General features: G+C 46.3%; 3 protein-coding genes across 6 annotated transcripts; 2 read left to right on the plus strand and 1 right to left on the minus strand.

Moving 5' to 3' along the window:
- The first annotated feature begins 488 nt into the window (after window positions 1-488).
- Window positions 489-52,021, plus strand: LOC140424986 (shugoshin 1-like). 3 transcript variants are annotated; one of them, XM_072508730.1, is made up of 9 exons: window positions 489-586; window positions 17,715-17,879; window positions 17,964-18,151; window positions 29,918-30,030; window positions 39,043-39,182; window positions 44,027-44,995; window positions 47,526-47,777; window positions 49,978-50,164; window positions 51,706-52,021. In XM_072508730.1, exons 2-9 carry the CDS (start codon window positions 17,738-17,740, stop codon window positions 51,854-51,856), a joined length of 2,142 nt encoding a protein of 713 aa, XP_072364831.1. In that variant the 5' UTR covers window positions 489-586; window positions 17,715-17,737; the 3' UTR covers window positions 51,857-52,021. The 3 variants fall into 3 exon arrangements, with proteins under 3 accessions (XP_072364831.1, XP_072364832.1, XP_072364833.1); XM_072508731.1 differs by lacking the exon at window positions 489-586 and adding an exon at window positions 7,181-7,258; XM_072508732.1 differs by lacking the exon at window positions 489-586 and adding an exon at window positions 14,521-14,636.
- A 15,382-nt stretch (window positions 52,022-67,403) lies between these two features.
- Window positions 67,404-220,575, minus strand: kat2b (K(lysine) acetyltransferase 2B). 2 transcript variants are annotated; one of them, XM_072508733.1, is made up of 19 exons: window positions 220,115-220,575; window positions 190,441-190,567; window positions 177,630-177,775; window positions 144,111-144,200; window positions 132,460-132,641; window positions 117,605-117,796; window positions 116,739-116,842; window positions 116,059-116,214; window positions 109,821-109,957; window positions 108,825-109,033; window positions 107,057-107,183; window positions 106,041-106,151; window positions 92,215-92,358; window positions 88,243-88,375; window positions 88,085-88,121; window positions 82,069-82,132; window positions 81,884-81,968; window positions 75,072-75,261; window positions 67,404-73,270 (listed from the first exon to the last, which is right to left on the minus strand). In XM_072508733.1, exons 1-19 carry the CDS (start codon window positions 220,418-220,420, stop codon window positions 73,264-73,266), a joined length of 2,547 nt encoding a protein of 848 aa, XP_072364834.1. In that variant the 5' UTR covers window positions 220,421-220,575; the 3' UTR covers window positions 67,404-73,263. The 2 variants fall into 2 exon arrangements, with proteins under 2 accessions (XP_072364834.1, XP_072364835.1); XM_072508734.1 differs by having other exon boundaries at window positions 67,404-75,261; window positions 88,261-88,375.
- A 26,434-nt stretch (window positions 220,576-247,009) lies between these two features.
- LOC140424988 (protein phosphatase 2C-like domain-containing protein 1) lies at window positions 247,010-264,789 on the plus strand. Its single transcript, XM_072508736.1, has 2 exons — window positions 247,010-248,032; window positions 263,108-264,789. The coding sequence occupies exons 1-2, from the start codon at window positions 247,051-247,053 to the stop codon at window positions 264,343-264,345; spliced, it is 2,220 nt and encodes a 739-aa protein (XP_072364837.1). The 5' UTR covers window positions 247,010-247,050; the 3' UTR covers window positions 264,346-264,789.
- The last annotated feature ends 23,569 nt before the right edge of the window (window positions 264,790-288,358 follow it).

The following is a 288,358-nucleotide window of genomic DNA, read 5'->3' on the forward strand; positions in this document are numbered from 1 at the left end:
GGCAGGCACAATAGCATCATTTAAGATGCATCTAGACAGATATATGAATGGGCGGGGAACAGAGGGAAGTCAATCCTTGGAAAATAGGTGACAGGTTTAGATAAAGGATCTGGATCGGTGCAGGCTGGGAGGGCCGAAGGGCCTGTTCCTGTGCTGTAATTTTCTTTGTTCTTTGGCTTTATAGTGGTCCTGTCCTGTCTGATGATTGGCTGTGCTGTATGTTTACTGGGCATCCTATGTGTCAATCACTGCCTACCTGCCGCTCATTATATACGAGTGGATATTATGACACTTCCTGGTTAACTTGTAACTCTCAAGCGCCCCAACTTAACCTTCACGTCTCATCTTTACATAATTACAATGAAAGACTGTAAAATCCACCTGGATGGACCGAATAGTGTGCTTCTGCTCCCCATTTAACAGCGTTGGAAAAACCTCCTCACACCAGCTCCCTCCTCCTAACGTCATGAGCACCGGCCGTTGGTGGTCACGTGCTCAACTCACCAACAGCCAATCAGCTTCGGCGGTGGCCAAGTTTGAATCGGTTGTTTAGAATCTGCAATCGGACAGCGCGAGTCTGCAGCAGGTAGGCCCGGGACACCGAGACGGGACCCGGGTGGGGGGTTGGACACCGAGACGGGACCCGGGTGGGGGGTTGGACACTGAGCGGGAGACGGGACCCGGGTGGAGGTGGGGAGCTGAGCGGGAGACGGGACCCGGGTGGGGGTTGGACATTGAGCGGGAGACGGGACCCGGGTGGAGGTGGGGAGCTGAGCGGGAGACGGGACCCGGGTGGAGGTGGGGAGCTGAGCGGGAGACGGGACCCGGGTGGAGGTGGGGAGCTGAGCGGGAGACGGGACCCGGGTGGAGGTGGGGAGCTGAGCGGGAGACGGGACCCGGGTGGAGGTGGGACACTGAGCGGGAGACGGGACCCGGGTGGAGGTGGGGAGCTGAGCGGGAGACGGGACCCGGGTGGAGGTGGGGAGCTGAGCGGGAGACGGGACCCGGGTGGAGGTGGGGAGCTGAGCGGGAGACGGGACCCGGGTGGAGGTGGGGAGCTGAGCGGGAGACGGGACCCGGGTGGAGGTGGGGAGCTGAGCGGGAGACGGGACCCGGGTGGAGGTGGGGAGCTGAGCGGGAGACGGGACCCGGGTGGAGGTGGGGAGCTGAGCGGGAGACGGGACCCGGGTGGAGGTGGGGAGCTGAGCGGGAGACGGGACCCGGGTGGAGGTGGGGAGCTGAGCGGGAGACGGGACCCGGGTGGAGGTGGGGAGCTGAGCGGGAGACGGGACCCGGGTGGAGGTGGGGAGCTGAGCGGGAGACGGGACCCGGGTGGAGGTGGGGAGCTGAGTGAAACGGCGAGAATCGTAGTCCGGGATGTGCTGCAGTTTTCTGGTCTTCCAACGTAGAACTGGAGCAGCGTCCTTCAGGCCTGCTCGCTTCACAAACAGCAGCAGCAACACGATTGACGGCGACCGACCTCTCTAGTAAAGGGAGGGGATTGTGTGTCCACTTATGCCCACATAGGATTCTTTTTGTTTTTGCCTTTGGCCAAGTCCTTGTGTCACTTGGGACACAGGTGAGAACAGACGCGTCATTCCGGTGCCCTTCCGCGTTACTGAAACTAAACGACTGAGGATGGGAAACATTAGTCAGCTAAAACTAAGGAGGAATTTGCATATATATCCAAAGGCGCAACAGCCAGTCTGAAAACTGAATACAGTACGAAGTCTTACAACACCAGGTTAAAGTCCAACAGGTTTGTTTCGATGTCACTAGCTTTCGGAGCGCTGCTCCTTCCTCAGGTGAATGAAGAGGTCTGTTCCAGAAACACATATATAGACAAATTCAAAGATGCCAAACAATGCTAGGAATGCGAGCATTAGCAGGTGATTAAATCTTTACAGATCCAGAGATGGGGTAACCCCAGGTTAAAGAGGTGTGAATTGTCTCAAGCCAGGAATTCACACCTCTTTAACCTGGGGTTACCCCATCTCTGGATCTGTAAAGATTTAATCACCTGCTAATGCTCGCATTCCTAGCATTGTTTGGCATCTTTGAATTTGTCTATATGTGTTTCTGGAACAGACCTCTTCATTCACCTGAGGAAGGAGCAGCGCTCCGAAAGCTAGTGACATCGAAACAAACCTGTTGGACTTTAACCTGGTGTTGTAAGACTTCGTACTGTGCTCACCCCAGTCCAACGCCGGCATCTCCACATCATGAAAACTGAATAGGTAGAGAACTGTTTCAGCTGCAGCAGACAAAATTACTCATTTATTTGGAGTGAATAGGGGGGGGGGTGTTTCCACCAATTCGGGAGTAATAAGATAATTAGCTGATAATTAAAACTGAGTGAAACATTTGGTATTTATTTAGTTGAGTACTGATTGCTTTGCAATAGCCAATAAGATGCGCCAATGACTACTCAAAGCAGAAGTACACTATTTAATCTCGCAAGTGTTTTCTACCATACAATAAGATCGTGGGTCTGTACACGAACTTACATATCCCACTATATGTTTGGTTAACAATCTGTCAAATCTAATTTAAAATTAACAACCACCTCAGTATCTGCTGATTGTAGAAATAACTTCTATCTTTGTACAGTAAGAAGTCTTACAACACCAGTGCTCTGAAAGCTAGTGCTTGAAACAAACCGGCTGGACTTTAACCTGGTGTTGTAAGACTTCTTACTGTGCTCACCCCAGTCCAACGTCGGCATCTCCACATCATGGCTTCTATCTTTGTATGCAGAGGGTTTCCGACCCATTCTGAAAGGCCAGGCTCTAATTTTTATGCATTGCTCCTTAGTCTTGGATTTCCCAACCAGCAGAATGAGTTTCACTATCAGTTTATTTAAAACCTTGAAAACTTAGAAGATTAGGGAGTGATTTGATAAACATTTCAGATAAGTACAACTCTGAAGTCTTGTACTTGGTTTTTGTAAATTAAATTGGAATTTGTCTCCTGCTGATATATCCATGGTGTACTATCTTCAAGGCCATCATTATATCATTCCTCTCGGAGCAGTCATGCATAGCAGCACAATGGCTTATAAAATACTCTGTATTCTTGTCCTTTAGATAACATGGCCAGTAAGCATCTCCATTGGCCTTTTTTGATTATTTCCTGTATCTGTACATGAACCCTCAATCCACTTTCAACTTTTCATCATTTAAAAGTACTGATTTATTCTTTTTAGCCATAATGTGGAGATGCTGTCGTTGGACTGGGGTGAGCACAGTAGAAGTCTTACACCAGGTTAAAGTCCAACAGGTTTGTTTCGAATCACTAGCTTTCGGAACATAGCTCCTTCCTTCACCCGAGGAAGGAGCTGTGCTCCGAAAGCTAGTGATTCGAAATATGCCTGTTGGACTTTAACCTGGTGTTGTAAGATTCTTACTGTATTATTTTTAGGCCTGATGACCTCATGTTTACAAGAAAAGAAACATTTGCATCCCTCTCTCCATCATATTCTAACTCTCACTTGATTCAAAATTTCCCATTCTGTACACATTACATGAGTTTAGAGATGGAGGTCTAGATATAACTGGGCAAGTAAATCAGAGATTCAGCCAATTTCCTGGGGACGTGGATTCAAATCTCACCACAGCAGCTGGGAGAATTTTGGGCGACATGATAGCACAGTGATTAACACTTGCTTCACGGCACTAGGGTCCCAGGTTCCATTCACGGCTTGGGTCACTGTCTGTGTGGAGTCTGCACGTTCTCCGCATGTCTGCGTGGGTTTCCTCCGGGTGCTCCGGTTTCCTCCCACAAGTCACGAAAGATGTGCTGTTAGGTGAACTGGACATTCTGAATTCTCCCTCCGTGCACCTGAACAGGTGAACTGGACATTCTGAATTCTCCCTCCGTGCACCTGAACAGGTGAACTGGACATTCTGAATTCTCCCTCCATGCACCTGAACAGGCGACTAGGGGATTTTCACAGCAACCTCATTGCGGTGTTAATGTAAGCCGACTTGTGACAATAAAGATTATTAATAGATTTGGAATATAAAACCACAATGTAAAAATTGTAAAATATCACACTAATATGTGTATAGCATCACTGAGACTGGTATAGTTGTGCCAGTCTCAGCAATGGTGACCATGAAGCTATCAATTGTTGTTTAAAAAAACCTATCTGATTCACATATGTACTTTGGGGAAGAAAATCTGGCAACCTAGCCTGTTCTAGCCAACTTGTGACTCTAGACACAGCGATATGGCTGCATTCGTAACTGCCCTCGGAAATGACCTAACAACCTACTCAGTTCATTGGAAATTAGGGGTGGGCAGCAAATGCTGGCCCTGCTAGCAACAGCTACATCCCATTAAAGAATAAAGAACAGTAAATATTCAAATTTGTAATTACGATTTGTGCCCTTTGAGAAGCGAATGAGCATTTGAAGCAGAGGATGGTTCAGTGCTGAGGAGAATTACATTATGGTGTGACCTTCAATGCGCACACTTTCCCAAGTTGCTTCATGGGATGCAAGAAAATACTGAATTGGAAAGGGAGAGATTGTGAAGCAATTCTGAGTTAAAATGATGAGATTAGTCAGAGATTTTAAAGAGGAAGGGAGGCTAATGGTTGAAGGAATTCAGGACGACAGGACCCAGGCGTTGTTGGGTGTATGCACTATTGTGTGTTATCACAGTCTGGAGGAAGTTAGAGATCATAGAATTACATGATGCAGGACGGGGGGCCATTTGATACAGCAGGTAATAAAGAAAGCAAATGGAATGTTGCCATTTTTAGCTAAAGGAATAGAGTATAAAGGTAAGAAGTGTTGCAACTGTACAAGGCATTGGTGAGACTACACCTGGAGTATTGTGCACAGTTTTAGTCCCCTTATTTGAGGAAAGATGGCATTTGGAGGCGGTTCAGAGGAGGTTCACTAGATTGATTCCAGAGATACAGGGTTTGTCTTACGAAGAGAGAGTTAAGGCCAATACTTTCTAGAAGAATTGGAGATCAAATTGAGGTATATAAGATGATAAACGGTATAGATAAAGTAGACGTGGAGAAGATGCTTCCTGTTGTGGGGTATTCTAGAACGAGAGGTCATTGTCTCAGGATAAGGGGTAACAAATTTAAAACAGATGAGAAAGTACTTCTCCCAAACGGCTGTAAATCTGTGGAATTTGCTACCCCAGAGTGGTGGTTGCTGGAACAATAAGTAAATTTAAGGATGAGTTTGACAGATTTTTAATTGGTAATAGGTTGAAGGGTTACGGAGAATGGGCAGGATGGTGGAGTTGAGCCCATGATGAGATCAGCCATGCTTGTATGAATGGTGGAGCATGCTTGAGAGGCTGAATTGCCTCGTGCAGCCCCTAGTTCTTATGTTCTAAGAAATAATTATTCTGTCTAATTCCGCCTTCCAGATCGTGTTGAATAATAAGGGGTTTATTGATTAATAAGGGGAGCGGGGTTATGTGGAGAAAACAGAAGAATGGGGATGAGGAACATATCAGCCATGATCGAATGGCGGAGCAGATTCAATGGGCTGAATGGCCGAATTCTGCTCCTCATCTTATGGTCCATCATGTCTGTGTTGGCTCTTTGGAAGTGCTATCCAATTTGCCCTACTCCCTGTTTTTCTTTCCTACAGCCCAGCACATGTTTACATTTCAAGTAAATATCCAATGTATTGAATCTGCTTCCACTACCTAGGTTAGGTGGATTGGCCATGATAAATTGCCCTTAATGACCAAAAAGGTTAGGAGGGGTTATTGGGTTACGGGGATAGGGTGGAAGTGAGGACTTAAGTGGGTCGGTGCAGACTCGATGGGCCGAATGGCCTCCCTCTGCATTCCATGGCCTCCATCTGCATTCCATGTTCTCCTTCTGCGTTCCATGTTCTATGTGCCCTTTCCAGTAGTGCGCTCCAGATCATCGTACTTTGCTGTGTAATTTATTTTTATTGCGTTGCCTCTGGTTCTTTTACCTTTGCATCTGAGTCCTCTGATATCTGACCCTTCTGCCACTGAAAGAGTAAATACAGGAAAGAGAAATTTAAGATTTTTCACACATTTATCAAATCTTGCCTACCGTGAGGAGAACAATCACTGTTTCTCTAGTCTCTTCACTTAACTAAAGTATTTAAACTTTGATACTATTCCATACTCTTGCAAAGGCCATGTCGTCACTGTCCCTTGATTTGAGGATGATGTCTACTCGGGGCCATGGATTTCTCCCACCATTCTTCATGTCACTGAACAGGCTAATTTTTGACCTCCATATCTGAAGGGCAGGTTGTCCCATGGAATCTGGATTGTAGGATTTGATCCATGTGCGTTCTTGCATTCCAACTTGAAAAGTTTAGTGTTTTCTTTCTTTGGCTATAAACATGGTGATCTCATTGTGTGTGGTTCCTGAGCCAGGAGAGGGTAGTCAGCCTTTTTTAATGGCACCTTTCTAGTCCCCTCACCTTTTGGGATGAGTAAAGGAAAAGGTATGCTGAAGTGGACTGCTCAGTACAGATGCTGCTGCTCAAAGACAATTCTGTCCCAACACAGGCATCCAACGGCCTTCATGCAGCTTGTGCTTGTGTGCAGAATTCTTGACAGGGGTTTCCCATGGAGGCAGTGACAGAGTGATATTGTCGCTGAACTAGGAATCCAGAAACTCAAGATTATGTTCTGGGGATGCAGGTTCAAATCCCACCACCGGTGAAATTTGAATTAAATAAAAAATAATTTGAAATTATAAGTCAATTGTCTTAAAACCCCACCTGGGTCACTAATGTTCTTTAGGATAAGAAACCTGCTGTCCTTACCTGATCCACATGGTTGACCCTTAATGCCCTCTGGGATGGGCCCAGCCAGTTACGCCATATCCCATGGGCAAATTTAAAAATGCCTTGGCCTTGTTGCCAATCTGCCTTCTCCATCGGACCTGGCTAGTGGACATTGGCCGAAACCTTTGTGTGACTTTGTTTAACATGGCGGCTGGGCACCGCCATTGTACATATAAGCTTGACAGGTTGGTAGTCAGATTTTGGTGACTGTCAAACCACAGTGACGGGACCACCTTGCTACTGTAGCCATTGTCTTGTCTTGTCTTTGCAGACTTTGAGATTCACAGTCGTCCTTCCTCTGTTCTGCCATTAAGGACTTTTGGACTGTGCTTTGTCTGACAGCTCCTGCCAACCTTACTGCCATTGATGACCCTACCAGGAGCAAGATGCTTGCAACGTCATCGCCCAGGATCATTGGAACTCTAAAGCTTCACCACCACATTATGGTGGTGACACATTGTTTAAGGCTGTGACATCCTTCCTAAAATGTGGTGCCCAGAATTGGATATACTGCTCCATCTGGGAATTAGTGTTTACCACTAGAGTCCATCTGGTGTAGGTGCCGTTAGGAAGGAAGTTCCAGGCTTTTGACCCAGTGACATTGAAAGAATGGCGATTATAAATCCAAGAGGGTGGAGTGTTGATTGGAAGGGAACTATCAAGTTTTCCCATGCACTTACTTTTCTTAGCCTTCAGTGGTAGAGGTCATAGGTTTGGAAGGTGCCATCAAAGAAGACTTGACAAATTGTTGCAGTGCAGCTTGTTGATGCTAAACACTTACATTTGGTTCTGTATTCGGAAATGAGGGTGTGAATAAGATACCAGAAATGTTGGGAAAAGCAGGGTTTAGTGAGAGGGAGGAACTGAAGAAGATCAGTGTTAGTAGAGAAATGGTGTTGGGGAAATTGGGATTGAAGGCTGTTAATCTAGATCCCAGAGTATTTAAGGAAGTGGCTCTAGAAATCGTGGATGCATTGGTGGTCATCTTCCAGGATTCCATATACTCTGGAACAATTCCTGCAGATTGAAGGGGAGCTCGTGTAACTCCACTATTTTAAAAAAAGAAGGTAGAGAGAAAACAGGGAATTATAGACCAGTAAGCCTGGCATCAGTAGTGGGGAAATTTATAGAATTCATTATCAAAGATTTTATAGCAGAGCATGTGAAAACAGTGGTAGGATCAGACAGAGTCAGCATGGATGTATGAAGGGAAAATCATGTTTGACAAATCTACTGAAATTCTTCAAGTATAAATAGAGTTGACGAGGGGGAGCTAGTTGATGTGGTATATTTGGACTTGCAGAAGATATTGTGTAAAATTAAATATGATTGGGGGTAGTGTATTGAGATGAATAGAAAACTGGTTGACAAACAGGAAACAAAGAATAGGAATAAAAAGGTCTTTTTCAAATTGGCAAGCAGTGACGTGTGGGGTAAGGAGGGATTGGTGCTAGGACCCTAGCTATTCACAATATATAATGTCTTGGATGAGGGAACAAAGTGAAATATCTCCTAATTTGCAGATGACACAAAGCTGGGTGGGAAGGTGAGCTGTGAGGAGAATGCAGAGATCCTTCAGTGTGATTTGGACAAGTTGAGTGAGTGGGATAATGAATGAACATAGAACATAGAAAATACAGCACAGAACAGGCCCTTCGGCCCACGATGTTGTGCCGAACCTTTGTCCTAGATTAATCATAGATTATCATTGAATTTACAGTGCAGAAGGAGGCCATTCGGCCCTTTGAGTCTGCACCGGCTCTTGGAAAGAGCACCATACCCAAACTCAACACCTCCACCCAACACCAAGGGCAATTTGGACATTAAGGGCAATTTATCATTGGCCAATTCACCTAACCCGCACATCTTTGGACTGTGGGAGGAAACCGGAGCACCCGGAGGAAACCCACGCAGACACGGGGAGGACGTGCAGACTCCGCACAGACAATGACCCAAGCCGGAATCGAACCTGGGACCATGGAGCTGTGAAGCAATTGTGCTATCCACAATGCTACCGTGCTGCCCTTAAGAACAAATAAATCTACATTATATCATTTTACCGTCATCCATGTACCTATCCAATAGCTGCTTGAAGGTCCCTAATGTTTCCGACTCAACTACTTCCACAGGCAGTGCATTCCATGCCCCCACTACTCTCTGGGTAAAGAACCTACCTCTGATATCCCTCCTATATCTTCCACCTTTCACCTTAAATTTATGTCCCCTTGTAATGGTGTGTTCCACCCAGGGAAAAAGTCTCTGACTGTCTACTCTATCTATTCCCCTGATCATCTTATAAACCTCTATCAAGTCGCCCCTCATCCTTCTCCGCTCTAATGAGAAAAGGCCTAGCACCCTCAACCTTTCCTCGTAAGACCTACTCTCCATTCCAGGCAACATCCTGGTAAATCTTCTTTGCACCTTTTCCAGAGCTTCCACATCCTTCCGAAAATGAGGCGACCAGAACTGTACACAGTACTCCAAATGTGGCCTTACCAAAGTTTTGTACAGCTGCATCATCACCTCACGGCTCTTAAATTCAATCCCTCTGTTAATGAACGCGAGTACACCATAGGCCTTCTTCACAGCTCTATCCACTTGAGTGGCAACTTTCAAAGATGTATGAACATAGACCCCAAGATCTCTCTGCTCCTCCACATTGCCAAGAACTCTACCGTTAACCCTATATTCCGCATTCATATTTGTCCTTCCAAAATGGACAACCTCACACTTTTCAGGGTTAAACTCCATCTGCCACTTCTCAGCCCAGCTCTGCATCCTATCTATGTCTCTTTGCAGCCGACAACAGCCCTCCTTACTATCCACAACTCCACCAATCTTTGTAGGGCAGTATAATTTAGATAAATGCAGGTTATCCACATCGGTAGCAAAAATGAGAAGGCAGATTATTATCTGAATGGCATAAATAAGGAGAGTAGAATGTGCTACGAGACCTGGATGTCCTCATACACCAGCCACTGAATGTAAGCATGCAGGAGGTAAAGAAGGCAAATGTTATGCTGACCTTCATTGAGAGAGGTTTCGAGTACCGGAGCAGGGATGTCTTGCTACAATTATACAGGGCTTTTGTGAGACCACACCTGGAATATTGTGTGCAGTTTTGGTCTCCTTATCTGAGGAAGGATGATCTTGCTATAGAGAGAGTAGCAAAGGTTTACCAGACTGATTTCTGGGATGGCGGGACTGCTGTATGAGGACAGATTGAGTCGGTTAGGATTGTATTCGCTGGAGGCTCTCATAGAAACCTATAAAATTCTAACGGGACTAGACAGGGCAAGGAGGATGTTCCTATTGGTGGGAGTGTCCAGAACTAGGGGTCATTATCTTAGGATACGGGGTAGACCATTTAGGACGGATATGAGGAGAATTTATTGTACCCAGAAAGCGGTGAGCCTGTGAATTCGTTACCACAGGAAGTAGTTGAGGGTGCAAAATATTATATGTTTTCAAGAAGCAGTAGGAGAGAGGATCTGGGGCGAAGAGGATCAAAGGAAATGGGGGGGGGGGATTTGACTATTGAGTTGGATTATCAGCCATGATCATAATGAATGGTTGAGCAGGCTCAAATGGCCAAATGGCCTGCTCCTATTTCCTATGTAAGTTAAAAAGAAAGATTCATGCTGAATTAAATGACAATCCACTGTTACCGTTACAACTTTTGTGCACAGCACTTCCACAAACCTACTAACTTTCTTATTCTAATTAAAGTGAAGTGGATATGATTTAATTGCAAATTTGTTGTTGCATCTGAATTTTCCAACCATATAGTTGAGCAATCCAGGATTAAAAGTAAAGTTGGTCATAAAAATCATTTAAAAAAAAAAAAAAAAAATTACAGTACCCAATTCATTTTTCCCAATTGAGGTGCAATTTAACATGGGCAATCCACCTACCCTGCACATCTTTTGGGTTGTGGGGGCGAAACACACGCAAACACGGGAGAATGTGCAAACTCCACACGGACAGTGACCCAGAGCCGGGGTTGAATCTGGGAACTCGGCGCCATGAGGCAGCAATACTAACCACTGAGCCACCATGCTGCCTATAATAATCATAATGTACCAAACAATCAGTATATATTTTCAAGTGTATAAAAACAATTTTTGTTTTGATGGAATAAAGTGACATTCAAAGATTACAATTATTACAATTGCAACAGCTCAGTAGGCATTGAATAGAGTAAACATTTGTGTGCTCAAAATAGGGCCTGTTTTCTGGTTTGCATGTGTGGCACATAGTGTATGTCCTGATCTCACATGGTGCACATCCCTAATTTAGGTGGGAAGATCATAGATTTTTAATGACAGATTTAATGGCAAAATTAATCCCACCATTTTAAATCCCTCAGATTTTTACTGGATATCAGTAAAGAAATATTTCAATTATCCTTAATTATAATCTTGATATGGTGTGGATTTGGCACCATGACATAATAAAATCTATTATTTCACTTTAAAAGAAAAATATGGCAGATGGCATTAAATGTAGATAAATATAATATGCAAATGTGTAGGTCTAATGGCAAGCATGTGTATACCATGTTGAGTTCGAAATTTAAAATCTGTTGATTAGGGAAGTGACATAGCTGTTATTGTACATGAATTGCTGAAGGCTCACAGCCAGTGTCAATATAGTAGTGAATGTAAAGGTAACAAGGATGCATAACTAGCATAATTTGATATAAAACAAATAGCACCTTGATGTCCTTGCTGTGATGAATGTAGGAATTCCAGATTATATGTATTTAATGCAGTAAGGGCTAAAAGCTGGGCTAGTACATGACTGCTGCAGTCATGTTTTTAAAAATCCTGGTTTGAAAGACAGCCAGACTTTGTGGCTACAAAAGGGATAATTAAAGCATCATAAAAGTTGGGCTAATGGAATTTTGTTTATATGGAGATTGTTCCCTGGGGACTAGAGACATTGTGTTTTGCTTTAGTATGATGATGTAGTTATTGGTAGGATCCAGGAGCTGAAGCAGTCAGGTGTTGAGTTTCAGTTCAGTTTTGAAAGGGGATGTGAACAGGCAGGTAGCTTTTTGCCAAATGCTGGGAAGTTAAACAATAGTTTGACACGGGCAAGAATCTGCAAGCTGGTTCCTGAAGGATCTCTCTCAAAGCAATTTATCCAAGATATCTTGTGATGAATGTAGGAATTTCAGACATTGTATTACAGGTTGAGCATCCCTTTTCCAAAAATCCGAAATCTGCACTTTTTTTGAGCACATCGCCCATGTGCAGTTCCCAATGTGCACCATACCTGCTCAATATATACCAAAATCCGAAAAATTCTTGAAATTCGATAAACACTTTGCTGCAAGCATTTTGGATGAGGGATTTTCAACCTGTATATGTATTTGGTGCAGCAAGGGTTAAAAGCCTGGGTTAATGTGTGTATGACTGCTGCAGTAGTGTTTTTAAAAATCCTGGTTTATAGGGCAACTATTTTTGAGAGCCAGAGGTGCAATTAAAGCATTGAAAAAGCTTGGGCTAATGGATATTTGTTGTGATTAAAACGGTTCCCTGTGGAGTAGTTAATTAGATGTATTGTGTTTCAGCTTAGTAAGATGTAATTAATGGGAGGAGCTAGAGTACCAGGCATTTTGTAAAAAAGCAGTTTAGTTTTGATTAAAGATTTGACTGAGGGCAGAGCAGAAGCATATTTGCCTGTGAACGTGTTTCAAAAGTGAATTGGTTCTGGAAGTCAAACTATGAATACCATTTCTGAAGACTTCAGCTAGAGATTCTGCATTGTTCTGACAGGATTCAGGTACTTAAGTCTCAAAGAACATTTCTTCACGTATGCCTGGGTCTACTAACTGTATTTAAAAGTGGATTGAGATCTGAGATGGTTCTGTTTGGAGTAGAAGTAAAGATAAGTTATTGTGTCACTATATTGATTAGCATTGTTTAACAGGTAACTGTATGCTAATTTCTTGTCTGATGTTAAAGATATTTTAGTACAGTGAAAAGACTGGACCCCAACAGTTGCTAGGATACTGAACCAAACCCCCAATATTTATTTTAATTTTGTAAGATTGTGAGGAAAGGATATTTCGCTCCATGAGTGATTTCACAAAGAAATAGGCATGTGGTACATTAAAACAAACTTTTCACTAACACAGTATTAAAATCCTAACATCACCTGAAAATAGCTTACAATTACCCCTTAAGCAATGCTACTCAATACAGTGAATATACAGATTTGAGCCTGGCCCCGCCTCACTCTGTGTGGAGTTTGCACATTCCCCCCGTGTCTGAGTGGGCCTCACCCCACAACCTGTGCAGAGTAGGTGGATTGGCCATGCTAAATTGCCCCTTAATTAGAAAAAGAAATAATGAATACAATAGCCTTGCTATCTTTATTCCCACTTCAACAACAAGAAAATAAACCATCTTGGCTCTCAATCCACCTTAAATGTCAATGGCATGAAAAATATTTGCTTTACAGAGTTATTCTTTGAGAAAGAGAACAGATCTGACTCTGGTTGAACCCCTGCAGAAACTCTGGCAGAATGTCTTCAAAAGCTGTTTTCAACTGGCTCATTTCAGCTTCCCCTTGTCCTCTGACAAGTCTACACTGCTTGAAATACAGTTAATATCTTTCAACTAACTTGCAGTAAGAGCAGAACTATTTCAATGTGCACTCCTTCAGCCAGATCAGAACTCTACTGAAAATGCTAAAATGCCTGATGCCAGAGCTCAACCTAGCAATGACATCATCTCACCAAGTTGAAATCTATTTAACTCCTTGGGGAGTCCCCTTAATAAAAATAAAATTGCATTAGCCCAAGTTTTTACAATGGTTAATTGCATCCCAGGCTCCTAAAACCTTTGTTGCCTTTCAAACCAAAATTATTTTTAAAAACGTGACTTCAGCAGTCAACCTCACTCGAATCCACGCTATTAACCCTAACTTAACCAAATACTTGTAATACATTACATCTGAAATTTCTACATTCATCACAAAGTTTGTTTTAATATACCATATCCCTATTTTGCGTGAAATCACTCCTGGAGTGAAGTATCTTTCCTCAGTCTTACAAAATTACAATAAAATATTGAGGTTTCTGTCCACTATCCTAGCCATTGTTGGGGTCTGGTCCGGGATCATAATCTCTTTACAGTAAGTATTCTTGGGTTGGCTAACTGTGTGTGTATAAGTGGACTTTGACCTAAGATGGGTTTTGCTTGAATGGAGTTAGTGTATCATTTGTCATTGTTAGACATTGTTTAACGGGTAATTGTAAGCTATTTTCTTATGATAAAATTATTTTAATCCTGTGTTAGTAATAAAGTTTGTTTTAGTATACCATATCCCTATTTGTGTGTGGAGTCATTCCTGGAGAGAAGTATCTTTTCCTCACAGTCTTACAAATTATATAAAATATTGGAGTTTCTGTCCAGTATCCTTGAAATTGTTGGGGCCTGGTCGGGGATCATAATATTGCACAAGATTTCTGTTAGGCTTTATCTAGAATATTGTGTTCGCTCCTGGTTCCCTTGTGTGGTGAGAACACTGAAAAAAAGTTCACAGGAGGGCCACTAAATTAAAACATAGTTTAATAACCCATACCCTTTTTAAAAAAAAAACTGTAGGTGATTCCATTTGTTTTTAAAATAATGAAGATGCTAGATTGTGTTCATGGGGATGGATTATTTGAATTACATTGAAGAAAGTAAAAGTTATGCAAGGATAAGTAAGATTATTGTAAACCTTTGGACTAAGTGTAGACTTGTTGTAGAATTTTAAAAGGGAGCTGAATGTGTTCCTGAAAAATACTGATAACGCTGAATACAAAAGGTAGGTGGGACTGACCTTCTCTCCTGGGACTTGCTTATGATCATTCTTAGGATGGCACAGTAGCACACAGCACCAGGGTCGTGTGTTTAATTCCGGACTTGGTGACTGTGTGGAGTTTGTACTTTCTCCCTGTATCTGCGTGGGTTTCCTCCGGGTGTTCCGGTTTCCTCCCACATGTCCAAAGATGTGCAGGTTAGGTGGGGTTATGGACATGGGTAGGGTGCCCTTTCAGAGGGTAGATGCAGACTTGAGCCAAATGGCCTCCTTCTGCACTGTAGCATTTCTATGGTTCTAAGATGGCAAGTAATTTTTGGCAGTCCTATTTTCTCTGAATTAACCTAGGATTTTCTCAGGAAATTAAATGGCAGCTGTTGATACGCAGTGTTGAGGGACATCATTGATTGGGTCAGGTTTGATTGATTAGCTGGTCTTTCATGTCTGTATTTTTCATGTTAAGGCTGCTGCAAAGGCAGAAAACAATGTAATAGAAATATCAAATGATGTATTGGGAATGTCAGAAATGTGGTTACATGCAGAAGATGGAAGTAAATTTTGAAAGTAGACAGAGCAATTGTACCTCTATATGCCATGGACAAAGGTTGTTCTTGGGAGGTAGAAAACTACAGTTTGAACTGTTCTGGTTAGCTCTCCAGAGTGAAAGAAATCAAGCAAATATATTGCAATAGCTATTGTTCTCTTAATCATACAATCAGAAGGTTGTGAGAACATTGCTGAAAAAAGAGATGTGTTGTCGATTTGCACTCATCAGGACTGACGCAGAAAGACTAAATTTCAACGGAAGCAATTTATATTGCATGAGGAAGGGTTGCTAATTGGTTGACGAGTACTCTGGTCTAGGTGTTGCCATAGGAAATGCACCAGGCAACCGCCCCCCCATACTTTTGTTGAATTGGAAAAAGTTCAATGCTTGTACATATTCCTTGATATTCCTGTGTATAATTATATGTAGCTTCTAGTGTAAGTAAACCACATTGGGAGCCCAAGTTTCTGAGCACACTCTGGATTGGACAGCACTTGCTGAAAAATCGCAGAGCCACATCTAATGTTAGACACTCTTCTCAGTTTTGCAAACAGGATCTGGTTATGGTCAGTACTCTGCTGTTCGGAGCAGCTGAAGGGACCTGTACATACGAATAGGTCAGTTAACGTGCTTGATCTATCAGTCAGTGGGACAAACGACTTGCATACCTGGAAATGGTGAGGGACATAGAGTAGACAGGAAGAAGACTTTCCCCTTGGTGGAGGGATTACTGATCAGGGGGCATAGAAAGGGCAGGACCAGAGGGTGGTGAGCATCTGGCACTTGTGCCTGAAAGGGTGGTGGAGGAAGAGACCCACATAACATTTGAGAAGTTTTTATGCTGGGCCAGGTGCTGGAAATCAGGGCTAGAATAGTTAGGTTGTTTTTAACTGGTGCAGATGTGATCGGCCGAAAAGCCATTTTTATGTGCTGTAGACCTCCTATGACTCTATCACGCTTGCACTGCAATTCATATACCACGTTACTCATTTGTGTTAGGCAGAGTGCCTTTTTGGCTTGCAGTGCCTTGTTAGTGGAGATCATCACTTGTGTTGCTACTGCATAGTAGCAGTTTGAAATGGCTAGCTTCACCTGTTGCTCAAATGTTAACCATCCATAGTAATCTGAGCTAAATGATGCACTTTCCATCATCTGAAGTGGCAGCCTTAGGCCCGTTCATAAAATTTGCACAACATGTGGCAAGCAATAATCTGATCGGGATAGCCCTTATTCCACAGGGTAGCTTTTATGTCTCCTACTTTGTCGTTACCATGCTCACCCCGCAAACTTGATCCTCAAACAGGGTGCATCAAAGCTATCTTGCGAGGTAATGGCTACCCCAGATCCGATCATTGCTGAATATCGTGCAACTCATGAATGGGCCTAAGACTGTTGCTTTTGGTCCTGAAAAATGTCTGTCTTGGGTTACCCAGGAAGGGTAAGGGTTGTCAAAAATTTGAGCAACAAGTGGACTAGCCATTTCATGCTGTTACTAGGCAGTCGACACATGAGTGATATTCTCCATTTGCAGAATGTTACCTTCGAGCCAGAAAGACAACACACAATGAATAATTTATTATAATGAATTGTTCTGTAAGATGCACAGTATAGGTTATATGTACCAAGAGTGTATCAAACAGTGTCCCTTTGATTATTTGCAACAGGCAGAATTGACTGTACTCAACAACCTGTGCCTACAAAATTCAAAAACGAATGTCTTGTGTTAGATGGGATTCCACAATCGGACAGCACTTACTGAATGATCCTGCGTGTGCAAAGAGTTACACTAAACAATTTAAGGTCATCATGTTGAGCTCCAAATGTAGCTCACTGGTGCTAGACTAGAAGCTGAATACATCCCTGAATACCTTCATACACAGGGCTATAGCCTCTGCAAACAGAAAATGTCCACATTGTGCCTTTTTCAATTAAACAAAAGCAAAATGCATTCCCCATTGCAAAGCGCAGATCAGAGCTCACTTGCCAGCCAATCGTTTTAATGGCAAAATCTGATTCACTTAAGCATCACTTAAAATTGCACTTTTCAGGAGTGCGACCACAACTCCAAATGAGGACGTACTATATCCAGAAACTGTGTGCAAAATGGTCAAATTTGTTTTTGCTACCTTATGAGAGAGAATGCAATTGGAATAGACTCTTAATTACAGAATGAGTTTCACAGCTTATGTAAGTGGGAGGAGCAATGTTGTATGAAATTTTAATGCAAACAGGTATAAAGCGCTAAACCAGGGAAGGCAAAATAGAGAAGAGGCAGCTCAGCTAATGATATTAAAGTAGTTAAAGATGAAGCAGAAATCTCAGTTCCTCTGTCTCTTGAATACTTTTGCACTTACCATACCTCTGACCACTACCTAAAATTAGATTCCGGTAAAAGTAATTAATGGGAAAGATGATGAAAGGGTTTCTGTGCTTTTAGTGCAACAAAGAATATGGATCTAGTCTAATTTGGTGCTCTCATTTCATATTTTCACATATCCCCATGATGCTTTAATATTTCTTCACAATTTTGCTAACAGCTTCTGAAGGATGAAGAAAGAAAATGGCTTTTGAACGATGTCAAAGGATTTCGTTCCAGGAAAGTCTGGAAGCTATCAAGGAACGAATGAAAGAGAAACGCAATCAGAATCAAACTAAAATTAACAGGACTAAGCAAACCTTGACTGCAAAAACAAAAGCATTAAGTGAGCATGCAGTTTCATTTCTACTGAACTTTAATTTTCAACTTTTAACAGCCCTTTTTCAATTTTTACTTCTTTATTTAACAGATAAGAGCTCCTTTATAAAAAGTATCCAAGCGAACAATCAAAACCTAGCTCTCTCCCTGGAAATAGAAAAGAAGAAACTGAGATTAGCATATGATGTCATACTGTCCATGAAAAGAGAACGGCAAGCTATGATGTTCTACATTCTTATGCTTAAAAGAAAACTTGAATGTTTCCCAGAGCAATTTGAGGTATATGAGCAAATCCAACCGACTGAATTTAATTTTGACTTTTTGTAGTCAAAAAACAAATGGCTTAAATTGCTACCATTTCATGTGTAAAATATTTTTCGAACTCTTCCATATGTGTATTTCTCAGCATTTACAGATGTTTGTAAACAGAAAGGATGTCCATGAGGGAAAAAAAAATTAAGGTATATCATGAAATTACTGCCTTTTGTTTTTAGACAAGGTTATGATTTTGCTACAAAGAGAAATTGAGCTATGACTGTCCCAGAATAACTTCTAAAAGCATAGTCACAGTCTTGCTTCTTCGATCATCACTTCCTGTGCAACAAGTAAATGGTCTGAAGACATGATCGTTGAGATTGCATTTGTTTTTTGTGGGGTTTTCTTCTCCATTGTTTGAAGATAAGAAATAGGAGCAGGAGAAGGCTCTTTGGCCGCTTGGACCAGCTTTGTCATTCGGTAAGATCATGGCTAATTTGATTATGGTCACTGTCCTTCCTACAACCTGTACACGACTATTGACTCCCTTGTCAATCAAACATCTCTCTAACTCCACCCTGAATGTATTCAATGACCAAATCTTTGCTTCTCTCTGTGGAAGAGAATTCCAAAAACTAACAACCCTCTTGAGAAGAAATTCCTTCTCATCTCCATCTTAAATGGGAGACTGCTTATTTTGAAACTGTGTCCCCTAGTTCTAGATTCCCCCATGAGAGAAACATTCTCTCAGTACCTACCCTGTCGAGTCAACTTAGAATCTGATATGTTTCAATAAGATTAGCTCTCATTCTTCTGAACTTCAATGAGTATAGGCCCAACCTGCTCAACCTTGACTATTAAAACAAAACCCCTCATTCTGGAATCAGCTGAGTGAACCTTCTCTCAGCTGCTTCTAATACAAATACATCCCTCCTTCGCTATGGTGACAACAACTGATCACACAACTCTAGATGTAGTCTCACCAATGCCCTGTACAATTGTATGAAGATGCCAGCATTGGACTGGGGTGAGCACAGTAAGAAGTCTTACAAGACTAGGTTTAAGTCCAACAGGTTTGTTTCAAATCACTAGCTTTCGGAGCACTGCTCCTTCCTCCGGTGAATGTGAGGAAGGAGCAGTGCTCCGAAAGCTAGTGATTTGAAACAAACCTGTTGGACTTTAACCTGGTGTTGTAAGACTTCTTACTGTACAATTGTAACAAGACATCCCTATTTTTATACTCCAATTCCCTTTCAATAAAACTAACATTCCATTTGCCTTCCTAATTATTTACTGTACCTGCATGCTGACCGTTTGTGGTTCATATACAAGGCAACCCAGATTCCTCTGCAGTATTCTTTCTATTGAAATAATATTCTACTTTTCTATTCTTCCTGCCCAAGTGGATCTCGCATGTACCCACATTATGCTCCACCTGCCAAATCTTTGCTCACTCACTTAACTCTATCTTGTTGCAGACTTTGTATATCCACCATACAATATGTTTTCCTACCTATCTTTGTATCAGCTGCAAATTAGGCTACAATACAATCAGTCCCTGCATCCAAGTCATTAATATAGATTATAAATGGTTGATGTCTCAGAATTGATACCTGTGGCACTCCAATACTTGCAGATTGCCATTTTGAAACTGACCCATTTATCCTGACATTTTTCTGTTAGCCTGTCCTGAATTCATGCTACTGCATTGCTTCCAACACCATGGGCGTCATTCTCCGACCCCCCAGAGGGTCGGAGAATGGCCGTTGGCCGCCGTGAATCCCGCCCCGCCGGTTGCCGAAGTCTCCGAAGGGAGAAAAGTCGGCGGGGCGTTAATGGCGCCGCTGCCGCGGAGAATGTCACGGGTCTGCGCAAGGCAGCCAATTTTCGGCCTGCTGATATTCTCCCTTCCGGATGGGCCGAAGTCCCGTCGACGTGATGACCGTTCACGTCGACGTGAATCAAACCTCCTTTTCATCGGCGTGACCCGGTGCTCCAGGGTCACGCCGACCAGCGTGGAGGTGAGTGACGGCCTGGGGGTTGGCTCTGGGCAGGCAATGGCGTGGCCGCAGTCTGATTGCGTGAGGAGAGGTGTGTCTCGGGTTGTGTGTGTGTGTGTGTGTGCGGCGGGGGGGGGGGGGGGGTTAGAGTAGGCTGGGCTCCGGGGGAGTGCCGGGAGGGGGTCCGTGCCGGGGTGGAGGTTGGGGGGGGGGGGGGTTCCGTGCCGGGGTGGAGGTTGGGGGTTGGGGGGGGGGTCCGTGCTGGGGTGGAGGTTGGGGGGGGGGGTCCGTGCTGGGGTGGAGGTTGGGGGGGGGGGGGGGTCCGTGCCGGGGTGAAGGTTGGGGGGGTTCCGTGCTGGGGTGGAGGTTGGGGGGGGGGGGGTCCGTGCCGTGCCGGGGTGGAGGTTGGGGGTTGGGGGGGGGGTCCGTGCCGGGGTGGAGGTTGGGGGGGGGTCCGTGCTGGGGTGGAGGTTGTGGGGGGGGTCCGTGCCGGGGTGGAGGTTGGGGGTTGGGGGGGGGGTCCGTGCTGGGGTGGAGGTTGGGGGGAGGGGTCCGTGCTGGGGTGGAGGTTGTGGGGGGGGGGGTCCGTGCTGGGGTGGAGGTTGGGGGGGGGGGGTCCGTGCCGGGGTGGAGGTTGGGGGGGGGGGTCCGTGCTGGGGTGGAGGTTGGGGGGGTCCGTGCCGGGTTGGGGGGGGTCCGTGCTGGGGTGGAGGTTGTGGGGGGGGGTCCGTGCTGGGTTGGGGGGGGGGGTCCGTGCCGGGGTGGAGGTTGGGGGGGGAGGTCCGTGCCGGGGTGGAGGTTGGGGGTTGGGGGGGGGGGGTCCGTGCTGGGGTGGAGGTTGGGGGGGGTCCGTGCCGGGTTGGGGGAGGTCCGTGCTGGGGTGGAGGTTGGGGGGGGTCCGTGCCGGGTTGGGGGGGGTCCGTGCTGGGGTGGAGGTTGGGGGGGGGGTGTCCGTGCCGGGGTGGAGGTTGGGGGGGGGGGGGGGTCCGTGCCGGGGTGGAGGTTGGGGGCTGGGGGGGGGGACCGTGCTGGGGTGGAGGTTGGAGGGGGGTCCATGCCTAGGAGGGGGATGGGAGGGCAAGTGAGTTGGTCCACCTGGCCAGGTGCCAGCCTCCAACAGTTGGACCTATGCGGTCCATGCCACCTGGCTGGGGGGAGGAGGGGATATGGGCAATGATGACATGTCGTCGTTTCCCCCCCTCCCCCACCCCCCCCCCCCCTCCCCCCAGGCCGTCATGTTTTCAGATCATCCAGCGATGTTGGCCGCCGTGGTGGCAGCCGCTCATGTCTATGTTGCCTTGGATGAGGAGGAGGAGGAGCGTGCCAGAGAGGCAGCGCAGGCTGCCGCAGAGGGGCAGACGGCAGCCGCCCAGGCTGGAGGGACACCTGACCGACAGGACGAGGAGGGGGAGGAGGACGTCGCGGCCCCACGGCAACGGAGGCACCCGAGGGCGCCCCGTGTGTACCGGCCCCGGCAGTCATACCAGGACCTCACGGACCGGGAATGCAGGAGGAGACTCCGGATGAGCCGGGAAACCGTGGCACACATCTGCCACCTGCTGGCACACCTGTCACCGCGTGGCACTGGCGGGGGACACCCTCTCCCCGTGTCCGTCAAGGTTACGGTGGCCCTGAACTTTTATGCAACGGGGTCATTCCAGGCACCGAGTGGGGACCTGTCCGGCATATCGCAGACATCGGTGCACCGGTGCATCCGGGCAGTGACAGATGCCCTATATGCCATGGCGCACCGCTACATCCGCTTCCCCGTGGACTGGGCCAGCCAAGATGCCCGGGCCGTGGGCTTCTCTGCCGTTGCCGGGTTCCCCATGGTCCAGGGCGCGATCGATGGGATGCACGTCGCCGTGCGGCCACCTGCAGATAACAGGGCCGTGTTCACTAATAGGAAGGGGATCTATTCGATGAACGTACAGGTGGTCTGCGACCACCGCATGATGATCCTGCACGTCTGCGCCCGTCACCCAGGCAGTGTACACGACTCATTCGTGTTGTCGCGGTCATCCATCCCCGGCATGTACGAGGGACGCCATCCCCGGCTGAGGGGCTGGTTGCTGGGCGACAGGGGCTACCCATTGCGATCGTGGCTGATGACGCCTATACGGAGGCCACGCAATGAGGCGGAGAATCGCTACAATGATGCCCATGTAGCGACAAGGGGAGTGATTGAGAGGTGCTTTGGTGTGCTGAAGATGCGTTTCAGGTGCCTGGACCTCTCTGGGGGCGCCCTCCAGTATCGGTCAGATAGGGTCGGCCGCATCATTGTGGTGTGCTGCGTCCTGCACACCCCCCCCCCCCATTGCCGATCCACCTGCGGCACAACGGGCCGGGCTCACACAGTCGCGGGTGGACGCCTGTCTATCGCAGGCCATGGAGGATGATGACAACCCGCCCTGCGATGAGCTCCTGGCTCTACATCGTTGGACTATGTCTGACCCATGGTCACAGTACCACCATCCACCCGGATCATCCCTGCATGCGGCTGTGACACTGCAGCGCACGGTCCCGTCCTCTGCCCGGGGGATGTTGATGGCGGCCCAGGGGGAAGGGGGCAGACTCACCTGGGGCTGAGGTAAGACCACCCCTCACACACACACTTGCGCTCAACGTACATGACACCCCCGCACACTTTGGACAGAGCACAAAGGCAGCTTCGGTAGGTGTAACATTGACTTTAATAACCAAAGGAGTTCATGCACGTGCCCTAGCCCCTAAAACTCATCTGTACCCTGCACCCGTGCCAACTTACTCAGTGTCTAATTGTTTGGCCTTACGGGCCCTTTGACTACGTCTACGTGGTTCCCCAGACGGTACAGCAGAACTGGAGGTGGACTCCTGTGATTCCTGCCCTCTGACACTGGATCCCTTTGGCGGCCGTTTCCTGGGGCGTCCTGGCCTAGGTGGGCCAGGCTGCGGCCTGGGCGACTGGGATGGCGAGCTGCCAGCCTGTCCTGCCCGTTGCCCACCCGATGCACCTGGGACGGAAGGGGGGGGGAGTCCGAGGTGTCGCGGTGTACCGGGACCTCCCCTACAGAGGGAGCAGGGACGGACCACACCACCTCCTCCTCCCTCGTGGTGCCCGATGGCCCCCAGGCCTCTACATGGGTGGGGGATGCGAATGGACTGGCCATCCGACGCCCCCCCGACATCTGGCGCTGCCAGTCCTGGAGGCCCGTGCTGGTATCGACAGGGGTCTGCAGGTTTGCAGCCATGGAGCCCAGGGGGTTGGCAAACCCTGTCTGTGACAGTGCAACGCCGGCTCGCACATGGCCACTGGCGCCGATGCCCTCAGCGATGGCCTGCAGAGACTGGCCATGGCCTGCTGAGACTGGGCCATGGCCTGCAGAGACTGGGCTATGGCGTTGAGCGCCTCTGCCATCTGGCACTGGCTCATGGCCTCCTGTGAGAGGGCAGCCATTTCCTGGGCCACAGACGCCGCCTGCATGGAAAGCCCCAGGCCTCGCAAACCGTTCCCCATGCCTGACACCGTCGCACCCATTGCCTCCACCGCGGACGCCACCCGTGCGGTGTCAGCCTGGGTGGCACGCATGACCGGCACCACTCCCAGCTCCTGGACGCGGGTGGACTCCTTCACCTGCGACCGCCGCAAGCCGCCCGTCACCCTCTTCGCTCGTCTCCGGGTCGGTGGTTGCATCGGATCTATGTGTGGGTGTGGTAACTGCAGGAACCCGGGATCCATCTGGGCGGCAGATGTTCGCTTGGGCTGGGCTGCCCTCCGACCGCCCGGTCCCTCTGCTGCTCCTACCTCCACCTGCTGTACCGGGACGGCTGTGTTGTGCGCACCAGTGAATGTACCAGACGCCTCATCACTAAAGTGCCCAACCGTGGTGAGTGTTTCTGCGATGGTGGAGGGTGTTGGTGGCAGCAGTGGCGTTGTGTCGTGCTCTTCGTCCCACTCTGAGTCCATGGCACTTTGGGGTGGGGGTTCGTCTCCACCCATCCACTCTGAGTCACTGTCCGGTATTTCGTCTTCCCGGGTAGGGCTGTCCCGGGTAGGGCTGTCCCGGGTAGGGCTGTCCCGGGTAGTGGTGTCCTGGCTCGGATGTGACGGGGGGCCTGTGGCTGCCCCCCTCGTCGCGGGTGGTCGCTCCCGCACGTGACGGGGGTGTCGTCTCCCTGTTGCTCCAGGTCTCTCCGTCTCCCGTGGTGTGCGAGGGTCATCCTGCGGGCGTCGCATGCTGGAGGGTCCGGGTCTCTCCGTCTCCCGTGGTCTCCGAGGGGCATCCTGCGGGCGTCGCATGCTGGAGGGTGCGGGTCTCTCCGTCTCCTGTGGTCTCCGAGGGGCATCCTGCGGGCGTCGCATGCTGGAGGGTGCAGGTCTCTCCGTCTCCTGTGGTCTCCGAGGGGCATCCTGCGGGCGGTCTGCATCTGCGGGGATGGGTGCCTGGACGTTTGGTCCTGCGATACACAATGAAGCATGCATGGTTAGACATCAGGCAGTGATCAGGTGATACGGGGGAGGGGGATATAGGGGAGGGGGGATATGGGGACGGGCTGTCGGTGGCTCACTCGCTAGTACGCCCCCGACCTCTGCATCAGCAACCTCCCGGTCCTCAGGTCCGCCAGCCAGTTCCAGGTCCCTTTCCTCGTGTACGGTCAGTGGCCTCTCATCAGCGGGCCCTCCTCCAGTCCTCACATGCTCCCTATTGTTGTGTGCGCGCTTCTCCTGTGGGGGGGGGGGGTAAAAGGCAACAGTGTTAGGCAGGTATATGAATGCACGCCATCGGTTGCGCGTGCATTGCAGAGGTTAAGGTTAGGGCTGGATTCACTTGGGGATATGGGGGAGGGGGGGGGATATGGGGGAAGGCTCACCCTGCTTGCTCTGACGAGGTCGTTCACCTTCTTGTGGCACTGGGTGCCTGTCCGTGGTGTCAGGGCTACAGCGGTGATGGCCTCTGCCACTTCCCTCCACAGGCGCCGGCTGTGGCGTGGGGCAACTCTGCGGCCGTGCCCGGGATACAGGGCGTCCCTCCTCTGCTCCACCGCGTCCAGGAGCGCCTCCACATCGCGTGACTCGAACCTCGGGGCTGAGCGACGGCCAGCCATCCAGTCGGATGTTCCGGTCGGGTGTTCTGGTCGGGTGGGAGGGGAGCAGCGCGGCCTTATGAGCCTTCACGCCGTGCAGCGCGTATGACGCTGCACGGCGTGAACCACTACGCAAGCGCGGATCCCGTTACGTCGCTGCTAGCCCATTTCGGGCTGGAGACTATCGACCCATTTTTCCGACGTGACGCAAGTCGGATTTGCGCCGTTTTTTGCGCCGATCGGCGGACTTTCCGCCGTTAACGGAGAATTTTGCCCCATAAGTGTGCTCTTGTGTGATCTTCTTTTATGTGTGGCACCATATCAATGCTTTTTGGAAATTGAAATACACTTCATCTACCGATTTCTCCTTTATCCACCCTGCTTGTTACTTCATCAAAGAACTCTAATAAATTTGTCCAAAATGATTTCACTTTCACAAAACAGTTAACTCTGCCTGATAGTATTATGATTTTCTCAATGTACTGCTATTACCTCTTTAATAATGGATTCTAGCATTTTCCCAATGACAGATTTCCCACATGTGCTTTTAAAAAATATATGCAATGTTTTAGTGTGTGTGACAGATCCCTTGAGCGGAAGGAATATTGACTGCAGCTCTGATTTGAAGGGGAGTTCTTTATAAAGTAATAGATCAGACTGCTGCCTTCTCTATTTCCTTGTAATACTTTGTGTTTTTTTTTTTAATATTTAAAATTAATCTCATAATTGACTTAAATAGGCAAGATTTACATTCATTGATGGTATGAGGGGGACATGAAAGTTTTTCAATGTACCTGATTACTATACAGCTGAGGATCTTTGGAAAACTTGACACTTAGTAATTAAAACATTTAAATTAGTTATAAGGTATTGCATTTCTTTTCCCCCTCCCCTCCCGTGCTTTTCAAACAAGACGAGGGGTCATTCATCTTTTCCTGGTTGTCTGCCACTTTTGAGCTGCTTACCAGGAAATGCACAAAATAATTGCAGTTTTTTTTCTCTACTTTCTGGAGTTGGTTTTCTGCAAGTGGATTGTTGAGGTTGCCATCTCATTGAGAAATGTTTGATCTCATTTTATCACTTAACCATATAAGAAACAGAATACTGAAATACACGGCATTATTCTGGTTAATCTTTCACTTTTGGGCCCAAGTGCCCTCTGCCAAAGTAGCTTTGCCTATGATCAAATTCAACTGCATGTTGCTGTGTATGTAATTGTGAACGTACGTAAAAAGCACTTGTTTAATAAAGTGCAACAAACCTTTGATTTTTGAAATTGAAGTTACATGACACTAATATTAATAAAACATTATCCTGATTGGACTAGAATCGCATATTGACACTGGCACTGGGAAGTTCCGAGGAACAAAGGGACCTTATCCATAGATCTCTGAATGCAGAAGGGCAGGTTAATAGGGTGGTGAAAAAGGCATATGCGACACTTGCCGTTATCAATTGAGGGATCGATTACAAAAGCCGGGAGGTCATGTTGGAATTATATAGAACTTTGGTGAGGCCACAGCTGGAGTACTGTGTGCAGTTCTGGTTGCCACATTATAGGAAGGATCTAATTGCACTGGAGTGGGTGCAGAGGCGATTCACCAGGATATTGCCTGGGATGGAACATTCAAGTTACAAAGAACAATTGGATAGGCTTGGGTTGTTTTAGCTGGAATAGAGAAGACTGAGGGACGACCTGATTGAGGTGTACTAGAGTGAGGGGCATGGACTGGGTGGCTAGGGAGCAGCTGTTCTCTTGGTTGAAGGGTCAATTACGAGGGAACACTAGTTCAAGGTGATGGGCAGGTGGTTTGGGGGGGATTTGAAGAAAAACCTTTTTACCCAGAGGGTAGTAACAGTCTGGAATGCACTGTCTGGGCGGGTGGTGGAGGCAGGTTACCTCCATCCTTTAAAAAGTACCTGGATGAGCACTTGACACGTTATTACATTCAAAACTATTGGCCAAGTGCTGGCAAATGGGGTTAGGTAGGCAGGTCAGGTGTCATTCATGTGTTGGTGCAGACTCAATGGGCCGAAGGACCTCTTCTGCACTGTATTATTCTGTGATATGAGCACACAAGTGTTTGGCATGCAGCAAAGCTTGAAATTGCCAGCCAAAGAAAAATGTTTGATTTGTCTGAATAATATTTCCGCAGTTATTCCCTTAATCTGTTCTTGGGAAATGATGCGAATAGCTGGTTGCTTACTAGTAATTTACAGAGGGATTTGAATATAAATATATTAGCTTGTTGAAGTATCCTTCTTGTGGTCAGGGAAGGAAGATCACGTGAACATATCTGGCTCTTAATGATGTCAAAGATTTGAAATGACTGTGCAATGATGTCAACCTGAGCTTGATTCTAGAGAATATGAAGAAGTGTGCTTTCAGATTATGAAAGCAACCATAAATTAGATGATCTGAGATGTTGACTCTTCAGGTGCCCATTTTAAAAGATGTAGGCTAGAGTCTAAATTGATTCGATTTTCTGGAGACCGCTGACCTTATTGAACACTATGCAAGATCTGTAAGAAAATTGCAGTATTTTTTAAAAGTGCAGTGATTGGGATTTTTTTTCAGTAAATTGTGCAGAATGTTATTTTTCTTTTTTGCACCTGAATGGAAATCTACATCCGTTGCAATGTTGTCAGAATTGCTTGTTCATGTATTTGTAATTCTATGGGTTTGAGTAAAATTTGAACATTTTGAATTTATAACAAGTAGCAAACGTCCCATTCTTTCATCACAAATATATTCTGACAGTAGTATTTGACACATTTGGTCATGACAGTTTTGATTTTATTTGCATACCAAAAATTGAAAATCCTGAAAATATTCTGCCCTGCTCAGGCAACATCTCTAGCGATCAGGCAAGTTAACCATTTGGGTGCAGGCCCTTCGTAAAAGCTGGTCCGCATCCAAATATTCATTTTCTGATAATGCCTAATGTGCTGAGTGCTTCCTGTGTTTTTGAGTTTTGTTTAATTTTCAACATCTACAGCTTTTCTCATTTTGTTAAAGATTTTTTTTTGTGTTGGAATCTTGAAGTGTTTTCTTTTAAACTTGAAAAACAATTCATTAAAGTTTTGGGATCATTGACATAAAGCTGTTGTTATCATAAATTTACTGCTGAGCAGACTGAATTTGTCATTTTCATCTGATAGTTTGGTGACTCAAAATTCACAATCCATTCTGGTACCTACATAATATTTGGGATTTTCTTATGAATGTAACTTAAGTTTAATTTCACTTGTTCTTTGTCAACTGATAGGATGAATAGTCAATCAAGATTGCTTGTTAAATTTATATTTTGACTATGCTCGGAAGCTCGTTAGGAGATGGGTACTTTCAAAGTTATTGGCCAACAGGTTTGTTTCAAGTCACTAGCTTTCAGACCGTAGCTCCTTGCTCCTTGGGCAGCACGGTAGCACAAGTGGATAGCACTGTGGCTTCACAGCACCAAGGTCCCAGGTTCAGTTCCCGGCTGGGTCACTGTCTGTGCGGAGTCTGCACATTCTCCCTGTGTCTACTTGGGTTTCCTCCGGTTTCCTCCCACAGTCCAAAGACGTGCAGGTTAGGTGGATTGGCCATGATAAATTGCCCTTAGTGACCAAAAAGGTTAGATGGGGTTATTGGGTTGCAGGGATAAGGTGGAAGTGAGGGCTTAAGTGGGTCGGTGCAGTCTCGATGGGCCGAATGGCCTCCTTCTGCACTGTATGTTCTATGTTCCTTCATCACCTGATGAAGGAGCTACGCTCTGAAAGCTAGTGGCTCAAAACAAACCTGTTGGACTTTAACCTGGTGTTGTAAGACTTGTGCCCATCCCAGTCCAACGCCGGCATCTCCACATCAAAGTTATTGGCAATCACAGAAAACCTATGTGGATGCAGGTTGATTAGTATTTACAGCTTGGATGTTTTAATATTAGTTTAATTCTGCTTCATTCATTTGACTTTTTCAATGATAATTGCATGCATAGATGCATGCATGATTGTAATGCGTATCTAGCTCGAACCTGCAATGTGACGAGTGATCTATTAAGAATCATTCTGAGAAATCTTGGTTTTCAGGAATTTGGTTTTTAATAATAATATAATCTTTTATTGTCACAAGCATGAAGTTACTGTGAAAAGGCCCAAGTCGCCACATTCCGGCCTGTTCGGGTAAGCTGGTACGGGTTTCCTGATAAAGGTGAAAGCTGTAATGTTTTTAAGATTTTTCATAATTTGGTTCAGGAAATAGTGTGCCATTAGAATAAACACCTGTTGTAAAAAATATGTTGCATTATCAGATTCCAACATCACGATGCTGCACGGTTTGACTTTCTCAGATGTGTTTTTTAAGCTGTCTTTGCAACTGATTAATAAACATTTTGCATTGCATTTCAGTTGTATGAACAGAAATTTTGTAGGCAGATGTATGAAATTGCTTTTTTCTAGTTTTATATACGAGAGACAGGGTCTCAGAAACTGAGAATGAAAAACTAATTCTTCGGACTTAAATAATAGAATCTGATCTTTTTATGGGTCATGAACATAGTTCAAACTTATTGGCATTTCTCAGATGGCCTTATTTCACTCTTTTGAAAACTAAAATTTTGTGTTGACTCCATTATACTAAAATTATGAATGATAATGTTCATCAGTGACAGTCAATAGGAAGTTGATGTACAATGTGAGGAATACACAATATGTAGTACTACTTTGTCGCCATGTTCTTTTTTTGCAGAATTTGAGATTCATTTCTGATTCCATAGAAGAGGATCTAGGCAACTTTGGGGATGATTTGCCACAATGTATACTGGAATCAGAATGTTCCTCACCTGTTGAGCCCTTTATTCAGTGAGTAATGTTTTCAAATTCTAGTCTTTAAAGAATTGGTATATTTCGCAGTGAGGGTTTTAATGACCATAATAGTTTTGTGTATTACAGAAAAATATGTAAATTCAGTGTTAATGTATAGGCTGCAGGAAGTGACCTTTCCGTTAGAACAATTTGTTAGATTCTAGATTGAATGAATCTTTCTTCCCCAGATCTGGAATAAAATATTTTGACTTCATAATCACTGTAAGGACTGATATTTTTATACACAGCTGCAGGGGTTTTGGGCACCTCTCAATTGCTCTTTCTGCAATGTAGTTCAGATTTCATGCTTTTGTTGGTAGAAGTCCTTCTGTAATTTATTTAGGGATATGAACCTTGCTGGTGAGGCCAGCATGTGTTGCCTATCCCTAATTGTTCACAAGAAGCTGATGGTGAACCACCTTCTTAAACTGTTGCAGCCCATCCAGTGTCAGTACTAAACAGTGCTGTTAGAAAGGGAGGTCCAGGATTTTGACCTACCGACATTGCAATCTAGTTCTGAGTCAGGATGGTGTGTGGCCTGGAGGGTAACCTGCAGGCGATGATTATCCAATGTATCTGCTGTCCTTGTTCTTGCCAATAGAAGTCGTGTGTTTATAAGGTGCTCTCAAGGGAGACTTAGCGAGTTGCAGTCTCTTGCATATGCGGTTTTTCACTATTGGAGAAATTTTAATGGTTATGATTAAAATTGACCTACTATGAATGTCAAGAGTAACAGACTTTATTATTGTATAATCATTTGATAGTTATGTCTAATATACATATTCTGAGAAAGCACTGTGCACATTGAAGCAAAATTCCATTTGAGATTATTCAATTACGCTCTAGTTTTAATCAACAATGGACACCAATATCTGACATTTACAAATGCAAATCAATGCAATTAAGATAATTCTTAAGAAGGCAGTTGAAATAAACAGGTTGCTTGACTACAATATGATCAGAATTTTCCTATGATCCTGGTAAATTATATGGATGTGTGAAGGGCTGGCAAGATAAAAGCCGAGCAAAACCATGATAATAGTTGTTGCGGCTAGTGGCATGGCACATAATGACTATTGCAAGGATCATAGAAGTGAAAGTGAATTCCCAACATGAGCCTTTTATCTCCCTTTTTGAAGACTGTCTGCTTGTCCTTTTGATGGCTTTTCCATTCAGCTTAATGGGATATGACTAAAGTTTAATAAAAGTTAAATGCCACAGGTGCTGGAGATCTGAAATAAAAGCCGTGCTGCAAATACTCTGATCTGACAGCATCTGTGGAGAGAGAAATGGGAGTTAAATGTGTCAAGTTGAATAAGACTCAGATGAGAATTCAGATTATTTCATATTTTTTTTGCACGTGTCCTGAACATTAATGTGATGAATGTTACATGTACATGTATAGATAGCCTGGGTCACATTGAGATCCAAAAAGATGAGGTGTTGGGCATCTTGAAAAATATTAAGGTAGATAAGTCCCCAGGGCCTGATGGGATCTACCCCAGAATACTGAAGGAGGCTAGAGAGGAAATTGCTGAGGCCTTGACAGAAATCTTTGGATCCTCACTGTCTTCAGGTGATGTCTCAGAGGACTGGAGAATAGCCAATGTTGTTCCTCTGTTTAAGAAGGGTAGCAAGGATAATCCAGGGAACTACAGGCCGGTGAGCCTTACGGTGGTAGGGAAATTACTGGAGAGAATTCTTCGAGACGGGATCTACTCCCATTTGGAAGCAAATGGATGTATTGGTGAGAGGCAGCATGGTTTTGTGAAGGGGAGGTCGTGTCTCACTAACTTGATAGAGTTTTTCGAGGAGGTCACAAAGATGATTGATGCAGGTAGGGCAGTGGATGTTGTCTATATGGACTTCAGTAAGACCTTTGACAAGGTCCCTCATGGTAGACTAGTACAAAAGGTGAAGTCACACGGAATCAGTGGGTGAGCTGGCAAGGTGGATACAGAACTGGCTAGGTCATAGAAGGCAGAGAGTAGCAATGGAAGGATGCTTTTCTAATTGGAGGGCTGTGACTAGTGGTGTTTCGCAGGGATCAGTGCTGGGACCTTTGCTGTTTGTAGTATATATATATAAATATAAATATATATATATAATATATATATATATATATATATATATATATATATATATATATATATATATATATATATATATATATATATATATATATATATATATATATATATATATATATATATATATATATATATATATATATATATTTTATATATATATATATATATATATTTATATATATTTATATATATATATATATATATATATATATATATATATAATTAGTAAGTTTACAGACGACACAAAGGTTGGTGGAATTGCGGATAGCGGTGAGGACTGTCAGAGGATACAGCAGGATTTAGATTGTTTGGAGACTTGGGCGGAGAGATGGTAGATGGAGTTTAATCCGGACAAATGTGAGGTAATGCATTTTGGAAGGTCTAATGCAGGTAGGGAATATACAGTGAATGGTAGAACCCTCAGTATTGAAAGTCAGAGAGATCTAGGTGTACAGGTCCACAGGTCACTGAAAGGGGCAACACAGGTGGAGAAGGTAGTCAAGAAGGCATACGGCATGCTTGCCTTCATTGGCCGGGGCATTGAGTATAAGAATTGGCAAGTCATGTTGCAGCTGTATAGAACCTTATTGGGCCACACTTGGAGTATAGTGTTCAATTCTGGTCGCCACACTACCAGAAGGATGTGGAGGCTTTAGAGAGGGTGCAGAAGAGATTTACCAGAATGTTGCCTGGTATGAAGGGCATTAGTTATGAGGAGCGGTTGAATAAACTTGGTTTGTTCCCACTGGAACGACGGAGGTTGAGGGGCGACCTGATAGAGGTCTACAAAATTATGAGGGGCATAGACAGAGTGGATAGTCAGAGGCTTTTCCCCAGGGTAGAGGGGTCAATTACTAGGGGGCATAGGTTTAAGGTGCGAGGGGCAAGGTTTAGAGGAGATGTACGAGGCAAGTGTTTTACACAGCGGGTAGTGGGTGCCTGGAACTCGCTACCGGAGGAGGTGGTGGAAGCAGGGACGATAGTGAAATTTAAAGGGCATCTTGACAAATACATGAATAGGATGGGAATAGAGGAATACGGACCCAGGGAGTTTTGAAGATTGTATTTTAGTCGTGCAGCATGGTCGGCACGGGCTTGGAGGGCCGAAGGGCCTGCTCCTGTGCTGTACTTTTCTTTGTTCTTTGTACTTATCTTCAACTGTAATTCAAAATTACTGAACTAAAACTTAAAAACTTCTACCTTACAAGGACCCAGTTGCTAAGGAACCACTGCTGGTTTATATAGTCTTCACACTGTATTCCCCTCTCAGCACAATAGAAACACTGTTGGAACTTAACCCCCACACACGAACACCCTTGTCCAGCATGAATCTAACTATAAGTTTTACCCTTTCAGGTACTGGAACATTAAATTAAACCCACTATACCTTATTTCTACTGTTTAGCAATACAAATGTAAATCCCTTAAAACCACCTTAGTTTTCCTAACAATAGCAATGATATAATGAGGGATATGCTGGATCAAGAGGTTACAGATTATGGCTGAACACCATGCTGCTGCTACTGATGTCCCACAGCATCTCATGGATAGGGTGCCCAGTTTTGAGATTCTAGATATTTTCTATCGCATTTAGTATGGTGGATGAGGCCGCAGTGTGAAGGTTGGACTTAACTGCCCAATCTGCGTGAAAACGTTCACTTTTATCAGTACTGTCATGGACAGATACTTTTGTGACAGACCGATTGATGAGGGAAATTAAGCAGTTTATCCGTTTACCACCTGCCACAGGCCCAATCATGCAAGTATGCCCTTCAGTAGTGGTGCTACTGAGTCACTCTTATGGGCATTGACAGCTCCTAATCTAGATTACATTCTTTACCCTTGCTACCTTCAGTGCTTTTTCCGAGTTGTTCTCAACATGAAGAAGCACTGATTCGTCAGCCAAGGGAGAGCCGTGAGAGGTACAATCAGAGACCTCGAGGGATCCGTAATCCATGCTGAGGCCTCGCAGGGCAGCTGCCTCATTTCCTGCAGTAGTCAGAGTGGAGTACAGAGATCCATGAGGGTTGTAGGGCTGATAGAGGTAGTGAAGCAGTTTGAAACCAGAATGAGAATTTAAAAATTGAGTATTGCTTCATAATGAACTGTGAAATGAATACCCGTTACAATCCCAAATATTTTAGATCAGGATCCGATCTCAAAACTTGTGGGCCTGCAATGTAATGTGATCTTTTTAATGCATATAAATCCCACTGCTCTTATGCCATAAAGAACTCCTGCTACAGATCTGACTTGCACATAAATGAACTCCAAAGGTGTAAGAGTAGAATTCAATCCAGATAAGTATGAAGTGATGGACAAACTAGGCAAGTGAATACATGATGAAGGGCAGGACCCTGGGAAGTATCAAGGATTGGAAGGACCTGGGTATGCATGTATACCGGTTCCTTAAGGTAGCAAGGCAGGTGGATAAAGTGGTTGAGAAAGCATTTGGACTAATTGCCTTTATTAGCCAAGGCATAGAGTTTAAGAGCAGAGATATTATGCTGGAACTGTATAAAGCATTGGTTAGGCCACAGTTAAGAGTTTTATGCTGTTCTGGAATCGACATCGAGGGATGTGATAATTCTTGGAAGGATGTAGAAGGGATTTACCAGGATGTTGCCTGGACTGGAGAGTTTTAGCTATGAAGAGAGATTGGATTGACTGGAATTTGTTTTCCTTGGAGCAGCAGGGGGGACACATGATTGAGATGTAGAAAATTATGGGGGCATAGATAGACAGGAAGAAACCTTTCCCCTTGAAGGGATCAAAAATAATCTTTATTGTCACAAGTAGGTTTACATTAACACTGCAATGAAGTTACTGTGAAACTACCTTGTCGCCACACTCCACATCTGTTCAGGTACACTAAAGGAGAATTCAGCATGTCCAATTCACCTAACAAGCATATCTTTCGGACTCGTGGGAAGAAACCCACGCAGACACGAGAAGAACATGCAGATTCCGCACAGACAGTGACCCAAGCCGGGATTTGAACCTGGGCCCCTGGTGCTGTGAAGCAACAGTGCTAACCACTGTGGTACCGTGCCACCCCACAATGACCTGGGGGTATAGATTTAAGGTAAGGGGTGGGAGGTTCAGAGGGGATGTGAGGAAAAACTTTTCACCCAGAGGGTGGTTGGCATCTGGAACTCACTGCATGAAAGGGTGGCGGAGGGAAGGAACCTTCAAACCATTTAAGAAAGTATTTATATGTACATTTGTGATGCCAAGGCATATTAAGAGCTAGTCCATGGCTTACAAAGGAAATTAGAATAGTATCCGATCCAAGGAAGAAGCATACGGATTTGGTCAAGAAACATAATAGGTCTGAGGATTGGGAGCAGTTGAGAATTCAACAAAGAAGGACGAAGGGATTGATTAAGAAGGGGAAAATACAGTACGAAAGTAAGCTTGCAGGGAACATAAAGGCTGACACTAAGAGTTTCTGTAAATATGTGAAGAGAAAGAGATTGGTAAAGACAAATGTAGGCCTCCTATAGACAGAAACAGGTGACTGTATAATAAGGGACAAAGAAATGGCTGAGCAATTGAATACATACTGTTCTGTTTTCACAAAAGAGGACACAAATCAGGGGCGAAATTCTCCGACCCGGATGGGCCGAAGTCCCGCCGCTAAAATGCCTGTCCCACCGGCGTAAATTAAATCACCTACCTTACCGGCGGGACAAGGCGGCGCGGGCGGGCTCCGGGATCCTGGGGGGGGTCGCGGGGCGATCTGGCCCCGGGGGGTGCCCCCACGGTGGCCTGGCCTGTGATCGGGGCCCACCGAACCACGGGCGGGCCTGTGCCGTGGGGGCACTCTTTCCCTTCCGCCTTCGCCACGGTCTCCACCATGGCGGAGGCGGAAGAGACTCCCTCCACTGCGCATGCGCGGGAATGCTGTCAGCTGACGCTACCGCGCATGCGCCGCCCGGAGATGTCATTTCCGCGCCAGCTGGCGGGGCACCCAAGGCCTTTTCCGCCAGCAGGCGGGCGGATATTCGTCCGGCGCCGGCCTAGCCCCTCAATGTTGGGACTCGGCCCCCAAAGATGCAGAGCATTTGGGGTGGCGTGATGCCCGTCTGATTTGCGCCGTTTTGGGCGCCAGTCGGCGGACATCGCGCCGTTTCCGGAGAATTTCGCCCCTGATACCAGAAATATTGGAGAATGAAAGGTTTAGTGAGAGGGAAGAACTGAGGGAGATCAATATTAGTAGAGAAATGGTGCTGGGAGAATTGATGGGATTGAAGGTGGATAAATCCCCAGGGCCAGATAATCTGCATCCCAGAGTGCTTAAGGAGGTGGCTCTGGAAATAGTAGATGCATTGGTGGTCATCTTCCGGGATTCTACATACCCTGGAACAGTCCCTGCAGATTAGAGGTTAGCTAATGTCACTCCAGTATTCAAAAACGGAGGTAGATAGAATGCAGGGAATTATAGACCAGTAAGCCTAACATCGGTAGTGGGGAAAATTCTTGAATTTGTTTATCAAGGACTTTATAGCGGAACATTTAGAAAGCAGTGGCAAGATCAGTCCGAGTCAACACGGATTTATGAAGGGGAAATCATGCTTGACAAATCTGTTGGAATCTTGAAGATGTAACTAGTACATTTGACAAAGGGGAGCTAGTCGATGTGGTATATTTGGACTTTCAGAAGGCATTTGACCAGGTCCCGCATAAGAGATTATTGTGCAAAATTAAAACTCATGGGATTGGGGGAAGTGTATTGAGGTGGATAGAAAACTTGTTGGCAGAGAGGAAACAAAGAGTAGGAATTAATGGGTCCTTTTCAAATTGGCAGGCAGTAACTATATATTAATGATTTGGATGAGGGAACAAAATGTAACATCTCAAAGTTTGCAGATGATACCAAGTTGGGTGAACTGTGATGATGACGCACAGATCGTATAGCATGATCTGGACAGATTGGGTGAATGGGCAAATCAATGGCAGATGCAGTATAATTTAGATAAGTGTGAGGTTATTCACTTTGGAAGCAAAGACAGGAAGGCAGATTAATGGTTGTAAATTGGGAGAGGAGTGTGCAACGGGACATGGGTGTCCTTGTGCAGCAGTCGCTGAAGGTAAGCATGCAGGTGCAGCAGGCAGTAAAGGCTAATGAAATGAAAATTGCTTATTGTCACAAGTAGGCTTCAAATGAAATTACTGTGAAAAGCCCCTAGTCGCCACATTCCGGCGCCTGTTCGGGGAGGCTGGTACGGGAATTGAACCGTGCTGCTGGCCTGCCTTGGTCTGCTTTAAAAGCCAGCTCTTTAGCCCTGTGTTAAACCAGCCCCTTATGTTGGCCTTCATTGAGAAGCAGGGATGTGTTGCTGCAATTATACAGTGCCTTGGTGAGGCCACACCTAGAATATTGTGTGCAGTTTTGGTCTCCTTTTCTGTGGAAGGATGTTCTTGCTCTCAAGGGAGTGCGGCAAAGGTTTACCAGACTTGATTCCAGGGATTGCGGGACTGTCATATGAGGAGAGATTGCCTAGGTTAGGATTGTTCTCGCCAGAGATCAGGAGAATGAGGGGGGATCTCATAGAGACGTATAACATTCTAACAGGACGAGACAGGGTAGATGGAAAATGGGGCTTGACTAATTAGGTGGTTGTTTTGATCCAAGGTGGGCTGAAGGGCCTTTTCTGTGCTCCAGACCACTAAGACTCTGTGCTTACAGCATATTTGGCTACAATTCATTCTCATCTGATTCATTCCTGTTGGAAAAAGGCTTCTAATATGCCCAGGCACAAGGCTTCAGCACATTTTTATGGCCTCTGATGAGTGGCTGGGATCATTCTGCAACCATCTCTTCTTTTCTTTCCAAGTGATGTTGGGTGCGTGTCAGCACTGGCACCAATCTTGGTGGGTAGAAATAGTGTCTTGCATCTGTGGTTGTGATGTGATTGAACAAATATCTAGAATGTGGATGAGACCCATCTGCTTTTCTGGGCCTTTCTCAATAAGACCATCAGCCCAGGTAAGCATTGTAAAGGCAGCAAAACATTCAAAGACAGGATCACGCTATCCATGCTGCAATGTTATAGAAAATATGGACACCTGTTTTTAGAACAAGACAACTGATTCAATCTGTCAAAAATTAACAACTTCCACTGTGTCACAATATACACCAGTATATCATGGTGCAGATACACACACACTGATGGATACACAGCGGGACCAATCAACACACACAACACCGCAGTCAATCACCAGTTAGAGCACAAGCACTATAAAGACGGGGGGCATCAGAGTTCCCGCTCATTCTAACTGCAGCCTCCTTGTAGGACAGAGCTCACAGCCTGCAGCACAGATCTTCACCATGTGCTGAGTGCATAGACTGGTTAGGACAAGGCATAGATCTTTAGTTCAATCTAATATCGTGTTAACCCATAGTGTAAGTATGTTCAACAGTTTCTGACTTAATAAAATAGTGTTGCACTATTTTAAGTGTTGGTGACCTGTATGTGTTCCACGGATCCAGAGTACCCAACACATCACACTGTATTTGAAGTTTGCTTCATGATGTATTAAATTAGATTGTTTGAACTAGGTTAGTGAAAGCTTGAGTTTGAGGAGCACTTTGTGATCTCTATTATTAGATTATAGAATTTGATAAAAAGAGCCGAAGCAAGAAATAAAGCGAAGATACAAGATTCAACATTTTTTTTTTAAACTATGAGGAGCAAACTAATGAAGATAAATGAGAAATCCTACTTATGATCGCAACCAATGAGCAAAAATAAAGCATCAGAAGATCTGTTGAACCTAACAATTTGTGTGTAATATAGAATTTGAAACTTGTACATGATGAGGAATTAGAGTGATTAAGGAAAAAAGTACATAGGTTGCTGTGCAAAGCACAATTTCTTTGTAATATCTTGATTTTAAAAATTGACGTCCTCAGGGATGTTGCGAAGCATGTTTCCTTGGAGATCTCCAGAATGAATTCACCTAAAAATGCTAAGTGCACCACAGCTGAAGAGAGCAGAGCACTGCGATCCAATATGGTGGGAACACAGCCTACATTAAAAAAGATGTCCAGAGGTAAGACCATTCGCATTAATTCTTGTGGTAAAAGAAAAAGTATTTTCTAACAACCTTTTACCCACCTCAACCCATAGAAAGGCAGACATTTTTAAAATGTTGTATTGCCAAGAATAATTGTTTTGTCTTGATGAAAAATGTCATCCTATTTTGGCGGGGAGGGAGGGGGTTGACGGGGGAGTCCGTGAAAAAAGGCAGTACAAGATTATAGTAATCGCCTGCCTAAATTCCTGTATTTATAAATAAATTAAATCCATGTAAATTAAAAAATATAAAGAAATATGCCAACTGTCTACTTCCTGCTCGAGCTTCCCTCCTGCTCATCGCTTCCCTTGGAAGCAGTGGGCAGGAGAGTCGGAGAGGGAAGGAGCAAATGGGAGAGGCTGCTCCAAATGGCGCTGATTGGATCATGTGCTAGGTTTACCTGGGAAATTCCACTAAAATGGCAATCTCCCGTCAAATGTGCATTCTGGCCATTATCCACGAGTTTAAAGGAGAGCGACTTAAAGGACAACTTGAAATGGGTGCTTTCTGTACTTTAACCCCCTAACCTGCTTGATGATGACTGTTTTTGTAAGTAGCGAACCAGTTTACTTCCTACGGCATGACCATGCATGGAAATTATTACTGGATCAAGGTTTTTTGATCTAATCGAGTAATGATGGGATAAATCAGGAAATCTTTTCGTGCCATATTGGTTTGGCTGTCCAGTTCACCAACCTCTTTTGGCAGCATGCATGGCATCATGATTGTTGACTATGGCATATCTGATTGTTTCTCCAGCAGTGATTATCTTGGTACCCAGCTTTTTGAATCATTCACTCTCTGTTAAAGGATGCAATGAAGGTCTGCATCCATTTGCAGGCCACTGTTCAATTTCAGTGGATTACATTTGCACACCAAAGCTGAAAATATGGGGAGGGATTCTCCACTCCCGCGTCGAAGTGCCCACGCCGTCGTGAACGGCGTCGAGGTTCACGACTGCGCGAAACGGCCCTTATCCCGACCTATTCAGGACCCGATAATAGGCTAGGATCGGGGCCGCGTCATCTACACGCGCCAGGCCTTGTCGCCGCGTAAAGGCGGCGCCGCATAACTGGCGTCACCCGCGCATGCGTGGTTGCCGTCCTCTCCAAGTCCGCCCCGCAAGAAGATGGCGGACGGATCTTGCGGGGCCGCGGAAGGAAGGAGGTCCTCCTTCAGAGAGGACGGTGGGCACCGATCGCGGGCCACCCCACATTTCAGGTAAAGCCACCAGTGCAGGATCCCCCCCCCCCCACAGGCCGCCCCCGCCCCCCCCCCCCCCCCAGCGTTCACGCACTGCTCACGACTGCAACGACCAGGTGTGGTCGGCGCCGGGGGGAACCCACCGTTTTGGCCTGGCCGCTCGGCCCATCCGGGCCTCAGAATAGCGGGGGTGCCGGAGAATCGCCATTTTCGGTGTCTCCGGCAATTCTCCGGCCTGCGGCCCGCGAAACTCGACCGGGCCGTTCCTGCCGCTTGGGAGAATCGCGGGAGGGTGTCGGACCGGCGTCCCGGCAAATTTTGGCGGCCCAGGCGATTCTCCCAACCGGCGCGGGAGTGGAGAATCTCGCCCATGACCAATTATATTCTTCTCCCATTTGCTATTGTTGCTTTTAACCATTAGGTCTGTGTTATGTTAACTTAATTTTACAGATACTAAAGATATGGCTTCCAGTTAGTTTACTGTCTCCGGTTCAATGTGATCTCTATCCTAAGACATGGCCATTAATTTTTGAAAATAATTTAATAATGTTTATTGTCACAAGTAGGCTTACATTAACACTGCAATGACATTGTGTGAAGCCCCTAGTCGACAGATTCCGGCGCCTGTACGGGTAAACGGAGGCAGAATTCAGAATGTCCAAATTACCTAACAGCGCGTCTTTTGGGACTTGTGGGAGGAACCCGGAGCACCTGGAGGAAATCCACGCAGACACTGGGAGAATGTGCAGACTCCGCACAGACAGTAACCCAAGCCGGGAATCGAACCTGGGACCCTGGCGCTGTGAAGCAACAATGCTAACCACTGTGCTACCTTTAACCAGAATTCAGTAACTACCGGCTGAGGTTATTCATGAAGGCCCTGCCTTCTCGACCCTGTCCCTCATCTGAGGTGCGGTGACCCTCGGGTTAAATCACCACCAGTCAGCTCTCTCTCTCAAAAGGGGAAAGCAGCCTATAGTCCTCTGTGACTGTGGCGGCATTTACATTTACTGTGAGAGGGCAGCACGGTGGCGCAGTTATTAGCACTGCTGCTTCACGGCGCCGAGGGCCCGGGTTCGATAATGGCCCCGGGTCACTGTCTGCGTGGAGTTTGCACATTCTTCCCCATGTCTGTATGGATCTCACCCACAATGCAAATAAGTGTACAGTAAGTGGATTGGCCATGCTAAATTGCCCCTTATTTGGGGAGAAAAAAAAATTGGGTACTTTAAATTTATATTAAAAAAATATATATATTACTGTGAAGCCAATTTCTGCAGCAAACCAAAGCAAATTCTGTGAGAGAACCTTTGGCGCAATTCTCCCATTGGGAGACTAAGTGCCGACGCCGGAGTCCGTTCCCAGCCCCCTATTCTCCCGCCCCCGGGGGGCTAGCAGCGGCGCCGCGTCATTTACGCGCGCCGGGCCATGGCACTGCGTAAAAGCGACGACGCGTAAATGACACGGCCGGCACCGTGTAAATGACATCATCCGCGTATGCGCAGGTTGACCGGCGCCAACCCGCGCATGCGCGGTTGCTGTCCTCCCCGCGGCCGCCCCGCAAGAAGATGTCGGATGGATCTTGTAGGGCAGCGGAGGAATGGAGGTCCTCCTTCAGAGAGGCCGGCCCGCCGATCGGTGGGCACCGATCGCGAGCCAAACCCCTTTTGATTCCCACCCGACAGGCCTCCCCCCCCCCCCCCCCCCCCCGTCCGTCCGTGTGGACGGCGCCGGTGGGAACCTGTCGTCTTGGGCAGGCCGCTCGGCCCATCCGGGCCGCTCGGCCCATCCGGGCCGGAGAATCGCCGCCCGTTACAAACAGCGAGCGGCGATTCTCCGAGCGGCCAGCCGTGATTCTCGCCGCGCCGGTTTGGGGAGGGTGGGCGAATCGCATGCCGAGGCGGCATGGCGGGACTCGCGCAGCACCCCAGCGCTTCTCCCACCCGGCGCGGGGGGGGGGGGGGGGGGGGAATTCCGCCCCTTGATTTTGGGTTACTCCACTTCCTCCAGCGCACGGCTAGATCTTCTATGATTATGTAGTAATTGTAGTAAAACTGTTTTTTTTGTGACAGGCGGCACACGTTTTTAAAAAGAGACACTAAATCTATAAATTTACAATAACTAATGAGAGGAAATATGGAGACCAAATCAGCAGAGCATAAGTTGGAGCAAAAAGTATGGAACAGAAGCATAGAACATGCAACCTTAACTGAGTAGGCAAAAAAAGCAACCCTGGAAGTTGTGGGTATCCATCCTAGGTTGTACAAACATTACAGTTTCATTGAAGTAAAATGGGAAGATAGAACCAATCAGAACAATCTTGCGTCCTGACAGGTCGATCTTGCTGCCACAAAAAAGATGATGGGCGCGATTCTCCACTCCCACGCCGAAGTGGCCGCGCCGTTGTGAACGCCGTCAATGTTCAAGACGGCGCGGAACGGCCCCGGTCCCGACCGATTCAGGCCCTGACAATGGGCCAGGATCGGGGCCGCGTCATCTACACGCGCTAGGCCTGTCACCTGCGTAAAAGCGGCGCCGCATAGATGACGCGGCCAGCACCGCATAACGGGCGTCATCCGCGCATGCGCGGGTTGGCCGGCGCCAACCGCGCATGCGTGGTTGCCGTCCTCTCGAAGTCCGCCCCGCAAGAAGATGGGGGACGGATCTTGCGGGGCCGCGGAAGGAAGGAGGTCCTCCTTCAGAGAGGACGGCCCGACGATCGGTGGGCACCGATCGCGGGCCACCCCACATTTCAGGTATAGCCAGGTGCAGGATCCCCCCTCGACCCCCCTCCCCCACAGGCCACCCCCCCACCCCCCCAGCGTTGACGCACCGCTCACGACTGCAACGACCAGGTGTGGACGGCGCCGGGGGGAACCCACCGTTTTGGCCTGGCCGCTCAGCCCATCCGGGCCTCAGAATAGCGGGGGTGCCGGAGAATCGCCATTTTCGATGTCTCCGGTGATTCTCCGGCCTGCGGCCCGCGAAACTCGACCGGGCCATTCCTGCCGCTTGGGAGAAACGCGGGAGGGCGCCAGACCGGCGTCCCCGGAAATTCTGGGGGCCCAGGCGATTCTCCCAACCGGCGTGGGAGTGGAGAATCGCGCCCAATATGTCTGGAAACTTTGTCCCCGGAAATTCTGGGGGCCCAGGCGATTCTCCCAACCGGCGTGGGAGTGGAGAATCGCGCCCGATATGTCTGGAAACTTAACTTTCAATTTTGCTTATTTTATTACTGTTAACATTTATTTGAATGTTCTTTTTCCCAACAGGTTTGCTTTTACATTTGTAACTTGCCTTTCTGGTGAGCAGACGTTACATCAGAGCCAGTTGCATATGCGCACTTCACCTGCACTGTGGGTGAAAGTGCATGCACAGCTGTCCCTGACGCCTTTCCTGTCGGTGGGTAGCAGGAGCATCAATGAAGTTTTAAAATGATGCAACACTCTTAACTCCTATCACTGCATCTGTGCATGTGCAGGAAGTGCTCCCCTAGTGTTGTGGCTCCATTGAAGTCAACCAACTGGCTATTCATCTGTCGTTATTCATCTGACGGGCCTTTTGATGCAGAAAACTGGTAGCCATTGATTTTTTAAAATTTGCTTATTTTCAAAAAGGGCGAAGATCTACATTTATTCAAAGTCAAGACTCTGATGCCAATCCTGTAGCTCCATTGGATGATGCATCTTTTGAGGGAATGAATGAGATGCCAAAAGGGGTTTCTGTTAGGCGACGAAGTGGGAGGAAAAGCCCCTCTTTCTGTGGTCAAATTGGTGTTTTTGATTTATTCAACGCTTATGAAAATTCATCAGAGGTGTCTTGGGAAAGTGAAAAACAAATGTTTGACATAAATATCAAAGCTCTTGAAAATGAGCCTACTTCTCCACATTCTAATCAAGGAACTGATACGGGAAGCTCCGAGCTAGAACAGGTGCAAATGACTGACAATTTGAATCCTGAGAAAGTTGAAATGAAGTTGAGGAACAATATGAGCAACATTGAAATTGCAAATTCAGAAAATACAGAGAGAATTTCAGAAAAAGAACAGGATATTCAATTGGAAGTAGAGCAGAGGGGAAGAGGGAAGGCAATGGAAATAAATAAAAGCATGCCATTAAAGAAACATTTAGAACCTGCAAGACCTAAAGCCAGATCAAAAAGTCGAGATCGATGTCAAAGCAATAGCACTGTCAAAGAAAGAAAAAAGTATCTTGACAGTAGTGATACTTACAATTTTGATTGTGGGGAAAGTACTCACCTCACACCTTTCCGGAGGAAAGATGAACCAAGTGTATGTGAGAATATAAATAATACTGAAAGCAGTATTGATTCAGAGATTACTTCAGAAGATGATTTGGAAGATAGTCTTTATGTACCACCTGTTGATAAAAGACGTAGGACATCATTGAGCTACAGTAGAGTTAAAAGTGAAGGGCCTACAGTTTTAACAACTAGACAAAGATTAAGCAGAAGAACAGTAATTATCCAAAAAGACGTGCATCACAAGAAAGGACCTGAAAGTGGTGAAGATGAGGAAATCACTCAAAATGAAACCGCATCTTTCTTGTTGAAAACATCGGAGGATGGCAAGTATATATAAATTTCTTGTTGTATCATCTGGTCACTCATTCAGTTTAGTGATTTGAAAGATGAGGTTCAATTCTCTTCTTCATTTCTCAGAAATGCTAGCTCCCTGGCGCAAAGTATATGAAAAAGGGATGGAGATTCACGAGCTATCTCCCTCCTTTTGCATTATATAACAACTTCCAGAACTTCCACGGGTTGGGAGTGCTGAGTAGCTGCATCTACAACAGGTGCAGGTGTTCAAATTAATAAAGAAATTAGATGATGTCATAACTGAAAAAAACATGCAACAAGATTTCACAATAAAAGGGGAAAACTTTTACTGACAAATGGGGGGGCCAGGAGGAGTGGGGAATGGATAAGTACTATTGAGTTGCACTAATCTTGTTGGCAATTCATTTTTAAACTAACATTTTGAACTGAGCTGTTCATGTTATACTTTTGATTTCAACCAAGGATTTTTTTTTTTACACTGGTTTGGTTCCAGAATTGATAGAAACTAATGTGTGTAACAACTTCAATTTCCTTAGTTTCCCAGTCTGGTACTTAGAATTCCAGGATCCCTGTTGCTGATATCTTAAATCAGATGATCTTTAATTTTTTGTAAATTTGGACTTTTCATTCGAGCATGGGCTCTAGTGGCATACTGCACGGTATTCCATGGAAATACTCCTGATCTTTGCCGTTTTTGGCAGATGCACACTTCCAGTTTCAAGCTGCTGCAGCCACAGACTGCCTGCTCAGACTGCTCCCAGGCTGACTACCTACACACAATTAAAACACCAGATATATCAAAGCAAAGGATCCTCCCATCTCAATCACACAAGATTTGCTTCCTCCTTGGTATGTGGTCTGGGGAAATTACAGGAACAATTCAACCACCCTCCCTCCGCAACCCAAGTTTGAACCTCAACTTCAAACCCTGTCTTGAGATGTCCCATAGACGACCACCCTGCTTGAAATATTCAGGGGGACCATTATAACTAGGTGTGAATATCCTTGCCAGTTTGACCCCATTGTGATTCCAGATCCACAGCAATTTGACTTAGCTACTTTCTGAAAAGGCATAGAAAGCCACTGGTTTGTAATGCAAGATAGTAGCTCAAGGGCAATTGGAAATGGGTACTAAATGCTAGCCCTGCCAGCGATGTCCACATCCCCTGAATTGAAAAAGTGACTTCTAGCACAGTTGGTGCTCTCTACAGTGGCAAGGAAAATAGGCTTTGCCAGGTGTACTTTGGGTCACTTGGGTACAGGTCCCCACACGTTGTTACAAAGGTATGTCATGATGTGGAGATTACAACAAACCTGGTGTTGTAAGACTTCTTACAAAGGTATGTGACATGGGAGGAAACAAAAAATGTGGAAAATGATAAGTTCCTGAATGGTGAAAATATTTAGCTTGAATAATAATGACCAACAATTCTTGCTAATGCACTTTTCAGTCAATGTCACTTTCATAACCAATAAACTAAAGATCAAAAATAAAATGCTCATTATAGGTTTATTCTCGGGAACTGGGCATCTCTGGCAAGGTATTTATTCTGATCCCTAGTTTCCCTCAGGAGTTGAAAGTGAAATACATTTGAGGAATTTAATAGGCCACTTCAGAGTAGAGTGGAAAAATGGAGTGGGAGGTCACAGGTGAACACAGGACCCAGAATTCCAACTACCAAAAGGCCCAGGCTGGGAGTAATAAACACTGAATATTTTAAAGAAAAACATTCCTTTCCCAGAAATGTTCTTGGGCGTGTTGAGGCTTTAATTTTTAAATTGAAATCCTACCTATTTGCTCACTTTTCTTCCATTGTCATCCATCTTGTCTTGTCTGTCTCCCTCTCTCCTACTTTGCAATTGGTTACAGCTCCACAAGTGGCGCGTCTGAGAGTTGCAGGGCCTACTCCAAATTCAGGGGAACTGGGGCTGGAATCTCAGATCCTCCAGCCGCATGTTTCTCAGCAACTCTCCGTTCGCTGGCAGCAGCATTCTCTACTCCCGCTGCTTGTCAATTGAAGCCACCCCACACCATCCCGAAACCCGCAGGCAGGGGTGCGCTGCCAATGGGAACAGAGAATTCCAACAGCCGGAGAATTCCGGCCCTGGCCTTTCAAGATTTCCAGACTGAGGAGATTAAAGTATATTGAGTTTTATTTCCAAAGCCGTTTTAAATTACAATCCTTAAATTACCAAGGGGGATTTGAATTTGCATTCTCTGGATTATTTGTTAAGGCCTCCTCATTACTAGTCCAGTAGCACAACCACTGTTGCTGTACTCTGTTGGTTTTTGACAACACAAGATCATGAACAATGGACTTTTTTGGGTGGCAAGTTAGTATGTAATTCACGTTAGCTGATTTGTCATTGCTTCTATATGTAATTTTTAAGTTTAGTTTTCAATTAAGAAAGAAAACTAGTTTTATTGGCATGCTTGGTGTCAAGGTATTAGACCCAATTTTTTTAAACCCAACAAAATATTTATAGAACTCTACTTTCTGGTGCGTAATATTTGAATGGATCTTATTTGCCCATTAGATAAAATCAATGTATGTGAACATTTGAAAACAATTGCAAAGGACAACCAGTTCCATATTGAGTCAGTAATTGAACCAGAAAACATTTCTGCCGTCAAACATAAAAACATGAAGAATTTTAACAATTCTGAAGAAAGCAGCTTTGGTAAATATATCAAAACATCTCTCAAGAAATGCAAGCTACTGCAGCAAGATCAAAGAGAAGAAAATGCAGGAAGCAATGCAACAATAAAGAATAATTTTAAAGCAACAGGTATGGATATTACCCTATGATACATCCTGCTGGCTCAAATAAAAATGCTGGTCTAAACATTGATGTCCACATCCCTGTGAAAGAATTTAAAAAGTGTCACGTTAGATTTGTTTTGGGGATAGTTACTTTGGTTTCAGTTTATTATTGGGGTCACTTGTTACATCACTTATGAACATCAAAATGTTTAAAATTTGAACATAACAATTGGAAATTGCCAACATGTCCATCAATATCTGACCGTGATTATGTTTCAGATATGGGCCCTTTCGTTAGTAGAGTTTTGACCTTTTGCGAGAATGGATATTATTTTTAAAATATTTTTGGGCAATATTGTGTTCTGTAAAGAAGGCTGTGTGTATGTAAATGATTTAATTAAGCTGGGGAAAGGCTAATGGAAACCATTTTTCTGCAAGAGTTGAGGGATGAAACCAGTGAAGGCGCTAAATGCATGCACTTGTAATGAAGTTCTGGCCAAGTGGTTTTATAAGTAAATAAGTAAAATTTAGAAATTTGCATTAGGAGATAGAGGGACTTGGAATATTTTCAGCTATTTAATGTCACCGGTGAGTAAATAGCTTTTCAGTTTGCAACAGTGTCATAAGTAAGCAAGGGAAGTTTATAAAATTTCCGAATGCGGGGCAGTGAGAAAGACATGAAATATTTTGGGAAAATTCAAATGAGTGCAGAGAATCGAAGATGAACGGGAAAACGATATGTAAGTTGGGATTTTGGGCTAATTGGTGTTAGCCGTGTGAGGAAGACCTTGAACAGCTCTGGGCTGGAAGAAGGTGACGTTTGAATCAGCCATCCAGTCAAGCTAGAAATGTCTTGGGCTGCAAGAAGTAGTCTTGTTCTGAAAGGCCTTCGATTTCCACAGAATGGAAGAGTGTTTCAGAGGTTGTGTGGTATACCTTCATTACCACAGCAGCAATTCTGACTTGGATAATATTGCTGTATTGTTGTAGTTTTGTTTTTTAATTTTAAAGTTACCAATTATTTGTTTTCCAATTAAGGGGCAATTTAGTGTGACCAATTCACCTATCTCTTTTGGGTTGTGGGGGTGAGACCCATGCAGACACTGGGAGAGTGTGCAAACTCCACACGACAGTGACCCGGGACCGGGATCGAAACCGGGTCCTCGGCGCCATGAGGCAGCAGTGCTAACCACTGAGCCACCGTGTTGCCCTGGATAAACAGTTAAAGTTAAACATCTGTGAGGGAGTGTTGCCTGGAAAATGTTTACTTGTGGGTCTGACCAAATGTGGAGTCTTTTGGAGAGAAATGTTTTGTAGGACTATGTTTAGTTGTGTAACTATAACCTTGTGTGCTCAAGTTTTCTTGTTGAATCTTTTACTTTTTCAAATTCCCAAAGTGTTACTGGACTTCTTGCTGCTGAGATCAGTACATTTTATTCCCGTTTTCAGTATACAAAGATAAAGGTATGGCCTGTAAGCCACGTTTCTCTCAGGATTTGTTCAGCAATTAACATTTGCAGTGGTTGTAATGTCTTTCAAGTGCTAACATTTCTGGAATTCCGTCACTTCCAATTTCCAGTATTTACAGTTTTCTTCCAATCTTGAACCTTTTAAAGTTTATTTTGTGTACGTTGTTTTATGTAGAAGTGTAAACAGTTCAGTCTTTAATGTGAATGTGTTGTACATAAATGAGGTTATCCAAAGAAAAGTAAGTGTTATTTTAAAATTTGGAGCAAATCATGTTGGCGGATCAAATTATTTTAACATCATGTAGTTCTCATTGGTATATATGATTCACAAATATTGAATTATATATTAATGAAATGGAGTATAGTGTTAATAAAAATATTGTAATGTAGATTATTTAATTCGTCGATTATGATTTAAAAAAAAAAAAAATTAGTACCCAATTATTTTTTTCCAATTAAGGGGCAATTTAGCGTGGCCAATTCCCTTAACCTGCACATCTTTGGGTTGTGGGAGTGAAACCCACGCAGACATGGCGAGAATGTGCAAACTCCACATGGGCCGGGATTCGAACCTGGGTCCTCAGCGCCGTAGGCAGCAGTGCTAACTACTGTGCATCGTGCCACCCCAATTATGATTTTTATAAATGTCCATTCGGAAGGTGTGCGGAGTCAGCAGGCATAGCAACCAATTGACTTAAGGTTCTGTAACTTGTATTTCACACTTGCATCACCTAATTTTTCCTATTATTGAAACAGGGAAGAAGTTTGGACCTCGCCACAGCCTGAGTGATGTGACCAATTATTCAAAATTACCCACTAAAAACAAGGAAAAGAAGATGTCCTGTCCTGCTTTGTCAGAAAGAATGAACAAGATTTCTCCAATAGCTGTTAGTAAACGCAGATGCACCATGGCTATAAATTACAAGGAACCCAGTCTCAGCATGTAAGTTGGATTTGTTCATAGAGAGGTTAGGAGATCATTATGCCTGTGTCAGTCCAAAGTCTTCATTAGGAATTTTCTCCTTAATTTCCCATTTTGCTGTCCTTTCCCCATATACTTCTATCTACTTCCTTTTCAGAAACTTAACCCATTCCATTATACTAATACTGTAACAATGACATGTGATAAAGTAGATGAACTTCTAATAATTCTGTTTTACCCCTTTATTCCTCCAGTGATAATTTAATGCCTTTTTAAACTGATTCAGCAACTTATGGAATCATGTTTTCACACTCTATCCTCTTTAACTTCTCCAAGAAAAAGCCTCTATTTTTAAGCTTTCGTCATAATTATAAATTCCTTTCTATCAACCCTTCCTTGTATGGTCGGCTCCATTTATTTTTATAGACTGGGGTATTCAGAAGATATGGCGTGAGGACACAAGTGCTGTCCAAGATAAATCTGATCTCTAATTTCCTAATTTTCAGCACTAGTTGGTAAATTGGAATACCTCAAGGAAGACCCAAGATATGGCACAAGGGTTCTTTCACTTAATTATTATCCATGCGTCTCTTCTGAATACCCCAGTATCCATGCCTCTCATTAGCTTCACTGTTGTTGACTTGACGATTCCAGCTCCTGGTTGACATCCCATCTTTCTCACTACTTAATCTTAAACTCATCCCAAACCTTACTGCCTGTATCCAAACTTGCACCTTGGTCTCATTCTGTCATCGTCGCTGTGCTTGCTGACTTACATTGGCTTCAGTTGAGCAGTGTCTTGATTTTCAAATTCTCATGCTTGTTTTCCAACCCCACCTTGGTCTTTCCATTTCCTACCTATCTCTGTAATCTCCTCAGCCCTACAACCCTCCAATAATCTGCATTCCTCCAATTCTGGCCTCGTATGTAGGCGTGTTTATCCTTGCACCACCATTGGCAGCCATACCTTCAGTTACTGAGGCACTGAACACTGGAATTCACTCAAAAATCATTGAATGGTGGAGTGGGCTTGAAAGGCTGAATGGTCTACTCCTATTTCTTACTCACTCCTTTTTAAGATGGCCCTTAAAACCTACCTCTTCGCCAAGTTTGTAAAGGTTTTTTAATGTTACCTAATGTCAAATGCTATTTGATAAAACCCCTATGAATTGCCTTGGAGCATTGCAGTAGTGATAAATATTGTTAAGCATAGCTGATAGGTTGAATAAATTCACTTCTCTTGTTTGTGCTGGGAAATTGTACACTTGTCCATCCATTTTTTGCCTCAATATATTCTTTTAATCCCAACTTTAAAAGACCCCTGCTTTCTAAATCGGATATTACAAGATTGCTATATTGATCCATATTTGTGATGGTGTAATGGTTTGTGTGTTACATCACTGCATCTCTATAATCTGGTGTTATTCAAAACTAGTTAATAGAAAATAATACTTCAAGCAGCAGCTAGCAATAAGAAACCAGGTAAAGAAATTCACTTTTCAAAAAAGGAAGGCTATTTATCTGATTTAAATGTTAATTAAACATTTTAATCTACTTGACAGGAAATTGCGGAGAGGAGACAAATACACCGACACACAATTTTTGCGTTCACCGATATTCAAACCGACAAAGAACAATGCCTCTCTGTGTAAGCCTGGGAAAAAGACATCTCCACTTAGTAGATATAATGAGGCATTTGTTGGCTGCCGATGATCTTTTACGAAATATGAACTGTATTGAGACTGTGATAATTTAAGATTGATCACTTGCTGTATGGTTAATTTTAGTTTGTAATTTCAAACCTGTTTCATGGGTGTTGTTTTCAGCTATGTATTTTAGATGCCGAAGAAAATCTAATAAATACCACCTTAGAATTTTTTCCACAAGTCGTAGATCCTTCGATCCTCTGATTGAGAATTTAATTTTCTCTAGTTTCAGGAATTCAGCCAGGTCAGAGCTGCTCTGGGTGGTGCTGCTAGGTGATCAGAGAGGTGGAGGCCAGGGTGTCCGCTCCTTTCTCTGAAGAGCTCTGGGTACTCTTAACACTCCGAAGACCGGCACAAATGGGCAGGCCTCCTCTCCCCACACCCCAGGACCCTTGACAAAGCCTCAAAAATGCTGTCCAGAACTCATTGAATCTGGGGCAGGGCCAGAACATGTGGGTGGAGTTGGCTGGGCCCCCCTGACACCGCTCGCACTTGTCCTCCACCTCTGGGAAGAATCTGCTCATCTATATCTTGGTTAGGTGTGCTCTGCATCACCTTGAGTTGTATTAGGCCCTGACCTTTTTTACAAGGAGTGAGGTGGTGGCCAGGGCCCAGAGAGAGGTCCCGTACAGTAGGTCTCTATTTGGACCCAGTCTGCCTTCGGCCCTCTCAATCAGCCCCCCTTTCTCTCTGCATTTGCTCCCCAGTGATAGACTAAAAGGTTGGCGTGCCAGTGCCACCCCCCACTGCCCAAGACAATGGCCATGATTAGACATTCAACCAGGTGATTCAGGGATGAAGATTGGGAGCGATCTAAATATGAAGAGGAACCTGGGCAGTACATTCATTTTTATCATCTGCACCTTTCCCGCTAGCAAGAGCTGGAGTGAGTCTCCTCTTTCTAGGTCCCTCTTCACCTCCTCCACCATGCTGGACAGGTTCCACTTGTGGAGCCTCGTCCAGTTGTGAGCTATCTGTATCCCCAGGTACCTGACCTTGGGTTTGGCTCCTTTTAAACGGCAGTTCCTTCAGCTCTGCTCCTCCCCTTTGAGGATTACTGGGGAAATTTCGCTCCTCCCCAGGTTGAGTTTGTAACCTAAGAAGTCACCGAACTCTCTAAGGAGTCGCTATCTTTCCCATCTGCCAAGGGGTGCGACACGTAGAGGAGCAGGTCATCCACATAGAGTGAAACTCTATGCTTCCTGCCCCCTCTCCGAATGCCAATCCACCACTCCGCCAATCTAAGAACGATGACCAGTGGCTCAATTGTCAGTGCAAAACAGGAGCAGGGTGCTCATTCCCCTAAGGAGCCAAACTTGCTCGGAGCTGGTGGTGTTCTGCACGGTCGCCATGGGAGTGCTCTACAGGAGTTTCGCCCAAGTGGTGAACCCTGATCTAAACCCAAACAGTTCTAGCACCTCCATGAGGTATCTCCATTCTGCTCAATCAAAGGCTTCTCCATGTCCAGGGAGACGACCGCTTCTGGTAGGCACTTCGTCAGGACTTTAGAGGCAGTATTTAAAAGAGAGATGGGTCTGTACGATCCACACTCTGGTTCTTTTGTCTTTTTTGGGGAATAGTGAGATCGAGGCCTGTGCCTGTGTGGGCAGCACGACTTCCTTCGACAGTGAATCATTGAACATCTCCCGCAAGTGTGGGGCCAGTGCTGTTATGAATTTTTTGTAAAAGTCCACCGGGAACCCAGCTGGTCTCCCCCCTGACTGCATGGAATTAATGCATTTCATGATTTCATCGAGCCCTCACGGTGCTTTCAGTCCCTGTTTCTTGTCTTCCTCCACACTGGTAGATCCAGTCCATCGAGGAACTGTTTCATCCCCGAGTACCCCTCTGGGGACTCGGGAGGTGTACAGGCCTCAGTAAAAGTTTGCAACGGCCTTGTTAACCTCATTCAGGGCCGCAACCATCCTACTGTTTCTGTCCCTGATTTGCATTATTACTTCTGTGGCAGCCTGCTTCCTTAGTTGGTGCGGCAGCATGCGGCTGGCCTTGTCCATATGTTCGTAAAAGGCCTCCCGGTGACTGGCAGAGTTACTGAACTGCTCTTCCCGTGGAAAGCAGATCAAATTCCAACTGCAGCCTTTCCTCTCTGCCAGCATTTCCAGTTGGGGTCGTGTAGTACCCCGATCCACCTTTGGTATGGAGTAGATCAACCGCCCTTTCCTCCTTGTCCCTAAGGGCCCTATAAGCTATGATAAAGAACAAAGAAATGTACAGCACAGGAACAGGCCCTTCGGCCCTCCAAGCCTGTGCCGACCATGCTGCCCGACTAAACTACAATCTTCTGCACTTCCTGGGTCCGTATCCCTCTATTCCCATCCTATTCATGTATTTGTCAAGATGCCCCTTAAATGTCACTATCGTCCCTGCTTCCACCACCTCCTCCGGTAGCGAGTTCCAGGCACCCACTACCCTCTGCGTAAAAAAACTTGCCTCGTACATCTACTCTAAACCTTGCCCCTCTCACCTTAAACCTATGCCCCCTAGTAATTGACCCCTCTACCCCGGGGGAAAACCTCTGACTATCCACTCTGTCTATGCCCCTCATAATTTTGTAGACCTCTATCAGGTCGCCCCTCAACCTCCTTCGTTCCAGTGAGAACAAACCGAGTTTATTCAACCGCTCCTCATAGCTAATGCCCTTCATACCAGGCAACATTCTGGTAAATCTCTTCTGCACCCTCTCTAAAGCCTCCACATCCTTGTGGTAGTGTGGCAACCAGAATTGAACACTATACTCCAAGTGTGGCCGAACTAAGCTTCTATACAGCTGCAACATGACTTGCCAATTCTTATACTCAATGCCCCGGCCAATGAAGGCAAGCATGCCGTATGCCTTCTTGACTACCTTCTCCACCTGTGTTGCCCCTTTCAATGACCTGTGGACCTGTACTCCTAGATCTCTTTGACTTTCAATACTCTTGAGGGTTCTACCATTCACTGTATATTCCCTACCTGCATTAGACCTTCCAAAATGCATTACCTCACATTTGTCCGGATTAAACTCCATCTGCCATCTCTCCGCCCAAGTCTCCAAACAATCTAAATCCTGCTGTATCCTCTGACAATCCTCATCGTTATCCGCAATTCCACCAACCTTTGTGTCGTCTGCAAACTTACTAATCAGACCAGTTACATTTTCCTCCAAATCATTTATATATACTACAAACAGCAAAGGTCCCAGCACTGATCCCTGTGGAACACCACTGGTCACAGCCCTCCAATTAGAAAAGCATCCTTCCATTGCTACTCTCTGCCTTCTATGACCTAGCCAGTTCTGTATCCACCTTGCCAGCTCACCCCTGATCACGTGTGACTTCACCTTTTGTAGTAGTCTACCATGAGGGACCTTGTCAAAGGCCTTACTGAAGTCCATATAGACAACATCCACTGCCCTACCTGCATCAGTCATCTTTGTGACCTCCTCGAAAAACTCTATCAAGTTAGTGAGACACGACCTCCCCGTCACAAAACCATGCTGCCTCTCACTAATACGTCCATTTGCTTCCAAATGGGAGTAGATCCTGTCTCGAAGAATTCTCTCCAGTAATTTCCCTACCACTGACGTAAGGCTCACCGGCCTGTAGTTCCCTGGATTATCCTTGCTACCCTTCTTAAACAGAGGAACAACATTGGCTATTCTCCAGTCCTCCGGGACATCAGCTGAAGATAGCGAGGATCCAAAGATTTCTGTCAAGGCCTCAGCAATTTCCTCTCTAGCCTCCTTCAGTATTCTGGGGTAGATCCCATCAGGCCCTGGGGACTTAACTACCTTAATATTTTTGAAGCCGCCCAAAACCTCGTCTTTTTGGATCTCAATGTGACCCAGGATATCTACACACCCTTCTCCATACTCAACCTCTACCAATTCCTTCTCTTTGGTGAATACTGATGCAAAGTATTCATTTAGTACCTCGCCCATTTCCTCTGGCTCCACACATAGATTCCCTTGCCTATCCTTCAGTGGGCCAACCCTTTCCCTGGCTACCCTCTTGCTTTTTATGTACGTGTAAAAAGCCTTGGGATTTTCCTTAACCCTATTTGCCAATGACTTTTCGTGACCCCTTCTAGCCCTCCTGACTCCTTGCTTAAGTTCCTTCCTACTTTCCTTTTCTTCCACACAGGCTTCGTCTGTTCCCAGCCTTTTAGCCCTGACAAATGCCTCCTTTTTCTTTTTGACGAGGCCTACAATATCTCTTGTTATCCAAGGTTCCCTAAAATTGCCTTATTTATCCTTCTTCCTCACAGGAACATGCCGGTCCTGAATTCCTTTCAACTGACACTTGAAAGCCTCCCACATGTCAGATGTTGATTTGCCCTCAAACATCCACCCCCAATCTATGTTCTTCAGTTCCCGCCTAATATTGTTATAATTAGCCTTCCCCCAATTTAGCACATTCATCCTAGGACCACTCTTATCCTTGTCCACCAGCACTTTAAAACTTACTGAATTGTGGTCACTGTTCCCGAAATGCTCCCCTACTGAAACATCTACCACCTGGCCGGGCTCATTCCCCAATACCAGGTCCAGTACCGCCCCTTCCCTAGTTGGACTGTCTACATATTGTTTTAAGAAGCCCTCCTGGATGCTCCTTACAAACTCCGCCCTGTCTAAGCCCCTGGCACTAAGTGAGTCCCAGTCAATATTGGGGAAGTTGAAGTCTCCCATCACCACAACCCTGTTGTTTTTACTCTTTTCCAAAATCTGTCTACCTATCTGCTCCTCTATCTCCCGCTGGCTGTTGGGAGGCCTGTAGTAAACCCCCAACATTGTGACTGCACCCTTCTTATTCTGATCTCTACCCATATAGCCTCACTGCCCTCTGAGGTGTCCTCCTGCAGTACAGCTGTGATATTCTCCCTAACCAGTAGCGCAACACCGCCACCCCTTTTACATCCCCCTCTATCCCGCCTGAAACATCTAAATCCTGGAACGTTTAGCTGCCAATCCTGCCCTTCCCTCAACCAGGTCTCTGTAATGGCAACAACATCATAGTTCCAAGTACTAATCCAAGCTCTAAGTTCATCTGCCTTACCCGTAATACTTCTTGCATTAAAACATATGCACTTCAGGCCACCAGACCTGCTGTGTTCAGCAACTTCTCCCTGTCTGCTCTGCCTCAGAGCCCCACTGTCCCAATTCCCTAGTTCTCCCTCAATGCTCTCACCTTCTGACCTATTGCTCCCGTGCCCAACCCCCTGCCATACTGCTCCCTGATCACTGCCTTCAGTGCCTCCCAGAACATGGAGGGTGAGACCTCCCCTTTCTGGTTACACGTTACATAACCGTCGATAGCTTGGGATTTTTTTTTTGTACAGGATTCCTTATCGGCGAGGAGGGCTGTGTGCAGCCTCCATGGGAAGCGTTGGGCCCGGCCCTTCTCCAACCTCACATCCATGTAATGCAGTGTGTGGTCAGAGATCAGTATTATGCAGTATTCTGCACTCACTACCCCTAAAAGCACCATTTTACCTACAATGAGGTTTATGCGAGAGTAGGCCTTGTGCATGTGGAAAATTATTATTTTTCCTCGGGTGATTGAACCTCCATGGGTCCACCCTCCCATCTGCCCCTTAAAGACGTTTAGCTATCATGTCATACCTGATATGGTTCCTGTCCTAGTGTGGATGTCTATTTTCGGGTCTTGTATACAATTAAGGTCCTCTCACCGCCATGATGAATCGGTGGGTGTTGGGTTAGGGATTTTGGACACTGGCTTCTTGACGAAACCTGCGTCGTCCCAGTTTGGGGTGTATATATTTACTGGGGCCCCTTACAGTGTCCTATTGCCCATAATGAGTTGCACACCCCCACCCCGGGTCTGTCACTGTATTCGTCGCTGTGAAAGTACTGCTCTTACTTCCGGGTGCGGCGATGACCAGCTGAGTCGCACGTTTCGGCAGCTCCCGGTGAAACGGACTTTTGGGCTCTTGATAGGAACCCCAACGGCAATTTTGACGGCTAAAAACACTGTGCGGTAAACCAGAAGGGAATCCCCCCTGGATACGGATGAAAAAAGGAGGAGAAAGTGGCCGGATTGCAGTGGATCCTTTAGAACAGCGGCAAGGAAGGCAAGCAAAAACCAAGATGGCGTCGGAAGGTGGCAGTTTAACATGGGGCCCTGAACAACAAGAGTTCTTGAAATGCTGTGTGGAAGAGCTCAAAAAGGAAATGAAGAAAGAGCTGTTGGCCCCGATACTACAGGCGATCGAAGGGCTAAAGGAGGAACAAAAGACCCAGGAGCGGGAGCTTCGGGTCGTGAAGGCAAAGGCAGCCGAGAATGAGGACGACATACAGGGCCTGGTGGTGAAGACGGAGATGCATGAGGCACATCAGAAACGATGTGTGGAAAGGTTGGAGGCGCTGGAGAACAACGCAAGGAGGAACAACCTGAGGATTCTTGGTCTTCCTGAAGGTGTGGAGGGAGCGGACGTCGGGGCATATCTGAGCACGATGCTGCACTCGTTAATGGGAGCGTAGGCCCCGGCGGGTCCGTTGGAGGTGGAGGGAGCATACCGAGTGATGGCGCGAGGGCCGAGAGCAGGAGAAATTCCCAGAGCCATAGTGGTGAGATTCCTCCGTTTTAAGGATCGAGAAATGGTCCTTAGATGGGCAAAGAAAACTCGGAGCAGTAAATGGGAGAACGCGGTGATCCGCGTTTATCAAGACTGGAGTGCGGAGGTGGCGAGAAGGAGGGCGAGCTTTAATCGGGCCAAGGCGGTGCTTCATAAAAAGATAAAATTTGGAATGCTGCAACCGGCAAGACTGTGGGTCACATATCGAGGGAGGCACCACTACTTTGAGACGGCGGATGAAGCGTGGACTTTTATTGTGGAAGAAAAACTGGAATGAGCGGGTTATTAAAAAGAACGTTTGAACAAAGTGGTGGGGCGAATGTGGGGGGCAAAGAGGGGGGATAAAAAGGGGGGAAAGAGGAGTTTTATGTACTAATCCTGCGATGTGGTAACTTTTCTCTCTTCCACAGGTGGTGATGGGGGGAGGAGGGGAGGTGGAGGAGATGGGGCGTTGGCCATTGGGGGCGGGGCCAAGGGAGAAGCGCGGGCTTGGTTCCCGCGCTATGATAACCATGGGGGGAATAGAGAAGCAGGAAGGAGGGGGCGTCGCACGGTGCGAGCCGAGGTCACGGGGGGAAGCCGAGGTCGGCCAGAGTTTGCTGACTTCTGGGAGCAACATGGGGGGAGTAATTACGCTAGCGGGGGATCTAGCGGGGGGGGTGGGAGGGGGGAATTACTGGGTTGCTGCTGCTGGGGAGAGGAGAGGAGCTGGTATGGGAGGGGATGGGCGGGGGGGGCACCGCCTGGGGGAGATACAGCTGCGGGGGAACCGGGTGAGGAGCTGGAAAAAGGTGATGGCTAATCGACAAGGGGGGGGGTAGGAAGCCCCCCAACCCGGCTGATCACGTGGAACGTGAGAGGGCTGAACGGGCCGATAAAGAGGGCACGGGTACTCGCACACCTTAAGAAACTTAAGGCAGATGTGGTTATGTTACAGGAAACGCACCTGAAACTGATAGACCAGGTTAGGCTACGCAAAGGATGGGTGGGGCAGGTGTTCCATTCGGGGCTAGATGCGAAAAACAGGGGGGTGGCTATATTAGTGGGGAAGCGGGTAATGTTCGAGGCAAAGACTATAGTGGCGGATAACGGGGGCAGATACGTGATGGTGAGTGGCAAACTACAGGGGGAGACAGTGGTTTTGGTAAACGTATATGCCCCGAACTGGGATGATGCCAATTTTATGAGGCGGATGCTAGGACGCATTCCGGACCTAGAGATGGGAAAGCTGATAATGGGGGGAGATTTTAATACGGTGTTGGAACCAGGGCTGGATAGGTCGAAGTCCAGGACTGGAAGGAGGCCGGCAGCAGCCAAGGTACTTAAAGATTTTATGGAGCAGATGGGAGGTGTAGACCCGTGGAGATTTAGCAGACCTAGGAGTAAGGAGTTCTCGTTTTTCTCCTATGTCCATAAAGTCTACTTGCGAATAGACTTTTTTGTGCTGGGAAGGGCGTTGATCCCGAAGGTGAGGGGAACGGAGTATACGGCTATAGCCATTTCGGATCACGCTCCACACTGGGTAGACTTGGAGATAGGGGAGGAAACAGGAGGGCGCCCACCCTGGAGAATGGACATGGGACTAATGGCAGATGAGGGGGTGTGTCTAAGGGTGAGGGGGTGCATTGAAAAGTACTTGGAACTCCATGATAATGGGGAGGTCCAGGTGGGAGTGGTCTGGGAGGCGTTGAAGGCGGTGGTTAGAGGGGAGCTGATATCAATAAGGGCACATAAAGGGAAGCAGGAGAGTAAGGAACGGGAGCGGTTGCTGCAAGAACTTTTGAGGGTGGACAGACAATATGCGGAAGCACAGGAGGAGGGACTGTACAGGGAAAGGCAAAGGCTACATGTAGAATTTGACTTGCTGACTACGGGCACTGCAGAGGCACAATGGAGGAAGGCACAGGGTGTACAGTACGAATATGGGGAGAAGGCGAGCAGGTTGCTGGCACACCAATTGAGGAAAAGGGGAGCAGCGAGGGAAATAGGGGGAGTGAGGGATGAGGAAGGAGAGATGGAGCGGGGAGCGGAGAGAGTGAATGGAGTGTTCAAGACATTTTATAAAAAATTATATGAAGCTCAACCCCCGGATGGGAGGGAGAGAATGATGGGCTTCTTCGATCGGCTGGAATTTCCCAAGGTGGAAGTGCAGGAAAGGGTGGGACTGGGAGCACAGATCGAGGTAGAAGAAGTGGTGAAAGGAATTAGGAGCATGCAGGCGGGAAAGGCCCCGGGACCGGATGGATTCCCAGTCGAATTCTATAGAAAATATGTGGACTTGCTCGCCCCGGTATTGACGAGGACCTTTAATGAGGCAAAGGAAAGGGGACAACTGCCCCCGACTATGTCTGAAGCAACGATATCGCTTCTCTTAAAGAAGGAAAAGGACCTGCTACAATGCGGGTCCTATAGACCTATTTCCCTCCTAAATGTAGATGCCAAGATCCTGGCCAAGGTAATGGCAATGAGAATAGAGGAATGTGTCCCGGGGGTGGTCCACGAGGACCAAACTGGGTTTGTGAAGGGGAGACAGCTGAACACGAATATACGGAGGCTGTTAGGGGTAATGATGATGGCCCCACCAGAGGGGGAAACGGAGATAGTAGTGGCGATGGATGCCGAGAAAGCATTTGATAGAGTGGAGTGGGATTATTTGTGGGAGGTGTTGAGGAGATTTGGTTTTGGAGAGGGGTATGTTAGATGGGTGCAGCTGTTGTATAGGGCCCCGATGACGAGCGTGGTAACGAATGGACGGGGATCTGCATATTTTCGGCTCCATAGAGGGACAAGGCAGGGATGCCCTCTGTCCCCATTATTGTTTGCACTGGCGATTGAACCCCTGGCGATAGCGTTGAGGGGTTCCAAGAAGTGGAGGGGAGTACTTAGAGGAGGAGAAGAACACCGGGTATCTTTGTATGCGGACGATTTGCTACTATACGTGGCAGACCCGGCGGAGGGGATGCCAGAAATAATGCGGATACTTGGGGAATTTGGGGATTTTTCAGGGTATAAATTGAACATGGGGAAAAGTGAGTTGTTTGTGGTGCATCCAGGGGAACAGAGTAGAGAAATAGAGGACCTACCGTTGAGGAAGGTAACAGGGGAGTTTCGTTACCTGGGGATCCAGATAGCCAAGAATTGGGGCACATTGCATAGGTTAAATTTAACGCGGTTGGTGGAACAAATGGAGGAGGATTTTAAGAGATGGGATATGGTATCCCTGTCACTGGCAGGGAGGGTGCAGGCGGTTAAGATGGTGGTCCTCCCGAGATTCCTCTTTGTGTTTCAGTGCCTCCCGGTGGTGATCACGAAGGCTTTTTTTAAAAGGATTGAAAAGAGCATCATGGGTTTTGTGTGGGCCGGGAAGACCCCGAGAGTGAGGAAGGGATTCTTACAGCGTAGCAGGGATAGGGGGGTGCTGGCACTACCGAGCCTAAGTGAGTATTATTGGGCCGCTAATATTTCAATGGTGAGTAAGTGGATGGGAGAGGAGGAGGGAGCGGCGTGGAAGAGATTAGAGAGGGCGTCCTGTAGGGGGACTAGCCTACAGGCTATGTTGACAGCCCCATTGCCGTTCTCACCGAGGAACTACACCACAAGCCCGGTGGTGGTGGCTACACTGAAGATTTGGGGACAGTGGAGACGGCATAGGGGAAAGACTGGAGCCTTGGGGGGGGTCCCCGATAAGAAACAACCATAGGTTTGCCCCGGGGGGAATGGATGGGGGATATGGAATGTGGCAAAGAGCAGGAATAACGCAACTGAAAGATCTGTTTGTGGATGGGAAGTTCGCGAGTCTGGGAGCGCTGACCGAGAAATATGGGTTGCCCCAAGGGAATGCATTCAGGTATATGCAACTGAGGGCTTTTGCGAGGCAACAGGTGAGGGAATTCCCGCAGCTCCCGACACAAGAGGTGCAGGACAGAGTGCTCTCAAAGACATGGGTGGGGGATGGTAAGGTGTCAGATATATATAGGGAAATGAGGGACGAAGGGGAGACTATGGTAGATGAACTAAAAGGGAAATGGGAAGAAGAGCTGAGGGAGGAGATCGAGGAGGGGCTGTGGGCAGATGCCCTAAGCAGGGTGAACTCGTCGTCCTCGTGTGCCAGGCTAAGCCTGATTCAGTTTAAGGTATTACACAGGGCGCATATGACTGGAGCACGGCTCAGTAAATTTTTTGGGGTGGAGGATAGGTGTGCGAGGTGCTCGAGAAGCCCAGCGAATCATACCCATATGTTTTGGTCATGCCCGGCACTACAGGGGTTTTGGATGGGGGTGACAAAGGTGCTTTCAAAAGTAGTGGGGGTCCGTGTCGAACCAAGCTGGGGGTTGGCTATATTTGGGGTTGCGCAAGAGCCGGGAGTGCAGGAGGCGAGAGAGGCCGATGTTTTGGCCTTTGCGTCCCTAGTAGCCCGGCGCAGGATATTGTTAATGTGGAAAGAAGCCAAGCCCCCGGGGGTGGAGACCTGGATAAATGACATGGCAGGGTTTATAAAGCTAGAGCGGATTAAGTTCGTTCCAAGGGGGTCGGCTCAAGGGTTCACCAGGCGGTGGCAACCGTTCGTCGAATACCTCGCAGAAAGATAGATGGAATGGAAAAAAGAAGGCAGCAGCAGCAGCCCAGGATCGGGGGGGGGGGGGGGAGGAGGAGGAACCAGAAGGACTCTCAGGGTTGTTAATATATACTGTATAATCTGTATAGGTCGTTGCGACAGATAATTATATATTGGACTGTTAAATTATATTTTTGGAGAGTGCTACTTGTGATAAGGCAGTTGCCAATTAGGGTTAGTTTTCATTTTTGTTATTTATTCATTTTTTGTTTATAAAATAGGTCGTTGTTATTTGTGTTGTTATAATATTGTGTAAAGGATGCACAATGTACTGTGTTGGTTGACCAAAAATTTTCAATAAAATATTTATTAAAAAAAAAAAAGAAAGTACTGCTCTGTTATCCAGTATGGTCAACCCCTTGCCCTCGTATCCTAGCACGCCTGAAACGTTTGTCCACTCAGTTCTTCCTTACCTGCAGTCGGTCCCTCTCTCTTAGGTGCATCTCTTGTAGAAAGGCTACGTCCATCTTCAGGCTTTTGATATGGGCGAGGACTCTGGATCTTTTCACCAGCCCAAAGAGGCCTCTCGCGTTTCATGTGGTGATTCTAATGGGGAGGTTCTGCCCTCCTGAGGGGTCAGCCATACTCACCATGTGGACCTGGCCCTGCTCGCCCGGTCCTGCCCATTTTAGATTGCCGCTATCTACCTCCTCTTTTTCATTATCTCCACATGCAACCTGTTGCAACCAGCTTTCTACCCTTCTTTCCCCCCCCCCCCGCCTTTCTCCCCACACTCTGCCCTCCCTTTACGAGTGCACCCCCCTTGTTCTCCCCTCCTCCTTTGACTTTACACCCCTCTCTACCCTCCCTGTTTCCTCCCCTGATACTCTTTGTTTCCCCTGAACTTCTGTTTCTCTCCCCGCCCCCCCCCCCCCCCCCCCCCTCTTCAAGTGTTCCCTCCCTCGGCCGCGGCCTTCCTGCTCTGTACCTCCGTACACCAGCCTATTCTCTAGCATAGCTCTCCCCGACGATTGGGTTTCCCATTCCCAACCCCGTCTAATCCTCTTTTCCCACACAGCCCCTTATGTGATTGCCTCTGCCCCTTCCATTTAAGCCATTGCCTTTTACTGCAGTTTCCCCAGTTCAGTTTTCTGAACAAACTTGCTGGCCTCCTCCGGGAAATTCCCCACCCTGGTAGGTGACCATAGTATGGTGGGGTAGAGGATACAAAACCACACCTTGCTCTTGAATAGTGTGGATTTAGCACCATTAAATTCTGCCCAGCATCTAGCCAGGTCTGCTCCAATATCCTGATACAAGTAGATGGAATGTCCTTCCCACTTGCATGCCTTTGTGTTTTTCACCTATCTCAGGATTTGCTCGTCTTGGTACCTGCGGAGCCTTATCATGTCCCCCGGTGGGTCTCCCTACCTTGGGCCGCTGCCGGAGCGACCTGTATGCGTGGTTTACCTACGGGGCCTGGCGAAGCTTTCTTCGCCGACCAGCTTCCTGAGCAGCGCTGCTATGTACTCCATGGGGCTCCTTCCCACCGTGCCCTCCAACAACCCCACGATCTGCAGGTTTTGCCGGAGTGATCTTTTCTCTCAGCCGTTTCGGAGTCCTGAACAGCCTTGTCACCTTAGCTTTGAGTGCTGCGATCCAGTATCCCTAGTCTGACCTGTTTTTTTTCGATCTCTCTCGCTGTAACCACTTGGGCCTGCTCAAGTCTCCTCTCCATTTTGTCCATAGCCTCCTTATGGGGGCTGTCGTGGCCTCGACTGTTGCCACCATGAGGTCCTCCTTCATTTTCTCCCTGTATTTATGTAGTCCAGAAGTGATGAAACCCATCATTTTATACATCAGCGCCTGGGTCTGCGTTGGAAGTTATATAAGATCGGCCGTTACCGGTTCCGTGCCGCCATGCAGGCTTCCTTGCTTCGAGGCCGAGATTGGTCTTTCCTCACTTTTGCTGCTTTTACGGGTGGATGGTTGGTTTCTCTGCATTTTGGCTGGCACTGTGGTTGATGGGGGTTGGTTTGGGGGATTTTCTGTCCAGTAGGCCCATTTGTTGGGGTTAAAGGGCCTTAACCAAAGTGCTTGGACGAGAGTCACCTTTTGTGCGACCTCTCAGCTCATGACTGCCACTGGAAGTCAAAATTTGCAATTACGTCTGCTGGTACCACTTCTGTATCTAAGGATTGGAAGAGTATGGCTAGTGCATCTACAATTTCCACCCTAATCGCTTTCAATATCCTTGCATGTGTCTCATTTGGTCCAGGTGACTTATCAACTTTTCAGATTGGCCAGCATATCCAATAGCTCCTCTTCATCAATTTTTGAGCCCGTCTAGTGTTTAACTACTTCCTTGTTAGATGGTGTATGTCTTGGAGGCTTTGGTGCTCCCATGATGTAGCTATTTAATGTTGGCGGTTGCAGGGGAGGGAGGTGTGCAATGCATGCTATGAATTGTACATTTGAAGCCACTATGTGCAAGGAGTAGATGAGGTGGATATGGAACCTATTGGCATAGGGTACCAATCAGGAAATTCTGCCTTGGTATTGAGTGGCTTGGGTTTTGTAATAATCTTTATTAGTGCCACAAGTAGGCTTACATTAACACTGCAATGAAGTTACTGTGAAAAGCCCCTAGTCGTCACACTCCGGTACCTGTTCGGGTACACGGAGGGAGAATTCAGAATATCCAATTCGCCTAACAGCACGTCGTTCGGGACTTGTGGGAGGAAACCGGAGCACCCGGAGGAAACCCACGCAGATACAGGGAGAACGAGCAGACTCCACAGACAATGACCCAAGCGAGAATCGAACCTGGGAATATGAAGCAACAGTGCCAACCACTGTGCTGCCACCCAAGGTGGTTGCACCCATTCAGCTGAGTGGTAAGTGTTGTAACACATTGCTGATTCCATGTAAAGACTTTGAGGGGGTCAGATGAACTGCTTTTCAATATTGATTGTGGGGGAGCTTTGCAATGATAGTACTAGTAAAAGTCAAAGTGCTGGCTGAGCCTCTTGTTAGAAATGGTTGTTACCTGGCACTTGTCAGGCATGTCATGCAGATACTCAAATAGGCTGCAGAATATAGAACAAAACTGATTCCTCTTGAATCATTGGTGAGAGGTTTTGCCCTGACCTTAAGGCAAGTGGAAACATTTAAAGCAGCTGAAAACCAGTTTAACATCTCATAACAAATACTTTGCTTCCTCTCATTGGTTGCAGATCTGAAAGTAGCCCAGTTATCGGGCTGTGGAAGTTCCTTTAAATCTCATTCTGTACAAATGAATGTTTGATTAGCCTTGTGCAATCTCTCAGATCAGGTAGCTACAGTTTACCACATGCAAACAGCATGGCATCCAATCCTGAGTTCTCTGTTATCCACATTCAGATATACATTTCTGTGAATGGAAATATTAAATGACAGGAGTCTGATGCAAATGAAACAGCCACATAAAATTATTCTTTCATGGGGTGTTGGTGTTGCTGGTCAAGTCAGGATTTGTTATCCCTAATTGCCCTTGAACTGTGTGGCTTGCTGTGTGATTTCAACCACATTGCTGTGGTGTGGAGCCACATGTAGGCTAGATCTGCTAAAGGTGGCAGTTTTCCTTCCTGAAAGGGCATTGGATAGGTTTTAATGACTATCAATGATGGTTTCATAGTCACCATTGCCGAATCGAGTTTTCAATTTCAGAATTATTAATTAATTGAATTTAAATTGTGAACCCGTGTCCCAGAACATTGATCTTGGTCTCTGGATTACTAGTTCAGAGACAATACCTTGGGGAGATGTTACATACTGTTCCATAGTGACGAGTGCCAGCTTGAGGACCTGGGAATAATGGCAGACAACAGTTTCTGACCACCTGGCCTCTTTAAAAAGCTTAAGACTTAGTTCAACATTCCAATTAAAGCTACATTTATTTTGCCCCTTGGGTTCTCTGCTAAGATGAACTGTAAATTTTGCATTAACACAGCTTTGGATATTTGCAAGGGAGGGTGAAAATCTGTGTTTAACTTTTGTGAAGCTCCCCTATTTCCATCTCCACTCATTAACTGGTTTATTTATTTTATTTTCCGTACCAATTAAATCTTGGTGCCTACAGTACAGTTTAGCAGCTGCCATCAGTGCCACCTACAGTATCTGCCAGGCTGGTGCCCTGCCCTGGGACAGCTGACCTAATATGTTGTCAATTTTCTAAAATCTTTTGAGTTGAAGGGTTTATGATTATTGTGGAAAATAAATCTATTGAGGTAATATTCTATAATGGCAATGTAAACATTTAAACTAGAAAAATAACACTGTTGTCAAATCATCTAGTTTTGGGATTTTGTGTTAAGATAACCAACAATGGAAATTAAATATAGTAAATATGCTGTACTGAAGTACATAATTTGAAAATTACACCATTTATTTTTAACTTGGTACAATATATTAATTTTACAAAGAACATTTGTGTAGGTAGCAAATACAAAAGTTTACAAAAATCACAAAAGTGAAGTTTACAGTATTGCACAAAATCTACTATTTTCCCCCTAAAAACGAATGAAGGAAAGATTTGTAAAAACCTCGAAGTTAGTCTTTCAATTTTTACATTCTAATTTTGCAGCACTGGATGTGTGATTTTTGGAAAGGAAAACCTTAAACATTTTAAATTACTTTGTCTCAGCTACTGAGTTAAAGCTTTGATGTTCAACCTAAATTATGTTCCAACAATTAAGGTTGGCATTCAGATTATTGGTAGAAAGCACAAGGCATACAGGCTTGGATCTAGCATTTTAAGTCTTAGTTTGCTTTGGAATCTTACTTTGACTGTATTACATTCAAATTGTGAGCATGAGCTCTCAAACAAAAATGAAAATGTTTGGAGCCACTGACCCAATAATGCATCCAACATATAATGCTGGAACATTCATTCTCACTTTAACAACAGGATGCAACATCCATTTTAATATCAAAGTGCTTTTAGAAATTCAGAAAATGAATTATTTTTACCAAGCATGTGGGTGTTCCACAAATATAATCACCAGTTGAGACTTGCATTTTTAAAGATTTGCATGGTGATTAATTCCATGTTCATTGGAAATCTTTGTGTAAAGGGAAAAATGGTTTCAGGGTTTTAACCACAAATCACATCTGCACTATTTCTCCAGAGTAGCACTTCTACTTTTACGAACAAATTTAAATGGTTTTGGAGTTACAAGTGGAAAACACATAGCACAGAATGATGAAACAGGACATAACATTTGCTACATCTTACAATGAGGATCTCTGTTTCTCAAAACAAAAGCCCTTCAAGTTAGAGTTTTACATTTCTAAATTGAATTTTGCAAACTAAACTTGGAAAGGAATAAAGAGATTTATAGAAATGATACAAAATTGAACAGGTTTCTTTAACAAATAGGATTTCATGTAGATAAAGTTAGATTTCAGCATTTAAATTATAGTACATCAGTAGTTACTACTATAGTGCAATATTGAAGTTTAAGAAAATAAGACCCAATGAAACTTGAGGGTTTTTTTCCGTAGGCATTGCATTTAGGATGAACTATCTAAATGAAGTTCAGGAAATAATTTCATCGCTAACAAAGCTAATTATTCAAATACACATTAAAGGTTTTGCTATCTTCTGGCTATATTAAATATGTAGACAGCATACCCTATCTCATCAAATAAATTGCTGTAAACATCTAAACATTTGTCTACATGTGTTCTCGTAACTTAAATACTCTTCCAAAACATTTGTGAAGGCTGGTGCTAATGACCATTTATATTTATCTATTTCACGCCACATTAGTTATTTACAATATTTGCTACTTGAACTATGAGGGGAGAGCATTATTACATTTATTTATTTCCAAAGGAAAATGGGTTTTGGTATTGCCTAGCATTATATTAGCATTTTGCCTGCTTCCTGTCATGCATAACCATGCAATATACCTATGTTCTGAACTCATTGTGTACCTTTCCCTGTCAGTGTTGGTAAACCATCCCTTGATGCTTAGGAAAGTCAATCTGACAAGACTTGCATGTATAAATACCAGAATCATACATACGAATGGAAATATTTTTTTAAAATAAATTTAAAAAAACATTTTTTTTTTTTTTAAAGAGTACCCAATTTCCCCCAGCCCCAATTAATGGCAATTTAGCATGGCCAATCACTTGAAATGAAATGAAAATCGCTTACTGTCACAAGGAGGCTTCAAATGAAGTTACTGTGAAGCCTACTTGTGACAATAAGCGACTTAGCCTCCACATCTTTAGGTTGTGGGGGTTAGACCCACGCAAACATGGAGAGAATGTGCAAACTCCACACAGACGGTCATCTGGGGCTAGGATCGAACCCAGGGCCTTGGTGCCGTGAGGCAGCAGTGCTGACCACTGTGCAACCATGCTGCCCCTATGAATGGGAATATAGGAATAATCTTTACGTATGATCTCCAAGGCTCTCAATTATATAGCCCAAAATATAAATATTTAGGCAACCGAGTTCTTTTGAATAGTAACGTACAGCTCTGTGATTTCTGTTTCCTTTTCAACCATGATTACAACAGGCATCAATATAAATGAGAATTAACTGACAAAAGTCTGATGTAAAGCTAGCTGCATAATGAGGAATGCAGTAGGAATTTAAGTCACTTATGTCAAGAGATGAGTTCGATTTAAAGCCACAAATTAGTTATTTGCCAATATAAAAGTAACGCAAATTATTTTTGTTGAAAATGTCACAGGCATTGTATGTGTTTCCTCCTCTTCATGTAGCTCATGGAACTGCTATGGTTCTATAGTGTAGGTTAGATGGCTTTTGTTTCGGTGCAACATCGTGGGCCGAAGGGCCTGTACTGCGCTGTATCGTTCTATGTTTGGGACGATTCAGTATCTAGAAAATGTATTATTGAAGTGAAAATGAATTGGATGACTTTGTTACTGGAACTCAGTGTTTGATTAAATAGTACTCCAGCTTTGATGAAAATTTTAAAAATGTAATAGAACTATCTTAAAAGGAATTCAATCCTGACTAAACTTCTGGCTCATCTTTCTGACTGCCAGCTTACTCTTAACATAGAACGTGCAATGCAAACCTTTCCCATTACTGCCCTAAAATGACAAAAGGGCTTCTAAATGTTGTTTAAAGGGTCCCGATTTCATCTTAAATAAACTACTGTTCGTATCACTTATTGATACACGCAGTGGGAAAATCTCAGTGACCACAGTGATAGTGGGAACAGGGTGATAAGTCATTCGCAAACATGTTTGGGATGTCACCAGCAAAATTCCAGAGTGAAGAGCCTCAAAATCCACCTCCCCTCCCAGCCATTGCATTTCTCTAATTATGGAAGTAGCTTAGGTTTTTTCAGTATGTCAAGATTCCCCTTCAATTGTTGAAAAATTTCTCCCATTTATACAGTAACACAAGATTTTACATTTGCTTATGTTCACATGAAAAACTAATAGCAGGATGGAAATTCCTTTTAGAGGTATAACTGATCTTCAATCTAAGATTTTAGAAGACCCCATTGCTGTAAGTTACATATTCAAAGTAAGTGAAGGTGAGCTAGGGATCTCAAACTGTCAATGTGTCGTGAGAGAGTATAAGCTGTTAATTCTGCAGTCAACTATCTGTTTTAAATACAGATGCACTGTAAGGTTAAAATATCACCATCAGGAGTATGCAGTCTGGTGGCAAACATTGATAATATATGCAATTTTCGGCATGCACCTCAAAACACTGCTGATCATATACTAATTAGAAGAGAAAGACCATTCTTAAACATTCTAGACAGTTTCATGCTTCTCCTTTAGTGCACAGATGAATCTAGGGTGCAAAATTCACCAGCAGGATTCAACAGACCCTATCTTAACCTCAGAAAATTCCTGAAATCAATTAATCTCATTCCTGAAAAGAAGGCTGAATAATTTGACTATTAGAAATACAAAATGATCAGCTGCTGCCCCCCCCCCCAACAATGTAATTGGACATTAAATAACTACTTATTTTCTAATGTTTTTGTAAAACATTCTTTCAAATGCAAAACTGGCAATTACATTGCACAGATAATTTAGAAACCCTTCACATTTAAGTTTTCAAACCAAATTATTCAGAATTTCACAGTTTTTGTTAATGGATGTGGAGTAGATACATGGACTAATTTTAGTGTGTCATTCACATTCTTTGTGCTATGGGTGCTGTTTTGGGTTCAAAATAGCATTCGCATTGTATACACTTAAGAGGGCATTTAAGAGCCAACCACATTGGTGTGTTGGCTAGAGTAGGTAAGAATGGCAGGTTTATTCTTTAAAGGTCTGGAACTCGTTGCCTGAAAGAGTGATGGAGGCAAAGGCCCTCATAACGTTCAAGAAGTATTTAGATGTGCCCTTGCAATGCCAAGGCATACATGGCTATGGGCCAGTGCTGGAAAATGGGATTACAATACTTGGGTGGCAAAGACATAACAGGCCGAAGAGCCTTTTCTGTGCTGTAGACCTCTATGGCTCCTTTCCGAGTCGGTCTTCACTGGACACCATTTGGTGAAGTTGTTAGCGTACGAGTTGGAGTGTGTGCCAGAAGTATGCAGTGTGTAGCTCTTGATCTCAGTTAGCAGGTAACTCTGATTTGATTCTAGTGATGCCATTTTCCACCTAAATGCTCCAGTTAATACCCCCTCTTAGTCCTGCACAGCTGAAGATGTGTTCATCAGGAGCATGGACGCTACTTAAAGGAATCCACTTTGAAGTTAGGTTACGGGGATAGGGCAGGGAGTGGGCCATGGTAAGATGCCTTTTCAGAGAGTAGGTACAGATTCAATGGGCTGAATGGCCACCTTCTGCACTGTAGGAAATCTATGAATTCTAATTCAATGTTCAGCTGGTGTGCAACCACATTCAGTTGATTACGCATGTCAATTCCTGGCATGTGACATAATGCCCTTATTCTATACCATTCTGTACCATTAGCATTTGAGCCACGATGAGTGACCAGAGGATGGTTACTGGGTGATAAGGGCTACCCATTAACTATGTGGCTGAAGAATGATGCGTGCATTCCACACACATCAGCAGCGTGCAAGAGCCATGCTACCACACAAAATGTAATCAAGCAAATCTTAGGGATGGTCCAGCAACACCTCTGCTGCCTGGATCACTGCAGAGGAGCCCTACTTTATTGAGCAGTGTGTGTGTGTCACAACCTGTTGTGGTCTGCTGCCTCCTTCAAAACCTCGTCAACACAAGAGCATGTTTCTTGCCACAGGTATACGGCTGACAGCTGAGAAAGAGTAGAATGAAGGGAGGAAGCAACGAACATAGTCCCTTTCTCCAAGCTGTGTTTGACAGCTCATCTGACTGCAGTATCATTGAACACAACCAAAATTCACCGTTTGACAACAATCTCATTTCTCTTTTATGGACTATCTCTTGGCCCTAATGCTGAAATAAAAACTAACACAAAAACATTCCAAACCATCTTTATCAAACAAACCATTCAATATTCCATATAATAATCAACCTTGTGCATTGCTTAGTGCCTGTTGTCCTTGTGCTATTAAGAGGACAGCAGGTTTGTACTCCACAAATGCACTGCATTTCCCCTAGGACAGTATCAGCAATATTATTAATGTGCTGTAACAGATTGGAAGCTGCTGAGCAATGTTATCCACAGCCAAGATGGCAGCAGTCTGCGCATGCATGACAGTAAACTGAGCTTTTGTGAGTTAGTTTGAACCTCCACTGCAACACTCGGATGTTGTGCGACTTCAATGTCTGCTGCAATGGAAGCTGAGACATTGGACATGGCTGGCTCTTCATGTGGTTCACATGTACTTGACCATCCACTTCAATGCTGGAAAGGATGGGCTCTGCAAAGTATTGTGAAAGGTTTTTGGGCCAAACTCCTCCATGCTCCCTGAAAATGACATCAGGCTTTCTGGCAGGCCTGCCAATACACAGCATTTCTGTACCCGTAAGCCTTTGTCTGTGTGCCACCCCGTCAAACTCCTCATTTGAATCCTCTGCAGCAGGCCTTGCCCTCAGGTGTGCTGATGCCGAAGCTACTCTTCTCCAGCTTGGCTTTGGGTCACTCATGTCCATTTCTCACCATGTGCAGATTCCATTTAGAAGACAGCCTTTAAAATGGGCACGGTGTCAAAATCTGAGCTAGTGTTAGAGCAGGTGACTGTTTATTCATCATCAATCACCTTTCCTCAATAACTTCATGCTCCTGAACAACTGCTTGGCTAGGCTGCTGTCCTTTAGTATCTGTTAACAGAAAGGCACAAGGGTAGGATTGCATGGGAGGAAAGTAAGAGACCATCCTTAAACTATCTGAAGCTTGTAAATCCGAAGATTGTGAGGTGTTAAAAGGAGGAGGATTCGGTATGAGCATATCTACTTCAATGGTTTAGGCTCCACCACTGGCCACAGACTTGGTCATGACTGCTTTGATGATGGCTTGCATCTTCAAATCCAATGGGGTGAGACCATGTAGATTTGCCAGTCTCCCTCCGGTTAGTCCTTGCTATCTGTGTTTGCTGTGCAAGGGAGGGCAGTGAATCAGTGAGTGCAGTGAAACATGTTTGGGTGATGTAGCTGGCATAATGTATGCAAACTGAGAATGAAAGGCTTGCTGCAGTTTTGATAGTGAGGAAGCTATGACTGAGATTTGTTGGTAGCTGAGGAAAAATTCACTAACCTTGATCACTCATGTGAGGTCATTAGAAGTCCTAAATGTCATTCAGGTTTTCAGGCTGCATTGCTTGTATTGGAAGCGTTGACCATCTACTCCCACTGACTTTGCAAAACTTGTCTAGAGGGCCTCCTGGTTGCATCAGTTTACCTCGTGCACCAAGGCCTCCAGTGCGGTGTCGGTGAATGCTGCAGCACATTCGTTTTTCCAGATTAATTCTTCTTGAAGGTCAGATGATCTTCTCCAGCCATCTGCAGCACCAACTGCAGCCAGAAGGTGCTTTTAAGAGGTGTAGGCAGGCTTGGTGGTGCTGACCTCCGAGATTTTGGCCCCCCATTTAGGCAGGCAGTCACTCAACACTGTGTTTAGCACTGTGCTGGAAGTAAGTTATCATTTGCATGACTAGGCAGCATGCAGTTTGATATCTGCCTCAATTAGAAGGTTGCAAAATAATCTCCATGCCCATTTTGGTGGGGGCTAACGGGTATTGTCTCATTTCACTTCAGGGCCACGCTTAAGATGCAAGGTTTAGGGTCCCCCAAATACGTGTGGAATTTGACAAGATAAAACCTTATGGCTTTTCAGCATAGCACACTAGGAACTAGGAAGCTCCAGCAGTTTATCCAGCCAATGCAACCCTAACTTTGAGAGTCTGGCTTGTAGTGATACAGAGCTCATTGGGAAGAATTCCCAACCCCAAATAAAAGATCTACCTGCATCAGTTCCTTTCATTGACAGCATGCAAGAACTACAGACCTGTCTGGCTCGGTATTGCTTACTGAATCTGCCATAGAGACAGATTCGCTTCTCATCTCTCATCACTGTAGTTGGTTATAACACCCCCCCCCCCCCCACCACACACACACACACAAAGCAGGATAGTCAGTTGATTATTAAATAACTGAAAAGTGTTGGTTTGAGCTCACAAGCAATGTGGTGAGTAGCACTGCTTATTCAAATATTTGTGAGCACATTGCCAATAGCCTCCTGATCCAGTATAGAAACACACCATATCCTACACCACTGGTTGGACATGGGACATGTGGAATTTCTGCAATTAAATCAAAGTATTCACTGAACTATGGATACATGAACATTTGCTCACATGCCAATGCTCACAAGTACTGCCTATTTACTGTTGGTAGTGTCCCAGATCTCAACGCTTTCTCATTATGTGGAAGAGCTCTTAATGTGCAAAACCGATCCAACCTGTCTCAAATTGCAACTGGCTGTGTGTAGAATTTCCCACAATCTGTAGCAGCCATTTTCTAAAGCTACTGGTAAGCATTGTAATAGACCTTCTATACACTCTACAGTACATTAAACTAGCATCGACTAGTCAGAGCACCACAAAGAATTAAATGTTGAATTTACTTGTCTATCAGTCCAGCTTCTTTAATTTTACTGTAGAAGTTTTTTTCTAAGATGTTGGCACACTTGAAGTATTCACTTTCTGGAGGATTATATTCTCGACAATTGGTGAAGATACGCTGCATGTCTGCCATGAACAACTTCTTGGTCACATAATAACGGTTTTTGACACGTTCACTCATTGTTTTCAGATCTGTGAAGCAATTGTACCAAAGTAATTAAGAAAAGTCATTCTCCTTGCTTAAGAGATATATGAAATGTACAAATTTGATATGATTATTGCCTATGTTAAGAACATAAGAAATTGGAGCAGGATTCACGAAGCACAGGGTTCCTTGGTTTGCTATTGTCCTTTAGGGACAGAAATCTGCTGCCTTTATGGGGTTTGACCTACATTTGATTCCAGACCCACCTTTAAATGTTAAATACCCTCTGAAATGACCAATCAAGCCATTCAGTTGTAACAAACTGCTACAAAGTCAAAAGGGAATTGACCACCTGGCATCGACCTTGGCACTGAAAATGACAACTGCAAACTCATCCCAGGTTGACTCTGCAAAGTCCTCCTTACTAATATCTGAGGGTTTGTGCCAAAATGGGGGGAGCTGTTCCACAGACTAGTCAAGCAACATAGTCATACTCACAGAATGATACCTTACACATAATGTCCCAGACATCACCATCCCTGGATATGTCCGATCCCACTGGTAGGACAGACCCACCAAAGATGGCGGCACAGTAGCATACAGTCAGGATGGAATTGCCGAAGGAGTCCTGAACATCGACTCTGGACCCGGCATCAGGTCAAACCTGGGTAAGGATGCGACGATTTTTGGATCAACTGAGGTTCCCGAGGGTGGAGGAGCAGGAGGTGGCTGGTTTAGCAGCGCCAATTGGGTTGGAGGAGTTGGTTAAAGGATTGGGGAGCATGCAGGCGGGGAAGGCCCCGGGGCCAGATGGGTTCCCGGTCGAGTTTTACAGGAAGTATGTGGACCTGCTAGGCCCGTTGTTAGTAAGGACTTTCAATGAGGCAAGGGAGGGGGGGGGCCCTGCCCCTGCCCCCGACAATGTCCGGGGCGCTGATCTCGCTGATTCTGAAGCGGGAGAAGGACCCACTGCAATGTGGGTCGTATAGACCGATCTCGTTCCTCAATGTGGATGCTAAGTTGCTGGCAAAAGTGCTAGCCACGAGAATTGAGGACTGTGTCCCTGGGGTGATTCATGAGAACCAGACGGGATTTGTAAAGGGCAGGCAGCTAAACACCAATGTGCGGAGGCTCCTCAACGTGATTATGATGCCATCGGTGGAGGGAGAGGCGGAGGTAGTGGCAGCTATGGACGCGGAGAAGGCCTTCGACCGGGTGGAGTGGGAGTATCTTTGGGAAGTGATGCGGAGGTTTGGGTTCGGGGAGGGGTTTATCAGGTGAGTCAGGCTCCTATATAGAGCCCCGGTGGCGAGTGTGGCTACGAATCGGCGGAGGTCGGAGTACTTTCGGCTGTACCGAGGGACGAGGCAGGGGTGCCCCCTGTCCCCCTTGTTTGCGTTGGCAATCGAGCCTTTGGCCATGGCACTAAGGGAGTCCAGGAAATGGAGGGGGTTGGTCCGAGAGGGAGAGGAACATCTGGTGTCGCTGTATGCGGACGACCTGTTGCTGTACGTGGCAGATCCAGTGGAGGGGATGGTGGAGGTCATGCGGATCCTAAGGGAGTTTGGGGACTTCTCGGGCTATAAACTTAACGTAGGGAAAAGTGAGCTCTTTGTGGTGCATCCAGGGGACCAGGGAAGGGGGATAGACGACCTACCATTGAAGAGGGCGGAAAGGAACATTCGGTACTTGGGGATCCAGGTGGCTGGGAGCTGGGGGGCCCTGCATAAGCTCAACTTGACGCGGTTGGTGGAGCAGATGGAGGAGGATTTCAAAAGATGGGATGTGCTGCCACTCTCGCTAGCGGGCAGGGTACAGTCGGTTAAAATGATGGTCCTCCCGAGGTTTCTTTTTGTGTTCCAGTGCCTTCCCATTATGATTACCAAGGCCTTTTTTAAACAGGTAGGTAGGAGCATCATGGGCTTTGTGTGGGAAAATAAGACCCCGAGGGTAAAGAGGGTGTTTTTGGTGCGTAGCAGGGACAGGGGAAGGCTGGCGCTGCCGGATCTGTGCGGCTACTATTGGGCAGCCAATGTGGCGATGATCCGTAAGTGGGTAATAGAGGGAGAGGGGGTGACGTGGAAGAGGTTGGAGATGGCGTCCTGTAGGGGCACGAGCCTGAGGGCGCTGGTGACGCGCTCTCGCCGACAAGGTACACCACGAGTCCGGTGGTGGCAGCAACGTTGAAGATCTGGGGGCAGTGGAGACGGCATAGCGGCGAGATGGGAGCCTCGGTTTGGTCCCCGATTCGGGAGAACCATTGGTTCGTCCCGGGAAGGATAGATGGGAGGTTTCGGAGCTGGCATCGGGCAGGGATCAGAAGAATGGGGGACCTGTTTATAGACGGGACGTTTGCGAGCCTGGGGCGCTGGAGGAGAAGTTTGGGTTACCCCCGGGAAATGTATTCAGGTATATGCAAGTGAAGGCGTTTGTGAGGCGGCAGGTGAGGGAATTCCCGTTGCTCCCGGCACAGAGGATTCAGGACAGGGTGATTTCGGGTGTGTGGGTTGGAGAGCGCAGGGTCTCGGCGATCTACGAGGAGCTGAAAGAAGATGAGGAGGCTGCGGTAGAGGAGCTAAAGGGCAAGTGGGAGGAGGAGCTTGGGGAGGAGATAGAGGAGGGTCTGTGGGCTGATGCCCTGAGTAGGGTTAATTCTTCCTCCTCTTGCGCCAGGCTCAGCCTAATACAATTCAAGGTCGTTCACAGAGCGCATACGACAAGGGCGAGGATGAGTAGGTTCTTTGGGGTGGAGGACAGGTGTGGGAGGTGCTCGGGGAGTCCGGCAAATCACATCCACATGTTCTGGTCGTGCCCGGCACTGGAGGGGTTTTGGAGGGGTCTTGCGAGGACTACGTCCAAGGTGGTGAAAGTCCAGGTCAAGCCGAGTTGGGGGTTGGCATTATTTGGGGTAACGGACGAGCCGGGAGTGGAGGAGGCGAAAGAGGCCGGTATTCTGGCCTTTGCGTCCCTGGTAGCCCGGCGGAGGATCTTGTTATTATGGAAGGACACGAAGCCCCCCAGTGTGGAAGCCTGGATAAATGAAATGGCAGAGTTCATTAAACTGGAGAGGATAAAGTTTGCCTTACGAGGGTCTGTGCAGGGGTTCTTCAGAATCAGTACTCCTCCATATTGAACTGATGAAAAAGAAACGTTATCACTCGATTTCATACTCACCGACACCAGCTCAGTTACTGAACCTTACATAATTTAGACGGTAGCATAGAGGAAGGATCTGTATATAACACTCTGGGCATGAGCAGCCTCAGCCATGGCAAGGGAAAAGTATACCGCCGGACAGTGAGGCTGCACACGAATTCTACTCCTTTGGACTCAGATCAGAACTTCAGTGAGGTGGTTTACGGAAAAAGGATGGTCGAAATGTACACTAGAATCCTTGCTGCATCTGCAGGCCTATCAGAAAACCATGTCAGCAGCGTGGAGGAGTCTGGTTGCAACTTGGCACAGGGCTTTGCAATACTGCTCCTGGTTTGAGTTGAATATTTCCAGAGAAACACTTCTCGCTGACACCCCTTCTCCCCGGCTTCGTATTTTCGGGGAGAGCAGCTTATCCTCCTCTTTGCCTCCACTCCATCTATATCTCATATTGCTGACCAAGGGCAACCATACACGGGAACAAGTGCTCTGAACAGAGCTCTTGAAATCAACTGAGGCTTTTTCCACATGCAGCACCTCCCCTCGTCAACTTCATTAACTTTACCCAACTCGACAAACCACCAAACACCTGTACAAACTCAAACAGAAAATATAAATCAATCGGCAACTAAACTGAGAGCAGTGCTGCCGTCAAATCAGGGTAACGCATTGACTGACCTCTCAACCTGAATACTCTGCATACTTCCACAACATGTTCCAACATCAAGATAATATTTGGCATAGGTCATCAGCGAACAATCCCATTTTTTACCTTGGACCATAAGACATAGGAGCGGAAGTAAGGCCATTCGGCCCATCGAGTCCACTCCACCATTCAATCATGGCTGATTTCAACTCCATTTACCCGCTCTCTCTCCGTAGCCCTTAATTCCTTGAGAAATCAAGAATTTAATCAACTTCGGTCTTAAAGACACTCAACGTCCCGGCCTCCACCGCCCTCTGTGGCAATGAATTCCACAGACCCACCACTCTCTGGCTGAAGAAATTTCTCCTCATCTCTGTTCTAAAGTGACTCCCTTTTATTCTAAGGCTGTGCCCCCGGGTCCTAGTCTCCCCAGCTAATGGAAATAACTTCCCTACGTCCACCCTATCTAAGCCATTCATTATCTTGTAAGTTTCTATTAGATCTCCCCTCAACCTCCTAAACTCCAATGAATATAATCCCAGAATCCTCAGACGTTCATCGTATGTTTTTTTTTTTAGGCCTACCATTCCTGGGATCATCCGTGTGAATCTCCGCTGGACCCGCTCCAGTTCCAGTATGTCCTTCCTGAGGTGTGGGGCCCAAAATTGCTCACAGTATTCTAAATGGGGCCTAACTAATGCTTATAAAGCTTCAGAAGTACATCCCTGCTTTTATATTCCAAGCCTCTTGAGATAAATGACAACATTGCATTTGCTTTCTTAATTACGGACTCAACCTGCAAGTTTACCTTTAGAGAATCCTGGACTAGGACTCCCAAGTCCCTTTGCACTTCAGCATTATGAATTTTGTCACCGTTTAGAAAATAGTCCATGCCTCTATTCTTTTTTCCAAAGTGCAAGACCTCGCACTTGCCCACGTTGAATTTCATCAGCCATTTCTTGGACCACTCTCCTAAACTGTCTAAATCTTTCTGCAGCCTCCCCACCTCCTCAATACTACCTGCCCCTCCACCTATCTTTGTATCATCGGCAAACTTAGCCAGAATGCCCCCAGTCCCGTCATCTAGATCGTTAATATATAAAGAGAACAGCTGTGGCCCCAACACTGAACCCTGCGGGACACCACTTGTCACCGGTTGCCATTCCGAAAAAGAACCTTTTATCCCAACTCTCTGCCTGACAGCCAATCGTCAATCCATGTTAGTACCTTGCCTCGAATACCATGGGCCCTTATTTTACTCAGCAGTCTCCCGTGAGGCACCTTATCAAAGGCCTTTTGGAAGTCAAAATAGATAACATCCATTGGCTCTCCTTGGTCTAACCTATTTGTTATCTCTTCAAAGAACTCTAACAGGTTTGTCAGGCACGACCTCCCCTTACTAAATCCATGCTGACTTGACCTAATCCAACCCTGCACTTCCAAGAATTTAGAAATCTCATCCTTAACGATGGATTCTAGAATCTTGCCAACAATTGGCCTATAATTTTCCATCTTTTTACTTGTTCCCTTCTTGAACAGGGGGGTTACAACAGCGATTTTCCAATCCTCTGGGACTTTCCCTGACACCAGTGACTTTTGAAAGATCATAACTAACGCCTCCACTATTTCTTCAGCTATCTCCTTTAGAACTCTAGGATGTAGCCCATCTGGGCCCGGAGATTTATCAATTTTTAGACCTCTTAGTTTCTCTAGCACTTTCTCCTTTGTGATGGCTACCATATTCAACTCTGCCCCCTGACTCTCCTCAATTGTTGGGATATTACTCATGTCTTCTACTGTGAAGACTGACGCAAAGTACTTATTTAGTTCCTCAGCTATTTCCTTGTCTCCCATCACTAGATTACCAGCGTCATTTTGGAGCGGCCCAATGTCAACCTTTGCCTCCCGTTTGTTTTTAATGTATTTAAAGAAACTTTTACTATCATTCCTAATGTTACTGGCTAGCCTACCTTCATATTTGATCCTCTCTTTACTTATTTTTGTCTTTGTTATCCTCTGTTTGTTTTTGTAGACTTCCCAATCTTCTGACTTCCCACTACTCTTTGCCACATTATAGGCTTTCTCCTTTGCTTTGATGCATTCCCTAACTTCCTTTGTCAGCCATGGCTGCCTAATCCCCTCTGATAACCTTTCTTTTCTTTGGGATGAACCTCTGTACTGTGTCCTCAATTACTCCCAGAAACTCCTGCCATTGCTGTTCTACTGTCTTTCCCACTAGGTTCTGCTCCCAGTCGATCTTTGTTAGTTCTTCCCTCATGCCCCTGTTGTTACCTTTATTTAACTGTAACACCTTTACATCCTATTCTACCTTCTTTCTTTCAAATTGCAAATTATGATGGAGGAAAGTTGAATCAGCTAAAGATAGTTAGGCCTAGGACACTACCCCAATGCCATCATTGCTATAGTGATGACAATATTTTCTAGGCTTACCAATGGGCAGACATTTTTGACAAAACTGTCCAGAGTATGCACCATGCACTCACCATTGCTCAATATGAGCTGGTGGCTAAAATGAAGAGGATTGCAAAGGTAAATTCCTCCTTTTGTGGAGCTCGGAGATCCTAATGCATAAGCTGGTCTATGTGTTATTGCTACCATGTCAGAAGACCGGGTGAGTGGAGGATCATGATGGCATAGAGCGCACTGTGTCTGGATGGATAAGCTCTGTCCTTTTTTGTACCTTCATAAAAAATTTCCTTTCTTCAATGGTTTTCACGGCAAATTGGTAAATTTTCAACAAATAGCATGAAGATCAATTTTAGGTCAGGTTCCAAAGTGGAATTCTAAAACGGATAAATTAGGACCCCATGAGCTAGTCATTGAAGCTTTATACTATAATTCTTACATACCCATTGGAAAGCGAATGACTTCATAATAACCAGGGGCCTCGGTTTTCTTAACTGGTTCCATAAATGGCCAAGCACTTTGGTGACTCTGTTAATTCAGAACAATTCAGATTTTTAATTTCAAGTGACAATATTAGATGTAAAATAAGTAAACAGCTGTAAATACCAAGATCAGATTTGGTCTCTACCTTTACTTGTTGTAGGATGTTCTTTAAGATATTGTAAAGTTGGTCAGGGTCTCTGGAGTCTTTTCTGAAACAAAGCAGTCAAATTGTTTTTTAAAGCTGCAATGGAATCTCCTAATTCAAATGTTCATATTTTCTGAAGCAAATATAAAAAAGAAACGATTATAGCAAGTTCAAAACAACACAACTTATGCTTTATAAATGTATTTATTTTTTACTGAACTACTAACTCCTCCTAAGAAAAGTCATCACCATCCCTGAAATGCACACTGGTTTTGCTGAAAATGTTTATTTCATAGTAATAACCCCATGTGCAAGGTTTAGCCTATTGGCAATGAAAACTTAAACCTTTTAAAGTATCCAGTCTAATATTTTGAACATATAACTGAAACTCTAAAATTCCTGCACTAAATGCACATACAAATGCGATGATAGTGCAGTTCTGCAGAAGAGTCATCTAGACTCCAAATGTTAACTGTTTCTCAATCCACCGATGCTGCCAGGCCTAACTAACTGGCCTGTAATTCCTGGGCTTAATAATAATCTTTATCAGTCTCACAAGTAGGCTTACATTGACACTGCAATGAAGTTGCTGTGAAAATTCCCTAGTCGCCACACTCCGGCACCTGTTCGGGTACACTGAATGTCCAATGTTCAGAATGTCCAATTCACCTAACAAGCACGTCTTTTCGGGAATTGTGGGAGGAAACCGGAGCACCCGGAGGAAACATGGGGAGACATAGTGAGAATGTGCAGACTCCGCACAGACAGTGACTCAAGTCGGGAATTGAACCTGGGTTCCTGGCGCTGTGAAGCAACAGTGCTATCGACTGTGCTAACATGTGGCATATCTTTAATCCTGATGCATTGGGATCTATCCCCTTCGCCTCGGAGGCCTCGGGCAAGTGCTGTTCAGTACCACAAACGGGGACCAGACGGAACAGCACTCGTGGAGATCTCAAAGGGGATTAGTGGCTGGGCACTGTCAGCTGGCAGGGGTACTTCCAAAGTGCCAGGTTGGCCCTGTCAAGGTGACATTCTTTGCGCAGGTGCGATCGGGATAGGAATGCCCTGTGCAGGACGGGGGGCAGAGCCCCTTCCATTGTGCCTTGGGGAGGGGGTGGTGGCGGCATCCCGATCTCTCGCTATACTGAGGACTTCCAGCGAATTAAGATCCTTGTTGTAGAAAACAGGGCTATGTCTAGCCTCAGCCGTGTGTTCCCCGCTGAGGTCTCTTATTTCATGCGAGTGGCATTATTTAGACATGTGTTTCTCAGTGCTGCAAGTGCCTGGAAACACCTGGCTAAACACGCTCCCTTTGGGACTTTGTTCCCATTGAGTTGAATCACACCCTCTCACTCTGTCACCATCCAGTGAGCTTTGGATTTGATTGCCCTAAATTTCTCTTTCGTGAGAACATTTCAGCACTGTCATCAAATTATCTCTTCCTTCAAGGCAGCCAGTTGTTCAGTTATAGTTTTGCCTGCCAACATTTGATTCCAATTTATCCGGGCCACATCCATCCGTACCACATTAAAGCTGGCTTTGCCCCAGTTAATTATTCTTACTATGGATTGTTCTTTGTTCTTTTCCATTGCCAACCTATACCTTAATATATGATGATCACTGTCCGTTAAATGTTCCGCTATTGATATTTGATCCACTTAGTCTACCTCATTAGGGTGAACCAGGTCTAGCAGTACTTCTTTTCTTGTTGGACTACAAATATATTAATTTTGAAAATTGTCACGATTGCACTCGAGTAGCTTTTGCTCCTCTCTGCTTTTTACATTATCCCAGTCTATATTTGGATAATTATATTTATTTATTTTACCTCTCTGTAATTTCCTTGCAAATTTAATAAATTTAGCAATATAATTGAAACTTTTTAATTCCTTGGCTTTATCCAATTGATTTTTTTCCCTGATCCATCTGGGACATTCTCTCTGTCCAACATTGCAAAGTTCTCCTTGATCAATGCTGCCACCCCTCTTCCATTTCTGAACACCTTGTACCCAAATATATTTAATAGGTAGTTCTGCTCTTCTTTGAACAAGGTCAATGTTATCATATTTCCACATGGTTATCCTGCACTCTTACCTCATCAATCATATTTATCACACTCTACACATTCACATACATGGGGCGTGATATCCCCCCACTTTGCGCCCAGAACCGATCCGAGCAAGCCGGAAGTATCGTGGGAGTGGCACAAATTGGATTTTGCGCCCAGGGCAAAACCTCACGCGAGTCACCCAACTTGCGGTGCCCGGCACGATCTGGATCACACCCTCACTGGGCATGATCCCAGATAATCACGCTCATTTAAATATGCATAGCCTACTTGAGGCCGCATTCTCCCAGCATCGTGGAGTCACCAGCCACACTCGGGTGCTGATTAGTCCCGGTCGCCACAAGTGGAGGCCAGGCATAATGGCCACTCTGGGGATCTTGCAGGCCATTAGAGTGCCCGCAAGTGGTCGGGGATAGGACAGGGTAGTACCCTGGCACCTGGGAAGTGCCAACCTGGCACCTGGGAAGTGCCAACCTGGCACCTGGGAAGTGCCAACCTGGCACTGCAAACCAGCAACTGCCGGGGTGCCATACCAGGGTACCTGGGTGTTAGGCTGGCATTGCCACGAGTCAGGGCCTGAGGGGGGCCATGCCCATGAAGGGGGTGGTGAAGAGGGGTAGGGGATTGAAGCGGCTTCATAATGGTTGGGGGAGTGAGCAGGAGGAGCCTGAAAGTGAGGGTGGGCCCTCAAGTGACCCCATAGCGGGGTGAACTCATTTGGAGGGAGTAATGCCCATGTATCCTGGGGGTGGCATTTGTCTGTGAGTGGAGGGTGCAGGGGGATGTTCAAGCTCATTTAGAGATCAGGGCACCGTTCTCGCCGGCGAGTTCGGCTTCCTGCTGCTGAAAAGATTTCTAACTCTAGTGCTCTCTGTCTCTCTTAATATTACAGTATTTGCTCCTTGGTATCCATCTCTTGTACACTTCCTGGCTTCCACACCACTGCCAAGTTAGTTTGAATCCTCTCCAACTGCACTAGGCCATTGTCCTGCAATGAAACTGGCCCCGGTTCTGTTTTGGAGCAACCCATGGACCTGTAGAGGTCCCATCTTCCCTAGAACTGGTTCCAATGTGGCAAGAATCTAAAGCCCTCCCTCCTGAACCATCATCCCAGCTATGCATTTATCTACTCTACCTTCCTCTTTTTATATTTGCATGCATGTTGTACCAGGCGTAATTGGATACTACCACTTTTGAGGTCCTGTTTGCTTGTTTCTAGCTCCTTAAATTCTGACTGCAGGACCACAATCCTCTTTCTACCTATGTTGTTGATACACAAAGTAAAGTCGTCATGGCCCCATGACTATAGGCTGCTTTCCCTTTAAGGGGGAGAGCTGACGGTTGGTGATTTAACCTGAGGGTCACCACACCTCAGGCGAGGGACGAGGTTGAGAAGCCGGAGCCTTCATGAATAACCTATGTGGACCATGAGTGCTGGCTGTTCACCATGTCTCTTGGGATGCTCTGTAGCCACCTAGTGACGTGCTTGACCATGGCATCAGTGAAGTAACATACCATCCTGGATTGACATCTTCACAACTTTGCTGGGGAGAGAGGTCAGAGCACGGTACTGTGCGGGGAAGTGGTCAGAAGTTAGGAATTTGAGTTTTGAACAAGTGCACTTTAAGAATGAAGACACGCTTGGAGGTCTGTAAAGAAATTGAGTCTGAACATGGCAAAAACATGTACAAAGGTTTCAGCAACAGTGGGACATATAGTGGGTGTGTGAGGTTAAGAGAAGATGGGTGATCTTCTGAATGTGAGTATTTTCCAAATTAATTCTTGGGATATAGAATTTGTTGACAAGGAAAGCATGTATTGCCCGTTAATACTTTGAACTGCTGTAGTCCATGTGGTGAAGCTGTTGTTTGGTATAGAGGCCCAGAATGTGGATCCAGAGATGATGAAGCAATGGCAATACATGTCCAAGTTAAGATGATATGTTAGTTGGAGGGGAACATGGAAGTGATTATGCTTTCAAGCATGTGCTATTCATCTTCTTTTAGATGGTGAAGTTTAGGAGGTATTGCCGAAGACATAGCCTTGGTGACTCACTGTAATGCACTTTGTAGAAGGTACATACACCAGCCATGGTACAATGGAGGAGTGCTGATCAAATGGAACTGCTTATTCTGAATGGAGTTGACCTTCTAGACTAGTGTAGCAGCTCCACTCCTCCAGGCAAGTGGAGAGTATTCATTCATACTCCTGATTGTGCCATTGTTGGAAAGTTCTTTGGAGTCAGGAGGTGAGCCACTCATTACAGAATACCCAGCCTCTTCACCTGCACTAAATAAATTGCATTTATGTGGCTGGTCCAGCAGTTATGGATAATATATGGGGATTTGATACATTTGGTGTAGATTGGGTGAGGACTTTAGCCTTTGTGATGTTCAGGGGAGATCCCATGCTCATGGCGCATGACCCAGATCAGCATATTTAAATGAACCGTATGACTCATTTAAATGTACAATCGCCGGCTTCTCCCGGCGCTCGGGATTCAATGGCCATGCCCGACCTCGCCAGGGCGTCTTTTGGCACTGGTCCACACAAATGTGGACCAGGCGTCAAAACACCAGGTGGGGGTTTCTCCCAGGCCATTAGAGACCCCCCCGGTGGTCGGGGACAGGGCAGGGTAGTAGCCTAGCATTCCCCCGGCACCTGGCTACTGCCAGACTGGCACCCCGGCAATGCCACATCTTCATGGCAGGAAATCACTCTTAAGTGTGCTGTCAGTGGAGAGAATCTCCCCGAGGCCAAGAAAAATGGCAAAGTGCCATTAAAAAGCGCTGTGTTTCTCACAAATACCCCGGCAAACGTACCTGTAACCGGACATAGATATTTATCAGGTGAATCACGCCCGTGGTGTGCCACAGAGATCAGTGCTGCAGCGTCAACTCTTCACAATTTATATAAATGACTTGAATGAATAGATTTACGGTTTGGGGTGTGTGTGTGTGTGGCGACTGAGGCGGCCCGCCATTAGCCAGCGGCAGGATCTTCCTGTCCCGCTCCTATCAAGTGGGTTTTCCGTTGTTTGCACCCTGCGCCGTCAGGGAACCCTGCAATGGTGGGTGGGGGGGGGGGGAGGGAAGACAACGACATTGGCAGGACCGGAAGATCCTGCTAGGAGCGCCTGCCACAAAACCCAGTTGCTAAATTTGCTGATGACAAAAAGATAATAATAATCACTTACTGTCACAAGTAGACTTCAGTTAAGTTACTGCGGAAAGCCCCTAGTCAGTAGGGAAAGGGGCATAGATAAGTTAAGTGAGTGAGCAAAGACTTGCAAATGACGTATAATGTGGGAAAATGTGAAATTGTCCAATGGTGAGAGATTGTAGAGCTTTGAGATGCAGAGGAATCTGGATGCCTTTGTGCATGATTCTAAACGTTTTTTATGCAGGTACAGCAAGTAATTAATAATAATCTTTATTGTCACAAGTAGACTTGCATTAACACTACAATGAAGTTACTGTGAAAAGCTCCTAGTCGCCACATTCCAGCGCCTATTCGGATACACAGGGAGAAAAGCGAATAGAATGCTATTGTTTATTGTAAGGGGAATTGATTTCAAAATTAGCGCATTAATGCTTCAATTGTACAGGGCATTGGTGGGACCATAACTGTGAATATTTTTAAGGCATGGCTAGATAGGTTCTTGATGAGCAAGAGGGAGAAAGGTTATTGATGGTTGGTGGGAATGTGGAACTAAGGTTAAACTCAGATCAGCCATGATCCTATTGAATGGAGGACAGCTTCAAGACTCCTAATTTGTATGTAACAATGAGAATACAGCTGAACCATGTTTTAGGTTCTTCCAAAAATAATCTACTATTAATTCCATTTGGCATATGCAATGTCATCTCAATACTATTCTGCTTTTGTACAATCTACTTAAAAGATATCTTGTGCGGCTATACCTATTTTTCAAAACAGACTTACCCTCTTTCTTTTCCACTAGATTTCCAACCAGATTCCCCTGTAGATAAGTGAAATCAGTCATTCAGCTCAAGTCCATTAAGATTGCATTTAATTTTAAAGATTGGCATTTGGTAAGATAAGGAGGCGCTGTTATAAAGAGTAGTGGAAATACATCAAACCTGTGCACGGTTGCTTACTTATTCCAGGTATACTTTCAATAGGAATCTGTCGCACTCCTTCTTTAAAGCAGGAGAGACCTGGGTACACCTTTCGAATTTGTGCTTGTTTTCTTTCGATGAGCTTTTTTATGATCTTAAAAAAGGAGAGAAGCAGCACTATAATTAATGAGGGATAAGAAATAGCTTGAACAGTTTCTTGAACTACTGCACTCCGCAGACCACACACAGGCCGCAAAGAAAAGATTTAGTGGGGCGGCACGGTGGCAGGCACTGCTGCCTCACAGCGCCAGGGGCCTGGGTTCAATTCCAACCTTTGATGACTGTCTGCGTGGAGTTTGCACTTTCTCCCCATGTCTGCGTGGGTTTCCTCCGGGTGCTCAGGTTTCCTCCCACAATCCAAAGATGTGCGGGTTAGTGGATTGGCCATGATAAATTGCCCCTCAGTGCCCAAAGTTTGGGTGGGGTTGCAAGGGTCGAGGTGGGGTGGGCTTTCGAACGGTCTGTGCAGACTTGATGGGCCGAATGGCCTTCTTCTGTACTGTAGGGATTCTATTCTTCTACGAACAATGACATAATAAAGAGAAAATATTGGACATACACAGCAGGATCATCAACAACTGTACAGAGAAAAGACAAGTTAATATTATGGTGTTGACCTTCTTCAGATTTGAGATTGAAAGATAAACGAGCCCCTTTATGGGTGACATTAAAAAAACAAATGTAGTAGCCAGGAAAAGTGACAACAGAAATCCAGCAGCAAAATGGAGATGAGAGCAGCTGCTTGCAGAAGTGCTTTTTACAGCACTCCTGCCAGGAGTAGGAGTGCTCTGCAAACCATTGGAACTCCCTTCTTCTACTCGCGGTCTCTCTGTAACACTGGTCACGATCTCACCACCTCCGACCTCAATTTGAAGTCTGATACCAAACCTGCACCCAGCCACAGCTGATGCCTGTCCTGTGACTTCCTGAATACCCCAAACTGGCGCCAGAGCCGTGATCCCAATTGCTTGGGATCATCCCCATGCATCCCCGGTTGCAATCTCCTCTGCTGATTTTCCCAAGTGTTAGCCAGACTGCCCAAAAGTAAATTATACTGTAACCTCTCCAGTCCGGAAATCTATTGTGCAGAAACACCAGTTGTCTGGAAATGTTTTCAGCAGACACAGCATCATTTTAGTACGGTACTTTAGAAGCAGAACATGGGACGCAATTTTCTGATTTTTCTGCAGTGTCACAGTAAGCCCCAAGGACAGCTTCCGCCGGTGTATTTTTAGGATCTTTTAGGTCCCACAATGTCACACTGGTGGGAGCCAACTTTTGTGTGCAAAAGATCTTTTTAAAGGCGGCCTGAGTTTAAAAAAAAAAAAAGAAATAGAACCCCCTCTCATCGTGCAACACCCACTCCCAGCACTGCCGCCGGCACTTCTTATGGAGTGGTAGGGAGCAATGCTGGGGGCAGTGCCAGAGTACTGCCCAGGCATGACATTCTTGCCCTGGGGATACACTCTCTGCAGGGTTCTGCTCACCAGGTGCACCCTGTAGGTCACCCGGCATGATTATGCCACCGTGATATGAACAATCGAATGGAGTGGGGTGGGGGAGAAACGTTCGGAGGTAAAAGCCTGATAATCATATTTAAATTCATTCAAATTGGCATCTTAACGTTCAAAGCCAGGATTCCCATTAAGTCATCGGCAGAAGGTGGGAACAATTGCAACTGGGAATCCCATAGAATCCCTACAGTTCAGAAGGAAGCCATTTGGCCCATCAAGTCTGTACCAACCCCCCAAAGAGCACTCTACTTAGACCCACTCCTCCGCCCTATCCCCATAACTGCACGCAGCGATCATGGCCAATCCACCTAACCTGCACATCTTTGGCAAATCCCGCTGGCGTACAATACGTTTTGGGACCCCCATGGGGTTTACTGCTCCCACCGCTGATCCCACCCCCGAAAATGGTAGCAAAAAATTCTCACTCTCCCCCCCGCCCCCCCCCCCCAACAGTTTTTGGATAAGTGAAACTATTTTATTACTGGTTATTATGTTTTATCACCTTTTTACATCTCTAGTTCACTCACTTGTGGTCAGAAATTCTAATTTTTATTCTAGAATATTGTCAAATCTAATAATAATAATCTTTATTGTCACAAGTAGGCTTACATTAACACAGCAATGAAGTTACTGTGAAAATCCCCTAGTCGCCTGTTCGGGTGCACAGAGGGAGAATTCAGAGCTTCCAATTCACCGAACTGCATGTCTTTCGGGACTTGTGGTCAGAAACCGGAGGAAACCCACGCAGACACTGGAGGAACGTGCAGACTCCACACAGACAGTGACCCAGGCTGAAATCGAACCTGGGACCCTGGTGCTGTGAAGCAACAGTGCTAACCACTGAGCTACCATGTCGCCTGGAAATCCAGAAATGATTTGCTTCCAAGCATCTCAGACAGGAGAGGTTACAGCGTATAATGAGATCCTGCCATTACATTCAGCAAAATCTCTCTATCCCTGGTCTTGCCAGGTTTCTCGACAATCCTCTCTACTTCCTTGTCTGCGTAAATATCGGGGACAATGTTTGGCAAAGGGGTTGCCTTTGGTTTCCCAAATGTAGAGATCGATTAGAGGAAGGAGTGCTTGAGACCCTGCACAAAGCCAAGTGATTGGAAAGCTTGTATATCTGCCACAGTTTCAGGGCAGGGTGCCAGAAAGAGGGTGGTGAAAAAATGAAGAAATTCTAGATAGGAGAGGGGGAAGGTAAGGGACTTATGTTTTAAGAGGTGGAATGTAATCTTGTCAATGGAGGGGCTGGTGGAATGGAAAGGGAGGACAAGGTTGGGGGTGATGGCACTGGTGTAAAATAGACAAGCATTGAGGGAAAATGCACAGGAAATAAAGAGACTTAAGTATTGCTGAGGAAAAAAACTTGGTTATGAATTAAGAAGGACAATTTTCATAGTTCATAGTATTTACAGTGCAGAAGGAGGCCATTCGGCCCATCGAGTCTGCACCGGCTCTTGGAAAGAGCACCCTACCCAAGGTCCACACCTCCACCCTATCCCCGTAACCCAGTAACCCCACCCAACACTAAGGGCAATTTTAGACACTAAGGGCAATTTAGTATGGCCAATCCACCTAACCTGCACATCTTTGGACTGTGGGAGGAAACCGGAGCACCCGGAGGAAACCCACGCGCACACGGGGAGAATGTGCAGACTCCACACAGACAGTGACCCTGGAGCTGTGAAGCAATTGTGCTATCCACAATGCTACCGTGCTGCCCGGTAGCAATTTCAGAAGCTTTGCTGCAGAAGGTGGAGTCACAAGGCAGATGCGACAGAAAAACATAAAGGGGTGGCTGCCTTAATAGGAAGAGCATGGCATAATCATTGACAGTGCATTGAGTAATGAGTAGCAGTAAATTACTGGGAAATAAAATCTGTATTACCAGTTGTCAGCTTTTTAAACATTTTAGGAAGGAGAAGTTAAGTTCTGCAAAGGTTTCCTGCATTTCCAAAATACATCATAGGCAGTAAAGCACTTTGTGATGTTCGGTGATTGTGAAAGGTGCTATAAAAATACTAGTTTTTCTTTGTTTAAAATTGGTAAAATTTAATAAAGAGAAATTGCTCATCTGATGAATAATATATTTGTATATTATTAATACTTTATGTACTTAATCTTAAGGCAGCAGTACAAACAACATTATTACACACTTTTGTCCTTGAAAATTGATCATTTGCCTGCCCACCTTATAGGGAGATGGGGAAATACACTTTAAAAAAAAATTAACTAATCAAAAGTAAAGGGCAGGATTCTCCGTTGAGTCCGCCTCGTTATCGTTGCCGGCGAGGACTGAGAATTCGGCGCTGAGCCAAATCGCCATTCACTGCAGGGGGAACGGAGAATCTCACTGACGTGAGGGAACGGAGAATCAAAGGCAAAGTGTCAGCAAAAACAGGCAAGCAGTCACCTCTTTCTGTTTCTTTATAATCACAGAGAATTCAGTGTATGGAATCCGTGGATTCAGTTCACAGCCCATCAGAGTGGCACCTTCGTAATCTTTAATGTAACCAACATACTTGACTTTCGGAACTTTTATATCCTTGGAGAATCCCTGAAACAACGGACAATGTCACATATTTTTCTTTTTACCATTCAATGTACAGAAGAACTAAATAAATATTAATTTGCTCAAAAGCAATTATGTTGAGAATTACTTTGTCATAGTTTTTTGAAGCTTGTTGATAAAAATGATTCGTTCTGGCCGGGATTCTCTGTTGTGAGTCCACCCCACTACCACTGCTCACGTGGACAGAGAATTTGGCGCTCAGCCAAATCTCCCATTCACTGCAATGGGACCAGAGAATCCCGCTGCCTTGAACGGATGGAGAATTCCCCCCTCTACAGCAATTCAACAGGAGATGATTAATGTACAAAATCAATATATTTCTGCCGGGATGCAAAGAGAGGACATCAAAGTTTCATGCAACAGAACCAAAACTGAAATTAATAGTGTGGAATGTGATAAAGCTCGGGCTAACAATATTAAAGTCCATCAGGTTGGCATGATGGCACAGTGGTTAGCACTGCTGCCTCACAGTGCCAGGGACGCAGGTTCCATTCTGACCTGGGTTACTGGCTGCGTGGAGTTTCCACGCTTTCCCTGTGTCTGTGTAAGAACGGTAGCACAAGTGGACAGCACTGTGGCTTCACAGCGCCAGGGTCCCAGGTTCAATTCCCTGCTGGTTCAGTCTGTGCGGAGTCTGCACGTTCTCCTCGTGCCTGCATGGGTTTCCTCCGGGTGCTCCGGTTTCCTCCCACAGTCCAAAGACGTGCAGGTTAGATGGATTGGCCATGATAAATTGCCCGTAGTGACCAAAAAGGTTATGAGGGGTTCTTAGGTTACGGGGATAAGGTGGAAGTGAGGGCTTAAGTGGGTCGGTGCAGACTCTATGGGCCGAATGGCCTCCTTCTGCACTGTATGTTCTATGGACTATGTGGGTTTCCTCTGTGTGTTCCAGTTTCCTCCCACAGTCCAAAGATGTCGGGCTAGGTGGATTGGCCATGATAAATTGCCCTAAGTGTCCAAAGGTTATGTGGGGATACAAGGATAGGGTGGAGGATTGGGCCTAGGTCGGGTGGTCTTTCGAAAGGTCGGTGCAGACTCGATGGGCTGAATGGCCTCCTTCTGCACTGTAGGGATTCTGTGTTCATTGATCTTCTGAGTGTGTAAACTAATTAAATTGATTGGATTTTAGGTCTGGCTATTTTATTGAATAGTTTCAGATTTACAATTTGTATCAGACGGCAATATTTACATACTCTGAGAGATTGCAGGACACATTGTTGACTGCAACTGCTAGGTTTAGATGAATGCAAATTTGGTACAATCCTACTTGGTTTAGTGTGCACTATACTGCTATTAATCACTCAGCCCATTTAGAAAAAATACTCTGAAATTGGAATGAAAATTTCTCTTCATTGCAATAATAAATTTACAATATTTAGATGTGTAAAATATTCTAAAATCGAAAACATACAATCAACAACAAAACTATTATCCTTGATTAGGTTATGCTTGACGTTTATGCTTGAACTTTCTTTTTGCATTAAAGATGCCAATACATCAATACCCATGAATAACTCATTCTACCTGGATACACAATGTTTTCCTGCTCTACTAGACTCCGAGGCATGAATTTCCGTAGGTCCCCTCCCGCTTAATTGCCTTAACCTTAGCGTAAGAGTCAGGACAAACATGGAAAAATGCCATGAATTTCTAAATGCCACTCTTTTTTAAACTTTCTCCCCACTGTTAATAGAAATACCAGTGTCTATTATATTTTATATTCTTGTGAAGTGCAAGATATGTAACATCAGACCATGGGGTAAATCAGGCTTGTCTAACCTTTTCATGCAAGGGTCCATATTTCAATTTTTTTTCTCATTTCAGGTACTGATGAGCAAATCTCAAAAATATAAAGATCAGCACAACATTGATTTCAGTAAAATGTTGAAATATAAAGAAAAGAAACAACTTGCTGAGCAAAAATAAAACATTGTCAAAGCAATAAATTGATCACTTAAAATAATGAGCAATTAAGATGACCATCGGAGTGTGTTATTCCGGTTCACTCTCAGGCTACTTACTCACTTACCACATACACTCACAACACACACACTCTCACTCACAACACACCGACTCACTCACAACACACACACTCACTCACAACATACACACTCTCACTCACAACACATTCACTCACAACACACAAACTCCCACTCACAACATATTCACTCACAACACACACTCTCACTCACAAAACATTCACTCACAACACACTCTCACTCACAACACACACGCTCACTCGCAACAGTCTCACTCACAACACACATTCTCTCACACAACATACTCACTCACAACCTCTCACTCACAACACACATTCTCACACAACACACACACTCACAACACACTCACTACACACATTCTCTCACACAACACACATGCACTCACTCACACCACACATGCTCTCACTCAACACTCTCACTCACAACACGCTCTCACTCACAACACTCTCACAACACACTCACTCACAACAGTCTCACTCAACACAAACTCTCGCTCACAACACACTCATTCACAACACGCACACTCTCACTCACAACACACTGTCACTCACAACACACATTCTCACACACAACACTCCCACTCACACCACACATGCTCTCACTCACAACACTCATTCACAAGACACACAGCACTCACTCATAACACACATACTCATTCACAACACACCCACTCAAAACACACTTTCTCACAACACGTCACCTGCAACACACACTCTCACTTAAAACACTCACTCACAACATACACTCACACCCACAACACACAATCTCACACTCACAACACACTCTCACTCAACACTCACTCACAACACTCACACCATACTCACAACACACTCTCACACCACACACTCTCACTCACAACATAGACTCACAACACACTCTCACTCACTACGCACTCTCTCACTCAACACACTCTCTCACAACACACTCAACACTCACTCATAACACACACTCATTCACAACAAACCCACTCAAAACACACTTTCTCGCAACACATCACCTGCAACACACACTCTCACTTGAAACACTCACTCACAACACACAATCTCTCACTCACAACTCACTCTCTCACTCACAACACAAACTCACAACACACTCACTCACAGCACACTAACTCACAACACACTCTCACTTGAAACACTCTCACTCACAACACATACACTCACATTCACAATACACAATCTCTCACTCACAACAAGCACTCTCAGACAACACACACTCACAACTCACTCTCTCACTCACAACACACTCTCTCACAACACACACAACACTCACTCATAACACATACTCATTCACAACACACCCACTTACAACATACTTTCTCGCAACACATCACCTGCAACACACACTCTCACTTGAAACACTCACTCACAACACACAATCTCTCACTCACAACACACTCGCTCACTCACAACACACTCACTCACAACACACTCTCACTCACAACACACTCTCACTCACAACACACACTCTCACAACACTCTCACAACACACTCTCACTTACACTCACTCTCACGTAACACATTCTCCCACAACACTCGCACCACACATGTTCTCTCTCACTCAACACACACCGTCTCACTCACGACACACTCTCACACAACAGACTCACTCACAAGACATTCACGCTCACAACATACTCTCACACAACACACACTCTCACTCACAACATACATTCACAACACACAATCTCACTCACAACACTCTCACTCAACACTCACTCATAACACACACTCACTCACAACACACACTCACAACACTCGTAGCACATCACTCGCAGCACACTCACTTGCAACACACTTTCACTTGCAACACACTCACCACTCACGCTCTCACTCACAACACTCTCTCACAACACACATTCTCAGTCACAACTCACACAACACACTCACTCACAACACATACTCTCCAACTCACAACACACACTCTCACTCACAACACATTCTCTCACACAACACTCTCACAACACACACGCTCACTCACAACACATACTATCACTCACAACACACTCATTCACAACACAATTTCACTCACTCAAAACAAACTCTCACACAATACACGCTCTCTCAAACACTCTCACTCACCGCACTCTCTCTCACAACACACTCTCTCTCACAACACACTCTCAATCGCAACACACTCTCACTCACAACACTCTCACAACACACATTCTCACTCACAACACATTCACTCACAACACACACTCACTCACAACAGACTCCCACTCAACACACACACTCACAACACATTCACTCACAACACACTCTCATTCACAACATACTCGCTCACTAACAACATTCACTCACAACACACACACTCACTCACAACACACTCACAACACATTCTCTCACAACACACATTCTCACACATAACACACATGCACTCACTCACACCACACATGCTCTCACTCACAACACTCTCACAACACACTCTGACTCACAACACATACTCTGACTCACAACACATAGTCTCACTCAACACAAACTCTCGCTCACAACACACACTCTCACTCACAACACGCACACTGTCACTCACAACACACTCTCACTCACAACACACACTCTGACTCACAACACATACAGTCTCACTCAACACAAACTCTCGCACACAACACACACTCTCACTCACAACACACACACTGTCACTCACAACACACACTGTCACTCACAACACACATTCTCACACACAACACTCTCACTCACACCACACATGCTCTCACTCACAACACACTCATTCACAACACACTCTCACTCACCACACTCTCTCACTCACAACACACTCACTCAACACACACTCACAACACTCTCTCACTCACAACACACTCTCTCACTCACAACACACTCACTCAACACACACTCACAACACACTCTCTCACTCACAACACTCTCACTCAACACACACTCACAACACTCTCACTCTCTCTCAAACACAAACTCTCTCACCACACTCAATCGCAACACACTCACCCACAACACACAATATCTCACTCACAACACTCACTCTCTCACTCAGAACACAAACTCACTCACAACACACACTCTCACTTGAAACACTCTCACTCATAGAATTTACAGAATCATAGAATTTACAGTGCAGAAGGAGGCCATTTGGCCCATCGAGTCTGCACCGGCTCTTGGAAAGAGCACCCTACCCAAGGTCAACACCTCCACCCTATCCCCATAACCCAATAACTCCACCCAACACTAAGGGCAATTTTGGACACTAAGGGCAATTTATCATGGCCAATCCACCTAACCTGCACATCTTTGGACTGTGGGAGGAAACCGGAGCACCCGGAGGAAACCCACGCACACACGGGGAGGATATGCAGACTCCGCACAGACAGTGACTCAAGCCGGAATCGAACCTGGGACCCTGGAGCTGTGAAGCAATTGTGCTATCCACAATGCTACCGTGCTGCCCCTACACTCACAACACATACACTCACATTCACAATACACAATCTCTCACTCACAACACCCACTCTCACACAACACACTCACAACACACACTCTCACTCAACACACTCTCTCACAACACACACAACACTCACTCATAACATACTCATTCACAACACACCCACTCACAACACACTTTCTCGCAACACATCACCTGCAACACACACTCACTTGAAACACTCACTCACAACACATATACTCTCACACTCACAACACAATCTCTCACTCACAACACACACTCACTCACAACACACACACTCTCACAACACTCTCACTCACTCTCACGTAACACATTCTCCCACACAACACTCTCGCACCACACATGCTCTCTCTCACTCAACACACACCGTCTCACTCACGACACACTCTCACACAACAGACTCACTCACAAGACATTCACGCTCACAACATACTCTCACACAACACATACTCTCACTCACAACATACATTCACAACACACAATCTCACTCACAACACTCTCACTCAACACTCACTCATAACACACTCACTCACAACACTCGCAGCACATCACTCGCAGCACATCACTCGCAGCACACTCACTTGCAACACACTTTCACTTGCAACAAACTCACCACTCACGCTCTCACTCACAACACTCTCTCACAACACATTCTCACTCACAACTCACACAACACACTCACTCACAACACATACTCTCTCACTCACAACACACACTCTCACTCACAACACACACTCACTCACAACACATTCTCTCACAACACACGTTCTCTCACACAACACACTCGCTCACTCACAACACATACTATCACTCACAACACACTCATTCACAACACAATCTCACTCACTCAAAACACACTCTCACTCACTCAAAACACACTCTCACACAATACACACTCTCTCACTCACAACGCATTCTCTCACTCAACACTCTCTCAAACACACACTCTCTCTCACTCACCGCACTCTCTCACAACACACTCTCTCTCACAACACACACTCTCAATCGTAACACACTCTCACTCACAACACTCTCACTCACAACACACTCACTCACAACACATTCACTCACAACACAGACTCCCACTCACAACACAGACACACACTCACTCACAACACATTCACTCACAACACACACTCTCATTCACAACACACCCGCTCACTAACAACACATTCACTCACAACACACACTCTCAACACACATTCTCTCACAACACACACTCACTCACAACACACACTCTCACTCACAACACTCTCTCACTCACAACACACTCTCACTCACAACACACTCACTCAACACACACTCACAACACACTCTCTCACTCACAACACTCTCACTCAACACACACTCACAACACTCTCACTCTCTCTCAAACACAAACTCTCTCACCACACTCAATCGCAACACACTCACCCACAACACACAATATCTCACTCACAACACTCACTCTCTCACTCAGAACACAAACTCACTCACAACACACACTCTCACTTGAAACACTCTCACTCATAGAATTTACAGAATCATAGAATTTACAGTGCAGAAGGAGGCCATTTGGCCCATCGAGTCTGCACCGGCTCTTGGAAAGAGCACCCTACCCAAGGTCAACACCTCCACCCTATCCCCATAACCCAATAACTCCACCCAACACTAAGGGCAATTTTGGACACTAAGGGCAATTTATCATGGCCAATCCACCTAACCTGCACATCTTTGGACTGTGGGAGGAAACCGGAGCACCCGGAGGAAACCCACGCACACACGGGGAGGATATGCAGACTCCGCACAGACAGTGACTCAAGCCGGAATCGAACCTGGGACCCTGGAGCTGTGAAGCAATTGTGCTATCCACAATGCTACCGTGCTGCCCCTACACTCACAACACATACACTCACATTCACAATACACAATCTCTCACTCACAACACCCACTCTCACACAACACACTCACAACACACTCTCTCACTCAACACACTCTCTCACAACACACACAACACTCACTCATAACATACTCATTCACAACACACCCACTCACAACACACTTTCTCGCAACACATCACCTGCAACACACACTCACTTGAAACACTCACTCACAACACATATACTCTCACACTCACAACACAATCTCTCACTCACAACACACACTCACTCACAACACACACACTCTCACAACACTCTCACTCACTCTCACGTAACACATTCTCCCACACAACACTCTCGCACCACACATGCTCTCTCTCACTCAACACACACCGTCTCACTCACGACACACTCTCACACAACAGACTCACTCACAAGACATTCACGCTCACAACATACTCTCACACAACACATACTCTCACTCACAACATACATTCACAACACACAATCTCACTCACAACACTCTCACTCAACACTCACTCATAACACACTCACTCACAACACTCGCAGCACATCACTCGCAGCACACTCACTTGCAACACACTTTCACTTGCAACACACTCACCACTCACGCTCTCACTCACAACACTCTCTCACAACACATTCTCACTCACAACTCACACAACACACTCACTCACAACACATACTCTCTCTCACAACACACACTCTCACTCACAACACACACTCTCACTCACAACACATTCTCTCACAACACACGTTCTCTCACACAACACACTCGCTCACTCACAACACATACTATCACTCACAACACACTCATTCACAACACAATCTCACTCACTCAAAACACACTCTCACTCACTCAAAACACACTCTCACACAATACACACTCTCTCACTCACAACGCATTCTCTCACTCAACACTCTCTCAAACACACACTCTCTCTCACTCACCGCACTCTCTCACAACACACACTCTCTCTCACAACACACTCTCAATCGTAACACACTCTCACTCACAACACTCTCACTCACAACACACTCACTCACAACACATTCACTCACAACACAGACTCCCACTCACAACAGACACACACTCACTCACAACACATTCACTCACAACACACACTCTCATTCACAACACACCCGCTCACTAACAACACATTCACTCACAACACACACTCTCAACACACATTCTCTCACAACACACACTCACTCACAACACACACTCTCACTCACAACACACACTCACTCACAACACATTCTCACACATAACACACATGCACTCACACCACACATGCTCTCACTCACAACACTCACAACACACTCTCACTCACAACACTCTCACAACACACACTCTGACTCACAACACATAGTCTCACTCAACACAAACTCTCGCTCACAACACACACTCACTCACAACACGCACACTGTCACTCACAACACACTGTCACTCATAACACACATTCTCACACACAACTCTCACAACACACACTCTGACTCACAACACATACAGTCTCACTCAACACAAACTCTCGCTCACAACACACTCTCGCTCACAACGCACTGTCACTCACACCACACACTGTCACTCACAACACATTCTCACACACAACACTCTCACTCACACCACATGCTCTCACTCACAACACACTCATTCACAACACACTCTCTCACTCACAACACACTCTCTCACTCACAACACACTCAATCAACACACACTCACAACACACTCTCTCACTCACAACACACTCTCTCACTCACAACACACTCTCTCACTCACAACACTCTCTCACTCACAACACACTCACTCAACACACACTCACAACTCACTCTCACTCACTCTCAAACACAAACTCTCTCACCACACTCAATCACAACACTCACTCAATCACAACACACTCTCTCAATCGCAATATACTCACTCACAACACACACTCACAGCACACTCACTCACAACACTCTCACTCACACACTCATTCACAACACACTCTCATGCACAACACACTCTCACTCACAACACACCCACTCTCAACGTACTCACTCACTCACAACACACACTCACACAACACACATTCTCACAACACACTCTCACAACACACTCTCACTCACAATACACTCACTCACAACACTCTCTCACTCAACACACACTCACAACACTCTCACTCACACTCTCTCTCAAACACAAACTCTCTCACCACACTCACTCAATCACAACACACTCACTCACAGCACACACTCACTCACAGCACTCACACTCACAACACATTCTCACTCACACACTCACTCATAACACTCTCATGCACAACACACTCTCACTCACAACACACACTCACTCTCAACGTACTCACTCACTCACAACACACACTCACACAACACACATTCTCACAACACACACTCTCACTCACAACACACTCTCACTCACAATACACACTCACTCACAACACACACTCTCACTCGCAACATACCCTCACTCACAACAAACATTCTCTCACTCACAACACACTCTCACTCACAACACTCTCACTCACAACACACACTCTCACTCACAACACACATTCTCTCACAACACACTCACTCACAACACATTCTCTCACAACACACACACACTCACTCACAACACACACTCTCACTCACAACACACGCTCACTCACAACACACATAACACACATGCACTCACACCACACATGCTCTCACTCACAACACACTCTCTCACAACACTCTCTCTCTCACAACACACTCTCACTCAACACACTCTCACTCACACTCTCTCAAACAACACACTCTCTCACGACACACTCACTCAATCACAACACACTCTCTCAAATGCAACACTCTCACTCACAACACTCACTCACAACAGTCTCTCACTCACAACACGCTCTCACTCACACCACACTCACTCACAACACACACAACACTCACTCATAACACACAAAGTCATTCACAACACACCCACTCACAACACACTTTCTCGCAACACATCACCTGCAACACACACTCTCACTTGAAACACTCACTCACAACACACAATCTCTCACTCACAACACTCACTGTCACTCACAACACATTCTCACACACAACTCTCACTCACACCACACATGCTCTCACTCACAACACTCATTCACAACACACACTCTCACTCACAACACTCTCTCACTCACAACACTCTCTCACTCACAACACTCTCACTCAACACACACTCACAACACTCTCACTCACAACACTCTCACTCACAACACTCTCACTCACAAGACTCTCACTCACAACACTCTCACTCAACACACACTCACAACACACTCTCACTCACACTCTCAAACAACACAAACTCTCTCACCACACTCACTCAATCACAACACACTCTCTCAATCGCAACACACTCACTCACAACACTCTCACTCACAACACACTCACTCACAACACACACTCACTCACAACACACACTCACTCACAACACACACTCACTCACACACAACACACTCTCACTCACAACACACTCACTCACAACACACTCTCACTCACAACACACTCTCACTCACAACACACTCACAACACACTCTCATGCACAACACACTCTCATGCACAACACACCCTACAGTCACTCGCAACATACTCTCACTCACAACACATGCTCTCTCACAACACACTCTCTCACTCAACACACACTCACAACACTCTCACTCACACTCTCTCTCAAACAACACAAACGCTCTCACCACTCACTCAATCACAACACACTCTCTCAATCGCAACACACTCACAACACACTCACTCACAGCACTCTCACTCACAACACATTCTCACTCACACTCACTCACAACACACTCTCATGCTCAACACACTCTCACTCACACCACACACTCACTCTCAACGTACTCACTCACAACACACACTCACACAACACTCACTCACATCACACATTCTCACAACACACACTCTCACTCACAATACACACTCACTCACCACACACTCTCTCACAACACACCCTCACTCACAACAAACATTCTCTCACTCACACCACACATGCTCTCACTCACAACACACTCTCACTCACAATACACACTCACAACACACATTCTCTCACACAACACACTCACTCACAACACACACACACACTCACTCACAACACACACACACTCACTCACAACACACACTCACTCACAACACACATTCTCTCACACAGCAGTGCTGGGCTCACTCACTCACAACACACATGCACTCACTCACACCACACATGCTCTCACTCACAACACACTCACCCACAACACACTGTCACTCACAACACACACTGTCACTCACAACACACATTTTCACACACAACACTCTCACTCACACCACACATGCTCTCACTCACAACACACTCTCATTCACAGCACACACTCTCACTCACAACACACTCTCTCACTCCCAACACACTCTCTCCCAACTCTCTCTCACAACACTCTCACTCACACTCTCTCAAACACACTCTCTCACCACACTCACTCAATCACAACACACTCTCAATCGCAACACTCTCACTCACAACACTCTCACTCACAACAGTCTCACTCACAACACACTCAGTCACTCACAACACACTCTCACACAACACACACACTCTCACTCACAACATAGACTCACAACACGCTCTCACTCGCACCACACTCTCTCTCAACACACTCACTCACAACACACACAACACTCACTCATAACACACATACTCATTCACAACACACCCACTCACAACACATCACCTGCAACACACTCTCACTTGAAACACTCACTCACAACACACAATCACTCACTCACAACACACAATCACTCACTCACAACACTCACTCTCTCACTCACAACACACACTCACTCACTCACAACACACTCTCTCACAACACACTCACTCACAACACACACTCTCACTTGAAACACTCTCACTCACAACACATACACTCTCACACTCACAACACACAATCTCTCACTCACGACACACTCTCACACAACGCACTCACTCACAACACATTCACACTCACGACACACACTCTCACACAACACACTCACTCACAACACACACACACTCTCACTCACAACACACACACAGACACTCTCTCACACCAGCTTGGTAGTCGCTCCCTTCTTCCCGTTCTGCAGCTAATTGTCTCCTGCTCGGCAGCCTTTTCCCTCCCATTCGGCAGTGACTACCCCCGCTCAGCAGCCACCATGCTGGAGATAACGGCCTGTGATTGATAGGGCAGTTCTTCGAAAAATCATCTACATATGTTGGTGGTACACCCATAGTGCTTAGTGAGGGAGTTCCTGGATATTGACCCAGTGACAATGAAGGAAAGGCGATATATTTCCAAGTTATGGTGGTGAGTGGCTTAGAGGGAAGCTGGAGTTTCTGGTGTTCCCATGCATCTGGTGCTCTTGTCCTTCTACGCTGTAGAGGTCATGGGCTTGTAAGATACTGTTGAAGGATCCATGGTGGGTTGCTGTGGTTCATCTTGTAGATGGTACACACAGCTGCCACTGTGCGTCCGTGGCGGAGTTGGTGGAATGTTGAAGATGGTGGAAGTGATGCCGATCAAGCAGGTTGTTTTGCCCTGGATGTTGTTAAGCTTCTTGAGTGTTATTGGAGCTACACTCATCCAGCCAAGTGAAGAATATCCCATCACACTCCTGACTTGCGCCTATTTGGTGGTGGACAGACTTTGGGGAGTCAGGAAGTGAGTCACGTGCCACAGATTTCCCAGCCTCTGATCTGCTCTTGTAGCCACAGGATGTATATAGCTTGTCCAGTTCAGTTTCTGAACAATAGTAACCCCCAGGATGTTGATAGTGGGGGATTCAGCAATGGTAATGCCATTGAATGTCATGGGGAGATGGTTAGATTCTCTATTGTTGAAATGGTCATTGCCTAGCATTTGTGTGGCATAAATGTTACTTGCCACTTTTCAGTCCAAACCTGAATGTTGTCCAAGTCTAGTTTTGTATGGACATGGACTGCTTCAGTATCTGTGGAGTCACATATGGTGCTGACATTCTGCAATCAACAGAAAACACCCCACTTTGACCTTATGATGGAGGGAAAGTCATTGAAGCAATTAAAGATGACTGGGCCAAAGACACCAAGGAACTCCTGCAGTGACATTATGGGATTTAGATGATTGACAATGAACAACCACAACTTTAGGTACTACTTTAATTGATACTGCAATATATACATGAAAAGGTCTAGGAGTAGATGGTTCCACTGTATGAAAATCATAACGTCTTGCCAAGAGATTATTTAGATTTCTGATAGGTAATTGTATACAAACCTATCCATTGTGGTACACTCTTTGAGGAGTATAGAAAGCAAGACCACAAAATGACATACCTGCTTTTTAAAGTAGCCAATTGCATATTCATCTGCATATGTGAGGAAGTTTAGAATGTTATGTTTGATGTGATATTCCTTCAGATGATTCATTAGGTGAGTTCCATAGCCCTAAAGAATAAGCATTTGAGCAATTGGTAAAGAACATAACTCAACTTGGTTTGTCATTAATATTTCTAATTAACATAAGTTTTATTTAAACAAAATTTCACTATAGCACATGTATTGAAGCAGGTCTCAAAAATCTTTACATAAGTATTCATGAGCAACCTTCTGCACTGTTGAACCTTGATATTATGCTAACACCTTTAAAAATAAATATGGAAGTATTCAAATACTTCTATAAAGAGATTTTACCTATTGGGAAGCTGCAAATAAATGTACTAGCATAATATCAAGGTTCAACAGTGCAGAAGGTGGCTCATGAATTCAACACCACTGGTTGTCAATGGTTTACACATTTATTTGCAGCTTCCCAATTGGTAAAGCTGGCTCTTAAATCAGTCATGCAAACCAAGATTCAATTCCTAGTCCATGTTTAGTTATTTGATCTCTGACAATAAGCTAACCTCATCATTATTTGTTTTGGCAGATGAGGCTGCCTTCTCCCAATTTCTAACCAATGACTCCTGGAAAGCTCACCTATGTGACCGTAGGTTGAAGGCAGATTATTGATTTATTGATTTGGTTAGGAAATTTGCAGAGCTGCAGAAGTTGGGATTTTTCCGTCCCCCACACCAGATTTTGTGTGCACAGAGTGCCAGAGAATCTGGAGAGAAAACCCGGCTCTGCAGCTGGAGAGCCGCACATCGGTTTTCTCACCTCAGCCAGCACACTGCACAACTCTGCCCAGCAAGTTTATTTATAAAGACTTATTAATTATTTGGGCCTACCTCTGTTACCACCATAAACGATAATTATATTGGATTTTGAAACACATTAGAGAATATTTATGGTTTAATTCCTTGCTTGTTGATGAATACAAGTTACTAATTATTTTTGAAACTCATACTTACCTTCACTTGTTCATTTGAGGTAACAGCACAAAACACAATCTCTGTAAAGCCTTGTGTTGGAAACATCCGGAAACAGATACCGCCAATCACACGGCCATCTTTGATCAAGGCAAGGGTCTTGTGTTTACTAAGATTTAACCAAACAAAATAACTTCAAAATTGAAAAATAGTCAACTTAAATTATTATATGTTTTGCAAATGCCTCTCCGACGTGCTAAATTATTGAGTTATAAAAGTTTGGTCTTGTGCACTGATATTTATTTTGGAAGATCTAAATGCTGATCAAAGGAATTTAACCATGATAATCATGGTCTTAAAAAATGCTGACCCAAAATTATTTTATTTAATCTAAAACTTAATGGCACTTACCATATTAAATAGTTCCTAAAATATTTAGAATATTTGCTTTAGTTGGGAATTTAATTAACATTCAGTTGCCTTGTGATTGATTAAAACAATTACATAGAACATTACAGCGCAGTACAGGCCCTTCGGCCCTCGATGAATTGTACACTTTCATCTAAAGCAAGTAAATTAGTAATTTTTTTAATGTCCTGTCTATGATATTCATTCATTTTTTTTAAAATGAAGCACGCATTGTACAACCACTCAGTCTGTTGACCTTAACGATTCATCATTTACCATGTCCATCAAGATAAAATCTTCAATTATTTATTTTAAGATATATTCCTTCTATTGCCATACACCTCCAAAGATGGACAGGTTATCACCAAGTATCATTGAAAAGAGGTGCCTATGATCTTTTGAGTTTTATAGAACAGAATCCCACAAGCTAATCTCTGCTGAATTGTGCTGTGCACAGACTGCTCGTGTTCTACTGTATTGAGTCTATTTCAACAGAACACACCCAAGAATACTCTAACCAAACTTACCCATGGACTGACCTCATTAACACTATACCCTGTATGCTTCATCCGATGCCAGTGCTTCTGTAGTTACATTGTATATGTTGTGTTGCCCTATTATGTATTTTCTTTTATTTCCTTTTCATGTATTTAATGATCTGTTGAGCTGCTCGTAGAAAAATACTTTTCACTGTACCTCGGTACACGTGACAATAAACAAATCCAAATCCAAATTAGTGTCTCCTCAGCCTTAAAAGCAGACGAAACAGAACAGATTTCATGGTACTGACTTTGTTACTATTGTCATTTGTTGAAAATTAGTACTGCTTAAGACTTCTATGAAGTAAATATAATCGGGTGAAACGGTGGCACAGTGGTTAGCACTGCTGCTTCACAGTGCCAGGGACCCAGGTTCAATTCCTGCCTTGAATGACTGTGTGGAGTTGCACTTTCTCCATGTGTCTGCGTAGGTTTCTTCTGGGTACTGCAGTTTCCTCCCAGTTTAAAGATTTGCAGGTTAGGTTGATTGGTCATGCTAAATTGCCCCATAGTATCCAAAGATGTATAGGTTAGGTTAAGGGGTTATTGAGATAGGGTAGGGAAGTGGGATTGTGTGGAGAGCTCATTCAGAGGGGTGGTTCGATGGGCCGAATGGCCACCTTCTGTCGAGATTCTATGAAACTGATCTTTAGCATCAGTGGAAAAGAAAATTAGGTGTAAAAAAGATTGGCAATTAATTTTCATCAATGTGTGCCACCACCCAAGACCAATTGATCCTTCAGTATGGTTAAAGGTATGAGCCTCACCACATGACAAACAAAGTTTTTCAATTCAACTAGCAAAGAAATATGGGAGACTGACTGAATGTTCATATTAATACCAGTTGTAAGCTATGCACTCACGGATCAAAGACTAGCCGAGTGATGTATTCCTTTGGCATTCTGGGTAATTGATGGGAGAAAACATTTTGTAATCCGACCAGCCACATCATCATTTTTTTGTTTGGTTTTTGGCTCAGTGAGTTTCCCACAACATGGAACTCAATTACACCCCTTCTTTCTTCAAGCCTTGCTGCCTCATCTCTGGCTGCATGTGCAGATAGTAAGCTGGTCTTGTAAAGGACAGGAAAAATAAAATTTTCCCATTACAATTTGTAAACTTTAAACAGATTACAATCAATATCATGAATATTTCAGTCACATAATCAATTTAACAAGGTGACAATGGCTCAATTTTCTCTGCATGCACAAACTGCAATAAAGCACAGCATCATTGCAAAATACCATATATGGAACACACAAAGAGGAAGTTATAACTAAATTAGGAACTTGATATAATAGACAATGTATTCATAATATCTGAAACCGAAGACTTGATTATTAATTAACTTCCATATTTTCAATGAAATGCAAAGTAAAAGTTGCAATTCCAAAAGATTGATGTTAATATTTGCATATTACAATAACTAACCCATTTTGAAACAAATGGCATAAATGCTTCACATTTTGTAGCTATTAGGTTAGTATCTAATACCAAATTATTTACCACAGTGAATATATTAAAATAAAAATGGGGAATCTAGGTCCAATATCATCTCAAGGGTATTGTAATATAACTACAAAGAGGATGACAAGCCTTTAATTTATGTGTTGAAATCTCAAATATTAATCAAATCCTTGACATCAAAAAACTTTGGAGGGGAGTTGAAGGAACAAGAGGACAGAGCAGTCTTAGAGCAGCCGAGGGAGAAACTTGAAAAGGGATAATGGGCTTAATTATTTTCTTTGATTAAAAGCTGGCTTTACAAAAAAAAATCTCTGTAACAAAAGTGATCTTCACTCTATGTAGTTCCTAGAAAGAAGAGTTCAATACAAAATAGGCGTCGTGTACTTACTTACCTCTGGACCCAACATTGCAGCTGGATCTGTGATAGTTGACATTACTTCATTCACTAGTTCCATAGGGATATCCCCCAAAACTCTCTGTCTCTTGGCATCTTCTGTATTAAAAGATTCTGTAGGTTTCCTTTTCTCCCCTTTACAAATAAACAATCTGTCAGAAATTCTATCTGGTCCAACGATAAGACTTCTAGGGTTTTTTGCAACAAAAATGTTTAAAAAAAATAAATTTAGAGTACCCAATTCTTTTTTTTTCCAATTAAGGGGCAATTTAGCGTGACCAATTCACCTATCAGACACATCTTTGGGTTGTGGGGGTGAGACCCACGCAGATACAGGAAGAATGTGCAAACTCCACATGGACAGTGACCCAGGGCTGGGATCGAACCCGGGTCCTCAATGCCGTAAGGCAGCAGTGCTAACCACTGCACCACCCCTTTTTCAACAGAAATTGATAAAATAAATATAATTCAGGTGACAAATGATCACATTGCTAACAGAGACTAAAATGCTGAATCATGTTTTGTGGTAATATGAATATAGCATCACAATATATGAAAATATATTCAAGAGTGAATTTTTCCTAATAACTCCTCCTTACAGAAGAACAGCTGAGACTGACAACTATATGCCATGGATAAATCAAATCTATACTTTGCTCAATTTTGAGCAGCCACCTTTACAAAAATACCCAGAAATTAATTTGCCGTCCATGAACGTAAAGCACTGGAAAATATAGGGGGAGATTTTCCGCCCTTGATCGCTGCCAGAGACTGGCGACATGGGCAGAAAATCCGGAGAGAATCGGGAAATGCCATTCTCGCCAGAGAGACGGTGTTTTCCAATTTTCCTTGCCCCTTGGCGGCAACGTCATGAGGTTCATGCCCACAAATGTATTTGAATAAATTGTAATCTTATTAACGGACCTCCCCGCCACATGATTCCACCCTCACTAAATATTCATACCCATTGGCGAGGTTTACAACAGGTTTGGCAAAATGAGGGGATCCTATCGTGGGTGCAACGATAAGTATAACCCGGGGGGGCATGTCCAATGACATACCTTTGCACCCCCGGCGGGATCTCCTCGACTGTTTCTCAATTTTGCCCGGGGGAGGGAAGGGGGGGGGGAAATGCCGGAGATTATTCCACAGTGGTAGGGGGGGACGGGATTCATAGAGTTCTTACAGTGCTGAAGGAGGCCATTCGGCCTATCAATTCTGCTCCGACCCTCTGAAAGAGCACCCTAACCTAGCACCCAATCCCACCATATCCCCGTAAGCCCACCTAACCTCTCGAGACTAAGGGGCAATTTAGAATGGACAATGCACCTTCCTGCACATCTTTGGAGTGTGGGAGGAAACCGGAGCACCCGGAGGAAATCCGCAGACACAGTGAGAACCTGCAAACTCCACACATTGACCTGATGTTGGAATCAAACCCGAGTCCCTGGCACTGTGAGGGAGCAGGGGTAACCACTGTGCCACAGTGCTGCCCTAGAGGCTGAAGATCTGGGAAGAAAACTGGTCTGTGCAACTGGAGAGTTACACGCCAATTTTCAGTCTGAGCCTGACTCTTGGCCAAATTCTGGCAAGATTCCGCCCATCGAATAAACATTGTATCAAATTAAAAATACTCTTTTATGACAACATTTATTTGCTCCCTTCTTGTTTTCCTCTTGAAATCAGGTATCGCCTACGGCTCGATGTACAGACAAAATAGATAGCCCATTCCCAGACTTACACCTGGCACCAGGAAAAATGTTGACAAGGATCAGAGATAACTTGCCTGGTATATTTGTTCTCCCTCTACTTAACTTCTCTCCATTGTAGTGCAGCTAATATTAGGTACACAGTGGCATTGGAAGCAAACCTGTGTAAACGACTTCATGTCATTGTGAGGAGATGAACTGGTTGTGAGATGATCTGGCTATGACTATTTGTGCAATAATAGTGACAGAAGCTAACATAAAGTATATTTGATCTCCTTTCGACGTAGAAGGTACAAAATAGACCATGAAGTCATGATGCAGCTGGCATGAAGAATTTCATCTACATCCAGTGGAAGAAAATAACATCAAGATTGAATGACCTAGCGGCAACAGACCTGTGGCCACTATTCAGAAAGCGCGCTGAGTTTGAAAAATCCTAGAGTAACCGCATAGAAGAGCGGTAAGCAGATTGGTTGGTTCGGGTAGGCCAGTTCGGGAATTGAACACGCGCTGCTGACCTTGTTCTGCATTACAAGCCAGCTGTTTAGCCCACTGTGCTGCTTGAAAAATCTACTGGAATTCTTTGAAGATATAACTAATAGAATTGACCTGGGAGAGTTGGTGGATGTGAGTTATTTACACTTTCAGAAGGCTTTCAACAAGGTATTACATAACTGATTACTATGTAAAGTAAAAGCGCATGCGATTGTGGGTAGTGTCTTGAGATGGATAGAAAGCTGGTTAGCAAACAGGAAGCAAATCGTTGGAATAAATGGGTCTTTTTCCGATTGGCAGGCAGTGACAAATGGGGAATGCAGGGATCTGTGCTAGGACCCCAATTGTTCACATTGTATATTAATGATTTGGACGAGGGGACTAAATGTATTATCCCCAAATTTGCAGATGACAAAAAGTTGGGTGGGAGGGTGAGCGGTGAGGGGGATGCAGAGGTGCTTCAGCCTGATTTGGGCAGGCTATGTGGATAAGTGTGAGGTTATCCACTTTGGTAGCTAAAATAGGAAGGCAAATTTTTTTTTGCATGGGTGTAAATTGAGAGAACATAACATAAGAACTGGGAGCAGGAGTAGGCCATCTGGCCCCTCGAGCCTGCTCCACCATTCAATGAGATCATGGCTGATCTTTTGTGGACTCAGCTCCACTTTCCGGCCCGAACACCATAACCCTTAATCCCTTTATTCTTCAAAAAACGATCTATCTTTATCTTAAAAACATTTAATGAAGGAGCCTCAACTGCTTTACTGGGCAAGGAATTCCATAGATTCACAACCCTTTGGGTGAAGAAGTTCCTCCTAAACTCAGTCCTAAATCTACATACCCTTATTTTGAGGCTATGCCCCCTAGTTCTGCTTTTACCCGCCAGTGGAAACAACCTGCCCGCATCTATCCTATCTATTCCCTTCATAATCTTATATGTTTCTATAAGATCCCCCCTCATCCTTCTAAATTCCAACGAGTACAGTCCCAGTCTACTCAACCTCTCCTCGTAATCCAACCCCTTCAGCTCTGGGATTAACCTAGTGAATCTCCTCTGCACACCCTCCAGTGCCAGTACGTCCTTTCTCAAGTAAGGAGACCAAAACGGAACACAGTACTCCAGGTGTGGCCTCACTAACACCTTATACAATTGCAGCATAACCTCCCTAGTCTTAAACTCCATCCCTCTAGCAATGAAGGACAAAATTCCATTTGCCTTCTTAATCACCTGTTGCACCTGAAAACCAACTTTCTGCGACTCATGCACTAGCACACCCAGGTCTCTCTGCACAGCAGCATGTTTTAATATTTTATCATTTAAATAATAATCCCTTTTGCTGTTATTCCTACCAAAATGGATAACCTCACATTTGTCAACATTGTATTCCATCTGCCAGACCCTAGCCCATTCACTTAGCCTATCCAAATCCCTCTGCAGACTTCCAGTATCCTCTGCACTTTTTGCTTTACCACTTATCTCAGTGTTGTCTGCAAACTTGGACACATTGCCCTTGGTCCCCAACTCCAAATCATCTATGTAAATTGTGAACAGTTGTGGGCCCAACACTGATCCCTGAGGGACACCACTAGCTACTGATTGCCAACCAGAGAAACACCCATTAATCCCCACTCTTTGCTTTCTATTAATTAACCAATCCTCGATCCATGCTACTACTTTCCCCTTAATGCCATGCATCTTTATCTTATGCAACAACCTTTTGTGTGGCACCTTGTCAAAGGCTTTCTGGAAATCCAGATATACCACATCCATTGGCTCCCCGTTATCTACCGCACTGTTAATGTCCTCAAAAAATTCCACTAAATTAGTTAGGCACGACCTGCCCTTTATGAACCCATGCTGCGTCTGTCCAATGGGACAATTTCCATCCAGATGCCTCGCTATTTCATCCTTGATGACAGATTCCAGCATCTTCCCTACTACCGAAGTTAAGCTCACTGGCCTATAATTACCCACTTTCTGCCTACCTCCTTTTTTAAACAGTGGTGTCACGTTTGCTAATTTCCAATCCGCTGGGACCACCCCAGAGTCTAGTGAATTTTGGTAAATTATCACTAGTGCATTTGCAATTTCCCTAGCCATCTCTTTTAGCACTCTGGGATGCATTCCATCAGGGCCAGGAGACTTGTCTACCTTTAGCCCCATTAGCTTGCCCATCACTACCTCCTTGGTGATATCAATCCTCTCAAGGTCCTCACCTGTCATAGCCTCATTTCCATCAGTCACTGGCATTTTATTTGTGTCTTCCACTGTGAAGACCGACCCAAAAAACCTGTTCAGTTCCTCAGCCATTTCCTCATCTCCCATTATTAAATCTCCCTTCTCATCCTCTAAAGGAGAAAGATGGATACTCAGCGAGACCTTGGTGTCCTCGTGCATCAGTCACTGAAAGTAAGCGTGCAGGTACAGCAGGGAATAAAGAAGGCAAATGGTATGTTGGCCTACGTAGCGAGAGAATTGAAGTATAGGAATAGGGATGTTTTACTGCAATTGTATAGGCCGTTGGTGAGGCCACACTTGGAGTATTGTGCGCAGTTTTTGTGTCCTTATGTGAGGAACATTGTGCTTTCTATGGAGGGAGTGCAGCAAAGGTTTATCAGGTTGATTCCTGGGATGGAGTTTGAGGAGAGACTTCAGTAAACTAGGATTACATTCATTGGATCACACAGAAACGTATAAAATTCTAACAGGATTAGACAGGGTAGATTCAGAAAGAATCTCCCGGTGGGGGAGTCCAGAACTAGGGGTCCTTGTTTGAGGATAAGGGGTAAATCTTTTAGGACTGAGGTGAGGAGAAATATCCTCACCCAGAGAGTTGTGAATCTGTGGAATTCACAACCACAAAAAGCAGCCAAGGCCATAATGTTGTATGATTTCAAGAAGGAATTAGGTATATCTCTTAGGACTAAAGGGATATGGGGGGAAGGTGGGATCAGGGTATTGAATTTGATGATCAGCCATGATCATAATGAATGGTGGAGCAGGTTCAAATGACCAGATGGCCTACTCCTGCTTCTATTTTTTATGCATGTTTCTCTGAATCACGCCAAGGGGAAGATCAGGTCATGATCTCTCCCTCTTTGCAGAAAACAAGATATATTTCTTGGATTATATTTAAAATGCAACAAACTATTGGCCAAATAATGTTATTGGCAAATTCTCTACGAATATTGCCCAGAAGTGCTCAGCCCCCACCATCCGAATAGTTGGCGACAAATACATCCCTGCTGACTCCAGCAGCCCTGATGCCATATTATGCACTAATGAGTGTTATTTGGCATAAGTCGAGACTCCCTCACTCAAGAGGAAGTCCCGCCTTGGAGGACAGCCACCCAGTCAGATTGGCCATTAGCTCTCCAGTCCCTCCAGGCACAATGCTGCAGTGGTCAGAGGAGGCACCTCAGGGAGCTGCCTGGCACTAACTCCTGGGAACCGGAGGACAAGGTAAGTGGCAGGGATCACAAGGGGAGGCGGTTGGTGTCTCTTGGTGGTAAGACCAGGGGGGAGGAGGATCAAGAGGTCACTGGGCCTTAAAGGGTGAGTGTCCCAGTCAGAAGGGGCCTGATGATGGAGGCACCTCCCCCATCGCCCCACCCCGCCCCACCACCCCTCAGCCCGAAATCCAAGTATCTTTATTTACGTGCTTTACGCCCCTGAGCTTTCAGCCCCCAACCAGTGTAAAAAGTTGAGACTGGGCGGGAAACAGCTCTTAAGTTCCTTAATTGGGGATCGGCCTTCCCATTTAAGTCCCTGCTAGTCCCAGCATAAACTTGCTACCAGGTCAGGGCAGGCGGGGTCCTGGCGGGAATCCTCTCCGTGCAATTTCACCCCCTCAACCTAATTCCACTGGGAGTGAGGGGGTTCTTGCTAAGGTATACGACAGTGACTTGAGCAACATTTTTCTCTGCTTTCAGCGTGGATATGAACCAATAGGTTTTATATCATCAAGAGCTTTTGCCAGGCAGTAACAATAACCCCCCCCCCCATTTTTACAATTTATTAGTCCATCATACCCAATATTTGCTCGGAGCCAGAAGCCACTTTGTTTCTCCAGACAGGACTCAAACTTCCAGTGTTGGTTTGATCAATGCTGCCAGAAGCTGGGCTCAATGCATACCCAAATGGCTTCATGTTTGGCAGGATCCCAGGAACCGCAGGAGTGTTGACAACTAACATTCCAAAGACATAAAAAACCCAAAATAATGAAACAATGATCTGAAAGAATTAGGTTTGGCTGAGGTGTCATAATAATATGCTCAGCACTTAAGTTACATTTGCTATAGAAAGGACTAGGAAAACAAACATGAAATAAATCCGAACTAAAGAAATGGAAGTCACCATTGTCCCAGATAACCATAGGCAGCTTTCCCCTTTGAGGGAGAGAGCTGACTGGTGGTGATTTAACCTGAGGATCACCACACCTCAGGCAGGAGACAAGGTTGAGAAGGTGGAGCCTTCATGGTAACCTCAGCCAGTACGGAAATTGAACCCACATTGTTGGCATTGCTCTGCATCACAAACCAATCATCCAGCCAACTGAGGAACCAACCTCCCTAGGAAAACAAACAATTAATAGACCTGAGCTACAGAGAAGCTTTTCAAAACATGTTTTTAATTTTAATATTCCCTTTTTGTAACATTTTTGAGGTCCCCAATCCTGTTGAAAAATTCAAAAATGTTGACCATTAGTTACCTGCGTGTATCCCTAGTTGGATGTTACCAGAAGACACCAAGAAATCTAGATCCCATATAGGAGAGCTGTGGCTGTACACTTCTTCCTCTAACATAGAAAGGAATCTATAATGTAAAAGAAATGCAGTAGTTGTCTGTGCACACTGTAGTAACTTTATATCTGGGATATGATTATAACATTAAGTTTTCAATATCCAAAACTTTGAAATATTTAAAAAACGCTCTGTTCCTGCATTCTATTTAAATGGTATAATTTAGTTTACATTAGCTATTGTAATTTCTCCTACCAAAATGTATCACATCACACTACTCTACACTAAATGTCATCTGTCATATGTCTTGGTCTGAGTAAAGGTGGAAATTGAAGATATCTGGTCGGAAGTTATCATCCTGCTAATCCTATCTCTTTCGAAATGGACAAATCCAGCCCACTGGTTGAAATGCTTTCAGTAGCAAATCCTACCTCTCTGCCAAATTAAGTTTGATTTAAATCCTCCCAGGTCCAGAAATATTGGGGCCCATGTCAGTTCATTTTCTCTCCTCCCATCCACCCACCCTGCACTTTACCACAATAACTACATTTCACTAAGCACCTCATTGTCTATGAAGGGCTTTGGGGCATCCTAAGATCAAGAACAATGCTTTACAAATGCTAGTTCTTTCTTTCCTTTTTATGTTTATAAAATTACAAACTATCTAAATCCAATTGACATAAAGTTAATATGATAAATTTTCTTAATGCAATCATTTAAATGGAACACTTTGTTTAACAAGAGATTATAATTCAAATGCACAGACTATATAAAACAATATGATAGAAGAACATTCAAGAGTTGAGACTGTACAAGCTTTAAAATAAATACTTACTTTGGAAAATGGGTAAGGATCAAGGTTTGTTTTTCTAAAGGTAGCTTATCTTTCTCCTGCCTGGACTTCTCCAGTAACTGGCGCCTCATGACAGTAAAAACAGAGCGAAGCAGCATCCTGCCAAAAACCTGGGTGGTTTCATGTCGCGGGAGACTGTCACAGAACTGAGGGACATTACAGTAACAAAGCCATCTGAAAAGCATGAACAGACTTATAGTTGCGTTCACGTACGTGTATAATGGAAATACAATTCTCATCTTCCAATGTACAAATAGTTAAAGCACGATTTCTTCCGAACAGAGCCATTTGTGGTGGCTTTATATCTGAACCAGAGGTAGAATTCAATATGGTTGATGTACAAATTGTTAACGACTCTGGATCTCAGCCTATTTTGTGCATTTCTGGAGCTTAAATGGCTCGAGGAAAGCATAAGTACAGGCATGGAATGGTTGGGTTGAAGGATGTTTCCCTGTCATATATTCTATATAATTTATTGAGGACTGGACTCTTCCTCCAGGAAGCAACGTAAGGCCCATATAAAATGAGGTTCCCTGTTTATTGGGGACTGTGCTGCATCCCAAGTTAATTTCCGAACAATTCCATCATTTCTTTCTATCGTCATTGAAGTTCTTACGGGGCAGAATTTTAACAGCCCCTCCCATTAGCAGGATTTTCTGGGGCTGCCGAAGTCAATGGACTTTTGAATGGATCGCGGCATTTTCCACCCCCGCATCGCCCAAAAAGGGCCGTAAATGTCCACCCAAGAGTTTTTGTAATAATTTACAAGTTGTGGATGAGGAAGTCCATTGTAATTTATCCATCTAGAATGTCACCTTTTCAGTATCTAATTGTTTTTCAGAAGATTTTAGGGTTTTTGTCTTGGCAATGTTATTCTTCGGATTTATCATTCTTTATCTGAAGAATGAATTTCTGATATCAGTTCTGAATTTACCTTTTATTAGTTTAGATCTGTGTCCTTTATCCCAAGCTTGCAATTTAATTTCAATCTTTTGGATTTTCCTTTTCCAATCCTTTAACTATCTGATGTACCCTCATAAGACTGTCTCTCAGACATCTCCTTTAGAGCCTGAAAATTCCAAATTGCTGTGTGGTCTGCCATTCTTCTTCAATTGTTGCAACCATCCCATGTCTCCCACAAGGAAATTCCCCTTTATCTATATTTTTTGGGAGGCATAGAAGGGGAGCCAATAAAGGGGTGGCATTCAACCACTGTTTGCCATGTAGCAGAATCTATGGGCAGATGCTTCCATTTTTTCAAGATGGGCAGAAGCTGCAAAAACACCAGGGCAGACTTATATTGAATTCTCTAATCATACCTGCAGCAAAGTTCCTCCACAGCTCTTAGCCTTTATTGTTAGGGAACATTTCAGACTTACAATGCGGACTCTGGTAACAGGGCAGTTAGCTGTCCAAAATATGTAAGTGCGTAATGCAAGTGACCAGTGTTTTGTTTGCCTGAGTGAGCGAGGTCACCTCCTTCACCAAAGCTAATAACAGTATGATAGGGCCAAGACATTGTATAGATTGGCAAGATTCCTAAAGGTTCATGGGTTACAGATTACACCTATGTGGCCCTCCCAATCCCTAACAGCATACAATTACCTGAATGAGTAGAAAGGATTCCACTCTTGTGTTCTGCTCATTTGCAACATAACACTAGATTATGCAAATTAATGCTCACTTTCCAGTCAGCTGTCAAGAGTTTTAAGGGAATCTGTCTCCTCATCAATATTTGATATACAAAAACAAATTTAAGGGTGGATCCTCGATGATGGAAATTTTGCAGTATCTCAGGCACCAGTTGTGCACAGGATGAAATAAAGAGCTGGCATGGACCAGAGTAATTATCAAGCACACAATTTGCCTGTTGAAGCACCACTTCAAATACCTGGATCGATCTGGACAAATACAGCTGATCATATTGAGCGAGTGTTCAATGTTCACTTCCTCTTTGTAATAGTACATGATATATGTACTGTTGAACCTCGGTGGCAGTGCATTTGACTATGTTGGCTGTTACGTGTATGGGAGACACTTGAGGTTGTGGTAACCCTCACATCCCATTAGCTAATTCCTGAGATGAACAAGCTGCATGTTGCAACACTTCAACTACCAAATTTATTTAAATTCGCTGGCTTGAGGTTGTTGCCAGCATTTATTGACCAGCCCCAGTTGCTTGAAGGTGGCCTTTTAGTGGTTTTGATATAACAGAGTAGCTTCCCAGATGGCAGTTAAGTATATCCCATGTTGGTGTGCTACAGGAGTCACACACAGGCTAGACCGGATAAGAGGCAAAGGCTTTATTCCCTAAAAGACATTAATGAGCAGTTACATTTTTACAACAATGGAGCAGCTTCACGGTCAAGCATTTCATTTCCAGATTTTAAAAATTTTATTCAATTGCTCATACTGTCGTAGGAGGAACTGAAGCCAAAGTTCTCTGTAAGGTTTTAGGCCACTGCATTATTAGTCAAGCAACATAACCATATTATTGCACCATTTGAGCAGCCAGTGTCTAAGTGTTTTCTGGCACCTGTTCAAGTATCAGAGCGGACTGTAAGGGTGGTTCAGATAAGGTATCCTGAGGAACAGGATCATAATTTGTGCCAGCCATGCTCTTATTACTAAATATCGTATCCCCATGGCTACTGTTGGCCATGATAGCAGACCTAATGGCACAAATGAGATCAGGAAGCCCTGCCTCATGTTTTTTTAGACAATTTGCAAGCCTCTGAAAAAGTGGAAGAGATTGCCCAATCTATTTTCTCAGAAATCATTCTTCTTCTAAAACTGGCTGCTTGAAGTCTGGCACAGCAGCTAAGACAGGCACTAATTGGTTCTCTGGGCAGCAGGTTCCTCTGTCTTTGCTACCAACATCACTGGCTCTTGTTCCTGTTCATTTGTGCTGTCTCGTGCAGTGCATTGCCTCGAACTCATTCTCTAAATTCCCTGGATCTGAGCTGGTCATTTAGAGGGATAGAGGGAGCAATAGTATGTCCTGTGAAGTACTGGTGTGCCTGCATGTAGTGAGTTCTGGCTCACCTTTCTGTGGCACCGAGAGAAAGAGAGGGTAGAAGACAGATTCCAATGTATTCTGATGAGTTGCCTTCACATTTAGCTTTTAATAAGAATGACATGAATAATGGCAGATGTAAGTGAATTAAAGAATAGGATAAGATGGAAGAAGTTTAGAACAAACTCAAAGATGCAGCAAACCTCCTACTTTCTATCCCTTCACCTTCTATGGCCTCCCTTCACAGGATTTCAAGAGTTTCTTCCTCATATAGGATTTGAGGTTTAAAGTTAGGGGGTCCTCCCCCTGTAACTGTTTTCACTCAACTGTTATGGACTCTCTTCTCCTGCAAGCAGAGTAAAAGAAGTGAGACATTCCAATTGTTAAGATGGCATGAAATAATATCAGTGTCAGGAAGCAGTCCATATTAGGTGTGATGCAACAGCTCTAGTAAATGGAAATGCTCATTAGGGCTAAATGCATGTACAGTGTGAGGAAAGAAACACTTCCAGGTAAAGACTGGGATGTAATAAGCATCCTGTGGATATTCTTTGTATGATTTGAAATTGCTTGATGGCAGTATGAGGGCTCGGTAGTTTTAATTGTCATATACAAGCTTTTCATATTGCTTAAATAGAAGATTGTTGTGGATTTTTAAACTGGTTCGTCCACTGCTTCATATGCTGGTGTTATGAGGTTGCATTCATGCTGGTAACCTTGTCTTCCCATTCCCACGTGCTGATCTTTAAGATGATCTGTGGCTTTGTCTGCCAAACAAGGACCCCCTCCTTTGCCGGAAAGGTGAAGGCCCTATTGAAAAACAGGCCGCTCACCTTTTAGATATTGTTCACACCAGCTTACTTACTGCCTTCCAAATTTCCGAGAGCAAATGGGTTTCCCAGGCTAGCTGTTTACAGGACCTTTGGCATCATAACATTTCCCATCTCTAATATTACAGTTAGGCTGATTGTGTGAAAACATAGAAATATCAGCATACTGTGTCAGCAGTGTTACACTGCTTCACGATTGGTGTTATCCGACTATTCTATGCCAATGCATGCTACAGGTCAAAATTCAGAACTTTATTTCCCATGTGTAATTATCTTTGAAAATAAAAGTCAGGGTGAGGAAAACCTTTCATCTTATTAAAGACTTTCTACTTGGTACCCTATTTCTCTTAACACAGCACCCAAACATATTTTCAACCTCCCCAAGGTTCTTGACACTCCTGACTCAGATTATGTTAGGTATTTAGCAGATTGTGGAAAGGTGTCCATTCTGATACCCAACTTAAATTTATCAATGTCTGATGTTGTTCTGATCCCACCTAATTAGTTGATTCTAAAGTAGTAACCTGTACCCACTTTTTCTATACTTTTTAAATATACTTGGAGAAGGTCACTCCCTTAACTATCTTTCCTTATACAGACCAAAGAAGAAACTTTTCTAATCCTTTTCTTAGTTCAGCCCCAGCACAATTTGGATAAAGTTAATTATCTTGGTACACTTCTCAATGTAAGTACAGTTTTCTTTGAGATTATAGCAAAAATTGAATACAACAGTATAAGAGGCTGAAATTGTGCTTAACGACCAGTAAAAATATTGGACATTTTTTAGGTCAGCAGTTTGTGTAATGGATTCTGAGTAATAGAAATAATTTCAGTCGATAAATTATACCCTCTGTATTCTTCTAGGGATCATAATAAAAAAGCAACAGAATGCTTTGCACAGTGGCTGTGGAGAAAGCAAGCATTGTATCATATGTGTTAAACACAGCACCTGCATTTAAAGAGATGTGTAAAAGATGCACGACTTAAAAGAGAAATGCAAAGTAGACAGCCTGAGGGAAGATCATCCTTATACTTACATAGACAGAATAAGATGTTATGGGATGGAAAAGTGAGCATGAATACCTGAATTATGAGGAAGAACCCTATACAGAAACACCACAAATTCCTCTATCTGAAGTGCAATAGTTCATTCAAATAATAGTACAGCTGCAGTCATAATGGCATTAATCATCCCTTCCACAACTATAATGTTACTGCATAATGAACTTGCTACTCTAATGTTTCCTTTACAGGGCAAGATGGTATTTAATAAAATAACGTCATGGGCAACTAGAAGTGATGCAATTATATCCATATAACTTTAAGCAGGCAAAAATAAACATAATAGCTCATAAAATCTCAGAGGGTATAGGTGGTGCCAAGCCAGATGTGCGGCCCCCATCGATTGGTTCGGGCCATAGGCACAATAATATCTTCATAATAACTGACCGTCTCTCCATGCATTGTAAAGTAAGGGTGACACAACAGATTTTTCACAGCGCAAAGGAGCACCTTTGTGCAGGTGTAGCAAAAGGCAAATAGCATATTAGACTTTGCTGAAAGCAGGCTGAAGTATAAGAGAAAGGAAGTGTTGATTATACAGCTTTGGTGAGAACACATCAGGAGTACATTGTATAGTTTTGGGTCTCCGTATCTAAAAGTTATTCTTTCTTTAGTGAAGATGCAACAAATGTTCATTCCTGACATGAGAGGGCAGTCCTTTGAGGAGAGATTGAATAAGCTGGGCTTATTGAAGAGACTAGAACTAGGTGACATTGTGTCAGAATAAGAGGTTGACCATTCAGGTCTGCCATAATCTTACTGAATGGTGGAGGACGCTCGTATGACCTACTCTTGCTCCTTTTTCTTGTTTAGCCCATTGTATATAGACTGTTTCTTTACCACAGCAATCCAGAATTAACACCCTTCCCCAAATTCTCCCTAAAGCCTTCAAACGCTCTATTTTAATTACTTAAAATATCACTCTAAAAAGAAATAAACTCTGTCTCAACCATTCCCAGTGGAAAAGCAATCCATGCAACACCCATCTGTATGAAAACATTTCCTCATCTCTCTTGTGTCTTTAACTTTTTTTTACTTTTTCAAATTTAGAGTACCCAATTATTTATTTTCCAATTAAAGGGCAATTTAGCGTGGCCAATCCACCTGACCAGCACTCCTTTGGGTTGTGGGGGTGAAACCCACGCAAACACGGGGAGAATGTGCAAATTCCACACGACAGTGACCCAGGGGCGGGATTCGAACCCGGGTCCTCAGCGCTGTAGGCAGCAGTGCTGACAACTGCGTCATATGCCGCCCCTCTCTTGTGCCTTTAACAAAAAAGTAATGACCGAATCATACTCCTCTACAGTAGATAAAGAGTGCGTTTTAATGGCCGTCTGTGCCCGCCGAGGATCCGTGCGGGATGGTTAGATTGTGGGAGAGGCTTAAATCGGGGACCGCGCTGGGCGCTGAGCGGTTTGCAATATAACTAGCCCACTAACGTTCTGGTGTGAAGCTAATTGAGACCAATTAAGGGCAATCTCCGTCTCATTAGCGATATGGAAGTCCAATCCAACGGCCTTCCATGATCTAACCGGCTCCCCAGTGAGAGGCCACATGGGTGCTGATTAGCACTGGTCACACAAACGTGGACTAGGCGTCACAGCACCTGGATCAGGTCTCCCATAAGAATATAAGAAGGAGTAGGCCATCTGGCCCTTCGAGCCTGCTCTGCCATTCAATGAGATCATGGCTGATCTTTTGTGGGCCCAGCTCCCAGGCCATTTGAGACCCCTGGGTGGTCAGCGAGAGGGCAGGATGGCACCGTGGCTCTCCCTCTGGCACCCAGGTACCTTGGCACTGTCACCATGGTGCCTGAGTGTCAGGGTGACATTGCCGAGGGCTGAGGCGTGAGGGCGGCCATGCCCATGAAAGGAGGGGTGAGGGGGGGTATGGCGAGTGGGGGGGGAGTTAAAGGCGGGTATGAAGGAGCCTCCGTAAAGTTGGGGGGTGAAGGGTTGGGTCCCAAATGGGGGAGGGGCTGAAAATGGGCGTGGAAAGGCTTGAAAAGGGGGGGGCTCAGCGACCCCATAGTGGGGTGTCTACACCTGGGGGGGGGGGGCAAAGCCCATGTATGTTATGGGTGACATTGCCCGTGGGTGGGTGGTGTGGGGAGCCCTCAATCTCACTTGGAGACCCTTTCAAAATGGTAGTCAGCTCTCTGAGGAGCCGGCCTGCCCAGTGTTGAAATTAATTCTAAGTGTGGGCTAGTCCAGAGAGAAACTCCCCAGGGACCACAAAAATATGGTGAGATAGCAGTGGGGAACTCACAATCAGAGCCGGGAGAAACATCCAGCCAAATCCGCCTGAAATTACACTTTCCATTCAATCACACCCATGTTTTCTGCATTGATTCTATCAAAATCACTTAGCATTCTGAAAATCTCTATTCAATGTCTCTGAAATTTCTCTGATCCAGTATCACAACTCTCTTCATCCTCAGTTAATCTATTGTGGTAGTCACCGCTAGTAGTATATTACATGTATTACGGCACTGTCGTATATTAGAGGTACAAGGGTAAATCCCTGTCTGCTGGCCCAGTAGGCGGCGTATAAATGTGTGTGCTTTACTGTGCTGCAGCCATTCTGGTTCCAGCTACAGGAGACCCGGCGTTCCTACACCCACCACGTGCGACCCAGGGGCGCTGCCATTTACCCCCCCCGCAAGCCACATGCGGCACGTGGGAGCCGCCATCTTTGATGCCGCCTGCCATGTGCACCCCATGCGCGCCGCCATCTTTGGCGCCATTTTGGACGCGTCTCAGGACCCCTGCTTGTCTGGCCGTTCATCACCTGCCACGACCTCCGCCACCGTTGACCAGCCCGGGACCTCCCAGCATCTGCCGCAGCTCGCCTCTATCACCCTGGATCAGTCCCGGCCCCGCAACCTCACGACCGCGATGACGACGGTGAAGATCGATGGGCACGAGACGACCTGCCTCCTTGACTCCGGGAGCGCTGAGAGCTTCATCCACCCCACTACGGTAAGACGCTGCTCCCTCCCGGTACACCCCGTCACTCAGAAAATCTCCCTGGCCTCCGGATCCCATTCCGTGGAAATCTGGGGGTACTGCATCGCGACCCTCACCGTCCAAGGGGTAGAGTTCAGCAACTTCCAGCTCTACGACCTCGCCCACCTCTGCGCTGCCCTGTTACTCGGCCTGGATTTTCAGTGCCATCTCCAAAGCCTAACTTTAAAATTCGGCGGACCCCTACTCCCCCTCACCGTCTGCGGCCTCACGACCCTTAAGGTCGACCCATCTTCCCTGTTTGCAAACCTCACCCCGAATTGCAAACCCGTCGCCACTAGGAGCAGACGGTACAGTGTCCAGGACAGGACCTTCATCAGGTCGGAAGTCCAACGGCTTCTGCGGGAGGGGGTAAATGGCATTGAGGCCAGCAACAGCCCCTGGAGAGCTCAAGTGGTGGTAGTGAAGACTGGGGAGAAGCACAGGATGGTCATTGACTACAGTCAGACCATCAATCAGTATACGCAGCTCGACGCGTACCCCCTCCCACGCATATCTGACATGGTCAATCAGATTGCGCAGTATCGAGTCTTCTCCACAGTGGACTTGAAGTCTGCCTACCACCAGTTCCCCATCCGCCCAGGGGACCGCCAATACACTGCGTTCGAAGCAGATGGCCGCCTCTATCACTTCCTTAGGGTTCCTTTCGGCGTCACTAATGGGGTCTCGGTCTTCCAACGAGAGATGGACCGAATGGTTGACCGGTACGGACTGCGGGCCACCTTCCCGTACCTAGATAACGTCACCATCTGTGGCCACGATCAGCAGGACCGCGACGCAAACCTCTAAAAATTCCTCCAGACTGCCAAACTCCTTAATCTCACATACAATAAGGAGAAATGCGTGTTCCGCACCAACCGCTTAGCCATCTTTGGCTATGTCGTGGAAAATGGAGTCCTAGGGCCCGACCCTGACCGCATGCGCCCCCTCCTGGAACTCCCTCTCCCCCACTGCCCCAAGGCCCTGAAACGATGCCTGGGATTTTTCTCCTATTACGCCCAGTGGGTCCCTAATTATGTGGACAAGGCCCCCCACTCATTCAGTCCACAGTATTCCCCCTGGCGGCTGAGGCCCGCCAGGCCTTCAACCGCATCAAGGCAGACATCGCCAAGGCAACGATGCACCCGGTCGACGAGTCCCTCCCCTTTCAGGTGGAGAGCGATGCATCGGACATAGCTCTGGCCGCCACCCTCAAACAGGCGGGCAGGCCCGTGGCCTTCTTTTCCCGCACCCTCCATGCCTCCGAAATTCGCACTCCTCTGTCGAAAAGGAGGCCCAAGCCACTGTGGAAGCTGTGCGACATTGGAGGCATTACCTGGCTGGCAGGAGATTCACTCTCCTCACTGACCAACGGCGAGGCAAGATCAAAAATGACAAGATCTTGTGGTGGAGGATCGAGCTCTCCACCTATAATTACGAGATCTTGTATCGCCCGGGGAAGCTCAACGAGCCCCCTGATGCCCTATCCCGCGGTACATGTGCCAGCGCGCAAGTGGACTGACTGTGGGCTCTCCACTATGACCTCTGCCACCTGGGGGTCACCCGGTTCTTCCATTTCATTAAGGCCCGCAACCTGCCCTACTCCATTGAGGTCAGGACCGTCACCAGAGAATGCCAAGTCTGCGCAGAGTGCAAGCCGCACTTCAACCGACCAGATAGAGCGCACCTGGTGAAGGCCTCCCGCCCCTTTGAACGCCTCAGCGGGGACTTCAAAGGGCCCCTCCCCTCCACCGACTGCAACACATATTTCCTGAACGTGATTGATGAGTACTCCCGGTTCCCTTTCGCCATCCCGTGCCCCGATATGACTTCTGCCACAGTAATCAAAGCCCTGCACAGCATCTTCACTCTGTTCGGTTTCCCCACCTATATTGACAGTGATCGGGGATCCTCTTTCATGAGCGATGAGCTGCGTCAGTTTCTGCTCAGCAAGGGCATCGCCTCGAGCAGGACGACCAGCCACAACCCCTGGGGAAACGGGCAGGTGGAGAGGGAGAACGGGGCGGTCTGGAAGGCCGTCCTACTAGCCTTGCGATGTAAAATTTTCCCGGTCTCCCGCTGGCAGGAGGTCCTCCCCGACGCGCTCCACTCCATCCGTTCACTCCTCTGCACCGCGACCAATGAGACCCCTCACTAACGTGTGTTTGCCTTCCCCAGGAAGTCAACCTCCGGGGTCTCGCTCCCAACATTGCTGACAGTTCCTGGACCCGTCCTCCTCCGGAAGCATGTGTGGACCCATAAGTCGGACCCCTTGGTCGAAAACGTCCACCTCTTATATGCAAACCCGCAGTACGCCTACGTGACACACCCTGATGGGCACCAAGACACAGTCTCCCTCCGGGACCTGGCACCCGCGGGAACCCCACCCACGACCTGACCCCCCCCCCCCCCCTCCGGTTGCCTCATTCACCCCTGCGCCACTCACCCTCCCTCCAGCAAACCTCACCGCAGCCCCCACCCCAGCAGGATCCGTCCTCCCACTGGTTCCACTCAGGGGTGACAAAGACGAGGACAACACGCTCCCAGAGTCGCAAGTGACCAAGTCGGCGCCCACATCACCACCGAGGCGATCGCAGAGGAGGGTCAAGGCCGCCGACAGACTTAACTTGTAATGCTTTCCACCACCCCCGCCGGACTCTTTTTTTTAACAGGGGATGAATGTGGTAGTCACCACTAGTAGTACATTACATGTATTACGGCACTACCCGTATATTAGAGGTACAAGGGTAAATCCCTGCCTGCTGGCTCCGCCCAGTAGGCGGCGTATAAATGTGTGTGCTCTTCTGTGCTGCAGCCATTCTGGTTCCAGCTTCAGGAGGCACAACATCTTGCTCAATAAAGCCTCGATTGTTCCACTATTCTCATCTTTGCGGTAATTGATAGTGCAGCATCTATGCTGTACACTCTCTATCACTTTAATGGGCTTACTATAGTGGGTCACCCCAAACCAATCACAATATCCCATTTGACCCAACAAATGGTTTGTATACATTTAATCTTATCTGCTTTGCTACTCAATGTCTTTCTTTTATAAAAAGTTATCACAGCTTTATCTACCTGCACTCAACACTTCCATGTAACACTTGGCTCTCGCTGTTCATCCGTACCTTTAGCATCTTTCTATTATGTATAGTTTTAGTTTTTTTCCAAAAATGTATTATATTACACATTAAATTGCAGCTGTCACACATTTGCCCATCTTGCTACTGTATGCCTCCTCGCTCTGCTCCTGACTTTGGAAGGTAATGACAAACCACCATTGACAAATAGCCTAGGAAGTGGCTCAAGATGAGCATCATCTGATGATGAGTCCTCAGGCAGAGCATACCTGAATCAATGATCATAATATAGGCCCTTCGCTACATTAAAAGTCTCTCTATCAAATTTTTCCCAAGCCTAACCTTTTCTAAAGTACAAAGACCCATATATATATATATACTTAGTGCAGAAAAATGGGAAATGATTTGTTTTGGTGGGAAGAACGCAACGAGATAAGAGAAAGTAAAGGGTACAATGCTAAAGAGGGTACAGGAGCAAAGGAACCTGGGTATATATGTGCATAAGTCATTGAAGGTGCTAAGACAAGTTGAGAGAGTGGCTAATAAAGCATACAGAATTCTCGGCTTTATTGATAGAGACACCGAGCACAAAAGCAAGGAGGTTATGTTAAATTTGTATACAACACTAGTTTGACCACAACTGGAGTATTCTGGGCACCATGCTTTCGGTAAGATCTAAAGGCCTTGGGGAGAGTGCAGAAAAGATTCACAAAAATCTAGGGATGAGGAACTTTAGTTATGCAGATAAATTTGGAGAGGATGGAACACTTTCCCTTTGAGATGAGAAGGTTGACAGGAGATTAGATAAAGGCATACAAAATCATGAGAGGTATGGACAGGGAAAAACTGTTCCCATTGATGAAAGGATCGAGTCCATGAGGGCACAGATTTAAGGTAATTGTCAAAAGAAGCATTGGAGACATAAGGAAAACTTCTTTCATGCAACGTGTGGCTAGGATTTGGAATACACTGCCTGAGAGTATAGTGAAGGCAGGTTCAATTAAAGCATTGAAGAGGAAATTGGATTATTATCTGAAAAGGAAGAATGTTCTTGGCTACAGGGAGAAGGTTAGGCAGTGGCACTGGGTAAACTGCTCCTTCATAAGACCAGTGCACACACGATGGACTAAGTGACCTCCTTTTCTGGTGCAACCATTCTGTGACCCAGCTCTTTAAGCCCCTGGTTAGCTAAGGAGCTTTAAACTAGGAATTAATCTGTCGTTTTCCCCTTTCAATTGCCTCAATATCCGTATAATGCAAAGACTCCATTTTGCTGATACCTAAAACAGGGCTTTATACAAGGACAAAATGGTATGCTTAGCTTTTTAGTGAATTGTGCTGTGAATACATCCTAAAACCCTGTTCATCTGGTTTCAATTTTGTTCCCTTCAGGGCCTATATAGATTTAGCATAAACCTAGCACTAGAATACCCTTTACTAAGTTAAATATCATTTATAAAACACAGGCTCATTCCTCCAAAATATTGAGATCATTTTAGGGTAGTCAAGAATTCTTAACAATCCTAACATGAGCATATATACTGATGTCACACGTAAATTTCCCCTCCAATACCTACATTCCCCCCGATATCGTTCCCCCCAATATCTACGTCTAGGTAATCAACAAAAAAATAAGTAGCAATAATCCTACCAACTATTCCTGCAGGGTTTCTTGGCGAATGGTCTCTAAGCAGATACATTGACAATAACTTTCTGCGTACAGTTATTCATCCAATTCGAAATCCACTGCAAAAAATTATTACTAATCCCACTAAATTCTAACTTCTATTGTAGCCTCTCTAGAGGCACCTTATGAAAAGTTTTCTGAAAGTCCTAGTAGATAATCTCCCAAGTTACCCACATCGATGTTGACTTCTTCAAAAAATACATTCAAATTTATCAGACGCAACCTTTTTTTCTGAAAGCTGCGTTTGGTGTCCCAAGTATGGCTTTTTCTATTTAAGTGGTCATATAGGACATCTCTAGTTATAGCTTTGAGCAACTCACCTATTACTAAAATGACTTCAATGAGCTATTAAAGATGTGAGCAGGGTGCTCACATTACACCATATTTTAAAGGACCCTCAGATGAATATCAGCTTGCCCAAAAGTCCAAATTATATTAAGGCTCTTTATTCTAAGACAGTATCTTCATTTTTTCTGATTTCAGAAAATGGAACAAGAGGACATAAATGTGAGATCAGTGAGAAGTAAATCTAGAAAAGTCATACTGAATAACTGGGAGGCAAAGTTGTAACGGCAAAACATTAATCTTACCATGATGCTGTATAGAGTATTGAGTTTTGATGAGCAAATTCTGTTTATCATCCTATGATTTGCTTATTTTCTTGCTATGGACGGGTTTTCCATTTTACATGCACCCTCGGTGGGAACAATGATTGTGGGTAATCCACCAACGCCACTGAATTTCCAGCTCTAGATTAATCATTTATCCTATGTAAATTTAGCTCTTGCATTGGGCTGGGAGAATGCACAATGAGAATGAGATTCATTGTTCTGGCGGGCTATTAAAGGGCTGCAGCAACTAAAGTGGAGGTGTGGTTATGTAAGGTAACTACAAGAAGGCTTGGATCTTAAAGATGCTCCAAACTTCCCTCCCCCGAAAAATAAAGCAATGAAGCACAGAAGGGCCTTGTGGACCTGCATTCTGCTTTTGTCCATTGCACATGTTAAAATATCGTTAGTCAGGCTAAATACATTGGTGGTCTCTGAGTTGCCATCATTGCTATCTGCTTTCACCTTGAAATAAGATGAACAAAGATGTTAAAAAGAAAGCATTATGACTGCCACCTCTGATATGACTGATGTTCCTGCTAAAGAGTAGTTTTGTAATGGGGGAGTGCTAACGGGCAGCACGGTAGCATAATGGTTAGCACTATGGCTTCACAGCGCCAGGATCCCAGGTTCGATTCCCGGCTTGGGTCACTGTCTGTGTGGAGTCTGCACGTTCTCCCCGTTTCTGCGTGGGTTTCCTCCGGTGCTCCGGTTTCCTCCCACAAGTCCCGAAAGACGTGCTGTTAGGCAAAATGGACATTCTGAATTCTCACTCATGGTACCTGAACAGGTGCCGTAATGTGGCGACTAGGGGCTTTTCATAGTAACTTCATCGCAGTGTTAATGTAAGCCTACTTGTGACAATAAAGATTATTATTATAACACTTTGTGGCCATTTAGTCTGTCATTCTGTAATCCAGTCCATACATGTTTATACGCTATAAATAATCCAACAAGGAATTTAACCCATGGAAAATTTTCATTTCATTCCCTTCCGTTTTCAAAGAGCAGATGAACTAAAGTTTGGTATCTCTGTTCCTCAACCTGATAGTTATCTGTTCATATATAATTGAACTTGGTGCAGGCCATGCCCCCAGCCTTGTCATATTGAAAAGTTGCCTTATCACCAAGCAGCCGCAACAATACATTTTAACACCACTGCACTCCTAATTTGTTCAGTCCAAGCAGTTTCACTACCTACACACTATTAAAATTATGGAAATCCCAGCCTTCGTTAACTGAGTGAAAGTGAAATTTGTAAGAAGATATATTCATCCCTTCATATCCTTTCATAATCTTTGACTTTAGCTAGTCTTTAGGATCATCACCAACATATCTCACTCAGTAAATCTTACTCAGATATTCCATGTCAATGATATAATGTACACCACACTACAAATGTATGTCACTGTGTTGTAACCAAAGAACAGTTGCACCAAACAAAAAAGCCATGAGAGCTTTTAAAGAATTAAAAGTTGAAGCATGGTCTACATAAAGTCTCACACCATTTAGGGGCTTCACACTTCGTGCATGGTCTATCTAATACCTTGTATAATTAACTTTGTATCCAGCACCATCATCATTTGGTGACCGAAGCCTCCGTTGTGAGGGAGTTTCCAGCTGCCAGTAGTTGATTCGATTCAAAAACATTTTGGACAGTTCACAAATAGTTTGCCTTTCCTTTGATGGAAGGTGACTAAACTTGTACTGTACAAAGTTAGTAACTCCCTAAACAAAAAAGGAGCAAATGTAAATAGCATGTTAAAAAAAACTCATAGCATGCAACAACATGTCAGTTAAAGGCACAACATTTGCTTCTATTTGTCAATTCGCATTAAAGAGCAGCATAAATTTTGTATGCTGGAACTGATGTCAAAGAAAGGACAATAAAAGAAAGCTATACTATACATTCAGAAAGAAGAATGCAAGCAATGTGGAAAGTCCAGTCTTTTCCCAACCACGTCAAAACTAACAATCTATTTGATCTTGTGGAATATGAGCATTCAAATGTTAACTTATTCATCTGAAAATCATCTCTCCATTGCTTTAGCCAAGGTATTACTCAGCTTAAAATAAATGGGTTAATGCCTCTGCTAAAATAGCAGAGGAAATGTTTCAGACCAATACTCTAATGCTTATGCTAATATCCCGCAGAATTACAAGCCTCGAGGGAAGGTTCTGTAATAAATAATCCTTGATCACCAACATCAGCCAAAAGAAACTCTGGAATCTTCATCTGTCACTATGACCACTATTATAAAATGTATTTCTCATGTGAATTTTTTAATTCAAATCTCCACCTCGTGTCATTCACTAATAAAAGGAACAAGGAGGTGAGAGAAAATGCAGAATAATTTAATTTAAAAATAAACTTATCATTCAGGCAATTGTTTCATCCGAGATAAATACCATGGCCCCACATTTCTGCAACGAGTATAATATTGTGTACATTTTAGGGCCACTTATGTTTTATACCCTACTCTATTATGAATTCTTCACCACCTATTTAATCTCCTGAGGAATGGCTCTACAAAAGTAATCCCTCATTCCCAAACGCAATCACAGTGACTAAGCACCTCAAACAAATATGAGCTGATCAAAGAGTGTCAGCATGATCTGGCGAACAGTGTGTCAAGTCTCATTACTTTAATTTTTTTGATATGGTCACTAGCATGGTGGATAAGGGAGACCTGTGCATCAGGGCTTAAAATGTTGAATTATAAGAACATGTTGAATAAACCAAGCAAAATGGAGCAAAGGGATGAATATAGAAGTGGGGTTTGAATAATCCCTTATCAAAGTAAATGCTGTAACATATTCAAGAAGATGAATAGCCGACTGTCGCAGTCCATTCAAAATATTCAACTCCAATTTGCTGCCTGTCAAACATCATTCCCTTCCCCATATGTCCTGCTGCCCAAAGATACATGAATCATTGGCCTGGATCTTCGAAAAGACGAAAGCCTCTCCATCATTGATAAAATGGTGAAAGAGGCCCAAATCTGCAAGACTCGCCCCCAAACACGGCATTTACCATTTTTGTGGGAGCAGGAATGGGCCCAGGTTGGGATTCACGCATGCACATTTTGCAGAGGGAAGTGCCCGTAGAAATCAGCTTCTGCCTTCACTCATATGTGATTTTGGTGTGAGAAGTGTCTGAAACCCAATCTGCGCAGATTCGATCTGGTAGGAGCAGGTCTGACCTTTATGGGCATGTTTGAATAGCCAAGGGAGGTCAGGATGCTCTGTGGTATTTCTCAGATGAATGTATGTAAAAAGTTCATATACTCTACAGAACTGCAGCTCACTGTCAAAACAACTGTCAAAAGTGCCAAGATAAACTGTCAAAGGGACCTGTCAAGTCAATTAAAACTCTTGCCCATTAACTCTGAAAAAACTGTCTGAAGTGTTAAAGAAAAATGGTTGCTTGCTTTTGTTACGGGCCAGGGTTTAGAGAACCCCAAAGTGTATCATGGAGTTCACCTGACCCACAACTTTTAATAGATTGTGGTCTGGTGAGCACACGGCCCACTCTACAGGTGTGGTACAGCAGAAATGGAAAAGTATTTTTTTAAGTAAAACAATGTTTATTCTATGAACTCAAATTAACCTTTTCAAAACATACAGTGACCATCTTAGCAACCATTAATTCAAACACAACCCCCAAAGAATACAACACTAAGTAATGCTTAATAACTTCCCAAACAACATCCAGAAGACAGAAGAAACACCTTTGAACAGAAGCACATTAGGTTTACATTCACTACTGAGAACATTAATAATTCTGAATTCACCAAATGATCAAGAGATAGTATTTTGATGGCAGAGAGAACAGCAGTACACCTGCTTGGTCTGGCTTCAGCTCCAACACTGAAAACGAAACTAAAACACACCCTGCAGCCTGCTCCAAAACAAAAGTATAAAGCTGACAGACAGCCCAGCTCCACCCACTCTGACATCACTGCAGTAATAAACACCCATTTCTTAAAGGTACTCTCACTACAGATATTTATATACACACCTATTTGTAAACACCCATTTATTAAAGGTACTCTCACAAGACACCTCCCCCACCCCCGCAAAAAAAAAAAAAAAACACCCCCATCAATTTCAAGATGGTTTCATTTTTCACCTTTTCACCATTCTTTAAGAAATGCACACAGTAAATATACTTTTTTGTTTAAAAAAAACCAACACAAGCAAACAGGTACAATAATATAGTCCATTTTTGTTCTTCTTCCTCCAACCGAAACTGCTTCCGTTCATCACATTCATGACAAAGCATCGGCTATCACGTTTTTAAATGAAATGGCTGCAACAATAAACTCCAGCGAAACAGCTTTGCATTGATATTCCGGAATCGCTCCAAAAATGTCAACGGATTATGATCAGTATATATAACGGTGTCAGACGGATTGCTGGTCACATGAATGTGAAAATGTTGCAAAGCCAGCACCAAACTCAAAGTCTCCTTCTCAATCGTGGAATACTTTTTCTGGTGAGAATCCAATTTCTTTGAAAAATAACCAATAGGCCGCCCTCGCCCTTCGTCGTCGTCCTGTAGAAGCACTGCACCTACACCCACATCAACAGCCACTTTGAATGGTTTTGTATAATTTTGGATGGCTAACACAAGAGCAGTGGTTAACACAGCCTTCAGGCCGTCAAATGCTTATTGGCACTCCGCTGTCCACTGGAATTTGTTATGCTGCTTGAGCATGTCTGTCAGTGGAGCGACCACACTGCTAAAATTGGGTACAAATTTCCGGTAAAATCCACTCATACCAAGAAATCGCATTATTTCCCATCGTGTAGAGGGTATCGGAAACTCTCCAATAACTTTTGTTTTCACATCCTGTGGGGCAGTTCGACCCTGTCCAATTGTATGGTTTGGGCTTTTCCAAATTCACCTTTGGCTAGGTTTATCACCAAACCTGCCTCCTGAAGTTGATCGAATAACTCCATCAGATGTTTTAAATGTTCTGTCCATGTCTGGCTGAAAATTACCAGACCGTCGATGTATACTGCACAATTGGGTAATCCTGAAACAACTTTGTTAGTTAACCGTTGAAATGTGGCTGGTGCTTTTTTCATGCCAAATGGCATAACTTTGAATTGGTATATACCATCTGGAGTCACAAAAGCTGAAATCTCCTTCGCCCTTTCGGATAAAGGTACCTGCCAGTAACCTTTAAGTAAATCCGGTTTGGAAATAAAAGCTGATTGTCCCACTTTCTCAATGCAATCCTCCAAACGTGGGATAGGATAAGAGTCTGTTCTTGCAACTGCATTATCCTTTCTATAGTCCACACACAACCGTTGGGTACCGTCTGGTTTAAGTAGCATCACCATGGGTGAGCTCCATTGGCTGCAACCCACTTCAATTATGCCATTTTTAAGCATACTCTCAATCTCTTTGTTAACCAGTGCCAATTTTAAAGGGTTAAGTCTGTATGGATGTTGTTTGATTGGAAAAGCATTTCCCACATCTACATCATGTATAGCCATTTTAGTACTTCCCAATTTATCTCCACAAACTTGCCCGCGTGATATCAATAACTCTTTCAGGTCAGTCCGTTTTTCCTCTGGAAGGTAACTCAACAATTTATCCCAATTTTTAAGAACATCCTCATTTTCCAATTTAATTTGAGGTATGTCAAATTCACAGTCATCTGGATTTGGTTCGTCACTTTGAGTTAGAATCATTAAAACCTCATCCTTTTTCTCTCCTTCCCTTTCAAAGTACCGTTTTAGCATATTCACATGATACACTCGGTGAGTCTTCCTTCGATCTGGTGTTTTTACCACATAATTCACCTCACTTAATTTCCTTTCAATCTGTTACGGTCCACAAAATCTTACTTTTAAAGGTTCACCTACCACTGGTAACAACACCAAAACTTTATCTCCACTTGCAAAACTACGAACTTTGGATTTCTTGTCCGCTACCCGTTTCATCACATTTTGTGCAACTTTTAAATGTTGTCTAGCCAATTCACCTGCTCTATTTAATCGTTCCCTAAAATTTGACACGTAATCCAATAATGTAATTTCCGATTTCTCACTCACCAATTTTTCCTAAATCAATTTAAGTGGTCCTCTTACCTCATGACCAGAAATTAGTTCAAAAGGACTAAATTTGGTTGACTCATTAGGTGCATCCCTAATTGCAAACAGTACGAATGGAATACCTTTATCCCAATCCTCTGGATAATCGTGACAATAAGCCCTCACCATTGTCTTTAATGTCTGATGCCACCTTTCTAACGCTCCCTGCGATTCTGGATGGTACGCAGTTGATTTAAATTGTTTTATTCCTAAGCTATCCATAACTTCTTTGAATAACCTTGAGGTAAAATTCAATCCTTGATCCGATTGTATTTCTGTGGATAGTCCACATCTAGTAAAGAATTTAAATAACTCTTCCACAATCTTTTTAGCTGTAATATTACGTACTGGAATGGCCTCTGGAAACCTAGTAGACACATCCATTATAGTGAAAAGATATTGATTCCCACTTTTCGTTTTAGGAAGCGGTCCTACACAATCAATTATGACCCTAGTAAAAGGTTCCTCAAATGCTGGAATGGGTATTAAGGGCGCTGGTTTTATCACTGCTTGAGGTTTCCCTATCACTTGACATATGTGACATGATTGACAAAATTTAACTACATCTTTATGTAGTCCAGGCCAATAAAACTGTTTCTGGATTTTAGCTTGAGTTTTCCTTATTCCCAAATGACCTCCCACTGGTACCTCATGTGCAACTCACAACACCTCCTTTCTATACCCTACCGGCAATACTACTTGATGAGCTTCTGCCCACTTTTCATCCTCATGCATATGTAAAGGTCTCCATTTTCTCATCAAGACACTACTTTTATGGTAATAACACTCTGGTATACACTCAGATTCCTCTTTCGTGTATGCTTTCTGATACATCCGTTTTATTTCTATATATTTCTGTTGTAACTCCGCCAATTTTCCTGAGCTAAAAATATCCGCCTCATGCTCCACCTATTCTTCTTTTTCAATCATCTGATCAAAAAGCGTTTCTGATAAGTGTACTTCAACTTCATCTTCACTCTTTGATTTCTCCTCTTGTCTTAACCTGTGACTTTGCGACCTTGTTACTACACAATCTGGAAAAATCCCAGGATATTCATCCTTCAACACTTCAGTTGTCTGATTTTCCACTGGCTTATCAACCACAGTAGGCATCACTCCCACCTGCGATCCAGCTATATCATTACCCAAGATAAACTGTATTCCTGGACAAGATAGTTTCTGCATTACTCCTACTACCACTTCACCACTCTTCACTGGACTTTCCAACCTTACCTTATATAATTGAACACTACTCCTCTCACCCTGACAACATTCTTCCCAAACTACATAACTCCTCATCACTTACCATTAATGATTGACAAGCTCCCGTATCTCTTAAAATTGTGACTTCTTTACCTGCTCCTCCTGATACACATGAGTAAACTTTACCCACACAAGTAAATTCTTTAAAGAGATCTGGCACCTTCTTATCAATCACCTCTTGGTCAGGCTGTACAATCTTTTGCACCTCCTTCGCTTCACTTGGGCTTTCCTTTACCACTTTAACAAACCCCACTGTCTTCTCCTGTTTTACCACATCAGCCTTCCCAGTGCTTTTCTTCAACCACCAACACTGTGACTTTACAAGGCCTAGTTTATTACAGTGAAAACATTTGAAATTTTTCATTTCTTTTCCACTCTCCTGGATTTCTTTTTCAATCTGAGGTACGCTCTCCTTATTATCTCCCATCAGATCACTTTTACCTTTACCACTTGAGTTTTCTCATGTCCCCAGTTTCTATCCCTCACAGGCTGAAACTGATGTCGGAAACCAAGCTTTGATTTCTGAACTAATTCAGAATCATCTGCCATTTCTGCTGCTAACCTCGCAGTTTTAACCCTCTGCTCTTCCACGTGAGTTCTCACTACATCAGGAATTAATTTTTAAACTCCTCCAAAAGTATAATTTCTCTGAGAGCTTCATACGTTTGGTTTATTTTCAAAGCCCTTATCCACCTATCAAAATTACTCTGTTTGAGCCTTTCAAACTCCATGTATGTTTGTCCAAATTCTTTCCTTAAATTTCTAAACCTTTGTCTGTAGGCTTCAGGCACTGGTTCATATGCACCTAAGATGGATTTTTTCACCTCCTCATACGTCCCAGCTACTTCCTCCGGTAGTGATGCAAACACTTCACTAGCCCTACCTACCAGCTTTGTTTGAATCAGTGATACCCACATGTCCTGTGGCCATTTCATTTGTTTAGCTACCTTCTCAAATGAAATGAAAAAGTCTTCTACCTCCTTCTCATCAAACCTTGGCAATTCTTGGACATATTTAAATAGATTCCCACCAAGCCTTCGACTTTGACGCTCTTTCTTACTATCCTCATCACTATCATCCAACTGTACGTCTGCCAATTTTAACTGACTGTCATGTTTCATGGCCATTTTCTGAAGTTCAAACTCTCTCTCTTTATCTTTTTCCCTGATCTGTATCTCCCTTTCTCTTTATTTTTGTTCTGCTAGGGCTATTCTTTCTTTTCTCTTTTCTTCTCTCTCGTTTTCTTTTTCCTCTCTATCTCTTTCTCTCTCTCTTTTTCCTATCTCTTTCATATTCAAGCTGCTTTAATTCTTTCTCAAATTCAATTTGTTTAATTTGCAACTGAATTTTTGCCATTTCCAATGAGTCAAACTGTATCTCAGGCAACTTTAAATGCTTAGCCACCACAATAATTACCTAATCTTTTCACATTTTGTCAGGTAATGTTAACTGCAATGTTTTTGCCAAATCTAACAGTCTGCTTTTAGTCTCTGTCCATAAGGTACTGCGTGTGACCGTCCCCACCCCCAAACACTTCAGAGCCTCTGAAAGAGCCATTGTCCACAACACACTCCCTACTTAAACTAAAATACCACACCTGAAAAGCAACCACAATATGCTCACCCCCTCACTGTCTTTAAGTTCACTAAGCCAATCCAATAGATAGACTTTTATCCCCCTCGAGCCCCCAATTTGTTATGAGCCAGGGTTTAGAGAACCCCAAAGTGTCGCATGGTGTTCACCCTGCCCCACAACTTTTAATAGTTTGTGGTATGGGGAGCACATGGCCCACACTACAGGTGTAGTACAGCAGAAATGGAAAAGTATTTTTTTAAGCAAAACAATGTTTATTCTATGAACTCAAGTTAACCTTTTTAAAACATACAGTGAACATCTTAGCAACCATTAATTCAAATACAACTCCCAAAGAATACAACACTAAGTAATGCTGAGTAACTTCCCAAACAACATCCAGAAGACAGAAGAAACACCTTTGAACAGAAGCACATTAGGTTTACATTCACTATTGAGAACATTTATAATTCTGAATTCACCAAATGATCAAGAGATAGTCTTTTGATGGCAGAGAGAACAGCAGTACACCTGCTCGGTCTGGCTTCAGCTCCAACACTGAAAACGAAACTAAAACACACCCTGCAGCCTGCTCAAAAACAAAAGTAAAAAGCTGACAGACAGCCCAGCTCCACCCATTCTCTGACATTACTGCAGTAATAAACACCCATTTCTTAAAGGTACTCTCGCTACAGATATTTATATACACACCCATTTATAAACACCCATTTCTTAAAGGTACTCTCACATGACACTAATTCACTCTGTCTGTGGACATGGGCCTGAAGGTTACCTTCTCTGGATTAGTTGCAGGACTGATCCCACAACCGATTGCTATCATAGAATGTCTGACAAGGGACGGCGCAGTCTGGATCTAATTCTGGGGAACAAGGCCGGACAGGTATTCGAGATGGCAGTGGGGAGAGCGCTTTCGTGATAGTGACCACAACACAGTACAATTTAAGTTTGTTATGGAAAAGGGAAAAAATGGTCTGCAAAAAACTGTTTGGGAATGGGGGAAGTCAAATTTCATTAAAATAAGACGGGATCTGGCCAAAGTAAACTGGGAACAGTTTCTTATTGGAAAATCTACAGGAGAGCAGTGGGGGTGGGGTGGAGTTCAAATAGAAGATGGGGACAGTACAGACCCAACATGTTCCCTTTAAGGTGAAATGTAGGAGCAACAAGTCCAGAGAACCCTGGATGTCTCGGAATATTCAGGACTGGATAAGAAAGAGAGGCCTTTAGCGGTACAAAGGGAATAAATCAGAGGAGGCCTTAATGCAGTACAGAATGTGCAGGGGGAAACTTACAAAAGCAATTAGGAGAGCAAAGAGGGGGTGGGTAGGATTCGGGAGAATCCCAAGATATTCTTTAAACTATATGAAGGGGAAAAGGATAACCAGGGAAAGAGTAGGGCCCATTATGGACCAAAGGGGCAATCTATGCATGGAGCCGGAGGACACTGCTAAACGTGTTAAATGAGTACTTCACATCTGTCATCGCTCAGGAGAGGGTGGATGTAGGTACAGAATTCGGGGAGAGGGACTGGGAGGTTCTTGAAAAATTTAACATAGGGGGTAAGGAGGTTTTGGCAGGCTTAAAAGTGGACAAATCCCCAGTGCTAGATGAGTTGGGTCCCAGATTGCTGAGGGGAGACAACAGAGGAAATTACAGGAGCTCTGACCCAAATTTTAAATTCCTCTCTGGCCACAAGGGAGGTGCCAGAGGGTTGGAGGACAGCTAATGTGCTTCCACTTTTCAAGAAGGGTGGTAGAGTTAAACCAGGGAATTACAAACCAGTGAGTCTCACATCGGTGGTAGGGAAACTATTGGAGAAAATTTTGAAGGAGGGAATCACCACTTGGAGAGGCAAGGTTTGATCAAGGATAGTCAGCATGGCTTTGTCAGAGGAAGGTCAAGCCTAACACATTTGATTGAATTTTTTGAGGTGATCGGGTCGTCAAGGATAGAGCAGTTGATGTAATTTATATGGATTTCAGAAAAGCCTCTGACAAGGGTGTTGATAAAGAAGGTAAAAGCATATGGCATCCAAGATAATTTGGCAAGTTTGAGTCAAAGGGCTAGTGGTAGGAGATAGAGGGTGGCGGTAGAAGGCTGGTTGTGTGACTGGAGGCCAGTGGTATATAAAATGATATAGATGAGAATGTTCGGTTGGGGGGGGGGGGGCGGGTGATAAGTAAGTTTGCAGTGATACGAAGATTTCATGGTGATTAATTTTTTTTTCTCTTCATTCGTTCATGGGATGTGGGCGTCGCTGGCTGGGTCAGCATTTATTGCCCATCCCTGAGGGCATTTAAGAGTCAATCACATTGCTGTGGATCTGGAGTCACATGTAGGCCAAACCAGGTAAGGATGAGAGATTTCCTTCCCTAAAGGACATCAGTGAACCAGATGGGTTTTTACGACAATCAACAATGGTTTCATGGTCACCATTAGACTTTTGATTACAGATTTTTATTGCATTAGAATTTCACCGCCTGTCCTGGTGGGATTCGAACCCAGGTCTGCGGAGCATTTCCCTGGGTCTCTGGATTATTAGTCCAATGACAATACCACTACGCCACTGCCAACCTAATAGTGAGGAAAAAGGTCTTAGCTTGCAGGAAGATATAGACGGGTTGGTCAGAAGGGCAGATCAGTGACATGTGGAATTTAACCCTGAAAAGTGCAAGATGACGAACTTTGGAAGGAATAACAAAGCAAGGGAGTACTCAATGAATGTGAGGACACTAGGAATCTCAGAGAAACAGAGAGATCTCGGGGTACTTGTCTACAGATCCCTGAAGGCAGCAGGACAGGGTAATAGGGTAGTTGGGAAAGCGTATGGGACACTGGCCGTCATCAGTCGTGGCAAAGATTATAAGAGCAGGGAGGTTATGTTAGAGCTGTACAAAACTTATGGTTAGGCCACAGCTGGAGTACTGTGTGCAGTTCTGGTCGCCTCACTATAGGAAGGATGTGATTGCAGTGGAGAGGGTGTAGAGCAGGTTCACCAGGATGTTGACTGGGATGGAGCATTTGAGCTTTGAAGAGGGGCTGGACAGGCTCGGGTTGTTTTCTTCAGAGCAGAGAAGGCTGAAGAGGCCTGATTGAGGTGTATCAGATTATGAGGGGTATGGGCAGGGTGGATAGGAAGCAGCTGTTCCTCAGAGTTGTAGGGTCAATAACGAGGGGGCATAATTTTAAGGTCAGGGGAAGGGGTTTACAGGGGATTTGAGGAAAAAGTATTTCACCTAGAGGGTGATGGGAGTCTGGAATGCACTGCTTGGGAGGGTAGTAGAGGTCACAACCTTTAAAAAGTACATGGATTAGCACTTGAAATGTCATAACATTCAAATGTATGGGCTAAGTTCTAGAAAGTGGGATTAGTGTAGATTTAGTGTAGTTTTGTCAGTGCAAACTCGATGGCCCGAAGGGCTTCTTCTTTATTGTAAGACGATATAACAAGATATCTGCCATTTCACAATTTGATTGACAACTCCAAGTGGTTATGGACTCTTGAAAACTTTTCATGAATGGGAGTGATTTAAATAAAAAATAAAGTCTGCAACAGACACTTGGAAGATTATTTTATTTATTCTCAGCATGCGACCTGAGGCTTGTCTAGATGGGTTCTGGGTGAGCTGGCATGGTAAGGGAAAAAAGTGGTGGGTGGGGTGCATGTATTGGCATGGAGGGGATGAGAAACCATGGGGGATGAGCAGAGGGTCATAGATTGGGAAGGAGGGTATGAGAGGCCAAGGAGATGGAAAAAGGGGCATAGAGAGTGTGAGGGGCCATGGAATTGGTGGGTGTCATAGGTTGACATGGAGGATAAGAGGGCCATGGGGGTGAGTGGGGGCATTGGTTGTTATGGAGGGTATGAGGGGCCATTGGGTATGGGTGGGAGCATGAATTGGTTTTCCACCCTGATTGCCTCCATAACCAGCATCCTTTATACTTGTTCGAGAGCTGCCTGGCCTGATTCCCAGGGAACCCGCCACCATGGAACAAAAATCTGACCTTCCAGGCCACTTTCTCCCATGTCGGATTTGGAGAGCTGGGAAATGGCCCAACTCCGCACTCCCGACCTGGTTACATTTTCACGTACTGAATCTCAGCAGGATAATTCTCTCCCACCCCCAATTTTTGTTTTGGGCGTACTGTTGTTTTAGGACCAAATTATTTTCACAATCCCCACGTCTAAAGCTTAATCTGCAGATTGCAGTTTGCAAACTTCTCTCACTTTACCTGTTCAATGCTGGGTTTCTCAAAAGGAGGACTTCCTAATGGTCCTTCCACCACAGGGTTACCCATTTGTAAAATACATTTTCTCAAAAGCTGTGAATGGAATTGAAAACACATCATGAGTCCAGGGAGGGAAAACAAAACATAAAATGGAATGAAGATAGCTTTCAAACTTAGAGGGTGCATTTAGTGTCAGAGAGAATGACAAATGTCCTGGAGAAATATGATAAAAAGGCCAGGCTACAGCAAGAATGGGAATCAAATGAATAAGGAACCACTGCAGATTTTAACAGGATGCAAAAAATATTGAACAACAGAACCTTCTACAATAGTAAATTCCACTGGAAAAAATAATTAAAACTAGACAGTTCTGGGCATATCTAATTATTCGGTTGATAGTAGTGGTACTGAACCATATAGACTAGAAAGAGCTCTGGTTTTATCTCAGGCTATGCAGAGCAAGCATGTCTGTCTTGAAACTGACAACATATTTTAATAAAAAGGGTTGTAATAGTAAAACCGTTTGCAGGAACTGACGTAGAATTTATATATACTTTTTATAAACTGTTGGTCTTCTGTAATCCTGCTCACAGTATGCCAGGGGAATAAGCAGTCCTGTAAGAACTGGACTCTTACTTCATATCACACTTCATTTAAATATGAAAGAGTAGTGCTCAACCTCATTTTTGGTCCTTTGAATCATAGAATTTACAGAATTTACAGTGCAGAAGGAGGCCATTCGGCCCATTGAGTCTGCACCGGCACTTGGAAAGAGCACCCTACCCAAGGTCAACACCGCCACCCTATCCCCATAACCCAGTAACCCCACCCAACACTAAGGGCAATTTTGGACACTAAGGCCAATTTAGCATGGCCAATCCACCTAACCTGCACATCTTTGGACTGTGGGAGGAAACCGGAGCACCCGGAGGAAACCCACGCAGACACGGGGCGAACGTGCAGACTCCGCACAGATAGTGACCGAAGCCGGGAATCGAACACAGGACCCTGGTGCTGTGAAGCAATTGTGCTAACCACTGTGCTACCGTGCTGCCCTTTATACGACTTACAATACATTATTGAGTCGATTCAAACTTAATTATTTTTAGTCAGATTTTGAAAAAAAAATTAAATTATTCAATATATTCAATTTAATTATATAAATATATTTATAATGCAAACTAGTTGAAAAAATATATAAACTTTATCTGTTCCACCCTTTAACCCACCCATTTTCCACCAATCTCTGCTCTTTTTTTCCTCCTGATCATGCTTCTCTGTGCCCACTTCTTCAAGGTATGGGCCCACAGTCCAAAGACATGCAGGTTTGGTGGATTGACCATGATAAATTGCCCTTAGTGACCAAAAAGGTTAGGAGGGGTTATTGGGTTACGGGGATAGGGTGGAAGTGGGGGCTTAAGTAGGTCGGTGCAGACTCGATGGGCCGAATGGCCTCCTTCTGCACTGTATGTTCTAATTTCGACATTCTCATCCCCAATTACTTCAACACCAATCTTCTCTCCTTTTTGCAACCTTCACTATCTCACAACCGACGTAGAGAGACATTTTAATTTCGGTACGGTTCAACTCATCAAGTGGGAAAGTAAAAACTGTCCCCAGATTGTGTGTTCAAAATGTATGGCAACAGTCACGAGTACACGGCCCACCTCAGCAGGAAAAAAGATCAAGAGTAAATAAGGATGCCAGCAGAGATAAAACATTTTGAAAATTAATAAAAATTTTGAAGTAAGTATTTTAAAGGAGGTCATCTACAAAATTTTAAAGGTGGGCGCCAAATGTTGCCACACAGGAGCTTCAGAACTACATCCAGAATAACTACAGGGAAATCAAAATCATTTAAATAATTAAACTGAAAGACGCTGATTAAAAAGGATCCAAAACAAAAGACAGTACAGAGAATATGGTTACCTGCCATACATACCTATGGACCACAGCTGAAAGCAAAAGTTGGCCAAGAAGCTTAGGAAAAGCAATTATTTTTTAAAATTTAGAGTACCCAATTAATTTTTTCCAATTAAGGGGGCAATTTAGCATGGTCAATCCACCTACCCTGCAAATCTTTGGGTTGTGGGGGTGAAACCCACGCAAGCACGGGGAGAATGTGTAAACTCCACACGGACAGTGACCCAGAGTTGGGATCAAACCTTGGACCTCGGCGCCGTGAGGCAGCAGTGCTATCCACTGTGCCACCGTGCTGCCCTAGGAAAAGCAATTACAAGACATCTCAGACTCTTAAAATTAGGTACAAGCTGCTCAGATGCAAAAAAGTCTCTAATGAAGATTGTCAATTGTGATAGTGTGGACCATTTAAAGGGCTGGCTCCACGGACCACGTGATTGGCCGACGCCAATAACACGGGAGTGTGTGAAACCTGGCCAATAGGGAGTTTGTGCGGGGATCCTGGGAGCAGGACCTCGGGCAGTGTGGACCAGGGAGCCAAAGTGTTAAGACCTGTTGTACAGTGTATTACTTCACTGCCTTTGCCTTTCATCAATAAACCCTTTAACTACTGGAAGTCTCCAGTGTATGTCTCGAGTCATCATATTGGCGACGAGGTAAAAGTTTTCGATCACAGCCAACAGTCGTCGTGAATTGAGGGGGGGAAGGAAGGAACAGTTGAGCAAGTAGAGAAGCTCCAGCAAGAGTTGGAATTATTTAAATCGTGAGTGGAAAAGCCTATCATTAGGAAACAAGACCCATTTGATCAAGGCGTTGAGGATTGGAGTCAGTACATTGAACAGCTCCTTTTGTTTTACCGTGAATGAGATCACACGTGAGGACAAGCAGATGGTGACACTTCTGAGTTTGTGGGCCCCAAACATATATTTTCTTAGGAACTTCACCTCCCAGGAGGCACTCAATTTGAAGACCTTTGATCAGATAGTGAAATTGGTTAAAGAACATTTCAAGACTAAGGCCCTCAATTATCCTCAAACGTTATAAGTTTAACGCTGCAGTGAGGAACCTTAAAGAATCTGTCGCAACCTTCGTAGCCAAGTTTTTCCAGCTTGCTGAACACTGAGTTCAGGACTGCACTTAGTGACATGTTGTGCAATCGGTTGGTTTGTGGCATCCATAGCCTTAATATCCAGAAGAATCTTCTGGTGGAGACCACAATTGCATTGGAAAAACGTTCCGAGATAACTCAGACAACGGAGTGCGTCTAAAAAGGCGCCACTGAGCTTCAAAGGCTGCCTGAAGCGGCAATATGGCCGGGAGGTCTGTGGCAGGATCAACGGACACAGCGCAGAACCTCAGGATAGGACCGGAACACATGGAGCAAGTGGGAAGGAGTCACAGCGTCAACCCAAATTCAAGGTGGACTTATTTTGTTAGGGGGGGGCAATCCCCAGGACATCTGCCATGTTCTGGAATTTGTGTGCTTCCATTGCAACCAAAGGGGCCACATTCAAACATATTGCCGCGCAAGGTAAGGCACGCAAATGCAATAAAAATGCACAATCGTCAGCAGCAATCCAAAGTGCCACTGAACACAGTAGACAAGAGCTCTGAGGAAGAGCATGCAATATATCAGTTGAATTCAGTCCAATTAGAATCATAGAATCCATGTGCAGGAGGCCATTCAGCCCTTCGAGTGCACTAACCCTCTGACAGAGCATCTACCTCGGCCCAATCCCCTACCCTATCCCTGTAATCCCACCTAGGGGCAATTTAGAATAGCCAATCATCTAACCACTCTGCCACCCGAATAATATGACTCCGATTGACATTGTCTGAAGTGCAAATGATATACCCCTTAAAATGGAAGTCAACACCAGGGCTTCAGTGACCATTGTGGGTGGGCAGACTTTCCACTATCTTCGTGCAGGAATGTTGTCTTTAAGATTGAAGAGGACTATAGCCAAGCTTTCGACATACACCGGGGAAATTTTAAAGATCCTTGGAACAGCCAATACCCCAATGGCCTACAGAGGGTTGGTGGCCAATCTGCCTTTGGTTGTCATGGAAGGACATAAACCAGTCTGTTGGGAAGAGTCTGGTTGCAGAAGAATAGGCTCAACTGGCTGGAGATCTTCAAAATATCTAATGACATCCTCAAAGATGACTTAAGGAGGTATGAAGGTGTCTCCCACAAGGAATTGGGCCAGATTAAGGGCATAAAAGCCAAGATAAATGTCAATCCAGACTCGACACCCAAATTTTTCAGAGCCAGACAAGGGCGATACACATTGCATCGGAAGGTTGAAGCAAAGCTAAAGAGATTGAAAGAACTGGATATAATCAAGCAGTTCAGTTTTCAGAGTGTCGATAGTCCGTCTTTAAACCTTATAGTTCGATAAGGATTTGTGGGGACTATAAACTGACCTTAAATCAGGCTGCTCTGGTCGATCGGTATCAGATTTCCCGAATTGAGGACCTCTACACTAAACTAGTGTGCGTGTGTGTGTGTGGGGTGGGGGGTGACTTCCAGTGGTGGCATGTGAAGTTGGTCGCGCACTAGGTAGCTCCGACCAGGATCCCCACTTTTAAGGCCTTTCTGCCCGTATTTCCGAGACTTTTGCAGGAAAGCATTCTAGATCAGTAATACAGTGTTCCTGCACCTGACATATGCCAAAATGAAAAACAAAAGAAAAGGAAATAGAAAATCCACAGAAGGTAATTCTTCAGCGGGCTAAGATTCTTTGTGCAGTTCGTCAGCAGAGGAAATGGCGGCGGCAGCGTTGTTAACGACGGCCACTCCGATAACAGCAGACATGTGTGCTCGCAAAGGAACTTGAAAAACACTTCGACCAGCAATGGAAGTTGGTGCTGGAGTGTCTAAAATAATTGACTGAGGCGGCGTTGGGCCCCGTCCGAGTGAAACTTGATCGACTGCCGAGGCAATAAAGAAACATGCGAGGTGCTAGAGGGTGTGGAAAAGACGTTGACGAGGCATGGTGAGCAGCTTGCGTCGTTGGAAGCCGAGATGGCAGTGGTGGCTGATGGGAATATGAGATTAACGGTGAAGGTCAAATATCTCAAAAATTGGTCAAAGAGACAAAACCTGTCATGAGATTGCGCGGAAGGGGTGGAGGGCCCGAATCCCATGGAATACCTATCCAAGATGTTTGGGCACTATAGATGTGCAGGTTAGTGGGTTGGCCATGCTAAATTGCACTTAGTGTCCAAAGGGGTTGCAGGAATAGGATGGAGGTGTGGGCTTAAGTAGGATGCTCTTTCCAAGGGCCGGTGCAGACGCGATGGATTGACAGGCCTCCTTCTGCACTTAGATTCTATGATTCCATGGTAGAGGATAGTTTTGCGTCCCCTCTGGACCTGGACAGAACTCACTGGATACCTCGGCCGGCCGATCCAACCTCGAGCTATCATTATTCGCTTCCACAGCTTTAGGGAGAAGGAGAGGGCCCTAAAGTGGGGCAAAGAGCACCGGGACTCAAAGTGGGAAGGAAATCTCCTGAGGATTTACCAGGACATGAGGGCTGAGCTGGCGAGGAAGAGGGCGGCCTTCAAAAGGTTATGGCTGTGCTCTAAGATAGGAGTTTGGTTCGAGGTGGTGTACCCAGCAAGGTTACATGACTTGAAGGTAACTCACCTCCACCTTCTGAAGGGCAACTAGGAAAGGGCAATAAATGCTGGCCTAACCAGCGATGCCCACGTCCCGTAAATGAATTTTTTAAAACTTTGAGGAACCGGAAGAAGCGGACACTTTCATTAAAAAGCATGGACTTGGGTTTAGTTGAATTTATGTACAGGATCTTTGATGTATGTGGTTTGGGAAAAGTGTTGGAGTATCCTGTATCTGGTTGTTGGTATTTGTTGCTAAATGTTGTTTTCAGTTTACGGGTTGATTGGAAATTTTTATGATGGGGACTGTACTATGGGGGTTGTTTTAATCACTAAGGTGGACGATGTCATTTTCTGTTTCTTTGTCCTAGAACATAGAACAAAGAACATACAGTGCAGGAGGCCATTCGGCCCATCGAGTCTGCACTGACCCATTCAAGCCCTCACTTCCCCCCCCATCCCTGTAACTCAATAACCCCTCCTAACCTTTTTGGTCACTGAGGACAATTTACGGCCAATCCACCTAACCTGCACGTCTTTGGACTGTGGAAGGAAACCGGAGCACCCGGAGGAAACCCACGCAGACACGGGAGAACGTCCAGACTCCGCAATGACCCAGCGGGGAATTGAACCTGGGACCCTGGCGCTGTGAAGCCACAGTGCTATCCACTTGTGCTACCGCGCTGTCCTGGGGGGGTTCTGCCCAGATAGCAATAAACAAGGCTAGTGAAGGGAGTGAGATGGGGGTGGGTGAGATGCAGGCCTTGAACTGGTTTGGTCAGATTTCGCAGGCTTAGTGTCTGGGTTGGGGGAAGGGGGTTTGGATCTTGAGTTTGGTTTCAGTTTGTGTATTTGGATGGGATGTTAGGTGGGAGCGGGGGATGGGATAGTTTGCTGATGGTGTTGGTAGGACTTTGTTTTACTCGTGGTGGGGTGGTTGAGTTTGGTGGCCATCTTGGAAGGACCTCTGACGTGTACTTTGTGAATATTTGCCTCGAAGCTCCTGACGGTGGGAATGGCTGATTCCGGGATGAGAGAATCCCAATTTGGTTGGTCACCTGGAACGTAGGGGGACTGGAGGGCCCAGTGAAGAGGTTGAGAGTTTTTTTATCACCTAAGGAATCTAAATGCTGATGTGAGGCTTTTGTAGGATGCTCACTTGTGGATAAGAGATCAGACCAGGCTGCAGAGGGGGTGGGTGGGACATGTGATTCACTCGGGCTTTGATGGTAGGGCCCGAGGTGCGGCAATTTTGGTTAATAAGAGGGTCCCCTTGTCGTTGACCAGGGTTGTGGCGGATCCTAATGGTAGGCACATGGTGGTGAGTGGGTCTGTAGCGGGTACATTGGTAAATGTCTATGCCCCCCAATGGAATGGTTTGGATGTTAAAAATCGTTTGGCTTCTATTCCCAATCTAGATACACGCCAGCTGGTGCTGGGAGGGGAGTTGAATTGTATACCAAATCCTAAAGTGGATCGGTCAGGGCCTAAATCGCTAGCTCTAACACGAGTGGCAAAGGCACACCTGGCCCTTATACAGCATTTGGGGGGGGGGGGGGGGGGGGGGGGGGGATTTCTGCACGCGAGCAATAAGGAGTTTTTGTTCTTTACTAGCGGAGAAGGGGTTTTGTGAGCGTGTGTCTGTGACGATCAAGAAATATATTAGGTTTAACAGGAATAATTCAGTCTCTCCCTCCACGTTGTGAGAGAACCGTAAGCCGGTTGTAAGGGGGGAGATAATCTCCTATAAGGCGCATTTGAATAGGACGGTGATGGCGAATGGCAGCGACTGGTGGGTGCGATCTTGGAGACAGATCGACACTATTAGGAGGACCCCACTCCGGAGTTCCTGGCAACTAGTAATCAGCTGCAAATGCAGTTTTATATGGTGTCCACAGGGAAGGCAGTGGGTCAGCTGCAGCGCTCAAGGGGGGTGGTTTATAAGCATGAGAAGATAATCTGCCTTTTGGCTCACCTGCTGAGGTGGCAGCCGGCTTCCCGGGAGTTTTGATAGATTAGGGACTCGGATGGCAGCTTGGTCGCTGCTCCGAGGGAGGTCAATTCGGCGTTCGAGGTTTTTTACGGAGATCTCTATAGATCAAAGCCCCTGGGAGTGGGGCAGACATGTCGGAGTTCCTGCATGGGTTGTCCTTCCTGGTGGTAGAAGAGAGGAGTTGGAGGCTCCGTTATGCTCTGAGGCTGTACTGAAGGGCATTGGGCTGAGACAAACAGGTAAGGTCCCTGGTCCGGATGGGTTTAGCGTCAAATTTTAAGGGTGCCTTTGATAGTTGATATGTTCATTGGGGTTGGGGTTCATTGCCTCTATCTCCCTCATCTTGAAAAAGGAGAAGGACCCCATCGAATGTGCATCATATAGGCCCATCTATATGGGGCTGGTTAGCACACTGGGCTAAATAGCTGGCTTTTAAAGCAGACCAAGGCAGGCCAGCAGCACGGTTCAATTCCCGTACTAGCCTCCCCGAACAGGCACCGGAATGTGGCGACTAGGGGCTTTTCACAGTAACTTCATTGAAGCCTACTTGTAACAATAAGTGATTTTCATTTCATCTCTCTTTTGAACTTGGATGCCAAGCTACTGGCCAAGGTGCTGGGCATTCAATTGGAGGCCCAGAAGTAATTGCAGAAGACCTGACAGGCTTTGTTCATGGGCGGCAGTTATTGGCTAATATACGGCTTATGCTGAATGTTGCCCTCTTCCCGTCTCCAGCCTCCGAACCAGAGGTGATTATATCTCGGAATGCTGAGAAAGCATTCGACATGTTGGAGTGGGAGTACCTTTATGAGGTGCTTAGGAAATTTGGCTTTGGGTATTATATAGAGCCCCTACGGCCTATGTACGCACAAATGCAATGGGTTTTGGGGTATTTCTTACTGAATAGCAGGGCAAGGCAGTACTGCTCATTGTTGCTGCTCCTGTTTGCACTAGCGATAGAACCTGTGGTCATGTCGCTGAGGTCTTGGAGTGAATAGAGGGGTTGGGAGGCGTAGCGTAGCATGTCTTTAAATGCTGCTGACCTGCTTTTCTATGTTACGGATCCAGTCTCCTTATGGATGAAATAATGCGGCTACTAAGGAAGTTTGGCTACTTTTCGGGCTATGAATTAAATCTGGAGAAGAGTGAATATGTTCCAGTTAATCCTCCGGAGACTGGAGCCAATCTGAGGGTACTGCCTTTTCATCTTGCCAGAGGTAGCTTCCGGTACCTAGGTATCCGAGTGGTCATGATTGGCCCATCCTCATTGGTTAAACTATACATAGGTTTGGTGAGTAGGGTGAAGTCCAATTTACAGAAGTGGGATAACCTTCCGCTGTCCTTGGCAGGCAGAGTCCAGACTGTTAAGAGGAACATTCTCCCAAGGATTTTATTTCTGTTTCAATGTCTTCCTGTTTTCCTTGCTAAGTCTTTCTTTGCAACGGTTAAAAAGTTAATCACCTCTTTTATTTGGGTGGGTAAGTAATTTGTAGGATATTCCTTCAGAGTGCCCGCTTATTACTGGGTGGCCAATATTGAGAAGGTGCTGGGGTGTTTGGGGTAATCAGATTCCATGTGGGGGCAGATGGAGGAAAGTTTGTGTCGGGGCTCGAGTTTACGGGCTTTGGTAACGGCTTCGCTCCCATTCTCCCCAGCAAGGAATTCCTCAAACCTGGTGCTGGTCTCTACTTTAAGTTATGGAAGCAGTTTAGGCAGCATTACAAGCTCAGCGCCATGTCATTGTTAGCCCCTATCTGCGGCAACTATTTGTTTGTGCCGTTGTGTCTGGATGCAATGTTTCAGTCGTGGGAAGGAAGGGCCTTATATATTGTATGGATTTGTTCATAGAGGGACGGCTTGCTAGGTGGGAGGAACTTTCAGTGAAATTTCAATTGTCAGGGGCACACTTGTTCCGCTACTTCCAGTTACTCGATTTTGTCCGAAGGTGTGTCCTACTGTTTATGGGCAGATTATGTCAGTGGAAGTTGTTTCGCTGGACCAGGTGAGGGAGAAATGGGAGAAGCAGCTGGGACCTATTTTGGGTGAGACCCTTCATAGGGTGAACTTCACTTCCTGCTGCACACGACTCAGCCTGATTCAGCTTAAGGTGGTATTTAGGGCTCACCTAAGTAAGGCTAGGATGAGGGGTTCTTCGCGGGAGTGCAGACAAGTGTGAGCGGTGCTCTCATGGGCCCATTAACCACACCCACATGTCATGGTCGTGTCCAAGGATGGTAAGCTTTTGGGTCTCCTTCTTTAGCATCATGTCAGCGATTCTTAACACTGATCTGGAGCCTTGTCCGTTGGTTACCATTTTCAGGGCGTCGGACCACAGGGCTACAGACCGGGGTGAAGGTGGATGTTCTTGCCTTTGCCTCGTTGATAGTCCGGAGGCAAGTTCTGCTGTGATGGAGATCTTCTGATCCGCCCAGTGCCTCAGCCTGGTTGGATGACCTCATGGAATTTTTGGATCTGGAAAAGGTCAAGTACACCGTTAAGGGGTCAGTGGAGGATTCTACCTGAGGTGGTAGCCATTCATTTCCTACTTTAAAGAGTTAATCACCATCAGCTGTTTGGGGGGGTGGGGGGGGGGGGGGTAGTTATTATTATTATTACTGGAACTGGGTTATTTTGGTCTGTCTTTGGGTGGGATTTATACGTTTGGTTGGGTGCTTTTTTCTTTTTTGTTTCCTTTTGTACGATATTGCACAATTCGATATTCGTTTTCTGGGCTGTTTGATGTTAATGTCGTGTTTGTTATGAATTTAAAAAATTCAATAAATATATTTTATTTTAAAAATAAGCTGGCGGGGGGACTCACATATTCAAAAATGAGTCTCAGTCACTCCTACCTGCAACTAGAGTTGGGTGAGCAGTCTCAGAAATTTGCTATAATCAATACTCACAAAGACCTCATCCAGTATACCAGACTGCCATCCGGCATTGCTTCAACCTGCACTTTCTTCCAGCGCAAGATGGAAATCTCCTCCAGGGAATTCCCATGGTGAAGGTTTACCTTAATGACATGCTAGTCACTGGCACTACACCAGAAGAACACAGGGCCAGCCTAAAGGAAGTATTAAAGAAGTTTCATGATGCAAGGGTCCACCTAATACGCAAAAAATTTACTTTTCAAGCTTCAGAATTGACATATCTAGGATTTTGTGTTGAACCAACAGGATTGCACCCTTGAAGGAAAAGGTCAAGGCCATACGAGACGTCCCAAAAATGTCAGAGAGCTTAAATCCTTCCTCGGTATGGACAATTATTATGGAAGGTTAATTTCGAATTTAGCCACAATATAGGTACCATTACACCAGCGATTAAGGAAGAATCAGTGGTGGCAATGGATAGAGCCCCAAAAGGAAGCCTTCTGAGTCACGAAGCAAGCATTACAGTCTTCAAATCTCTTGGTGTATTTTGACCTGGGAAACCAGTCGTGCTGACATGTGATACTTCCCCTTACGGTACAGGGGCAGTTCTATCCCGCAAAATTGGAGATGGTTCAGAACGTCCAAAGGCCTTTGCCTCAAGGACCCTTCCTGAAGTATAACAAAACTACACACAGATTGAGAAGGAGGACTTCCGGTTGCAGTCACACATTTGGTGGCTTCCGCTTAAGGTGGATTTTGTTCGGTCTTTACGGCTCCCAAAGGGCAGAGTATTTGAGAGCAAGAGGTGCAGGAGTGCCGGGGGAAGGATTTACTCCTCTGGTGTGGTTGGTGGACGGATCCACGGACTAGGAGAGGGGCAAGAGGAAAGAGCTGCTGGAGTAGGAGAGTCTTTGTGGTGTGTCACAGGGAAAGATGGTGGAGTGCAGGAGCTGCGCTACCTGCCCAGTGGTCAATGGAGCTCCTCAACGACAGGTTTCGGCAGCAGAGGAAAGGGGTCCTGGAAGACCTAGCTAAGGTGATGGAACCACTTAAATCTGGGATTGAGCAAGTGGAGCAGAGGGTGGAGTTCAGGGCTTGGCGATCCAGAAAGTGGAGGAGGGGCTTGGGGAGCACAAGGAGCAGTTGGCCTCATTGGTGGCGGAGGTGGGAATGATTTGGGGGAGCCAGAGGGAGAAGGTGTAGGATCTGGAGAATCGCTACAGAAGGCAAATATTGTAGGGATGCCCGATGGCAATGAAGGAACGGAGGTCGGTGTGTACGTGGCAAAGATGCAGGAGAAATTGATGAGGGAGGGTGCTTTTAACCGGCCCCTGGAGGTAGACCAAGCGCACAGGGTGCTGATGAGGAGGCCGCAGGCGGGGCGAGACGCCAAGGATGATGGTGGTGCGGTTGCACCGCTTTCTGGACAAGGAGACGATCCTTGTATGGGCGAGGCGGACCAACAAATGTATCTGGGAAGGAAACGAGCTGCGGGTGTATCAGGACCGGAGTGCGTAACTGGGCTAAGGCTGCCCACTTTAAAAAGGGGTGAAGTTTGGAGTGCTGTACCCAGCCCGCCTGTGGGTGACTTTCCAGAAGCTAGAGTATTATTTTGGCATGCCAGGGGAGGCAATGGAATTTCTGAGAGACAATGGACTGGGAGAAGTGTGAGTTCATTCAACTTTGGAGGGGTTTAGTGTGCTTTTTAAGTTTTTTTTAATGGTGGGTTTATGAGGGCAGGTTTTGATTTGATTTGATTTATTGTAACATGTACCGAAGTACAGTGAAAAGTATTTTTCTGCGGTTGAGGGAATGTACACAGTACGTATATAGTAGACACAAGAAGAATCAACAGAGAACATTGATAAATGGTACATCGTCAAACAGTGATTAGTTACAGTGTGGAACAAGGGGCTAAACAAAGCAAATATATGAGCAAGAGCAGCACAGGGCGTCGTGAATGGTGTTCTTACATGGAACAGTTCAGTCCGAGGGGGAGTCGTTGAGGAGTCTTGTAGCTGTGGGGAAGAAGCTGTTCCTATGTCTGGATATGTGGGTCTTCAGACTTCTGTACCTTCTGCCTGATGGAAGGGTCTGGAAGAAGACAATGCCTGGGTGGGAGGGGTCTCTGATAATGCTGTCTGCCTTCCTGAGGCAACGGGAGGTGTACACAGAATGAATGTGGGGTATAAAGCTTGTGTGATGCATTGGGCCGAGTTCACCACACTCTGCAGTTTCTTGCGATCTTGGACCGAACAGTTGCCATACAAGGCCGTGATGCAGCCGAACAGGATGCTCTCTATCGCACATCTGTAAAGGTGTAAGAGAGTCGATGCAGACATGCCAAATTTCTTTAGCTTCCGTAGGAAGTAGAGACGTTGTTGGGCTTTCTTGACTGTTGCATCAATGTGAGTGGACCAGGACAGACTGTTGGTGATGGTGACCCCCAGGAACTTAAAGCTATCGACCATCTCCACTTCGGAGCCATTGATGCAGACGGGAGTGTGTGTCGTGCTACGCTTCCTGAAGTCAATAATCTGCTCCTTGGTCTTTCCAACATTTAGAGAGAGGTTGTTTTCGGTACACCATGCAACCAAGTGATTTATCTCCCTCCTGTAGTCTGATTCGTCGTTGTTTGAGATACGGCCCACCACAGTCGTATCATCCGCAAACTTACAGATTGAGTTGGAGTTGAATCTTGCCACACAGTCATGCGTGTATAGGGAGTACAGTAGAGGATTGAGCATACATCCTTGCGGGGCTCCAGTGTTGAGGACTATTGCTGTTGCCTATCCTGACAGATTGTGGTCTGTTAGTGAGAAAGTCGAGGATCCAGCTGCACAGGGAGGGGTCAAGTCCAAGATTGCAGAGTTTGGTTATTAGTCTTGTCGAGATAATGGTGTTGAAGGCGGAGCTGTAGTCGATGAACAGCAGTCTTACATAGGTGTCCTTGTTGTTGAGGTGTTCGAGTGTTGATTGTAGAGCCAGTGAGATAGCGTCTGCTGTGGACCGGTTGCGGTGAAAGGCAAACTGCAGTGGATCGAGGCCGTCTGGGAGGCTGGCAGTGATCTGTCTCATGACCAGCCGCTCAAAGCATTTCATGATAACAGACGTCAGGGTCACCGGCCGGTAGTCGTTGAGGCAGGCTACCTTGTTCTTCTTTGGTATTGGTATAATGGTGGTCTTCTTGAAGGAGGTGGGGACTTCGGAGCGGAGGAGTGAGGTGGTGAAGATATCTGTGAATACACTCGCCAGCTGGTCGGCGCAGGCTCTGAGTGCTCGTCCAGAGACTCCGTCGGGGTCTGTCGCTTTCCGCGGATTCACTTTCAAGAAGGCAGCTCTTACCTCCGAGGCTGTAATAGTGGGTATGGGTGTGTCCTGGGCTGTTGGGGCGGGTGACACTGATCCATTGGCTGACTGCTCAAAGCAGGCATAGAACTTGTTCAGATCATAGGGTCGGGATGCTCCAGCCCCAGATATTCTGTCTGGCCTTGCTTTGTAGCCTGTGATCTTGTGGAGGCCCTGCCATAGTCGTCGTGGGTTAGTGTCGTTGGCCTGGGACTCTAGTTTGATGCGGTAGTGTCTTTTTGCATCCCTGATGGCTTTCCATACGTCGTACCTGGATTTCTTATATAGGTCAGAGTCGTGAGACTTGAACGCCTCCATCCGGAACTTCAGCAGGGAGTGACCCGTTGGTTGAGCCAGGATTTCCGTACAGGGAACGCCCGTATTGTCTTCTTTGGTACACAGTCCTCGGCACACTTACTGATGAAGTCTGTGACGGTGGTTGCGTACTTGTCCAGGTTAGCTGCCGCGGCCTTGAGTATGGACCAGTCCACAGTCTCCAAGCAGTCGGGGGAACAATGATGGTAAGTGTGCCTTTTGTTACTCTTTAGGGATGGATGGTTGGGTGGATTGGGGGGTTGAATGGGGAGGAAGGGTCGTTAGAGGCCTTGGGTGGGGGCCACCACGCCAGCTGGACAGGCTAGTTAACGGGAGTGAGATGGGGGGTTGCCAAGAGGCAGACACAGGGGGAGATGGGGCTGTTTCTTTGTTTCAGGGTGGGTGAGGAGGGTTGCTGACTTGGGAGTGGTTAGTGTGGCGCAGTTCGAAAGGGATCGATGACGGTGGACATCCGAGGACGGGCCTGGAAGGTCATGTGACGCAGGCCAGGGGCTGGCTCAAAAAGGGGTATGGCTGATCGGCAGGGGAAGGGGGTGGGAAGTCCCCCCGACCAGGCTGGTCACGTGGAATGTGATGGGGTTGAATAGACCGGTTAAACGGTCACGTATTTGCGCATTTGAGGAGCCTGAAGGTAGATATAGCCTTTTTGCAGGAGACGCACCTGGAAATAGGGGACCAGACAAAGCTGAGGAAGGGATGAGTGGGGCAGATGTTTCATTCGGGGCTAGGTACGAAGACGAGGGGTTGGCAGTATTGGTTAATAAGCGGGTAGAGTTTGAGGTGGGAAGTATTGTGGCCGCTCGGAGTGGGGTGGGGGGGGATGTGATGGCGAGTGGTAAGCTGGAGGGTGTGGATGGATTTGTTTATTGTCACGTGTACCGAAGTACAGTGAAAAGTATTTTTCTGCCGGTGCTGCTTGTAAATGTCAATGTTCCAAATTGGGATGATGTAGATTTTATGAGGCCGGTGTTAGGGAAGATTCCTGACTTAACTCGCATCGGCTGATTATGGGAGGGGAATTTTAATACAGTTATAGAACCGAGCTTGGACCGGTCGAGTCCCAGGTCATTGAGGTGTCACCAGTGGCAAAGGAGCCGAGGGGGTTTATGGGACAAGTGGGGGCGGGGGGGGGGGGGGGGGGGGGGGGCGGGGCGGGGGGGGGTTGGACCCCTGGAGCTTTCGGTGTCCGAGGGCAAAGGAGTTTTCATACTTCTCCTATGTGCACCGGGTGTATTCTCGGATTGACACGTACATGCTAGATAAGATGCTTTAGGCGGGGGTGGTCAGCTTGGAGTATTCGCGATTGAGGTTTTAGACCACATGCCGCACTGGGTGAATTCACGGGGGGTGGGGGGGACAGCGCCCGCAGTGGAGGCTGAATGTGGGGTCGTTGGCAGATGAGGAGGTGCGTGAGCGGGTGAAGGCAGCCATTCAGAGGTACATGGAGCTAAACGATACTGGGGAAGATCACGGCCGCCACACTGTGGGATGCGCTACAGGGGGTGGTTAGAGAGAGAGTTTATTTCAATTCGGGCACATAGGGAGAAAGCAGAGTGGGTAGAGATGGTCAGACTGGTGGACAGAATCTTGAGAGTGGAAAGGAGAAACTCGGAGGTGCCAGGAGCAGGACTGTTGAAGGAAAGGCAGAGACTCCAGATGGAGTTTAGGCTGGTGTCTACGGGGAAGGCGGTGGGGCAGTTACAGAGGGCCAGTATATGAGTGTGAGGTGAAGGTGAGCAGGATGTTGGCCCATCAGTTAAGAAAGCAAGAGGCGGCGAGGGAGATTGGCAGAGTAAAGTATGATAAGGGTAAGGTGGGGGGGGGTGTCAGCATGTGGCTGTTTTGGGATGGGCCGGAGTTTCCCAAAATAGAGGAGGGGCTGGTTCAGGGATTGGGGGCCCCAATGGAGCTGCAGGAAGTGATGGAGAGTCTGGTGGCGGTGGACGCAGGGAAGGTATTTAATCGGGTGGAGTGGGAGTATTTGCTGGAAGTATTGGGGTGGTTCGGGTTCAGGCAGGGGTTAGTGGATTGGGTCCGGTTGTTGTATAACGCATCGGTCGCGAGTGTGCTGACGAACCGAGTAAGTTTGTGGTACTTTGGGCTGCATCGTGGGACAAGGCAAGGATGCCGCCGCTCTCCCCGTTGCTTTTCGCCTTGGCGATAGAGCTGCTGGCAATGGCGCTAAGGGCGTCGGGAGACTGGGGAGGGATTGAGCAAGGATGGGGGAAGGGTGTTGAGCACAGGGTCTCATTATACGCAGACAACCTGTTGCTGTATATTTCAGATCCATTGGGCAGTATTGTAGGCATCATGGGGATTTTGGACAAATATGGCCGGTTTTCGGGATACAAGTTGAATATGGGGAAGAGCGAGATGTTCCCGATTGAGACTAGAGGGCAGGAAAGGAGGTTAGGGGAGTTGCCATTCAGGATGGCGGGGCGAGCTTTAGATACTTGGGTGTCCAGGTGACGCGGGCTGCGCGCAAGCTGAACCTGACTCGGTTGGTGGAGCAGATGAAAGTGGACTTCAAGAGGTGGGATGTGCTGCCGCTATCAGGGTGGGTGCAGACAGTAAATATGATGGTGCTGCCAAGGTTTCCGCCGGTGGGGCTGGATGCAAGGTTTCGGAGTTGGCGGCAGGCAGCAATTGAGTGGTTTGGCGATGTTTATAGAGGGGAAATTTGCAAAGCTGGAGGACCTGGAGGAAGAGTGCACATTGCCCAGGGGGAACGTTTTTCGGTAGCTGCAGGGTTTGAGACTTTGTAAGGAGAGAGGTGCCATCCTTTCCTGGGCTGTCGCCCCTGGGGTTGCAAGACACGGTACTGTCAAGGGATGAAATAGGGGAGGGGAAGGTGACCAATGACTATAAGGAGTTGATGGAATGGGAGGAAGCTCTACTGGAGAACATTAAATGTAAGTGGGAGGAGAAACTGGGAGGGGAGGTAGTGCCGAGACGTGGGCAGAGGACTTGCAGAGGGTAAACACGTCCTTGTCGTGTGAGATGCTAAGCCAGTTCAAAGTAATACATAGGGTTCATATGACGGTAGCAAGGATGAGTAGGTTTTTTGAGGGGGTGGAGGATAGGTGTGGGTGGTGCGCGGGGAGGCCCGTGAATCACGTACACATGTTCTGGGCATGTCCAAGGTCAAAGGGGTTCTGGGTGTGGTTCGCGGACGTGATCTCCGAGGTGCTGGGTGTGGAGATGGTCCCGAGTCCAGAGGTGGCGATATTCGGGGTGTTGGAAGACCCGGGTGTCCAGGGGGTAAGAGAGGCCAACGCTTTGGCCTTTGCCTCCCTGATAGCCCGGAGACGGATTTTGCTCCGGTGGTAGGACCCGGAGCCGCCGAAAGTGGGGTGGGGGTCAGCGACCTGGTGAAATTCCTGAAGCTTGAGAAGGTCAAGTTTGCCTTGCGGGGGTCAGTGGATGGGTTCACCCGGAGGTGGAAGTCGTTTATTGATTAAGGGGATTAAAATGGGTAAGGCGGGGGGGGGGGGGGGGGCGGTGTTGGTTGTTTATAGAGTTGTTAGTTGTTCTGCTTTTTGTTTATTTGAAAATGCCTTGAATAAAATATTTTTAAAAAACATTTTGAGAAGAAGGGTTTAGCGATTATATCCGATGTGATGAAATTCCACAAGTGTGTGTACAGTCTACGATTCGACATAGTGACTGACCACAAGTCATTATTGGACCTTTTAAGGGACGGTAAGGCCATACCACCCGTAGCCTCAGCGAGGGTGCAGCGTTGGGCCTTGCTGTTAACGGCATACAACTATGTTGGTAAAGTTGCCTGCCTCTACCCAAAAGCATTCCACATCCACCGGTTCCCCAAATCAACATTCCAGCTCTAAATTTCGTAGACCATCTGCCAGTGCCCACGGGGCACATCCGCAACTGGACCCAAAGAGACCCCATACTTTCAAAGGTTAAACAATTATGTAATCTGGCTGGCATTACGAGGAGCCTGACCAGCTGAGGCCCTACTTCACTCGTCAGGACACGCTGACATGGGAAGATGGCGTGACTCTGTGGGCATCACAGGTGGTCAGCCCACTTCAGGCGAGGAGGTCCAACCTTCAAGTGCTACATAGCGCCCACCCAGGGCAGATGAAGATGAAGACGCTGGCATTGGAGTTACGTCTGGTGGCCAGGCTTAGATAAAGCCATTGAAGAACTAGTACAACAGTGCCACCCTTTCCAAAGGTAGCAATCTTTGCCACTTTCCGCCACCCTTCATCCTTAGGAATGGCCAAGTCGTCCATGGATCAGGGTCCACGTTGATTACGTGGACCCGTTAAAAGGCAAGATGTTTTGGTGCTGGTGGATGCCCACTCTATCAGTTCAAGAGATGGGGACCTCTACCTCGACAGTGACAGTGGATGTCTTGCAGCAAGTTTGCCATTCAGGAGGTTCCCAATTCAATTGTTTTGGACGATGGCACCCATTTCACCGGCAATGATTTCCAGGTTTCTGTGTGAGCAAATGGCATACGACACACTAAAATAGCCCTCAAACACCCAGCGCTGAAAGGTCTGGCCTAATTTTTTGTTGCTGTACAACTAAACCCCTCGTTCAATCACAGGGGTCACACCAGTTGAGCTGCTCATGGTCCATCCGTTGAGAACCCGGCTGGATCTCGTGTTTCCAAATTTGGCGGGAAGATGAAGGGATGTCAGGCCTCCCAGAAGAGCTAACGGTCAGAACAGAGGCGCAACAGATCGTTCCGGGTGGGAGACCTGGTTTTGTTCCGTAATTTCACTTCAGGTTCACCTTGGTTGGAAGTACGGGTTGTGGCCAAGTCAGGGCCAGTTTCATATCAAAGAATCATAGAATTTACAATGCAGAAGGATGCCATTCGGCCCATCGAGTCTGCACTGGCTCTTGGAAAGAGCGCCCTACTTAAGCCCATGTCTCCACCCTATCCCCGTAACCCAGTAACCCCACCTCACCTTTTTGAACAAAAAAGGGCAATTTATCATGGCCAATCCACCTAACCTGCACATCTTTGGACTGTGGGAGGAAACCGGAGCACCCGGAAGAAACCCACGCAGACACGGGGAGAACATGCAGACTCCGCACAGACATTGACCCAAGCCGGGAATCGAACCTGGGCCCGTGGAGCTGTGAAGCAACTGTGCTAACTACTGTGCACCTTGCTGCCTCTGTGGCAGTGTGAATAGGAAGACCGCCAGAAAGCACGTCAATGAAAGAGTTGGGCTCAGTGGAGAGAGTGAAGGCCAGGTGGGAGGAGGAGCTGCAACCAATCCTGGAGGAGGTGTGGAGTGAAATGAAAATGAAAATCTCTTATTGTCACAATTAGGCTTCAAATGAAGTTGCTGTGAAAAGCCCCTAGTTGCCACATTCCAGCGCCTGTTCGAGGAGGCTGGTACGGGAATTGAACCGTGCTGCTGGCCTGCCTTGGTCTGAATGCAAAGCCAGCGATTTAACCCTGTGCTAAACTAGCCCCAGTGAGTCCCTCCCCAGGGTGAATGCTACGTCACCCTGTGTAAGGCTGAGTCTGATCTAGCTCAAGGTAGTGTTTAGGGCGCACCTCACCACAACCAGAACGAGTCGATTTTTTGATGGGGTTGAGGATAGGTGCGAGCGCTGTTTGAGAGGGCCTGCGAACGATACGCACATGTTCTGGTCCTGTCCCAAGCTTGTGGCTTTCTAGGTCTCTTTTTTTCAGCACCATAATCGGCAATCCTGAATATTGAGTTGGAGCCCTGTCCTTCATATTCGGGGTATCAGACCTGCCGGAGCTGTGGACAGGTACGGGGGCATGAGCCTCGTTGGTTGCTCTGAGGCAAATCCTTCTGAGTTGGAGACTGGCAACGCCACCTAGCCCTCGGCGTGACTGGGTGCCTTAATGGGAGTTTTTGCACCTCGAGACGGTCAAATATACCGTGAGTGAATCAATTGAACGGTTCTACCGTAGATGGCAGCCGTTCATTTTTTTCATAAATTTAGTGTATCGAATTATTTTTTTCCAATTAAGCGTGGCCAATTCTCCTACTTTGCACATCTTTTTTGAGTTGTGGGGGTAAGACCCATGCAGACAAGGTGAGAATGTGCAAACTCCACACAGACAGTGATCCGGGGCCGGGATCGAATCCGGGTTTTCGGCACCGTAATGCAGCAGTGCTAACCACTGTGCCACCGTGCTGCCCCGCTGGCAACCATTCATATTGTACGTTAAGGAATTGGTCACTGTTAGCTGTTTGGAGTCTGGGGGTGGGGGGGTGAGTTTACTAAGTTACTGTTCTTATTATTTGGTTTACTGTTGTTTATAATTTTTGTACTTTTCATATTTCGAGTATAAAAAGATAAAAGTTTAATAAAAATATTTTCCCCCAAAAAAGAAAATACATCGACCCCTTGAGAGGTGGCGACCCCAACCTGGATTCGACAAGTCCAGCTAGCATCGTGAACACTCCTGTAACTGTGTCGAGCGAAGGGGAACCAGGGACTCCTGTTTCTGTTCAGCCACCTGTACTTGTTAAGACTGGTGAGGCCAGGTCGCCTGCCTCCCGAGGTGGCACGGACAGTTGACCATTCGATCGCTCAAAAGCATGTTGAGCCTGTATCAGCACTACAGAGGTACGGGAGGACACGGAGGTCTCTGGACCGAGTGACTTTTTGATGGACTCTCTTTCCCCTGTGGTGTGCGACCCTGTTATGCCCGGCATTGATCTGGGTGCAGTGGGTGAATCGTCCTCAAATCGAGCTCCATGCTGGGCTGATTGTGAGTCACCCAACTCGCTCCACCTGGCATGACCAGGATCTCGCACTCGCTGGTCGCGATCAAGATCAACATATTTAAATGAGCCTAACGGCTTATTTAAATACCAGGACACCGGATTCACCCAGCACCCGGGACTCAATGATCGCGCCTGGGAGATCTCGCCAGTGGGCCATTTATGACTGCTTCACACAACCGTGGATCAGGCATAATGGCACCAGGGGAAGTCTCCCAGGCCATCGGAGACTCCCGGGTGGTTGGGAACAGGGCAGGGTGGTGCCAGGTTGGCACTGCCAGGGGTCAGCCCCAGGCCTGGGAGGGGCCATGCCACTCAGAGAGGAAGTGTGGGGATGGTTCCCGAGGGCCTTCCCAAGGTTGGGGTGTATGGGTGGGTGGAGGGGGAATCAGGACTGCCAGATAAAATGGCACCTCGATCTGCGAGGAGCCTTTCCTGCTGGTGAGCTTCAATTCGCCAGCTGGAAATCCTTCTAAGTTCGCCTGGGTGTGAAGAAACTCCCTGAGGCCAAAAAAAGACAAGTTAATTTGGATAGTGGAATGCTTTTTCGGCACTGCAACCGCTGAGAAACACCCCACTGAATACATCCAACAGTGGACTTAACTTCAGTCCGCTGAATCCCGCCCGTCGTCTCCGGTAAGTTTTGTATATAGTTTCAATAAGGATGGGGAGGGATTTGGTAGTGTGGCACCATTAAAGTGTGGCCTCTCACAAACCTCTACAGATGTGCGATAAAGAACATCCTATCCGGCTGCATCACAGCCTGGTATGGCAAATGCTCGGTCCAAGATCGCAAGAAACTGCAGAGTGTGGTGAACTCAGCCCAGCGCATCACATAAGCTTGCCACCCCCACACTGATTCTGTATACACCTCCCGTTGCCTCAGGAAGGCAGTCAGCATTATCAGAGACCCCTCCCACCCAGGTTTTGCCCTCTTCCAGACCCTTCCCTCAGGCAGAAGGTACAGAAGTCTGAAGACCCGCACATCCAGACATAGGAACAGCTTCTTCCCCACAGCTACAAGACTTCTCAACGATTCCCCCTCGGACTGATCTGTTCCCTCTAAGAACACTATTCACGACGCCCTATGCTGCTCTTGCTCATATATTTGCTTTGTTTGGTCCCTTGTTCCGCACTCTAACGAATTACTGTTTGTCGATGTACCATTTGTCAATGTACTCTGTCGATTATTCTTTTTGTCTACTATGTACGTACTGTGTACGTTCCCTCGGCCGCAGAAAAATACTTTTCACTGTACTTCGGTACATGTGACAATAAATCAAATCAAATCAAATTAAGTGAACAGGCTCCACAGACCACGCGATCGGCAGACCAGTTGCGTCGTAGAGCATGAAACCCGGCCAACTGGATGTTTGCACGGGGGCCTGGAGAAGGACCCTGGGCAGCATGGGCCTGTTTTTAAGACCTGTTGTATGGTGTTTTGTGCTTGTTACTTAACTGCCTTTGTCTTACATCAATAAACCCCTTTGTTAACTACTGGAAGCCTCCAATGTATGTCTCGAGTCACCACACCAACAGACACAAATGAGACAGTTTATAGGCATTATGGAATTTCTCCTTTCTGCGAGTTAATCTTTGTTTGTCCAATATAATAAATGCATTTCGAAAAAATATTATTTAGATTAGATTGGTCCCTTTTTAGAACTGGTAGCTGTTGCTGACAATTAAACTTTGCTATATAACTTTTAATGAGCACCCCTTTTTAGTTTATGATGTTCCAAAATTCACAATTGATTACTTGTGCTGTTTACTTGTCAATTAGCAAACTACCTACTGAATTATCGTTAGTTTCTGATTTGAAAACCTCTTCTCTTCCTTCAAACTCTCCTTTATCTCAACTCTCTATTTTTCCCCTTGTCATTCCATCCTTAAATTTCCTTACATGCTGCTCTTTGTGCCCTATTTTTTTCACTATTCATCAGTCACTATTTTCTCCTCACCCTCTCGCTTTCTGTGTGTTTACCTGCTGTTCCCCCAGGTCTGCTGCCTGGTCTTGGCCAGTTTCCCAGTACAAAGAAGTAAAATCATCTCTTTAGTTATTTAAAACACTCATTGGGCTTGCAATGTTAAGTGCACTGAGTGATTGCAAAACATGACTGCCAGTTCAGTGCTGAAAAACAATTAAAGATCAGTTAGCAAACCAGAGGCTGGGGTCTAGGTAACTCCAGTCTCTACCCCTACACTAGTCCATATGTAGCTGAAATGCCCATCCTTTTTCATCTCCAAACTCAACTATTCCAACGTTTTTCAGGCCACCTTCCCTTCTACCACTCTCCAAAAACTTTGCTGTCATTCTACATCATACCTCATGTCCAAATGCAGCAAGGACAATATCCAGGCTTGTGCTGACGAAATAACATCCGTGCCGCACAAGTGCCAGGCAATAACCATCTCCAACAAGAGAGGATCTAACCATTGTCCCTTGACATTCAATTACATTACCATTACGGAAACCCCCACTATCAACATCCTGGGGATTACCATTGACCAGAAACTGAACTGGACTAGCCAGGTAAATACTGTGGCTACAAGAGCAGGTCAAAGGTAACGAATCCTGCGGCGAGTAACTTATCATCTGAAACCACCACCCGCGCCCCGCAAAGCCGGTCCACCACCTACAAGGCACAAGTAATGGAATACTCTCCTGGTTGACTGCAACACACTCAAGGGGCGGAATTCTCCGCAAATTGGCACGATGTCCGCTACCTAGCGCCAAAAACGGCGCGGATCACTCCGACGTCGGGCCGCCCCAAAGGTGCGAATTCTCCGCACCTTTAGGGGCCAAGCCCTCACCTTGAGGGGCTAGGCCCGCGTCGGAGTGGTTTCCGCTCCGCCAGCTGGAAAGGCCTTTCGCGCCACGCCAGCCGGCGCCGAAAGTCTTCGTCGGGCGACGCATGCGCGGGAGCGTCAGCAGCCGCTCACGGCATCCCCGTGCATGCACAGGGGAGGAGGTCTCTTCCGCCTCCGCCATAGTGAAGATCATGGTGAAGGCGGAAGAAAAAGAGTGCCCCCACGGCACAGGCCCGCCCGCGGATCGGTGGGCCCCGATCGCGGGCCAGGCCACCGTGGTGGCATCCCCCGGGGCCAGATCGCCCCGCGCACAGGATCCCGGAGCCTGCCCACGCCGCCTTGTCACGCCGTTCAAGAGGTTTAATCCACATCGGAGTGCGAGGGTTGACAGCAGCGGGACTTCGGCCCATCACGCGCCAGAGAATTGCCTGGGATGGGCCCGCTGACCGGCGCGATTCCCGCCCCCGCCGAATCTCTGGTGGCGGAGAATTCGGGACACGGCGGGGGCGGGATTCACGCCAGCCCCCAGCGATTCTCCGACCCGGTGGGTGTCGGAGAATCGCGCGTAAGAAGCTTGACCAAAGCAGCCCACTTGATTACTACCCCTTCCACAGACATTCAATCCTTCCACCACCGATGATCAGTGGCAGCTATGTGTACCATCTACAAGATGCACTGTAGAAACTCACCAGGGTTCCTGAGGCTGCACCTTTCAATCCCACGACCACTACCATCTCGAAGGACAAGAGCAGCAGACACCCGAGAACACCACCACCTGGAGGTTCCCCTCCAAGTCACTTACCGATCCTGACTTGGAAATATATCGCTGTTCCTTCACTGCTGCTGGGTCAAAATCCTGGAATTCCCTCCCTAACAGCACTGTGGTGTACCTGCTCCTCAGGGACTGCAGGGTTTCAAAAAGGCAGCTCACTACCACCTTCTCAAGGGCAACTAGGGATGGGCAATAAATGCTGGCCTAACCAGCAATGCCCACATCCCGTAAATGAATTTTTTAAAACTCGCATCTCGTCCTCCAATTCACTCATCATTTCTATGTTCACTGATCCTCGCATCTCAAAATTTCAATTTTTCACCTTAGTGTATAAATCGCTTTATGGTCTTGTCCTCTCCAGCTTGGTAGCCTTCTTTAACTTCCCAACCCTCTGGTACTCTGCATTATTGCAACTCTTTTCTCTTGTGCAATGCCCATTCCCTTCATCTCACTATTGGCAGCCAGTTCGCCACTAGATCTCGACAGAGATGGCAGCTAACAGAAGGAAAATAAAGGTATTATAGATAAGGATTGGTTTGAGCAGAAGAAAAGGAAAGAAATATAAATAAATTATCAATTATGCCCCCTTGGCATTACTGGGATTGATGGGCCTGCCGGCCAATCGGATTGGCTGGCACCTCCCCTCACCTCAGTGAGGGGCGAATATCCCACTTGGTGCTTCTTAAGCAAGCCCGCAGCACCTTAGGCAAGTCATCCCCCCCCCCAACAGTAACACAGGGCAAACAGTACAGTGCAATTTTAATCATAACTTTTTTCACAATCCTCTTAGAGATCATTAACGTTTAAAGGCAATCCGGATACCCAGTAATTAACTGACAGAACTATGTCCACAAGATTTCACATTTTCAAAACTAAAACAAACTTTATTGTATACAAACATTAAACAAAGCATGCATGATTAACTTAACGTTATAGTGTTTGGTACTTATACCATGGACACAGTTGTACTTTTTACTTCCTCTCTTTCCAACCTTACTATTCAAGCTGACTGCAGTATGCTGCAATGTTCTGTGAGAAACACTGTAGATTTCCTCTAGCTTTAAAGTCGGCAAATCTTTCAGCTTCTTTCCCCTCATGAATTCCAAACTAAGCTTGTGTGCTGAATGATAAAGCTCGTATTTTCTCTTGTTTAAATGCATGATAACATTCATATCCTTTGGCTCTCCGCACTCAGTAAGTTGCAGTCGACAGTAGACCAAATCTGCAACTGGCTCTTTCTGTTCCCAAACTGAACTGCTTACTTTTGTCAGCAAACACATACAGATAAATTAAACAAAAGAACCTTCTACCCCCACATCCCGTCTCCATGATGGCACAGCATGCTCTTGGATGCTCCCAAACAGAAACGTAAACAAATGATTTTACCTTCCATGCTACTCTTTGATTCTCTAAATTATATGAATAATGTATAATGCTAATAGAGTTTTACAGCCCTTTCCCCAGATGCCCTGGGTCCACTACAAGCTTAGTGATGGAGCATTTATTGTTTTAAGTTTTTTCACAATCAACTCTGACCTTGCAGTTAAACACAGGCCACCTTTTAAGTTCAATATACCCAGACTTGTTGATTGATTGATTGATTGATATTTATTGTCACATGTACCGAAGTACAGTGAAAAGTACTTTCTGCGGCCAAGGGAACGTTCACAGTATGTACATAGTAGACAAAAAGAATAATCAACAGAGTACATTGATAGTGGTGCATCAACAAATAGTGATTGGTTACAGTGCGGAACAAGGGCGTCGTGAATCGTGTTCTTACAGGGAACAGATCAGTCCAAGGGAGAGTTGTTGAGGAGTCTAGTAACTGTGGAGCAGAAGCTGTACCTATGTCAGGATGTGCGGGTCTTCGGACTTCTGTATCTTCTGCCTGATGAAAGTTTGAGTTTGATCTACTGCAAGAGTTGATTTAACAGTTTCTTAACCAGATGCCTCCATTTTTCTACAGTTAAAATTTTAATTCCTAAAACTGTGTTTTTAAAACATATGAACTATAAACCAGATTTTTGCTGAGTGCACTACACCAGCCATGAAAAAATTGAACAGAGTCTTAAACCTGGATTTTCATCCTCGAGGCAGAGATGGGAGAATTATCGGCTTGGCCTACTTGTCTTGGGTGGTCAGGCTGGGATTTTCAATGCTGGGGCAGATGTCTGCTGGAGTCAGGCCAGCCGACATAGGAAGAAATGTGGAGGGGGTGAGGGGAGGGAGGGGGTGAGGGGGGAGGAGGGGGAGGGAGGGTGAGGGAGGGGGGTGAGGGGAGGGGGCTGAGGGGGGAGGGGGGAGGGGAGGGGGGGAGGGAGGGGGAGGGGGGAGGGGGAGGGAGGGGGGAGTGGGCTGAGGGGGGAGGGGAGGGGGGAGGGAGGGGTGGGGGGAGGGTGGGGGTGAGGAGGGGAGGGAGGGGGGAGTGGGGGTGAGGGGGGAGGGAGGGGGAGCGGGGAGGGGGAGGAGGTGGGCAGGAGGGGGGAGGGGGAGGGGGGAGGTGGGGGAGGGGGAGGGGGAGGTGGGGGAGGGGGAGGGGGGAGGGGGGAGGAGGGGGAGGGGGGAGGAGGGGTGAGGGGGAGGGAGGGGGAGGAGGGGGGGGGGGGGGGTGGAGGGGGAGGTGGAGGGGGAGGGGGGCAGGGGGGAGAGGGGGGAGGGGGGAGGAGGGGGGAGGGAAGGGGGGAGGAGGGGGAGGGAGGGGGTGAGGGAGGGGGGAGGGGGGTGAGGGAGGGGGAGGGGGTTGAGGGGGTGAGGGAGGGGGGAGGGGGCTGAGGGGGAGGGCGGAGGGGGGAGGGGGTGGGGGGGAGGGGAGAGGGTGGAGGGGGAGGGGGAGGGAGGGGGAGGGGGGGGAGGGGGTTGGGGGGGGGGGAGGGGGGGATGAACAGCCAGCTGTTGTGGTGCACATAGGCACCAACGATATAGGTAAAAAACGGGACGAGGTCCTACAAGCTGAATTTAGGGAGCTGGGAGTTAAACTAAAAAGTAGGACCTCAAAGGTAGTATTCTCAGGATTGCTACCAGTGCCACGAGCTAGTCAGAGTAGGAATGTCAGGATAGAGAGGACGAATACGTGGCTCGAGAGATGGTGCAAGAGGGAGGGATTCAAATTCCTGGGACATTGGAACCGATTCTGGGAGAGGTGGGACCAGTACAAACCGGAAAGTCTGCACCTGGGCAGGACTGGAACCGATGTCCTGGGGGGGGGGGGTTTGCTAGAGCTGTTGGGGAGAGTTTAAACTAATGTGGCAGGGGGGTGGGAACCGATGCAGGAGGTTGCAAGGTAGTAAAACAGGGACAGAAATAAAACGCAGTAAGGGGGAAAGTGTAAGGCAGAGAAGCCATAGTCAAAAATCAAAAAGGGCGACAGTACAAGGTACAGTGACTGAGGGGAGCTCAGTGAATAGGACCAGGAATACTAAAAGAAATAAAACGGGAAGTGAAAACATTAATGGTAAGTGATGCGGCAGGTTGTTACAGGAAGATGTGGGTTCGACGACAAGGAAAATTAGGAGAAAGGTTAAGAGGAAATATAACTTTGGAGAGGTTACTGATCGGTGTTAAGATTAAGAACAGAGGTAAAAAAGCCAACATAAGTGTACTTTACCTGAATGCTCGTAGTATTCGGAATAAGGTAAATGAGTTGATGGCGCAAATCATCGCGAATGACTATGATTTATTGGCCATTACTGAAACATGGTTAAAGGATGGTCACGACTGAGAGTTAAATATCCGAGGGTATCAAACTTTTCGGAAGGACAGAGTGGATGGTAAGGGAGGTGGTGTAGCTCTGTTATTTAAGGATGACATCTGGGCAACAGTAAGGGATGACATCGGTGCTATGGAGGATAAGGTTGAATCCATTTGGGTGGAAATCAGGAATAGTAAGGCGAAAAAGTCACTGATAGGAGTAATCTATAGGCCACCAAACAGTAACATTATGGTGGGGCAGGCAATAAACAAAGAAATAACAGATGCATGTAGAAATGGTACAGCAGTTATCATAGGGGATTTTAATCTACATGTTGATTGGTTTAACCAGGTCGGTCAAGGCAGCCTTGAGGAGGAGTTTATAGAATGTATCCGCGATAGTTTCCTCGAACAGTATGTAATGGAACCTACGAGGGAACAAGCGGTCCTAGATGTGGTCCTGTGTAATGAGACAGGATTGATTCAGGATCTCATAGTTAGGGATCCTCTCGGAAGGAGCGATCACAATATGGTGGAATTTAAAATACAGATGGAGGGTGAGAAGGTAAAATCAAGCACTAGTGTTTTGTGCTTAAACAAAGGAGATTACAATGGGATGAGAGAAGAACTAGCTAAGATAGACTGGGAGCAAAGACTTTATGGTGAAACAGTTGAGGAACAGTGGAGAACCTTCCAAGTGATTTTTCACAGTGCCCAGCAAAGGTTTATACCAAAAAAAGGAAGGACGGTAAAAAGAGGGAAAATCGACCGTGGATATCTAAGGAAATAAGGGAGAGTATCAAATTGAAGGAAAAAACATACAAAATAGCAAAGATCAGTGGGAGACTAGAGGACTGGGAAATCTTTAGGGGGCAACAGAAAGCTACTAAAAAAGCTATAAAGAAGAGTAAGATAGATTATGAGAGTAAACTTGCTCAGAATATAAAAGCAGTAGTAAATGTTTCTACAAATACATAAAACAAAAAAGAGTGGCTAAGGTAAATATTGGTCCTTTAGAGGATGAGAAGGGAGATTTAATAATGGGAGATGAGGAAATGGCTGAGGAACTGAACAGGTTTTTTGGGTCGGTCTTCACAGTGGAAGACACAAATAACATGCCAGTGACTGATGGAAATGAGGCTATGACAGGTGAGGACCTTGAGAGGATTGATATCACCAAGGAGGTAGTGATGGGCAAGCTAATGGGGCTAAAGGTAGACAAGTCTCCTGGCCCTGATGGAATGCATCCCAGAGTGCTAAAAGAGATGGCTAGGGAAATTGCAAATGCACTAGTGATAATTTACCAAAATTCACTCGACTCTGGGGTGGTCCCGGCGGATTGGAAATTAGCAAACGCGACACCACTGTTTAAAAAAGGAGGTAGGCAGAAAGTGGGTAATTATAGGCCAGTGAGCTTAACTACGGTAGTAGGGAAGATGCTGGAATCTATCATTAAGGACGAAATAGCGAGGCATCTGGATGGAAATTGTCCCATTGGACAGACGCAGCATGGGTTCATAAAGGGCAGGTCGTGCCTAACTAATTTAGTGGAATTTTTTGAGGACATTAACAGTGCGGTAGATAACGGGGAGCCAATGGATGTGGTATATCTGGATTTCCAGAAAGCCTTTGACAAGGTGCCACACAAAAGGTTGTTGCATAAGATAAAGATGCATGGCATTAAGGGGAAAGTAGTAGCATGGATAGAGGATTGGTTAATTAATAGAAAGCAAAGAGTGGGGATTAATGGGTGTTTCTCTGGTTGGCAATCAGTAGCTAGTGGTGTCCCTCAGGGATCAGTGTTGGGCCCACAACTGTTCACAATTTACATAGATGATTTGGATTTGGGGACCAAGGGCAATGTGTCCAAGTTTGCAGACGACACTAAGATAAGTGGTAAAGCAAAAAGTGCAGAGGATACTGGAAGTCTGCAGAGGGATTTGGATAGGCTTAGTGAATGGGCTAGGGTCTGGCAGATGGAATACAATGTTGACAAATGTGAGGTTATCCATTTTGGTAAGAATAACGGCAAAGGGGATTATTATTTAAATGATAAAATATTAAAACATGCTGCTGTGCAGAGAGACCTGGGTGTGCTAGTGCATGAGTCGCAGAAAGTTGGTTTTCAGGTGCAACAGGTGATTAAGAAGGCAAATGGAATTTTGTCCTTCATTGCTAGAGGGATGGAGTTTAAGACTAGGGAGGTTCTGCTGCAATTGTATAAGGTGTTAGTGAGGCCACACCTGGAGTATTGTGTTCAGTTTTGGTCTCCTTACTTGAGAAAGGACGTACTGGCACTGGAGGGTGTGCAGAGGAGATTCACTAGGTTAATCCCAGAGCTGAAGGGGTTGGATTACGAGGAGAGGTTGAGTAGACTGGGACTGTACTCGTTGGAATTTAAAAGGATGAGGGGGGATCTTATAGAAACATATAAGATTATGAAGTGAATAGATAGGATAGATGCGGGCAGGTTATTTCCACTGGCGGGTGAAAGCAGAACTAGGGGGCATAGCCTCAAAATAAGGGAAAGTAGATTTAGGACTGAGTTTAGGAGGAACTTCTTCACCCAAAGGGTTGTGAATCTATGGAATTCCTTGCCCAGTGCAGCAGTAGAGGCTCCTTCATTAAATGTTTTTAAGATAATGATAGATAGTTTTTTGAAGAATAAAGGGATTAAGGGTTATGGTGTTCGGGCCGGAAAGTGGAGCTGAGTCCACAAAAGATCAGCCATGATCTCATTGAATGGTGGAGCAGGCTCGAGGGGCCAGATGGCCTTCTCCTGCTCCTAGTTCTTATGTTCTTATTGTGTTCAAATTTACAAACCTGGTGACTGTAATTACTGGGCAGCCAAGGGCCAAAGACTTTAGGCATTTTTCTAAGAATTATTTGTTAATTCTATTGTGTCACAACTCTGGGTAAAGGGGGGGGTTGATATAAATGCGCCCTAGCCCAAGGTGTTGTAATAATACTTTAAAAATAATTCAAAACCCCTTCTGCTTGCAGACAGGCGGTGTGAAAAAGTAGTGCAATTTGTCTCTCTCTCTCTCTCTTCTGCCGGTAAGTTATCAGATAAATATTGTATTGCAACATATATTTAAATTTTTAAAATACTCTATTTGGTCTAATGCCTCTGTCCTCTTCCCATACAAACAAAAGGAAAATTCAGTGAAAGCTCCCACTCTTGATGGCTATCAAAAGATCTTTGATGCAAATATCTATGTGTACAGAGATACTGAAGTGAACATAGCATAATTTTAGGATAGGGGTCCCCTTATTCCAATAGTCTTCCTATTTTCACCGGTGAAACACATATGATTACCAGCCTACGGAATACATTACCTGTTATAGTACTCACGCATACGCCTGTGTATTCAGAATTGGTAGTAAGACACTTCAGGGTTAGTCATACATGAGATTCTATTATAAATATGTATTCACATCGATTTTTAAAAAGGCATGCACTCATGGGTCTGGAGTTTTTGCAGATTGCACTGGTTTTGTGCTTACAACTCAGCAAACTATAGCAAAGGATAAAGGAATTTCAAATGCAAATTACACGCAATGCAAATTATGTTTTCACTGGTTTGCTAAACAGTTGCCCAATAGTTTTCATAATTCTTTGCAGCAAAAGCCAGCCCCACCCAGAAACTGGTCACAATCCCAGAGTGAATTAAACATCATGGCGGGTTTTCACTAATCACATCCATTTGTGGGCCTCTGAGTTAGTCTTAAAATAAAACGCTAACAGACACCTTTTAAAAATGTTTAGAAATACTTGATTCACTAAAAACTGACTACTTTACACAAATGAAAATAGTAATGATCCGGTATAATTTCTTTTAATGATTTTAAGTTATTTGAAATCGGATTGTTCACTGTTGGTGGACTCTGATTAAAACAATTTATGTTCATGTTAAAACTTTTTTCAGCTATATTAATAAAACTGCAACAGGTATCATTCTTAATGGGTCCGATATTCGCAGAGCAATGGAGAGACTCAATCGACCTTTAAAAATGGTGGACGGGATCTGGATCTGGAAGTCTTCTCCCCATTTCTGACAGACCACTTTTTCACCAGTAGGGGAAAGGGGGCATGGCATAATTCACAGATGAGGGAAAAACAAACTCAACAGGTTCATTTGAACTCAAATGCTGATTTCAAACAAGCCCCATTTTCACTTCAGCAATGGCCTTATCTTCCAGTGCGGAAGTTATGAATTTATCAGGAGGTGTAAACGATCAAGAAGATCTGTAGAACTGTCAAGCTGTGAAATTTTAAAATCCTCAGCTCGTGAGATTTGAAAAAATTCTGCTCACAGATACAATAGCTGTTTGTTGACATTACCCTAAACGCTATCATTATTAATAATAAAAACAGAAAATGGTGGAAAACCTCCACAGCTCTGGCAGCATCCGTGAAGAGTGAAACAGAGTTAACTGAAGTTCTGAAGAAGAGCCATATTGGCCTCGAAACTTTAACTCGTTTCTATCTCCACCGCTGCTTCCAGACCTGCTGACGTTTTCCAGCACTTTGTTTTTATTTCAGATCTCCAACATCTGAAGTTTTCGGTTTTTATATCATTATTAATGTATCTGCTTTGCATAAATAACAATTATCCCATCAGTGTCCTAAGATCACAGTTTTATCGATGGGTCAGAGAGGTTATTAAACGATTAGCTATCTTTGATGTAGGGTTATGAATAAAAGTCTCTTTGTCTTCACCAGGGATTAAATATGCGAGAGATTTTTTAATGTTTTAAATGGGCTTTCAGGAATGGGAGTTTTTTTACTACAGTAAAGGCTGTAATAGATATTTAGATCTTTCAAAATAACGGCCAAAGTCCCAGAGAACCGAGTTTAACTTTTAAATAGCCCGCCTCGAACCTCAGCAGCACTTGCGGCAATCTCAAATCCATGTCCATGGGCAGCAAGCCAGATTCCTTCCGCAATTGGCCTTCCCCCAGCCCAATGCAAGAAGTATCTTTTCATGCAAATTTTTTATATGCATTTTGTTCTGAAATGCTGCTTACTTGAGCAGTTTACAGAAGATTTTGCATTCTGTGTTATGCAAATGAGTTTGAGTGAAATTCAATTTGGAAAGCTGGTGTAATTTTGACTGCAATTCGTGTCCAGTTTGCTGAATGCAGCCAAAGTGGCAACCATAGCCAATCATATGAAAATAGCCACCAAACATGTACTGTTGACAAAGACGTTGCTAGGCTTCAAGTAGCCCCATGAAGTTAATTTATTAGAGGGTATTTAATAGTTGCTACAGAAACATTTTAAACATCAATAACTGTTATTTGGATGAACATTTCATAGAATGAGGTGCCGTTTAATTCTCAAAGATTTAAAATGAATAGGCACAATGGAAAAGTATCTATCTTTATACTTACTTTGAACAGGTAAAAATAAACTTGCTTTGTGTCTGCATCTTCTTCTTTGTGGACACAGGTAAATAGGTACTCCACATCTAGTACGATTCCAAGAAGCCTATTCATTTCTTCTTCTGATACATTTTCCAAATGGGAAACGTGATCAGCTGAAAAACACAACAGTGCAATGTTTGTTCTTGGTTCTGCATTTCAACTTTAACAGGATTTCGCTTCCCTCTGGATAAACAAAGAAATTGCACTATTGGCTTTACAAATCCCACACAGCCCCATTTTTAAAAAAATCACAAGACCACTAACCAGATCAGGAAAATCAAGTGCTGTAAACAGAGTGACCGTTTCCTGGAAACACGTTTTGCAAACACACTCAATTTTCTTGCTAAATGATTCCATTACTTTCAATCAGGCAGGCATACAAATGTAAATGAAAAGTTCCAAACAAATCTGAAAATAAGTAAGACTACCTCACTAACGAAAGTTGTAAAAGAGGAAGAGATAGAAATGATTGAAATAAAATGCAGATTAAATTTTGTTATGAAACAGATAGATGATCTTTGCCATCTCATTACAGTCCTGATTTTGGCAGGTAGCAGGATGGAAAAGGAACAAATATATGGCAGGACTGAGTACCAGTAGATTCCCACTTAGTTATCACAACCTGAATATTCTTTGTGGCTTGTGATGACTATCTAAATTTCCTGCCTGAAACAAGTGGGAGTTTCATTGCTGTATTAAAGAAGGGGAAAACTTCAGGAAAGCTCTAAATGCTGAGTCTCCAGCACAGCAATTAAAACTGATGCAAGATAAGGGATGGGATTTTCATTCGGCCGACTGGCTGGAGAATCAGTTTTGACGCCAAAATCATGGCCGGCGCGGGTTCACGCTAAATCGCAATTATCCAGTGCCTCGAGAACGGCGTCAATGCATTCCACTCCGCATGTATAGTTTAACGCCGTTGGCATACCATTAGCGGGCCTGAAGCAGTATTCTCCGGTACATCTGTGATTCTCCGCCTCCACTGGGGCGAATCCCAAGACCACGTTCACTTGTGCTTTTAAAATTAGTGAAACAGGCACTGTGGCTGCTGAGGGAGAGAGGAGGTATGGAAAGTGACCAACATCGCCATAGTCTGCTGACAGTAGTGCCGCTTGGCTAGGGGGCTTCTGCCAGGGTCGGGGAGTAGCTGGGGGTGGCCATGAGGTGGGCTGTGGGGTCAGAGTGGACGGGCATGGAACACCTGTAAGGCAGCCATGCAGCTGCGCATGCCGCTGACTTTCCACTGTGAATTTAGGGCCACAGGTCGTATGGGTGTCCCCCCAGGCCACCCCCCTAGGTGCCCTCTGGCCCCAGCCGACCCATCAGCAGGATGAGCGTGCTCCAGTGCAACCAATACCATCTTGTTGGCTGGGATGAGTGTGTGTGAGGAGTGAAGTGTGTATATGCAGCTGCAGCTTGTCAGCCTCCCGAGTGTCAATCACAGACCTGGCCAATCCCATACCATTTCCCATTGGAATCGACTGTGTTCCATGTGGTGCCAATGCTAGCCCCTCCATGGTCGGTCCAAGCCGGCGCCAGTTTTCCTGTCGTGGAAGTCCACAAATCCTGCCCCGGCGTCAACACTTAGTCTCAGGAACGGAGAATCCAGCCGACGGTCTCAGGTAAATATGCAGGTCATTTCAACGGCCTACTCATTTTCAAGGTAAGTATAGCAAGTCTCTTAATGGCCCTCCGTGTAGTTCTTTGTTCCCAGCTGGTATTAGGGCTTTCATCAGACTTAGTCAGGTGCAATTATTTATCTATTTATTTTTGCTATCTATATTGGCAATAGAGTTTCCTACTGGGAATATTTTGAAGTGTTTGGAGAAAAAGAGGAACTGTGAAATGATGCCCGGCAGGTCAGGTTGACCGCGGGTTTCTCTCAGCTTTGTCAGCTGCTGTTGGAGAAGACTCCGCTTTCCAATGTGGGCGGTGGCAGCAGGTCTCTTCATGGCACACGTTGAGAAGCAAATGCCTGTCTAAATCTTATGCTGGAAAAATCTACAGAAGCCTCCCAATCGCAACTGCATTCCAGGCCAAGTAGGATCTTGTTTTGCATGTTTGGCCGCACCTACCAAATGCCACTAATCATTTCTGTGGGTTTTGGCAAGCCGAACTGGAAAAGGGCCTTTTCAAAGAAAAACCAGCAAGAGGCCAGGGTTCTGCCATTTGTTGCAAGTATACCTACAGCTGCATTGCAGCACAGAACCTACGGGATGTTCAGATACAATAGTCAGTGTGAACTGTAAATTTAATGAACATTCTTGCAGATTTGCTGCCGTACTAATCTATGAGGTGGTGCCGCTGAGTGAGAGAGAGGAAAATCCTCACAAGCATCTGACATGGCATCAATTTAATTTCAGCAGCCACCTGGGTTCCACAATCAGTCAGCTAGATTTACAAGGCAGCCCCTATTTATCGCGTGCCTGTGCCCTTACCTGCGATCTCTCAATCCCACTCGTTGGCAAAGGTTGCTGGTGGGTTGAGTTCTATTCTAACATGCCCTAATACTAAAATTCCGTTTGTTTCCGTGTGATTCTTGGCATTAAATTTGACACATACCCCAATGCTGTCGCCCGGCTTTGTATAACGAGCTGAGTATGTGCTTAGAATGGTCATTCTAAGGTTAGATGGTTCAGACATGAAGATTGCATGCTTATTAGCATTTGAGATTCTGGAGGGTCTCAAAGAAGTGGATTTTACTGATAATTTTATACCTTTCTTCTCCCATCCCAGATTAAATATTCTGTTAGCATGAGGACTCCATGGTGCGAAAAGATTTTAAAAAAAAATTTTTTTTTTTTTTTTAAATCAAGATTAATTCAGTGTCAAAATGTTAGATGAAACAAAAATTTTAACATGGTCTCTTGTTTTTGGTTGGGGGTACTGTTACAACAGCCAGCTGCCCACATGGTAATACGTCCACAGATACAAATAGTGATGTAAATTTGCCCTATTCAAGTAGCACTGCAAAATAAAAGCTATTCAGTTTTGATATTGTAAAACAAAATCAACTGAAAAGATTGACAGATATAAAGGATATACTAAATATTGACAAATGGAGAACTTACAGAAATATGATAACAGCAGGATTAGATAGAAAGGTTAACGACATTTGGAATTTCAGTATAAAATTAACACCCGTGCATTAGTTTTTCCTCTTCCTCTTCCCTCACCAACCATTTTATCATGGCACTTTTCGTTAAATCTCTTTCCAACAATATGCATCATCAATGTGTTATCCAATGTGTTTGTCTGGCTTTCCTCAAATTAATCTTCGAATAGTGCAAACATATTTTATTGCTTCATTAGTGTTAATACTGCTCGCACCTTCTGGTCATTGTTCCTGGAATTCAGATGTTGGGTGTAATTTGGCATTCAAAAATTTAGAACAACTACTTTTGATGATGGATCTTGCCATGTCAGAATGATGAGCTTCAAGTGGCATAGAACCGAGTGGCAGGAGCCAGCATGGGGTCCTTCTTTCAAGCAGTTTGCTATGCTCAGTAATTCATCAAGCACAGTTTTTTTTAATTTAGAGTACCCAATTCATTTTTTCAATTAAGGGGCAATTTTAGTGTGGCCAATCCACCTACCCTGCACATCTTTGGGTTGTGGGGGCGAAACTCACGCAAACATGGGGAGAATGTGCAAACTCCACACGGACAATGACTCAGAACCGGGATCGAAGCTGGGACCTCGGTGCTGTGAGGCAGCAGTGCTAACCAATGCGCCTCCGTGCTGCCCTCACCGAGCACAGTTAAGAGACCAGCAGCAAATATACACCGAATTTCAGTCATCAATAGTTTTTTCCCCCATTTTTATTATTTTTATACCACAAGCTACAATTTCCAGGGGCATCCACAGAAGCTTTGAAAAAAAAAAAGTTCCAATATATAGAACTATCTTGAGTTCCATATTACACCTCTTATAAAACAAGAACACATCCCCCTAGCAAAGTTAGCCAATGTAGAAATGTAACTGTAAAGTCTCAGGCAAGCAAGGGCGGCACGGTGGCCCAGTGGTTAGCACTGCTGCCTACGCCGCTGAGGATCTGGGTTTGATCCCGGCCCAGGTCACTGTCTGTGTGGAGTTTGCACATTCTCCCCATGTCTGCGCGGGTTTCACCCCCACAACCCAAAGATGTGCAGGTTAAGTGGATTGGCCACACTAAATTGCCCCTTAATTGGAAAAAAATAATTGGGTACTCAAGTTTCAGGCAAGTGACCACTCGGAAGTGATGTCTGTAGAAAAGTTAATTTTTATTCAGGTTCTCTCCACTCTTCCTACTCCCCGAAGGGTCTCTCGCACCCAGACCACAATTCAGGTATTTATATCCCATCAAAAGAGGGTTTAACCCCATCCCTAGGAAAAGAGGGTTTAACCCCATCCCTTAATCTGGGTAGATCATACTCAGGTGAGGCCATAGGGATGTTGCAGATCCCTGGGCCTCCTGTAGGGTAAACCCACTATCACCCACCAAGTCCAATACGTCATACATGTTGACAGAAGGGGGAATTGTCTTGTCCTCTTTGAATAACCCCATAAGGGTTTATGGTCAGTATAAGCTGTGAACGCATGGTCAATGACATATTGATGGAATTATCTAACCCCCAACACCATTGGCAACCCTTCCGTTTCTATTTTATTGTAATTTCGCTCTGCCGCAACCAAAGTGCGTGAAGCGAACGCAATGGGCAGCTCAGTACCATCGTCCATCCTGTGTGCCAAGATGGCCCCAATTCCGTACAGCGAGGCAGGTGAGCAACAAGGACTTCGCCAGGTCGAAGTGAGTCAGCAAGTGGGAAGACGACAGTCGCCGCTTTACTTCGTCAAACGCTCTCTACAGCGGCGGGTCCCGAATCCATCACTGGCCCTTCTTTAATCACGGGTGTAGCGGGGCCAAAACCGCCGCCAAGTTAGAGATAAACTTTCCGTATCAGTTGACCAGACCTGAAAACAAACAGATCGCCGTGGAATCCTTTGGTACAGGCACCTGCCGGATGGCCTGAACTTTATCGTCTACTGGCTGTAGTCCATGCCTGTCAACCCTGTAGTCCAAATAGACCAGTTACGTTGCATGGAACACGCACCTTTCACGCCACAGGCCTACAGCGGCCACTTCAACCTATGCAGTACATCCTCCAGGTTTTTAAGGTACCGTTGGTCAGAGGAACTGGTGATCAAAACCTTGTCCAGGTAAACCGCCACCTGTGGCAATTCTCAGACGATATTTTCCATCACCGTCTCGAATATGACACATGCCGATGAGACCCCGAATGGCAGGCTGGTATATTCATACAACCCGCTTTGCATGTTGATGGTCACGTATTTTCATGAGGATGGATCCAAAACCAACTGGAGATAGGCATGGCTCAGGTTGAGCTTGGTAAATGCCTTTCAGCCCCAGAGCCTCGCATAAAGGTCTTCAATCTTCGGCACCGGGTAATGATCCAGATGGGACACTCGATTGATTGACATATTTGTAATCCCCGCAAAAGTGTACGGACCTGTCAGGCTTCATAATCGACAAGACCGGTGCGGCCCAATCTGCAAATTGCATCGGGCGGATTATTCCCAGCTTCTACAAGCGGTCCAGTTCAGCATCTACTTTCAGCTCCAAAGCAAAAGGAATGGGTCGAGCTCGGAAATGGCGTGGTTGGGCCTTCAGGTCCAGTGATATCCTGGGGGAGGCCCCTTGGAGGGTACCGAGCCCCTCCTGGAACACCCCTGAGACACATGGTCCTTCAGGCTACATTCGGCATACTCGCTGCCAGTCCAAACAGAGGCATTTTAGCCATTTGCGCCCCAGCAAATTTGGGCTGGAAACTTTCACCACCACCAGCAGGCGTATCCCGGAACAAGTCGTAAGTGCAGCGGCTGATCACAGAGACTGTGGTTCCGGTATCGAGTTCCATCCTAATCACGAAACCATTGATCCGGACAATGACATAGATAGACCCCACCTGTGTTGCTGAAATGCAATAAAGGCGGTGGACCTCCTCCAACTCATCGTCGATGAAATGCGTCCGTGCTATGGGGTTGGGAGGGTTCATCGGTGCGGAGGTGGCAGTTGGGTGAGGTTTCCTGCTGGCGTCTGTCCCATCACCTCCCTCTGGCGCCGGCGCGTTCATTCTGCTCGTCAGGAATCTCCGGTGTACGGAGTGCACGGCGTCCGTTGGCGGGGAATTGGTGCCATCGATCCTGGTCCCCTGGAGTATGCACCCAACGGCAGGAGTCCAAAATTTCTGCCCGGGAGAGGGGTGTTCCGCACTCTGCTGGGTGTCGGAGGTTCAGGACGGCCATTCCTTGGAACTCCTGGACAACGTGCTCTGCCCCCTCCTGGGACGACGCTGTCGCATTTGCTTTTCTCAGGTCCAGATTATTTTCACTCAATAAGCATTCTTGGGTCGCCTCATGTCTGATTTCGCAAACCAACCGGTCTCGGAATGCCTCTGATAACGCCGCCCGAACTCAGCGAGTTTGCGCATCCGGCCCAGGAATTCCGTGATATGTTTACCCTAGCATTGAGAAGAGTGTGGAAACAAAAAAGGCGAACGATTAGTGACAGTTTTGGGTCAAAATTATTGCCGACCAGCGGAACGAGCTCCGTGAACTGGCAGTTGTCAGATGAGTCAGGAAAAGTTAAACTCTTGATAACGCTGTAAGTTTCCCACCACAAACCGCAAGGAAGGTCACCATCTGTCTGTCGTCCCTGATTATGTTGACCAGACGAAAAAAATAGTTAATTTGTTCTAGGTACTAGGTCCAATCCCCAGTCTTGGTGTTGAACATCTCAAGCTTACCGATTAGTGGCATATCTGCCACCTGAGTGGAGGCCTCCTGAGGCCTAATAGAGGTGGGCCCGTTCCAGAGGAAATGGCGCCTCCTGCAGCTTCACTTGACCCTCGTCGCCAGTAAAGTCTCAGGCAAGCGACCACTTGGAAGCAATGTCTGTGGAAAAGTTTGGTTTTATTCGGGTTACTATATGCTCATCCTACTCCCGAAGGGTCTCCCGCACCCGGTTTCATCTTGACCCATTTATACTCCAGCAGTCCTCCGAAAAGGGGGTCTAGTGCCACCCCCTCATCTGGGTAGATCGTATTCAGGTGAGGCCACAGCAACTCTGATGTTTCAGATCCCTGGGCCTCCTCTAGGGTTCTAACAGTAACATGCATAAAAAGATCTCTTACATTTTCTGGATCAAAAAAATGCAAATGGTGTTAATAGATTTCCTATTCTTTTTCTCATGAGCAGTCACAGGTCACATTTGTATTTACTAGTCCTTGCTGTGTATGTATTTTGTATGTTCAGCTAAACATCTTTAAAAGTGCCCCATTTGTTCAGAATGAAGTTTTCTTGAATACTACCTTACTGAATACTGGTTTGTAGAATTGATTGATAGCTTACATTAGATTATGCCAAATGGAATCATATTGTGTTTGCTATTGCCCAGGAAATTAAGAAACATCACGGGCGGGATTTTCCAGTCATTCGCTGGCGGTGGAGTTCTCTGGTCCCACTGGCAGTGTACTCCGCGAGTTTCCTGGTGGTATGGGATGGTTTCAATGGGAAATCCAAGTGGCGGAAGTAGAGAATCCCGCTGCCAGCGAACGGCAGGCCAAATTCTCCGTACTCACTAGCAGCGGTAACTGGGACGGGCTCGCAACAGAGGAACCCAGCCCACATTTCAATTAGCACTCTGCCTTGTTTGACAATATAGTTGTTTTTTTTTTAAAAAGAGAGAGCTTTTCTGAAAAGGAAGACAAAATAAATTTTACGGAAAAAATATCTGTGGACAATAATCTTATGGCAATAAGTTAGATTTGGCAACTTTGCTGTTAAAGAGTTTACTTTTAAAAATGTACATGTATAATATATATATATATTCAAATAAATACTTGGAAGCCAATATCACCAAATTCGAGCAACTTTGTAAGCATTGAAAGTGCAATACATATTATTACTATTAAGTAATAACAATTAGTAATTAGTAGGTAATTAAGTAATAATAATGCACAACTTTGCATTTTCAGAATAAAATTAATCCACTCACTCCACTGACTGAAAAAGACTATTAACTGGCTAAAGAATCAAAGAACTTTCTGTTGGTATCAATAAACTGAAGTCATGATTTTTATAAGGCTACACCAAGTTTTTTACAACTACTATTATATACCGCTCCAGTCGTTCACTACTGGATCTTCACTAGTCGGTGCCTTATTGGCCGACTTTATTTATACATAGCTAGATATTGTCAGAGGTCCCCCACCCCCTTATCAGGGGGGATCTCGTATTCTGCAAGGTCCAGGAGATAGTTAATCATTCCCACCCCAAAAGACCCATGCAGGTGAGAACATCCCTCCCCGCAAAGTCCGAAGACGGTGGTGAAAGAGGGCAGCGGACTCTTTTGGTTGGACGTGATGCACCCAAGGTGCTGGGTCAGGCTGGGTCACGAACATTGCTGTGACTGCAATGCCTGAGGCATAGCTGCAAGAGCTCCCTATCAGAGGCACCCCTGAATTTCTACCTCCGAGTTGACGACCACAGTCACGTCGGTGTCTTGACTCCCTTGGGGCTCCGCTGTGGACTGATCAGGCAGCAAATGCAGTTCGAGAAGAAGTTTCCAAGGACGAGGAATTTTCCAAAGAAGTGGTCGCCATGACTGAATGTGATCAAGATGCTTTCACGGGTTCCGACCTTGGCCTTGCACCTGCAAGAAACTGGCCGTTTGGCGGAGAATAACGCTGGAGACCCACTGGGCACCATTAGCAAAGTTTCAAACAAACACCAAGTCACCTGGCACAAAGTGCCTGGACGGTCGGTGTTGAATGGGGCAACACCCTTTGTTGCTCCTGGTTGTGGCGCACTTTCGCATCTATGTATGGAAAAATCATGCCTAGGCAGGTACAAAGTCTCCGGCCCATCAGCATTTCAGCAAGGCCACTCCCATTTACTGCGTGTGGCGTGGTCCTGTAGCTAAACAAAAAATGAACCAGCCAGAAGACTGTTTCTTAAGGCCCCATTTAAATGTTTGCCCAGCACGCTCCGCCAGACCATTAGAGGCCTGATGGTATGGGGCAGTACGAATATACTGCACCTCATTCGCTTTTGGAAACCTGAGGAACTCCGCACTCGTAAATGGAGTGCCATTATCTGTACGTAATTACGCAATGCACACCCCCCCCCCACACACCCCGGTGTGGTCACCGTCATCCTGTGCACCTCCAGTCACTTCAACTGGGCATCAAACACCAAGAGGAACATGGATCCTTCAAATGGACCAGCAAAGTCGGCATGCAACCGTGCCCACGGCCAGCATTCCCAATGATGCAGAGGTGCGGCCAGTGGTAACTTCTGATGCTCCCGGCATCGTTGGGCCAATTTCTCAATGTCTGCATCTAGAGACGGCCACCATAAGCAACTTTGTGCCAGCATTTTCATCTTAGACAAGCCTGGATGTCCGTTGTGGAGGTCCTTCAAGGTCAACCTCTGACCTCTGTCAGGGACAGCGACACGTGTACCCCACAGTAGGATACCCTCCTCCACGCTGAACTCTGACAGCTTGGGCGAAAATTCCCACAACTCGCCTGGACGCGGTTGATGCTGCCCTCCGTATATCACCATGTGGCCCTCTGTATAGCACCATGTAGCGAACTTTTGATGGGATCAGATCTGTCGGAGTCCATTCACAGATTCGGGAAGACGTGACAGGCAAATTCACAGTTGTACTACCTCAACTGTCCTCGGGGTCGATGAGGGGACAGTCAGTAAAGGCAACGATTCAGCATGTCGGCATTCGCGATTTGAGTCTCCGGCCTAAGTTTAAAGGAATACTCTTAGGCAGCTAATAACAAGAGCAGCCCTGGATCCGCGCTGAGGCAATGGGCGGAATCGCCATATCTTCCTTGAGAAGTTCAAGCAAAGGTTTATGGTCTCGAACAACAGTGAAGTGGTGGCCATAGACGTGTTGGTGAAAACATTTTACCACGAAAACCACTGCCAGACCTACTTTCTCCATCTGTGCGTACATCTGTTCCGCTGCAGCCAAAGATGTGCGAGGCAAAAGTGATCGGACATTTCTTACCATCCTCCATCCGGTGGGAATGGCCCCAATCCCGAAAGGGAAGCATCGTATGTGATGAGCAAGGGTTTGGCGGGACCATAATGGGTCAGTCACCCAGAAGATGACCACTGCTTCTTCACCTGCCAAAAAGCAGTTTCCTGCAGCTGGCCCCATGCCCACACGTGATGCCTCTTCAGAAAGAGGTCCAAGTGGGCCTATGTGGTCGTAAGATTCGAGATAAGCCTGCCATAGAAATTAACGAGTCCAAGAAAAGAGCGAAGTTCCATGACATCCATTGGGGTAGGGGCCTGCTGGATGGTGCGTACCTTCTCCGCGATGGGGTGTAAACCTTCAAGGTCCACCCAATAGCCGAGGTTCACCACCTCCTTCGCATGGAGAATGCAATTCGCTCGTTGGAGGCAGACGCCAGCCTCAGAAAACCTTTTCAACACCGTCTCTAGGCTGTCCAAGTGCTCCTGCTCGAGGCTTCAGTGACCAGCATGTCATCCAAGTACACTGCCACAAGCAGCAGTCCTCACAGGTTGTTCCCCATTACCCGCTGCTATATTGCACAGGTAGAGGACACACGAAAGGCATCGGCGTATACTCGTATAAGCCCCTGTGTATATTGATTGTAAAATATTTGGGGTATGCAGATTCAACTCAAGCCACAAATATACTTGGCTCATATTGAACTTGGTGAACGAATGCCCACTTGCAAGCTTTGCGTAGTGGTCCTCAATGTGGGGGCATGGAGTAACGGTCCGACTGCGAATCTGTGTTTAGCGTCAATTTTTAATCCCCACATAAGCGGATTGTTTCATCCGGCTTCGTTCCCGGTACGACCGGCACTGCCCAATCAGCAAACTACACAGGTCAAAAGATACCCAAGGTCTCCAATCAATTGAGCTAATTTCCACCTTTTCAAGAAAGGCATAGGAGACTATGCAAGCCTGGAAATACCGTGGCGGGGCTTCCATGTGGACCTGTATGCGGGCTACGGTCCTTTTATCCTCCCAAAACTGGATTGAAACACTTTGGGGTACTTGCCCAGCACCTCACCCAGGTCTCCGGACCCCATCAGGAGTATCTGCTGCCAACACAGCTGCAAATGGCCCAACAGTCTGGGGCCTCGGCCCATTACCACAATAGGTGGCAGCACGGTAGCATACATGGCTATCACTGTGGCTTCACAGCGCCAGGGTCCCAGGTTCGATTCCCCGCTGGGTCACTGTCTGTGCGGAGCCTGCACGTTCTCCCCGTGTCTGCGTGGGTTTCCTCCGGGTGCTCCGGTTTCCACCCACAGTCCAAAGACGTGTAAGGGTAGGTGGATTGGCCATGCTAAATTGCCCCGAGTGTCCAAAAAAGATTAGGAGGGGTTATTGGGTTATGGGGATAGGGTGGCAGTGAGGGCTTAAGTGGATCGGTGCAGACTCGATGGGCCGAATGGCCTCCTTCTGCACTGTATGTTCTATGTATTTATGGCTATGTAAGTGGGAGGCTCACCGACTGGTGCCGATAAACCACCAGGGTCATAGCAGTACCAAGGCTATCCAACGGTCCTTCCTTGTAGGTGTCTTCTGTCTGACCACGGAGACTGCTGCGCCAGTGTCCAATTCCATATCGAGCAAGTGCCCATTGACTTGCACTGCAATCTTTATGAGGGCCACTCGGGGCACTGCCACACAATGCACTGCATGCAGTCAAGGGAGGGGCTCCTTGGCGGAAGGGGGCGCGCCATGGGGCATTCATCTCCATCGCCTATATCTCCTGTACCCCTCGTTGCGGGCTGTCCTGGAACAATGCAATCTGAATGGCTTGCTGCAGGGTCAGGGAAGGTTCAGCCAGCAGTTTCATCTGAGAGGCCTCATTGTTAATGCCGCAAACCAAGTGGTCACGCAACATCCCAGACAGCACGGTGCCATATTCACAAAATTCCACAATTTTCCATAACCACATTAAAAATTTGGTGTTGAACTTCCCGGGGTCCTTTCTGCAGTATTAAAATACCACTGTACTATAACTATGGGGTCAGATTGAAGTACTGGCCTAGACGACAAGCTTATTGAAAGTTTTAGAGTCTGGGGCCGCTGGTACAAAGGCTCCGTATAGACCCGAACGTGTGTGTGCCACAGGCAGTGAGTAATATGACTACCTGGTAGTCATTCTCTGTGATATCGTTTGCCCGGAAACAGTAACTCATCCTCTGTGCGTAGATTCCAATCGGGCAGCAAATCCTTCCAAATGTCCAAAAATAGGTAGGATAAAATAAAATTTCCAACCTGTATCTACTAGAGACAGGGAGGTGGCTCAGAAGTGGCGTTAGCTATCCAGTTATCCTCATCGCCAGTTTTACAAGGCCACAAAGAATCCATGCCGAGTTTGTAGAACGTAAACGTATTTTATTTTACAACTACTATTATATACAGTTCCAGTAGTTCCCCCCTTGGTCTTCACTAGTCAGTGCCTTACTGGCTGACTCTATTTATACATAGCTAGATGTTGTTAGAGGTCCCCTGCTCCCTTATTGGGGGAGCTCGTATTCTCAAAGGTCCATGGGCTAGTTAATCATTCCCACCCCATAAGAACCATGCGTGTTATAACATGAGAAAGTGAAATTCTCATTATCTGATTAAATAACTTTAAATTAAGAGATTAGACTGCATTATTCATCCTTAGCCAGAAAGTGGTGGGTGAAAGCTCTGTGCTTACCTAGTGTATGACCACAGCTCCGGCAAGGTTCTGTAAGATTGACTGCTGTCTGCTGAAGGCTTATTCTTGGAGGGGTTGGAGGGGGATTTGGATTCTTCCAGCCATTGCACTTGCAGGATTCTTCAGCCTAAAGGGATTAGGAGAACATGTCAGTCACATGTCATACATATGAAATTTTCTATAGTGTGTCATTTCTAAATTTAAATATTTATTAAAATTTAATGATTAAGAGATATGACTTAAAAGCAAAATTGGAGCAAACACTTCAAAAGTAATTGTCTTTTCTGGTTGATGAAAATTCAGAGCACATCTTACATAACTTAAGAACCGGCACGGTAGCGCAGTGGTTAGGACTGTTGCTTCCCAGCGCCAGGGACCCAGGTTAGGTTCCCGGCTCGGGTCACGGTCTGTGCGGAGTATGCACGTTCTCCCCGTGTCTGCATGGGTTTTCTTCTGGTGCTCCGATTTCCTCCCACAAATCCCGAAAGACATGCTTGTTAGGTGAATTGAACATTCTGAATTCTCCCTCAGTGTACCCGAACAGGCGATGAGGGGATTTTCCCAGTAACTTCATTACAGTGTGTGTGTAAGCCTACTTGTGACACAAATAAAAGATTATTAAAAGTGCTCATATCTTTCTGTGATTTCACTTAAACAATCTAGATACCTACATGTAGTCAAAGGGGCAGTTACAAAACGTTTTGACTCCCTAATTCTATATTCGGCTTACGGTGCATTCTATACATGCTTCCAGAAGGCAGGGTTTGGTGAAATTCAGTATGTGCACTTGGAATCTTATTTTTTCCTCTGATAAAGGGAGAGAGATGAGAACTGAAACATGTTCTCCACATTAATAATAATAATCTTTATTATTGTCACAAGTAGGCTTACACTAACACTGCAATGAAGTTATTGTGAAAATTCCCTCGTCGTGTGATGGATCTCTCTGTTGTTTAAAATGTAAAAATGTTAAAATTATAAATGCCTCAATAAAATATTTTCTTTAAAAAAAATACCCTTGTCCCCACTCCGGCGCCTGTTCGGGAACACGGAGGGAGAATTCAGATTACCCTTTCCAACCATGATCCTGTTACTTCAAACTTTGTAAAACACTGCCTAGTGTGGCGACTAGGGGCTTTTCACAGTAACTTTATTGCAGTGTTAATGTAAGCCTACTTGTGACAATAATAAAGATTATTATTATATTTGCATGCACACATTTCACAAAATAAATTCTCTCCAGAATGCTTCACCAGAGCACTCATCCAGGTTCCGCTTATTTCAGAGTCAAATTCAAGCTTTTCCTCAATACTTTAATGTAAGTTGATGGCCTCAAACAACTAGCAAACCAAAGATTGCTAGTAGAGTATATGAATTAATTCAACTAACCACGGCTCACACCCCCGATCTCAAGAAAGTCCCCTTGCAGCAACTGCATGGCTACTGCCCGGAAGTTTAAACTTCCAATGGGCAATAATGTTGTACTGGGAACCATCCAATACTCTGATTGACGAATGTGATATAAAATAGTTACTTTAGAGATACTAGTTAATGTAATGTAGAAATAAGCCACTTTGATTCTGGCAGTTAGGGACAAAGGGATTTGAGACCGCATGGAAAAAGCAGGAAGAGGTGTGTCTATGAGAGTGATGCTGCATTGATAGGGGCCAGAGAAAGGGATTGGAAGTGAGCCAATCAGAATAGATCAAACAGGTCAGGAGGGATATAGGCTGACCTATGGGCGTCGAGTATGTGAAACTTGATACCATTTGAATTGATTTGCAGAGATCCCTTTGTTTCTTTGTTCATTCGCTTTCTGGGATATAGGAAACTGGATGTCTCTTATGTTTCTATGAAATGAATCAAGCTTGCAAGCTAAATAAATAACTTCTTTTTACGTGCGAATCCATCTCAACTTTTATTGAGGCCAGACTGACAGAGAAAGAAATTTGGGAATCAACATGATTGAAACAGAGGCTTTGGAGAATTCTATCTCTCCTAGTGGAATAATTACCCAAGAAATGCTAGGAGGATTAAAACACTTCCACTTGGTAACTATGGTACTGAGCTGATTCCTGACCCCCCCCCTAGTGGACCCCTTGACTACTCTCCTGACCCGCCGACTACACTCCCATCATCCCATGACCCCTGACTAACCCCACCCCTCCACTAAATTCCTGATCAGCACTCCCACCCCGACTACCCCCACAGCCCCTGACCACCGACTAAACCCTAACCCTTTGACTACCACATGATTACTCCCCCTACCCTGCCCCAAGCTATTCCCTCCATGCCCAATCACCACCCGACTACCCCACACCATCTGACTCCACATACACCTCCGTCCCACGATCCTACCTGCTACGCCCCACATCAAGCACCTAGCTATCCCCACCAACACCCCCCCCCCACTTGCAATCCCTGACAACCACCCCATCCTTCGACTGATCCCCCAACTACCCCACCTTCCCAACCCAACCATCCTGCATCTTCCCAACACACCCCTTTCTCCACCGCCAACAGTTCCTTACACACTTATCATCACCTTGGCTTCTAAAAAGTGACATTTATATACAGGGATGTTTAAACCTACAGCTTTATGGCTGTAGAAAAAGGGCTTGTAACTTCACTTCCCCTGATCTGCTGCGCTGCACTGGCAGGACTCTGGAGCTGCTGCTTTGCACATTTCTCACCAGGCCTGGGCTGGAACTCTGCGCGAGAAATGTGCAACTTACTGGACAAGTAAAAAGGAGCAGAGTGGCAATCCAACTGTGAGTACCACTCCTTGGAAGTTCTGGGCCATTATCTAATCAATTGAAACTGATACTCTGGCTGCACAATTGGACTCGGAGCACTCTGTAGCACTGCTGGTTTCAGAGCCATGTGGGAACTTGGAGGCGTTAGATGATAGCATAAAGTTGCAAGGAGATACTGACAGAATAGATGAATGGACAAAATTGTGGTATATAGAATTCAATGTAAGCAAGTGTGGATCAAAAAAGGACAGAGCAGAATACTTTTTAAATGGAAAGAGTTTAGGTACAGTGGATATCCAAAGAGACTTGGGGTTCAGGTGCATAGATCCTTAAAATGCCACGATCCTTAAAATGCCACGAACAAGTGCAGAAAATAATCATAAAGGTTAATCGAATGCTAGCCTTTATATCTACAGGATTGGAGTATAAAGACACAGATGTTATGCTGCAGCTATACAAAACCCTGGTTAGACCCCACTTAAAAGTACTGTGAGCAGTTCTGGGCACTATACCTTAGGAAGGATAACTTGGCCTTGGAGGGAATGCAACGTAGATTTACAAAAAATATACCTGGACTACAGGGATTAAGTTAACAGGAGAGATTACACAAATTAAACCTGTTTTCGCTAGAATTTAGGAGGTTAAAGGATGATCAGATCTAAGTATTCTATTTTTTTTATAAATATATTTTATTGAAAATTTTTCGATCACAGTTTTTTCCCCTTACACATCAAACATAATAAAAAAAGAAAATTTAACAGTAAACAAATAGCTAATCAACATGGTAAACTAATCATTTAACATAAACTAAAACTTTCCACCCCCCCCCCCCCTCTCCCCCCCCCTCCCCCGTGTTGCTGCTGCTGGTCATCTGTCTTCCCTCTAACGTTCCCCTAGGTAGTCGAGGAATGGCTGCCACCGCCTGGTGAACCCTTGAGCCGATCCTCTCAGCGCAAACTTCATCTGCTCCAGTTTTATGAACCCCGCCATATCGTTTATCCAGGCCTCCAGTCCGGGGGGTTTCGCTTCCTTCCACATGAGTAAAATCCTACGCCGGGCTACTAGGGACGCAAAGGCCACAACGTCGGCCTCTTTCGCCTCCTGCACTCCCGACTCATCCGCAACTCCAAATAAAGCTAACCCCCAGCCTGGTTTGACCCGGACCTTCACCACCTTTGAGATCACTCCCGTCACTCCCTTCCAATACCCCTCCAGTGCCGGGCACGACCAAAACATATGTGCGTGGTTTGCCGGGCTTCCGCCGCACCTCCCACACTTGTCCTCCACTCCAAAGAACCTGCTCAATCTTTCTCCCGTTATGTGTGCTCTATGTAGCACCTTGAATTGAATCAGGCTAAGCCTGGCGCATGAGGAAGAGGAATTTACCCTGCCTAGGACATCAGCCCACATACCCTCCTCTATCTCCTCCCCTAGCTCTTCTTCCCACTTTCCTTTTAACTCGCCCACCAGCTCCTCCCCCTCTTCCCTCATCTCCCGGTATATCTCTGACACCTTGCCCTCCCCGACCCACCCCCCCGAAAGCACCCTGTCCTGGATCCCCTGTGCCGGGAGCAGCGGAAATTCCCTCACCTGTTGTCTTGTGAACACCCTCACCTGCATATATCTAAGGAAGTTTCCCCGGGGCAACTTATACTTTTCCTCCAATGCTCCCAAGCTCGCAAACGTCCCACCTATAAATAAATCTCCCACCCTCCTAATTCCCAACTGGTGCCAGCTCTGAAATCCTCCATCCATCCTTCCTGGGGCAAACCTGTGGTTGTTCCTGATTGGGGACCCCCACCAGGGCTCCCCGCGCACCTCTCTGTCGCCTCCATTGTCCCCAAATATTCAATGTTGCCGCCACCACTGGGTTCGTGGTAAACTTTTTTGGTGAGAGCGGTAGCGGCGCCGTCACCAGCGCCTCTAGGCCCGTCCCTTTACAGGACTTTCTCTCCAGACTTTTCCACGCCGCTCCCTCTCCCTCCATCATCCATTTACGAATCATCGCCACATTGGTGGCCCAATAGTAGTCGCCCAAATTCGGTAGCGCCAATCCTCCTCTGTCTCTGCTACATTGTAGGAACCCCCTCCTTACCCTCGGGACTTTCCCTGCCCACACGAAGCTCGTGATGCTCCTGTCTATTTTTTTAAAAAAAGGTCTTAGTGATTAGTATAGGGAGACATTGAAATACAAATAAGAACCTCGGGAGGACCATCATCTTAATTATCATCTTAATTGCCTGCACTCTGCCCGCCAACGACAGAGGCTGCATGTCCCACCTCTTGAAGTCCTCCTCCATTTATTCTACCAATCGTGTCAGATTCAGTCTGTGTAAGGTTCCCCAGCTCCTAGCGATCTGAATCCCCAGGTATCGGAAGTTTCTTTCCACTTTCCTTAGAGGCAGGCCTTCTATCTCTCTACTCTGGTCCCCAGGGTGTATCACGAATAGTTCACTCTTCCCCATGTTAAGCCTATATCCCGAGAAATCTCCGAACTCCCTCAATATCTGCATGACCTCTGTCATCCCCCCCACTGGGTCCGTCACATACAACAGTAGGTCATCTGCGTATAGCGACACTCGGTGTTCTTCTCCCCCTCTAATCACCCCTCTCCATTTCCTGGAGTCTCTCAACGCCATGGCCAGAGGTTCAATTGCCAACGCGAACAACAATAGAGATAGCGGGCATCCCTGTCTTGTTCCCCTATATAGTCGGAAATACTCCGATCTTTGCCGACCCGTGACCACACTTGCCGTTGGGGCCCCATAAAGGAGTTTGACCCAGCTAATAAACCCATTCCCGAACCCAAACCTCCTTAGCACCTCCCATAAATACTCCCACTCCACCCTATCAAATGCCTTCTCTGCATCCATTGCCGCCACTATCTCTGCCTCCCCCTCCACTGGGGGCATCATTTTCACCCCTAGTAGTCGTCGCACGTTGACATTCAGTTGTCTCCCCTTTACGAACCCTGTCTGGTCTTCATGCACCACCCCCGGGACACAGTCCTCTATCCTCGATGCCAGTACCTTTGCCAGCAATTTGGCGTCCACATTCAATAATGAAATAGGCACTGCAACGGATCTTTATCCCGCTTCAGAATTAGTGATTCGGCGCCTCCGACATTGTCGGGGGTAAAGTCCCTCCTTCCCTGGCCTCATTAAACGTCCTCACCAACAGGGGGGCCAACAAATCCACGTATTTTCTATAAAATTCCACCGGGAACCCGTCTGGTCCCGGAGCCTTCCCTGCTTGCATATTCCCCAGCCCCTTAATAACCTCGTCCACCCCAATCGGTGCCCCCAGGCCTTCCAGCTCCTGCTCCTCCACCCTCGGGAACCTCAATTGATCCAGGAACTGCCGTATCCCCTCCTCTCCATCCGGGGGTTGGGACCTATACAGTCCTTCATAAAAGGTCTTGAACACCTCGTTTATCTTCCCTGCTCTCCGCACCGTAGCTCCCTTTTCGTCTCTAATTCCCCCTATCTCCCTCGCCGCTGTCCTCTTTCGCAGCTGATGGGCCAGCAGGCGACTAGCCTTTTCCCCATATTCATACCTCCTCCCCTGTGCCTTCCCCCACAGCACCTCCGCCCTTCTGGTGGTCAAAAGGTCGAACTCCGTCTGGAGTCGTCTTCTCTCCCTGTACAGTTCCTCCTCCGGGGTCTCCGCAAATTCCCTGTCCACCCTTAAAATCTCCCCCAGTAATCTTTCCCTTTCCTTGGCCTCTGTTTTCCCTTTGTGGGCCCGAATGGAGATCAGCTCTCCTCTGGTCACCGCTTTCAGTGCTTCCCATACCACTCCCACTCGGACCTCCCCGTCGTCATTGGCCTCCAGGTACCTCTCAATACATTCCCGCACTCTTCCACACACTCCCTCATCCGCCATCAATCCCACATCCAATCGCCAGAGTGCTCGCTGCTCCCTTTCCTCTCCTAGTTCCAGGTCCACCCTGTGTGGGGCATGGTCCGAAACCGCTATGGCTGAATACTCAGCTTCTTCCACCCTTGAGATCAACGACCTTCCCAGAACAAAAAAATCTATCCGGGAGTACACTTTATGGACATGGGAGAAGAAGGAGAACTCCTTGGCCCTCGGTCTAAGAAATCGCCATGGATCCACTCCCCCCATTTGGTCCATAAACCCCTTGAGCACCTTGGCCGCTGCCGGCCTTCTTCCGGTCTTCGATCTGGATCTATCTAACCCTGGGTCCAGCACGGTGTTGAAGTCCCCTCCCAATATCAAGTGTCCTACCTCCAGGTCCGGTATACGACCCAACATCCGTCTCATAAATCCCGCATCGTCCCAATTCGGGGCATATACATTAACCAGCACGACCTCCATTCCCTCCAGCCTGCCACTCACCATTACATATCTACCTCCGCTATCTGCTACAATGCTCCTTGCTTCAAATGCTACCCGTTTCCCCACCAATATGGCCACCCCTCTATTCTTTGCATCTAGTCCTGAGTGGAATACCTGTCCCACCCATCCTTTCCTTAACCTAACTTGGTCCGCCACCTTCAGGTGCGTCTCCTGGAGCACAGCCACGTCTGCCCTTAGTCCTTTCAAGTGCGCGAGCACTCGGGCCCTTTTAATCGGTCCATTCAGGCCTCTCACGTTCCACGTGATCAGCCTCACTAGGGGGCTACCTGCCCCCTTCCCGTGTCGACTAGCCATCACCTTCTCTAGGCCAGTCCCATATCCCGCCTCCGCGCTCCCACTCGCTCCCCAGGCGTCGCATTCCATCCCCGTCCACCCACTCTTTAGCCATTTCCTCTTTGATTTCCGCAGTAGCAACCCAGTTATCCCCCCTCCCTCCCCCCTCCCCCCGCTAGATCCCCTTCTAGCGTGATTGCTCCCCCCATATTACTTCCGTAAGTCAGCTGACTTCAACTGACCCCGGCTACTCCTGCTCCCTCCTTGACCCCCCCCGTGTGGGGAACTCCCAGCTGCCTTGCGCCTGTCTTCCCGCCATTAAGATCTAAGTATTCTAGACATTAACAGGGAAATACAGGTAGATAAAACTAAGCTATTTCCACTGGTTGGAGATTGTAAAACTAGGGGGCATGGTCTAAATATTTGGGCTAGACCGTTCAGAAGAGATGTTAGGATGCACTTCTTGAATGCACTTCCCCCACCCCACTCCAAACAAAATGTAAACTTCCACCCCCCCCCCCCCCCCACCGACGACTCAATACCCTCAAAGTCGTCGATAAACAGCTTCCACCGCGAGGTGAAACCCTCCTCCACCCACCAAATGGCGAACGTAACTACAGACGGTGGTAGATGTTTGGAACTCTCTCCCACCAACAGTAGTTGAAGCTAGGTCAGTTGTTAGTTTTTATTAAGCAAAGATATTAAGGGATATGGGTCAAAAGCAGGTATATGGAGTTTGGTCACAAGCAGCCATTATCTCATTGAATAGTAGGACAGGCTCAAGGGGCTGAATGGCTTATGTTCCTATGACAGTGGATCCAGTCCCTGCCACTTCCAGTGCGGCTTCTGATGATTGCCATCTTCGGAGGGATGAAAACATGGGTGTGCCAGGCTGAAAAGAATGTATAGTGGACAGATCATGACATCAGTCAGTACTAAACAATGATCTGGTGTCGGATCTGCTATTTTGGACCTTGCGGATCCTATTAATGTCTTCTTCTCAAATACACACCTCTGAAGGCATGAGGGACCTCCCCCAGAACCACTGGCAATTTTTAAAGGGATCAGCATGGTACTTTCATGTGAGCCGCTTTTGATTTTCTTTGCTGCTGCAATGTATTTTTTTGAAAAACATTTTATTGAAGCCATTTTTAATATATACATATTCACAAAAAATACAAAAGCCAACCACGGAACAGGTAACAAAACAAAACTTCCCCTGCATCCCTCCCAACCCCTGACCCCACTCACCACCCCTACCCCCCCCCCCCGCCACCCTTTTCCAACCTATTCCCCCCCCCACTCCAAACAAAAAGTAAACTTCCACCCCCCCACCCCGCTGACGACTCATTACCCTTAAAGAGGTCAATAAACAGCTTCCACCACGAGGTGAACGCCTCCTTCACCCACCGAATGGCAAACATAACTTTTTCCAAATGCAAAGATTTTGCCAAATCACTCACCCACATCCCACCTTTGGCGGCTATGAATCCCACCAACCCAACAAAATCTGTCTCTGGGCTATCAGGGAGGCAAAGGCCAAGACACCGGCCTCTCACGCCCCTGAACTCCCAAATCTTCCGACACTCCAAATATCGCTCTGGACTCGGGGTTACCTCTACCCCAGAATCTTTGACATTACGTCTGAAAATCCCTTCCAAAACTCCATCAACCTTGGACAAGCCCAAAACATGTGCACAAGGCTCACCGGCAACCCCCTGTACATACCTATCCTCCACCCCCGAAAAGAGACGACTCATCCTGGACACCGTCATGTGGGCTCGATGCACCACCTTAAATTAGATAAGACTTAGCCTAGCACAGACCACGCATTCACCATTGGCAAAGCTTAACTCCACACCATGGCCCCCAACGCCCTCTCCCAACTCCTCTTCCCACCTGCGCCTAACCTCTTCCACACTCCCTCTTCATCAACTCCCCATACATATATGCAATCCTACCCTCCCAATATCGTTCGCAGACAACAGCTTATCCTGCAGCACCAGGGGCGGCAGTGCCGGTAGGAGGGCACCACCTTCCCAATGAAGTCCCTAACCTGCAGATAGCCAAATCTATTTCCCTTTGGTAACTAGTACATCTCCTAGAGTTCTTGCAGGTCTGCAAACTTTTCCCCCATGAACAAATCCGTGAAGTACTCTATCCCCACCCACCGCCACCTACACCTCACCCGAACAACCCCTACATCTCAAACAGATACGCCCATTCAACCCTATCAAACATCTTCTCCACATCCATCGTCACCATCACTTCCACTTCTCAGCTCTACGAGGATATCATAATAACATTAAGCAGCCTCCGTAGCCCCTTCACGAACCCAGTCTGGTCCTCCCCTATTACCCTCAGCACGCAATCCTCTATCTGCGACATCGCCAACAACTACATTCACATTCAGCAGCAAAATCAGGCGGTACGATCCACACTGCTTCGGGTCGTTATCCTTCTTTAAAATGATCAATATGCGAAAGCATGGAATGGGGAGGGGGAGCTCCCCCCTCATCATCAACTCATTATACATCCCAACGGACAGGGGCCCCAGCTCCAACACAAACATCTTATAAAACCCACTGGAAACCCATCCAGATACGGGGCCTTCCCCGCCTGCATTGACCCCACACAATCCATCACCACCCTCAGCCCAATCGGGGCCCCCAATCCCTGCACCTTCGTCTCCTCAACTCTCGGGAATTCCAAACTGTCCAAGAACCGCCTCATCCCTTCATCCCCCACCGAAAGCTGAGTCAAACAACCACCGATAGAGGGCCTCAGAAACCCCATTTACCTCCTCCTGCTCCAATACCACTGTGCCCATCTCATTCCTCACCCTTCCAATCTCTCTCACCACCGTCTGCTTCCTCACCTGATGCGCAAGCATCCTAACCGTTTTCTCCCCATACACATTGTGGTATTATCAGGTATTACGGTACCCGAGAGGCTGAAGTGCCATTGGTTAAACCTAGGGGTTTTACCATTGGCTGTAGAGTATGGTAGTTCCGCCCCGATAGGTGGGGTATAAGAACCCGTGCCGTCCCAGCAGCCCTCATTCTGTACCTGAGCTGCTGGGGAACACTTCCAGCTTATTAAAGCCTTCTGTTGTACTACAACCTCGTTTTAGTAGTTATTGATCGTGCATCAATTTAATAAGCTAGATTTAAGTAAAGAGGATGAACCTCCGAATCAAGCCGGAGTGTCTGCAACTCAGTCCCAACGCGACAAACTCAGCGACGATCTTTAAGCACTGGCTGGCGTGTTTTAAAGGCTACCTGGAGACGGCTGAAGGCACACCCTCGGGGGAGCAGAAACTGCACGTCCTGCAAGGGTAAGCCCAGAGATCTACACCCTCATTGAGGAGACGGAAGATTTTGATGCAGCAATCGAACTTTTAAAAGGACACTATATTCGCCCAGTAAATCAGGTCTACGCTCGTCACCTGCTTACAACAAGACGACAAAACCCCGGGGAATCGTTGGAGGAATTGTTGGGAGGAGTTTTACCGCGCGCTATTGGTGCTGGGCAGAAGCTGTGGCTGCCCGCAAGTTTCGGCGAGCGAGCACACGGAACTCCTAGTCCGGGACGCCTTTGTAGCTGGTATGGGCTCTTCAGAAATCCGCCAGCGTCTTTTAGAGAAAAACACCCTGGGACTTGGGGAGGCATGGGCCCTTGCAGGGTCCATGGACGTTGCCTCCAAGAACGCCCGGTCCTACGCGCCCGACCGCGCGGCGGCCCCCTGGGCAGCGTGGATTCCCGCAGCAGCTGCCCCAGAGACCTTCCCCGCAGGCCTGCGCTGTAAGGTGGCCCGCCAACCCCGATGGACCCGGCTGCTTCTTTTGCGGGCAGGAAAAACACCCCCGCCAGCGATGCCCGTCCCGCACATCCATCTGCAGGGGGTGCGGCAAAAAGGGCCATGTCGTGGGGGTCTGCCAGGCATGATTGGTGGCCGCGGTCTCCAGCGGTGACTCTGGACTGCCACAGCGAACTTCTCCAGGGGCCCCGAGCGGCCAGCGGTCGCCGCCACCCCCATATCCCAGGCCCACGTGCGGACTCCGGGCGCCGCCATCATGTCCCTCGGACACCACGCTGGACGGATGGGCGCCGCCATTTTGTCCACCCCCGACTACCATGTGTGACCAATGGGAGATGCCATCTTGAATGCCCCAGGACCCCAGATCGGCCGACCACGCACTGCCTGAACGAAATCCACAACTACTGCGTCTGGCCTCAGTGACCCTGGACCAAACTCGACCTCGAACACTCTCAACAGCAACGACGACCGTCTTCATCAACGGCCACGAGACGTCCTGCCTGATCGACTCTGGGAGCACGGAGAGCTTTATACACCCCAACACGGTAAGGCGCTTTTCCCTCTTTATCCACCCTGTTAATCAAAGAATCTCCCTAGCCTCCGGTTCTCACTCTGTAGAGATAAAAGGGTTCTGTTTAGCAAACCTCAGTCCAGGGAAGAGAATTCAAAAATTTCCACCTTTATGTTCTTCCCCACCTCTGCTCGGCTACACTCCTGGGTTTAGACTTCCAGTGTAACCTGCATAGTCTGACCTTCCAATTTGGCGGCCCTATACCTTCCCCTTATTGTCTGCGGCCTCGCGACCCTGAAGGTCGACCCGGTTTGCAAACCTCACCCCGGATTGCAAACCCGTCGCCACCAGGAGCAGACGGTACAGTGCCCAGGATCGGATCTTCATTAGGTCTGAGGTCCCAAGGTTACTGAGGGAAGGGGTCATTGAAGCCAGCAACAGTCCCTGGAGAGCTCAAGTAGTGGTGGTAAAGACCGAGGAGAAGCATAGGATGGTCATCGACTACAGTCAGACCATAAACAGATTTTCGCAGCTGGACGCGTACCCTCTCCCCCGCATATCAGACCTCGTAAACAGGATCGCGCATTATAAGGTCTTCTCCACGGTGGACCTCATGTCCGCCTACCACCAGCTACCCCTCCGTACTAGTGACCGCAAATACACTGCTTTCGAGGCAGACGGGCGGCTCTATCACTTCTTAAGGGTTCCCTTCGGTGTCACTAACGGGGTCTCGGTCTTCCAGCGCGAGATGGACCGAATAGTTGAACGGTACGGTCTACGGGCAACGTTCCCGTATCTCGATAATGTCACCACCTGCGGCCACGACCAGCAGGACCACGACACCAACCTCCGAAAATTTCTCCAGACCGCTAAAATCCTTAACCTAACATACAATAAGGACAAATGCGCGTTTAGCACCGACAGCCTAGCCATCCTCGGCTACGTAGTGAGAAATGGAGTTATAGGCCCCGACCCTGAACGCATGCGTCCCCTTATTGAGTTCCCCCTCCCCCACTGCCCCAATGCCCTGAAGCGCTGACTAGGGTTTTTCAGTTACTACGCCCAGTGGGTCACCAACTATGCAGACAAAGCCCGTCCCCTGATCCAATCCACAACTTTCCCCCTGTAGATAGAGGCCCGCCAGGCCTTCAGCCGCATCAAAGCAGACATTGCAAAGGCCACGATGCACGCCATCGACGAGTCCCTCCCCTTCCAGGTCGAGAGCGATGCGTCCGACATAGCTCTGGCGGCCACCCTCAACCAAGTGAGCAGACCCGTGGCCTTCTTCTCCCGTACCCTCCATGCTTCCGAAATTCGCCACTCCTCAGTCGAGGAGGCAGCCCAGGCCATAGTAGAAGCTGTGCGACATTGGAGGCATTACCTGGCCGGCAGGAGATTCACTCTCCTCACTGACCAACGGTCGGTGGCATTCATGTTCGATAATGCACAGCGGGGCAAGATAAAAAACGACAAGATCTTGAGGTGGAGGATCAAACTCTCCACCTACAACTACGAGATCTTGTACCGTCCCGGGAAGCTAAACGAGCCACCTGACGCCCTGCCCCACGGCACATGTGCCAACGCACAAGTGGACCGCCTCCGAACCCTCCACGAGGACCTCTGCCACCCTGGAGTCACTCGCTTTTTCCATTTCGTTAAGACCCGCAACCTGCCCTACTCCATCGAGGAGGTCAGGACAGCCACCAGGGACTGCCAAATCTGTGCGAAGTGCAAACCGCACTTCTACCGGCCAGAGAGAGCGCACCTAATTAAGGCTTCCCGTCCCTTTGAACGCCTCAGCATGAACTTCAAAGGCCCCCTCCCCTCCACCGACCGCAACACGTATTTCCTGAACGTGATTGACGAGTACTCGCGGTTCCCATTCGCCATCCACTGCCCCGACATGACCGCAACCACCGTCATCAAGGCCCTCCATAGAATCTTTACACTGTTTGGTTTCCCCGCTTACATACACAGTGATAGCGGGTCCTCCTTTATGAGCAACGAACTGCGTCTCTCAGCAAGGGCATCGCCTCGAGCAGGACGACCAGTTACAACCCCCGGGGAAACGGACAGGTAGAGAGGGAGAACGGAACGGTCTGGAAGACCGTCCTACTGGCCCTACGGTCCAGGAACCTCCCAGTCTCCCGCTGGCAAGAAATCCTCCAGGAGGCCCTCCACTCCATCCGGTCACTGCTTTGTATGACCACCAATCAGACACCTCACGAAGGTCTCCATGTCTTTCCCAGGAAGTCCTCCTCCGGGACCTCGCTCTCGACTTGGCTGGCAACACCCGGACCCATCCTGCTCCGAAAGCACGTGCAGGCGCACAAGTCGGACCCGTTGGTCGAGAGAGTCCATCTGCTACACGCTAACCCCCAAAACGCCTACATGGCATTCCCTGATGACCGACAAGATACGGTCTCCCTATGAGACCTGGCGCCCGCCAGAACCCCACGTACATCCCAGCCACCAGTCCCACCCCCCCTCCATCGCAGCACCTTACAGGAGGATCAATCCTCCCGCCGCCCCTGCCTAGGCCCCCCCCCCCCCCCACCACCCACCGGTGCCCCCTACAGGCGCCCCCTTCCCATTTTTCCCACCAGCGCCGTCTAGGGGTGATGAAGCTGCCATGGAGATCGAAGCCACGCTCCCGGAGCTGCAGACGGCCGAGCCCCCACCGGAGTAGTGTAGCCACCTGGGTTGGCCAATTCCCGACGTAAAATGGAGAACAGCAAAGGCTGAAGGGAAATTCAGCTAACACAGGCAGAAACTAGCAGGTGCAAGTTTACTGTGTATTAGACTCTGCAAAAGCACAGACAGCATCGATACCAGCAGCCATCTACATGCTAATGAGCGATCCCCAGGAACAATCGAAACATTTAAGGTAAACAAGGCCAAGCAAGACTCCTCGGCACCAGCAGGAGCCAACACAAAAGAGGTTAACGGACACCTAAAGACCACCTAACGATCAGGGAACCGCTCCAGCATCGGAGAAATCGAACCAAGCGATTGGAACGAAGTCCAATCACTTGAAACCAGGTACGGGGTCCGCCCCAAAGGGCGGGAAGTCCCTGGGGACTATAAAGTAAAGCCCCCAAGTTCAAATCGTGCTTCTTGATAGGGTCACTCAGCAACGCGAACCAACCCTTGACAGTGACCTGTCCAGCTGCCTCCAAAGAACGTAAGTCTCAAGTCAACGCTCACTACGAGATAGGCGCTCCTAGCTACCAGTCCATACCAGCTTTTGAATCCCGCAGACTCAGAACCCGAACGAAAGGCCATTTGTTCCCCTGACCTGGTGGGCCAGTCCGAAGCTAAGTATAGGCCTGTTAGTGATAGAAATAGCTTAGAAAGTAGAGTTTATGCACGAGTAGTGATTTACTGTGTGCCAATTGAACCAACCAAACGTTAGCAACATATTACTGGCGACATCCTGACGGGACCCGATCTAGAAGTGGCTTAACCACTCCGGGAGAACCCAAAATATGAAGTAGAAATCCAATTGGGAACAGAAAAAACCCACAAGTGTTCAAGCAGTTCTGATCAATCCTCATAATTCGGAAGTCTGTTAAATGCATGCGTAACTAACAGGGTGATAAGGTAAAACTGATACATTTTTTGTTGCGACAAAACTGTCGGGAGTTTGTATTTCGGAAAATAGCGAAAGCCGTACCCGTAATTACAGCACCGCCTTAGCCCCCCTCGTTCCAAATTTAAGAAAGAATTCAGATAGGAAAGATGGCAATGCAACGCCTCATGAACCCCAAAGAATTCACAGTCGCAGCGACCAGCAGCAGTAGAGTAGGACAGTGTCCCGTTTGGGAAGAGGAAATCAGAAAGTACCTCAAAGGGAAAGGATGGCCCCTTTGGAGCGAATTCTGTGAAAATGAGGAAACAGGTCCCAGGAGTATAGGACATACTTGGTGGGAGAACCTGAGCGAGATTCACAAGAAGAGCTTAGGAAAAGCTCGCAAGCCGATGGCAATCGTGTCCTGTTTGGCACAATTGCGAGGCACAGAGGTCGTTAGGATGCTCCGAAAAGAGATAGAAGGCATTCATCGAATGAGCAAGGTCGATGTCAGTGAGGTAGAGAAACAGAACCTAGAGTTAAGAAGGAAGTTAGCAGCAAAGGACGGAGAGGTGGATGATGCCAAGTGGGCACACTAGTCTTGTCTGGCGCACCTAAGCAGCTTCCAATCCCAGTACGAAAAGGCCTATCAGGACACGCAACATGCAGTCCTGGTACGAGAGGAAACCGAGAAGCAGGTAGAGGCATTGCAGAGGCAGTGTAGTGACCTGAAGGCAACGTTACAAGCACTCCATGCTGCCACCACGGAGCAAAGACAAACCTCGTTAGACCACGCGAAGTGCCTGAAGCAGATTGCAGAACTGCAATCTCTGCTTTTGTTCAAAAAGGATTCCAGGAAACCTTTGGATCAAAGTTAGATGAGGAAGACGGCCCTGATTGGGAAGAATTGAGTGAGACAGCGCAGACATATGTTCAGGGAACATGTGCGCAGGGAAAGCCCCAGAAGAGAAAAGCGCCCCAACCCCCCCACAGAGCAGATAGTTCAGGCTCCAATGAACCCAGTCACCACCCATCGCACAGCCACATCGGACGACGCGGAATTCCTTTACACCACCCCCTTAACCGTGACCCAATTACGGGACGTGTGCGAAATGATCACAACCTTCCTCCCCACCTCAGACCCCCACCACTTCTTTGCCAGAGTAAAACAGCAGGCTACCATGTAAGGCCTGGATGAGCGAGAGCATGTAAAGCTCACAATTTTGAGTCTAGACCCTTCGGTCGTAGCAGCCCTTCCTGACCCACAGAATGTAGGAGGAGGCACCCTTGCAGAAATGCATACTGCGATCCTAGACGCGATCGGGTATAACAGGGGTGACCCCATAGATGGCCTCAATAAGTGCAGGCAAAGAAAACCGAGCACCCCACAGCGTTTGCTGGATGCCTGTGGATCCATTTCGCAGCGGTTTTCGGCGACTTAGACCGTGCCCACTTGTCCCCAGACAGCATGGCCAAATGGACCCCTTATCTCCCATGCCACAGAAACAGGACAAAAAGCTTGTGCGAATTATGACCCCTCAGAGGAGGCTCATAATGAGAAATGGGTTGTAAAAAGATTGTCCCGCACCTGGAGCAATCTGTTCAAAACAAACCTACGAATAAAAATCCCGAAGAACAGCAGACAGAAGCAGAGATACAAGCAGTGAAAACACACCAGAACCCCGCATGGGTGAACGAAGGCAGGAACAGCCCCCCACAAAAGCCACAGGAGTGTTACAACTGTGGACAGTTAGGACACTTTGCACGGGAATGCAATGCCCCACAAAAGCCAGAGAGAGAGCCCAGCAGGCAGGCACACTGAATAAGAATAAGACAGAGCCCATACATAGCGTTAGCACCCGTTCAGATCAGATGGACCTGAACAAAACGGACTGACGGTGTTCGGGCTCCCCCAGTTGGGTCTGCGACCCTTTGGGATAGGTCCGGCCGACCAGTAGTTGCAGCAAAGATGCGGGGACAGCCCATCGAGTTTCTCTGGGACACAGGAGGGTCCCGCACCACAATAAATTCCTCCACCATGTTTCAAAAGGACACGTGGCCCACTACAGCCACCATCACCCTCAGCGGCTTTACAGGCCACTCACAACAGGGACACATCAAAGCCCCTGTACCCATTCAAATCGGTAACATCACCATCAAGCACCCCATAGTTTTAGTCGATCTACCCCACACACTATAACACATTTTAGGCATAGATTTTATGAATTCCCACAATCTGTCCTTTGATCCAGTCAACCAGTGTGTCTGGAGAATGGCAAAATCCACAAGAGCCCCCGCAGTGCTCACCGTAGGAGGATATGCAAACAAGATTAGCGCAGTAGGCGAATTGTGGTTTGACCCAACCACAATTAGTACGGACAAGCAGGTTAGGGCAGTTTTACAAAAGAACAGAACAGCATTCACGACCCACAAAGACGACTGTGGCCGGATGACTGGTTCAATACAAATCACAGGACCTGACCCTAGACCCCAAAACAATATGGATTTCCCCAAGAGGCAGAGGAAGAAATCTCAAAGGTAATAGAAAGCTTATTAGAACAGGGCGTACTTCGATCAGTAGCCTCCACTAATAATGCCCCGATTTGGCCAGTGAGAAAGCCCAATTGATCATGGCGACTGACCACCGATTACCGGGAACTCAACAAAGTCACCACCGCAGCAGCCCCCACAGTAGCCACAAGTCCCGAGACCATGCTCAAACAGGGACTCAACTCACAATTCTTTACGGTTTTGGACATCAGTAATGGATTCTGGTCCATTCCATTGGCAAAAGCGTGCCGATTCAAATTTGCCTTCACGTTTACAAATCAGCAGAAGACGTGGACATGCCTTCCACAAGGATTTCACAACTCCCCCTCCATTTTCCACCGACAGCTGGCAAATGGTTTGTCAAAATTCTTTCGCCCCGAATGTCTGGTCCAGTATATGAACGACCTATTACTGCAGACATACACCATCGAGCTTCTGGACGAACTTCTGGAACTCCTACAGAAAATTGGATGTAAAGTAAACCCCAAAAAGGCCCAGATTTTGGAAAACAAAGTGATATATTTAGGTACAATTATCACGCACGGTAAACGTGAGATCGAGAATAAAAGGATTGACTCGATTGCCAAATTGCCCCTTCCCCAGAACGTTTCAACCCTCCGGTCATTTTTAGGACTGGTTGGCTACTGCCGAAACCACATTGACGGTTTCGCCAGCAAGGCAGCACCCCTCTCAGACCTCCTAAAGAAAGGAGCCCCCTGGGAATGGCTTCCTCAGCATACGGATGCTGTGGACTCGTTGAAAAGAGCTCTCATAGCAGGCTCCGCACTACAAGTTCCAGACCCACTTTCCCCTTACGCGATAGAGGAGCAAGCACAGACCGCACCCTTTCGGCCGTGCTCCTCCAGGAACGGCACGAACAGTTAAGACCCGTGGCTTATGCCTCCAGAGTTTTAGATGCTGTGGAGCAGGGATTTTCAGCCTGTGAAAGGCACCTGCTCGCAGTATTCTGGGCAGTACAGTATTTTTCTTACATAACCGGACTGAACCCCATCACAATCCTCACAGAACACACCCCCACCCAACATTTACTGGACGGACGACTTAAGGACGGTACAGTCAGTCAAATAAGAGCAGCCAGATGGACCCTTCTTTTGCAGGGACGGGACACCATTGTTAAAAGGACCAAGACCCACACTTTCTCAGCAGATAACCTACAGTACCCAGGCACCCCCCATGAATGTGTAATCATCTCACCACACCACAACACAGGCCCCTTTATTGCAAAAACACCCCCCCCCAGAAAGATAGGTAGTTCAACCCAGAGCCCCAAGCACACAGACACGTGCGAACCCATGAGGATATATGTGGATTGATCTTCCACAATACTAGAAGGGAAGCGCATAACAGGATGCGTCATTTATGTCGAGGACGCGCCCTAGAAGAAATCGCAATAAAACTTCCAGGACACTTAGGTGCGCAGGCAGCAGAATTTGCGGCCATCGCATACATAGTGGAACACCCAGATTCCTTCCCCAGCCCAGCAGACATATACTCGGACAGCCTCTATGTCTGCAACAGCCTTACGGAATTCCTACCCCTGTGGAAAGCAAGACGACTTGTTTCCGCAGACGGAAAACCCCTTCCTTCAGCCCCATTACTCCGCCACATTTTAGAAAGAGCACAGAACAGGACCTTTGGAATCATCAAAGTTCGTAGTCACCATCGTTCCTCCCCCCGTGGAAATGTAAAAGCCGACGCATTGGCAAAAGCAGGTTCCAGGCACGGATATTTTTGGACACCCCCCCGAGAGCGCACCAGTAAATGCAGTTCAGGTCTCGCAGACTAATATCGAGGATTTAGTGCAGGCCCAGAAGCAGGACAGCAATGTGAGGGAGATTTTAAAAGGAAAATTTACGGCACCTTACAATAGGTTTAAAAATGCACTGACCACACATGATGGTGTGGTGTTAAAAGACACCCTTTATGTGGTTCCTGAACAGGACAGGAATCAGCTCATTTGTTTGTTCCATGACGGTCATGGACATCAGGGAATTGATCCCACTACAGCCCACCTCAGGCAGCTCTGTTGGTGGCCGAGTTTAAAAGACGATGTAACTCACTACGTTGAGAATTGCCTTATCTGTGCCCAGAACAATCCGGACAGATATGCCAAAAAGGCTCAGCTTAGTCACACCCGACCCGTTAACGGCCCCTGGACTAACCTCCAGATCGATTATATTGGACCATTGCCCCCTTGCAGGAATGGTTATAAGTATGTACTTGTGGTGATAGACACGTTTACAAAATGGGTAGAGGCATTCCCATCCAGAACGAACACGGCAAAGACCACAGCCAAGATCCTAACCCACCACATCTTTACGAGATGGGGACTCCCCCGCAGCATTGAATCCGACCAAGGTTCCCATTTCACGGGACGTGTCATGAAGAACGTCCTCACGATATTTGACATTACCCAAAAATTCCACATCGCATAACACCCCTAGTCAAGTGGTATCGTGGAGCGCATGAATCGGACCCTAAAATCCACCCTCAGAAAAATGGTCCAGCAAAACAACACCACTTGGGATTCAGTCCTCCCTTTTGCACTCATGTTTTTGAGAAATACGGTTTCTACATCTACAGATTACACCCCACACACCATCACGACCGGACACCCCATGAAAGTCACAGAATTTTTATTGGGATTAGATTTGACCAGCCCCGAAGTGACGGCCCTCACACACGAGAAAGCAGTAGAACAGCTGGTACAGAATGTTAGAACGGCTCAGCTAGCAGCCGCCGTACGATTAGGCACACGAAAGAAACAGTGCAAGGCCTGTTTCGATAAGACAGTACATGCGACTGAGTTCAGTGTAGGACAGCAAGTCATGCTCTCCATATACAACCCCAGCATATTCCTGTCACCTAAGTATTCGAGTCCGTACTCCATTGCGGACAAAGTCAGCCCTTCCGTCTACAAAATAAAGTATCCCAAGGGAAAGACTGCGTTGTTCCATATCAACCAGCTAAAGGCATATGGACGAAAGTCGAACCACACACACCACGTCATGCTCAACGCAGCAGACCACGCCCCGCTCACAGCCAACATAACCCTACCCTCCCCAACACGTCCATCCCAGCCACGGACTCAACCCCGACTCCACCCCCGAACTCTAGACTCCGTCCCGGAACACCCACAGACTGCAGCAGCAGCGCTAGCGACTGTGACTTATACAATAGCCACAGCACGCCTCCCTACTATTCCCATGCAACAGGACCCACACCCAGCGAATCTGACCACGATTCAAGTGATCCCTTCATGATCACTTTCCTAAACAAACCCCACCACCGACCTACAATGGCAACCCCGATTACGTCCCCACAGAACTATACACCACCTTTTGGCACCAAGATAACTCATACAGACTCGTCCGGAATGACGAGAGGGATCCCAAATCACACCATGCAGCCCTATCCGCCCTGATACACTCCAGAGTTTGGCATCCGGGAGAAGATGACGACTTTGAGTCTGACTCCCAAAACGAGAACCTCTTTGTGACCCTGTTCGCAACCGATAACTGAGGTGTCCAGATGATGTTTTAAAAAGGAACCGCTTGGGAGAAAACGGTGTCCTTTCTGATGGAACCTGCAGCATGTTTTATGTTGTTTGTAGTTGTATTGTTAAATGTTGTATGTGAGACCGGAAAAAAAAATTTCACAGCCCCACGCCACCACCCTTCTGACGCCCACTGGCAGTCAGAGAAACTAGTTTGTCCCGGACACTAGCTCAGAGGAACTAGTTTGTCCACAGAGACTTGTTAATGTCCCAGACGCCAGTTCAGAGGAACTCGTGTGTCGACAGAAACACAGAGCCCTGTTTGTAACTGCCCTTCTGGTTCGAAGGAAGAACCAATACAGCAACCCACCACGATGACTACATTTCTTGCCCGTTCTTGTCGGTTGCTCAGGCAGTGGAGAAACGGCATTGGGACCCGCTCTGCCTGGGAACCCCCCTCTGGTCAGCTACGCTCGGGTAGACCACACACGGCATTGGTCGCCGTCCTACCCGGGGATTCCATCCAAATCTTACCCGTCGAGGCCCATACGCACCGTATTTCGGCACTTTTCGTTCAAAATGTTGTGACCCTTAGGTTGCCATCCCTATGCTATTTACATCCTCAAACATTTGGATGGTAAATCGCACAGCCTGCGAGACGGCTCGCACTGTTTCAGTATTTTTAAGTGTGTCTTGTCCGGAATATTCGGTTAAAAAAAAAATGAGGGAGTCACACATGGAGACAAATTGTAAAGGGAGAATTGGCACTGAAGGACAGACATACTAACAGACGAGATATTAAACCAAGATAGTAACAGACAACTATGCTTGATCCCACAGAACCCCAGAAGCTCCAGGAAAAAGAGAAAGAAAAAGAACCATGAGGACATCCTCCATATTGCTCATCACCCTAATGAACATTTGGTTGCGTGCGAACGCGAACCCCGTGACCCCCCCCCCCGGTACCTGGTACTCCCTGTCCTACTTGATAGAATCCCTACTAATATTGGCGATACTCTGCTGCATCGTGCAGACTATTCGTCTGAGGAAATGGAGAAGGAGAGCCTACCGCGCTCGCACCCCGGCATATAGGATAAGATCCCCTATTTTCGGTTATGACCAGACCCCCGCGATCTATTATAAAGAACATTCGTTTGCGTTCCTTTTTGTGAATAATGAAATGTTTCATGAGCGATTGTACAATCCTGAGCTTGACTGCCAAGCCAGGAAAATGTGAATAATGCTGCTATGATTTTGGCTGTATTGTTTAGGAAGTTAGTATGATTGAATGTTTGAGTGAGTGTAGTCTACGAAGGACAGTTAGAGGTACCGTTTTTCTTATGCATGTCCCTGTTTTGACATAGCGCCACTTAGAATTGTCAGTTAAAATTTTCTTGCATAGTTATGGTCAGTGTAGAGGCCATAGAAGAGTGCTCGCCGAGTCAGGGAATGACGAACAACGCAGTTCTGTGATCCTTCACACTTCGCATTAGGATCACAAGGTGGGAGCGTAGCCACCTGGGTTGGCCAATTCTCGACGTAAAATGGAGAACAGCAAAGGCTGAAGGGAAATTCAGCCAACACAGGCAGAAACTAGCAGGTGCAAGTTTACTGTGTATTAGATCCTGCAAAAGCCCAGACAGCATCGATACCAGCAGCCATCTACATACTAATGAGCGATCCCCGGGAACAATCGAAACATTTAAGGTAAACAAGGCTAAGCCAGACTCCTCGGCGCCAGCAGGAGCAAACACAAAAAGAGGTTAACGGACACCTAAAGACCGCCTAATGATCAGGGAACCGCTTCAGCATCGGAGAAATCGAATCAAGCGATTGGAACGAAGTCCAATCACTTGAAACCAGGTACGGGGTCCGCCCCGAAAGGCGGAAAGTCCCTGGGGACTATAAAGTAAAGGCCCCAAGTTCAAATCATCCTTCTTGACAGGGTCACTCAGCAACGCGAACCAACCCTTGACAGTGACCTGTCCAGCTGCCTCTAAAGAACGGAAGTCTCAAGTCAACGCTCGTTACGAGATAGGCGCTCCTAGCTACCAGTACATGCCAGCTTTTGAATCCCGCAGACTCAGAACCCAAACGAAAGGCCATTTGTTCCCCTGACCTGGTGGGCCAGTCCGAAGCTAAGTATAGGCCTGTTAGTGATAGAAATAGCTTAGAAAGTAGAGTTTATGCATGAGTAGTGATTTACTGTGTATAATAAATGTGCTTTGATTTGAATCTTACTAATTGGTGTACTGAGTTATTGATCGTTACTTGAACTTGAACCTATTGGCGGTATCATAAAGATACCTGGCGACTCTAGAGCAAAGGTTATAAAACAGAGCCAATTAAACCAACCAAAAGTTAGCAACAGTCACCACCGAGGCTCAGACGATCACAGAGGACGACCAGGGCACCCGACCGACTGATTGCAACATTTTAACTGATCTGTAAATATTAAACACTGAATGTACATGTCTGACATTCTTGTAAATAATCACTAAACACTGTAAGGAGGTATCACAGTATCTCCTGATTATACCATGTTGTTACATTTTGTAGTTGCAGACCACCACCCCCGCCGGACTCTTTTTTTAAACAGGGGGTGAATGTGGTATTATCAGGTATTACGGTACCTGAGAGGCTGAAGTGCCATTGGTTAAACCTAGGGGTTTTACCATTGGCTGTAGAGTATGGTAGCGCCGCCCCGATAGGCGGGGTATAAGAACCCGTGCCGTCCCAGCAGCCCTCATTCTGTACCCGAGCTGCTGGGGAACACGTCTAGCTTATTAAAGCCTTCAGCTGTACTACAGCTTTGTTTTAGTAGTTATTGATCGTGCATCACACATAAACCGTCCACCTGGCTCTATGCAACTGTCCCACCACCTTTCTAGTGGACACCAGCACAAACTCCATCTGGAGCCTCTCCCTCTCCTTTGGTAGCCGCCTCAGGCGCCACTGAATATCTCCAGTCCACCCTCAGGATGTCTTCCTTGAGGGGCTGGTTTAGCACAGGGCTAAAATAGCTGGCTTTTAAAGCAGACCAAGGCAAGCCAGCAACGCAGGTTCAATTCCCGTACCAGTCTCCCCGGACAGGCGCCGGAATGTGGCGACTAGGGGCTTTTCACAGTAACTTCATTTGAAGCCTACTTGTGACAATAAGCGATTTTCATTTCATTTTTCATTTCATTTTTTTTCACCCTCAGCCTCTCACTCCATTGCAGTCTCTCCCTGTGTGCCTGATTTGATATAAATTACCCTCTTACTACCACTTTCAGCGCTTCCCACAATGTGGAGGCAGAAACCTCCCCTGCATTATTCAGCTCCACAATTTTGGATGGCCACCCTCACCCTCTCACAAACTCCCTTGTCTGCCAGCAACGCCACATCCAACCTCCACTGTGGCTGCTGAGCCTTCCCCTGCACCACCCGCAAATCAACCCAGTGCAGTGTGTGGTCAGCGACCAGAATCACCAAATACTTCGATACTTCTACCCCACCAGCAACAACTTGTCTAAAGCAAATAAATCAATCCGGGAATACACCCGGTGCACGTACGAGAAGTACGAAAACTCTTCACTCTCGGCCTCTCAAACCGCCACATGTCGCCCCCCCCCCCCCAATTCACTCCATAAACCACAACAACTCCCTCGCCGTAGCCGACACCTTCAGGGACCTAGGACACAACTAAAGCAAGATCCACAAGACCATAAGACATAGGAGAATTAGGCCACTCGACCCATCGAGTCTGCTCCGCCATTCAAATATGGCTGATATTTTCTCATTCCCATTCTCCTGCCTTCTTCCCATAACTCCTGATCCTCTTATTAATCAAGACCCTATCTATCTCTGTCTTAAAGACACTCAGTGATTTGGCCTCCACGGCATTCTGCGGCAAAGAGTTCCACAGATTCACCACCCTCTGGCTGAAGAAATTCCTCCTCATCTCCGTTTTAAAGGATCGTCCCTTTAGTCTGAGATGGTGTCCTCTGGTTCTAGTTTCTCCTACAAGTGGAAACATCCTCTCCACTCTATCCAGAACCATTTTAAAATCTCCCTCCATAATCAGCCGATGAGTGTCCAGGTCTGGAATCGTCTCTAAAACCCGCCTCAAAAAGTCCTCATCATCTCAATTTGGGGCTTATACATTCACTACCACCACAGATGTCGCCTCTGGCTTCCCGCTACAATGTTCGTGAAAGTTCTGTGTACTGGGTTGTTGGAAAAATTCTTAAGTTGTTGGACTCAGAAAGGGAGGGGTGCTGGACTTTTGCAATGAGTTGAGTGGAGCTGGAGGGGCTCCGAGCAGAAATCTTGCTCCCACTCACGAGGTCTATAATTGCAGTTCCTGTTGGGTTGCATGTAAGGGAGATGGAGCATTGACAGCACAGACTCTGTGCACAGAAGGAGAGGAAAGGCTCTCAATAGTAGGGCATACCCACCTGGAATATTCAAAGATAACTTCTACCTCCATTTAAATCTCTTCTACCTCCATTTAAACCAGGAGCAGTGACTGCAGTGGCTACAATTCACCAAGGAGGTGGTCACTGAACTGTGCTACCTCCTTCAAACGTGCCTGCAGCCGCAGAGTTGGGCAAAGACAATGTTACCAATGGCTGTCAAGGTCATCATCGCCCTGAATTTCTATGTCTCTGGATCCTTCCTTTTGGCTGACATTGCATGGTCAACTGGGAATCCTGGCTTCGCTGCATCAGGCGGGACATTGAAGTCGTCTAAGGCCCTCTAAGAAGCAAGAAGCAGGAAGAGCAAACTGGATGGTTCAATAGAAGATTCTCAATGATGCCAGAAGACATCGACTGAACACATGTTGTTTAGCAGGTGCCACATCTCAATTAGATGTACAGAAATCACAAAGGGTTCCACTTCTTTAACATGCAGTTGGTGTTCAACCATGTACGCAACATCATCTTGATCAACACAGGTGACCCAAGTAGCAGCCACGATGCTTTGATCCTGTATCAGTCGGCCATTCAAGCCATGTTCAAACAAGAGGGTGGCTGCTTGAAGCAGGTCTACCTGCTCTGCGCACATGGTTCATGACTATCCACTGCCACCTGTCACTCACCCCCACATGGTGCCATGTTGCAACCAGGAACATATTGGACCAACCTATCAGGTTTCCCAACAATTGCTGTGCTTCCTGGACCATTGGGAAGGGGGAGCTCACCAATTCTCACTGAAGCATGTTTTGAAATTTCTGTTGGGTCTGCTGCATTCATCCAATTTGGCCATCATAAGGGCACCACGCCTGCCACTAGGCTTTCTGTGATCACCTCAGGAGGGAGGAGGAGGAGCAGGAAGGAGGCTGTCTGCAGGTGCCTCTCAGACTCCAGTTCCCTTAAGAACATCCCTACATCACCATTGCTCCATAATTTCCCACTTTTCCTTCCCTCTATTGTGGATCATACCTCTCTTGTGGTGCCTTTACGTTGCCTGGTTCTCTTAGACTTGCTCCCGCGAGGGCAGCACGGTGGCGCAGTGGTAGCATTGCAGTCTCACGGCGCCGAGGTCCCAGGTTCGACCCCGGCTCTGGGTCACTGTCTGTATGGAGTTTGTACATTCTCCCCGTGTTTGCATGGGTTTCGCCCCTACAACCCAAAGATGTGCAAGGTGGGTGGATTGAACACGCTAAAATTGCCCCGTAATTGGAAAAAATGGATTTGGTACACTTAAATTTATTTTTAAAAAGACTTGCTCCCGCAGTGGCTAGACCAAGACTGGTGGAAGGCTGCTGGCTTTCACAAGGGAAGACTGCAGATGGCCTTGCAGGCTGTCCATGAACAACTCTGGGCCTTAAAGACATGTCTTCAGACAGCTCGGCATGGATGGCAAAGGTCTAGGCTGGCTGAGAGGCACGATCAAGAACACTGGTGGAGGGGCAGTGATGGAAGTCCAAATGCTGTCCTCCTGAGAAAAAGAGAGAAGAAAAGATTCTTACATCATGGAGCCACTGCCCCAAGGCGGTGCCTCAGTATAAATTGCTGGACAGCTGAGACTGTGAAATCTAGGCTTGCATGGCAACACCCATGCATCTCATTACCTCAGCCTGTGCTTCCACTGCAGCATTGTAAGGTTGCTTCTGTCTGTATTGCAAAGGAAACTGAGACATATGTTCTCCAGACGATGCATCAGGGTGCATCATGGTTGGGTAGCCGTATGAGGAAAAGTTGAAGAGGTTAGGTTTGTATTCACTAGAGTTTAGAAGAGTAAGAGGCAACTTGATTGAAACTTTTAAGATAGATTCTTGATTAACAAGGGGGTGAAATGTTATCAGGGATAGGTAGGAATGTGGGATTGAGGTTAAAATCAGATTAGCCATGATTTTATTGAATGGCGGAGCAGACTCGAGCGGCTGAGTAGTCTACTCCTGTTCCTAATTTATATGCTTGTATGTGTCACAGTTGGGCCCATAAATGCTGTCATGGGGTTGGCTATCATTTCCACACTGGAAAGGATAGTCTCCAAATTCTGCATGAAGCATTGTGCAAAGTTGGAGACTGAATCCGCCATGCTCCCTGGCATGTCGCAAGCCTACCAACACACCAAGTAATTTTGTGTACATACCTATTAGCTTTTTCCTACATGTCATCCTATTGAGGCCCTGATTTGAGTATTCTGCAGCAGAATCGGTCAGCAACCACTCCACCTGGGAAGCTGGGACACATGCTACCCTTTCCCCCTGTCCTAGCTGCAGCCCACTTTTACCCTGTGACTCAACCTCACCTCTATTTTACCCTCTAATGTGCACATAGTACCAATATGAGTTGGCAGCTGCGAGCATCAAATCAAATGACAGTACTTCCTCATCAGATATTGACTCTTGTTTAACACCCTTCATTACAAGGCTGATTGGCCAGAAGCCAGTTATCGAAAAGCACAAAAGGGATTTGGAAAGGTGCATAAGGTAGGAACATACTGTCAATCTGAATATTCTCAGCAACGCTGGTTGCAAAAATTTGCAGTACCCTCTCCTCCAAAATGTTCAGGAGATGCAGTTGTGCCTGTCCCCCACTGATTCTGTTGCTCCCTCCTATATGTGACCTTGTCCTGCAAGAGAGAAGGAAAAGTGTCAGTGCATGTGTTGCAATGGCTGATTTACATGTCATGGCTGAATAGTTGGATGTATGTGGAAGCTGCTAGATGTGACAAGAGTGTAAGAATGAAGTGGAGCGTATTAATGTTAGGCATGAGCCCTGATTGCGAGCTGATGGCTGAGCATTAGAGGTGTGGTGAACTGAGTGGTATGTCAGGTTGGTGGTCCAGTGGGTGACAGATGACATTTGAACATGCATTCACTGAACTTGACCACGCATGGGAGGCCTTCCAACTCTTTGTGGCATGTCGACACCCCCCCAGGTCAAGAGACCCCATGGCTACATTCTCCCATTTCCTTTGCAGTTTATGCTTACTGGGCTTCCTGACCCCCTGTGGAAACACGATATCTCTTCTCCTTTCCACCTCCTAGAATAAGACTGCCGGTGCTGCATCAGGCAACCTGGAAGCCCCCTTTCAGGCCTGCGTGCTCCTCGGGGACTCTTTTTCTGAAACAGTTACACCTGTCGCAGCCATACTGCAACCCACACCTCCCCTCAAAAATGTAAGAGGTGTCAGCTGTCTTTCAAATATCCAGGCCAGCTATAACGTGTGCTGGCCTGGCACGTACTCGGACCTCCTGCTGTACGTACAGCCACTCAGCCATGCTGGGCCACACGCCGCAATCACTGAGATAGCACAAAGTTTGCATCACTTCAAATGGGCGCGGGCTAATCGTGCATCAGTGTCTGTGCCAGAAAAAAAAACTGCATCTTCTTGTTTAGCCCAGAGATCTATATCAAGTCCCCACTTTTTTGAAAGGAAAGTAACATTATTGCAACTGAGGAATGTACTTCGTTGGCAGCCCATCGGCATCAAAAGTCAACCTGAAATAAACTCATTCACTGACATTACACAGCCGAATTTGCCACACCAGCACGCGAGAAAATTGCACAAACATTACAATCTCAAAACCTGTCATCGAGTTTTATAAAATGACACAGCATGTAGCAATCCCGACGTTGTTTACAACACACAAGCGCCAGAGTCAGAAACAAACCCGCCCCCTATTGCAAAACAAGCCGACCTGACACGAATACAGTCAAAACATAATTAATTCTGACATGTCACTTCATTGGAGAAGCTTGCTTCTAAAAGCCAGTTTAGTTTGTTTGCAGCGAGTGCCCCCTCCCCCTCCTTGTGCTTTGCCCCTTCGCGGGGGCAGCAGGCTCCAGTCGGTTACCTTGCAAGCGGAATAAACGCCGAGTTTTTCCAGCTTCTTTGTCCGGGGGTAGCTGCGGAGCTGCGCCTTCCTCAGCGCGATCCTCTCCCGCTGCTGCTGCTGACTCCCCGCGGCGGCCGAACGGCCGCTCTCCGCAACCGCAGCGTAGCTGGCAACCGGCACAGCCAGCGACACCGGCACGGGGGGCACGGAGTCCGAGGAGCCCACACACGCCGCCGCCGGCAGTGGCTGTGGCGGCGGCTGCGGCGATCCCTGCTGCAGCCCGCCTGGTCCTGCTCCTGCCGCTCCGCCGCCGCTCTCCGCCATGGCTCCCAGCTACTCTGTACGTGCGGAGCCTCAGTGTTGTGCTTTTTTTTTTAAGGAAGTGATCCGGGCTGGAATGGTGACCACAGCGGTGCTGGTGGCAGCTCACTGCCTGCCCTGCCTCCCTGTGTACAGTATGTAGTCCTCAGCATTTAGCAGCACCCCGCCAGAGGCGGTACGGAGCACAAACTCACACAGGCGCACACCAGGTTATTCCCCATTCATTTTTTTTTTGATCCACCACTCCAATCAGAAAAACAAAACAAAGCGATATTGTCCAAATTCAATTATGGCTGCATAATGGAAACGCCAACACAATGACAATGAAAGGCTAAATTAGCAACAAGAAATTAAATGGATCATTTTCTTCACGCAGCTCAAGCAATTTACCAACCTTGGGGATTGAACCTTTCACTGCTGTTACACTCTTCTCCCATGTTTTGTTGCACCCGATCTGGCAATCCTCATCTCACTGATAGCTATTATTTTTTTGTCCTGTATTCGGTCAACCCCCTTCAGTCTGTTTATGCAACATATGTTAAGCTAATAGTTTCACTTGGCATCGCCAACACCTGAGCTTGCAGGCAGGAAGGGCATTTGATGAGGCGGCATGGGGGCATACCTCAACCCCGCCACCAGCAGAATTAAGTTTTGGGCGGGAAGGCCCGTGGTCGACCTTAACCCCCCCCCCCCCCAGCCAATTGAGACCCTTCATAAGTGGTCAAATTAATAACCACTTAAGGGCCTCAACCCACAACCATAAATTTAATCTAACTGAGGCAGACCTGCCACAATGCAACATGCATAGCAGATGAAGCTGTGTGCCAGCTTGTCACCAGTCCCGGGTTCCTCAATTAAAGGCACTCTGTGCCTGATCAAGGACTGGACATCGGAAGGGGGAAGGCCACTGAGAGCCACCTCATCCCCTCTCCCTGCGGTACCCCCTCCATATTACTCACCCATGGCCTAGTCACTCCTGATCTTGGGACTCTGGTGCCTGTCCTTCCAGCAACAGTCATGGTCTCCCCAGTGACATAGTTGTGTACACCAGCTCCAGCCTCGGAAAGGACAGAGGTTCTTGGTTGGTGAGACCTCCATCCCCAGGATCTTAATTCTAGAGGAAGACCCGCTGCTGGCCATGCCATTGCCTGATTGGTTTGTGGTTTAGCGGACCTAGGCAGGCTGGTCTCTCATCTACTTTCCAGCCAGCAAGTAAGACCCCAAAAGCCACAACGGGATTTCACCCAACCAGTGCAAAATTAAATTTAAAACATACCCCTAAAACTGAATTGATAGGTGGGGAACATTTTAGCCTTATGTTAGGACTGTACCAATTAACTATCAATACATTTTAACCAGTATTTAGAGAACAGAGTATAGTTCCAAATTTATGTTTTCATGGACAAATAATATGAAGCAGCAATACAATGACTGGATTCTCCGTTTCGGGGGTAGGTGCTGGTTTGACGCCAAATCGGGATGCTCAAGCACCCTGAAAATGGCATGCATTCGGAGACTCCAGCTGAGCAGAGAGATAGTGCGACACATCTGCCAGGTGATGGCACACCTGGCACCATGGGGGTATGGGGGGGTGAGCACCCGCTCCACGGGACCGTCAAGGTGACAGTTACCCTGAACTTCTACGTGATGGGGTCCTTCCAGTCGCTGCGTGGGGACCTGCCGGAATAACACGGACCTCGGTACACACGTGCATCCGCGCCATCACAGAAGCCCTATATGCCCAGGTGGAGCAATACATCCACTTCGATGAGGACCGAGCCCACCAGGATGCCCGGGCAACGGGGTTCGCTGCCATCGCCGGGTGCCCCAGGTCCAGGGGGCGATAGACGGCATGCATGTCGCCCCATGGGCAACTGCGGATAACAGACCGCTCTACACTAACCGAAGGAGGGACCACCTAATGAACATCCAGCTGGTCTGTGACCATCAACTGCGCATCGTGCATCTCTGCATCTGATACCCAGGCAGTGGGCCAACTCCTTCATCTATGCACACTACCCCCACCCCGGCTGAGGGGTTGGCTCCTGGGCAACAGGGGTTACCCGCTGCAGCTGTGGCTGATGACATCTATCCGGAGGCCACAGACCGACGCGGAGACCTGCTACAACAATGCCCATACAGCGACCAGGAGTGTGATCGAGCAGCGCTTCGGCATCCTGAAGATGTGCTTCAGGTGCCTGCACCACTCTGGAGGGGCACTCCAGTATGATGCCGAGAGGGGCGCCCGCATTGTGGTGGCCTGCTGCATCCTCCACAACATCGCACAGCAGAAGGGCGATGTGCTGGAGGAGGAGGTGGAAGGGCAGGCCTCGTCAGACGAGGAGGATGCGGGGGAGGAGGGACGATGAGAACATGGGACCCGGGCAGGCAGGTGAGGCCGCACGACATCATCACCAGGGCCACCGCGTACAGGACGCTCTGATCGCCTCCAGGTTCACCAACTAGGTGGGAGGGGGTGTATGCTGGCCAGGGGCATGGACACCACATCCCAGACACACACCCAGTCACCTCCCACACCGCCAAATCACCTGCTTGCACACCCCTCTATTATACATACATGCGGTGTTACGAGCTGGGGGGCCTGTGTTGGCAGTGACAGCGGGTCTGGTCCATGGGATGGAGGACGATGATAGCCTGAGCTCTGGTGCGGCGCCACATCGTATGACAAAGTCTAACACATGCCCACAGTCGCACCATCCACCTGGGTGATCCCTGCATGTGAACTGGCCAGTCCATCACACGGTCCCGTCGAATCTCTGGGCTGGGGGTGCTGGGGACGGTCGGAGCATTGGGGGGGGGGGGGCACGGTCCTCCCATAGGGCCTGCTTCTCCCCCGTGGGAGTCACTGGCACGGGCCCCATAACCTCCTCCTCTCTCTCGAGTGCCCGATGGCCCTCGGGCTACTCCATTGGATGGGGGTGCGAGTAGAGCCATTCCCTGAAGCCCCCCGCCACCTGAAACCGCCAGTCCTGGAGGCCCGTTCTGGTTGGGTTCTGCACGCTCGCGGCCATGGAGCACAATGAGTGGACCACCTCCATCTGGGACGGCACCACATCACACTGCGACTGCACCACATCACACTGCGACTGTGCCACACCAGCCAGCGACTGGGACTGGCCACCCCGCCCAGTGTCCGCGCAACGCCGGCCAGTGCCTGGGGAATGTCACCGACATTCCCAGCCATGGCCCGCTGTAACTGAGCCATGCTGAGGAGCGCAGCTGCAATGTCCAGGTGGCTCTGGCATATGGCTGCCTGTGAGAGGGCAGCCCTGACCTGGGCCGTGGCCACCCCCTGCACAGAATGCCCCAGGCCTTGGACATGCTGATCCATAGCCGAAACCGTCGCCACCAATGCCCCCACCGCGGACGCCACCCGTGCAGTTTCAGCTTGGATGGCATGCATGACCGGCACCACCCCCTGCTCCTGCACGCGGGTAGACTCCTCCACCTGCGCCTACCGGATGCAATGCGTAGCGCGCACCAGATAGTGTCCCAGGAGCCTCTTCACTAAAGTGCCCAACCGAGTCTCTGGGATGGTGGAGGGTGTTGGAAAAAACTGTGACAGAAAGTCTGTGTCATCCTCCAACCCCGAGCTCCGGGGTGTCCTGAATCTCGGTTGGAGGGCAGGTGTTCGGGCTGCTCTCCCAGTCAGTTCTCGGCTGTCTGGGGGGGGGGGCACCGGCTCTGGCACTGGCTGGGTGCAGGGGTCTCCGGATGGACCCGCCCCATCTACAGCAGGTCCTCTAAGACACAAGACGACGTGTACAATTAGAAAATGGGCCGGGGTGGCGGCAGGTGTGCGGGGAGTGAGGGCTGAGGGGAGGGGGGGGGGGGGGTGCGGGTTGAGGGGGGTGAGGGGGATGTGGGTTGAGGGGGTGTGGGAGGGGGTGTCCACACATGTGTCATGGGGATCCGCAACTAAGCAGGGTCTCACTTCCTCGCCCGGTGCCGAACTCCACCCCGGTGACCTCCCTTTCCTCCGGGCCGCCGACCATGTCCAGTGCTCTCTGCTCAGGCATGGTGAGTGGCCGCAGTTCTACTGGTCACCCTCCAGTCTTCCCCTGCTCCCTGCAGTTGTGTGCGACCTTCTCCTGGGGCGTGGGGAGAAGAGACACATACATCAACACCATTAGACGGTCCGACGCATACAGCTCAGGGGTTGGGTAAATGGTAGCTTCAGTGGCCAGGGTAACCGGCCACGGTGGCTGGCATGGGTGCTGACATGTGTGGCAGCGTGGGGGTTCGGCCATCCCCCGGGGTGCACACTCATCCTTCTCTCCTCCATAGCGTCCATGAGCGTGTCCAGCTCAGCGTCCCTGAACCGTGGCGCTGATCTCCTTCCAGCCGTCTTGTTGACTGGGATGGGGTGTGTGGGGGAAGGACCATTTAAGTGCGGCTGCGACGTGTGCGCCAATCACGGACTCGGTGAATCTGGCACCGTTTTCCATAGAATTGATTGCGTTCCACATGGCGAAGATGCTAGCTCATTCAAAGTAGCTGAATCGGTGCAGCTGTTGCGCCATTTTTTCTGTCATAAAACGGCACGGTTCCCTCACCGGCGTTGGCACGTAGCCTCAATGTCGGAGAATCCAGCTCTAAGTGTTGACGCCAACAGAGAATCCGTGGATTTTTACGACAGAAAAAACATCGCCGTGTCTGGACCGTTGAGGGGCTAGCACCGGTGCTGTGTGGAACACACTCAATTCCATTGAAGAATGGTGCTGGATACGCCGGGTCCGTGATTGACACTTGGGAGGCTGAAAAGCTGCAGCCGCACATACACATTACACTCCCCACACACACTCATCCCAGCCAAAACGATGGGACTGGTTGTGCTGGAGGGCACCCATACAGCTGATGGATCAGCTGGAGTCAGAGGCACCCCGGGGATGGGGAGGGGGGGCAACTATATTACCCATGGCACCAGGTTTTAAGCGGTGTTAGCGGTGTGTGCAGCTGCGTGACTGTCTTGCTGACTGTGGCAATGGTGCTCCGTGCCTGTCCACCCCAATCCCACAGCCCACCTGACAAGCTGCAGCCGCACATACACATTACACTCCCCACACACACTCATCCCAGCCAAAACGATGGGACTGGTTGTGCTGGAGGGCACCCATACAGCCCACCTCCTGGCCAACCCCATTACTCCCCCTGGCTGTGGTAGAAGCCCCCCGACCAGCGGCAAAACTGTCAGTAAACTATGGTCATGTTGGACACCTTCCACATCCCCTCTCTCCCACGCCGGTTTCACGATTTTTAAAAGCAGAAGTGAACCGCGCCGTCGGGAACTTAGCCTATCATAGTCGGAGAATCGCGGAGGCCCTGTAAAGTACTGGGTCGGGGCCGCTAATGATATGCAAACGTTGCCTACTGTGTGTGCGGAGTGAAATGCATTGACATTTGTGAGGTAACGGAGAATCGTGATTTGACCTGCTGCGATTGAGTTATTCTCCGCCGAGTCGCATTTCCCAATTTAGCGTTGGCTAACGGAGAATCCCGCCCAACATCTTTTTTTAATTTGTTCTATGAGTGACACTGATAAATCTACATTTAGTGCCCAAGCCCAGTTACAGTATTTATTTTATTATTAAGTGAAGTGTTAAGCAATTAAAGGTCAACTACACAGTATTAATTTGAAGTTCCACGTAAAGTAAACGAGATTGGGGTTCCCACTTCATGGGCTGGCTAATTCTATTGAAGTGAAGATGAATTAGGAGGCAGGCATGTTGACAATTTCACACCAGACTCTCGGGGAGGAAGTCTACCAGCCAGGATGCAGCCAGACATTAATTAGGCTCATTATTAATCCAATTGAGCAGTCTATTTCCTCACATCTGCAATTCTTTCAATGGTGCACAGACGTTTTGTTGAAGCCGAAGCCTGGCTGCTGAATGGAGGTGGCCTCCTTTAAATATCACCCCCTCCCAGAGGCACTGAGATCAGTTGTGGTTGCATGCCATTCTGTGGAGGGGCTTATCCTCCACAACGGTGGCCTATTTCTATAGCCACATTTATAAACATTTTCCAAGTTTTTTGAGGGATCCTGCATTTTGAGGCAACTTTGCAGTCCTCTACATGCTTTGCAGTGGCACCTCGGTCAGTGCAGCTGCTGGCTCAAACCCAAACTATAGTTCTAGCTGTCCTCGGGTCCAGGAACAGGGAGAAGGATCTTAAGATCTGTGGACATTAGGCGGGGAGTTTCCATGGTTTCAGACATGCTCATGAGTCATTGGGATTGTGACCTGAGCACTGAGAGATTTCACGTTTTGGGTGCAGAGAGAAGGAAATTTTAGGAGGTCTAAATGAAACGTAACCCAACTAAGAAGTATTTCCAAATATTCGGGATTCCTGTTAACTAGCAGTATTTTACAATTCTCTCCCTCCGATATAAAATCTCCAGCATAACCTATACAATTCCTCTGCCTTCCTACTCTTACTGCTGCAACCCCAGAATTGAACTTTCTCTTGAATAAACCTGTGTGCTTGGGCTAGGATAGATAGGGGTTTCATTCCAAAATCCTATGCTGGTAGGGCTTACCTCCAGACATTTCAGGTCCTACCTTTTACCATTTTTTTCTTTCTCCTCAGAAATGATCGACAATCTAATCCACTCTAAAATATATAGTAGAGCTATCTTTTTAACTCAGTGGAGTAGATCTTCCAAATCCTCACCTTCACTAAGGAATCTGGCCTGCTACAAGCATGGATTGATTGTGCCAAAAGGTTATTTTCCACTACTGATGACGGCAGATTTACCTGGACTAGTGATGCTCATGAGCATGAGTTTGCTCATGCTACTACTATAGTTGCTTGGAACTGGGAGCAGATATTCTCACAACATCAAATATTTCTAGCCACAGTGCTAACAATCTCACCAAAAGGTAGGAGCTCTGGAGTGTCAATTGGGAAAAAGAAGAGAAGAATAACATGGGGAAATAAAACATGAAGCAAGGCCCTGGGTTGCCCCGGGGGGGGGGGGGGGGGGGGGAGACTTGGTAAGGAGGGTAAGAAAGAGAGAGAGAGAAAATTAACTTCAGAAACTGGTTGGGGAGGGGGAGGGGAAAATAAACTGTGAACTGCACAGCTTGAGAGAAGAAGGTAGAAGAAGTGAGAGCAGGAAGCTTATATCAGTGTTATGAAAAAGCCAAAAAAAAGAGATTAACAAGGTACAATTATGCTAAATGTAGTGCTTCCATTTTTGAAAATAGCATAGCTATAGTCATTATTAAGACTCTTCGCCAATCATTAATTAAACCATTCTGAAATGCCATTTTTATGGCCTCAATTACAATTCGAAAAGTAATGGAGGTTATAAGATCACAAATAATCACAAATATTAGAAAAATGCATTTGAGGTATTTGTGAATGGACTGTGAGCTTTAAAATGTTGATAGCTAAAAAATTATCATATCATCGAACATGAATATTTTGAGACTGACTAAAATATGAAACATTTGATGCTAAAATTTAATTTTCCAGTTTGTGTCATGAACAGTATTTTGTAGTAATTGTTCGCAATGCATCCTTTTTTTTATTCATTTACAGGATGTGGGTGTCGCTGGTTGAGCCAGCATTTATTACCCATCCCTAGTTGTCCTTCGGAAGGTGGTGGTGCCTTCTTGAACTGCTGCAGTCCCTCAGGTGTAGTTACACGCACTGTGCTGTTTGGGAAGGAGTTCCAGCATTTTGTCCCAGCGACAGCGAAGGAAAGGCGATATATTACCAAGTCAGAGTGGTGAGTGACTTGGAGGGGAACCTCCAGGTGGTGGGGTTCCCAGGTATCTGTTGCTCCTCTCCTTCTAGATAGTGGTCGTGGGTTTGGAAGGTGTTGTCTAAGGAACCTTGGTGAGTTACTGCAGTGCATCTTGTAGATGGTACACAAGGCTGTCACTGTTCGTCGGTATGGAGGGTTTGAATGTTTTTGAAAGGGGCAGTAATCAAGTGGGCTGCTTTGTCCTGGGTGGTTTTGAGCTTCTGGTGTTGTTGGAGCTGCACTCATCCAGGCAAGTGGAGAGTATTCCATTGCATTCCTGACTTGTGCCTTGTAGATGATGGACAGGCTTTGGGGGGTCAGGAAGTGAGTTACTTGCTGTAGGATTCCTAGCCTTTGACCTGCCCTCGTAGTAACAGTATTAATTTGGCTAGTCCAGTTCAGTTTCTGATCAATGGTAACCTCCCAGGATGTTGATTGTGGGGGATTCAACAATGGTAATACCATTGAATGTCAAGAGGTGGTGGTTACATCCTCTCTTGTTGGAGATGGTCATTGCCTGGCACTTGTGTGGCACAAATGCAACTTGCCACTTGTCAGCCCAAGCTGAGATTACCCCTCTGTCTTCTCTGCTCCCGCAAAAATAACTCAAGCCTATCCAAAAACAGAAAATACTGGACAATCTCAGCAGGTCTGACAGCATCTCTGGAGAGAGAAGGGAGCTAACGTTTTGAGTGTGGGTGACTCTTTGTCAAAGTAGAATAAGACTTGGGGTGTATGTCCGTAGATCTCTGAAGGCAGCAGGCCAGGTAGATAAGGTGGTTAAGAAGGCATATGGCATAAAATATAAGAGCAAGGATCTTATGATGGAGCTGTGACAAACCCTCGTTAGGACACAGCTTGAGTACAGTGTGCAATTCTGGTCGCCTTACTATAGGAAGGATATGATTGCACTAGAAAGTATGCAGAGGAGGTTCACCAGATGTTGCCTGAGCTGGGCTGTTTCAGCTAAGAAGAGAGGTTGGTTATGTTGGGATTGTTGTACTTAGAGCACAGAAGGCCGAGAGGGGACCTGATTGAAATGTACAAAATTACGAAGGACATAGATAGGAAGAAACTTTTCCCGTTAGGTGGAGGGATCAATAACCAGGGGGCATAGATTTAAGGTTATGGGCAGGGGATTGAGGGGATTTGAGAAGAAACTTTTTCATCCAGCGGATTGTGGGAATCTGGAACTCACTGCCTGAAAGGGTGGTTGAGGTGAGAATTCTCACAAAATTTAAGAAGCATTTAGTTGAGCACTTGAAACCCCATAGCATAAAAGGCTGGACCAAGTGCTGGAAAATGGGATTAGTTAGATAGGTGCTTGATGGTCGGTGCAGACACAATGGGTCAAAGGTCCTCTTTCTGTGCCGTAAAACTCTCTGACACTATGAGAGTAAGTAAGCAAGAAATGTAAAAGCAGATGGCATGTTGGCAGTGTGTTTAGCACTGTTGCCTCATAATGCCAGGGACCTGGGTTCGATTCCAGTCTGTGTGGAGTTTGCCAATTCTCCCTGTGGCTGCGTGGGTTTCGTCTGTGTGCTCTGGTTTCCTCCCACAGTCCAAAGATATGTACATTAGGTGGATCGACCATACTAATTTTCCCCTTAGTGCCCAATGATATGCAAGTTAGGTGGGATTACAGGGTTATGGGAATAGGACAGGGGAGTGGGCCTGGGGAGGGTCCTCTTTCAGAGGGTACGGTGCAGACTCCTTGGGCCAAATAGCCTGCTTCTGCACTGTGGGGATTCTATGGAAGAGCTTCTACAAGCATATAAAATGGAAGAGATTATTAAAATAAACGTTGTTCCCTTAGAGGATGAGACTGCAGAATTAATAATGATAAAGAAATGGCACCGACTTTGAACAAGTATTTTTGAAAAAAATCTCAAGAATTGCAGAAAATCAGGAGTCAAAAGGGAGGGAGGAACTAACCATAATCATGATCACTAGAGAAAAAATATTGGGAAAAATAATGCAACCAAAGGCTAGCAAAACCCCTAGACCTGATGGCCTGCAGATCTCCCATTGAATTCACCTCACCCCATGCAGCGGGAAACCCGCGGTTGGGGGTGGGGGGGTGGGGGGGGTGGACTATCAGCACGACCGGAGGGTCCCGTGAATGGACGGAGAATTCTGGCCATCATTTCAACAAATTTATTAGAGTTCTTTGAGGGTGCAACAAGCAGGATGGATAAAGAGGAACCAAAAGGTGTACTACTTTGGCATTTCCAAAAGGCGTAAGGTGAAAGAATAAACCATGCGGCCCTTCGAGCCTGCTGCACCATTCAATAAGAGTTTGTGGCTGTGTGGTCTCAATTCCACTTTGCTGCCTGCCTGCCTCCGACTGCAGGATAATGTTTAACATTGAAATATTCTTTCATAAAAGTTAAATATGACCAAAGATAATTATTTCACACTAAACTCTTGCAAAGTAAATACTTTCTGCCAATGACTGAATGATTCTTAACGAACGTCTGAACGTGCGTACACCCCTGAGGGCTGGCTGACCTGTGTCAAATAGAAAGGTTCAGTTAATTGAACACGGGTTGCTACTCGGCAGACCGAGCATCCTTTCCAAAGAGGATGCGACCCAAAGAAATGGAACCCTCCGTGCTGGCGATGCAGGGAGATTCCCCCACCCACCCACTTGTGCAGGAGTTGGAAAACTAACACCTGGTTTGTCAACGTGCCCGGTTACATGGGGGGAATGGGGGGTTATCATAGAATTTACAGTGCAGAATGAGGCCATTCAGCCCATTGGGTCTGCACCGGCCTTTCGAAAGAGCACCCACTTAAGCCCACGCCTCCACCCTACCCCATAACCCAGTAACCCCACCTAACCTTTTGGACACTAAGGGGCAATTTAGCATGGCCAATCTACCTAACCTGCACATCTTTGGACTGTGGGAAGAAACCGGAGCACCCAGAGGAAATCCACGCAGACAAGAGGAGAAAGTGTAAACTCTGTCATGTTATTCACCCTGGGGTAACACGGACTGCAACAGGATGCAGATGAACTGTAAAGCATATACTAAAGGTACGCGTTGGTTCAATACGATTTATTGAACTTCTGTAATGCACACAGCTGGCTGTGGGTTGACACTCTACTACTCTAAGTGTACTAACTATAACTCACTAGACCAGGCTAGCTCTGATCCATGTGTAGAAGGTGCTGACTGATATATACAGCCTGACCGTCACTACAGTTGTCACCAGTGGAAAGAGGCAGAGTGCTCATGCCTGGTGTGTTTTATAGTTGGAAGCCCCCCTCTGGTGTTCTATCTGGTGATTGGTTGTGTTCTGTCCTGTATGTTGATTGGCTAACGTGGGTGTCTGTCACTGCCTGTTTTTACCTCATGATGTGCATGGGTGCATATTATGACAAACTCTACACAGTCACATAAGGCCCGAATTGAACCTGGGTCCCTGGAGTTGTGAGGTGGTAGTGCTAAATATTGTCCCACAATTGGCAAGGTTCCTTCAACAACATTTACCAAACACGTAACCTCAACCAACTAAAAGGACAAGGCAGAGAGGTTGCATGGAAACACTATCACCTTCAAGTTGTACAACATTCTGATTTGGTCGTGTCTACACTGCCTGTCCCTTGCAACCTGTCTGTGAAGCCGCCCTCCAGAATGCCGCCCTCTCTTTGTCATTTTGTCACAAACGCAAATGTCTCTTTTGTGGGGGAAATGCATGTCTGTTTTTCTCTCTCTGGGAGCGAGCTGCCTGTGATTTTATTAGATTGACCGCGGGTGGAACGCTGCCGAAGCTCGGTCACGTTCTGACTCTAGGAGGCCAGACAATGGCCGGACATTCCACCCCATTGTCCGGCACAGCCCGCGCTTCCATCTCTCCATCCCACGGCCGCCGGGCGGACACATCCCTCCATCCACTCTCCTCAGCGACAGCTGGGAGCAAAGGGGCGCCCGACGCCACCTTGATCGGTCGACCCAAGTGGCTAAAGCCTTTGGTAAAACAATAAATATTGCCGCAGCGTTGAGGGAGAGGGAAATTCAGAAGACCCGGAGATACTAGCCGCCCACTCGAAGCGAGCACAGGACAGCGCGAAAAGCGTATCTCCGGGGTCAGAAAGTGTGAAGCCGCTCTGCACATCGCCAGGTAAACGTGGCAACCGAACAAAATAACCGGCTGTCAATCAATCTTTCCTGCCGTTCGCCCCATCACACACCTTTTGTCTTTGACTGTCCCACTCGTCCCTAGTCCAAAACCCATAACGTTTCGCAGTTCTGATAAAATTTCAGGGACCTCGAAAGCCAACTCCGCTCCTCTGTCCCCAAGCACTGACTGACCTGCTGAGTATCTCAGGAGGTTTTCTGTTTTTCTTTCCAGATTTCCAGTGTCAGCAATATTCTGACTTTTGAGTGTCTAATTCGCTGCCACATGTCTTCCAGGAGCGCCTACATTGAAGACATCCTGTTGTTCTCTCTCGTGGAATTCCTGTTTTTTTCTTTTACCCTGTTCACTTCATCACTTTCTATTTCTGTCCCCAGTATTTGATCAGGAATCTTTTTTTAAAAACACATCCACTACTACATTTCCTCCCTCAACAACCGTCTCCAATTTCAACTTATCCCGCATGGATTCCAGTTGAATTTCTCCCACTCTTCATATTATGGATCCACCCATGATGCGGAGTATCTCCTAGATAATCATTGGGTCCTCCGACAGCTGTTTTCCCACACCATGGGATCCACACTGACTGCCATGCACCATCGCAGGAACAATCTTGAGCTCTATCTACAGCAGCAACAACTCACTTCATCTCAAAATTGTTCTGCTCTGCAGTTGAATTTCATCCTTTGACTCATCTGATGCTCTAACAAAAACATTTTCCTTTTCTTTCAGGAGTTAAGGATAGCACCAGGGAGCACCGACACCTTCCAGGTCTCTCTTCCCCTTAACTCTTCTCTAATCATGCCTCTTCTTCTAATCTGACCTCTTGCCATGGATTCAACATGCCCCCTGATGTTTTCCGTCTTTGACACTGAACCATCTATCGTTAGTAAAATAATTAGTTTTGAGCTCTTATAGCCCCATCTTAGTGAACTTCAAGCTTAAATGATGTTGAGCTTTCTTCTGTTGCCTTCAGCTCCATTCCCATTTATTTGGCCTGGGGTCCTCCCCACTTTTGCTCAATGGAGTCTTTCACCCATCTCCTGCATTCCCCTACACCCAGATCCGTCCCTCTGGCCTCTTACACTCTTATCTTTTCACTGGAAACTGCTAGTGTGATCATCGGGCCTCACAATTTCTCTGCTTCCTTCCATTATTCACTCAAACCTATCTCCCTCTGAACATGTTGCACTCTGTTCTCTCATGTTGAACCCTAACATTGTTATTCAACATGCTGACGAGGGTGGGGGGGGGGGGGGGGGGAGAGTTGTTTTCTGATGAACTGTCCTCTACCCTGAAGAGGCGGAATGCCAACTCCCGGATAATTCCTCCTACCAGACCATGAATGCAACATTGGGCATCAATCGATTATTTCTTGAACAATGACTGACCTCATCTCTTCCAGTAATCTTCCTTTCACAACTTCCCACCTGTTAGGAAAACAAATGTAGTTTTAAGGGATTTATATTTGCATTGGTCAACATTAGAATTAAGGTATAGTTTTAAGTGTGTTTAATTTCATGTTTCTGTGCCTGGTACAATAAAACCTGTAGTTGGATTCATGCAGGTCAAAGAGGGTGGGGGTTGACTAAGTTCCAACCGTATTTGTATTGTGCTTCAAGAGGGCAATGGAAGGGGTGGCATGTGGCGCTGTGGATAGCACCGGGACTGCAGCGCTGAGGACCCGGGTTCGAATCCCGGCCCTGGGTCACTGTCCGTGTGAAGTTTGCACATTCTCCCCATGTCTGCATGGGTTTCACCGCCACAACCTAAAGATGTGCAGGTTAGATGGATTGGCTACACTAAATTTGGAAAAAATATATAATTGGGTACTCTTTTAAAAAAAAATTTCAAAAGAAAAAGAAAAAAAGGAGGGCAATGGTGTGAAGGCTAAATAAACCAGCAGCGGTTGCATAAGCAACTGGAGCCTTGTAAGGTAGAGGAACTTTTGAGTTTTAGTTTACGTAATTTGATTGCAGCTGGAGACAGGACCTTGGGGAGTGAACAGCTCTCAACTCTGCCATGAGAAGATGGACAGGACAAGGTAGTTGTAAAGATGCAAGCTTCCTAAGGAACAAGATACAATCCAAATAACTAGGGAATAAGGACAGAAATAATGTTTAAGACACCTGAAGTTAAGAGAACAGAGACCAAGGTATTGTTCATAATAATTCAACGAAGAGTAAGCAAATGGTCCTGAGTTAGAGACAATTGCAGTAACAAGATTTAAAATGAGACAGCAGACTTCAACGGTAATTGAAATGTTTGATCTAATTTTAATACATCTGGGAATTGAGAGTTAAAGCAATTGTGAACAGCTGTCAAGGCAAGGATGTTCTAAAATGGGTTGGTGTGAATTCCTCAACTAGATTTACTGTTCAAAGTGGAGCGGAAGCTCTGATTTAAAGTATCTTTTGGAAATCCTGGAATGATTTCAGACTGCAACCCACTAAGGGAAAGCATTATTATGAGAGAAAATTTTAAAGTGTGTTTTAGGAGTGAAGTCTGGACACTCATGTGATCACCTGGAGCGATTCCGACTTAGGTTCAGAGCTGAGTGTGTGCATTTAACCACAGTCATCTTGTGGGCTTAAAGGGGACTTTGTGGAAATGATATCATTTTAGTTTAAGGTGTACTTTGTAATCCATGTTAGTCTTTGAATCTGTGTATATTTGTTAAACTAAGAGGGAGTAAACGGGTATTGTACAATCATAGAATTTACAGTGCAGAAGGAGGCCATTCGGCCCATCGAGTCTGCACCTTCTCTTGGAATCCAACTTTTCATGTTTAATGAATGTTTTTTTCTTGAAGGTAAAACTAATTAGCAGTCATGTGACTCTGTTCTGCCATGTTTAATAAAGAACAATAAAAGTTATGCAGCTGGATTCTCCATTCATGAGTGTTGACACCAGAGCAGGATTAGTGGAGTTCTATGACAGCAAAACATTGCCGCACCTGGACCAATTCAACGACCATTAAGGGGCTAGCACTGGCACCACGTGAAACATGATTGATTCCAATGAGAAACCATGCCGGAATCGGGATTGACACTCAGGAGGCTGACAAACTGAGCGCATATACACACTGCACTCCGAACACACGCCATTCCAGCCAACAAGATGGCAGCGAGGAGAGTGACCCCGAGATTTACCGACACAGAACTGGAGACCCGTGCTGGAGGAGAATCAGGTGACCCTGTGCCCCAGGGTAGGAAGGAGGCTGTTAGCCATCGCCTTTCCCCGGGCCTGGGCACAGGTGGCAGAGGCGGCCAGCGCCGCTGATCCACCACCCTGCAACACATGTCGATACCCATACCGGCCGCCATGGCCGGGTGCCCTGGCCATTGAAGCCACCAGCTATCCACCCTCTGGGCTGCATGAGTCGGACCTTCTAATACTGTGTTCACGGTTCTCTCCCCTTACTCACCAGGAGAAGGCCGCGCACAATTGCCAAGAGCGGGAGAAGACTGCAGGTGGACCGGCAGACCTGCAGCCCCTCACCGCAGCAGAACAAAGGGCACTGGACGTGGTCGGTGCACCCAAGGAAAAGGCAGTCGCTGGGGTGGAGGTCGGCATCGGATGAGGAACTGAGACCCCGCTGAGTTGCGGTTCCCCATGGCACGTGTGTCACTCCACTCACCACCACCCCCACACTACTCCACCACCACCACCCCCACCCATCCTCCCCCCAACCCACACAACGCCCTCCACACTGCAACACCAACACCCCCTCTCTGCCATCATCCCTACACCCAGTTCCCTCCCCCCCCCCCTCACAGCCCGCGATGCAATCATGCATCTTGTCTTGTGTCTTGCAGGAGCTGCTGGCGATGGTGTAGGCCCTTCTGGTGTCCCTCGACCCAGCCACAACCAGAACCCCGTGTGTCGAACAGTGACGAAGACGAGACCCACACAGAAGGGAGTCCTCGACCTGCATCCCGTGACACCCCAGAGCTCGAGTCCGGGGATGACAATGACTTCTCGTCACAGCTGTCTCCAACACCCTCCACCATCCCGAAGATACTCACCTCGGTTGAGCACTTTAGTGAAGAGGCTCCTGGGACACTATCTGGTGCTCACCACACAGCTGATCCGGTACAGCAGGTGGAGGCAGGAACTCCCGAGGGGGCAGACGGTCGGAGGGCAGGGTAACCCCAGGCACCAGCTGTCATCCAGACGTGTTTCGGGTTTCTGGAACGGACAGTCCCTTCGATTGAGGAGATGCAGTCGCAGAGCTAAGGAAATGGATGAGGAGCTATCCGCGAGCATCCAGCACCTGCAGGTGCAGTTGGAGGAGTCCAACCACGTGCAGGAGCAGGAGGAAGTGCCGACCATGCATGCCACCCAGGCCAACACCACAAGAATGGTGTCCGTGATGGAGGCCTTGGGGCGAAGGTTTTGGTCATGGGTCAACATGTCCAATACCTGTGGGTCACTGGCTGTGTGGAGTCTGCACGTTCTCCTCATGTCTGCGTGGGTTTCCTCCGGGCCCTCCAGTTTCCTCCCACAAGTCCCGAAAGATGTGCTTGTTAGGTGAATTGGACATTCTGAATTCTCCTTCGGTGTACCTGAACAGGCGCCGGAGTGTGGCGACTAGGGACTTTCACAGTAACTTCATTGCAGTGTTAATGTAAGCCTACTTGTGACACTAATAAAGATTATTATTATTCTGGGGCAACCTGTGCAAGCTCTGGCCGTGACCCACAGCAGGGCTGCTCTATCACAGGCAGCCATATCCCAGAGCTACCTGACATTGCAGCGGCGCTGCTGAGCATAACCCAGTCACAGCGGGCCATGGCTGAGAGCATCGGTGGCATTGTCCAGGTGCTGGCCGACATGGCACATACACAGATGGAGGTGACCTAGTCCAGGCATATAGGGCCTTCGTGACGTTGCGGATGCACCTGTGCACTGAGGTCTGTGAGTTTCCAGACAAGTCCCCGCTCGACGTCTGGAAGGACCCAGTGGCATTGAAGGTCTGGGCGACCATCATCTTGACTGCCAATGTGGGTATCCTCCCCCATTCCCCTGCGGTGCCAGGTGTGCAATGATTCGGCAGATATGTTGCACTTTTTCCCTGCTCAGCTGGAGTCTTCAACGGATGCCCGGTCCAGCAGGTCCTCGAATGACAGGCACTGCTGGTACACATGAATCCTCATGCGGCGTCTCTTTTGCATCTCCTCACCCTCCTCAGCCTGTTGGGCGACCGGCTCTCCATCCTCACTGGCTGCCTGCTGGGGCAGGCTCCGCTGCTGCATTCTCCTCCTCCTTGAGCAACTCCAGCTCGTATAGCCTCAATGCATTCCTCAGGGCTGTGGCGACTAGGAGTAAGCCCACCACTGCTGGCTGAATTCCAATATCCATTGTCCACAGGGGGTGAAAGGCAGACATGTTAGCATGATTGTACCACCGTGCCCAACCAGGTCCAACGGGCTACCACCTGGTTGGTGCTGTGGACCCTGCCCCCTGCTGCCAAGGGTACCGTCCGCTGTCGCTGCCAGCGGTGCGCTCCCCGCCCTTATCTGGCGTCCCCTGTAGTGGCTACTGTGGGTGCCCTTGGGTGCGCTGCATGATATCCCGCCCGCGAGTGGCAGCCAGTTGTAGGGGTGGTGATATGGCAGAGTGTGCGGTGCAGGGGTAGTGGGTGGGGTCGTTGGGTGGAGAGCCGGAGCTGGGGTGCAGGGGTGGAGAGTGGGGACTGGGGTGCAGGGTTAGTGGGAGTGGAGAGTGCTGGCTGGGTTGTTGGTCTGGTAGGGTGATGGCACCCATATGGCCAGTGGCACTCTGCAGAACCACAGGCCACAGTGGGTGGTCAGTTGGGTGCGCTGCAAGATGGCTGGCTTGCAGGCCATGACAATGGCGGTCCATGAGTGGACACCATCTCAATCCTATAGGGGTGGCCACCCCGGTCCCCGGCCCGAAATCTGGTCACCCCCCCCCCCCCCAGCCAGCCTGGCCAGTGCCAGGACCGGCAACCAATGGTCACGCCTGTGTGTATCCTACCTCCTTTCTCTCCCTCATCTGCCAGGGCGCCTGTTTCCCGATTTTTAAAAGCACAAGTGAAACTCGCCGCCAGGAATTCCTCCTGGTAGAAGTGGAGAATCACGAAGGCACCGGAGAATATCGGGTCAGGCCCGCTAATGATATGCAAACAGCGCTTACTGTACATGCGGAGTGGATGCATTGACGCCGCTGTTGAGGCACCGGAGAATTGCGATTTGGCGTGAACCCGGTGCAGGCCACAATGTTGGTGTCAAGACCGATTCTCCGTTCAATCGCCTTTCCCGATTTCAGCTTCAGTCGACGGAGAATCTCGCCCATGGTCCTTTGAGCCAGGGATCAATTCTAGGATCTTCCCATCCAGTTATAACACTAACTGGGATCATAACACACCTCATACGTGCCCAAATCAGTACAGTTCACTTCTAACTCCTTCCTAAAATTCATAAACAGGACTGCCTTGGGAGACATATTGTTTCAGCCTGTTCCTGGTCAACTGATCTTGTACTACCTTGACTCAATTTTATCTTCCCTTTGTCCAGTCTCTCCCCACCTACATTGGTGACTCTCCTGGTGCTCACTTTCATATTCAGAAGTTTCCAATTTCCTGCCCTAACTATTTCCTCTTCACCATGAATGTCCAATCTCTACACCTCTAACCCCACCAGGATGATTTGAAGCCTCTCAGCTTTTTCCTTGAATGGAGGCCTAACAAGTTTCCATTTACCTCCATCCTCTTCTGTCTGGTTGAACCTGTTCGCCCATTGAACACTTTCTCCCTTTTCTCACTTCGTACAAATAAAACATGTTGCTATGAGTGCCTACATTGTTCCAACTATGCCTGTCTTTTTATGGAATATTGGAACCACTTCCTGTTTCAGTTATACTCAGCCACCTCCCTCAACTCTTTTTTTCTGGTGCCAGGTCCTGCTCTTGCTTTCAATTGGAAAACCTCATCAACTTTGCTTCTAATTTTCACCCTTCTCTCAGTTTCATGTGGTCGTTCTTCCCTGCTCTTCCTTGACTTCTCTGTTTCCATTTCTGGTGACACGTTATCCACTAATATTCATTATAAGTCCACTGACTCCCGCATTAAGTTGATTACACTGCCTCACTTCCTCGCAATGCATGTAGTACCCTGCCTTCTCCCTGTAACATTGCACATTTGCTTTTTCAGATCATAATTCCATTCCCTCTTGAATGCCTTGGTTGAACCCACCTCCACCGCACTCTGAGGCAGCGCATTCTGGATCTTAATCACTTGCTGCATTGAAAGGTATCTCTTCATATCTGCACTATTTCATTTGGCAATTACCTTAAATTTGTTTGCTCTCATTTTTGATCCTTCCACCAGTGGAAAGAATTTGTCCTTACCTACATTGTCCAGACTCCTTGTACCTTTCATATTTTATAGAATACCTCTCAACTTTCTCTTCTCTACAGAAAGCACTCATAACTTCTCTTAATTTACCTATGGAACTGCGATAGACAGAGCACACAGGCATAAGCATGCATCATCAAATATGGTCAAAATAGGGGGAAATGGCTTTAAACTAATAAGGGAGAGAATAATATATGTGAAGGGCAAAGATAAAAGTTGAGGCAATAAAAAAGTTTAACTGAGTAAAGACAAGCTGAGTGGAACATGAAGGGACAGAAACTTTAATGGGAGTAATGAATCAGAGAGTAAGGTCCATGCAGGGAATAGTAGTAAAAACAAATTAAAATCATTTTATCTGGATGTGCGGAGCATCCACAATAAAAAAAAACTAAATAATAGCACAAATAGAGATAAACGGCTTCAGCCTTATCACCATTATGGGACATGGTTACAAGGTGACCAAAGTTGGGAAATGAATTTTCCAGAGTACACAATTTTGAAAAGGCAGACAGAATGGACAAGCTGGAGAAGGAATGTTGGTAATAAAGGATGATATAAGGATATTAGTGAGAAAGGATCATGGCTCAGAAAATCAGGAAGTAGAATCAGTATGGCAGAGATTAGAAATAGCAATCGTCAGAAAATACTTGTGAGAATACCCAATAATAATTATACCATTGGTCAGAGCATTAAATAATATATATTATTAGAACTTATGAAAAGGCAAGGTAATAATTATAGGGGATTTAATCTGCATTTAAACAGGACTAATCCATTTTGAAAAGATGGTCTGGAAGATGAGGTTGTAGAATTATTTCATGAACATTTCCTGGAGCAATACATTGTGGAACCAACTGGGGTTATAACTATTTAACACCTAGCATTGTGCAATGAGATAGGATTAATCAACAATGTAAAGTAAAGGTCCACTGGGAAATAGTGATCATAATACATTTGAATTCCGCATTAAATTTGAAAATGACATTCTCCAATCACAAGAAAGAATTGAAGCTGAAATAAAGCCAATTACATAGGTTGATTGGGTAAATAGAGTAAAAGGAAAAGTAGTAAATAAACAGTGGGAAACATTCAAAGAACCAATTCAAAATATTCAACTAAAATGTGTTCAATTAAAAAACAACAGCTCAACGAGAAAGATTTATCGGTGGCGTATTAAGAGGCTTTGAGGATAGTATTCGATTAAAAGAAGAGACTTATAATGTTGCAAAGGATCATAGTAAGTCTGAGGATTGGGAGTATTTTAGAAACCAGTAAAGAACCACCAAAAGATTGATGAAAGGGAAAAAGTAGAATACGAGGGTAAACGAGCCAGAAATATAAAGACACATTGTAAGAGCATTTGTAAGTATTAAAAAGGAAGAGAGTAGCTAAAATTAGCTAATGGACAGGAAACATTGGTCCCTTAGAAGCAGAGAGGTTATCATAGGGAATGAGAAAATGGCAGAGACATTGAACAAATATTTTGTGTCTGTCTTCATAGCTTCTTTGGAGCAGCGAAGGTTGAGAGGTAACCCGATAGAGGTTTATAAGATTATGAGAGGTATAGATAGGATGAATAGGAGGCCCTTTTTGCATTTGTAGAGGGGTCAATAACCAGGGAACATTGATTTAAGATAAGAGGTAGAAGGCTAAGAGGAGAATTGAGGATAAGCGTTTTCGCCCAGAGGGTATTGGAAATCTGGAGCTCACTGGCTGAAATGGTGGTTGAGTCAGAAATGCTCGTAAAATTTAAGAAGTATTTAGATATTCACGTGCACTGCTATAACATCCAGAGCTGTGGGCTAAGCACTGGAAAGTGGGATTAGTGTAGTCAGATCTTTGTTGACGGGCATGGACACAATGGCCGATTGGTCTCATATTGTGCTGTAAACATCTATAAATCTATGAAACAAATACACGAGTTGCATCCCAGAATAGAGTGTAGCCTTGGGGCTAACAAAAGGGAGGAAATTAAGGTAATTAATATCAGCAGAGAAAAATTACTAAAGAAACCAAAGAGACTAAACCTCAATAAATTCCTAGAATGCAGTGGCCTATATCCTAGGATTCTAAGAGAGATAGCTGCAGAGGTAGTAGATGTGCTGGAAGGGTCCCAGCAGAATGCAAGTTTGCAAATGTAACATTGCTATTCAAGACAGGAAGCAGAGTGAAACAGGGAACTACAGGCCAGTTAGTCCGATATCAGTCACAGGGAAAGTGCTCTAATCTATCATTAAGGAGGTCTTAATAATACACTTAGGAAAGCATATTATGATTAGGACAAGCCATCATGGCTCTATGGAAGGCAAATCCTGTTTGGAAAAGTTATTAGAGTTTATGAGGATGTGACTAGTAGGATCGATAAAGGGGAACCAGTAGATGCCGTATACTTGGACTCCCAAAAGGCATTTGATAAAGCATGACACAAAAGATTAATACACAAGGGTTCATGTCGTTGGATGTGATATATTAACACGGATAGTAAATTAATTAAGTTGGCAGGCTGTGACTAGTGGAGTGCCGCAAGGATTGGTGCTGAACCTCAACTATTTATCATCTGTATTAATGAATGAGACAGAGACAGAATAATGTATCAATGTTTGCTGATGATACAAAGCTGGATGTGGATGCAAGCTGTGATGAGGACACAAAGAGATTGCAAAGAGGTGTTCACGTTACATTAAATAGCAACAAGGTGGCAGATGTAGGGACGGGTGAGGTTTTTCACTTTCGGTGTCAGAATAGAAAAGGATTATTTTTGAAAAGGCATGAAATTTGTAAATGTTGATGTTCAGAGAAATTTTGGTGTACCTGTACAAGGAACACAAGGTTTACCATACAGGTACAGCAAGCAATTATACAGGCTCAACAGTCCATATATTCTTCTCCTGCTCCTAATTAGGACCATAGAAAGGTTATGGTGCAGAAAGAGACCATTCAGTCCATCGTGTCTTATCCAGCCAAAAAAGAGAAGAAAAAAATAATAATCTTATTAGTGTCACAAGTAGACTCATATCAATACTGCAATGAAGTTACTGTGAAAATCGCCTAGGCGCATGTTCAGGTACACTGAGGGAGAATTCAGACTGTCCAAGTCACCTAACAAGCATGTCTTCTGGGATTTGTGGAAGGAAACGGAGCACCTGGAGGAAAACCATGCAGACAAAGGGAGAACGTGCAGACCCCGCATAGACAGTGACCCAAGGAGGGAAGCTAAGTTGATCAAATACGTAAACTTTAATGAATTAAGTAGTAAAACATAGTTGTATTGGGGTGACAGTTTGGTGGTCTGCCGCAACTGCAGTTTGTGAGAATTTGTGGATGGTATTGTGACCTTGGACGACTAGATTTGCAGCAAGTGTCTGCATCAAGAGGAACTTTGACTCAGTCATTGAGCAGGATTCTGAGCCGCAGGCATTACAATTACATTGGTTAGGGACAGGAGGGTGTGACTGTGATTTAGGGGTAAGGGGAAACCAGGCACATTACTGGACAGGGATAACTCTACCCTTATCCCAACAGGTCCTTGCCGTCTATGTGGATGAAGGCAGAGTCTGCGTGGTTGATGAGCAAACTGAATATGGAACTATGGAACAGGAGGCATAAAAAAGAATGTGCTAATGGATAGTATATTCAGGGAGATAGATATGTTTCTGTGTTGCTGCAACGGGTTGTACCAAAGATTGCATTATCTACCCCGTTACCAGGGTTGAGGACATTTCCTCATGGCTGAAGAAGAATTGGAAAGGGAGGAGGAAGAACCAGTTGTGGTCTACATAGGAACCAAACATCATAAATAGAATGAGGAATGAGGAGTCTGAGAAGCTAGAATCCAAATAAATAAGAATCTCAAAGGTACTAATCTGTGGATTACTACCTCAAGCAGGAATTAGCAGATAATCAAACAGATTAGAGAATTGAATGGGTGGCTCAAAGAGTGGTGCTGAAGACAGGAGTTTTGAATCACGGGGCACTGGCACCAGTACCATGTGAAGAGCAAAGTGTTCCATTAGGCTCTGCTTAATCTGGAGTGAGACAAGTGTCTTGCGATTCAAAAGGCTAGGCAGCTAATAGTGCTTTCAACTAAAAAGGTTGGTGAGGAGAAATTTTATAAATCTAAAGAGAAAAGTCAAAACAATAGCGCAGCATAGCGATTTGGGTAAAGTTAAGCAGAGGGACTGTGATAGGAAGGCACAAAGAGTTTAACGAATAGCGGATCAGTCAAATCAGGGGAAAATGGTAAAAAATGTGCTAAATCTAAATTCAGGAACCATTCATAACAGAATAGAAAAATTAATGGCACAAATAGAGATAAATGTGTTTGATCTAATAGCCATTACTGAGAAGTGACCAAGATTGGAAAATAAATACTTCAAGGTACTTGACGTTTGAAAAGACAGGCAAAATGGAAAAGTATTCAGGTAGCCCTGGTGAGAGTAGTATATAGGTCCCCAAATAGTAATAGTTGGACAGAGTATTATTGAGAACGTTAAGGAGTTTTAACAAAGGTACTGCAAAGGTAGGGTGGCACGGTAACTCAGTGGTTAGCACTGTTGCATCACAGCACCAGGGACCCGGGTTCAATTCCCGGTTTGGGTCACTGTCTGTGTGGAGTCTGCACATTCTCTCTGTGTCTGCGTGGGTTTCCTCCGGTTGCCTCCCACAAGTCCCGAAAGATGTGCTTGTTAGGTGAATTGGACATTCTGAATTCTTTCAGTGTACCCGAACAAGTGCCCGAGTGTGGCGACTAGAGGATTTTCACAGTAACTTCATTGCAGTGTTAATGTAAGTCTACTTGAGATGCTAATAAAGATGATAATTAAATGCAAAAATAATAGAGAAAAAGGTGGAAGTTTCAAGGTGGCAGTCTGTAACTAGCGGGCAAAGCCAAGGTGGACTTCAAACTGTGAGGAGGACACAGAGGACAGGATTTTACATATTGTCGGCATTCCATGCCCCCCACCTCACCCCCCACCCCCCAAGAAATTTGACAGAGACTCTGACCCAGGCAGCCCTACACCATTTAAAGCACAGAAGAATATTAAGAAGCTTAGGGTGAGACTTCCATCACCATCTGGGGAAGAAACTCCATCTCCGACAGTGTCAACCAAGCAACTAGTTGGGAGCTCACTGATCTCAGCAATGCCACTGGGAGCAATGGCCGCTGCTGAGACTACTGCAAGCCCAATACAGGTTGTCATTGGAGCCGGATTGGGAAGGTAAGTTCAGGGAGTTCTCAGCAAGGCCAGGCTAGAGGGAGCTGAGGATACTGGAATAGTGGCTGAGGTGCACAGGCCAGGAGGGAAGGGGAAATCTGGGGAATTGACAAGCCTTGGTTCGACAAATCAAATTGGTAAAAGGTATTTTGGAGGATAAATTCATAGAATGTGTTTGAGATAGTTTCCTCGAACAATGCATCATGGAACAAACCAGAAATAAGTTTATTTTAGATCTTGTGTTGTGTAATGAGGTAGGGTTAATTAGTATCATGACAGAAGATCTAATGGGGGACAGTGATCACAATATGAAATGATTTTCACATTAAGCTTGAGACTGATATACTTAAATCGAAAACAAGACTTTGAAACCTAAATAAGGGCACATAAAAGGAGAAACATGCCCCCTCCCCCGTTTCCAATCATAGTAGCCCAAGGATTGGAACCTGGTGGGTTTCAAAGTGGGCTTCCTCCTTTGACTGCCACATGAAAAATCGCAGTGGAGCAGCAAGAGGCCATTAGATTACCATTAATTGGCCAATTAAAGGCTTCAGTTGACCCAAAAGTGAGTGGGCTGCCCACAATCTCCCTTGCTGCACATAAAATTGCATGGGGTTGGAGGTGGGCAAGTAGGCACCAGGAAAGGCACCGAAGACACCACGCCCAATTTCCTGCCCTCGCCCACCTGCTGCCGAGGGTGTGTACAATTCTGCCCAAAGTGACTGTAAGGGGATGTAAACAGGTTAGATGGGAACTATCTAGAACTATCCTTAACCTCTTTAGTCAACAACAGATGGTTCATTTTTTCCTGTGGAACGTTTGTCTCTCAATGGAACATATGTCAAAATTTTGTTTTTTTTCACGTTTGCTATTGTTTATCTACCTCCATATTCCTTATTCTATTTTCCCAATCAACTATAGCCACCTTTCCCCTCATACACTATATCATTTCCTTTCTTTCTTCATTACTGTTGCCAGTGTAATTTGAATTAAAACTCCCTGCACCATTCTTTGAGCCACACATTTAACTCTCTGATCTGCTTTGCCCTATCCTAATCTGTGCTCAATTTGTGTACATTCCAGAGATTATTACCCAGAAGTTCTGTTTATTAATTTAGAAGCTATTTCCCCAAACATCTTCCACAGAATCACATTCTTGGTTCCTACACGGACCACCTCAATTGGATCCTCCCGCCAGCTGCAAGTTATTTTCCAGCCACATCAATGAAATATAGAATCCCTGCAGTGCAGAAGGAGGCCATTCGGCCCATCGAGTCTGCACCGGCCCTCCGATAGAGCAGCCCAATCTCGGCCCACTCCCAGCCCTATCCCCGTAAACCCACCTAATTTCCCTAACCCTGGAACAAGGCACAATCGGAACTTTGGAGTTGCGAGTGCAGATACAATTCTTTGGCATGCTTAACTCGGTAGATGCTGAGAGGCTCTTCCCCCTGGCTGGAGAGTCTAGAATCAGGGTTCATAGTCTCAGAATATGCAGTTGGTTACTTTGGACTGAGACGAGAAATTTCTCAACATTGTGAATCTTCTGAATTCTGTATTTCAGAGGGCTATGGATGCTTAGTCCATGCGTACATCCAAGGCTTAAGATAGATGGATTTCTGGATTCTAAAGCAATGCAGGGTATGGGAGTTGGATGGGGCCGTGGAACAGAAGTGGATTATCAGTGGCGATATGATTGAATGGCAGAGCAGGTTCATGGGGCTGGGTGGCCTCATCCGGCTTCTATTTGGAACAATTGAATGGAAATTGCTATTCCAAACGTGGGCAAACGCAAGGGTGTTCTTTTTAGGTATTAGTTTGGTTAAAGATATTTTTAAATATTTGAAATATTTCTCATTTGGCGCTCACGTTAATTTGATTAATGTTTTACGGCTGAGCATATTTTGTAATGACATGCCTATTGTGCTGGTGGACGCTTGTTTTACATATGTGAACAGTTGAAATATAAACTATTATTTCCCTGAATCCCTTCCACAACACTTTTGTATTTCATTCAAGTTAGTACCAGTGACAATACAGTATATGACAGTGGTGTGATTCCTTTGCAGCCGCCTACTTGCTTTTGCAGTTTTACTCTCCAATCTCTGCTTGTCCTCCCATGCAGGAGATGCCAACGCCTCCGAAGTCCACCCAAAGCTTGCCGCTAGTGCAGAGGGAGGGAGACGTTCTGAATGTGCCTCAGTGCGACGTGCTGACAGTGCCATGCCTGACCTGCAACAAGAAGCTGTGCGCCTTGAATATGCGCCACCACAGGGCCCTGCACCGCACCCTGCACATGCTGCAGTACCGGGCGGGCAGCCGGCCCGTCAGCCTGCTCTCCCTCCGGCTCCGCCGCCACTGCATCATCGCCAAGAAGATTCGCTCCAAGAAATTCAGCCCGCTGGATCTGCAGAACATCGACTTCGCGTACGAGATGGTGAAGTCCAACCGGCTGCACAACTGGCCGTATTTCATTGAGAATCCCATCGTGTGCAACGAGGAACTCCCGCTGCCCCTGAGACTGCCCTCCACTGCCTGCGTGAAATCCCTTGGCATCTGGCAGGACCGAAACGCCCTTTGGAAAACCCAGATGGAAGATGCTTACGTCTTCACGGATTGTTACGGTGGCCGGAGCAATGCGTGGTTCATCGGGGTCTTTGACGGCTTTCATGGGAAGGCTGCGGCGCAGTTCACTTCCAAAGACCTGCCTGCCCTGATTCTGGAACAGCTGGTAAGAGCTGGGCACCCTTACACCCTGTCCACCAAGCAGCGTGCCCAACTCCTCATCCACAACCCACTCTTCCACCCGGGCACCACTCCGCCCTCTCCCGTCGCATCCCAGAGCAAAGGCGCCAACGACCACTCTTATGCCTCCATCCATGTGGCGTTTGCTAAAGCTTTTTGGAAAATGGACAAAGTATTGCTGCTCGGACGGAATGAGAGTTCCAATGTCCGCTGGAGCGGATGTACAGTCGCCACCTGCCTGCTGGAACCTGCATCGTCCCCACCCCGGAGCACCAGTGGAGTGGATGGCAGCAGTGCCCAGAGCCTCTTGGAGGACAATGTGTGTGAAATAGGGACGTTGCACATTGCTAATGCAGGTAACGTGGTCATTGAACAGTGAGTGGCGCTGGTCCCTTTTCAATTTTTAGCTGATGAGGCTGATTGGGAGCCATCTCCGGCCAGGAGCTGTTATTGCAACAGATCAAATACTTTGTCTTGAATACCCATGCTGATAAACTAATCCAATATTTTTTATCAGAAGTTCAAAAGACCAAGGATGAGAAGGTTCAGTGTAATGTTGCTGCACTGCCAGCCTCTTCGAGCATGGCTTGTGCCGTACATGCTCTGGATAAGGGCACCCGTGTGTCCGCCCCCCCCCCCCCCCCCCCATTAGAAGGAGCACTATTCACTGCCCCGATGTGTCACAGAGTTCAATGGGTTGATGCAATGCCAGCACAACACATTTCGACCACGCAGGTCTGAGTCACGAATTAACACATCGCTCTAACAACAGTGACTTTTTGCACTATGACTCCGAGCGCATAGGGAATGGGAGAGGGAGTGGGGCCACCTGACTCTTGGAGCCGACTCTGTCACTCAACATGACCATGGCTCATCTTCTGTCTCAACTCCATCTCCCCCGCACCATCCATATCCATTAAATTGCCTTAGTATCTAAAAGTCTATTGACTGATCTGGAGCCCGCTTTCATCACCTGATTCTGCTGAGAAGTGGCCGCCACAGCAGGCACAGACCGACCCTCGATCCTTGCTTGACCCCTTCACCCGTCCAATATCAAACACCGTGTCTACCTTTCGATATCACAGAGCTAGAACACAGGAGACAAGACAAGAATGGATTTTGACTTTGCACCTTTTGCCGCCCTAGAGAGCCGAATTAAGTTTTATTTATGTCGAGGGGAACGAGACGGCCTCCCATCACAAACACTTCATTGTCCAGACTTTATCCAAATCTAGTTCACAATGAAACCTTGAATAAAATGGCATTTTTATGTTCCAAAATCCAATCCAAAGCAAAAATCCATTGACCTCTGTCTTGAATATACTGAACGGTTGAGCACCAACAGCCAAGAGTACAGAACTCCAAAGATTCACAACCTCGTGAGTGAAGTAAATTCTCTCAGCCCTGAACTGCTGACCCCTTATTCTGAGACTCTGAGCCCGTTTCTTTAATTCCCTGGCTGGGGGAAACATTTAATTAGCATCTACCCTGTCAAGCTCCTTAACATTTTATATCTTCCAATTAGATCACCTCTCATTATTATAAACTCCAGGGAATATAGACCTAATCTTCTCAATCACTCATCCTAGAACAATCCCCACATCCCAGGAACCAGTCCACTGTCCGTTTGTTGCCCTCCCTCTGGGTCACGTCTGTCCTTCCTTAGATCAAGTGACCAAAACTGCACACACTACTCCAGGGCTTCACCAATGCCTTGTGTAAGTAGTTACGTAAGGCATCTGTACTGTTATACCCATAAACACTTTGTAACAAAAATTAAAATACCATTTGTTTTCCTAATTACTGCAGGTTAATTTGCTGTAGTTTACGTACAAGGGAACACAGCTCTCCCTCAATGCAAACATTTCAGTCTTTCACCATTTACAACATATTCTGCTTTTTTATTTTCCCTATCAAAGTGGAAAACATCACATGTTGCCACATTATCTTCTATCTGCTATGTTCTTAACCACCCAACCAACTTAGCTATATCCTTCTGTAGTTTCTTTGCATCCTCCTCACTCCTTACTTTCCCACCTGACTTTGTATGATTAGCAAACTGGGATATGTTACTCTCAGTCCACGTATAAAGTCATTAATAGAGATTGTAAATAACCGGGGTATTGATCCTCTGCTAGTTACAGCCTGCCAATCTGACATTCTGTTTATTTCTATTCTCTTTTTTCCGGCCATTAACCAATCCTCAATCCATGCTAATATATTAGCTCCATTCCCAGGATCCTTAGTTTGTGTAACAATCTCTTCTGATGGCACCTTATTGAAATGTTTTTGAAAATCCAATTGCAACACATTCATTGGTTTCCCCCTTATCTATCTTACTGGTTACAAGGGCAAAACACTAATTTTTCTTAAACCCAGGTTGACTCTGCTCAATCATAATTTGATTTTCTGTTCTAGAATTCAGAATTCTAGCCTTCTGTTACCATGTCTGAATGCCAAATTCAAGCATTTTGTCTTCTATTGATGTTAGGCTAGTTGGCCTATAATTCTCCATTCAAGCATTTGTTCTAAAATCTAAGGAATATTGAAAGATCATTATCAATGAATCCACTTTTAAAAAATTAATTTACGGTATGCGAGTTTTGCTGGCTCAGCCAGCATTTATTGCCCATCCCTAGTTGCCCTCAAAAAGGTGGTGGTGAGCTGCCTTCTTGAATCACTGCAGTGCCGAGGTATAGGTACACCCACATTGCTGTTAGGGAGGGAGTTTGTGGTTGGGTACAACTGAGTGGCTTGCTGGGCCATTTCAGAAGGCACTTAAGAGTCAACCACATTGCTGTGGATCTGAAACAGAACCAGGTGTGGACAGCAAGTTTCCTTCCCTTAGTGAAACAGCATTAGTGAACCAGATGGATGTTTACAACAATTGACAACGGTTTCATGGTCATCATTGAACTTTTAATTCTGGATGTTTATATTGAACTTAAATTCCACCATTTGCCATGGTGGGATTCAAACCCGGGTCCCTAGATCATTACTAGCCCAGTGACAATACCATTGCACCTCTACCTCTCCACTTACAGGACCAGGCACCCAAATTGCAGGTAGGATCATTTCTAAAAAATTCTGCTAGTTCTGCTATTCCAATATAACTGTAAGTGCTCAAGAGTGTTATGGAAAGTGTTGTGATGAGCTGCTGGATTTACCAGAGAGTGTTGTTGCCTCACAGTGAGGGCAAAGGATCAGGTGACCTATCAACAGAAAAACTGCAGAGATTGTGCAGTTTCTGCCATGTGACTGGGAGATGGAGTAGAAGCTATGGAGAGGGCAACTATGCCAACTTGCAGCGCACTCCTCCATGTTCCTTGATAGTGGTCACAGGCTGTCTTACAGTCCAGCTAGTTCACCAGCATGTTGGTGTGCATGTCCATTGACAGTCTCCTGTATACCACCCATTGAGGCCCTTATCTGACTCCTCTGCAGCAGAACATGAGAGCGAACGTGCCCTCTAGTGACCCAAATGGCTGCAGCCCATTTATGCCCAATGATCACCATATGCTGATTGCAACTGTATACTAGCCTTCAGGTACATACTGTGCCAGTATCTGAAAAGGTGGCTGTGAGGGTCAGATCAAGTGATGCGGCCTATTCACAATTTGATTGGTTCTTTCTATTTTCCTCCTTGAGCTGCTGTAGCTGAGTAGGCAGCACTTTTTGGCTGTCAGAAAGTAGAAAATCAGGAGGAGAAGGTTAATGTGAGGGCAGGGGGGTGGATTGGGGTGGAAAGCAAGAGGTCTATTGTTAAATCATTAGCAGCTTGCTCATCAGACCAGTAAGCAGTTTGATGGTTGTGAAGGGACACAAAAGCAGGAACATACCCTCAACTTCAGCAATGCAGGATGACATGGACTCTAACAGCCGGCCCCACAATGTTGAGGACCATCTTCGATAAAGAGCTCAGGCAATGGATGCATCCTTGTCCCCCACCAGTTTAGCTCAGCTTCTTTCTATTGTCTGTCATCCTGACCTCTAATAGAGAGGGCAGAATATCAGTGATTGTGCAGCACTGTGCGTGATGTGCCTGACTAAGTAACTGGAGGCACATGGGGCAGAATGTTATGCTCTCTGCATGGTGGGTTCTGAGGTGAGGGGGCATAAAACTGAATGGACAGGTAACGCCCCCCCTCCAGGAACCACCTTCCCCCCACCCCCCAACTCAGATGCAATGTTCTGCTTGGTTGGGGAGGGCCTTGGGCAGGAAACCCACCCATTCACATGTTAAGGCCCTTAATGGCCACTTTTCCCACCCAGCCACAATTTCTAGGCTGGCATGAGGAGTGGGTGCAGCTGGGGCAGAAAATGACAGAAAAGCTTTTCCCCATCTCAGGCAGGAATGTGGGGGAGCACCTCACTCTGAAGGCCCCCTCAAAGTTGGAGCTTCCCCCCCTCCCCCCCCCGCCCCGGGACATTGAAGCTGCAGGAGTCCTCCCCTTCCTGATACCATGAGCAATTTTGGGCCCCACACCTCAGGAAGGACATACTGGCACTGGAGCGGGTCCAGCGGAGATTCACACGGATGATCCCAGGAATGGTAGGCCTAACATATGATGAACGTCTGAGGATCCTGGGATTATATTCATTGGAGTTTAGGAGGTTGAGGGGAGATCTAATAGAAACTTACAAGATAATGAATGGCTTAGATAGGGTGGATGTAGGGAAGTTGTTTCCATTAGCAGGGGAAACTAGGACCCGGGGGCACAGCCTTAGAATAAAAGGGAGTCACTTTAGAACACAGATGAGGAGAAATTTCTTCAGCCAGAGAGTGGTGGGTCTGTGGAATTCATTGCCACAGAGGGCGGTGGAGGCCAGGACGTTGAGTGTCTTTAAGACAGAAGTTGATAAATTCTTGATTTCTCGAGGAATTAAGGGCTATGGAGAGAGAGCGGGTAAATGGAGTTGAAATCAACCATGATTGAATGGCGGAGTGGACTCGATGGGCCGAATGGCCTTACTTCCGCTCCTATGTCTTATGGTCTTATGATCACTCCCCCTCCTGCACCCCCCCCCCCCCGCCCCCCGCCCCCCGCCCCCCGCCCGGCATCTCCTTCCTTCCCACCCTTGGCACTTACCATTTCAGAAGTCTTAGACCCAGGCAGAGTACTGCTTCCGGCCACCGTAGCGCTGTGCCTGGCCATTTGAAGAGCTGTCGGCCAACTGATTGGCCGACAGCTATCACAGGTGGGACTTCCTTCCAACGGTGGACAGATGTCCTTTCCATTACCAATCAACACACAAATGAGTTAAATGGCAGTAAGAGTTTCAGAGTTGCCGGCTGTGTGTTAGGTGCTTGCCATTCTTACAATTCTATCCATGGAACAGTGGGAAGTCAGTATGAGGCATGCAGGATTGCTGCATGTGGGAAGTGAGGCACCAGGATGTGGAGATGTGGAGTCCTGAGTGCCAAATTTATTGAGAATCCTGTGGCTCTTGATCAAATGCCTTTTGGAAATCCATGTACACCATATCAACTGTATTAACCTCATCAACTCTCAGGTTGTTTGGCGGCCTGCTTGCCTGCCCAACAACTGCCTGTCTGCCTACATACCTGCCTCCCTGGCTGATCAAAAATAGTACAATGTGGGACACATCTTATTATGATCTAAATGTGCACATTTCTGCTGGTAAGTCCACCTCCAGCCATATTGTATAAGGTAAATGGCATGGTGGCAGGAGCACACATAGAAACATTTCAAACCTGGAATAATTTTTCAAAATACAGTCCTGTACATCCTAGAAGACTTGTTTTCAATTTTCAAATGTTCCTGTGGTTCACCCACCACATAGTAAAGCTGCAAAGCACAATGTAATGCTAAACTACTAGGAGATTCCCCCCCCCCCCCACACACACACACACACACACACATTCACACTAATTAAAGGGTTCATTCTGTATTCTGTACCCAACAGTTGGTTTACCATTTTAGACTGCTGGTTCTCTTCTGGATGCTCTTTGCTGGATTTTATCATTCAAGAAAGATAGTTTGTTTCAACATGGAAAGATTTGACTGGTTGGCAATGTTATTGTTGCCTCAGAAATAATCAGACATCGGTGCTGTCATTAAGCTGTCTTCAAAACTAGACGATGAGGCAGAGCAGAAAGGAAGACATCATGGAGAAAGAATAACTACCACAAGAGGGAGGAGGAGGGGGCAGTAGAAGACACTGCACCATGCCAAACCGACACAACACTTATTTTTCATTCATGGGATGTAGGTATCACTGGCGAGCCCAGCATTTATTGTCCATTGTTAAGTGCCCTTGAAAAGGTGGCAATGAGTTGTCTTCTTGAACAACTGCAGACCATGTGGTGTAGGTATACCCACAATGTTGTTGGGGAGGGAGTTCCCAGTTTTCACCCAGTGACAGTGAAGGAACAGCGATATAGTTCCAAGTCAGGATGGTGTGTAGCTTGGGGGTGGGGGACTTCCAAGTGGCGGTGTTCCCGTGCATCAAATGCTCTTGTCCTTCTGGATAGTAGCGGTCGTGGATTTGGAAGGTGCTGCTTAAGCAGCCTTTTTGAATTCAAAATTTACTCTACTCAGGAACATTTTATGAAGTGCCTTTGTTCATCAAGGAGGTTGTCACCAAGCTATATCACCTGCTGCAGCCAATGTGAGTTTTGTATCAGCTTATGGTCAGCAGTGCCTGTTAACTTCTGAGGGCCACATTTACCTTATGTTCATTGAATATAATCCATAGAATCCCTATGTGCAGAAGGATGCCATTCGGCCCATCAAGTCTGCACCAACCCTCTGATAAAGAGCCCTACCTAGGCCCACTTCCCCGCTCTACCATAGTAACTCCACCTAACTTGCGCATCTTTTGATACTAAGGGGCAAATTTAGCATGGCCAATACACCCAACCCGCACATCTTTGGACTGTGGGAGGAAACCGAAGCACCCGGAGGAAACCCATGCAGACACAGGGTAAATGTGCAAACTCCACACAGACAATTACCCAAGGCTGGAATTGAACCCGGGTCCTTGGCGCTGTGAGGCAGCAGTGCTAACCACTGTGCCACCACACAGGATGCAATAGCTATAGCCCACAATTTATATACAGATACACAAGTCACTAAAAGTAGCAATGGAGGTTAATAGGGTCACTAAAAAAAAGCACAGTTTCATTTCTATAGAGATAAAATTGAAAAGCGGATAAATTACCTTAAACTTGTACAAGATCTTGATCAGACTATAGTTGGGATGTTGTGCACAATTCACAGTTCCACATTCTAAAAGGATAAAGAGATTCTGGAGAAGGTGAAAAGAAGATTTACTAGAATGGTACCAGAACTGACACCCTCCTCCCTCCCAGCCATAGATAATTGAAAAGAACAGCACAAGTTCCTTAAGGGGAAGCTAGGCTACATAAGCACATGTGATAGTAATTACAATCCCAAACCAGCCCCCAACAGTTGCTAGGATACTGGACAAAAGCCCTAGTATTTAATTTAATTTAATTTATAAGACTGTAAGGAAAGGATACTTTGCTCCATGAGTGATTCCATACACAAATAGGGATATGGTATAATAAACAAACTTTATTATTAACGCAGTATAAACTAATTTTAACATCAGACAATAAATGGCTTACAATTACTAGTTAAAAAATGCTGAACAATAAAATGAAACCCCCAACTTCTAACTGCTATCTTTTTTTTTCAATATTTTTATTCTCCTCCATTTTCACATTTTCTCCCAAATATACACCCAACAATAAACAACAATCAGTAACGAATGCAATGCCAATCCCCACATCAATAACAACGATCCCATCCTCTCACCAAAACCTCAAACATTAGTCCGCATGTTAACAGAAACAAATGACAAGAAGGAATCAGGAATCACCCATAGTCACCATTAACACATACAGTCCCACTCCCCCCCCCCCCCCCCCCCAATATTCGATGTAATCCAATTCTCGAAAGTGCACAATGAATAATGCCCATGAATTGTAGAACCCCTCCATCCTTCCCCTCAGTTCAAAATCCACTTTTAAATACAATTAGCAAACTTGCCATAGAGAGATGTGTTGGAGAAACTGCTTTGAACAACAAAACAAAGAACAAAGAAAAGTACAGCACAGGAACAGGCCCTTCGGCTCTCCAGGCCCGTGCCGACCATGCTGCCCGACTAAACTACAATCTTCTACACTTCCTGGGTCCGTATCCCTCTATTCCCATCCTATTCATGTATTTGTCAAGATGCCCCTTAAATGTCAATATCGTCCCTGCTTCCAACACCTCCTCAGGCAGCGAGGTCCAGGCACCCAATACCCTCTGTGTGAAAAACTTGCCTCGTACATCTACTCTAAACCTTGCCCCTCGCACCTTAAACCTATGCCCCCTAGCAATTGACCCCTCTACCCTTGGGAAAAGCCCCTGACTATCCACTCTGTCTATGCCCCTCATAATTTTGTAGACCTCTATCAGGTCGCCCCTCAACCTCCGTTGTTCCAGTGAGAACAAACCGAGTTTATCCAACCGCTCCTCATAGCTAATGCCCTCCATACCAGGCAACATCCTGGTAAATATCTTCTGCACCCTCTCTAAAGCCTCCCATCCTTCTGGTAGTGTGGCGACCAGAAATGAACACTATACTCCAAATGTGGCCTAACTAAGGTTCTATACAGCTGCAACATGACTTGCCAATTCTTATACTCAATGCCCCGGCCAATGAAGGTAAGCATGCCGTATGCCTTCTTGACTACCTTCTCCACCTGTGTTGCCCCTTTCAGTGACCTGTGGACCTTTACACCTAGATCTCTCTGACTTTCAATACTCTTGAGGGTTCTACCATTCACTGTATATTCCCTACCTGCATTAGACCTTCCAAAATGCATCACCTCACAGAGAGAGGGAGATCCTTCAGGAAACAGCCTGAAGATTCTTGCCTGTGACAAACTACTGTTTACCTTCCCAACAATTGAAAAAAAGCTCACGTTCTGTTCACAGCAAAATCTAAACTGAAACTTAACACTTGACTGCTTTAGCCCCTGGCTCCTCCCATTAACTACATCATCTCTATTCCACTAACTGGATTATGACCATCTTAGAACATTACAGCGCAGTACAGGCCCTTCGGCCCTCGATGCTGCGCCGACCTGTAAAACCACTCTAAAGCCCATCTACACTATTCCTTTGTCATCCATATGTCTATCCAATGACCATTTGAATGCCCTTAGTGTTGGCGAGTCCACTACTGTTGCAGGCAGGGCATTCCACGCCCTTACTACTCTCTGAGTAAAGAACCTACCTCTGACATCTGTCTTATATCTATCTCCCATCAATTTAAGGCTATGTCCCCTCATGCTAGACATCACCACCTGAGGAAAAAGGCTCTCACTGTCCACCCTATCCAATCCTCTGATCATCTTGTATGCCTCAATTAAGTCCCCTCTTAACCTTCTTCTCTCTAACGAAAACAGCCTCAAGTCCATCAGCCTTTCCTCATAAGATCTTCCCTCCATACCAGGCAACATTCTGGTAAATCTCCTCTGCACCCTTTTCAATGCTCCCACATCCTTCCAATACTGCGGCGACCAGAATTGCACGCAATTCTCCAAATGTGGCCGCACCAGAGTTTGGTACAGCTGCAACATGACCTCATGGGTCCAAAACTCAATCCCTCTACCAAGGGGCTGTTTAGCACACTGGGCTAAATCGCTGGCTTTGAAAGCAGACCAAGGTAGGCCAGCAGCACGGTTCAATTCCCGTAACAGCCTCCCCGAACAGGCGCCGGAATGTGGCGACTAGGGGCTTTTCACAGTAACTTCATTGAAGCCCACTTGTGACAATAAGCGATTTTCATTTCATTTCAATAAAAGCTAACACACCCTACGCCTTCTTAACAACCCTCTCAACCTGAGTGGCAACTTTCAGGGATCTATGTACATGGACACTGAGATCTCTCTGCTCATCCACACTGCCAAGAATCTTACCATTAGCCCAGTACTCTGTCTTCCTGTTATTTCTTCCAAAATGAATCACCTCACACTTTTCTGCATTAAACTCCATTTGCCACCTCTCAGCCCAGCACTGCAGCTTATCTATGTCCCTCTGTAACTTGTACCATCCTTCCGCACTGTCCACAACTCCACCGACTTTAGTGTCATCTGCAAATTTACTCACCCATCCTTCTACACCCTCCTCCAGGTCATTTATAAAAATGACAAACAGCAGTGGCCCCAAAACAGATCCTTGTGGTACACCACTAATAACTGGACTCCAGCCTGAACACTTCCCATCAACCACCACTTTTTGTCTTCTTCCAGCTAGCCAATTTCTGATCCAAACTGCTAAATTCCCGTAACAGCCTTCCCGAACAGGCGCTGGAATGTGGCGACTAGGGGCTTTTCACAGTAACTTCATTGAAGCCTACTTGTGACAATAAGCGATTTTCATTTCATTTCATTTCAAATCTCCCTGAATCCCATGCTTCCGTATTTTCTGCAGTAGCCTACCATGGGGAACCTTATCAAATGCTTTATACGCCACATCAACTGCTTTACCTTCATCCACCTGTTTGGTCACCTTCTCAAAGAACTCAATAAGGTTTGTGAGGCACGACCTACCCTTCACAAAACCGTGTTGACTATGTCTAATCAAATTATTCCTTTCCAAATGATTATACACCCTATCTCTTAAACACCTTTCCAAGATTTTGCCCACAACAGAAGTAAGGCTCACTGGTCTATAGTTACTACGCTAACCATAATGTCTCAATTATTTAAACCCCAGGCAACCCTCTTTCTATAAACAAAATTCTATTAGCTCTATTTAGTAAACATTATACATGGTTGGAAGGACTCATGATCTAATTTTTATGATGCTTTAATTATCCCTCCTGTAGCCACAACTTCTGTCTGTACTTTAAACCAGGCTTTATAAAAACCTCACTGTAGTAGAGACATACACATACTAACCCAGGCTTTTAACCATTATTGCACCACACACACATAATCCAATATATATCTGAAATTCCTGCATTAATCAGAGTAGTGACAGAGGAAAATGTTGATGGGGTGAGATGCAGAAGGCTGGGAGGGAGCTCAGGTAGAGCATGAACATGGGCTTGGACATCTTTGGTTGAATTTATTTATTTTGTGCTGTGAAAACCTTTTAACATTTTGTATATTTGATGTTTCAGGGAGGTAACTAGGATGAAACCTGAATCTACTTCCCAATGGAAATAGCAAAGCAGTTCCAGAGAGCATTATGATCTGACTTTGTACCAGGCTTCTCCATAGGGTACCATTGACTGCACACTTATTGCAGTGTCTGCTCATTATCACCAGCCTGGCAACTTCATTGATCAAAAGGGGTTCAGTGTTCATATCATGCAAGCTTTATGCCGGCAGTCCTGGCTGCGTTCATGACTATTTCACCTCTGCTAGTCTGCTGTGTTGTCTTGATTGAAAATAAGCTGCCGAGTTACAAATCAGCTACTGGGCGACAACAGTTGTGCCCCCAGTCTTGTCCAATGATTTATGTGAGGAACCCGCCGCAGCTGTGGGGCATGCCCACAACAAATGCCACAATGCCGCAAGGAACAATGTTGGAGTCTGCGCGTTCTCCACGTGTTTGCGTGGGTTTCCTACGTGTGCTCCAGTTTCCTCCCACAAGTCCCAAAAGATGTGCTGTTGGGTGAATTGGACGTTCTGAATTCTCCCTCTGTGTACCTGAACAGGCTCCGGAATGTGGCAGCAAGGGGATTTTCACATTAACTTAATTGCAGTGTTAATATAAGCCTACTTGTGACACTAATAAAATTATTATTATTATTAAACAAACAGTCTGGGTACTTAAGCAATGCTTCTGTTGCCTGGGCAGTTTCTGAGATTTTCATTACACTCATGAGCGCGTTGGTGGGTTTGATGTCGCCTGCTTCACCAGCATGATGACCCAGCTTTTACAACCATTTAGGCAGCAACAAGTGCAGGAGGACAAAGAGGAAGAGGACAGTAGCCAAGAGTGATCCAAGCTGCCAGAACTCTCAGAAACCAGCTCTCTGAAGAGTACTCTACCGAGATCTTCCCTCCTGTTCTCCAGTAACCAACAGTGCCACAATCCTAATCACTCCAGATTTATGGGTCTTGCCCTTAACTCACTACAAAGATAAACACCAAATCCAGAACAAAAGCTACATTTATCAAACACATTTTCTGCCAGTGCTTCTCCCACTACACAGAAAAAAACAATCACTTTCCAGGCAAGTTCTTAGTGTCTGTTGTGTGTGATTATTTTCCTATTCCTATGCTTCTATGAATTGTTTCCCCAGTGGCTACAGTCTTACAATAAAAGGTTGTTAAACTTCCATTGAAAACACTTCAGATGGTACTGGAGGATGACTGTCAACAGAGTTTAGACAAGAGGGCTCGGCTACAGATTATCGTACCTGGTTGTGGCCTGCATTAGTTTGGATCTGCTGGGTGTATGGCAATATCAACAGTTGACAGGGCAACTATTGAAAGACCAGGCATGCACTGAGAAAGTACAAGCTACTTGCAACAATGACTCCCTAATGCAAAAGTAGCAGCTATTTGAGGTTCCATGCCAACAGTGAAAACTGCTTATGTAGCCATATGAACTTCCAGGATAGCAGTCTGTGCTACCTGCCATGGTAGTGATCTGAACCTTGTCAGAGCTACCATTACAGATTCGATCATGGTGGGTTCCACTGTGGTGTTGACGGCTTTGACCACTAGGTTCAAGTTAGACAAAATCGTCTCCATTTTGTACGTAAAACCTTGAGACAAGGTAGAATTCAACTCTTCCATGCACACAGCATTGTGCACAGACTCTCTGACAGGTGGATCAGTGCACCTAATACTTCCTGACAGATGACGATCAATTTTCTTCAGTAGCCTGTCCTCTTAAATTCTGTATCTGAGGCCTCTGACAGAATTGGTATGTGACCTTGCCTTTCAGGGACTGGATTTACTCTCCTATCTCCTAGCTCTTGTATAATTTGAAGCAAAATATGCACAGAACAGAAATATACCATTTAACCTATTATGCCATTTCCCGCACTTTGAAAGTGCTATATCTGCTGCACAAATTGGCTGCTGTGATTTCCACATTACCTGCGTGACAACAAACCCCCAACCCATTAAGCCCCCACACTCCCTCCCCCCTCCACATGTAAAACCCTGGAATTGGTGCTGAACACCGTCCTCCAAAACCTTTCCAGCTTCGGGAAAGTCCAAAACATATGTACATGGTTCACAGGGCCCCTCCTAATTGCTCACAGCCATCCTCCATCCCATTCAAACGGCCGGCCAATCCTATACTTTGTAAGGTGCGCTCTGTACACTACCTTCAGTTGTATCAGCCCCAGGCTCACAACGGTTTTTACCCTCCTTTAAGCCCCCTCTCCAATCACCCCTGCTGACAGCACCGCCTCCAACAACGATGAGGCAGGTGCTATCGAGAAGGTTGGGAAGACCTTCCTGCAAGTGCTGTCAGTGCCATGAATGAACAAAGAAGAACAAAGAACAATACAGCACAGGAACAGGCCCTTCGGCCCTCAAAGCCTGTACCAGTCATGACACCAACCTTTGCCAAAACCTTCAGCACTTCCTTGTGAAAGCAGTTACATTCGTGGCTGCCATCTTTATTGGGGGAAATATACAGCAGGGTGTATGCGTGGTCATCACTAACCCTGGAATTGGAAATATTACAGTGCCAACAGCATAAAGTTAGCACATTTAACAATGCCCTCCATCCACAGCTTACCTCACCTTCAACCATAATTTTCTTTGCAAATCTAGAATGGTCCTTACAATTGCATCTTAGCTTCAATGGTGAAGGTAAATCTCCACAAACTTAGCCATATAAACCAAACAGGTTGAAGTGAAGATCTTACACTCACAAACCAAGAATGATTTTTAAAAAATTTAGAGTACCCAATTATTTTTTTCCAATTAAGGGGCAATTTAGCGTGGCCAATCCACCTACCCTGCACATCTTTTAGGTTGTGGGGGTGAAACCCATGCAGACACGGGAGAATGTGCAAACTCCACACATAATGTGAAGATGCCAGCGTTGGACTGGGGTGAGCATAGTAAGAAGTCTTACAACACCAGGTTAAAGTCCAACAGGTTTGTTTCAAACGTTAGTTTTCGGAGCACTGCCCCCAAGTGCTCCGAAAACTAGTGATTCGAAACAAACCTGTTGGACTTTAACCTGGTGTTGTAAGACTTCTTACTGTGCAAACTCCACACAGACAGTGACCCAGGGCCAGGATTTAAACCAAGAATGTTTTGAGGTAAAGTCCTGGGACCTCACAAGCCCAAGTAATCTGTTGCCATTTTGGGGGTATTTGGGCAATGGAGTAAGAAGCTATCACCATTTATAAAGGTGAGTTTCTAGTGCATGTGCTGCTCAGTCTGCATGCAGGGAAACACTGTCGGAGACCATCCTCCAGTGGTAAGAGTTACATTACCACAGTGACTAAACTTTAAAAGTAATTAATTGGCTGTAAATCACTTTGTGACATCCAATGGTCATGAAAGGTACTTTATAAATGCAAATCTTTTCTTTCTTTCGTATTCCACAGCCCAACTGTATTTTCATAGCAAATATTTTCCGCTCAAGTATTTCTCCAGTTTATTTTTGAAAGTTTTCATTAAATCTGCTTCTACCATCATTTCAGGCAATGTATTGCAGATCATAACCACTCACTGCATAATTTATTTTTCTCATCTCTTGTTCTTTTGCCAATTAAATCAAATCTGTGTCCTTGACCCTTCTGCCACTGGAAACCGTTTCTCCTTATTTACGGTATTGAAACCCAGCATAATTTTGGACTCTTTCAAATATCTCCCTAACGTTTCTACTTGAAGGCGAACGGTCACAGTTTCCCTACTCATTATATAGCTGAATGCTTTAATCTAATCAAGCTTCTGTAGTCTGTGGGTTGCCACTGTATGAGATGAGTCCTGCGGGAGTACAGGCACACTTTTCCAAAAGATTATAATCCTTTTCCTTAACTGACTGAGGAATATCTACATTCTTTAACAGCTAATTGAAAGATCTGACAGGCTGGATTCAGACCCAGCTCCAATTGTTAAATGGGCATTATATCTGGCATTAGTGTGCCAGTCTGTTTCAGTAGGGACTATTACCAGTGTGATCTTTGTGTGATCAGAGGAAATAACGTGGCTTTTTTCTGATCTCCTCGTTAAAGATAATTTTTCCACATTTCCATTTTATGAAGTGCACAATTTTAATCAATGTTGAATTGAAATGTTTCTGAATTCCTAGTAGGTGTTCCTGGTCGATGTTCACAGACATTGTGATTTTTTTTTTTAATTACTGATCAGAATTGAACTTGAAATATGACTAATTGTTGCAATTAGATAATCAATAAATCAGTATTGTTTAAACTATAAGCATATCTTTCTGCAGGTGATGTACATGCTGTCTTGTGTAGAAATGGAAAAGGTTATCGTTTAACCGAAAACCACAGCACGTCAAACCGTAAAGAATGTAAACGTATTCTTCAGGCTGGTGGAACTATCAGTAAAAATATACGCCATGGGCTTGTGGAGGGATTCATTCAATCAACTCGAGGGCTTGGATTCCATGGAGACCCCAAGCTTAAAACATCTATTGTACCAATACCATATACTGTCTCTGTTCCTATTGATTCCTCATGCCAGTTCCTTGTTCTAGCTTCAAGTGGATTTTGGAATGTACTAAATAGACGTGAAGTAGTTTCAATCTCATTGGAAATGCTTTCTTTTTATTTTAGATCTTTTCACATAAAATCTAGAGAAATTCGCTCAATAATTAATTCTTTACAGGTTCAGAGACCAGATGACAAAACTCATGAGGAAGGTTCCACCATAACACAATTGCTTGAGGAGTTTTCACAGCTGGGGCAGAGAGATGCTATGCTATCCCTTAGACATTTGTTTGAGGAGCTATTAGGCAAGAAACATGGTTGGAAGAACATTGAAAATATACAGAGGCATTTTTCATTAAAGAAACAACCTGGTTCCATTTGGCAAGCCATGTATAATTTACTGAAGAATGTCCCAACAAAGGGGGAATCCCCTTTGATTATAGATATAATTTCAAATGAGCTGAAGAATGATAATATATTCATGAATAGTCTTCCTGCAGATACTTTAAATGAGGAGGACAAGACAACGATGGAGAATTTTCCTGAGAAACACCTACCTGAAAATGAAGTTAGGGACAACAGGTTTTTCATAGAACACTCTTCTGAGGCGCTTTTAACAAGAGAGAAATATAATGATGACAAAATAACTGTTACTCCTGTAGCTGAGGTGGCTTCACACACCGAGAATTCAAATGGCTACCTAAACCAAGCGAATATAACCAAAAAAACAATGAAACAAAAGTCAGTGACAATTGATCTAACTGCATCAGAAGATATTGACATTGAAAAATTATATAAAGAAGCATATCTTATGAATCAGGAAGAAAGCAGTGAAGAATCAAGTCAGGAAGAAACTGACGAACGACAAGAAATTCAGTATGAAACTCTAGCAAATACTATCAGCAAACGATTAGTTGAAACTGCAAAACAAGCAGGAGCTTGTGACAACATAACAGTGCTCATAGTGTTGCTTCCTGGATGTGCTAAATCAGTCCTTAACAGAGAAGAAATTATATAAGTTCTTCTAGAAATGGTACCTGTAAAGAAAGTTCAAATTTATATTGCATTGAACAGCCAGATATGATACATTTGTTAATTTCAGAAGTATATCACTGTACAGAAAAATTCAATGTTTGTTTCATTCACAATAAAAACTTTTCCTAAAATACAGGGAATATGTGTTGATGGCTTAGTGGGTATGTGGACTGGCACTATGCCTTGCCAGAATGAAAATGATTAGATAATTCCCCTGTCAATCATGCCTAGAGCTCATACTATTGTCAGAGACTAGGATGGATTTTACCCAAATAATTTGTATGAAACTATCCTCCACTCACTGTTCTTATATCTGGAAAAGTGCTGTGGTTTCGGCCATGAGTTCCTTTTGCTATTGCTATATATAAGAGAGACTCTTAAATAGACTGTAGATTATTTGCTGTAGCATGCTCCTTAAATATATTCTATTTGCTGAGTAAATAAACTTTGTTTGCTATAAAATACATTGTTTCCTGTAACTCTTGCTGTAAGACCCGGTCTGCATCCAACTAACTGGTTGACACTCTGGCACGGCACAGTAGCGCAGTGGCTAGCATTGTTGCTTTACAGCGCCAGGGACCCGGGTTCGATTCCCGGCTTGGGTCGCTATCTGTGCGGAGTCTGCACGTTCTTCCCGTGTTTGTGTGGGTTTCCTCCCATAAGTCCTGAAAGACGTGCTTGTTAGGTGAATTGGACATTCTGAATTCTCCCTCAGTGTAACCGAACAGGCGCCGGAGTGTGGTGACTAGGAGATTTTCACAGTAACTTCATTGCCTTGCCCGACTGCATGACCTCCAGCCCCTCCATTATTTCCTCAATTTCAATTGGGGCTCCCAGCCCGTCCACCAGTTCTTCCTCCACCCTCTGGAACCTCAGCTGACCCAGGAGCTGCTTCATCCCCTCCACCCCAGCCAGGGGTTCCGACTCATATAACTTGCTATGAAAGTCCTTAATCATCTCATTCACCCCCACTGGGTCCAGGACCACATTCCCACCCCTGCCCTTTACTCTCCCTATCTCCCTGGCCACCTTGCTTTTCCTCAGTTGGTGTGCTAGCATTCTACTGGCCTTTTCCCCATATTCATACACCGCTCCCCTTGCCTTCCTCAGTTGTTCCACCGCGATCACTGTAGATAACAGCCCAAACTCCACCTGTAACCTCCGCCACTCCTTCAGTAGCCCCGCATCCGGGACTTCCGAATAACCCCTATCCACCTGGAGTATCTCCCCAATCAACCTATCCCTCTCTGCTCGTTCCACCTATTCTCTATGGGCCCTATCGAAATTAACTCCCCGCTAACCACTGCCTTCAGAGCTTCCCACACCGTTGCTGCCGAGACTTCCCCCGTATCATTTATTTCCAAATAGTTCTGGATGGACTTGCTCACCCGCCCACACACACCCTCATCTGCTAATAGTCCCACATCCAGCCTCCATGACGGGCGCTGCCCTCTCTCCATACTAACCCGTAGATCCACCCAATATGGGGCATGATCCGACACCGCGATTGCAGAGTACTCAGTATCCACCACCCCCGGCAGCAGAGCCCTGCTCAGGATAAAAAAGTTGATCCGGGAATATACTTTGTGGACATGGGAAAGAAAAAAGAAAACTCCTTCACTCTTGTCCGTCTGAACCTCCATGGGTCTACTCCCCCCATCTGCTCCATAAACCCCTTTAATTCCTTCGCTACGGCTGGCACCCTCCCTGTCCTAGATTTTGACCGGTCCAATCCTGGATTAATGACTGTTTTGAAATCTCCCCTCATGATCAGATTATGTGACTCTAAGTTCGAGATCTTACCTAACCACCCGCCTGATAAATTCCACATCATCCCAGTTTGGGGCATATATATTCACGAGTACCACCCGCACCCCTTCGATCTTCCCACTCACCATAATGTACCTGCCCCCCGCGTCTGCCACGATTCTCCCTGCCTCAAATGCCACCCGTTGGTTAATCAGGATCGCGACCCCCCTGGTCTTAGAGTCCAGCCCTGAATGGAATACCTGGCCGCCCCCAATCTGGTCTGGTTTATAAGCTTTAGGTGTGTATCTTGTAACATTGCTATGTCCGTCTTCAATCCCCTGAGATGCGCAAACATGCAAGCCCTCTTAACCAGCCCATTTAGCCCTCTGACGTTCCAAGTAATCAGCCAAGTCGGGGGGCTTCCCAGTACCCCCCCCCCACCCCCCACCCCCCCCCCCCCCCCCCCGATTAGCCATCACCTTTCTTAGGCCAGCCGTCAGCTCGCATCTCTTGCCTCATCGGGCCCGCCCTCAGGCCTCCGCCATCCTCGACCTCCCTTTTGTCCCCTGGCAACAGTTTTTCCCCTGTCAGAAGAGCAGCTCCCCCCCACTCCTCCCTCCCCCCCCCCCCCAAGTAACAGCACCAGAAACCCAACCCCCCATATCAAACATAAGAACATAAAAACTAGGAGCAGGAGTAGGCCATCTGGCACCTCGAGCTTGCTCACCATTCAATGAGATCATGGCTGATCTTTTGTGGACTCAGCTCCACTTTCCGGCCCAAACACCATAACCCTTAATCCCTTTATTCTTCAAAAACTATCTTTATCTTAAAAACATTTAATGAAGGAGCCTTAACTGCTTCACTGGGCAAGGAATTCCATAGATTCACAACCCTTTGGGTGAAGAAGTTCCTCCTAAGCTCAGTCCTAAATCTACTTCCCCTTATTTTGAGGCTATGCCCCCTATTTCTGCTTTCACCCGCCAGTGGAAACCACGCGCCCGCATCTATCCTAGTGTAGCCACCTGAGTTGGCCACTTCCCGACTAAAAATGGAGAACCGCAAAGGCTGAAGGGAAATTCAGCCAACACAGGCAAAGACTTGCAAATACAGAAATCATGTATATTGGAATTTGCAAAACACCCAGACAGCACTGAAACCAGCAGCCATCTGCATAGTAATGTAGCAGCCATCTACATAGTGATGTGTGATTCCCAGGCACATTGGCAACAGTTAAGGTAAACAAAGCCAAGCCAGACCCCTCGGCTCCAGCAGGAGCCAAGACAAAGGAAGGCCAACGGACACTTAGGGACCACCCAGCGATCAGGGAACTACTCCAGCATTGGAGAAATCGATCCAAGTGATCGGAAAGTAGTCCAATCACTTGGAACCAGGTATGGGGTCCGCCCCAAAGGGGGGGAAGGCCCTGGGGACTATAAAGTAAAGCCCCCAAGTTCAAATCGTCCTTCTTTGGCAGTGTCGCTCAGCAACCTGAACCAACCCTTGACAGTGGCCTGTCTTGTTGCCGCCAAGCAAGTAAGTCTCAAGTCAATGCTCGCTACGAGATAGGCGCTCCTATCTACCAGTCCACACCAGCTTTTGAATCCTGCAGACTCAGGACCTGAACGAAAGGCCATTTGTTCCCCTGACCTGGTGGGCCAGTCCGAAGCTAAGTATAAGCCTTTTAGTGATAGGAATAGCCTAGAAAGTAGAGTTTATGCATGAGTAGGGATTTACTGTGTATAATAAATGTGTTTTGATTTGAATCTTACTAATTGGTGCATTGAGTTATTGATCAGTCCTTGAACTTGAACCTCGTGGCGGTATCATAAAGATACCTGGCAACTCTAGAGCAAAGGTTATAAAACAGAGCCAATTAAACCAACCAAAAGTTAGCAACATATTACTGGCGACTTCCTGACGGGACCCGATCTAGAAGTGGCTTAACCACTCCGGGAGAACCCAAAATTTGAAGTAGAAATCCAATTGGGAACAGAAAAAACCCACAAGTGTTCAAGCAGTTCTGATCAATCCTCATAATTCGGAAGTGTGTTAATGCATGCGTAACTAACAGGGCTATAAGGTAAACTGATAGATTTTTGTTGCGACAAAACTGTCGGGAGTTTGTATTCCGGAAAATAGCGAAAGCCGTACCCGTAATTACAGCACCGCCTCAGTACCCCTCGTTCCAAATTTTAAGAGGAGTATTCAGAGAGGAAAGATGGCAATGCAGGCAATGCAACGCCTCATGAACCCCGAAGAATTCATGGTTGCAGCGACCAGCAGCAGAGTAGGACAGTGTCCCGTTTGGGAAGAGGAAATCAGAAAGTACCTCAAAGGGAAAGGATGGCCCCTTTGGAGCGAATTCTGTGACAATGAGGAAACAGGTCCTGGGAGTATAGGACATATTTGGTGGGAGAACCTGATCGAAATCCATAAGAAGAGCTTGGGAAAAGCTTGCAAGCCGATGGCAATCATGTCCTGTTTGGCACAATCGCGAGGCACAGAGGAGGTCGTTCGGACGCTCTGTAAAGAGATAGAGGAGACACATCGAATGAGTAAGGTCGATGTGGGCGAGATAGAGAAACAGAACCTAGAGTTAAGAAGGAAGTTAGCAGCAAAGGACGGAGAGGTGGATGATGCCAAGTGGGCACACCAGTCTTGTCTGGCGCACCTAAGCAGCTTCCAGACACAGTACAAAAAGGCTTATCAGGACACGCAACGTACAGTCCTGGTCAGAGAGGAAACAGAGAAACAGGTAGAAGCATTGCAAAGGCAATGTAGCGACCTGAAAGCAGCATTACGAGCACTCCATGCTGCCACCACGGAGCACATACAAAGCTCATTAGATCACGCGAAGTGCCGGAAGCAGACTGCAGAACTGCAGTCTTTGCTTTCAGTTCAGAAAGGATTCCAGTGCACCTTTGGATCCCAATTAGATGAAGACGGCCCGGATTGGGAAGAATTAAATGAGACCGCGCATAGATATATTCAGGGAACATGTGCGCAAGGAAAGCCCCAGAAGAGAAAAGCGCCCCAACCCCCCACAGAGCAGATAGTTCAGGCACCAATGAACCCAGTAACCACCCACCGCACAGCCACATCGGACGAGATACAGAATTTTTTTACCACCCCCTTAACCGTGACCCAATTACGGGACGCGTGCGAGAAAATCACACCGTTCCTCCCCACCTCAGACCCCCACCACTTCTTTGCCAGAGTAAAGCAGCAGGCGACCCTGTACGGCCTGGACGAGCGTGAGCACGTGAAGCTCACAGTTTTGAGTTTCGACCCTTCGGTTGTAGCAGCCCTTCCCGACCCACAGAATGTAGGAGGAGGCACCCTTGCAGAAATGCATGCAGCGATCCTAGATGCGATCGGCTTCAATAGGGGTGACCCCGTAGAAGGCCTGAATAAGTGCAGGCAGAAAAAGACAGAACACCCCACAGTGTTTTCTGGACGCCTGTGGATCCATTTCACAGCAGTTTTTGGAAATCTAGACCGCGCCCATTTGTCCCAAGACGACATGGCCAAATGGACCCGCACCCTTATCCCCCATGCCACAGAGGCAGGACAAAAAGCCTGTACCAATTATGACTCCTCAGAGGAAGCCCACAATGAGAAATGGGTTTTAAAAAGATTGTCCCGCACCTGGGAGCAATCTGTCCAAAACAAACCCGCAGTTAGGAAACCCGAGGAACAGCAGGCAGAAGCAGACATCCAAGCAGTGAAAACGCACCAGAACCCGCATGGGTGAACAGCAGGAACAGCCCCCCACAAAAGCCACAGGAGTGTTGCAACTGTGGACAGTTAGGACACTTTGCACGTGAGTGCAATGCCCCACGAAAGCCACAGAGAGCCCAGCAGGCAGGCACTCTGAATAAGAATAGGACAGAGCCCATACATAGTGTAGGCACCCGTTCAGACCAGACGGACCTGAACGGAACGGACTGACGGTGTTCGGGCTCCCCCAGTTGGGTCTGCGACACCCTTTGAGATAGGTCCGGCCGACCAGTAGTTGCAGCAAAGATGCGGGGACAGCCCATCAAATGTCGCTGGGACACAGGAGGGTCCCGCACCACAATCAATTCCTCCACCATATTCCATAAAGACACGTGGCCCACTACAGCCACCATCACCCTCAGCGGCTTCACAGGCCACTCACAGCAGGGACACATCACAGCCCCTGTACCCATTCAGATTGGTAATATAACGACAAAGTACCCCATAGTTTTAGTCGATTTACCCCACACAGCAGAACACATTTTGGGAATTGATTTTACATTCAACCAATGTGTCTGGAAAATGGCAAAATACGCAAGAGCTCCCGCAACGCTCACAATAGGTTAATACGCCAACAAGTTTAGCGCAGTCGGCGAATTTTGGTTTGACTCGACCACAATTAGCACATACAAGCAGGTTAGGGCAGTTCTGCAGAAGCACAGGACAGCATTCGTGACCCACAAACATGACTGTGGCCGGATGACTGGTTCAGTTCAAATCACAGGACCTGACCTTAGACCCCAAAAGCAATACGGATTTCCCCAAGAGGCAGAGGGAGAAATCGCAAAAGCTATCAACAGCTTATTAGAGCAGGGCATACTCAGATCAGTAGCCTCCACTAATAATGCCCCGATTTGGCCAGTGAGAAAGCCCGATGGATCATGGTGACTGACCATCGATTACCAGGAACTCAACAAAGTCATCCCCGCAGCAGCCCCCACAGTAGCCACAAGTCCCGAGACCATGCTCAAACAGGAACTCAACTCACGATACTTTACGGATTTGGACATCAGTAATGGATTCTGGTCCATTCCATTGGCAAAAATGTGCCAGTACAAATTTGCCTTCACTTTTAAAAATCAGCAGTACACGTGGACATGCCTTCCACAAGGATTCCACAACTCCCCCTCCATTTTCCACCGACAGCTGGCAAATGGTTTGTCAAACTTTTCTTGCCCCGAATGTCTGGTCCAGTATGTGGACGACCTATTACTGCAGACAGACACCAAGGCAGAGCACATCGAGCTTCTGTCCGAACTCCTGGAACTCCTACAGAAAATTGGTTGTAAAGTAAACCCCCAAAAGGCCCAGATTTTGGAAAACAAAGTGATATATTTGGGTACGATTATCACGCATGGTACATGCGAGATCGAGCACAAAAGAATTGACTCTATTGCCAAATTGCCCCTTCCCCAGAATGTTTCAGCCCTCCGGTCATTTTTAGGACTGGTTGGCTACTGCCGAAACCACATTGACGGTTTCGCCAGCAAGGCAGCACCCCTCTCGGAACTCCTAAAGAAAGGAGCCCTTTGGGAATGGCTTCCGCAGCGTACGGATGCTGTGGATGCTTTGAAAAGAGCACTACAGGTTCCAGACCCGCTTTCCCCCTACGCTATAGAGATAGCTAGCACCGACTGCACCCTTTCGGCCGTGCTCCTCCAGGAACGGCACGAACAATTAAGACCCGTGGCTTACACCTCCAGACTTTTAGATCCTGTGGCGCAGGGATTTTCGGCCTGTGAAAGGCACCTGCTCACAGTTTTCTGGGCAGTTCAGTATTTTTCCTACATAACCGGACTAAACCCCATCACAATCCTCACAGAACACACCCCCACCCAACTTTTACTTGACGGACGACTTAAGGACGGTACAGTTAGTCAAATTAGAGCAGCTAGATGGACCCTTCTTTTGCCGGGATGGGACATCACTGTTAAAAGGACCAAGACCCACACTTTCTTAGCCGATAAGCTTCAGTGCCCAGGCACCCCCCATGGAATGTGAAATCATCTCACCACACCACAACACAGGCCCCTTTATTGCAAAAACACCCCCCAGAAAGATAAGTTGTTCACCCCAGAGCCCCCAGCACACAGACATGTGCGAACCTTTAAGAATATATGTGGATGGTTCTTCCACTATATTAGAAGGGAAGTGCATTACAGGATGCGGCATTTATGTGGAGGACGCGCAGGGACGCACCCTAGACGAAATATCACTAAAGCTACCAGGCCACAAAGGTGCACAGGCGGCAGAACTAGCAGCCGTTGGGTACATTGTGGATCACTCCAATTCCTTCCCCAGCCCAGCAGACATATACTTGGACAGCCTCTATGTCTGCAATAGCCTCACAGAATTCCTACCCCTGTGGAAAGCAAGAGGATTTGTTTCCGCAGACAGAAAACCCCTCCCTTCAGCCCCATTGCTCCGCCACATTTTAGAAAAAGCACAGAACAGGACATTCGGAATCGTTAAAGTTCGAAGTCACCATCGTTCCTCCCCCCCTGGAAATGTAAAAGCCGACGCACTGGCCAAAGCAGGTTCCAGGCACGGATATTTTTGGACACCCCCCGAAAGTGCACCAGTGAATGCAGTTCAGGTCTCGCAGACTAATATCGAGGATTTAGTGCAGGCCCAGAAGCAGGATAACAATCTCAGGGAGATTTTAAAAGAAAATTTACGGCACCTTACGATAGATTTAAAAATGCACTGACCACACACGATGGTGTGGTGTTAAAAGACACCCTTTATGTGGTTCCTGAACAGGACAGGAATCAACTCATTTGTTTATTCCATGACAGTCATGGACATCAGGGAATTGATCCCACTACAGCCCACCTCAGGCAGCTCTGTTGGTGGCCAAGTTTAAAAGAAGATGTAACGCACTACGTTGAGAATTGCCTTATCTGTGCCCAGAACAATCCGGACAGATACGCAAAGAAAGCTCAACTTAGTCACATCCGCCCCGTTAACGGCCCCTGGACTAACCTCCAGATCGATTTTATAGGACCATTGCCCTCTTGCAGGAATGGTTACAAATACGTACTAATCGTCATAGACACTTTTATGAAATGGGTAGAGGCATTCCCATCCAGAACAAACATGGCAAAGACCATCGCAAAGATCTTAACCCACCACATCTTTACGAGATGGGGACTCCCCCGCAGGATTGAATCCGACCAATGTTCCCATTTTACGGGACGTGTCATGAAAAACGTCCTCACGATATTTGGCATTACCCAAAAATTCCACATCGCATACCACCCCCAGTCAAGTGGTACCGTGGAGTGCATGAATCGAACCCTAAAATCAACCCTCAGGAAAATGGTCCAACAAAACAACACCACTTGGGATTCAGTCCTCCCTTTTGTGTTGATGTTCTTGAGAAATACTGTCTCAACATCCACAGGTTACACCCCACACACTCTCATGACCGGACGCCCCATGAAAGGCACAGAATTTTTATTAGGATTGGACTTGACTAGCCCCGAAGTGACGGCCCTCACACACGAGAAAGCAGTAAAACAACTAGTTGAGAATGTAAAAACGGCTCAGCTAGCAGCCGCAGTGAGATTAGGCACACGGAAGAAACAGAGCAAGGCCTGTTTCGACAAGACAGTGCATGCGACTGAGTTTGAGGTAGGACAGCAGGTCATGCTCTCAATTTACAACCCCAGCACATTCCTGTCACCAAAATATTCGGGTCCGTACTCCATTGCGGATAAAGTAAGCCCCTCCGTCTATAAAATTAAGTACCCCAACGGAAAGACTGCGTGGTTCCATATTAACCAGCTTAAGGCATATGGCCCACAGTCCAACCACACACATCACGTCATGTTCGACGCAGCAGGCCACGCCCCACCCACAGCCAACATATCCCTACCCCCCCCCCCAACACGCCCACCACATCCACAGACTCGCTCTCGACTCCACCCCCCGACCGCTAGACTCCGCCCCGGAACGCCCACAGACTGCAGCAGCAGAGACAGCGACTGTGACTCGGACGATAGCCACAGCACGCCTCCCTACTATCCCCAGGCAACAGGACCCACACCCAGGGAATCTGACCATGATTCGAGTGATCCCTTCCTCATCACTTGCCTCAACAAACCCCACCAAAGACCACCACCCTACGATTACGACCCCGACCCCGTCCCCACAGAACTAGACACCACCTTTTGGCACCGAGATAACTCATACAGGCTCATCCGGAACGACGAGGTGGACCCCAAATCGCACCATGCAGCCCTATCAGCCCTGATACATTCCAGAGTATGGCATCCGGGAGAAGATGACGACTTTGAGTCTGACTCCCAAAGTGATAACCCCTTTGCGACCCTGTTCGCAACTGATAACTGAGGTGTCCAGATGATGTTTTAAAAAGGAACCGCTTGGGAGAAACGGTGTCCTTTCTGATGGAACCTGCAGCATGTTGTTTAATGTTGTTTGTTACTGTTATTGTTAAATGTTGTTTGTAAGATCGGAAATTTTTTTCCACGGCCCCACGCCTTATTTGTCTGCAGAAACCTATGGGAACTTGCCAGCACGCTCATCGGCAGAAACCGCTGAGAGCTTGCCAGAGCCCCGTTCATAACTGCTCTTCTGTTCGAAGGTGGAACCAATACGGCAACCCCCCATGATGACTACATTTTTTGCCCATTCTTGTCGGTTGCTCAGGCAGTGGAGAAACGGCATTGGTCTCCGCCCTGCCTGGGGACCCCCCCCCTCTGGTCAGCTACGCTTGGGTAGAGCACACACGGCATTGGTCGCCGTCCTACCCGGGGATTCCATCCAATTCTTACCCGTCGCGGCCGATACGCACCTCATTTCGGCACTTTTCGTTCAAAAAGTTTTGTTTTCAGGCGACCCTTAGGTTGCCATCCCTATGCTATTTACATCCTCAAACATTTGGATGGTAAATCGCACAGCCTGCAAGACGGCTCGCACTGGTTCAGTATTTTTAAGTGTGCCTTGTCCTGAATATTCGGTTTAAAAAAAAAATGAGTGTGTCACACATGGTGACAAATTGTAAAGGGAGAATTGGTACTGAAGGACAGACATACTAACGCACGAGATATTAACCAAGATAGTAACAGAAACTATGCTTGATCCCACAGAACCCCAGAAGCTCCAAGAAAAGAGACGAAACAGAAAGACAGAGAAGAGAAGAGAAAGAAGAAGACAACAATGAAGACGGCATACGTGGTTTTCGTTATTGCAATTTGTATTCGGTTGCGCGCGAATGCGAACCCCCTCAGCCGTCAATGATTCACTTCCCCATAGCACACAGAACCCTGAGATAGTCTCCGGTACACCATCATGGTGTGATTATCTCATAACATGGTACTCCCTCTCCTACGTAGTCGAATCCCTATTAGCATTGGCGATACTCTGCAGCATCGTGCAGACTATCCGCATGAGGAAATGGAGGAGAGCCTATCACGCTAGCACCCCGCTATACAGAATGAGATACCCTATTTTTGGTTTTCACCAGTCCCCCGAACCCGTCGATCTATAATAAAGGACATTCGTTTACGTTCTTTTTGTAAATAAAGAAATGGAATGATTGTACACCCCTGTGCTTGACTGCCAAGCCAGGAAAAATGTAAATGCTGCTTTCATTTTGTATTGTTTAGGAAGTTAGTATGATTGAATGTTTGAGTAAGTGTAGTTTATTGAGGACAGTTATAGGTACCGCTTTTTAAATTTTGTAATGCATGTCCCTGGTTTGACATAGTGCCAGTTAGAATGTTAGTTGAAAATTTTCTTGCATAGTTATGGTCAGTGTAGAGGCCACAGACGAGTGCTCGCCGGGTCAGAGAATGAAGACAATGCAGTTATGTGATCCTTCACGCTTCGCGTTAGGATCATAAGGAGGGAGTGTAGCCACCTGAGTTGGCCACTTCCCGACTTAAAATGGAGAACCGCAAAGGCTGAAGGGAAATTCAGCCAACACAGGCAAAGACTAGCAAATACAGAAATCATGTATATTGGAATTTGCAAAACAACCAGACAGCACTGAAACCAGCAGCCATCTGCATAGTAATGTAGCAGCCATTTACATAGTAATGTGTGATTCCCAGGCACATTGGCAACAGTTAAGGTAAACAAAGCCAAGCCAGACCCCTCGGCTCCAGCAGGAGCCAAGACAAAGGAAGGCCAACGGACACTTAGGGACCGCCCAGCGATCAGGGAACTACTCCTGCATTGGAGAAATCGATCCAAGTGATCGGAAAGTAGTCCAATCACTTGGAACCAGGTACGGGGTCCGCCCCGAAGGGTGGGAAGCCCCTGGGGACTATAAAGTAAAGCCCCCAAGTTCAAATCGTCCTTCTTTGGCAGGGTCGCTCAGCAACTTGAACCAACCCTTGACAGTGACCTGTCTTGTTGCCGCCAAGCAAGTAAGTCTCAAGTCAACGCTCGCTACGAGATAGGCGCTCCTATCTACCAGTCCATACCAGCTTTTGAATCCTGCAGACTCAGGACCTGAACGAAAGGCCATTTGTTCCCCTGACCTGGTGGGCCATCCGAAGCTAAGTATAGGCCTTTTAGTGATAGGAATAGCCTAGAAAGTAGAGTTTATGCATGAGTAGTGATGTACTGTGTATAATAAATGTGTTTTGATTTGAATCTTACTAATTGGTGCATTGAGTTATTGATCATTACTTGAACTTGAACCTCGTGGTGTCATAAAGATACCTAGCGACTCTAGAGCAAAGGTTATAAAACAGAGCCAATTGAACCAAACAAAAGTTAGCAACACTATCTATTCCCTTCATAATTTTATATGTATCTATAAGATCCCCCCTCATCCTTCTAAATTCCAACAAGTACAGTCCCAGTCTCCTCAACCTCTCCTCGTAATCCAACCCCTTCAGCTCTGGGATTAACCTAGTGAATCTCCTCTGCACACCCTCCAGTGCCAGTGCTTCCTTTCTCAGGTAAGGAGACCAAAACTGAACACAATACTCCAGGTGTGGCCTCACTAACACCTTATACAATTGCAGCATAACCTCCCTAGTATTAAACTCCATCCCTCTAGCAATGATGGACAAAACTCCATTTGCCTTCTTAATCACCTGTTGCACCTGTAAACCATCTTTTTGTGACTCATGCACTCGCACACCCAGGTGTCTCTGCACAGCAGCATGTTTTAATATTTTATCATTTAAATAATAATCCCTTTTGCTGTTATTCCTACCAAAATGGATAACCTCACATTTGTCAACATTGTATTCCATCTGACAGACCCTAGCCCATTCACCTAACCTATCCAAATCCCACTGTAAACCTCCGGTATCCTCTGCACTTTTTGCTTTACCACTCATCTGAGTGTCGTCTGCAAACTTGGACACATTGCACTTGGTCCCCAACTCCAAATCATCTATGTAAATTGTGAACAATTGTGGGTCCAACACTGATCCTTGAGGGAAACCCCCACTGTGCTTCCGTGAGCTAGCTCACCTAGCCAGCCTGGTAGCTCCCGCCCATGGCACCAGACATCCTATCTCCCCATTGTTCTCCCTCCTCCCCCCCAGCTTGGACATGCATATTCAAAGCATCACAGTCCCCAGTAAACAAACAGTAGAAAAAATCCCTCCTCCCATCTTCCAATGGAACAGAGTTAACTTACATTTCTGAGCAGCTGCTCAAACATCTTATCACAATGAAAACCAAAGAAAAAAGGAGGGGAAAACAAAAATAACCCCTTGTTACAGCGAGCATATTCAAAACAACACAGAAGGGATTTTGACCAAATCGCCACCGCAATGCCCACCCCCAGGGTTCAGTGACCTTAATCCCCTGCTAGCCTTTTGTCCTTGATAAAGTTCATAACTTCGTCCGGTGATTCAAAATAAAGTTCCTGGCCCTCAAACATAACCCAAAGACCCGCTGGATACAACATCCCGAACTTCACCCCCTTCTTGAAGAGGGCCGATTGTGCCCTGTTAAATCCGTCTCGCCTTCTGGCCAGTTCCACGCCCAGGTCCTGGTAGATGCGCAACTCACAGTTCTCCCACACGCAACTCCGTACCTGCTTGGCCCACCGCAAGATCTGTTCCTTGTCCAGAAGCCGGTGCATTCGCATCACCATCGCCCTCGACGATTCAGTCGCTCGCAGCTTCCTTGAAGAGCTCTATACGCTCTGTCCACTTCCAAGGGCCGCGTAAACGCCCATCTCCCATCAGCTTTTCCAGCATAGTTGCCACATATGGCCTCGCGTCCAAACCTTCACTGCCCTCAGGGAGGCCGATGATCCTCAGGTTCTGTCTCCTGGACCTGTTCTCCAAGATCTCCCAACTTTTCCTGCAAACTTTTTGGGTGGTCCTTCATCAACACGACCTCGACCTCCAAAGCAGTTAAATGGTCCTCTTGCTCGGACACTTTTTCCTCCACCTTCTGAATCACCCATCTGTGGGATTCTAGTTCCTGTTCCACCCGATCGATCGATGCTTTAAATGAGTCCAGCGTATCTTTCTTTAGCTTGGCGAAGCTATCCTCAAAGAACTTACCGCGTACCTGGTGAGTGGTGTTCTCACGTGTACCACCCACCCACCAGGTACGCGGTACATACTCGTGCGACTCGGCCAACATTGTCTACCTCATACGCTGCAGGAAAGGATGTCCCGAAGCGTGGTACATTGGCGAGACCATGCAGACGCTGCGACAACGAATGAACGGACATCGCGCAACAATCACCAGGCAGGAATGTTCCCTTCCAGTCGGGGAACACTTCAGCAGTCAAGGGCATTCAGCCTCTGATCTCCGGGTAAGCGTTCTCCAAGGCGGCCTTCAGGACGCGCGACAACGCAGAATCGCCGAGCAGAAACTTATAGCCAAGTTCCGCACACATGAGTGCGGCCTCAACCAGGACCTGGGATTCATGTCGCATTACATTCATCCCCCACCATCTGGCCTGCGAAATCCTACCAACTGTCCTGGCTTGATGCAATTCACACCTCTTTAACCTGGGGTCACCCCATCTCTGGATCTGTAAGGATTTAATCACCTGCTAATGATCGCATTCCAAGCATTGTCTGGCATCTTTGAATTTGTCTATATATGTGTTTCTGGAACAGACCTCTTCATTCACCTGAGGAAGGAGCAGCGCTCCGAAAGCTAGTGACATCGAAACAAACCTGTTGGACTTTAACCTGGTGTTGTAAGACTTCTTACCATTTAAAACAAGGATGAGGAGAATATTTTCTCTCTCATAGGGTGGTGAGTCTCTGGAACTTTGTGCCTCAAAAGGCAGTGGAAGCAGAGTCTTTGAATATTTTCAAGGTAGAGCTAGATAGATTTTTGATTAACAAGGGTCGAAAGGTTCTCGGGGGTGGGCAGAAATGTGAGGTGGAAGTTACAAGCAGCTCAGCCACGGTCTTATTGAATGGCGGAGCATGTTCAAGGGGCCGAATGGCCTACTCCTGATCCTAATTTGGATGTTCATGACACAAAGTGTGTGCGGGGCAATAGGTGGTCGCAGTGTTAGTGGCTCTCATCAACATTCTTGAATTTTTCGCTCTTTCCCTCTTTTTGGGAAAAAAGAATTCACTGGAGATTGGTACCGTTGAAGTCTTTGACTTTCGCTCTTTCTTTGCGGGCGGGGGGAGGAAAGAAAAAAAAATATCGGAGACGTTCTTGGACTTTTGCCCTTCAAAGAGAAAATCTGCGGGTGTTTGTTTCCGGCATCTTCAACTCTGGATCGTTACAAGTGGGAGAAAACAAAAATCACCGGAGTTTGATCCCTTTGTTGTTCTCTGCTCCTGCGTTTTTCCTTTCTCTGTTTTTTTTCGAGGGAGGGAGAGGATTGAAGGGGAAAAGAAAAAAGAAAGATTTGAAACTGGTCCCGGTGTGTTCAGCGGAGTGGCTGCACGTGGAGGAGCTCCCATCAGGGATCGCAACTTAGTTCCTTTTTAAAAAAACTTTGAACTTGCGTTCAAGACCTATAAATAGACTTGCTTGTTTAAGTCCCCCACGGCACAGAGATGCTGAATAGGTCGTGGGCCTGTTTTATTACACTTCTGTAGTATGTTATGATATACTACTGAATGTAATATATGTTACTGAATACTATTGTTGATGAGGTTTTCTGAATCTTGATGGAAAAGACCCAAAGTCATCCAGTAGTAACAAAAGATTTATTGAGTAACTAAAAATAACTTTGTGAGTTCTTTACTTTAATATTAATACTAGCAATAAGGTTAACAAGATCTAAATACAGTAACTATGTTTAAATACACTAACACTCTGAGCTAATCTCTCCGCCTGCTCTCCCGTCACAGTACACCCCAAAGAGCGAGTGGAGCAGAATGACCTTGCCTTTTATACCCCTGTTGGTACTGCCCTCTAGGGATCATCTGATTCTATTGATTACACATTAACCCCTTTTGTACCTGCACATACAGTGATCACTACGTCCCCTTTTTTTGTGTTACTTATTTTCTGTATGTTGTAATGAAAATTGAACAAACATAATTGATGTAGTTTGCAAATGCATTACACAAAATCAATGAGTTAATCAGTCCAATGGTCACAAGTTCAAACGATTGGATTTGCGTCTTCCTCTAGTTGATCTCCTGAATGGACATGGAGTCACGGAAGTTTTAATGTCCTTTTGTTCACTGACGGATGGTTTAAAGCATGGTCGAGTGAGTGAATCATGTAGATTCAACGTTGGAAAGACAGGTTTAGGAGGTTGAACCTTTAGCAAGTCTCGCCGATTGCATCTAAACAGCACACCCTCATCAGACTTTACAATATAGGAGCGTGGCGCTGCTTGTCGTCTTACTGTTGCCGTGTTCGACCATCCTCCATCCGGATGTCGCAATCGACCCATGTCATTAATTTCCAATGGTTGCAGTGGTTTTGCATGCTGCTTTTGTTTAAGACGTTGGTGTCTTAACTTGTCAAGCACTTGTGAATGATCCGGATTACTGGACGGTAGTGCTGGTAATGTTGTTCTCACATCTCAGTTGAAAAGCATTTGAGCTGGCGATAGCCCTGAGCTTAACGGTGAGGATCTATATGATAATAGAGCCAAGTGAATGTCGGAATGCGAGTCAGTGGCCTTGCTTATGAGCTGTTTAACAATGTGCACACCTTTCTCAACTTTGCCATGTGATTGCGGAAAGTGTGGACTTGATGTTACGTAGTTAAAATTGTACTGATTGGAGAATTCCGTCAACTCCCAGCTCGCAAAACAAGGACCATTATCGGACATGACGGTTTGTGGAATACCATACCTCGAGAATGTTTCCTTACAAGCCTTGATTACTGATGCAGAAGTGAGATCCAGAAATTTCATCACTTCAGGACAATTCGAGTAATAGTCTATGATGAGAACATAGTCTCAACTCGTAGAATGAAATAAATCTATGCCAACTTTAGTCCACGGTGACATAGTTATCTCATGCTGCTGAAGTGGCTCCTTACATTGTGCCGGTTGTTGCTTTTGACACATAGCACATGTCAGTATCATGTCTGTAATGTCGTCATTGATCCCAGGCCAAGACACAGTTTGCCTTGCTCTTCTTTTTCATTTTTCAATTCTGAGATGTCCCTCGTGAATCCTGCTGAGCATCTCTGACCTGAGAGCTAGTGGAATAGACGATTCTGTCATTTCTCAGTATTAGTCAATCCACTACTGACAATTCAGTTTGAAAATCTTGAAACTACACATAACATCTTTCGGCCAGACATGCTGAAGATTATGAATGACCTGGAGCAAGGTCGCACCTTTTTGTGCCGCCAGACAAATTTGCGGCAGCTTCTCGTCAGAGGCCGGGACAATTTCCTTGCACAACTGCACTTGAGCTTCAACATTATGAATGTACGCAGGAGGTGAGCTGTCAGTATCAATGGATCTGCATAGTGGTCGGCTATAATGAGGTCTTTTCCAGGAGTGTAGACTAGTGTGAAATCATACCTCCTCAACTTCATCATCATGCGTTGTAGGCGAGGAGTCATGCCATTGAGGTTTTTTCAATGATGTTGACCAACGGTCTATGATCAGTCTCTATGCTGAACGTAGGATGACATCGACAATGTCATCGACATGTACTCTAACACCTTCAATTATTTTTTTCGATAGTCATGAAATTTTGTGATACCTGTGATCAGTCCAAGACACTCCTTCTCTATCTGTGCATCCTGCACTCTGTGGCGGTCATCGCTCTAGACGCATATGCAACTGGAACCCAGTCTGATTGGTCGTCTTTTTGAAGAAGCACTGCACCGATTCCATCTTGACTGGTGTCGGTGGAGATCTTTGTAGGTCTAGTTGGGTCGGATAAAGTCAGAATTGGAGCTGCCATCAATTGATGCTTGAGATCCACTCATTCTTCTTGATGGCGTGGAGTCCATTCAAACTCTGTGTTCTTCCTTATCACTTTTCATAGTGCTGACGTCCTCGTCGACAAGTTAGATATAAAGTTGCCTAAGAAGTTAATGAATCCAAGAAATCTGAGCACAGCTTTCTTGTCTTTTGGCTGCTCCATTTTCTGGATTGCAGAAAACTTTTCATTATCTGGCTTTACACCTTGAGCTGAGATTGTTATCAATCAAGAAGGTCAAAGGTGAGCGTGCAAACGTGCACTTGGATTGGTTGAGTTTCAATCCAAACTGGTTAATTCTTTAAAAAAAATTTCTTAGTCGAGCAATGTGGTCGTCTTCTGTAGTTGACCAGATGACAATGTCATCGACATGTAATCTAACACCTTCAATTATTTTTTTCGACCCGCGGACTTCTGGGAAGACCCCCCCCACCAATAAATTCTGGTGGAGAGGAAACCCGAGACACTACACGTGTAGTGTCTCCCACCCGCCCTCCTCCTCTAACCTAATAATAAGATCCATTGGTGTGAGGTAAGTGCCATATTATAGCATTATTAGCATTATTATATTATATTATTAGCATTGCGCAGGTCAAGGAGACACAGCCGGAGTGAGAGAGATACAGACAGTGAGAATTTGCTAGTTTGGTGCTGTAAGTTAACCAGGAAAAGTAAGTGGTTAATCTAATTGTGCTGTTTTTCAGTTAAAAGTGCAGGGTAGTGTCTGATTGGCTGAAGCTGCCCCCACCATAAACTTAAATTAAACTAATTAATTAATTAGTGATGGCTGGTCAGGTGATGTGCTTGAGCTGCTTGATGTGGGAGCTGGCAGATCCCATTGCGAGCTGCAGCGACCACATCTGCAGTAAGTGTTGGCTGCTCGAAGAGCTCCGGCTCAGAGTTGATGAGCTGGAGTCTGAGCTTCAAACACTGAGGCACATCCGGGAGGGGGAGACTTACCTGGACACTGTGTTTCAGGAGGCAGTCACACCTGTCAGAGTAAGTAGTTTAAATCCTGCTAGTGGCCAGGGACAGCAGGGTGTGACTGCAAGTCAGGCAGGTAAAGGGAACCAGCAGTCAGGAACTCAGGAGCCTCAGCCCTTGACTCTGTCCAACAGGTATGAGGCACTTGCTCCCTGTGTGGATGGCGAACAGGGTTGCAGGAAGGATGAGTCAGCTGACCAAGGCACCATGGTTCAGCAGGCCATTCAAGGGGAGGGAGTAAATAGGCAAGTTGTAGTTGTAGGGGATTCTATTATCAGGGGGATAGATAGTATCCTTTGTGAGCAGGATAAAGAGTCCCGCATGGGATGTTGCCTGCCCGGTGCTAGGGTGCGGGACATCTCTGACCGGCTTGAAAGGATACTGGAGAGGGAGGGGGAGGATCCAGTTGTTGTGGTCCATGTCGGTACCAACAACATAGGCAAGTCTAGGAAAGAGGACCTGTTTAGAGATTATAAAGAGCTAGGATTCAAATTAAAAAACAGGTCCTCAAGGGTCATAATCTCCGGATTACTGCCCGAGCCACGTGCAAATTGGCATAGGGAGGCAAGAATAAGGGAAGTTAACACGTGGCTGAAAGAGTGGTGTGGGAATGAGGGGTTCCTTTTCATGGGACACTGGCATCAGTTTTGGGACAGGGGAGACCTATACCGTTGGGATGGTCTCCACCTGAACCGAGCTGGGACCAGTGTTCTGGCGAAAAGAGTAAATAGGGTGGTCAATAGGACTTTAAACTAAAGATTGGGGGGGAAGGGAAAGTCAGGGAACCAAGTGGTGAAGTAATCAGTGGGAAGCGTAGCTGCTTAGGAATACAAAAAAGCACAAAAAGACAGAACTCAGGAGAAGTTACAATAGTCCCCATCCCACAAAATATGACACAGTGTATGGAAAGGCTCAGTAAACCAAGGTCCACCACACTAAGAAAACAAAAAGGGACGGTCAATAGAGAATTAAAGGTGCTATATTTAAATGCGCGCAGTGTACGGAACAACGTAGATGAGCTTGTGGCCCAGATTGTGACTGGCAGGTATGATGTGGTAGGCATCACAGAGACATGGTTGCAGGGGGTTCAGGACTGGCATTTAAACATCCAGGGATTCACAACCTATCGAAAAGACAGAGAGGTGGGCAGAGGGGGCGGGGTTGCCTTGTTAATTAGGAATGAAATTAAATCAATAGCACTAAACGACATGGGGTGGGATGATGTGGAGTCTGTGTGGGTAGAGTTGAGGAACCACAAAGGCAAAAAAAACCATAATGGGAGTTATGTACAGGCCTCCTAACAGTGGTCAGGACCAGGGGCACAAGATGCACCACAAAATAGAAAGTGCATGTCAGAAAGGCAAGGTCATAGTGATCATGGGGGACTTTAATATGCAGGTGGACTGGATAAATAATACTGCCAGTGGACCCAAGGAAAGGGAATTCATTGAATGTTTACAGGAGGGCTTTTTGGAACAGCTTGTGATGGAGCCCACGAGGGAACAGGCCATTCTGGACTTAGTGTTATGTAATGAGCCAGACTTGAGGTAAGATCTTAAAGTAAGGGAGCACTAAGGAGGCAGTGATCATAATATGGTCGAATTCAATCTCCAATTTGAAAGAAAGAAGGTAGAATCAGATGTAAAGGTGTTACAGTTAAATAAAGGTAACTACAGGGGCATGAGGGAGGAACTGACGAAAATCGACTGGGAGCAGAGCCTAGTGGGAAAGACAGTAGAACAGCAATGGCAGGAGTTTCTGGGAGTAATTGAGGACACAGTACAGAGGTTCATCCCAAAGAAAAGAAAGGTTATCAGAGGGGGGATTAGGCAGCCATGGCTGACAAAGGAAGTTAGGGAATGCATCAAAGCAAAAGAGAAAGCCTATAATGTGGCAAAGAGTAGTGTGACGTCAGAAGATTGGGAAGGCTACAAAAACAAACAGAGGATAACAAAGAGAGAGATAAGGAAAGAGAGGATCAAATTTGAAGGTAGGCTAGCCAGTAACATTAGGAATAATAGTAAAAGTTTCTTTAAATACATTAAAAACAAACGGGAGGCAAAAGTTGACATTGGGCCGCTCCAAAATGACGCTGGTAATTTTGTGATGGGAGACAAGGAAATAGCCGAGGAACTGAATAAGTACTTTGCATCAGTCTTCACAGTAGAAGACATGAGTAATATCCCAACAATTCCAGAGAGTCAGGGGACAGAGTTGAATATGGTAGCCATCACAAAGGAGAAAGTGCTAGAGAAACTAAGAGGTCTAAAAATTGATAAATCTCCGGGCCCAGATGGGCTACAGCCTAGAGTTCTAAAGGAGATAGCTGAAGAAATAGTGGAGGCGTTGGTGATGATGTTTCAAAAGTCACTGGAGTCAGGGAAAGTCCCAGAGGATTGGAAAATCACTGTTGTAACCCCCCTGTTCAAGAAGGGAACAAGGAAAAAGATGGAAAATTATAGGCCAATTAGCCTAACCTCGGTTGTTGGCAAGATTCTAGAATCCATTGTTAAGGATGAGATTTCTAAATTCTTGGAAGTGCAGGGTCGGATTAGGACAAGTCAGCATGGATTTAGTAAGGGGAGGTCGTGCCTGACAAACCTGTTAGAGTTCTTTGAAGAGACAACAAATAGGTTAGACCAAGGAGAGCCAATGGATGTTATCTATCTTGACTTCCAAAAGGCCTTTGATAAGGTGCCTCACGGGAGACAGCTGAGTAAAATAAGGGCCCATGGTATTCGAGGCAAGGTACTAACATGGATTGACGATTGGCTGTCAGGCAGAAGGCAGAGAGTTGGGATAAAAGGTTCTTTTTCGGAATGGCAACCGGTGACGAGTGGTGTCCCGTAGGGTTCAGTGTTGGGGCCACAGCTGTTCTCTTTATATATTAACGATCTAGATGATGGGACTGAGGGCATTCTGGCTAAGTTTGCCGATGATACAAAGATAGGTGGAGGGGCAGGTAGTATGGAGGAGGTGGGGAGGCTTCAGAAAGATTTAGACAGTTTAGGAAAGTGGTCCAAGAAATGGCTGATGAAATTCAACGTGGGCAAGTGCGAGGTCTTGCATTTTGGAAAAAAGAATAGAGGCGTGGACTATTTTCTAAACGGTGACAAAATTCATAATGCTGAAGTGCAAAGGGACTTGGGAGTCCTAGTCCAGGATTCTCTAAAGGTAAACTTGCAGATTGAGTCCGTAATTAAGAAAGCAAATGCAATGTTATCATTCATCTCAAGAGGCTTGGAATATAAAAGCAGGGATGTACTTCTGAAGCTTTATAAAGCATTAGTTAGGCCCCATTTAGAATACTGTGAGCAATTTTGGGCCCCACACCTCAGGAAGGACATACTGGCACTGGAGCAGGTCCAGCGGAGATTCACACGGATGATCCCAGGAATGGTAGGCCTAACATACGATGAACGTCTGAGGATCCTGGGATTATATTCATTGGAGTTTAGGAGGCTGAGGGGAGATCTAATAGAAACTTACAAGATAATGAATGGCTTAGATAGGGTGGATGTAGGGAAGTTGTTTCCATTAACAGGGGAGACTAGGACCCGGGGGCACAGCCTTAGAATAAAAGGGAGTCACTTTAGAACAGAGATGAGGAGAAATTTCTTCAGCCAGAGAGTGGTGGGTCTGTGGAATTCATTGCCACAGAGGGCAGTGGAGGCCGGGACGTTGAGTGTCTTTAAGATAGAAGTTGATAAATTCTTGATTTCTCGAGGAATTAAGGGCTATGGAGAGAGAGCAGGTAAATGGAGTTGAAATCAGCCATGATTGAATGGTGGAGTGGACTCGATGGGCCGAATGGCCTGACTTCCACTCCTATGTCTTATGGTCTTATGGTCTTAATACCCTCAGTCATCTGCCCCATGACTGTGAAAGATCTCAGAGGCGGAGATGATCTTGAAAGGCATGTGGTTATAACAGTATTGTACAAAAGACATGTTGAATGTACACAGCAATCTACTTGAGCTGCATCTGCCAGAAACCTTGAGAATCATCAAGATGGTAAAGATGTGAGTGTTTGCCATTTCACACGTTATCTCCTCTCGCTTAGGGATAGGGTAGTGTTCCCTGCGAATGTTCTATTTCAGGTCTTTGGGATATATACAGATTCTGAGATCAGCTGATGGCTTCTTGACACAGACCAACGAGCTGACCCAGTCAGTCAGTTGTGTGACTTTTGAGATTATGCCTTGCGATTGTTGGCGTTGTTGGAGCTGGTACCCTCCTAGGCGAATGAATAACAGGTCTTGCACCTTCCTTGAGCAAAATTTTGTATTTGTACGGTAACGTGCCAATACCACAAAATACGTCAGGATATTCACTGAGCAGTTGCTGGATGTCATCATCCAGTCGTGATGTGTCTTTCATTTTCATGAAGATTCTCTGGACAAGCCGCAAGTCCTTGCAGGCTTGAGCACCTAACAGTGAGGTTTTCTCGTCGTCCATGATCTCGAACCGTAGTTCTTTCTTGACCTTCTTATTGACTACTCTTAAATGGCATGATCCTGTTGAAGCGATCGGGTTACCATTGTAGTCTTTTAACTTGCATGCAGCAGGTATCATCCCGTGTTTTCCAGGAATGGATGCGAGATCTTTGCTTGATATCAAGTTTGCGGATGCTCCAGTGCCAAGCTTGAACGTAATTGGGAAGTTGTTCGCTTGCATTGTCGCAGTCCATTCACTGTTGGAGTCAATGACTTTGATTTGTTGAGGAGCCTTGGTCATCACTTGTAGTTCCTCTGCTCAATCTATTATTCTAATGAAGAATGTGTTCTCCAAGGAATTAAAATCTTCATGGTCGGAAATTTTTTATTCGGGTGTTTAATTTTCCATTGTATCATCAGTGCGAACCTTGAAGTTTGCTTGTTTCTGTGATGGAGAATAATATTTTGCTGTTGACTTACACTGGGAGACAAAATGATTACGTTTGGAACACTTTAAACATCTTTTCCCTTAAGCAGGACATTTCCCTTTTAAGTGGGCGTTGCCACAGCGGTAGCACGTCACGACGTTCGTGACATCATGCGTAATCATCGATTGTGCATGCGGCAATCAATCTTCTGACAGCGTGCGATCATTTTGCAACTGCGCATGCGCAGCTTCTCGCGCATGCGCAGAACGATATTTTGCCGGTTCGCA

This window comes from Scyliorhinus torazame, chromosome 6, assembly GCF_047496885.1.
Source record: "Scyliorhinus torazame isolate Kashiwa2021f chromosome 6, sScyTor2.1, whole genome shotgun sequence".
Lineage (NCBI taxonomy): Eukaryota > Metazoa > Chordata > Chondrichthyes > Carcharhiniformes > Scyliorhinidae > Scyliorhinus > Scyliorhinus torazame.

Bases quoted from the DNA above. Each gene is read 5' to 3' on its own strand.
- kat2b (XM_072508733.1), bottom strand. From the start codon at position 220,420: ATGGCGGAGAGCGGCGGCGGAGCGGCAGGAGCAGGACCAGGCGGGCTG. The intron at 144,201-177,629 runs GTAAGTATAAAG...TTCCATTCACAG, and splicing joins TTTATTTTTACCTGTTCAAA to CTTTTGAGAAAATGTATTTT. The intron at 116,843-117,604 runs GTAAGTATTTAT...TTTACATTATAG, and splicing joins ATCCTTACCCATTTTCCAAA to ATTCCTTTCTATGTTAGAGG.
- LOC140424986 (XM_072508730.1), top strand. From the start codon at position 17,738: ATGGCTTTTGAACGATGTCAAAGGATTTCGTTCCAGGAAAGTCTGGAA. The intron at 47,778-49,977 runs GTATGGATATTA...TTATTGAAACAG, and splicing joins GAATAATTTTAAAGCAACAG to GGAAGAAGTTTGGACCTCGC. The intron at 50,165-51,705 runs GTAAGTTGGATT...TCTACTTGACAG, and splicing joins AAGGAACCCAGTCTCAGCAT to GAAATTGCGGAGAGGAGACA.
- LOC140424988 (XM_072508736.1), top strand. From the start codon at position 247,051: ATGCAGGAGATGCCAACGCCTCCGAAGTCCACCCAAAGCTTGCCGCTA. The intron at 248,033-263,107 runs GTAACGTGGTCA...ATCTTTCTGCAG, and splicing joins GTTGCACATTGCTAATGCAG to GTGATGTACATGCTGTCTTG.